At 38.0% G+C, this 288,358-nt stretch overlaps 1 protein-coding gene and 1 non-coding gene across 3 annotated transcripts; one reads left to right on the forward strand and one right to left on the reverse strand.

The window, feature by feature from the left end:
- Positions 1-45,422: 45,422 nt before the first annotated feature.
- On the reverse strand, positions 45,423-219,821 carry Kcnk2 (potassium two pore domain channel subfamily K member 2). Of its 2 annotated transcripts, none has more exons than XM_070041436.1 (7): positions 219,438-219,821; positions 149,626-149,936; positions 110,019-110,136; positions 78,822-78,982; positions 76,619-76,805; positions 67,939-68,078; positions 45,423-47,625 (listed from the first exon to the last, which is right to left on the reverse strand). In XM_070041436.1, the coding sequence occupies exons 1-7, from the start codon at positions 219,469-219,471 to the stop codon at positions 47,308-47,310; spliced, it is 1,269 nt and encodes a 422-aa protein (XP_069897537.1). In that variant the 5' UTR covers positions 219,472-219,821; the 3' UTR covers positions 45,423-47,307. The 2 variants fall into 2 exon arrangements, with proteins under 2 accessions (XP_069897537.1, XP_069897538.1); XM_070041437.1 differs by lacking the exon at positions 219,438-219,821 and adding an exon at positions 152,931-153,033.
- On the forward strand, positions 197,483-197,587 carry LOC138841239 (U6 spliceosomal RNA). Its single transcript, XR_011376353.1, has one exon. It is a non-coding gene; the product is annotated as a U6 spliceosomal RNA (small nuclear RNA).
- Positions 219,822-288,358: the final 68,537 nt, after the last annotated feature.

Below are 288,358 nucleotides of genomic sequence, written 5' to 3' on the forward strand. Positions count from 1 at the left end.
CTCATTTTTCTTTGACAGCGTGCATTTTTTTTTAAAAACAGAGATCAAGGCTCATGCTTATTAGATCTTTCTTGGTCAATTCCCAACATTCTGCCACATACAACAACACTTGCCTATAAAGCTATTGGAGGATATTTGGAAGTATGGATTGTGTTACTATCAATCATTTCACTTGTAGTACAATTTAGGCATCTGCACTAAACAACTTCAACTCTTTCTTGTTAAAAATAACTGGTGTTTCATAGACATTTCTATAAATATATCAGATTTTACAATGCTTTCTATATATAACCAATGTGGTTTTTGTGCTATCAACTGCACAGACACATGTGTGTCCTGTACCATTCACTTAGATTTGCCAAGAAGTATTCTTGATGAATGTGTGGAATGTCCTTTTTTCCACAGTTAAACATATGGTTTGGCCAACACTTTTCCAGCCAACCCTCTGCTCACTACACAAGTGAAATGTACTCGATTTGCCTCGGTGGAAGTTACTCACACAACCCAAGGCTTTTTCAAAACTCATCTGATTTTAGGTGTGACATGAAATAAAAAACAATACATTTATGCCTGCTCTCAGTTCTTATGACTGCTGCTAGTTCATGATAATCAGTGTTTCAAGTTTCCAGCTAGCGCGTGAAGAACTAATTTACCAATGGGGGTAAGATAAGGACTAACCAGGAATTTCCACATCAATAATCAAGAGGATTTCTGCAAAAAAATATTTTAAGTGTAGTGACAACAGAGTTTAACAATTTTTGTTGTTATTAAGCTGTTTTCAGATGTTAAAAAGGATAATGTTTGGATTTATGTTCACGTGTGACATCAATATAATACAAGATTGTTCACCTACATCCCAATGGTATTAATTCTTTTGTCTTACATTAAATGATCTTGGTTAGATTGTGAGTCTCTGGGGGAAAAAACTCCTTCCATATCCTAGAGTTCTTTTTTTTTTTTTTTAAAATAATTACAAGGGAGGTGTCATTTAACAAAGCAGTATATAAATGCAGTGAGTCTTGATCTGTGTCACCTCCTTCAACAGTACCATCTCCCTTTGACCTACCCCTTTCCTTACATTTCCTCTAATTTGTGGTATATACAATGAGTTCTTCACTGTCTTACCCTCCCCTACCATACATATTCTAGAGTTCTTAACATGTTCCTTAGTGTTTTTGTTTTCTCTTCAAGAAATGTACTGAAGTATCCACATTTCAATCTCTACTGTAAGCATTAAGGGTATAGACAGGAGAAAACAAGGCCCCAACAGAAAATGAGCTGGAGTGGGTAGAGACAACCAAAAATAAATGAGGAAAAAAAGTATATAATATGTAAGTAATGTGAACATAAATAAATAAGAATGATAAGGTAGTGACAGACATGATGACCTTAAAGCATAGGTCCAGAGGCAAAAAGAAGAGATGTAAAATGTACCTCAGGAGCCCTAACAGACCTAGCTTCACCTCTCTTTGCCAGATCTGGACATTATGACCATCAATAAATTCACCCCTAGCAGTGAAAAGGCCTAGGACAGTTTATAGAAACCAGGATTTACCTCTGTGTAAGATTATCTTCCACTATATCCCAAGGGGAGATCTTGGGGGCAGGGGGAAGGGCGGCAGAGGAACATCAGAACAAAACCAGAGCTGTGGCTTCCAGGAAGAATGAAGAACATGATGTAGGGCTGACAACAAATAGTATCAATTGTACATGAGTAGTCAAACCTTGCAAAACACCTTGTATTATCCACCAAAATCCACTTGGGCAGAAATCTTGTTTTGATGGGCTCAAACACTGTTAACTGGAATATTAGCTATGCGCTTACTTCTCATCTCAGATTATTATGTAAGAGAAGGTTTCCAAGTCTTGCATATTTATAAAACAACCCTGTCTTTTTACATCCTCAAAGATAACAGTTGCAGAGAACTTCCCATAGTTCCAGTGTTCTGGGCCAGAGACTTCCTCCTTGCATATAGAGTGGGATTTTGCCCTGAAACTAAGTTTCCACAAACCAGGATATCAGTGGAATGTGGGATGGTCAATACAGGAGGGAGAATTTGTTCTCCAGCTTGTCCTTGTTGAGTTGATAAGGATACTGTTAGTGCTTTAAGAGAGAAAGGAAAATGCTAGCTTTGTTCTTTGTTTATTGAACACAGCCTACTATAAACTCATTTTATTCTTCTCATTCTGTATTTGATTTTCGCCTGTATTGGTACCTCAAATAAATGTCTGGCAGGACCAGCTTGGGAAGGTTTGATACCAATATAAATTAACTGCTCAAAAGTAGTTGAGTATGAGGAGAAATGAAAAGTATAAATCTACACATCAGGGCACTTTTCTCTCTGAGAGTACAGCAAGCTCACACTGACCATATTCTGGCTATAGAAACAGCACAGTGAATTGTGCTTCAGGTTACAGTTTGCATTATGCAATCTTTTGTAACATATTAGACTAGATGCTGTAGAAATCTCCCCTTCAACAAGTTCTCTTTTTAGTTTTTTGTTCGTTTGTTCTGGTGACAGAACTGAGGACAGAATTCATGTCCTCACAGTTTCTAGGCAAGTGCTCTATATTCAAACCATAGCTCAACTCCGGTAGACTCTCTTTCTTTCTGTAAATGGAGAGAGGAAACCTGTTCTCTATCTCATTTTAGTTGTTCTGCTGTGTCTTTAGACATCTATTGTTCATTACAAATCCACAGATCTCTCTTTCTCCTTGACTGAAGGATGTCATTGAGTCATTCCCTCTATGAGCTTTGCATGCCTGTTGGGCTCTAGAGCAAACATATTGAAACTAAAGATGTCAAGTGTACATTCTAAATGTCTTGATGGAGCCAAAGGCCACTGGAAATCAGAAGAGGGTCAAAGATAAGGGGCATTTATTTCTAAACATATGGGCACAAGCAGAATTGTTCTTATCATCAAGGATGAATTTTCTCAGTTTAGAGAAAGAAGTAGAGATCTAGGTATTTTCTCTGTGTGTGTTTTGGTTGCTTTGATTGATTTAGTTGGTTTTTGGCTAAGTCTAGAGCAGCACAACTGGATAAATGTGTAGTTTGGGTCCCCAGGATGAAGACACAGAAGAATGAAGAAAATAGACCAGATAGAGAGAAGCAGCAAAGCACAGAACATTTCCCCAAACAGCACAAATCATGAGTTCAAAGAGTTATGAGATACAGGTGAGGATGGGAGGGAACACCTGGGGGGGGAGCCAGGAAGAAGTGATTTGTCTAAGAAGAAATTTATCTTTACCTGACTGATGTAACTGCAGCTCCTATGTACATCACCTTTATAATAACAATAAAAAGATTTTTTTCAAAAAATAGATAGAGGAGACTGATAGCTAGCCTGAATAACTGTCAAATAATTATTGTCTAAGATCTAGAGCCAGTCTGAAGGGGAAAAACCTATTATCACAACCCCCAGGGTTTCCTTTCCCCTTATAAATTGTTTTTTCTGGTACCTAGGCAAGTTTCTGTCCCTGGGCACATGAGTGGTCAGGGCACACAAACAAGTAGTGTGTGACTATATAAAAGTGCTATGATTCTGGTTACTCTTTTCTTTCTTGAGAAACAGTTCTTTCCTATCTTTGATTGGTCTCATCATCTCTCTTCGGTGACATAGAAGGTCTTCTATTCTCTTCTTGACAGTTCCTTCGCTTTCCCGCTCTCAAATCTATAATCTCAAAGAAATTTTGTACCTAAGCTTAAGTTCTGTGTTGTAAAACCACTGGCCAAAGGTCTCTACTGAGCTGCATCTCCCTGTAACCAACACCTCAAGATGTTCTTCATCAAAGCTAAAAATAAAAACAAAACAAACAAACAAAAACCTTCCACCTTTTGGACATCCTTATTCATACTCTTGCTGGTATTTCTCATCCAGTCTCAATACTTCACAGTCTTGAAAAGCACACTTTCTCTTTATTCTTCATGAAGATCTTGAAGAAGCCTAGAGATTCTAACTTTTCTGCTTCTGTATGTCTGTTTTCTTCTCCATTCTGACAGTCATTGCTCCTGTTACATCTCAGACAGCCTAAAATAATTTTCTCTAACATGGTCTTCCAGTTTCCAGTTGTTTTGTCCTATATAGTCTTCCACAGTAATTTACCTACAGCGTACTCTTGATCAGTCCTATTATTGTTCAAAAACATCACCACTGCCAGTACTGTTGGCCATCATTTAAATTCTCGCCTGATTACTTGAACAATTTTTATAGACCCTTTACTATATCCAGCTAACCTTAACTCCAATAAAATGGTAATTTCTGACCTCAATGTTCCTAAAAGCTAGTGTAGACACATTAGTTCCTTGTACATTGCACAAAAGTGGGTTTTTTTTGACTCTTTAATATGCTTCAGAGGACTTTCAAAACCTATGCTCTTTTTTTAAAAAAAATCATTGATCTTAACTCTTGCTCTCACTCATAAGGCCTATATAACTCACAAGTCACTGAGTCAAAAGGTAACTATGAACATCTGTTTCCTTCTTCTTATCAGACAGGCAGCTACTGTGGGTGGGCACCAGTTTACCCCATAGTCATTGGCTTGAAGCCACACTGTATAAACAAAAACTGATGCCAGAAACCACATTGGTTGAGAATGAAAAGTTCAGTCAATCATCCAGAGGCATCGCAAATGTCCAGATGTTTGGCATCATGTTGACAAAAGAACAGAGGACCAAGAAAGAAATTTTCACTTTTCCAGTTAGAAAATGCTTCAGTCTTCTGTCACCAAAGGAAGATACATACACAGTGACGCTCTTGAGAAAATGAGTTCCAGGTAGGATTTAGAACACCAGAGGACTAAGGAGTGAGAAAGGTTGTCATTTCATTATAGGACTCCAAATGAGATAAATTGTTAACAACAATTTTCTTTTTCTTTTTTTTTTTTTTTTTGTCGGTTGTGGGGCTTGAACTCTGGGCCTGGGCACTGTCCCTCAGCTCTTCAACTCAAGGTGAGCACTTTACCACTTGAGCTACAGCGCCACTTCCAGTTTTCTGGTGGTTTATTGGAGATAGGAGTCTCACGGTCTCTCCTGCTGGCTTTGAACCGCGATCCTCAGATCTCAGCCTCCTGAGTAGAACAACAGTTTCTTGAAGCTGGACGTCAGCAGCTCAAGCCTGTAATCCTAGATATTCAGGAGGCTGAGATCTGAGGACTGCAGGGCAGATAAGATCATGAGATTCTTATCTTTAATTAAGCACCAAGAAAAGCCAAAAGTGGAGCTATAGCTCAAGTGCTAGAATGCTAGCCTTGGGCAAAAAGGGCTCATAGACAGTTCATAGGCCCCACGTTTAAGTGCCAGGACTGTCACAAAGGAAAGGGAAAGGGAAAGGGAACAGGAACGAGAAAGGGAAAAGGAAAGGGAAAGGGAAAGAGAAAGGAAAGGGAAAGGGAAAGGAAAGGAGAAAGAAGAAAGAAGAAAGAAACTCTGCATTGTGTATAGACATTTTTCTAATTTGGGAAGGGGAAAGGAAATAACAAAATGCTGAAACAAGGATACAGGTTGATCCATTGTAACAATCAGATACAACCACACTGAGTGCTTTAGAGGATTATGAACGTTTTTTTAAAAAAAGTTTTGCCCAAGTAACACAGGGATGGACACTAGTGGTTCATGCTTATAATCCTACCTATTCATGGAGCTGAAATTTGAAGATTGCAGTTTAAGGCTGGCCCAGGCAGAAAAAGTCTGTGAGACTGTGATTTCCAACTTAGTCAGCAAAAAGCTAGAGGCGGAGATATGGCTAAAGTGGCAGAGTGCCAGCTTTAAGCACAAAAAGCCAAATGAGAGTGAGAATAAATGAGTGCAAGACCCGGTACCAGCACTGAAAGAAAAGGAAAGAAGGAAAAGAGAGAGAGAGAGAGAGAGAGAGAGAGAGAGAGAGAGAGAGAGAGAGAGAGAGAGAGGGAGAGAGAGAGAGGAGGTTTTTTAAAAATAGTTCAGGGAATTCTAAAGCAGAACACAAAGTCTTTCTTCTATGAGGCAGATGAGGGGATTTTATTATTTTTAGAGGGAAGGCAAAAGTTGAAAGCTTCCTGTGGGTATGAGTTATTCCTTGGGAATCAGGATGTAACTCAGAGCCCTATTAATTTCCATCGCTATATACATCCTGTCCACTCATGCACATGCATAGGAGTAATTAAAGTTTCGAGTGGAAAATTCTTTACCACATGGAACACAAATATGATGCTGAAACCAAGTACGTGGGATGGATGCTCAAACATTTGGTTACGATTAGTCCCAAGTAGTATACAATAAAAATACACTCCAAGAGCGAGGGTGCGTGCTCAGCAGAAGGCTGATAGTTCTTAAAGTTCTGTTCTATTATTACATTTCTTCTGCTTTCATATTAAACTTCAATTAAATCGTCTCATTGGTTCACTGGAATAGGTTTCCATTCAAAATGAACATTGGACAACAGATGCATTTATAAACAGCTGTGGTTTTCCTTGGGTATATACAAGTGCCATTGCCCAGACCATCTGGTCATTCTGTGATGGTGTTTCCTATTTGGGCTCTCTCTCTGACATATAATTTATCATCTTTAATTTGCTTGATTTCTTCAGCGGGAACTTTCTCTTCTCTCACACCTCATGGAATTAAAAAAAAATAGGGAGGGGGACTGACAAATTAGAAAGGTTATAGGAGGTGATGAGACCTTTCTAAAAGATCATTGACTATTTTTTTTCAATTTCTCTTTTTACTACTAAATGTGCTATGATTAGAAAGAAAGGTCAATTTAAAAATAGAGTAATTCTGAATTCTACTTTTGAAAGGAATTGTTTCCGAATATCAATATGTTCTGGGTTTATTTGTTTGATTTATTTGTTTTGTTCTTTTTTTTAAATTTTAGAATCCTTGGCCACTTCTCAAACGATTAAGAAACAGCAGCTTTATTTTTCCAGTGCTTATCATGCTAACTCATGCTTTTCTTACCAGGCATTCTAGTCAGAATGGTATAACCACAGAAGGAAAAGAAAACCAAGTGACAGGTCTGCCTTACAAGCTCCACTCATGCGGAACATGGAAACTTAGAAATGTTTACCCTTTTTTTAGGCAGAGACAAGAAGAAAGTTTTAAGAAAGCAAGAGATACTTTATACAAATGTCATTTTTCATGAATGTAAAATAAAAATATAAATAGTAATTGAAGAAAAAAGATGAAAAATAAAGCCTCATCCATATACTAATCTTATTATAAATATACAACTCATTCAACTTAATTATTAAGTTTTTAAAGCAAAGATGTATTAGGAAAAGAAAATGTTGAATGTGAGACGAAAGAATTGGCTAGCTGGGTGTCTTGATTCATGCTGTAACCTTAGCTGTGCAGGAGTTCCAAGGGTCCAGGATAGCCTTCAGGAAAACAGTTCAGAAGACTCCACCTCATCCAATAAGAGTTGGGTGTGGTAACAGGCATCCGTCAAACCAGCTGGTCTCAAAGTACAAAAGGTAGGATCCAGGTCTAAGCTAGCTCAGGCAAAGAGACACCTATCTTAGTTAGAAAAAGACAAAGCAAAACGATTGGAGGCGTGGCTAAATTGGTAGAGAATCTTTCCAGTAAGTGTGAAACTCTGAGTTGAAACCCCAGTCCTAAATATGTATGTATCTATATCTATCTATCTATCTATCTATCTATCTATCTATCTATCTATCTATCTATCTATCTATCTATCTATCTATCTATCTATCTATCTATCATTTCTTTTACTTATTTATTATTTAAAATGAGGACTGAGTCAAATAAATCAATGACCTAACAAGCCTGGCAGGTTAGCTTGTTCATTGTAAAAATACATATAGATGATGATAATTCATAGAGAGATGATTAACCCAAATAAGTAAATAGATGATAGGTAGATGAAAGAAAGGAAGAAAGAATGAATTAAAGAAAAAAACTAAATAAGAACATTTCGCTTCAAATTAGGGAATGTTTATTCTTGGTAATGACAGTGATTTGAGTTAGTGTAGTCAAAAGAAAAATTGTTAATACAGAAAGAATAAATGAAATATTTTAAGGTAGACCTAGTGATAAATAAGAATAAGAATTTGTAAAATAATCTGTAAATGACAAAACAGCATTTGGTTATTTGAATCTTTACAATAGATAGATAGATAGATAGATAGATAGATAGATAGATAGATAGATAGATAGATAGATAGATGAAGTACTGATTTTGTGATTATATCTTAATTATCTGTATCTTTTAGAGGTGCATACTGAAAAATTTAGAGACAAAACAATATGATATCTAGAATTTTCTTCAAAATATTTTGAGGTGGTTGGGTGCTAGTAGCTCATGCCTGTAATTGTAGCTACTCAGAACCCCGAGATCTGAGGATCACCGTTTTAAGTCAGCCTGGGCAGAAAAGTCCCCATTAGATTCTTATCTCCAATTAACCACTGATAAACCAGGAGTGGTGCTGTGGTTCAAGTGGTAGAGCACTAGCCTTGAGCAGAAAGAGGCTCAGGGACAGTACTCAGCCCCTGAGTTCAAGTCTCACAACAACAACCACCACCACCAGTATACACACACACACACACACACACACACACACACACACACACACACACACACACACACACACACACACACACACACAGAAGTGGAGTTAAACGGATAGGGAAGATATAAAATCAGATAAACCAGAAACTGTTATAAAGTATATTATTGTTTCTATTTTCTTTTTTTCTCCCTTCCTTCCTGTCTTCATTCCTTCCTTCCTACCTTTTTCTTGAAAGATGGTCTAAAAATGTAGCTAGACTGGCCTTGAACTCAAGATCTTCCTCCTTTAGTTTTGTAAGTGCTGAGAATATAGAGGTGTGACATAAAGCTTGGCTCTACTTTTATATATGAAGTGGTTTCTCCATATTAAGTACTTTCAAAAAGAAATGACTAGTCATGTAAAAGGAGCACCATTATACCATATGCTTTTTAACATCATCTATTGTCATAAATAATGTATTGTACCAAAAATATCTAGAGAATAATCTACCATAACTTTAAAGACCCCCAGAGAAAGAAAATGTACTCCCTTTGGAAACCAGTGTGTACTTGTAGAAGACTGAAAGTAGATCCCTATCTTTCATCATGAACAAAAGCCAATAAAGAATACATCACAGGCCTTAATGTAAGGCCTGACACTTTTAAACTACTACAGAAGAACATAGGAAAACTTTTCAAAGTGAAGGCAGAGGTGTTGTTTTTCTGAAGAGCTTATAAAGCCCTTTGAACTATTTCCAATAGCTTAGGAAATAAGAATAATAATTGACAAAAGAGATTATATCAAATTAAAAGTCTTCTGCACATCAAAGGAACAATTATGAGAGTGAAGAAAACAACCAACAGAATTGGAGAAAAATATTTGCTATATACTCACCTGGTAAGGGATTAATATCCAGAATGCATAAACAACTCAAAAAGTTAAAATCCAAAAACAAATGACATAATCAAAAAATAGGAAAATGAACTGAACAGATAATTCTCAAAAGAAGTACAAAAGACTGATGAATTCACAGGGAAAACGGTTCAACATCCCTAGCAATAAAGATAACATAAACCAACACTGGAATGGGAGTCTACCTCACCACAGTTAGAATGTGTATTTCCAAAAAACAAAAACAAAAACACAAACAAAAACCACAAAAAAGTAATGCTGGTAAGGATGCAATGATAAAGGGCAGCCACTCTGGAAATCAGTATGGAGGTTCCTCAGGCAATTGAAAACATATCTACTTTATGATCTGACTACACCATTCCCAGGTTATATGGGAAGGAATCAAAGTCAGTATACAATAGAGATAGAGATATCTGGACATCCACGTTTCTTTATTCTAACATTATTTGCACTAGCCAAGCTGTGGAACAAGCCCAGTGTCCATCAGTACACGAACTGATAAAGAAAATGGGAGGTATGCTTGCAATAGAAAATCATACAGCATAAAAAACAAAATTACACCATTGGCAAGAAACTGGAAAAAATAGGAGATCAAGTTTAAGTGAAAGAAAATAGATGACATAGTGCATTTCCTCTCAGATGTGAAACCTAGATTTTTTTAAAGACATGAAAGTAGAAGAGAGACCATTTAGGAAGACCAAGAGGATACGCATGAGTGAGACAGGGACTAAGAGGATAATGGGTGTTGGATATGAGCAAGAATATATACAAAAATAATTATACCATATATACTACATAATATATTATTATATACTATAAATAAGAATAAAAAGTACAGAAACCCACTATGTTGCACAATTATTTTTATTTATATACACAAATTTAAAGAAAATCAGGGCATGGCTTGTTGCACTCAAACTACAATGAAATAACAACTCGCTACGAAAATAGAAAAAAATATTTAGGCATTGTTAATAATGTAAAGGAATCAGCACAAAGATAATAGAGGATAAAATGGTATAGAGAGGTAACTAGAGGCACGTTTTAAGTGGAAGACTGCTGGACACGAGGAAAAAAATCTGTCAAGAATGCAAAGCCCCGAGTTACTTGCACACACACACACACACACACACACACACACACACACACACACACATGGTATGGAGAAGTGGAATTTTAATGTTCTTCTCTTCAAATCATAGAATTGTGATAACAATAAAGCTTTCCATTGTCCAGGAGGATAACTTCCTTAAATCCCTCCATTCAGGCAGAGGAAATAAGAAAGAAGGCATCATCATTAAGGAAATGGCCTGAAAATTTCTCCTGTGCCTCCAGGATATTTCCATTCGAGCTGGTTGAAATTCCTTTTCCATTTTCCCTCCCCTATCAGTGTTATCCCAATTTTCTTGAAATTGCGCTGCTATTGGGATCTCTTTCATTCGTTCAGCTGTGGTTGCAATCAGTGAACAAGTCCTTATTGCCCTTGTCTGTCCATGTGTCATGTCATTTCCTGCCATTCTATCTTTTCTTTCCAAATCCCATGTCTAGAGCCTGTTAAAACCCTATCAACTACATAACGTTTCTTAATATTGAAATCACCCCATCATCCCATACTCAAGAGCCTCAAATGATAGCCAGTTATTTGCTCTCAAGCTATATTTCTTTGCTTAGCAGTTCTGCTTCTCCTAAATTTGTCCCATAGCCTTGATTGCTAATATTCCTTTGTCCTTCTCCTTCTGTTTCCTGGAAAATAGTACAAGCCTCCCCATTCTCTGTCTATGAAGGCTGGGCCTCCAGGATAAATACAGTGTACAGGTATTTTCAAGGTATTTGTCTTTATACTAAAGTAGGGGGGAAAAATGTCAAACCTTTCTGTTTACTCTTTCCCAATGAGAATCACAGTAAACTATATAGAATTTCCCCAAAAAATTCTATAAAAGGGGACCATAAAAGTTATACTTTCTCCATTCCAAAGCCAAAGAGATCTTTGGAGTAATTTTTAGATTACATTGTGTTGCTTCCCCAAGAAATGCCTTATAGCCTTTGGCAATTTCACCTTTAGAAGGTTTTTTTTTTTCCTTCTGTTAAATGATTTGTCTTTTCTGAGTCAGGTCCCTTAGTCCTATTTACTGTGCTGGATCTTTTAAAATACAAGCTCAGCTATCCTCCTTATAAAAGCATTTCGGAAATCTTATGGTAGCAGTTACATTGCCTCCTTTTCTCTAAGGTGGAATTTCCTGACATTTCAAACTATCTGAAAACATGTGTGTGTGTATGTGTGTGCGTATGTGTGTGTGTGTATGTGTGTGTGTGTGTGTGTATGTGTGTGTGTGTAGCAGTTACATTGCCTCCTTTTCTCTAAGGTGGAATTTCCTGACATTTCAAACTATCTGAAAACATGTGTGTGTGTGTGTGTGTGTGTGTGTATGTGTGTGTGTGTGTGTATGTGTGTGTGTGTGTATGTGTGTATATGTGTGTGTGTGTACACGCAGGTGCATGCCATTACTAGAGCTTAACTCAGGTCCTGGGCATTGCCCCATAGGTTTTTTGACCAAGACTGGTGTTCTTACCACTTGAAACACAACTCCATTTTTGTGTTTTTTGGTGGTTAATTGGAGACAAGTGTCTCATGGACTTTCCTGCCTGGGCTGCCTTTGAATAAGGATCCTCAGATCTCAGCCTCCTGAGTAGCTAGTATTACATGTAGGATCTACTAGTGTCTGGTTGAAAGCATGTATTTTAAGACCCATTACTTTTCTTATCCACAGAACCCATTTACCAAGACTTCCATTGCTCAGGCTATCTTCAGAGAACTTTCCTTGGCCAGCGGCAGGCTCAGTGTTCCATGTCTGTAGATGCTAGCACTTCTGACATTGGCAAACCCTTTAGAATCAGAAGTTGTGTCTCTTTTATCCTTGTTTTCTAAGTATCTCATTCCAAGTTATATTTTTCACAATACAGCCCATAATTAGCTTCTTTTTCTTCCAACTAGACATGCTCAACTCACAAAAATATGTATTTTACAATAAAATCTATTTTTCTTCTATACTATATCCAAATCATGTCTCTCTAGTTATATAGAATTACAAGCGTATTTTTCTTATTATTCAAATAATAAAATTGGTATTTAGCCATGTTAAATTTATTCTTGCCGGATCTATCAGAACCATCCTTTAATTTTTAGATTGTTATACTATGATCCATTATTTTGTTACCCCTTCTACTCTTCTTTTTTAGTTATATTTTTATTACCTTGAAGTTAAAGGAGTTACCATTCAACATATCAGTTTGTAAGTACAATGGATCTTGATGGATATCAACCCTTTCATCATTCTCCCTCCTCCCTGACCACTTACTTCAATTATCCTAGTTTCCGAGGATATGCATTGAAATATTATGACTGCATTCTCCACACACATATTCTACTTTGCAATTGAGAAGTGAATTTTCATAGTTCTCATTCAAATATACTGATAAAGTGCCATTTGTTCAGTAACTATTTATTGAATAGCTATTAAATCCAAGTATTTATTTTAAGTCTTATTCTCTAACTTCATGCGGCTTATAAGTAAGTTTTCCAGCATTAGCATTCCTGAGAAAAGCCTGTAAGTATTGCTAAATATAGCTTATTGTTGTGGTTTTCCCCGTAAAGTTTCTGATTTAATAGTTCTCTTAGGGATGGGGAAGATTTTTGCATTTGTAACAAGTCACTAGGTGTTATTGCTGTTGCTGATCTAGTGTCTATACTTACAGGATTACTGTTCTAAAGACTTATATTTAAATGATAAGAGCTTAATTATAATTGACTGTGAGTACACAGGGCTGATTCTTGCTTATTGGAGATTATGAGGATGATTTTATTCCATGTATTTTGTAAAACTATAACAAAACAATCTGTTAATTTGATTAATGATGGTAGAAGAAATCATATAATCTATTCTGGAAAGACAGGGGACATCACACTCCTGTTAAAAGGATTAATCAGTTGATTCAATTGAAATAAAACATTCAATCTAACACAGTACTTAATATAACAATGCTAGTGCTACTTAAAAATAGCAACTTCACTCAAAAACTCTTTGTTAGACATTAGAAAATCTCTAACATTTTATAAGCTATATATTAAGATGTTAGATGGATGGATAGACAGACAGATAGACAGACGGATGGATAGACAGATAGACAGACAGAGAGAGAGAGATAGACAGACAGACAGACAGACAGACAGACAGACAGACAGACAGACAGACAGACAGACAGACAGATAGATAGATAGATAGATAGATAGATAGATATATAGATAGATAGATAGATAGATAGATAGATAGATGTGAGAAAGTTAGGTCATTTTCAGAGATGTGATACATAGATAAATAGTAAAATCTTAACCTGAACAAGGGAACAGCATCAACAGTATAAAAGACATGAAAGAAAGCTCAAGTCTAGATACACGAGTCACCAAAAGTTTAAGCATTCATGTTTACAAGAGCAATTAGGTTTAGGCACCATGTGTGACACAGACAATGAACATCTGAATGCCTTGGAAATATCTCCTCATCACATATCCTTCACTATTTCTTGGAAGAAATCCAAATTGCATGCATGGTATTAACAAAGCTCTGACCTGCCAAATCAGACCATCAGGGAAAGTCAAGCATTGTCCCAGTCCCATGGGACTTATTTGACCTTGAAACATGCTCGTTGCACTTCTCACTGTCCGGTGAGAAGAGGGCACTGAAGAGATGAGTAACTTTCTAAAAATTGCAACTCAAGTCCTGCCTGCCGTCTGTGTACAAGACTTCTGCGTCTAACACAGTGATATCACAGACTTCTTAAACTGGTTTATTCAAACAACTATGCTTTCTTGAGGATAAACCTAACGAATTGTAAATCCCACTTAATGACTGACCTAAAATCTGTTCACTTGCCGTCGCAACCTCCAGCATGAACGGGCCATCAGATAAATGGTTCAGCTATAAACGAATGTTTTTACTTTTTTGGTAGCAACAAAACTTTTTGAAGTGGAAATAACATGTCAGCTCTTTTAGTTCTTGTGCGTTTTGCGCTGATACATAATCCTTTATTATTTATTAGTCCCTACATTTCTCCAAAAATGGAGGGTCTCTACTTCATTTATTATTTTATCTATTCATTTACTTAGGTAGGTAGGTAGTTAGTGCTGGTCCTAGGATTTGAACTCAATGCCTGGATGCTGTCCCTAAGCTTCTCTTCTCAAGTCTAGTGCTCTATCACATGGAGCCATAGCTCCATGTCCAGTTTTTTGGAAGTTAATTGGATTGATATATGAGTCACCTTATAAGAAGAGTTGCCAGTTGTATGCTTGCTCTATTCTACAAGTCTTTTCATGCCCTTTATCCTTGCTCTCCCACTTCTTCATGGCTACTATGTGACAGTCATCTACAAGTCATGAAGAGAGCCTATACCAGAACAAGTTCTACTAATTCTTTATCTTAGCTCATGTCTTTTAGAGTCATAAGAACATAAATTTCTCCTGTTTAAGCCACCTGGCCTATAGGATTTTGCAATGGCTGCTTGATCTAAGGCATAGGTTATTTTAAATGAAACTTCTGGGTTAGTTATCTCTACTAAACTTAGAATTTCTCTACAAGTGACACCAACTCAGTTTAACATTCTAAAGTCTCATTTTGCCAAAAATTGGACACTATGAAATCATACCTGATTATCTTTATTATGCATCATTGGAGAGGCAAACTAATAAGGTATCAAGTGGTCTCTAAGTGAATTTTGATGCAGTATACAAATTCATCCACAACAACAAAAAATAGTGACAAAAATACATATTCCCTCTCTTCTGCAAGAAAATCATAACTATTCAAAGGAATGCATACAATGATGATTAATTCACTTGAACATGCTATTCTTAAGGTACATAATTTGAAATGCCATAAATACTGCCCTGATCTACAGCAGTATCCTAATAGAACATGATAGAAAACCAAGTTGTGTTAAAGATTCTGAGGTTTTAGGAGGGTCCTGATTGGCCAAGAACCAAAGCCATCCTCTGAATCTGTCAGAGCTTCAGATTTCCAGTAAAGATTCCACAAACAACTACCCAAGTGCATCGACAGTCAACTGCCAAAACAACAGTTCTGTTTTCCAAAGCAGCCCTTGTGTACAATCCATAAACAAACTGTCAAAGACATTGTACATCTGGACAACACAGTTGCAAAGTTAATTTTGGTTAGGGAAAAAAACCCCTACACCTCTGGTTTTCATTTGGATGGAATTTTGATCAGGGAAAGAATCATCTTGTGGACATTTGTAATGTTTCTATGGACATGTGCAATAATGCTATGAATAGCCAAATATAGAAGATTCTGGAAAATAAAACACTTAAAGAGAAGTCAAGGGGAGTCTAGATGCTTTGTCTTGTGGATTGTCTAGCTCTTGGACTGACACATAGCCTGTAGCATTCACTATAGTGTTATAGACTTGGGATTTAAGTTTTATTTAAATAAATAACTTAATTCTTATGTTTATTTCCTAAAATATCGGTAGACTGCTAATAAATGGATGATGCTATCTGGTCCATAGAAAGAAACAGCAAGAAGATCATTGTGATTTTTGTACTTTTGGAAAGGAATAACTAGCACTATCAAAATAGTTCCAAGTCTTCTAGCATCTTTATTAAAGTGTTTAGAGCATTTAATCTGTGCATGTGATTCTTTGCATATAGTCATATCATTGAGGCCCATTTCAGAGCAGAGCTCCCAAGCAATGATATCAGAAACACCAAACATCCATTCCCATTCCAGTCCCTTTGCAAAGTGAAAAATAAGCACATTCATAATTGCAAGGCCCACTGAAGAATATTTATAAGTGTGCGGAACGAAGCAAATAAATAACATTCATGAGATTGCATAACTAACCCCATATAAAAGTCAGATTCTTTCTACCATGTTCTTAATCGTTCCTGCGTCTCCCTTGAGTAGGCCATGGTCAACGGCGTGATACAGCTGCATTCTGTTCTGTTATTGCAGTGAACTCTTGATAGCTTCCATCTGCAGACTGGACCACCTCTGAAGTCTACTCAGTTCGGATTACCACCAGACTAAGAGTCTGAAGAGCCTTCAGCACTCAGCCATCAGGTTCACCTGGAATTCCTGTCCGAGCAGTTCTCATGAGCATTCTGACAGAAGTACCTTGCACAGACCTAATATGTTTTAATAACCTGGGCTTAAGATCCTGGATTTTTAAGTTTCAATAAAGACATACAAAATTAAAAGATGGAGACAAGGCAGAGACTCAAACTGTTCATTTTTTTATGAGAGCTGAAACAGTTGGCCAAACAATCACAATTACTCCGAAAAACAATTACTCCTAGTTTAAAACATACTGGTTGATAGAACTGGCTCATAGAAAATCTTACCTGCAACTTTACAGGAACACAAAAGTAGCCCAGTTTATACTAACATTTTATGTTCTTCAAGTAGATTAATTCATAGCAATGTAAATCTATATCCTGTGCTGTTAATTTCCTTATGGTAGTATAGAACTAATTCACTGGGTTAAAAAGAATAATAAGGTTGAACATGTATTCCTACTCAAGCAAATGCCTTTAAAAAGGAACTGAAAAAAAAAAGGTTCCCAGAATTGTTATTGAATTTTGTAAAATCTGAAAAAAAATCCTCCTTACTGTACAAACACTTGAGATAAGAGAACTTGGAAAGCGAGATGAGGATTGCACATTTCTTACAGACGCGGTATAGATTAATAAATCACAAAGAATGGAATCCAGAGGACACGCTCATGTAACTGAGAGGATTTCAAGGAGCCTTCCCATCTGGATTCTGCGCTGATTCTTTTCATATTGTATTTCCCCGAGGATGACTCACAGGAAATTGAGGTTTCAGAAATCTGTTTGTTTTTTTAAATGGTATTTCTCTACCTTTGCTGAAAAACCTTTTTAAAGATAAGTGGCTTTGTGCTTGTATTTTCTCTCATTAAGAATTTTTAATAGCTTCTCTAGACATCATAATGCTCATGTCTAGGTGAAAAGGATGACAATGGGGACACTGGTTCTGTGAGTGTCCAGCAAGTAGAGGTAAGAACAGAAATAAGTTGCATGGTTTCTCTCATTTGTGGAAGCGAGAATGTGTCTATAAATCTATAAGTAAGCACACTGGATGGTAATACACTCACACACACACAGTGGGATAAATTATACATGTTGTAAGGCATTCACACACACTGAGGATATGTTAGGAGAAGAACACAAAGGCTCAATACCTATACATCTGATCATATGCAATAATGTTTATGGAAATGAACTCCAGGAAACAAGAGGTTTTCTTTTCTTTTTGTTGCTATTTCTGTTTTCTTTTCCTTTTGTACTGTTTGTTCATTTATCCATCTTAAGGAGGGTAAGGGAAGGGCATGGAAATGGAGGGGCAAAGGATCAGCAAATACAGCGGTGGCACTCATTCAATGAACAATACAACTTGTGGGTAGGGACAGGAGGGAACAGCTAGGAGAATGTGAGGGAAAGGGTGACATGGTTCAAAAAGAAATATACTCTTTGTTGGTGGCTCACGCCTGTAATCCTAGCTATTTAGGAGGCTGAGATCTGAGGATGTGAGTTCAAAGCCAGCCCAGGCAGGAAAGTCTGTGAGTCTCTTATCTCCAATAAAACCACTAGAAAACCAGAAGTGGCCTTGTAGCTCAAGTGGTAGAGTACTAACCTTTAGCTGAAGAGGTGAGGGACAGAGCCCAAGCCCAGAGTTTAAGCCCCATGACCGACCGACAAAAGAAGAAAAAGAAAAAAGAAATGGTACTTTTAACCTGACTTACACAACCGTAACCCCTCTGTATATCAACTTTATAATACAATAAAAAAAGTTCATGGAAAAAAAGAATCAATTGAGAAAGAGATCTGGATAATAGCTAAGACTACAGTCCAAACAGCTGTGGTATCATCATCATGAGCACTGAGTTATGCTACATATTGTACGGGGTGTAAGATGGAGCATCACTCATCTCAGTGAGCACAGAGTCCTTTTGAGGTTGCTATCTTAGATACCTTGGGATTCTATCGGCATGCTTTTCTTTACTTGAGAACTTTACAACTAGTTAACAGTTTTGATATTAACTTGCCTTGACTCACATAGGTAGTGTTGTACATGTGTCCTGAACAATTCCTATAGAGAAATTGTCTGTAGTGGTCCTTTTAGGAAACAAATCCTCAGAGAAATATTTTGAGATTAGTTTGGTCTCTACTTGATTATTTTGAACCCAGTATTTATCTCCTTGCTCATGGGAAAGAGGATGCTAATAATCCAGAGCATATATTTGTATTATAATTAATCAAATCATCCTGAGATTGATTAAAATAAAGCGTTTACGGAAACCAGAGCCTTGGCAACGTATGTGAATATTCTACTTGACTGTTAATGGTAGTAAAGATGCCTACAAGGATTGATTTGAAATGGATTATAATGAAAGTTTACATTCCCAGTCCTTACCGCATCTCTAGGAAGAGGTACTATCACAGGTTACATGGAGCCCTATATTAGCTTCTTGACACTGAGTACATCAGAACACTTATGGAATAGAAATAATAAACAAGTTTAAACTCTCAGCAGAAGTAACAAAGCCACAGAGAATCCAAGATATCTTAAACATGTTCTCTTGTACAGACAACTGTTTTTCTTCTGAGACCCATTTCCTTGCTTCCTACAGTGTCAAAGACTAAACCCCAAACCCTAAAGCAATGAGATCTCCATTGGGATTAAGACCTAGTTTTAGATTTTAAGTATACCTCAGATGTCTACATGGCTTGGTTCCTGTGCTGTTAGGAAGGAAACTTTGAGAAGTGGGGCCTAGCAGGAAATCTTCAGGTTACCAGAGCTGTGCCCTTGAAAGGAATAATGTGGTTCTTACTTCCACATCTTACTCTCATTTGCTTATTAGCCACAACATGTGAAATTTCCTCTGCTACTTGTTACTGCCTCACACAAATCTAAAAGCAATGGAGCCAATCAATCAGAGACAGAAACACCTATGAGACATCGTAAATGTTTTCTCTTTTTCAGTTGACTATCTCAGGTATTTAGCTACAGTAATGGAATGCTGAACCTGTCTTTGAGTGGAAAGGGTATGTATGGGATTGTTCTCATGCAGGTCCAAAAGGCAATGTAAGTTGCACAGCTCCTTTGACAATGACTCTTGCTGCTTTGCCTCCTTTCTTATCATCTCATTGCCAGGTAACCAAGGAAGACAAGACTCAGACTATTTTATAGATGATTCTATAGAATATATTTTGTATAAATGTGTCAGTATGTGTTAGAGGCTGTTCACAGATGATAAGTGTCCACCAGCAGACAGCAAGTTTATTAAGTCACGGTCCCTCGGCTCCACAGACATGTTTGTTCAACCAGCTTTGTGAGTATAGGCATGATATTTCTTCTTTGCTAACTGCCTGTGTGTTGGGCTCTGCCCACAGGAATGTCTAGATGTATATATGAACTTGGAGAAACAGAAGAAAGACACATGCTTCAGCCTACTCTCCATGGCCCATTTGTCTGTCACTCTGTGAAAGCCACCCCAACAGGATTTCTTTTTTTTTTTTATTTAATTTTATTTTATTTGTGAACATACTGTACAGAGGAGTTACAATTACGTGGGCAGAATAATGCATACATTTCTTACCAAGCATTGCACCCTCCTCCTTTGGTTTACCCTTCACATCCCTTCCCAGCCTCCCCCCTCCCGCCCAATCCCAATCCTTCTCCTTCCCCCTCCTCCCCCCCCTGCACCGAAGTTGTAAAGCTCGTTTTATACATGACAACTTGTACTTCTCATTGTTGCAACAGGTCCACCTGTATCCTTAAACAACTGGTTTTTCCCCATCTCCTCCACAAGTTATACTGACATCAAATATAGTGAAAGCAGGGTTATACTGTGGGGGAGGGACATACAAAGCAACAAAGAGATAATCTCATAAATGCGTTAGAAACACATGCATGAAAGAAAAAAACATTAAAATACACATCTAAGGGTTCATTTTCCTGACATCACATTATCTGAACTTTTCCGCTTGACTCATACATTTACTAGATATTACAAATAAGGGAAACCATGGGACCTATGTTTCTTTGGGCCTGGCTTACTTCACTTAATATAATTTTTTCCAAGTTTTTCCATTTCCTAACAAATGGAGCAATGTCATTCTTTCTGATGGAGGCATAGAATTCCATTGTGTATATATACCACATTTTCTTGATCCATTCATCTGCTGAGGGACATCTGGATTGGTTCCATATCTTAGCTATGGTAAATAATGCTGCAATAAACATTGTTGTGGTGGTAGCTTTAGTGTGGTCTTGTTTGTAAACTTTTGGGTAAATGCCCAAAAGTGGGATTGCTGGGTCATAGGGGAGTTCTATGTGAAGTCTTTTGAGGAACCTCCATACTGCTTTCCAAAGTGGTTGAACAAGTTTACATTCCCACCAACAATGAAGTAAGGTTCCTTTCTGTCCACATCCCCTCCAGCATCTGTTGTTGTTAGAGTTCTTGATTTTTGCTGTTCTAACTTGGGTGAGGTGATATCTCAATGTTGTTTTGATTTGCATTTCTTTTATGGCTAGGGATGTTGAACATTTCTTCATGTGTCTATTAGCCATCCTTCTTTCTTCTTCAGAGAAGTTTCTCTTTAAGTCTTTCTCCCACTTATTTATTGGGCAGTTGTTTCTTTGAGGATTTGTTGTTGGGGGGTTTAATTTTTTGAGTTCCAAGTATATTTTAGATATGAGACCCTTGTCCGTTGTATGGCTAGTAAAGCTCTTCTCCCAATCCGTGGGCTTTCTATTGATCTTGCTAGCTATGTCATTTGCCCTGCAGAAGCTCTGCAACTTTATGCAATCCCATTTGTCCAACCTTTCTTTGATTTGTTGTGTTTCCGGGTCTCTATTCAGAAAATTTCGGCCTGAGCCAAGGAGACCTAGGGTTTCTCCTATTCCATCCTGTAATGTTTTCAGAGTGTCTGCTTTGAGTTCAAGGTCTTTGATCCATTTGGAGTTGATTCTGGTGCAGGGTGATATATAAGGATCTAGCTTAAGTTTTCTACAAGTGGTTAACCAATTTTGCCAGCACCATTTACTGAAGAGGTTGTCTTTCTTCCATTCTATTGTTTTAGCTCCCTTATCGAAGATTAGATGGCTATAGGTCTGTAGGTTCATTACTGGGTTTTCAATTCTATTCCATTGGTCCTGAGGTCTGTTCTTATGCCAATACCAAGCCCAACAGGATTTCTTTATCTCATTGTAGGGCTTCTTTGTAGAGAAAAAAAACAGAATTCAGCACGCATTTTTCTCATTTTCTAGACCTGCAGATGATGAGCTTAAGGATGAGCTTCCTTGGACACACTAGCATTTGCTGTGCAGTACCATGTCCTCTGAAGTCACAGAATTTCTGCCTTTTTTTTTAAAAAAAGTAAGTACCTAGCTTTTAATAATTCCATCATCTTCCTCTTCCTGCTAGTTGTGAGTACTGCCACAGTTGCTACTGCTATATCTTTAAGTTCTCTTTTTCATTCTTTTATTTTCATAGCCATCGATGTATTCCTAACAATTTGCATCACATTCTCTTTGTACTTGTTTTTTCACTTGACTGAACTCCTAGGAATACATAGCCTTAGAAAGTCTACAATAATTTCTAGTAGGAAGAGTAGGGAAATACTAAAAGGAAAGAAAGAAATAAATACATCATAAAGAGAGAAAATCGTAGCACTGGTATCTCACACCTGAAATCCTACCTACTCAGGAGGCTGAGGTCTGAGGATCATGGTTTGAAGCCAGCTAGGGCAGAAAAGTCCCCATGAGACTCTTATTAACCATTTAACCACTCAAAAACCAGAAGTGGAGCTATGGATCAAAGTGTTAGAGGGCTAAGCTTGAGAAAAAGGGAAAAACAGTGCCCAGGCACTAAGTTCAAGCCCTACCACCAACAAAAAGAAAAGAAAAGAAAGAAAGAGAGAATTATAGTTGAGAAATGTGAAGAGATGGCAGAGAGAAAGTGCTGAGGTAGGGCAGTAATCTGCAATAGTGAAGAATAAAGAAATATGTGGGTAAGAAGGTTTTATAGAGCTCTATTACATCACCCAACATAAGGTATCTTTGACCTTCCACACAAAGCTACAATGGCATCTTAAATTGCTTTGCCGTTCATTTCAGACATGTATCACAGGGCACCCAGAGCAGCAGGAAATAACCAGTGGTAAGCAACAACCTTTAAAGATACAGATGCTTTTGAGGCAGTAAAATATAAACAAATCAGGAAGAAAAGACAAGGGCAATATCTAGCTCATTTTCCACTCTCAGACATAAGCTAAACATAGTTAGGAAAAGACAATTTGTCTGGAAATCTGGGTGTCTGGGCATAAACAACAATAAGACTGCTGAGGTCCTCCAAAATGCTGAAAATGTGTGATTATTTATGAATACATTAAATTAACCAGAAAATGTAATACTAGTATCCAACTACAATAGTTCATCTTGAACGTCTATTTAATATGTGACTTTGAATGGTCTTAGATGAAGTTGTGATTATGCATTCAAATATGTGATATATACACAATCAACTTCTTTTCTTTTGATGTGATATTTTAAGAAAACAACAATGGCCAGAATAACACTAAGTCACTAACATTATCCATAGAGCACAAACTGGGGACTTTTCATAGGGAGATCCTCTGATGACAAAGTTGTTCAGTTTTAAAGATACTGCCTTTTGTTGAATAATAATTATTTATTACTTCTTTTCTTCAGTAAAGTTTCCTGTGTATCCTTCTTTAACTGAATGTCTTGTTTGTAAAGATTGAAAAGGTAATGAGAAAAGGAATTCATATCTTTTGTACACATTTCCCTACAATGAACACATTATAAGCTTATCCTAAAACTTCACTCAGGGTTAGTTACTATAGTCACAGCCAATGCTGGTCATTAAGTTCAACCCCAGGTAAAAACATCATGACTACGTCCCTTTACATTGAGAGAAACTGACAAGCATCCCTCACAAAATTCCACGAGATTGCCAATGGTGGAAGTGTAGTAACACAGATATGGAATATTTGAGAAGTATCTGACTCACCATCTTCCCCCAAATCATGTGAGATTGGTATATATTTACTTGGTCTCTAGTTTAGTTGAAGTTATGAAAACCAGATTGATCTAAGGGTGATCACTAGGGTGAGTTTGAAGTAGTTTATATCACTTTAATGAAGAAAATTAATTCCATACTATAAGAGAAGTAGTTATAGAAAATTATCCAATAAATATCATCATAGAATCATGGAAGGATCTTCAACACAGTCATTTCACTAATGCTTCATCCAACATATACCAGGTAGTACTACTTGAAGATAGAAATGTCCAATATATTATATATAAAATAGTTGAGGTAGTACACAATAGCACACACACACACACACACACACACACACACACACACACACATATATATTATAGGTGAATCTAAAATTTATATAATTAATGAGGAATAAATACTAAGAAATAGAATTCACATTTCTTTGTGACTAGTTAGACTGCATGACACTGATTACTATATTAGTCCCTAAACCTTGCATTTCAAATGGACAGTAGCATAAGGAGAATAAATTTTATGGGCCAAGCATCTCAGTTCTCTCATTAAGATATGCACTATTTTTTTATTTTTTTTAATTTAATTTTATTTTATTTGTGAACATACTGTACAGAGGGGTTACAATTACATGGGCAGGATAATGCGTACATTTCTTACCAAGCATTGCACCCTCCTCCTTTGGTTTACCCTTCACATCCCTTCCCAGCCTCCCCCCTCCCCCCCATCCCAATCCTTCTCCTCCCCCCCCCCCCCTGCACCGACGTTGTAAAGCTCGTTTTATACATGACAACTTGTACTTCTCATTGTTGCAACAGGTCCACCTGTATCCTTAAACAACTGGTTTTTCCCCATCTCCTCCACAAGTTATACTGACATCAAATATAGTGAAACCAGGGGTTATACTGTGGGGGAGGGACATACAAAGCAACAAAGAGATAATCTTATAAATGCGTTAGAAACACATGCATGAAAGAAACGAAAACATTAAAATACATATCTAAGGGTTCATTTTCCTGACCTCACATTATCTGACCTTTTCCGCTTGACTCCTACATATACTAGATATTGCAAATAACGGAATCCATGGGACCTATGTTTCTTTGGGCCTGGCTTACTTCACTTAATATAATTTTTTCCAAGTTTTTCCATTTCCTAACAAATGGAGCAATGTCATTCTTTCTGATGGAGGCATAGAATTCCATTGTGTATATATACCACATTTTCTTGATCCATTCATCTGCTGAGGGACATCTGGATTGGTTCCATATCTTAGCTATGGTAAATAATGCTGCAATAAACTGTTGTGGTGGTAGCTTTAGTGTGGTCTTGTTTGTAAACTTTTGGGTAAATGCCCAAAAGTGGGATTGCTGGGTCATAGGGGAGTTCTATGTGAAGTCTTTTGAGGAACCTCCATACTGCTTTCCAAAGTGGTTGAACAAGTTTACATTCCCACCAACAATGAAGTAAGGTTCCTTTCTGTCCACATCCCCTCCAGCATCTGTTGTTGTTAGAGTTCTTGATTTTTGCTGTTCTAACTTGGGTGAGGTGATATCTCAATGTTGTTTTGATTTGCATTTCTTTTATGGCTAGGGATGTTGAACATTTCTTCATGTGTCTATTAGCCATCCTTCTTTCTTCTTCAGAGAAGTTTCTCTTTAAGTCTTTCTCCCACTTATTTATTGGGCAGTTGTTTCTTTGAGGATTTGTTGTTGGGGGGTTTAATTTTTTGAGTTCCAAGTATATTTTAGATATGAGACCCTTGTCCGTTGTATGGCTAGTAAAGCTCTTCTCCCAATCCGTGGGCTTTCTATTGATCTTGCTAGCTATGTCATTTGCCCTGCAGAAGCTCTGCAACTTTATGCAATCCCATTTGTCCAACCTTTCTTTGATTTGTTGTGTTTCCGGGTCTCTATTCAGAAAATTTCGGCCTGAGCCAAGGAGACCTAGGGTTTCTCCTATTCCATCCTGTAATGTTTTCAGAGTGTCTGCTTTGAGTTCAAGGTCTTTGATCCATTTGGAGTTGATTCTGGTGCAGGGTGATATATAAGGATCTAGCTTAAGTTTTCTACAAGTGGTTAACCAATTTTGCCAGCACCATTTACTGAAGAGGTTGTCTTTCTTCCATTCTATTGTTTTAGCTCCCTTATCGAAGATTAGATGGCTATAGGTCTGTAGGTTCATTTCTGGGTTTTCAATTCTATTCCATTGGTCCTGAGGTCTGTTCTTATGCCAATACCAAACTGTTTTGATTACTATGGCTTTATAGTAGAGTTTGAAATTTGGTATTGATATTCCTCCAGCAGTGTTCTTTCCGTTGAGGAGCGTTTTTGCTAATCGGGGTCTTTTATTGTTCCATATGAATTTTTGGATTGCCTCTTCTATTTCCTTGAAGAATGAGGTTGGAATTTTGATAGGTATTGCGTTGAATTTGTAGATAGCCTTGGGAAGTATTGCCATTTCCACGATGTTAATCCTTCCAATCCAGGAGCATGGGAGGCTTTGCCATTTTTTTAGTTCTGTGTTGATTTCCTTTTTCAAGATTTTAAAGTTTTCATCACAGAGGTCCTTCACTTCTTTAGTTAAGTTAATTCCTAGGTGCACTATTTTTTAAAAGACATGCATTTATTATCTTAAGTCAACTATTTGGCATGGCTAAGACATAGTTTGTATGAAAAATGTTTGAATGAACCACCTTCTTAGACTCTTGAGATGATTATTTGTCAATATTTATAAAGCCTTGGTAGACATTTGGTAGACATAAGTGCCAATAAAACTCACACAGACAAACAATCAAATATTTTCTGGGAATTCACATATTTTGAAACTGAGCAAAAAATAAAATTGTGAAAGTCTGTAACGTAGTAGGAAAATTCTTTTGTGTGAATTTAAATCCTGGTAATAATATTAAGTTTTCTACCACCTTTATCTTCTTTGTGAACTTCCTCTACTATTTTATATATAATTTAAATTTGAATTATAAATTAAAACATTGTGAAAATGACAATTGAAATGCATTTTATCCAAAGTCATTAACCTATATTGGTGCCTTTGTCTAGGCTGTATTCAAGCACACTTTCTCATACTAATTATTATTATCACTAAAACATTTAGCTGTGTTAGGCGTATTCCAAAGAGAATTATATTTTAATCATCAATAACTAGCTAGGCATTTCACCTCTACTCAGAGGATATTAACATCTCTCATCCCTTTCATTCTCCCTCATATTCATTCTCTAATAGCCAGTTGGTCACTTGGGTCCAATAGGGCATTTAGTCTTTCCAAATTCTATGCTTCGAATGTGCATCTGAGACATTGCAGTTAGGATTGCTTTGGAGACAAATAAATGGCTACTGTATGAGAAGTGCAGATCCCATTTGGAAGCATGCCAGCATGCTTTCTAAAGATGTTTTGTAGGGAAGTGACAATTAGGACATGCCAAACACATGTACAATCCCCACTGAGTGAAATATCTCTTAAAATAGAACAAATGCCATGACACCAAGTATTAATAGCCAGAGCACCCTGGAATTTTCTCTCACAGCCTTGAATGGAAGTATCCTGCCAGTATGAAATGAGGTTGAAAATGAAAGTTACTGAGTTCTGTGGTGCTCACAGAAAGAAACTGAGTCTTTCTTCCCTTCCAATGTTGATGAGAATGAGCACTGCCCTTCATCTTACAATGGGTCAACTGGTCTGACCTTGGTCCTTTTCCATTTTTACTTTGTTTCTCCATCAGGAAGAAACACATTTTTTTTTCCACACCTCAGGCAGTGGCAAGATAAAAATTGGAGCTAAGACTAGGAATACTCCAATATGAAGGGTTTTATGGCCAACTTAAAAATTTATTTTTGTTTGTGTCAATATCCAGTATGACATATTTCAGCAAAATTTACCACTAGACAAATTTCTGAGACTACAGAAACAATAATTTTCCAGAGGGCCCTTAATTCAATGCAATTCAATTTAATGAACATCATTTAGATGTTAGCATTTCAGGCATAATATTCATATTCTGGTTCAGGAAATGATTATCTTCTTAGATCCTTTGACTTGATCTCCATAATAGAACAGATTGCTTCTTACTAATTGAAAGGTCTGGAAGTCGGTTGTTGCATAAAGGGACTAAATCTCTTCTAACTTCCATTGTCTATCCTAAAATTGTGTTGATCAGCTATTCTGTTTGAATGTCTCTAGCAGGCATAGTGCTTTCTTGATCAAAAGCCTCTTCTAATCTATTAGTGTATAGAGACACATCAGTCAGAAGGTAAATAATATATTTTCTAGATTAGCAACAATGAAAAGGCCTTGTATGTGCACAAAATAGTTTAGACCAAAAAAATGTACCAAATACCCTACTTATTCATATAGATGTTATATCAACATCTATCTAATTGTAGAAATCGACTTATTCTCTTTTTTGGGGGGGTGTAGCAATCTGTGCCTACTGTTCTCCAGTATATTTGGGATTCAGAATGATTCCATTTGCTCTCTATAAGTACTGCTGAGGTGTATTTTGTGGGGGAAATTAGGATGAGGTTGGCGGTAAGTATGGAAAAGCAAAGAGATGCACACTCAACACATGCTCTGAGGACTGCAGTGGTTACTGTACCTGCCTGACAACAGATGATGAGCTAGGACTGGCATGAGAGGGAGGAATGCGTCTCAGAGTTGAAGACTAAGGCTAAGTTGAAAATTAAGTAAATAATAGTGAAGTATTTTCAATGTTGAATACTCCTTTGGTCATCTAGATCAGTTCCTTAATTTGTTAAAAAAAATCAGCCGGGTGTTGGTGGCTCACATCTGTAATCTTAGCTGTTCAGGCAGCTGAGATATGAGGATCATGGTTCGAAGCCAGCCCAAGGAAAAAAGTCCTCATGAGACTCTTAAGTACAATTAACCACTCAAAAACCAGAAGTAGAGTTGTGGCTCAAAGTAGTAGAGCTCTACTCTTGAACAAAGAGCTGAGGAAGAGCACTTAGTCACCCCCCCCCCAAAAAAAAGCAGGAATCTTGTTTTGCACACATAAATAGGTTTTATCATGACACTTTCATATATGTGTATAATGTACTTTGATTGTATTTATTCCCAATTACTCTCTCTTGTCCCTCCTTTCCTTCTAACTGATCCTCTTCCTCTTCCCAGAGAGATTTCTCTATTTTCATGTAAAAAAAAAAGAGTGAAAATATTGGCTCTACAAAGGGACTAGAACTTCCAATGGGAAGATTATTTAAGGCGTCTTTTGGTGTGTGTGTATGTGCTGGTCCTGGGGCTTGAACTCAAGAGCCTGGGTGTTGCCCCTAAACCTCTTTTGCTCAAGGCTAGTGCTTTACCATTTGAGCCACAGCTCCACTTCCAGCTCTTTGGTTGTTAATTGTAGATAAGAGTCTCACAGACTTTCCTGCCTGGGCTGGCTTCAAACTGTGATCCTTAGATCTCAGCTTCCTGAGTATCTAGGATTACAGATGTGAGCCACAAGCATCTGGCATAAAATACTTATTGATATTGTAATTTACAGTGGGGAACCCTGTCCTTTACAGGCAAAAGGACCTTCAGGGATACAGTTTAGACAGTGGAAAAAAATCAGTCTTTTCTAGTCTAATAAATCAGGTTTTGGCATGTGTTTCTCATAGTACATTTATTTAGTCATTAGGTGTTGCTAGTATTTTGATGATAATTAATATAATGGCACAATACAATCTCAATGTTAAGAGACTAGACTGCTGACATCCAGGATTTGTTTTACTAAAGAACTTGATCTGTAAAATCTAATACCATTTATATGCTGGGCTGTTTGAGAAAACACACAGAGGCTTGTGAGAACAAGATACCTTAGGAAAGATCCCTTCAAAAACACCTCAAGTCTAATAGCCTTTTTCACTATCTTCATGCCCCATTGCTAGAGGAATTTCAACCCCCCCCCCCGCCCACCTGCCACACACACACATATCTACTGCCTTTCTCTTACCCTATCCTGAACACACACAAATTGATACTACATATGGACACATCTTAAGGCATTTGCATTAAGGATGACAAAAGTGAAAGGAATGAGCCATAATTTAATACTTGAAGAAAATATGTATTATGTGTAATTATATGGGAACTCACCAGAAGAGAAAATACATTTTCTCTGAATAGAGTAATTCCCATCTCAGGCCATCCAAGGACATCTATCAGTAGAATAATATTGTCTATTAATACTATCTAAAACCTTTTTTTCCTTTCTCTCTGTAGGCCTCAAACATAAATTCTCTTATTCCCAGTGATCAATAGTTTATACACAGGACACCCACTCCATCTAGTTCTGTTCTTTGGATGAGGTTTGAGTCATTATTAAGAACACTCTGCTTTTAAGGCTTACCCCCAGAGCATTCTGATAGACACATCTCTAAAATTTAATTACTGCATTTATTTTCGGCTGAGACAGCCTTGGATCGAATTTAGATTTCCCTTAAAATTTCAGGAAGATTTAAGAAAGCCTTCCAACTCTGGAATTGAGTGTGCACAGATGAGTTGTTCCTGGTAATCAAATGTATTTCTAAGGATTTACCTCTTACACTTAGCTGAACATTTATTGGCAAGTATGACTTAAGCCAGACCTTCCTGGTTGTTGTAATGTCATTTACTAAATATAATTACATAATTGCCTCATGCTGTACAGATGTAATGAACATCCGGGTATTTCAAGGGAAAAAAAGCAAAGCACTGAGAACTCTAAGAATTGAAATGAGTTCAGAGCGAGCATAAAAGACAATGTAATTCTAGAAATTTGCTTTAGCTTCTGGTCATTGCATTAAGACACTCGAGGAAAAAACAATTGTTAGGAAATACTTAGTCTAGGTCAGCACAAAGCAAACCCAAGGGGCTGGGAAGTTGGCTCAGTGGTAGAGCACTTGCCTTGCATGCCTGAGGCCCTGGGTTCGATTCCTCAGCACCACATAAGCAAAAAGAAAAAAGCCGGAAGTGGCGCTGTGGCTCAAGTGGTAGAGCACTGGCCTTGAGCTGAAGAGCTGAGGGACAGTGCTCAGGCCCAGAGTTCAGGCCCCACAACCGGACCAAAAAAAAACAAAAACAAAAACAAAGCAAACCCAAAAGGGGACTAATGTACCTTAGAACTCTTCTTTCATAATCAGATCATCTCCTCTGCAGTTTTCCCTTATAAAACAAGATTATTGCTGCCCCAAGGCTACACTTCACTATGGTTCCCAACCCTGGGTAGCCCCTTTTCTCTGGACTTACATTACTTTCAACCTCAAAATTTATCTGTTATCCCTTTCCCTTGGGAATCTTACAGGATTTTTCAATTTGCTTTTGAAAGGTCGATGTTTCTCAGATAGATAGATAGATAGATAGATAGATAGATAGATAGATAGATAGATAGATAGATAGACAGACAGACAGATAGATAGATAGTTTTCTCTGTTCTATATCCAAGTTTGGACACATATAGAGTCTTAACACTTCCTTATTTTTCTTACATACTTATTATTATACATAAGATGGGATTGCTCAATTGTGTTTTTAAGTATCATGGAATGATATAACACCCCTAACCCTTTTTAAAATATTACCCTGTAATCATCAGCCATACAAATGCATAGGTCACACACTGTACTTTTTATATTGAACCTTAGTTTATACACTTCTATATATTTCTCACATGTTTATAACATTTTAATAATTAATGTTTTAGCATTCAAATCATATTTGATTATATCCCTCTCTTAAAGCAAATTGAGTTTGTTTCTGTTTTTTTAATAAAATATACCAAAGCTTCGACTTGGAACCTCACCTGAAACCTAGGTAGGCCTAAGCACATCTTATTAGCTGATATTCTGAGACCCACAAAAGCTTTGTCCAGATAGCAAGTTGAAAACAGGGGCAACATGAAGACTTCAGCACAGCAACAAAGTCGTTGGATCAGAGAGAAATAGAGATTTCCAGTTCATTGGAAAGTAGGAGAAAATTGAGGGAAGGAGTAACAAGTTTGACAAGAAATGTACTCATTACCTTACTTATGTAACTGTAACCCCCTCTGTATATCACCTTGAAAATACAAAAAATAAAATAAAACCTACTCATACAGACTGCAAGTAAAAACCAACTTAATGAACTCAGTTTCCTAGTGTTGAGGTCATGAGGCAAAACTGCTTTGGCTGGTCACCATCAATTCACTACCAATATACTGGCTTAGTTCAACTAGTGAAGATTCCCATCAGGAATGGTGTGTTTACAGGAACAGCTATGAAAGACATACCAATTGCAAGAGAAGACTTGTGTGGGGGCATTTAGGCACCATCTGTAGAGATGAGTGGGGAAGAAGACTTGCCAGGAGAGGAAGAAAAACCCAAGAACTTCAAGTTCTCACTAGTCACATGGCCCCAGTAGTTCCACTTAGCTAAAGATGACTGGGAAATCTGGTTACTTAATCAACACACCTTAACTACTTTGCACCTGTGTGATTCCCCCCTCCTCTTCTTTAAAAATTATTTTTCTCTGGAGATTTTATAAGCCCTGTGGTCATATTTAGTCTCTTGAAAATACATTAAAGTTTTGGTAGAATTTCAAAAGTTCTAGTCTCTTCAGAAAAGTGGGTCAAAGTCTTGAAAACAATAATGGCCCATACAAATCTTCACACTTCTCATTCTCAAAGGGCTGACACAATTAACATCTCTTCTCACTTTAATTGATCAAAGAAAGAACTAGGACTTCTGGTTATGCTATAATTATCTCAATTTAAGATGATTGCATCTCATCTACTTGGAGACATATCAGATAGGCATGCTTATTTAAAGTTAGTGGTAGGTTGCTGGTTTATTTGTCTTATGTTTATTATCAACCCTAGAATATCCCAGAATCTTCTTTATCTCTACTTCAGCCTTGCCATGTTCAGTTTCTTTCTTTCCCAATAATCTAGTCCCTTGGGAAGTGAAAGGGAAATGATTCCCTTCTCAAAAATGGGCATATATATGTATGTGTATATATACATATACATATAGAGAGAGAGGGAGAGAGAGGTAGAGGAAAAAGAGAGAGAGAGTTGAATAGGGTCTATCTGCTGAAAAGATTCTTTGCCTCAGAAGTAAAACCCTATAAAGAATCATAAAAATATTCACTCAAATGTACCTTTGAAAAGGAAACAATAAAAATATGCACACTTTCTTTTATACTTCTTGTCTTTTTAAAGAATAGAACTTATTTTCTTCCTATTATTTCTACAGTGAGCTTCAAGTCAGTGAAGATTTCTGGTCTGTGGGATAATAATTCTTTTTCACTGAAACTATAATTAATATTCCACAACAACTTGTAAATAGGATGAAAATCCAAGAACCTTAGCCTCAGGGCATCCACAATCTAGCTGTAACTAAGGCTTTAAATTTTTAACACTCACTTTTTCTCTTAAGCCATAACAAAATGCTTTCTTTTTTGTCCCAAATCTAGTCACAGATGGAAAAGAAAGGAGTCTCTATGGGAATCAGAAAAATGTGAGGTCAGAATGAGAGTGGGTGAATTTTGAATTTTTTCTGAGAATGAGGGCACAAAATGACCATCTTAACTACACTCGATGCAATCAATCAGTAAAGTTCTGTGCAAATAAAATGACTTTGAATTTTCAGGCCACCAGAGTCTGCTGATACTGGTATCCTGCTCTTTCCTCTTCAATATTGTAAGTTCAGTTGTGGGTCCTCAAACCTATGACATTATTTGGAGATTGAGTCTCCGTAAAAGTAATCACGTGAAGATGCCATCATTTTGGTTGTCCTTTGGTCCATTATGACCGCTTTCCTTGTAAGAGGGGAAATTGGAAAGGTCAAAGAAAAGAAGTCCTTGTAAGGACAAGAGGCTGACCTTGTAGTTTTGATGCCACAAGTCAAGGAATTAGCATCTTTCTTTACAAGTCTTGGAGAGAGCATGACCCTGTCAACACCTTGATTTTAGACATCTCAACTGCAGAATTGTGAGCGTTAAATGATTGTGTTAAGCCGCTCATTGTGTGGTGCCTTGTGATGGGAAGTTTGGGAAATTCAAATGCTTTCCTCAAAGAAATATCTTACATATCTAACCCAATTTTTATAACCAAGACTTGACAAAGTCAGTGATCTTTATTCCATAGTTAGTCTGGCATGACCCAAGGAGGGTGTGTGTGTGTGTGTGTGTGTGTGTGTGTGTGTGTGTGTGTGTGTGTGTGTGTGTGTGTGTGTGTGTGTGTGTGTGTGTGTGTGTGTGTGTGTGTGTGTGTGTGTGTGTGTGTGTGTGTGTGTGTGTGTGTGTGTGTTGGCATGGGAGGGGTGAGTTGTAAGTAAAAGGGCTTTGGAAATGGTCACCTTCTCCTTTATGTCAAAAATTTCATCACTATTGCTAATCACATCTCACATGTTAGCTCTTCCATGACATTTTCTGTGAACTTTGACATGAAGGGGATCTTCCTCCTGCAAATGTGATGTCTTCTGAAACCTGTTAACATACACTATTGATAGCCTACATTCTTTTTGAATGAAATTTTACTAAAAATCTAGTAATTGGATTTCAAAACCACTATTAGAGTATTTCTGATCCTTTAACATTACTCATCTTAGAGTTCAATGTGTCCTTCCAGCAAAATATGTTTAATTGTGTTTTTAAATAAATTAGTATATCAGTCTTTGGTGTGGTAAGTTATGAGAATTTGATGCAATCATCTGTTTAAATCCTTGATGTGATTTACATATATTAGACTATGAGATGAGGAATTTATAGGCTGTTTAAAATAATGTAGAGAGCTTAGGGAAATAGCTCAGAGGTAGAAAACTTACTTATGAAAGTCTGAGGCCCTGGGTTTAATCCCAATACTGAAAAAGAAAAAAGAAAAATAGCAAAGATGATATATGTACTATGGAAAATTAGTGGTTTTTATCTTATGCAATCAAGTTATGACTTTGTTTGACCTGTGATTTTCTTGTCCATCATTTCTATTTGTTTCAAGCACACATTTATGAAACAAATAGCCAGGAATGATAATGAAAAAGAGGATACTTAGACTTAAGGCACATAGCAATCTCTACCAGGGTAATCTCTCATAGGGCTGTCAACACACCACTTATTTTTTCATATTAGGCAGACAGTAATTATAGATCTTGTTAAAAGTATTATTCATATGTAAATTTTTTTCAGATGGCAAAGTATACATGGTATGTAGTAATCAAGTTGTGCATATTCAACAAGGTGGAATGCATTTCATTAATGAAGAAGTAATATATTCTTTACCTCAGTATCCAGTATTCTTTTTCTCTTGCATGATTTACCTTTGCATAATTTGCAAGCTGGCTCATGAATTATTTGAGAAATAATAATCTACCCCAAACTAATGTGATTAGTCCACATTATGACACAGCTTGACCTTGCATCTGACTTCTGTTAATGTGGAATATGGTTTCATTGTTTTCATGGAGAATATCAGTATTTTATGCATCTATAAATAGCTGTGCTTTCTACTTTCCCTCTTTTTGAGTATTAAGTTAACCTAAGGATCACTTTTAACTAGTACAATTTAAGTGGAAGTGACTATGTATGACTACTAAAACTAGATCATAAAGAGCACTTTGCCCTGTCTATCTCCACTCACTCATTCAGTGGGAAGCCAGCTGTCATGTTGTGTGAACACTCAGCAGTGTGGAGAGGTGCACATGGTGAATTACTCAGGCTTCTTGCCCTCAGCCACATGAAATAACACTTTTGAAGCAGCGTCTTACTTCCCGGTCAAGCCTTCATATGATGGCAAACCTAACAAGTACTTCACCGTCACCTCACAAAACACCTATAGCTGGACCATCAGGCTAAGTCATCCCCAATCCCTAATCCTTAGGATCTTTGTAAGAGAACAAGTGTCTATGTTAAGTTGCTTCATTTTAGCATGACTTAATTAGCATAAAATCTTACTTGTTGGATCTGTCCAGTGTTTGCCTGCTGAGGCAGTGGTGGGTGGTTAAGTTGTAAGGTACACTCTATAGTATCCTCCAAAAATCTCTGACCATAGAATTTCTGTTTTCCCCAAGGACTTTTAAAGGACAGAGTTTCATTAAGTCTTTATAGGATAGGCTGGAACTTGGATATTTTATGTCATATCAACAGATATATCACGCAGATCTACCTTGCTAAGTAACTGTATCAAAGCAATCTACTTAAAGCCTTTTGAAAAATCCCAGATGCCCTTGGTTAAGGTTGGGTAAAAAAAATCCCAAACAGTGGTCTTCTGAGCAATTCCTGAAGTGTGCACCGAACTGGCAGGAGCTTATCAGGATATAACCAAGTAAGTCATTTTCTGTTAAAAACCATTGCCAAAATAATGCATGGTAATAGTCTTCCTCATTATAATGTTGATCATGTATCTTCACTTGGCTGTAAGGAATGATTGTGCTGCAAATGGTTAGCCTTTGTAATAGTTTGTCATGGGGAGAGAGCACCCACAAATGAATAGCAAATGTATTTCTTTTCCCTCTACTGAATCTCAAAGTGGCTCATTTTGCTGAAGGAAATTGCTCCTTGAATTTAGATGAGATTAAGACTGTTTCAGGGAGACTCCACTATTGCAGCAGGTGTGTTCAGAATACAGGTGAGAAAAGACTCAAAGAAAATTTGCATGACTTTCCAGGTACAAGGGTCTTGAGAAAAGCTGACTCCTAGGCCACTTAGCCCAAAGTGAATAACAAAGTGAACTCACAAGTCTGTGTTGTTGTGGAGCTCCTCACAATCTGACCACTTTCCTTGCTTGTTAAAGTCACTGCAGATGTGGCAATGTAGCAACCATAGTGGCTCAAAGATGGATTAAATTCTACCCCATGTAAACCATAACTAGGGAGTTTCCTCTTTAGCACTTGGGCTCAGTAAGTCAACACAGAGAGGACTGCAGGAATCTTAGCTAAGTTAGTCCTCACCCGTCACTTTCATTCCCCCAATTTGAACAAATTTTGACCCTGAACCAACTTTCTAATAGTATCCGATCGTTTGTGAGGATTCCCTTTTATTTTGCAGTACTTGCGTTTGAACTCAGGGCCTCACACTTGCTAAGCAGGCATTTCAACATTGAGCCATTCCTCCAGCCCACCTCCCTTGCGTGCTGATTATTTTTGAGATGGATTCTCACTTTCTTCCGGGCCTGTGCTTGGACTGCAATCTGCCTATTACTGGCTTCCTGTTGTAGCTGGGATGGCAGCTTGCCACATCTCATGCAGAGTCTTCTATTAAAATGGAATCTAGCCAGGTGCCAGTGGCTCAAGCCTGTAATCCTAGCTACTCAGAAAGCTGAGATGTGAGGATCGCAGTTCAAAGCCAGCCTGGGCAGGAAAGTCCATGAGATTCTTATCTCCAGAAAACCGAAAGTGGCCCTGTGGCTCAAAGTGGTAGAGGACTAGCCTTGAGCTGAAGAGCTCTGAGTCAGCGCCCAGGCCCAGAGTTCAAGCCCCATGACAGACAAAAAATAAAGTAAAATGGAATCTTATGGACTTTTTTTTCACTTGGGCTAGCCTCAAATGGAAGCCTCCCATTTCTCAGTCTCCCACATGGCTGATAGGCACAGTTACTGCCCTCTGCTGAGTTGAGAAGAGGCCTTGTGAATTTTCTGCCCAGACTGGCCTTGAACTATTATCTTCCTGGTATCAGCCTCCCAAGGATCTAGGATTATAGATGTGAGTCACTTGTGCCTAACTGGTAGTAATTTTGTCTTTGAGACAAGGCCTCACTTATTTTTCTCAGGCTGGCTTTGAGTTACTGGTCCTCCTGTCTCCATTTCCAGAGAAGCTAGGCTTATAAGCATGCTCCATCATGCCTAACTTACCTATTTATCTTAAATCTCATGAAATCCTATCTTCCAAAACACAAATCATATATGATCCTTTTATAAAGCTCTTTCCTCCCCAGTTGATAGCTTTTCCTTATCAGGATACTTGTAGCACCCCCTAGTAGTTCTTTGTACCTCTCTTTGTAATGTTTATCACCTCATATGTTAGTTGTTTGTTTTCATTTCTATCTTATCTACGGTATCTCCCCGGGAGAGTAGACATTTGATCCATCTTACTATTTCTAATGATGGATATATTAAAAGCTCTTGATAAATGTTGACATGGTAAACCACAGGCAATACAATGCAGTCATTGAAGACACCATATGTTAGACTGACTGGCTTTCATATATGTAGACTCTGGCAATAGGAGTCAGTTTTCTGTGTCAGTGCTATATAAACTATGAATTGCTGAGCCCTAATTGTTGAGAAACCACATGGATTAGATATTTCAAACATTCTAATCAACTCTGAAAAACTTGTCCAATGACAATATTTGAATGTGGACCAGGCAAATGTCACTTAATGATGCTCCTTTTAGAATTTTCTAATAAACTAGGAACTGGTGGGTTGGACCTATAATCCTAGACACTTGGGAGGCTGAGACTGTTGGGATTATAGTTTAAGACCATTCTGGGTAGAAATGTAAGTCCCTGAGACCCTTGCAGAACAAAGAGTAAAACAATGTGGCATATACTGAGAAGACTAAAATAACTAGATCATGACCAGGTGTGTACCTAAGCAGGAAGTGAGATCCTATGTCAAAAATAGCCAGCAATAATTAGGCAGGAGGTATGGCTAAGGGGTAAAAAAGTCTGTTTAGGAAGCACAAGACTCTGAATTCAAAGCCCAGTACTACAAAAGTAATTTTTTTAAAGAAAACTTTAAAAAACTCCAGAAATAGACAGTCTAATGTTGATAATATTTAAGTCTAAGTGCTTTCTAACCACAATATGGTGCAAAATCATCTACATATTAACAAAAAGGGATATCATCTACACAAGTCAGGCATCCGTTGATTAAAAAATAATACTTATTCTGAGTTAATTTTAAAATTATATCATGTCATGACTCATATTTTCTATTGGATGAAGCTCAAATATGCCAAATAATGGAATCCTTCCCAGACTGTGTATATAGTTGTTTAAGCATGAAAAATGTTGGATTTTATTTGGCAAGGATAATAAATGCACATTCAGCTTTCTTCCACTAAATGGCCCCCATTTATTAATATTACTGAAAATGGTTTAATGTTAATCCCAAGTGAATGTTAAGATTAAATTATAATTGAACATCTTTAATAAGCATCTACAAGGAGTCAAGTTTGGAAATGCAAACAAAGCCCCTATTGATAAGTAGTAAGGGTAAACAGCTAGTCCCCCTCATTGAAGAACTGACTTTTTTATTTAGATGCACAGTTAGTAAGCAGCATCAACTTGTCTGTTAATAGAAGTGACTGATACTTGTATCAAATTTGCTAGTAAACCACTAGGAAAGGGAAAATGAATGCTTGTGGGATGGAGAAATCTGAGGATATTATACACAAGGATGTTTTAAACTGTCACAGTGGTTAAATCCCTGGGGTGGTTAAACCCAGGGCCCCATTCGTGTTAGGTAAGCACATTGCCATTTTCCAACTTTTGCTTTCCTATTTTTGTCTGTATTCATTTGTCATGGATTCTTTGGAAGCTACTACCTAATGCACTATGCTAGTGTCTAGGAATGAAATAGTAAGCCATAAAAAACGAGTTTCACTATAGCAATACAAATGACAAATAAAAAAATAGTGATGAATGTCTAATCATGAACTGAATGAAAGGAAAAGAATTTTACGAATAATATTGCAAGGTATTTGAATTGGCATCTGGAAAGATTTATCAGACAGAGTTACAGTGGAGATGGCACCTAATAATGAAGAGAGTTTGTTAAAAAAAAAAAAAAAACACCCAATGAGTAAGACTAAGCATTCTAGCACAAAGAGGACTGCAGGACCACTGAATGTGACAAAAGTATAGAGGATGAATCTACAGAAAGGAGTGGATGATACAAATGAGACTAAAGAGATTAGCATAGAGCAAGCACAAGGAAACTTTGTGTACCACTTTAAAAATTCTGATTTACTCCTCAAATGATAAAAGACAAGCTACACCCTTAAACTGGAAACTAACATGATGATGTTTGCATTTTTAAAAGCAGGAGAGAAGGGAAACGAGAGATGGCAGAAAGTTAACAGGGTACCAGCAGAGCTCTCTCTGAAGGGGCAGAATTTTAGGGTGCCACGAAGTAAGCTATAATTATACAGAGATTTATACCATTGAAGGAGATTACAAGTTGCCTGCACAAGAAGACAGATTGAAGCACTTGCTGGTGGCAGCAGAGGCAGTGGCCTGGGTAGCTATGGCAAAGGCAGCGGTGGCAGCAAAAGAGACAGCATGTCCACAAGCTTTCCATTTACCTTCAGAGAGAATTTAAAACCAGGAAAGAGTCCTCACCCTAGCTGGCCACAGGAGGATAGGGAAACAACTCATCACATCACAGACAGTCCAAACACCAAGGAGAAGCATCTTAGTTCTCTTCCTTTTTCTCTTTCTTTATTCCTCTATTCTTATTTGTTCCTCCCTCTATTTTTTATTATATCTTTTTTTAAAAATTTCACTTTGACTTGTTTTTCTTTATTTCTGGTCCACCTCTCCTTGGTATTTAGTTCATTGATCCAAAATTGTCTGTGAGACTGTATTTGTTTCCATTTTGACTATGTCTAATTGCTCCATCCTGTATCCTATTGGTTCAGATTGTATTAGCAATTACAACAGATTTGCTCACTGGCTAAAAATATATATAATAATCTCCTTTCCTGAACCATAATACCCTTCCCCAAACAAAGAAAAGAAGACTGTTAGGGGAATACCTATCCATGAGTTTGAACCTCTAAAGTCTGTGCAGTTACAGGGCTCTGGATTTTTTTTTTTTACTTAAAACTGTGTTCTCTTGTGGTATTGGCTTTACTTTTGTTTCCAAATGGGCAGAACAAACCATAGACACAGAAGAAAAATGGCAAGTCAAAATAACCAAGCAATAGAGCAGTCAATGAAAGACATTCAAGATGGTTCTCAAAAATGCTCTAAAAATACTGCTGAGACTATCCTAGATGTATACTATTAGCAGATGAGAAGAATAGCTCAATAGCTATGCACACATAACCGTATAAGATGATGCTAAGTGAAATGAACTCCAAGACATGGATACAGAGGTTTTTCTTTGTTGTTGTTGTTCTTACTGTACTATGTGATTTCTTTTTTTCTTTTGTGTTTTTCCCCTATGGTTTATACCTTGTTGTCACTGTATTTGATTTTGGTACCCTGGGTATTGTATATAGTTTATCTGAATTAGGGAAGAGAAGAGGGAAAAATGGTGAGACAAAGGACAAAAGGAGGAAACAATGCAGCAGTGATACTCACAAGACAGTATGTTGGAAATGATCTGTACTGCTTGGGGTGGGGGGGATGGAGAGGTAGAGAAAGTGGAAGGAAAATGAGGGAAGAGGTAACAACTTTGACAAGAAATGCACTCACTACATTACTTATGTAATTGTAACCCTTATGGACATCACCTTGACAATAAAATTAAAATTTAATTTAAAAATACAATTAAAATACTGCTGATAAATACATTGAATGAAAAGGTAGAAATCTTGTAGAAGAACATATGTTAGCATGATGAGACTAACCTAAGATTATTAGAGGAATTCATGGAATCCACAAACAGAAAGGTAAATTAATTCCATGAGAAGTAAAGGGAGTTCAGTGAATAAATAGTCCCTGATAAATGATATGAGAAAAGATACTGAAAAATTCAAATCAAGGAAGTAAAGGACTCCATACAAGAACTAAAACAAAGTTCAATGAAGAGATTGAATTGAATTAGAAGGTAGGGAAATAAAAAAACAAAGCAGAAAGTCTTGACAGCAGATTAGACAACTCAGAAGAAAGTCTCTGGAATTGAAGATAGTCTAGATATTATAGAGACAGAACAATTTTTCAGAACAAGTCAGGGAAACAAGGAAATTCCTTACAGGAGCTTTAAGACTCAATCAGAAGACCTAATTTAAGCTATTAAGGAAGGTCAAGAGAAGGAAGGTAAAGGGATAGGATATATATTTAACAGAATTCTAGTAGAAAACTTCCTGAACATCCAAAATTATAGGCCCATTCAGATACAAGAAGTCTTTAGAACCCCAAACAGACCAGACTAGAACAGAACATCCCACTACCACATTGTAATCTGCAAAGGAAAATAGAGACCAAGGAAAGGATTCTTAAAGCTGTCAGGGAGGGAAGATTAAGGGCATATAAACAAAAACCAATCAGAATAACTACAGATTTCTCAGCAGAGATCATGAAAGCAAGGAGAGCCTGGAATGAGGTATGCCATGCCTTACAGGAAAACAACTACCAACCAAGAATAGTGTGCCCAGCTAAGCTCTTCTTCACAACAAATAAAACCTTCCACAAGGAAAAATTGAAACAATTTATCTCCATCAAACCAGCATTACAGAAGATACTTAAAGACATATTACACATAGAAAACCAACAAGAATATGATATTGTCAGAGAAATGGCCCCTTATCAGAAAACCAGATAAAGATAGTAAGAATTGATGAGATACAACCCCTAAGAAGATGGATAACATAGCAGGAACTACCAAACACTTCTCAGTCCCAACTCTCAATATTAATGGACTTAACTCTCTGATTAAATGACATAGATGACTAGAGGATCAAAAAGTAAGGTCCATCCATCTGTTGTCTTCAAGAGACACCTCTTTCTCACAATAACAAACATAATCTGAAAGTGAAAGGCTGGAATAAAATCTATCAAACAATAGGCCCCATAAACAGGTCAGAGTTGCAATCCTAGTATCAGATAAAATAGGCTTCAAATTAAAATTAGTTACAAGAGACAAAGAAAGACATTACATACTAATAAAGGCATCTCTCCTACAAGAGGATATAACAATTCTAAATATCTATATACCAAATGTTGGAGCATCCAACTTCATTAAACAAATACTACTTAACCTAAAAACAAACATCAATTGTTGGTGACTCTAAAGTATGGAATCATCACAGATGCACTTCAGTGGATGAATGGATCAATAAAATGTATAATATACACAATGGAATTCTATGCTTCCATCAGAAAAAGTGGCAGTGCCCCATTTGTAAGGAAATGGAAAGGCTTGGAAAGCAAAGTAAGCCAGACCCAAAGAAATGCAGGCTGCATATTTTGCCTCATTTGTAATAACTAGAATATGTCTATAACCTACAAGTTAATCCAATGGATAGTAAAGACAAATAATTACACATGGACATGATTAATTAAAGAGCACTCCAATCATTAGCACACTGAGAACAAAGGAGGATGTTCTTAGGATGTTCTTAGGCTCAATAGCTATGTGCATATGACCATATAAAATTATGCTTATGGTGGGGCTGGGAAGGTGGTTCAGTGGTAGAGCGCTTGCCTTGCATGCATGACACCCTGGGTTCGATTTCTCAGCACCACATAAGCAAAAAGAAAAAAGCCCGAAGTGGCGCTGTGGCTCAAGTGGTAGAGTGCTAGCCTTGAGCTGAAGAGCTGAGGGGCAGTGCCCAGGCCCAGAGTTCAGGCCCCATGACCGGACCCCCCCCCCAAAAAAATTATGCTTATGGAAATGAACTCCAAGTAATGGAAACAAGAGGGTTTTTTATTGTACTGTTTGTAGTCATTTCTTTTGTCTTTTATTTCCTTTGGTCTATTTCCTGTTGTTATTGTTTTGTTATTTCTGTACTCTGTCTTATATGTAAGTTTATTTGGGGAAGGGAAGGGAAAATCAAAGAAACAGTGGGACGACAAAGGGTGAACCAATTCAACAGTGATACTCACTAGACACTATGTTGGAAATGAACTTTACAACTTGGGGCGGGGTGAGAGGGGTCCATAGGGGAATAAATGGGAGAAAATGAGGGAGGAGTTGACACTGTTTAAAAAGAAATGTACTCATTACCTGACTTATGTAATTGTAACCCCTCTGTACATCACCTTTACAATAAAGATAATAAATAGAACAACAAGATAATAAGAAGTTACCCTCAAAAGTTCCCACAAAACATAACTAGGCTGGGTCTAGGAAGGTGGCTCAGTGGTAGAGCGCTTGCCTTACATGCTCGAGGCCCTGGGTTTGATCCCTCAGCACCACATGAGCAAAAAGAAAAAAGCTGGAAGTGGCACTGTGGCTCAAGCAGTAGAGCGCTAGCCTTGAGCTGAAGAGCTGAGGGACAGCACCCAGGCCCAGAGTTCAGGCCCCACGACCGGACCCAAAAAATAAAAATTTAAAAAAATAAATAACTAGGCTATGCAATGCTAACCTGGAACCAACTCATGAGCATATTCAAAGCAAGCTGAGTTTAACTATTAAAAGAAAATTTCAGCAAAGTCATTCTAAAGCAAAAATCAAATATTAATTTTAATAGGGTTACAAGATTTAAATAGAGACCTCTTTATACAAAAACAAATTTATACTTACACTTTAATAAGAAATGCAAATGACAAGTTATGATTTTATGAAATAGTGTAATTCAAAATAAGAAAGATAGAAAGAAAAGAAAGAAAAGAAAAAATTGAGACTATTGAGAATCTTCAAAATGTGCAAATTGAGCTTTTTGAATTTCATGTGAAATTTCCCTCAGTTTTTTGAACTTCTAGCCTCAGGATTCAAAGAATTCTATTGATATTTGAGGCAAAGTTCAGTGGGATTTGATCTCTCTTACATAACATGTATTTTTTGGAATCTGAGAAGGAAACAAAGCTTTACACAATGCTTCCTTGGGATTTTTTTTTTTATATTTTGGGGTTTTTGTTTTTTTTAAGGCCAAGATTCAAGTCCCTTTAGCTTTAGAAATTTCACATTTTCTGCATTGAAAGACTATACTATTATCAGGGGGAAAAAAGGTGCATGACATTAACTATGGAGTAAAGCACGTAGATTTCTGCAAATAATGGAAAGAAATCAACAGACCATGGAAAAGCAGATAAAGAACACTATCTGTGCTCCATGTCTAAGAATACAGGTCAAGAAATTTCTTATCCTTTCTGATTCTAGTACTTAATTGTTTTTTCAAATATGCTTTAAAGCAAAAGTACTTACAATAATACTGGTCCAAAAGAAAACTAAACTCATTATTAAATCCAAGGCAACGTCAAATCTTCATCAACGTTCTCTCCCATATGAGTAAGTAAAATATACCAGTTGATAAACTGGTATAACATAAAGGCTTTGTAAAATTTTTCCTAATTCTAAGGATGTTAGGAACAGTTCTTCAATGTTTATTGAACATGTAGTTAAAAGTAAATGAATAAATTTATGTAGGATTCTGACAAGATAAGTTGTCCAAATATTTGAAGTATAAGGTCTAGAAGAGTGGTTGGTTGGCAACTGTCTTTTTTGATCCATAGAAATACACTATTTATTAAAATTATTATCTTTAAGTAGGCAACTGCCTATATTAAGCTTCATTAGTGCCAGGATGCTTGACTGACTTTTTTCTCACAGAAAAAGCAATCACTGGTTTGTGCACAGTATTCAGACTACTGCCCTTTCAAGGCAAGATCTAACAATGATTGAATGACATAAATATACCACAGTGTAACAGAAGTTACCTAGAAATATATACATATACATATTAATGTGTATATATATATATATATATATTGAGTAATACCTCCCAAAAAAGAATATCCTGCATATATTTATCAAAGATGGTTTGCTGTATCAAAAAATTTCTTGATGCTAGACATGATGTACAGTTTGCAATTCCAGCACTCACAGGCTGAGACAAGAAGACAGACTTTGAGACTTGCCTGTGGTATATAATGAGACTGTCTTGAAAAACAAAGAACCATAAAACCTCTTGAAATTTATAATGCAAAAACCACCAAAAATTAACAAGAAATACAGTATCTTTTAGTTCAATTCTACTGTTGTAGACTCATAGAGTTACATTCTCATCAGCAAGTAGGACACCCAGAAAATTCTGTCTTTAATTAAAAACTTTATTTTTCAATACAATTCACAGTTTATACATGGTGCATCTCACCATATGAACTTCTGGAACAGTTATTGAGGAAAATGGGCATAGGTTTTGCTCAAAAAGAGCCTGATTTTCCATAATTTGGGTTAGAATTTTTTTGTTTACAAAAGTACCTTCAGCAAATTAACTAAATATTTACATTTCTAGCTTAAATTTCAATTTTGGAAAATAAGCATCTATGAGATTTTTTTTCTTTTTTTAAGATCCTGGGTTTATTTTGTTAAGACCTTAATATGAATTCCACTTATTTATGTATGCATCTCCCAACCCCCCAAAAAGGAAAAGAAACCAGTTTTTCAATTATAGTTATGGAAATCATGTTCCTTCTGTGTTTAAAATTATATATATTATATATACACAATGTACAGCACATCTACATAGGAAAATAAAGGGAATGGTAGCAATTTACTTGGTTGCAATTACTGAAAACTTTCTCCATCTTGGAAGCATCCAAAGAATCATAGGATATAAACTAAAAAGGACTATCAGCCTTTTCTACCTCAAAAAAAAAAAAAAACTCAAGATTTAAATTGTGCTATAACAGCGTTTTCTCTTATGCCAGAGATGAACCATGCCTGCACTCTGCATTTTTTTCCATGTGCAAAATCACAGTGACCCCAGTTCCAGCATATTCTCTCATATCCAATCAGAGGGACCCAGGAAATTCTGGAAATCTGCCCCCTCTCACTGAGCATCTTTTCTTCAGGAAAAGAAAATGACAGAAGCCTTTCATACATTAGAAAGCAAATAGAAGCCGGCAGTTTAATAGTTATTAGCCAATAGTCATCACATATTATTTTGCTGTGTTCTTTCCATCAGAATGAATTCACACCAACTGCTTGAAATCACCTGTAGTAGGAGGACCCGTTTTCAACAGGTTTCTTCTGTCCGATCATTATATATGAAAATGTTTTTCTTCCACCTTTAAAAATGTATATTCATAAATGGTAAATTCCAAATACTGCCAAGGGGGAGAAAAAATGCACTGTTTAAGCAGCCAACATTATTGGCCTGGTAATATTTCACTACAGATATGTACCATTGGTACCTGAGTCAAATAAATACTCAGAAGGGCCATCTTTGCACCTCCTTTCTCTGCAGTGCCTTTCACACTAGAGTTTCTGAGTGCTGCTTCAATGTCCTTCTAATTTGGCATCTATTCCTTCTTCGGACATCACAACTTCAGTCATCTTACACACTCTTTCCAGCAAGGTATAGTACTCAAAGGGAAGAGATGGGGCAAAAGACTGCAGAAGTGAGCCTAAGGGTGGGGAGTAGGGAAGGAGAAACCACAGATTAGCTAGAGAGAGGTTCTGTGTCTTCATAAGATAAGGCACTGACAGAAAATTTCTTAGGTAAAAGGCTGCATAAGAATATCTTGCCATTTACAAAAAGAAACATCGTCACCCATAAATGGTCCGTGTATCTAGGCTCAGTTAGGTAGACCCTGAAAAGTTAAGGACTGATCCCTCAAAGCTACATTATCACCATAAACAAGAATTCATTCTGAGGCCTTGATGGCACATGGTGGGGTGGCGGGGGAGGGGGGGGAAGGAGAGGAAAACAGTCTGGGCACAGAAAGGCATCAGACGTGGCTTGTCCATTTCCACTGGTCAATCGAGTGGAGTGTCTCACAAAGCCTCCTCAGAAAGAGAGCACTGGCTCTGAAATCCAACTTCTCTCAGTGGCAGATGACCATAATGGGTGTCTCTACTTTGCTTCCCCTTTTGAGCTCATGCACAACGTTTAGAATGCTACGGCAACAGTCACAAAGAGCATAGAGAAGTCCTCACCTACGGCTATGCCTACGGCTCATCCCATAGAGTGCTATTTAATGTTCTCAATTACAGCTATCTCTTCCCCAGGGCAGTGTGGCGTCAAACCATTGAGATAGATGCTCTCCGTCTTCAGTAAGGGAGGCAAGACATCTCTGTCACTGGTCAGGTGGTTCACTGACAGGGTCCTCCTACAGGGAGTCAGCTCCTGGTTGTGGTTTCCAGCCAGTTCTGCAGAGAGTTTCCGTTTAATGGAAGTGGCCCTCTGGAACTTGTCATAAATCTCCACACTCAGCCGCCTCCTGGTTTCTTTGAATTCGGCTGTGACATTGGCTGTCCATTCAGCAGCATGTGCTCTGAATTCTCCCACCTGGACAACAGAAGACAAGAAGAGAGGAGGACACATTAACATGGAGATCAATACCACGTGTGGCTTATTTCCTCTTCCTTTGATGGGGGCTTTGGAAAGAAGACAGGAGTAGCCATTTGTAAGACTGGTGTGCTGATGTAATTAGACAAGTATGACAAGGCATGATCCTCTTCTATACAGACATGGCCCTAACAATTATGAACTTAGAACTCTACAAAGCAAGTTATATGTCCCCAGCACTTGCTGTCATTAGATATTTTTAATTGGATTATTTGTAATTATTCCATATGTGGAACTTAATGAAGACTTTGGGTGGGAAGTAGTAAGACATAGTAGAAGCAGCAAAACAGAGGAAAATAATGTGGAATGGGAATCCGGGGGTCTGGTGAATTCCAATGAGATGGTGCTATCCAAAAATCTAGGTTTTGGAATCTAGAAATAGTGTCTACCAGAAATTTGTTTTCAATATCCTATGACTGGTTTTGGAATTCACTTTCTTTCTTTCTTTCTTTCTTTCTTTCTTTCTTTCTTTCTTTCTTTCTTTCTTTCTTTCTTTCTTTTTTCTTTCTTTCTTTCTTTCTTTCTTTCTTTTCTTTCTTTCTTTCTTTCTTTCTTTCTTTCTTTCTTTCTTTCTTCCTTCCTTCCTTCTCTCCTTCTCTCCTCTCTCTTTCCTTTCCTCCCTCCATCCCTCCCTCCCTCCCTCCCTCCCTTCCTTCCTTCCTTCCTTCCTTCCTTCCTTCCTTCCTTCCTTCCTTCCTTCCTTCCTGTCATTCTCATGGGGCTTGACTTCAGGACCTGGGCACTGTCCCTGAGCTTTTTTGCTCAAAGCTACTCTACCACTTTGAGCCACAGTGCCACTTCGAGTTTTCTGGTGGTAAACTGAAGATAAGACTTTTCTACAGGTCTTGAACCACAATCCTCAGATGTGGGTGTGAGCCAGAGGCATAAGCCACCATCACCCAGTTAAGAATTCACTATTTCTTAAATAAGTTATAAAATATTTTGTCTCTGCCTTCAGGGAAATCAGAGTAATTTGAACTGTCATTTGAACTGTCAAGTCTGTTTCATATGGGGCCCTATAAAATCCAAGGCCAGTTTTTCAATGAATGCCCAGAGTCAGGGAAGTGATTCATCTTATCTGATTTGTCATTTCCTCCTCTGTGAAGCAGTAGAGATCTCCACAGCACACATCTAACCACAATGTCCAGTGAATGTATTTCAAAAACTCAATATCCTTTGCAGTCCGTGTTTCATAATTCTCTTTGGAAGGTTACAGAAAAGACATTGGCCCCATAATCAATAGTTGTAGGCACACATATTGTTTTTTTCCTCAGTCTTTCTTCCTCTTCCATCTTTGATATCATAAACATTTTTTCAAAAAATGGTCATATATTAAGCACCTGGTTTTGAAAATGGAAGCTTTGTCTTTTTTCTTAGTTATTTGTCTAATTTCTTAGTTATTATTCTTTACATGTTAGTATTCATTATTCTCTCATAGTTTTAATCATCTGCTTAGCATTCCCGGGGATGATGGACAGGCATCATTTAAGCACTCCCCTATTGGTGAATATTTGAGTGAGACCTTCCTTCCTTGATTCCTTTGTGCCTTCCTTCCCTCCTTCCCTCTCTCCTTCCTTCCATTTCTTTTCCCCCTTTCTCTTTCTTTTGTCCATCCTTTCTTCCTTTCTGTTCTTCCTTCCTTCCTTCCTTTCCTTCTTTCTCTTTCTCTATTACTTCTTCCTTTTCCCCTTTCTTTCTTTCTCTTTCTTTCTTTCTTTCTTTCTTTCTTTCTTTCTTTCTTTCTTTCTTTCTTTCTTTCTTTCTTTCTTTCTGTCTCTCTGTCTGTCAGTCTGTCTGTCTGTCTGTCTTATGTGTGGGTTATTAGAAACAATACTTCAGTGAATATTCCCGTACCTATATCTTTGCTAATGTATACTAATTATTACTATAGTTGGAAACAATGGATCAAATGATAGGGATGTTTTCATTCTATCTAATTTTGTTGGAGAGGCAGGATAGCTGGAACTCAACCCCGTGTTCATACCTTAGCCCTTATGTACCTTAATGCTTTGAGGAAAGTTGAATATTAAAAGGAGCTACCTGAGTTGAAAACACCCATGGTTAAATTTGTAAAAATAATTGGAAGCCTACTTTACATTCCATTTTCAGTGGTTGTTGGACTATAATTCCTCACAATTAACACATTCATTTGCTAAAGAATTGACATTTCATTGTATCTTTGAAATGCATTATTAAAAGGAACAATATAAATTGTTCTCTTTTCCAATTGGGTTTTAAAAAATCTGTAATGATTTCTTAAGTGTCACATTTTCCTGGTAAAATTGTATGTGATTTTCCCCCCCTCTGGTTTTCAAGAAATAAATGCAATATTTATAAAGTCTCCTTAACCTGAACTATTTTTAGGCACTAATGCTTGGGCTTCTTAATGCCACACGTGCTAACATAATGTGTAAGATTAAGTACAATGGCACTAAATCTTTTGTAATAGTGAATATCCTTGAAATTCTCCCCATCACTCTGGAATTGGGGTTTCTTTAACTGTGACCTGATGGAGCCCACCCACCTTAAAAAAATCTCATTGCATCGTAATGCTTGGGATATTAAAATTCATGAAGTAATAAAAGTAATTTGTGTGATTTTTAAATAAAATTCCACACAGAAACAAGATTGAGTCATAGTAACTCATTTAACTGTCAAGACAATGCAGAAACTCTACATATGTCAGGTGGGGGGAGTCTGGATGATCTGTATGAGTTAAGCACAGCCTGGAAAAAGTGTTTCCAAGATACTCTCTCAACCACTAGATCGGCACAGTGGTTCATGCCTATCATCTCAGCTATGCATATAAAGTTAGCAGGATTGTGGTTCCCAGTAGGCCCAGACAAAAATGTTCATTAAGACCCATGTCAACAACTACTACAACAAAATCTAGACATTGAGGCATGGCGCGTCATTCTGGCTGTGGTGGGCAGCATAATTAGGACACTTATGGTCCAGGAGAATCCAGGCAAAAAGTGAGTAGGGCACATGCCTAAGCAACATCACCACTGTGATTGCTTTTTGTCCAAAATTGGGTGCACTGGCATTTGATATATGTAAGTTACAGCTGTCATATCATCTTAAAGGATTGTTTGCTTTATTAATATAAAGTGACCTTCTTTGTCTTATATGATTAATTTTGGTTTGAATTCTGAGTTGTCATATATGCGTACAGCTACTTTTGCTTGCTTTTGGGCTCTGTTGTTTAGAATATCTTATTCTGTCCTTTCATTTGAAGGCTATGTTAAATTTTGATAGTGAGGTGCATTTCTTGTAGGCAACCAATGATTGGGTCTTGTTTATAATCCAAATGAGCAGTCAGTGTCTTGTTTGTTTGTTTTGGCAGTAGTTGGGTTTGAACTTTAGGGCTTCACACTAATCTGTTTCCTGAGTAAGTACAATTAAAGGTTTAAGCCACTGGCATTGAGCCCCAGTCTGTGTCTTTTGATTAGAGAAATGAAGCTAGTAACATTCAGAGTTATTGAAAGATTTGTAGCAAGATTTGTCATTTTGTTTTAGTGTTTCTTTCCTAATCCTCATTTGTTTATTTACTTGTCGATTGAGATTTTTTTCTTCCCTGTATACTGACAGTGTTTATCTTCCTCTTCTGTTTGTGAGATTCCTTTAAATATCTGATGCAGAAATGTCTTAGTAGTGATAAATTCATTTAGTTTTATCATTGAACAGTGTGTTTCTTTTCCAGTTATAAGGGGATAGCTTTCCTAGATTCAGTAGTTTACTTCGGCAATATCTTTTAGGGCTTGAAATACATCATTCTATGCCCTTCCGTGCTTTTAGAATTTCTCTTGTGAAGTAAGTTCTTATGATGAGGCAGTCTTTATACATGATGTGGGACTTCTCTCAGCTTTCAATATGCTTTGCTTGTTCTGTATAGTTAATGGTTTAACTAAAATATGACTTGGAGAGGTTTTCTGATCCTGTCCACATGGAGTTCTAAAAGCCTCTTGTATTTGAATGACCACTTTTCTTACAAGATTTGGGAATGTTTTGCTATTATTTTGTTGAATGTTTTCTATGTGTTTAGGTTGTACTTCTCACTCTTCTATGCCCATCATTCATAGTTTTTGTCTTACAAAAACTTGTATGTGCCAGTCATACTTTCATATCATATTTTTCTTTATCTGAATGCTCTAATTCCCCTACTTTGTTCTTAAGCCTGATATTCTGTTTTTCACTTGGTTTAGTCTATTGGTGAGACTTTCAGCTGTGTTTTATATTTGATTTATTGAGTTTTTCATTTCCACTTGATTTTTTTTATGGGAGCTTCATATTTTTATTGATTTCCTCCTGCATCTCCTGTTTGGTCTTCCTTATTTTGCTCAGCTGTTACTTATATTCTCTTGGGATTCACTCAGGTGTCTATTTATAACCTTTTAAATGTTGTTCATTGTCCTTACAATCATTCTTTTGAATTTCTTGTCTTGTATTTCATCCATTTCACCATCATGGATGTGTGCTACTGTGATGGAGTCCTAAAATCTTGTTATTTCACATTTTTTTGTATTCCTACATGAGGATTTGGGCAACTGATGCCAAGTCATTGGTTGGAAGCTTTAATCACTGGTAGTCTTTCAGCTGAATATTCTCAATTCTCAAGTAGGATTGTGTAGTGACAAGGTTGAGGTGTAATTTCTCACTACTGGACTGGAATTATACCTAAGTAATCAAAAGCCATATATACATATACATATACTTATACATATACATATGTATATTAAGGAAATCAGCCCAAACCTTGGCATCACTCAAAGAAAAAACAATCTGAAATATCTTGCATTTTCTAGTATATAGGTTGTTGCTATATATAGGTCAGGGGGATGGGAGCTCTGGTCAAGTGTCAGTTGTTCACTTTAAAGTTTCTCTTCTTTGTGTAATGGGGTGTTACTACCTTCAAGGAGCTTTGCAACCTATGGACAAGGTAGATTCCTACGCAGTTACTTTGTAAGCTCTGTCTGGCTATTCCTATAAGCTCACCAAGCATCCAAGCCAGGGTATTGCTTGAATGTATCAGAGCATCGGGGGGGAGTGAACAGAACACTGAGTTCTCCATTGGGAAGATGAAACTGAGAGGAACACAGTTTCAACCACAATTCTTAATTAATTCTCAAAGAGCATGTGGCTCAATAAATGTTAAGAACTGCTGGCCTGGCACATGACACAAATTCAACATTGCTGCTTATAAATGGAGGCTTCGATTTTAAAAGTGGTAGAACAGTCAAAGAAATTGATTTTGAAATGATTGTTCTATATGCTTTTTTGGAGACCACTCACCAAGCATATCATGGATCTATTGTAAGTGCTTAAAACCAATATCAAATCAATCTACAAGGAATCAAATCAATTTAGGATTGTCAAAGGATTGATACCAGAGAGGAAAAAAACATTGAACATTGCAAGAATGCCATGACTGTCAAAGAATATCATGATTCAGAAGCCCATTGGAATGGGTTGTGAGAAATGTTACTTCTCATAATGAAGATTTGCAGTAACAGGGTGTTAAATCCACCTATTATGAAAAACAAAACAAAACAGAACAAAAAAGCATACAAATCATATTGCTATTATTAATTTTAGTGAGAGCTAAACAACAGGTTTTGCAGTATTGATAAATACAATTAATTTATTTACAAACTATTTCATCTTTGTTCATCTTTTCACATTATTTTTTTCTTGCACCCATTTTAAGTATACAGTAAACATTTTAGCACAGGAACACGTCAGCATATCACTGTAACACATTAATAAATATGTAATGGTGGCCTAGGTTCAAAAGCTACATATATTTCCTGCCTGGGCTGGCTTTGAATCATCATCCTCAGTTCTCAGCCTCCTGAGTAGTTAGGATTACAGGCATGAGCCACCAGCACCTGGACAAAAGCTACATTTTTTATGAATAATAATTCATAGTAAAAATCTGTAAACCACTGGAGAAAAGAAATGAATGAATGCATGGATGGATGGGTGCATGGATGGCTAGGTGGATGGATGGATGGTACATTTAGAAGCAGTACATGTAGTTAAGATACTGCAGTGGTGGATTAGGCAGAGTAAAATGGTAGAGCTGACATAGTGGTGTGGGGCTAGAGTGTAGAAGTAAACATTTGTACATGTCTTAGTCATGGAGTCAGCAGAACTCATGATGTATGAGCCATGCAGGTTAAGTTGAAGAAGGTATCAAAGACTTAAAATGGTTTAATTATGGTCTACATGAGAGACTTAGAACTGGAATGTCTAAATAGGACACTACTGGAGTGGGGTATCAGGTCTCATGTATGTGGTGCTAAATTTGAAATGATAACTAAGTGGGTGGTTTATAAAATATTTCCTTTCTTAGTCACACAGCCATGGTCATTTCCATCTCCATATGAATGGCTCACTGCCTTCTCAAGCTCTACCCACAAGCATTCTTGGCACAGTACCCTTACAGTAGGTAAATATTCACATTCTGGTATCTTGGATGTACTCTCTGATAACAACTCTACTGTTTCTAGATGTTTTACCTCTACCATCTTCTACTATAACTGTACTGAGGCTTATAGACACTTGGTCTATCCATGAATTAGTAAAGTGGTCCCCTTTTGACTTCTTCCTTCATTATTCAAACAGTCCCCTGTACAACATTGCTTCTGTGGTCTCCCAGCACACTATGAATTTCCTCTTGACTTGGACATCATACTACTAGATCAGTGTAATACAGCTACTGGTTTTTCCCTATCATATTTCCTGTTAGAGTAGCCATTGCAGGTTATCAAACAGAGCAGTGAAAAATTGAATCCTCAGTCCAATGTTTTTCAAACTGATACTTGAAATCAACTATTTTGCGTTTAAAGTATTTACTCTAAGACTGTAAGAATATGTAAATCAAACATATCAATGTTCAAAAATATACTTTGAAAGACAAAGGAGATTATTTAAAATTTTAAGGCTAAGAAGTACTTTTTGTAAGCATTAAAAATAAGCAGATTGGAAGTTCTATTCCAAGCATTACCATATATTATTTTTTCTGTGAAAGTCATGGGAAAAATTATTTCTTTCCTGGCTAAATCAGTCTCTGATCAAGTGTATTACCAGAATAGTGTTGGTATAAATTATAGATGAGCAGCTGGAGAATTTAGGAGTGTAAAAAGGAAGACAAGAAGTGAATAATAAGTGAGAAAAGAACAAGTCTTAATTTCATGGCTCTTTGTTGTTGTTTTCAGAAGTTAATGCATTTAACTCTGAATATATGCTCTATTGGTTTAAAAATATATTTTTCATGTTTAAATTTTGCAAAGTGTAATGCTGAAGAAAATATGTATGTGATCTAAGCAGATTCAGGAAAAAATTTCTTCCAACTTCTTTTTAAAGGAGAAATTGCTTCCAGGAATTCTTCTTGAAAATAGACTCCCACATATACAACTGCAGGGGTATGGGTGGTCAACCGTCACAGAAATCCTCTACAATTCTCTATGTGAGAGCTCATTTATACACACTGGACAAATTGCAGGTTTAGTAATAGGAAGCACAAAGGTATTATCTAAGGCTTAACTTCAGATGGGGGAGAAAGTGAGTGACATGAATCTATACATTCCTTTCACTGTCTTCATGGCTCGTCTTTCATTTTCTTGCTTACTCCTTCAAACGATGTTGATTAAAGACAATGAAATTTCTAGGAGGAAAATGCAATCTATGTCATGTCTTTAGCCCAGAAGGAGGAGTGTTGTGTAAGACAAATTACTGCCAGAGATTCTGATCTCAGTCTGTAGTCCACTTAAGTGGCCACTACTACCGTGGCCCTTCCAATGTGCTCATTCTGCTAAGAGATATACTTGAAGTGTACAGTCCACTATATTTTGTATAAAAATAAAATGTCTTACTGATCATTTTTTGAGTACTTAAAATTTACACAAGAAGATTATAACACAATGATGATAATTTGGACACATGTATTTAAGAAAATATAAAAATAACTTTACCTGGGCTTTTATTTTACTTTTTATTGAAGTTATTGGAAAATCTTATGTGGTGGTCTGCATTTCATACCTTGTAATATCTTTTCATTGGAATTACACAAATTATACAGCCTATATTTAAATATATATAGTGCATTTTACGTAAATGTTATAGGCAGTAACGTTGTATATATGTTAATATTAAACATTGCTCTCTATATTACATTATTCTGTAATAGTCTCTATTATTATACATCATTAACAGATAAATAAGTATTGTGTATTTGTGATTACTTTTTAAAGTACTAGGTCATAAAATGCCTTTCATTGTCAACTTTGAATCAGAATACAATGAACCATGTTTTTGACTTTTTATAACTGCACCAAAAAAAAAAAACAAAAAAAACTTTCAGGAATAGTCAGAAATGTGAATTAAAAATAAAAATAGTCATGTGTTTTCGGAAAATAATGCAAAACCAGAAATGTTCTCCATCCTATTTTGACACGGAAAAGTAGCAGAGAGGGGCTAATAATGTAAAATGTTCAGGCACTTAGAGCAAATGCTCACAGCTGCCTTCTCAAACCAAATATAGCACCTCCAAATTAGTTCTACAGAAATGCTGTTCCCTAAGCAGAACATGCTCTGTCTAACAAGCATGTTGCTATATTTTCATTAGCTTGACTAAACTGTAATGAGGCTGCCTAAGAAACCAAAAGAAAAGACAGGAAATAAAATAGGACGTGATGAAAATACTGTGGATGGGGCAGGAAAGCAGGGCTAACTCCCCATCTTGCAAGAATGAGACTGCTTACACTTAGAGAGGCTGGTGTATACAAGCCTATCCAGCTACATCTCCTGATGGCTTAGGGTATAAGGAAAAGGAAAGCCTCTGAATATAAACACAGAATATGGAAAGTTTCCACTGTGAATGGAAAGTCAACAAGCTATAACCCTCTGTATGCTTTCAAATAATGCTTCTCAATAGTATCTGGCGGAAGCACAATGGATACATAATGGCTACTCCCTGCCTGTGGCCATGGGAGCTGTCCAAAACACTTACTCTCCAACTACATAAGAAGAAAGGGCTCTTCCAAGATAGACAATGGCATGGCACCCTTCACTACCACTGTCAATCTCCTTGGGCAAGTTGTCTTTCACATCTGGCACTTAGTCTATCACTTCATGCCTTAGAAAACATAATTTGACCTATTTTTGTCCCTAACCATGTAACAGACCACTGAGCTGTGATACATTTCTATATAGCTTGCTCTGGTTATTGTATGGATTTTATTCCATATAGTATAGAAGAAGCAAGGAATATCTGGGAAAGTAAAAAGATTCAAGAAGAATCAATGGCAAATCCATATATTTCCTCTAGTCCCCAAATCTCTTCAAATTACTGGTATCTCTAATAGTTCACACATATCTGGTTGCTTTGCAAGACAAAATACCTTAGAATTTTAGTAAATACAAGAATATCAGCTGGTGGCTCATGCCTATAATCTTAGTTACTCAGGAGGCTGAGATCTGAAGATAGAAGTTTGAAGCCAGTCCAGACAGGAAAGTCCATGAGACTCTTATCTCCAATTACCCAACAGAAAACTGGAAGTGGTACTGTGGCTCAAAGTGATAAAGTACTGGCCTTAAGCAAAAAGAGCTCAGGGACAGCTCCCAGGCCCTGAGTTCAAGCCCCATGACAAAAAAAAAAAAAAAAAAAAAAAAAAAGAGAGAATATCAATCTATTAATGGGTCAATGAACCAGGAATACAGAACTATAAATCTAAATTATTTCTGGCTTGATTGGCAGTTAGGAATGAATGATAAGACTCATGATAGACAATGAGAAAAAATGGTCAAAGTACCATATTTATTACATATAAATTTTAGTGAGGAGGAGAAAGAGAAGAGTATGAGAAGATTCCAGAAGAATGAAGGAAGGGTCCTGAAGAAACTTACATGCTATTTTTATAGGCATGAATTATACTCTGAGTTAAGAGAGAGTCATCAAAAAAAAAAAAAAAAGCAACGAAGTGACACAATCAGACTCAATTTCAAGGGACTATTCAGGCATCTTTGTTGAGAATGGATTTTAGACCAAATGTAAAAGCCAGGGACCCATGAGGAAGTTCCTGGAGTAATTCAGTGTGACCTAATGGTACTGGAAAGAATAGATGAGAAAGGACTGGATTCTAGACACATCTACTAGACTGGTTGATGCATTGAGTATAAAACAGAAAAGAAAGAGCCAAGTCAGGTGCTGCCATCTTTATGTGATTTTTTTCCCGTTTCACTTTATTGGACTTGGTTTCTATTTCTGTATACTACAAAACACAAAGCACCTTCTTTTATCTCCATTAAAGTATCTATGCTATAGTAATTTTTAGTAGATCAATGCATATGCCGACTGGCCTATATGCTTCTTATGGGCAAATCCAAGGACCTCTCAAACATTTTACATCACCAAGTTAATTGACTCACACAACGTAGGCCACCTATACAATACACTAGGATGAACAAAGAAATCCATCCATGGGGGCTTGTGTATGAAGTCACTGGTGCTCTGCATCTCTGAGGATGGAAACATGAGTCAGTGAAATTCTTATTTCTCCTATACTCAGATATCTTGCCTTTAGAAGAATCTACTATTAGTTCAAATCTCTCATGTTGTAGCTCATGTGGTTTCAAAATAGGAAAGCAATTCTTCTCCTGTCCAGCTTATATATGCTTTTGCTGCATTGGCTAGTATTTGTAAAGCATGTATCAGACAAAAAACACTTATTAAACTTTACCTATAGTTAGGCTAATTCTGCCCAAGCTGGTTTTCGAAGTATGAGAGTAAGGACAGAAGTGAAGATCGAAAACACAATTTGATGTATCAAAATACCTTCTGTAAAAGAAATTTCTTACCTTCTCAAAAGTAACCACTAGGAAATGGAGAGGGCCGCTGATACACAAACCTTAGCATTTGTGAGAAATTCCATGAAAAATGTCTTCATATTTAGACCCAGAGTGTCCCATATTGCAAATGGATTTCTTTGTAATGTAAGATTTCCCAATATTTCATATAACAGAGAATCTTTAGAAGATTCTTAGTACGTTAAGGCCCCAAACCAACAAACTTGGAGTGGTTTGAGTAACTGCGTATAACAGATATAAAGCTGCTATAAGACATGAGAAGCTTTTTTTCTTTTCAGATTCAAGATGAGAAGACATTTAAAAGATGGTAAGCAGCCTGTTGCTCAGGGTGGGAGCTAGAATCTATGCTCCTAAATAGAACCTCATGCTTGTGAGAGTGACTACTACAGTGATCATTTTGTGTTGTTTGTTTGTTGCTTGATCATGACATGTAGTCAAGTACCTACCTCTAACTCTTGAAAACAACCTTACCAAAGGAAGCAGTGTAGTTACAAGCATCTAACCAGGACATGCTCCACTATGTGATCTCCTTTCATTATTTAAAGGGTTCTCTGTGTTGGGGAACAATGTATTTATATGCACGTTACCATTGCACTGTCTGGTCATTAGCTGGTTTGACCTCTGCACTCAGGAGAGGAAATAACCAGCTGGCAAACTTGTTTGTAGTGATAACCAGAGCACTGCAATAGGTCAGCAAGAAGAAGGCTGAGGGCAGGGGAAGTCAAGGATGGAGCTGCTGAGAAGATGGTTCAGGACCTGCGCTGCCTGATTTATCCCTTTCCTGTGCTGTCATTCTTACCCATAGCTCTCTACAATGTCGGAAGCTGGTTCAGTCTTCTATTAGCTGCTTTAGGAGGAATAGAGAAGAATTGTATCTATGATGAATGCAATGGCTCCAGAGAGAGTATCAGCACAGAAGAAAGAGCTATGAAATGGCCAGGTGAGCAGAGGGAAGAATGGAGTGTCTCTGAAGAAACAGAAGACAAGTCTAATGGAGAGAGAACTGTGGAGTCTGAGAGTGAAGCATATTGTTCTGTCTTCAAGTTGAGATAAGACACATCACTTTAGAGTGTGCCTAAAATCCCAATAGCATATTGTACAGTTTTAGTCAAATAGTGAATAAAAATTAAGCCATACATGTTTGACTGAATATGATTTTGTCTAATGTATAACCCAGAATCTAGCTGGTATATTATACTATAAAAATGATAACATTTGTAAACATTTCTAAATACACTTTTTAGAAGAGTAGGTTGGATCACAGGAAACTATCATTCTTTTTTGTTGTTGTTTGTTTTTTTCCGCCAGTCTTAGGGCTTGAAGTCAAGGCTTGTGAGCTGTCCCTGAGCTTCTCTGCTCAAGACTAGCACTCTACCACATTAGCCACCACTCTGCTTTCAGCATTTTGATAGTTAATCAGAGATAACTGTCTGATGGACTTTCTTGCCCAAGCTAGCCTTGAACCTCAATCCTCAAATCTCAGTCATCTGAGTAAATAGGATTATAGGCATGAGCCACAATTGCTTGGCTTGAAAAGATTCTTCCTGGGGTCAAAAAAAGTCCAATGTCAGCAACATGATATAGTTCAACTCATTAAGTTTCACAAGTAGTATTATATAAGAAATATTCTGCTCTTTTGTATATGATTACTTTGGTGATTTGCATTGGTGTTATAAAACTGAACTTCAGTTTGAGATTTCTTTTAACATAAACTTTGCATATAAAACAGATTTAGTATCCTGGAGCCATATCTGAATGACAGAAAGAAATTAGACACAGAGGTAGAAAGGCTGAGCACAGAAGCAGACTTTCACATACAGGAATATCGGGTCTCTGTTTAATTTAAATCCTACTATGTATAGCTTCCTTAAGAAGCAGGCTGCTCTATTTTACCCCAATTTGTATCTTGATGCTTCTATTTTAATAAAGCTACTAGTGAATCTCGAATTAGATAGAGGCAGATAATATAACAAAGTTCACTAGAGATTTGGAAACTAATTCAAGACTTACATATAAAGGTAGCACATAAAACTTCATTATCCCTACTAATATTATCATTTTAGTTCTTCCCTTGGACTATATTATCACTATGGGTATAGCACACAAACTTTTTAAATTACCCAAATGATTATTATAGCCAACCAATCCATTAACTACCAAAACTAACCACCCATTAATCTTATTGGCCTAAGGCAACAAAGGTCTATTTCTCACTCTTGCAACAAATCCCTAAACCAGAGGGGAATCTCTGTTCATTGTAGCTTCTGAGGCCCAGGCTGACAGCATCCACTCCCCCAATGGAGACTGTGGGGCACACGAACAATGAAATCTCCTTCCCCTTTGCTCCCTCAATTCTGCCCACAAATCATTGGTCAGATTTGCTCATGTGACTCAAGAGGAAGAAAGATGTGATCTTAGCATGTATCTGGATGGGGAGAAAATTGAACATGTTCTATGTATTTTTTTTATTCCTTTCTAATCTCTTCCATGACCCACTCATGATTCAGCAGTGTGTTGTTCAGCCTCCATGTGATACCAGACTTTCTTTGGTGGCTTTTGGTGTTGAGTTCTAATTTTATTCCCTTGTGGTCAGAGAGAATGCAAGGTATAACTTCAATGTTTCTGAATTTAGACAAGTTTGCTTTGTGGCCTAAAATGTGGTCTATTTTAGAAAACGTTCCATGTGCTGCTGAGAAGAACGTGTATTCTGATGCTGCTGGGTGAAATGTTCGGTAGATGTCTGTTAAGTCTAGTTGATCTATGCAGCTGTTTAGATCTGCGGTTTCTCTGTTGAGTTTTTGCAGAGTTGATCTATCTAGTGGGGAGAGTGGTGTGTTAAAATCCCCAACAATTAATGTCTTTGGATCTATATGGGATTTGAGGGAAAGTAGTGTTTCTTTGATAAATTTGGGTGCTCCATTGTTTGGCGAATAGATATTTAGAATTGTAATATCCTCCTGAAGGAGAGATCCTTTAATTAGTATGTAGCGACCTTCTTTATCTCTTCTCATGAATTTTAATTTGAAGTCTATTTTATCTGATACTAGGATTGCAACTCCCGCCTGTTTATGGGGGCCGTTTGCTTGGTAGATTTTTGAACATGTTCTATGCATGGTACTGATACTTGGTACTTTTCATGAAGAAACGATAAACATTTTTCCCTGTTCTTAATTAGAAGGTTCTGTGCAGATATGATCCTATACATGTGAATGTGTGTGGTGTACATGTGTGTATGTATGCATGAGTGTGTGCATGTATGCATTCAAAGACACAGATACCACATACACCATTCATTGGAGACTGTTCTCTTAGTTCAAATCAAGTTTGAAGCAAAAGCTGTCACCCATGGACACTAAATAAATCATTGACATATGGTGTAAAAGGTGATCAAATAATTCCAATTGCAACAATGGCATCGTCACCCAACCAATCACACATATTCATTTACCATCATCTATGTTGAAAAATGAAAACCTAATCCATTTGTTGATTTCCCTTTGAAAACAAACATGCGTGTGGTCTTACCATATGTGCTTTGATTTTTTTTGTTAAATGTGATTAATTTTAGTTATGAATCAGGCAAACATAATGTATTGGGGCTTGATGAAGAAATTCCCAAAACAATTTCCAATGTAAAGTTTATCACTGTCACTTTTCATAACACCAAGTCTTAAAACAGACAATACTTTCAAGACAGTCGAAAGAGATAGATTTTGTTATACTAAACCCATATAATGATTTGCAATTAAGGAAAATAAAACTAATTATAAAGTGCTTTGATGCAGGAGCTATTAACTTATTTTCCAATTACATACAAATGAACATAAAAATTACTCTGCATTTCTGTTACCACTGGTAAAATACTTGAAGCATAAAATGGTACAATTCATAAATAAAAAAGGTTCAACCTAACATCTGAAAAAAGGGATCTTCCAGAATGCCTTTTTTTTTCTTTTTGCCAGTCCTGGGCTTAAATTATGGGCCTGGGCATTGTCCCAGAGCTCCTTTTGCTCAAGGTTAGCACTCTACCACTTGAGCCACAGTGCCATTTCTAGCTTTTTTCTGATTAATTGGAGACTTTCCTGCTCAGGCTGGTTTAGAACCACAATACTCAGAATTCAGCCTCCTAAGTAGCTAGGATTGTAGGCATGAACCTAAAAAAAATCCCATGTATAATAAGTAACTTATGCAATCTTTTTTTTTAAGAGATTATACAAATTATTTCTCTTCACTTTAAGTGTGTTAAAATTTTAGGTTTCCAGATATCATTGAGCTATACCATCACACAATTAGCAATCTAATTAAAGTTTAACTTTTAAAACCAACTTAGTTACAAGGCTGAGCATTGATCAACCTTCCATTCTTTGAAATTCTTTGGGACTGACATATTTTTCTCCTGGTATGCCATTCTCTGTGGTTATACAGTGCTGTAACTAGGTTGGATATGAACACTTGTTTCTAATGACTATGAGGAGAAGGAAGAGGAGGAGGGGCAAGACAATACATATGACCAAGATTCTGAGCACTTGGGCAAAGAGGTGAAAAGATGGCTATGAGTCAAATCATATGAGTGGTTCTATCACTTTCTACTACGTAGCCCTACAAAGTCACTGTATAGCTATGTGTATTTTGTAATCACTATCTCATTTACTACTAAAATATGAAAGTGTGTTCTATAAGAAATGTCTTTTAAATCCTACTGTATTTTAAATATATATATTTTGATTTGTAAAGAACTTTATAAGATTAGATCCACTAGGACTCACAATTCAGGATTTGGGGTAATGGAGAAATGACTGCCCAGAAAATTAAGCTAGAGTGTAGACATGTACTGGATCCTGAAAGCCACCATTTCCTTTGAAAGAAATGATGTCTTGGCTGGGCACAGCGGCTCATAGCTGTAAACCAACTACTTGGGATGCACATAGGAGGATAGTAGCTTGAGTCCAGTCCAAGTTAAAAAAAACAGGGAGACCCTATCACAAACTGTACATGGTAGTACAGCTACACAGGAGATACAGATAGAAGGATCTGGGTTAAGGATGACTTTGAGAAAAGCATGAGACTCTTCATGAAATTAGTCAAAGCAAAAAATGGGCTGGAGGCATAGTTCATGAGTGAATCCTCAGCAAGCACAGGCCCTCAGTTCAGAAACCTCTTACTGCAATAATAATAATAATAAATTTAAATCTAATATTGCTACATTTTATTTTTATTTTCCTTTCCAGTTGCCTATTTGTTAATTAAGGCAATTCTCTGCATCCTATGACTGCTACATACTAAATCTATAGTCCTACTTAGAATAGTCAGTTCATCTACTTTTTATTGCAATAAGAATACAATTATAACAAGAAATAATAACAAAAAAGAATTTTGTACTGGCCAGTACTTTCCTTCCCCTGTAATACGTTAGAAATCAAAGCAACATCCACAAAGTCAGATATGTAGCCTTCATCTACAGGCCTAGCTCAGGTGGTAAAGCACCTGCCTAGCAAACAGACACCTCAGTTCCAACCCCAATGTCACAGGTACACAGGGACATTACAAACACTGTGCGTGTGCTGTTCCCTGCTTACCTCCTAAGTAAACGCAGGTTTTATCTCCTGTTGTGTGCTGTAATTGTGTCTACATTGTACATTTGCCTTGGCTATCAGTCATACTGTACGAGGCTAAATACCCAAATAAGCTGTATTTGCTCCGTGAAAACACCATTTCCTCAGAAAAAGGTGGGATAGAAAAGACAACTAGTTATATTTTTAAACATGTACTTTGAAACATCACAGGTCAACCAACATTTTTCAGACATTTCAGACATGGCGTATATCTCCAGGGAAAAATTGTTCAGCTCATTATTGCTTTCCCTAAGAATTAGCTATAATTATTTTTCTCACTTTGGAAACAATCTGGTGGTGTCCAAAGTCATTATGTACTTTTGAAATATTTCAGACAGCTAGAAAACAACATAATTCCTTACTTCTAAACATCATCATTTTATTAAAATTATGCTTTATTTTAAACAGCACATTTTAACATTAAAAATGACATAATGCCACATGATAAGCTTTTCATGTTCCTATTTTACTGATAAGGTTTAAACTGATTGACTTTTGAATAAAAATAGAGACCTGAGGCGGGCACTGAGAGTTCACATCTGTAATCCTAGCTACTCAGGAGGCTGAGATCTGAGGATCGTGGTTTGAAGCCACCCTGGGCAGTCATGAGACTTTTATCTCCAATAAGCTACTCACAAAAAAGCCAGAAGTGGTGCTATGGCTCAAGTAGTAGAGTGCTGGCCTTGAGCCAAAGAAGCTTGAGGACAGTGCCCAGGTCCTGCGTTCAAGCCCTAGGACCAGATTATAAACAAAAACAAACAAACAAAAATCCTGACCGCTGGAAAGAATCTTTCTGATCTGAAAGTATAGCTTGGTATGAGCATGTATTTTGCAAGCACAAAGCCCTAGGATTGATCACCAGCAACAGACTCATAACAACCATAAGAATAGCTTTGTTGCTCCTGAAAATTCTGGAAGCTGTTAAAAACTGAGGTACCTAGAATAACTGAGTTATAGAAAGAATGAAATACATATCTAATGTTGGCTCATCTACTTGAGGATGACAACTAGAATATGTGTAGCTGGTTTTAATTATAATACTTCAATGAGTTATTTCAGAGAAGATAATCTCTTTTCCCACTGCCATCAATACTCAAGCAGGTTTGTCATTTAGAGAAAAAAAATTATTTGCTTCTGGTGATCTTCAGAGAGCTAATAAATTGTCTTCCCTTTCTCTCTTTTCTCACACTCTCTGTTGAATTTGTTGCATTTCTCTAAATTGCATTATAAATCAGAAAACTCACATCTGTTCAAATGAAAAGTGATGTTTCAACTGGTTCAGCTATCCAAAGCAGCCGGAGCTCCAAAGGACTCACGTGAAGTCAAGGTCATGGCCTCGGCTCACATGCGCTGCTTTCTTACAGAGGCAAAGCTAGAAAGTACACTTTGTTAACAATTGAACACAATGTCCCTTTGTTAACAAAATTAAAAGTTTCCTACTTCTTGTGTTAAGCAGGCATGGAATCACTCATGTCCAGAGTCCAGAGTCATGGAGTTCCCTCAGAACTACTCACATGAACTTCTTTTCTTTATCTAATGAGCCAGTTATGTAGAAAGATGCATTCACTTAAAACCATGGTGTCTTGGTTTGTAATAATATAAATTTACTTTAAATAAAAAAGGATAATAGTAATAATTTTTATCCAAATATACTACTACCAGAGACTTTACTAAGATAGCAATATATATATCTTGTGGCTTTTAATCTTTATGACAGGGATCTATCTTAGTGTATATGGAAGGATGAGTACATACGTGTATATATATGTAATATATTTGTATTATATATGTGTCTAATAAGTTGACTTTTTCACTAGTTTTCACATTGCAAATTTGTTTTGTTCAACTCTGTTATTAAAAAATTAAATATGTATTTAAATCCATTTGTAAACTAGTTTACGGCTGGATGGTAAAGCCGTACCATCTTTTATCTATATTATCCAAAGTATTTCTTTGTTACAATGTCCTTTTCCCCTCAGCATTACAATATTTGTAAAAGTACACATGAAGTACTCTCTCTCTACTCTCTTCTTCCTCTCTCAGTCTCCTGCTCTCTCCTCATTGTTATAGAAAGCATGAAATACATATCTCACATTGGCTCATATACTTAAAGATGATGACTAGAAAATATTTAGCTGGTTTTAATTATATCCTTCACACACACACACACACACACACACACACACACACACACACACATCCACAAACTCATGAGCACAACCCCCCCCCCCCACACACACACCACAAAACGAGTCAGAGATTGTGGTAAATCTATTCAAATCCTATTCAAAAGAGTTTTCACACAATTTATATTAGCATATTAAGCACATTGCTGATTTGTTTATAATAAAAATAATGATGCTATAGTACAATTATGTTGCAGATTAATACATGCATACAAAGTAGGTGAATTACTCATGGTGAAATGCTAGATGAAATGCTAGATAACTTACATTCTTGCTGGTTATAATAAAGAACTTAAGCAGCAATAAAAGTATTCTTTAAGTTTCAAAGAAAATGAAGACAATATTTATAAAGATAAATTTTATAACTTCTTATCTTACTCTATCCTATCTTATTCTACCCATTTTGGTATATCTATGCCACAATAATCAAAGATCTAGTACTGATCTCTTTTGACCCATCTATGAACAGCAGATAATGAAATTGAGAAGGTAATAAAGGAAATCAATGAGTACCATAGGGTAGATTTTAACAGATTTTTTTGTTCTCTTAAGCAATCAGCAAAGTGAAGTAAGACCTAGAAGCTATATATATTCACACACACACACACACACACACACACACACACACACACATACACACACACACACACACACATATGGGAGTGGAATTTATCAGAAAACACTACTCCACCATAATCAAATAACATGTCTGGGCATGTAAGTGAATCAAAATTTGATTTCCAAAGAACGGCATTTTCAAAATCTCATGTGTTAAAATTCTGTATTCACTTCTACATAGATAGCTGTAGAAGTAAGTAAAAAGACATCTTTCTGACTAGCAGAAACATATGCTTAGGGGAAAGTGGCTATAAAGTGTAAAACTTTAGAATATGTGAGGGCAAATATATACACATGTGGACACATATTTAGAAGAAAAAGAAACAAATAGAGAAAAGTCAATATTTTATAAAACTCACTACTTAATACTATGACACCTTGACACAAATGTTTTCTCTTACATTTTTCTTTATGGAATAAAATTCACTTTGTGTTCTTGAGTGAATAAAGGAACACAAAAAGGGAAAGAGTGAGAAATAGAGAAAAATGGGAAAAATATTTTAAATTCATCTTTTCATTACAAATGAATCTTAGTTTCCAGACATATGTAGCACATAATTAGTTGAATAAATTACAACCCATTTGATATATCTCTCCATTATCTTACAGAATAAAGTCATATCAAATGCAAATATTAAAATATTTAAATAATATCCAAGTATTTATTATTATTTTTTAAACACTTACTGACCTGGCACCAGTGGCTCATGGCGATAATACTAGCTAAAGCTAGAAGGCGGAGATCCAAACATTCATAGTTTCAGACCAACATGGCAGAAAAGTTTGCTAGATGACATCTCCAAAATAATCACCAAAAAACTAGGCAGGAGGCATGCTCAAATAGCACAGCATCACCCAAGCAATTGCAATCCCTGAGTTCAAATTCAAATATCACAAATAAACAAAAAAGCAACACTTTCTGATGAGCTAAATAGAAGTGTGCAGTTTTGCACACTTCTAATTCTTACCTCTTCCTTTGTCTTTTTTGATATCACACGGAGCCAATCTCCAATCATGCTCAGGACAGCAGCGAAGTAAGCGAGCCCAACAAGGATCCAAAACCATACAACAGGCTTATAGAAGTCTAGATATTCTATATCTGACCCACCTGGGAGGGAAAAATAAAGTAGAACACAATAACTTCATATTCTTTAAAGGAAATACACTAAAATTCTCAAGTGAATTCTTGTTTGCATGAGGTAGAAATCTCATATTCTTCAGCCATGGACCTGTGATTTTTTTTTTTCTTCACATTGAATTGCTTGCTTCCACTTATGCAATCCTTAGCTTACTTCTTCAGGAGCAATTCAAATTAGCACTGCTTAGTGTGATCTTTAATTGATTGTCCTGGTCGTAATGATTTTCCTTTGCTCCATGGTGATTTTTTTCTTTTTCATTTATATAATCTGTCTCAACAGGTTTTGTCCTAATTCAAAATGCATTGAATGTCTGTCTCTTTCTATTTCTATTATAATAAGTAGAAGGTAGAGATTAGACATTTTTGGTATGCATTTAACTTTATATACTTACTTTATTTTCAATAAACACATGCTAAACAGCTGGTTTAATGCCAATCAGAAAGAAAGTGGGCATCTGTATTGATAGTTTCTTATTTTTTTATGCTCAAGTCATCAATACAATAGGTTGATAACATATGCTAGAGCACTGTCTTCATGGGTGTAACTGGAACACACAATCACTTGCAGATAATAATATCATCATTGTTGCTCACTTTCCAAAGGAATCCCCAGGTTTAAACCTGAGTTCTCAAGAAAAATTTGACAAAGGAGCTATTTTTCCTTTACTATCCTTGCCTTTACTTTCCATCAAGTTATTCTTAAGAGTATCTGTCTACATTTTAACACATCCTTATACTCTGTGCAGGTTTGTGGAGGGATTTATGAAGTTCCAAACACCGAAACTTATTTTTACAAATAAAAATTCAAGTCCCTGTCTTAAAACAATTCTTAATTTAGCCTGAGAAACTCTCATGTGACCATTAACTACAATGGAGGCCACTGAATAAAGGAGAATTAAAGTGTGCTGAGGGAACATAGGAGAGATGGCTTTTACATCTGCCAGGGGGAAGGTGAAGAAGGCAGGAGAGGAATCACACATGATGAGCATCGAGATGTAGAATAGTTCAGTGTGAACATCCACGAAGAGTTGAAGGATTTCGTGGTAGTAGATCAAACTCCATATGAATGGAAACTAGGCATCAGACAAGTAGGAAAGAGGAATCTAGAAAACAGGTTGTGTTCAACGATTAAAACAAAAAAGTTTCTAACCCAGTGGAGTTTAGCTAAGCATTTACAGAAAACTAGGCCCTATACTCATGTTTGACTCTATGAGCAGAAAGATCTCAGTGGCAGAGAAGGAAGGATGAATAGAGAATCCCAAAGAGGAACTGGTTTAGAAGAAGCTGGTGGGGGACTGTAGGGGACTTAGAGATGACTGGGAAGAAACAGTCACCAATTAGTTGGTGTGACATGTTGAAAGAACTCTCTGGTGGCCACAAACCCTCCTGATGGTCACTGAAGAGGGGATGGGAGAAAAACTAAACTGAAGCAAAAGGATTCAAGGTGGAAAATTTGATAGATCTGACATGCTCAAGATGCAAACAAGCTAAGCTACCCAGAAGGACCCTAGCATACAGGTCCTACACTTCTGACAGCAGAGCAGGAAATTCACATTTTAACCTCAAACACAAGAGACTGGAGATTCTTCAACAGGAGTCATGAGCTAACTCAGGTCTCAAAAATTGACTCACATGTTCAGAAGAAAAGCTAATAGATACTAGTATACAATTAAACTCAAATATAAAATTTTGAACATAACATGACTCTAGATAACTTACTTTGGATTGCCCATAATGAGAAGACAAGAATTTTTCAAAAAAAAGGAAGGAGGGCATGTTTTTCTATGAGTAAATAAAAAATATACACAGATAAGAGACCCTACTTTCTTTTGAGACAATCTTAGGAGTAAAGTTTACAATAATGCTATCTTCAAAGTATTGTTAAAATATTTGCCTCCTAAAGGGACTTTATTTAAAAACGTATTTCTGGGAAGAGTTGGAGAGTTGAAAGCATCCTATGCCACTTAAGATTTTGCCTGTCCTGGTTACGGATTCACAGAAATGAGTATGAAAACCGGTCATTTGATAGGCTTACCAGAAAATCCCATTTTCCAAATGTTTCCATTTCAATGAAACCTACACGACATTTTTCCCCAAGTACTTTCTCTTTCAAAACCAGAAAAATGTTCATCCAAATTGTTGTGATTCACTCAACACAAATTCACCACAATGTTGAATGCAGAAAAGCAAATTTATGCTCAAGATGACTTTTCATAAACTTTCTTTCTTATAAACAGAATGTGACAGTGGGAAATAGATAAATTAACTAATTAAAAGGTTTATATTTGGGCACAATATTCAACATACACACATTTTAGTGGATTTTAAATCGTGGAAAAACAACAATATTTTCCTTCCTTGTTACTCTCAAACATATATTGGCAGTCCAATGATCTAGGAAAAACTACTATGTATAGTGTATTGTGAAACAATTTATACATCCTATTGACTTTCTGATACCTAAAATTATCAATTAATTTGCACATTGATCAATCCACTTGATTCAAGAATCTTACACAAATTGACCTATCTGTAATGTTAGGGTAACTTGCTAAAAAGAGTTGTTAGTTTTATTTTTAAACTAGTAAAAATGATTTGTAATGATCAGAAGTGTTCATTTCCTAGTTACGTTCAGGACACTTATATACATGTCTTTTGATTGTTAACAGATAGCATCAGCCAGAGATGGTGGCACATGCCTATAATTTCAGCACCGGGGAGGATAAAGCAAGAGAATAAAGAGTTTGAGGCCTGCCTGGCTATTTATCAAGTGTCTGCCTCAAATAAAAACAAAAGAACTAATAGTACTGTAAGAGTAATTAATTTCTCTGCCCTGGGTTGAATTTCTGAACTCTCCCTTCCACCATCTCCGTTGATCCATGATTTGTTCTTCTCTTTTATCTGAAATGCAGGTTGTAAATGCTAAGGTTTACTCTCCTCGTCTGGGTTTCCTACCAATCTGGCAGGAATAACTTCTTTCTCTTTGTGCCCATTGAAAATAGGCATGCAAGCTCTTTCCATTTTAAGAGCTTTCTGGCTCATGCATGGCAATACACATACACCTGGCAATAAAAACAGCAAAGATGGGTGGAAGTTAGAAAGGTTTTAGGAGTCTTACAAATTTTCCAAGTACTTAGTCTGATCTTTGAATTACTTACATAATACGTGGTAGCCCCTCTTTAAGGGGGCCATCTCTCTCTGGAGCTCAGCCAGAGACTAATCTAATCAAACAGATTAAATCGCAAAAATATAGCTCAGAAAGATTCCAACTCTCTCCATTCAGTAGGTTTCCACCTCTATACTCTGTATTAAGTTCTTTTCTACATGTTCCCACAGCCACTGATTAGGGAAGTGAGAACAGACATTTCAAGACGCCATGACAGGAACTAGCTGTCAACTTTTTTCTTCTGACCCTGGTAGCCAGAAGAAAAAACCTACAACCCAGTCACCATGCTCATGGCAGAAGATTCACAGACTATGCAAACTCTGAATGGGAGAAAGACATAAAAAGGAAAGAGTGGGCACAGAGTTAGCCCTCAACCTCAGGCCTGTCTATATACAAACCACATTGGCCAGGCCAACTGTGACCTCAGAACATCCTTGATCCACTGTCATGGTCCATTTCTGTTGCATTAACAGAATTCTAGAGTAGAAAACTCATCTCACAGTTCTGGAGGCTGAGAAGTGCCATATCAAAGTGCAGGAAACTGACTGGCGAAAGCCTTCGTGTAGTTTGGTAGGAGGAAAAGTAAGGGGAAGGGCAAGGAGAGTCTGTACATGCCCCTTTCATAACAACACTAACCCTACCTGGGTAGAACGCTTGTGACCCTGCAAATTCTTACAAACTCCAGCTCTTAATACCAAGACAGTGACATTGGAATTGCAATGTTTCAGAGGAAACAATATTTTGGCATTCTACAGCCCTTTCCTCTAGAGGCCATGTGAGTCTACAGACAAGCTCTGTTTTGCCATATTTCAATGGCATTGTCTAAGATTTGAAAGGGAATTTTAAATTGTATTTAAATTTGACTTTTCCTAATTTTTTCAAAATTAGCCTCGTGTGTGTGTGTGTGTGTGTGTGTGTGTGTGTGTGTGTGTGTGTGTGTGCACGCACGCGCGCGCACGCGTGCTGGTTCTAAGGCTTGAATTCAAAGTCTTGTCATTGTCCATGAGCATTTTTTTCACTACACTAGAGCTCTACCCCTTTAGACACAGACCTATTTCCACCTTTTTTGGTTGATTACTAAAGATAAGAATCTCAGACTTTCTCACCCGGGCTGGCTTCCAACCACAATTCTCAGATCTCAGCCTACTAAGTAGCTAAAATTACAGGTATGAGCCACCGGCACCCATCTATTTAGATTTTACTTTACTTTGAATTTTACAAGACAAGCAAAGCATAAGAAGAAACCATCCCCAATTAGCGCTGAAATGAAAAATAGACAAAAATTAAGATGCAAAAAAAAGGAAATCAACATTAACTCTTAAACTCAATTTGGGAATTAATTATAACATAGCTCCACAATTTGACTATAAATCATAGGCACTTTTAAAGCTAAGTGAGTCACACCTTGTTAAGTCTCCTTTTTTCTTTCCACACTCAGGAGGAGCTAGTCTGCATTCTCTTCTCAGAAGAGAGGCTCAGCTAATTCATCTACCACATAACACTGTGTGGCTTCCCTGTGCTTTTCAGCCCCAGGACATGGAGCACTAGAGAGGACAAAAAAGGCCAGAAGAAAGATCAGATAGCAGTCACCAAGGTAACCAGCCATTACAACATGTTCCCTGCGCAAACACAAACAGAAATATAACACTGCAATGTGCCAGGAGATACCTTCGCGCAAAAAAAAAGGACAAAAAGCTGTTCACAGACACAAAGACACCCAAATGTTGTCTGTCTGTACTAGTGGTCTCTAAATGCTTTTGACTCAACATCATCATCACTTAAAAAGTATTACACATGTAAACCAAAAGATATATATTATCAACATGATAAACAGTAATAATTAAAAAGAAAGGACTGAGGTTTGATAGTATATGGCAAGAAGGTTGTCATATTTCTTCACAGGGAGACTATTTTCAAAGTCTACCTGCTTGGGCTTTCTTGTTTGTTCCTAGGGACAAGCTAGCTGTTCTTGAGATACTCTTAATTATTATACCAACATTTATGAAATACAGATACAAAGGGATGGGTCATATTGTCCAAAAAGAAATATACTCTACCTAACTTATATAAGTGTAACCGCTCTTTACATCACCTTTATAATAACAATAAAAATTAATAAAAGAAATACAGATACATTACCACCTGCCTTCTTAATGTTTTTAAGTTGTTTTCTAGACTTTTCTTTTAATAACACTACAGTATGACAAATATATTATTTACACTACCTTCAGAGACACTGAATATAACAATCTAATGGATGCTTAATCCTTCAACAGAGCTGATCTTAAAACATTGAGAAGTTTGTCAGCTAAGAGGGAGAGCTATATTTTCTTTTGAGATTTTAGTCTAATATAAAGTTGGAAGGATTAAGAGTAATGCCTCTTGCTGTTCCCTGGAAGAATACCAAAATTAAGTGAGAATAACAAGAAGGAAGCTTCAAAATGATCTATCTATTTACCTTTCTTTCTTCCTTCCTTCTTTCCTTCCTTCGTTCCTTCCTTCGTTCCTTCCTTCCTTCCTTCCTTCCTTTCTTTCTTCCTTCCTTCCTTCCTTCCTTCCTTCCTTCCTTCCTTTCTTTCTTTCTTTCTTTCTTTCTTTCTTTCTTTCTTTCTTTCTTTCTTTCTTTCTTTCTTTCTTTCTTTCTTTCTATCATCAGTATTTCCAAGGTGGAGAACTTAATTTTAGAGTCATAAGGCACCCAGAAACAAAGGATAATTTTGAAATATGTAAGGCAATTCCTTGCCAAGATCGTATTAAAAAAAAAAAACCTCACAATTTCTATTTTTCCAAAGATTCTTTTAAAAGGCTCACATTTCCTACCCAGCCTTCTCCACATCTGCCCATGGTCCACATTCTCATTCCAAAAAACCGTGGACCCCAGGACCTGGCACAGAAAGTATGAAGCACAGGTTCTACAGTTTTGCAAAGACCAGCTTTAGCCAGGAAATACATAATTTAGGAGAGTCAGCAAACAAAGCATCAATCTGCCTCTTATCTGATTTATATTACTTAGCACTTGTCATTTTAACCTGATCAAATTCCTTTACCCATAATTAGCAAGGTCAGTTGCTCTCATTTTTATAATATCTACAAAATGGAACACCATTACCCTTTGTAAGACAAATAAATGAAGAGCAGCCACTGGTGAACTCACTAGCTGGTTTCAGAATACTGATCTCTTAAGGTGAGTCTATGAGTTCATGTATATAGTGGTCACAAATACAATATTGAGATTCCATGGACATTTTTTAATCTTTATAATTTTTGTATTTTTAAAACATCGTAGATCATGAGGGAGCTATAGTGTATTGACATAGTTGGTCTGTTTGTTGATTGTTCAAGATAACACACATATTCCAAGCTGGGTGCCAGTTGCTCACATCTATAATTCTGACTTCTCAGGCTTCTGAGGTCTAGCAGATTTCAGTTCCAGTTCCAGTGGACAGAAAAGGCAGGCTCTAGTGCACAGAAAACCCACTCAACTCCACCTCCAAAATAACCAGCAAACAGCCAGATTGAAGATATGGCTGGTGTGGTAGAGCCCAAAGCAAGTGAATATAAGGCTGTGAATAAACTCAGGCATCACCTTATATAAAAATATATGTACAAACATATTTATAGATTATGTGTACACCTATATATGAATATAGGTATACACACATACATATGTATATATGTATATACATATATATGTATATATTATATATACATATATATAATGTTTATATATATGTATATAATGTATATATAATGTATATATAATGCATATATATAATGTATACATATAATGTATATATATTGGCCAATGTCACCCCTTCCCTCACTCTCCCAGTGTTCCCCTCCCATCTCCACGCACAAGTTGTATAGTTCATTTTCAACACAGTGTCCAATGAGGAACACTGCTGTATTTGTTCACCCTTTGTCCCTCCATTTCTATGCTCCCCTTTCCCCTCCCAAAGACAGATAAATGAACAAGACAAAAATAAAAATAAAAACAAAAACAAAGACAAAGCCTCTTTTTCCATTTTGTGGAAATACTATTTTGATAAATAGTATTTTACTTGTATTTCTATATATTATATGTTTTACATACTATATTCTCTATATTATGTTATAATATGTATAATTTTATATAAAATTAGATAATTTACTCTTAAAAGTAAATGAGGCCAATGAGATTATTCTGGGATGTTACATATTCCTACTAAATGTTTACCAAGATTTTTTAATACTTCTAACTGGATTAAAAAATTGGGTTTTAATTTGGGAGAACTAGTCAAAATTATCTAGGACTGGCATGTGTGCACTTACTTTAACTACCAGCATTATATTTCATGCTTACAGCTGCTCTAGTACCATTGAATCACATAGCTAGGAAAGTCAGAGTTGAACTGATAAAGAAGTAAGAGCTAAGCAACATGGTGATTTAAAACAACAACAACAACAACAACCACACAACTACCTAAGAGAAAAATCAAAGAACTGGGAATCAGAAAATTTAGACATTACACAACCTGCCTTAGGTAAAGTCCAAAATACTAAGAATTCAAACTTGAATGAGTATTATAAAGAAAGGGTTTCAAGTGTCCACAATCATGGTGTGAAAATCCTTTTTAAAACTAACGTTATAAAAGAGCTATGAAGAAAAGGCAAAGGTAAATTGGACTTGAAAATCTTGTACCAAGGGAAACAATTTTAAGAGGCAGATACTCAGTTTATAAAATTACAGTAGAAACGGACATTTCTAAAAAGCCAGCAATGTACAGAATGAAGAAACAAATGTTTAACTCCCACGTTTCCATGTACCTTGAGAATGCCAAGGAATCAGTACTTAACTTGACCACTGTTGTGGGCTGGATTGTGTCCACCAAACAGATATGTGCAGGTTCCCATGACCAATGGTACCTTCCTTGGAATAAAGTCCATGCAGGTAAAATGAGGTCATGCTGGAGTAGTTAAGGCCATTGTTCTTCCAAGAAGAGTGGAGTGTGGAAAGGGTGGCACAAATACAAGGAGAACATGGTGTGATGGTAAGACAGGGATTGGAATGAGATATTTGAAAGCCAAGGAAGGCTATGGTTTGATGAACAGCCTCACCCAGGAACTGAGGAGAGATGAAGCATTCCACCCTCAGTAGTGGAAAGGCTCATGGTCCACTGATGTCTCAAGGTCTAGCCTCTGTATGAAGGGATTTCCTTTCACTTGAACCACCCCATTTGTGATATTTCACTACTGCAACCCTAGCAAATCCATACAGCCAGCAGGTTTCCTTGTAAACCCAAGTGAAAAATCTAATTAAAGGACGGCATCAGGAGACCAATGGCGGTGCCAGCAAAAGCCTTACCTGCTACATAGTCACCAAATCCAATGGTTGTTAGGGTGATAACCACAAAATAAATGGCGTCCAGGGCACTCCATCCTTCTATGTGCTTGAATATGATAGCAGGCAGAGCCACAAAGAGGACGCAGCCAAATAGTATAAATATGATAGTGGAGATGATGCGAATCTTGGTCTGACTGACATTCCACTTCTAAAGGAAGAGAAGGGGGAGAGAGCTTATGGACATGCCCGCACAACCAGCCTCTACCTATTCCTGAGCATGGCATCTTATCCCTTTCCATGCATGGTTTTCAACTACCTTGACTTATGAAATCTGAGTATAACATAAACAACCCAGCACAACCAATGCTAATCAGAATGCTACTGTACACTAACAGAGTTCTGCAACAGGTAGAACATTTTTCAAAAATGTACTCCATTTTGCCCCGAGAACATGATTTCAGATATGTATTCTTCATTGATCTGAACACTTTTGTGGGGTATTCCTACAGGGCAAGTGTGCAACGGATTGCAAGTGGAACACAACTAGAAATAAGAAGTACATATTCACCATTGGGAATGCTAAACATGAACTATGAAATAATTCGATGGACTAGGACACGAACAATGCCTAGGTTCTGATTCTCACGTGAGCCATGGAATGGCTGCTCTGCTCTGTGACCTCCCTCCAACTGCACAACCCCAAAGCTGCAGACCCGGATGGAAGGATGCCTTCAGAACCCCAGTCACAGCTATCATCAGAGCCAGCACCTGCCATGTTATGCTCCTTTTCCAGTAAGAAATCCCTATCATGTAATGCATTACACTTCATTATTCAGTTTATTGCTTCCTGTCTGTTTGAGGTTAGTTACCTTTTGTTTCTTTGTTTTTATATTTGATTTTGTTGGCAACATGGTATCATTATGTATTCCAGCTCACGCTGACAAAACTATCCTCCTGTCTCAGTATCCCAACTGCTGGGATTACAGGTAAGCCCTGCCATATTTGGCTTAGATACCATGTATTTTTAATCTCGGACTGGATCTGTGCACTGTAAATATTGAAGAGCAATATCTCGTACCATTTGGAAAAATCACTGAATGATGCAGAATAGAATTTTTGATGATAAAGAGCTAATAAATCATAGAAAAGGAAGAGATTATTAGAGTCTCTTTCAACGTCTAGTAGGTAGTATGATGTTAAGGAGGACAAGTCAGCATTTCAAGTCCATGCCACTAACTGACCTCTTGATTAAGATGAATACAAGACATATTAACATTTATTTAAGGAAAGTATAATACCAAGGAAAAACAAAACTCTTATTTTGGGTAACGATGTCTTTTTCCATTCTAATAGTAGAAATGTTTGAGTGCTAACTTGGACCTTAAATGTGTAAAGTGACTAATGCTAAAATTTTGGGACAGCAATCTATATTAAGAAACAATATTCAGTAATTTTATTTCATCTGTGCAGTTAAATATAAACATTTGGTTGCTTATGAGAAAAGATAAACGTTTTGAATAAATAAAACTCAGTTGGAACGCTGTTGGTAGTAATAACAAATTATAATCTCACCCTCAAATCCAACCATTCAATTCTTCTATCATTTTTATCAAAAGACAAGCTTAAATCAAGACATGTATTATTATTTTTGGAACTCCAATAAGAACATTATTTATTTATTTTATTCATTGATGATACTAAGGTTTAAACTTATGTCTTTCACTTGTTGGACAGACTTGACCCATGCCCTCAGCCTTTTTTTTTTAATGCTTTGTTTTTTGTTTTTTTAAATGAGAGGATTGCATGTTTTCTCCCCCTGGGGCCAGAGCCTATTTGCTTCCTACATGTCCAGCATGAAAGTCATTCTGCGCCATTCACAGTTTCCTGGTTGAAATAGGCTCTATATAACTCTTTTGCCCAGACTGGCGTTGAGCCACAACCTCCCTCATCTCCATCTCCTGAGTAGCTGAGTAGTATGAGCCAACATACCCAACTTGCCTCTACATATTTTTGCATTTTTCTCATACAGGGATTTATTCATTCAGGTAATTATATCATAATTAAAATAATGCGACTTACATGCTAAGATATTTTCATATAAATGGTTATGGGAACCTTAATAACTGGATTTTTAACTCTCCCTAAAGTCATAGTAAACATATTATTTGTATTAGAAAAAACGTCAAACAATAAATATATGTACCCAGAAGTATGGGATACTCACAATAAATGTATCTTCCACTTTGGCAATTCCCTTTCCAAATATGGTTCCAAGTTGATCTCCCACTCCAGCCAAGAGAAAGCCAAATAGAGGAATTCCCAGTAAGGCATAGATGATACAGAATATCTTCCCACCTTCTGTGCGTGGTGAGATATTTCCAAACCCTAAAACAGGAAAAAAAACTCAACTGTTTATAAATGAATAGTAATTTAAAACATCTGATCTAAAAACCTGATCTAGAAATTTCCAAATCTCAATTTCAATTAGTTAAGAATCCTTTTCTATTACATAATTTTTATATATTCCATTATGTTCTACTATAAAACCTTATAAGAAATACTCCAGTAATTACAACTAATAGCTAATGCGGCACTTGAACATTGACAAGATGGTGAAAATTGAGGTGTTAACACCTGTAGAATACCACCCAGGTACCGATAGCCCCAAAGACCACTGCCATTCAGATCCCATGGAAAAAAGTGTGGGGCCTTAATTTAAGAGTATGCAAATATGTCCAGATTACTTATTAAAAATGGACTGCAATTTAATTTTTTTATTCAAGTACACTCCAGAAAATAAAGCTCACTTGCTCAGCTGATACTCTACCACATGAGTCGTATCCCCAGCCCAGATTTTTGCTGGTTGGTTTGAGATGGAGTCCTGTGGACTTTTCTGTGAATTAAAATGAAATCCTTTGGCCCTCTGCTTTCTTGAGTAGCTATGATTATAGGCATGAGTCACTAGTGCCTGGCAAGAAAACACTTTTTATAATATTCTGAAAATGTGGAAGGTTTTCTAGCTGTTTCTGGCTGAATCACAGCAATTAAACTCCATTTATTGTATAAAGCACTATCTGAACCCATGTTTGAGGTAATGAAGTTACGTCTCACTGAAGTACATAGAAGCTGGGCACCAGAGGCTCACACCTGTAATCCTAGCTATTCAGGAGGCTGAGATCTGAGGATCCTGGTTCAAAGTCAACTCAAATAGAAAAGTCCCTGTGAGACTCATCTCTCCAACTAACCACTCAAAAACCAGAAGTGGCACTGTGGCTCACATGGTACAGCACAAAGAGCCTTGAGCACAAAGAGGCTCAGGGGCAGCACCCAGGTCCTTAAGATGACTTGTACTCAACTCCATATTAAATGTATGTGAAACCTGAGCTTTAATTTTCTCCTGCCCCCAAAATATGAAGATATTTTGAAGTTGGCATTTTGTTTGTTGTTACTTTCCAGTTTTTTATTATTATAGTCAAATGTTATAGTCTGTAGGATGTCTACCTTGAGATCTATTGAGGTTTTCTTATAGCCTAAGAATAGTTTCAACTTCTTTTTATTATTATTTGGTGGGATATAAATGTCTTAAGTTTGGTTGCACAAAAGGTATATAATGTGAGAGAGCAGTGGACTAATATTTGGTTATTTTAGTTTAGACATTTTTCTCCTTATAACATTTCCAGCCTTCCCCTCCTTCTTCTATACTCAATTTGGTATTCATTATTAATCATTTACTGAGGGTTTTTTTTTTTTGGGTCCGGTCATGGGGCCTGAACTCTGGGCCTGGGCACTGTCCCTCAGCTCTTCAGCTCAAGGCGAGCGCTCTACCACTTGAGCCACAGCGCCACTTCTGGCTTTTTTCTTTTTGCTTATGTGGTGCTGAGGAATCAAACCCAGGGCCTCATGCATGCAAGGCAAGCGCTCTACCACTGAGCCACCTTCCCAGCCCTACTGAGGGTTTTTTAACATTCCTAATTTCCAAAAACTTTGATTTCTCATTACAACTTTTTTGTTCATATGTCATGGGAATAATAAACCTTCATTTCTTTATCATTGTTGTGTCATGTATTAATTTAATTATTTGAAGGAATTCCTGAATGATTTTTTTAGGTGAGATTCTTTTTCTTTCCCTTTGTATTTGAGTGTGTGCGTGCGTGCGTGCGTGTGCATGTGCGTGTGCGTGTGTGTGTGTGTGTGTGTGTGTGTGTGTGTGTGTGTGTGTGTGTGTGTGTGTGTGTGTGTTGGTCCTAGGGCTTGAACCCACAGGTTAGGCACTGTCCCTGAGCTTTTACGCTCAAAGCTAGTGCTCTGACATTTGAACCACAACTCTGTTCTGGTCTTTTTGGTGGTTAATTGGACATAAGAGCCTCATGGACTTTCTTGAATTGTGATCCCTAGATCTCAGCCTCCTAAGTAGCTAGCATTACAGACAGGAGCCATGGTAGCCTGGCAATAAATCACTTAAGTGCTTCAGAATCCCTGGTGATATTTTCATACTTGGAAGCATACTATAATGCTAGAATAGTTAGTATTTGCAGCTGAAATAAATTTTCCTTGCTGAGTGATGACCATGGTTGATCTGGTTGGATGTGACAGATTCTACTTCAAAGAGCTGAGGCAATGGTGTTGGGCTGGGAGAGGAGAGGAGGCTTTCATGCAAGTGTACACTTCACTGGACTTCCCCAAGTTCAAGCCCCTTGACCAACAGCAACAACAAAAATGTTTTGATTGAGCAACATTAATTTGCCAGGAACTATTCTAGGACTAGAAGTTCAAACTGTGAACACAGATGGAATTGATCTCTCATTTCTAATAATCCAGTGAGATGCAAACATAAAAGACAGGTACCCATGTATGGTGAGTGTGCACCAGAGAAAGTACAGCAATGTTTTCAGTGTAGATGGATTTAGAAGGAGACTAGCCACACACAGAAATGACCCTAAAGCTGGGATCAGAAACTTCAGAAGCTAATCTGGGTGGAAGAAAGAGGAGGGTTCATGATGAGGTTGAGAGAGAAAAAAGAGAACTTAGCATCTTTGAGAAACTAAAAAATAAATTCAGTTCGATGGAGAAGACAGTGGCAGCAGATAAAGAAAGCTAAACTGAGCCTGTGTTATGGAGCATCATATCCTTGCCGAGGAGTTTGACTTCTCTCTCATGTGAGTGGAATGACAGGGAGACATTCAGCAAGGTAGAACAGGGTATAACCTGACATCTTCCAAGTTTATTTTGGCTTCCCAGAGGAGAATGTTAATTGGGAGGCAAGAGGAGGAAAAAGTCCTGCTCAGATTCTGGCATGGATGATGGGTGATCTTGGTGACATTTCCTTGAGAGACACACTGAAGAGTAGCCAGGTTTGGGGAGACCAAAAGTCTGATCAAGGAAGGTAAGTTATGGTTCAGATACAGGTCCCCCAAAGATGCAAATCTGGTCTACTGGGAGACAGGTACTACTGAATGGTACTACTGAATGGGGGAATCTTCAGGTGATGTGAGGTCTTTAGACCTTGACTCATTTCTATCTTTTGTTTCCTGGCTCCTAATAGAATAGTTTTTGCTCTATTCCATATTCCCCACCATTATTTACTGACACTCCATCAAAGTCCCAAAGCAATGGGTCTGCTTGATCTTGGACAGCAACCTGGCAAGGCATAAGGCATAAAAACCTTTTCTCTTGCTAAGATAATTACCTCAGGTGCTTTGTTACAGCAGCATGAAGATATAGAATGGGCTGATTTTGACTTGTCAGTAGAATAACCAAAGGAGAAACCTATATAAACATTGAAGAGTCTGATACCAAAAATGGGAGATAAAGCAACCTGCTCTAGATGTTATAGATTGTGGCACAGATGGAACGCAGTAGTTAGGAGAGAGCCTAGAACAAAACCCCCAAGAACACTGACACTCAAGTTAACATTGATACAGGTTCTTCCTTCATTAACAATCTATATTCAAATTCTGCCAACCATCCCCAGTAATGTCCTCTATACATTTTCCTATATCTTTGGATCCAATTCAAGATCATACCCTGCACTTAATTAGAATAACCCCTTCCTTTAATCTCCTACTTCTTAAACCTTTCATATTTCAAGGCTAATATTTTTTGAGAAAGAGAGCCCAGTTATTTTGTAAAACATTCTTCAGTTTGAATCTGTTCTCACAAGTAGATTCAAGTCATGAATTTCTGGCATGAATATAACTCTTCTCAGTACAAGATATCTACAGCTTATGGTGTTGGCTTGTCCTATTAATGATAGTATTGATTTTAAGTACTTAAATCAGGTCCACTAGATTCTTCCACTGAAAGGTAACTATTCATTTCCTTCGTAACTAAGAAGTCATTCATGGGGTAAACACTGGGAGAATACGTAAATGTTCTGCTTCTCAAAAGTTCAACCACTAGCTATAGCATTCAAGAGAAACAAAAATGCAAAATAATGCTTGTGAAAGGAAACATGAAAACAGGTAAAATAATAGCCCAGTAATTCACACAATAATCACTTAAAATACCTCCAACGTCCATTACATGCAAAACAGGGGCATTATTTCAAAAAACATATATTCATGTTTGTTTATATTTTATACAGAAGAAAAAGCAAAACAACAACAACAACAAAGCCTCTAAGCCTCCACTACTCTTCTGCCTCCAGTAGATACCACTATGGGAAATCAGAGAAAGACAAATCCGCTCCTCCCTTGTCCACCAAATGTCTTCTGAATGGGATGCAGCTTCAGGAATCTGCTCTAGCTGTATAGGGATCAAAAGTGGTTGTCTGCTTTGCAGAGAGGATGAAGAGGGGTTGAGAATCCTAGGGTACAGGAAAAAGCATGGAGTCAGGATGAAAACCCAATCATGTCTGGTACCCCAGCACCTAGGAAAATCTGGAAGGACCATGGGCTCTGATATAATGAATCTCTGCATTTAACTCATTTGTGTCCCATCTGCTTTTACTGAAGCCACAGAATATTCTACAGCAGAGTCACATATGCAAAGGATCCATCCAGAGAACGCATTATAACCTTCTATCTTCTATCAAGGTATCAAGGTACTCTAAGAAGAATCAAATCATCCCAAAGACTACAAAATCATGGAATGTTTAAACCGACTTATTTGGGACAGTGTGCTACCTAACAACACTGCTTGTATCAATAAGCTGAGTATGGAAAACATAATGGAATTGTCACATCCACAGGGCACTGTAGACTATTCTAGGAAGTGCTGAGCAGATTCAGTACTCCGGTTATTGCTTTCTCCAGATGAATAACCATGAGCTAGGGTAGACTAGGCATCTGGTGCCCTATTCTATCCTACTTATTGAAAGACAATTATCTCTAGATTCATATTGATAAGACGTATGAAGGCTGGTTATCCTCCAGGAAAGACATAACTTCTATTTTTGTAAAAATGTTTTATTCTGACAAGGGCATCACCATAGATAGGTTTTATTATTAAATCATAAAAAGCCAACTTATCCACAGAAGCTTGATCTGATCTCCCACCACACAAGTTGGAAGTGCACAAGAAAATACCAACTCCAAATTTTCATCCATCAGCAACTAAGATTTAGCCTAGAGGCTCCTAGGGAACATCTTTAGAAAAGGTGACAGAGGATTTACTCAGGAAGTCTGTTTACATCACCCATGAAATGAACTTACATCCAAAGAGAAATCTAGGTAAGAAAAGGCAATCTGTCTTTCACTGATCACAAAAATGGAGTCAAGTCTCTTGTGGCATATCTGCACTCCATTTTTATTGTGTCCAGGACAAAGTTGACAGAAGGCAGACACCCCCTCCCCCCAAAAAAACAGGAGTGAGGACTCGTGGTAAAAACCCCACTGTACATGTTCTGCTTCACTATCCAAATATTTCTGTAGCTGTTACTTTGCTATGCTGAGCTCAAAGACTTAATTTGCACCTTGAGGAAGTATCCTTCACATAATCTCCACTCCCTGTGTACAAAGAAAAGAAAAAAACCTTGCAGTTTTCTGACATTAAGAACATGCCTAGAATCCCCAGAAATTTCCCCCATTTCACTTCAGAATACAGTGGCTATTTAGAAAAGTAGCTGCCTTGGGTCTAAAAATACACTAACTTTCACAGATTTTCCATAAGTTCTTACCAATGAATGTAGATCTCCTTAAGTGATCTGATACTATTAATAGAAGGGGAGCTTTAGATTACCCATTGACTACAAGAAGAATAGTTCTAAACTTCCTATATTTGTAGATGCCTCAACATCTGACTCTTTTTACCCTTGTCAATCAACAGCTTCACGATGACACAGTACTGTTAAAGAGAGGCAAAAAAACAAGGAACTACTTAAAGAAAAAAAACAGTATGAAGTTACACGCCTCGAGTAGTGTTTACACTCAAATGTGCCACTTGAAGAAAGCCAGGTTTTCTGTTTACACCCTATCTATCTATCTATCTATCTATCTATCTATCTATCTATCTATCTATCTATCTATCTACACATACATATTAATAATAAGAGCCCGAAGGGAATGGTAGTACACCCAGGTTCTGAAAAACATGAGGGAATGGACAAGATTGCAAAATGATGAGGTGTGACGTTGAAGGAAGTAAAGCAAACTAGGGACTAGCGGATGGACAAAGGGAGGGGAGGGGAAAAGTGAGGAGGGGAAGAGCTGGGGAAAAGGATGCCAAGTTATACTGGAGCTGGCATGTGAAATGAACTGTTACATTTTCAAGAATTTTGCATGTTGTTTAAACATTGAAACAAGCTACCGTGGGAATGGTTACACCATTGAAGTTGTCAAGCACTTTGATTGAGGTCATCCCTACTCCCTTTAGCTCGCTAATATTTACCAACACGCCACTAAAGAAAACAGAATCAAATTTAAGGGAATGGAGGTAGTCTGAGCCAGAGAGCTGGATGGAGGCCAAGTGAGTACATTTAGGACACCTCTGACCCCTAAATCAGTGCATCACACAAGATAGCTACCACTCTCCTTCACATTACCCTCAGGAAGGACTTTCCCTGGATAGCTGTTGTAAATATACTGCAAGGAGATCATTACCAAGGGGCTTATATATGCCATCTTTATCTGAACAGTTGGCGGGACATTTTTCTGATTAGAATGTATAGGCTATATGACATAAAATCTTTAAGCATTGTAAACACTTAGAATTGTTTGCAACAATTCATTTTCTGTTTGTCTTTCCCACTTAAGTACCAGTTCCTCAAGTTTATCTATATATCTACTAGACAGATGGTAGGTAGGAAGGTAGGTAGGTAGATAGGTAGGTAGATAGATAGATAGATAGATAGATAGATAGATAGATAGATAGATAGATAGATAGATAGATAGATAGATAGGTAGGTAGGTAGATAGATAGATAGATAGATAGATAGATAGATAGATAGATAGATAGATAGATAGATAGATAGATAGATAGATAGATAGATAGATAGATAGATAGAGATAGCGATAGATATAGAGTAATTTTAACATCATAAACTTGCACAAATGCTGGCTTAATCAGTACATAACTGACCATCAAAAAGTATCTTTTTACTGACTCACTGACATGACTTTGGGAGGAAATAAAGGAAAAGAAAATATATAATCAGTGTTTATGAAAACTGATAAAAATTCCTCTCTAAATAATTAATGAATTTACTATCCTTTCGATCTAACTTACATACCTTTTGAACATTTCATAATATAGTAATTGATTCTAAAATTCATTTGCTTAAAGCAATTAATAATAGTCAATAAATACTTGAAATAGAAAGGAGAGCTGAAGCTTCCTTCTAAATTAAAAGGATGATATCTACAGCTTTAATAATTAAAACTACATAGTAAATTAAAGAATGAAAAGGATACTAGCATAGAAAGATGTATGATTTGCTAAATGTACTTTGAACGAGTTTCAAAGGAGTTTTCTAATCACACAATAGTGGTGAGGCAAGCAGCAACCTACTTAGAAATATTATGTTATGGGACTGACAGGCTGGCTCAGGTGATAGAGTGATAAAGACAGATGGGCGCCACTGTTCTCCTTAGACACTTCTGCATACAGAATGTTTTCCCAGTAGCAAAAGAAATGGCAGACCTAGAAGACACTGCATACTATCTGCGACATTCCTAAGAGTATTTTAAAAAACTAAAATTAGAAAATTATTATTTTATCATGACAAAGAATAGTTGTCTGAAAACACATGTCATATTTAATGTTAAAGCACACTGAAGGGATCCCCGAGGGGCTCAAGGGAGAGGACTCTTGCTTACCAAGCATGAGGCCCAGAATTTAAAAAAAGAAAAAGGTATCCATTTTACACTTATTATTATTCTAAACGTTGTAACAGGTGTGATGTTGGTAAGAAATAAAAGGAATATTTATTATAAAAAAGACAAGTATCTTCATTGTGGGTGGAATTAAGTGTCTTATAAATGCAAAGGAATACAGAGATTTATTGAACTGGAAACATTTGTTAAAGAGCTAAGTACATGATAAATATGCAGAAACCAACAGTGTTACAATATTTTAACATTATTTTAGACATGAAATGAAAAAATAATGATTTATAATACTAAGGGCGATGGAAATATCTAGAAGAAATGTGATCATTGCATACGCCTGAACTTCAGAAGATATTTAGGTTAGTGTAGAATAAGATGACCCAAATCAGATCAGGAGGAGCACATTCATTTTCTTAGCTAAAAGATTTTATTTGTTTTTGCAGAAGACTAAAAGTAGATCTTTATCACTAGCCTTACACTAGTATCAATCCTAATTAGGTCAAGGGTTTTAACGTTAAGACTTGAAACTTTGAGTACTACACTGATAGTAACTGAACAGAATTCTAACAGCTTACCAAGTAAGAGCAAAGACTGACATCAAACTAAGGATTGCAGCAAGCTAAGGAAATAGTCACTAGATGGAAGAGAGAACCTACAAATGAGGGGGGAAAACATCTTTGTCAGCTATACATCTGACAAAAATTAAGAAGCAGAATATACAGGGATTTCAGAACATCCTCAACTCCCAAAGAATCAACAACCCAATTAATAAATGGCACCAGGCACTGGAGGCTCACACCTATAATCCTAGCTACTCAGAAAGCTGCCATCTGAGGAGCAGCAATCTGAATTGTTTCCAGCCCAGGCAGGAAAGTGTGTGAGACCCTTATCTTCAATTAACCATCAGAAAACCAGAAGCGGAGCTCTGGCTCAAAGTGGAACACAGACACACACACACACACACACACACACACACACACACACACACACACACACACACACACGCACGCACACACACACACACACACACACACACACACACATACACACTCGGAATCCTTATGTTCGTGATTAACAACCCAGTCACTAAGAAATATGTATCTTTTATGTTACTTGCTCTTCCTGTCTGGCACAATTCTGCACTTCCAGAGCCATGCTATAATCCTGTCCCTCTGACTGACTATCTCACACACCATTCCTTCTAACCTCCTTGGTAAGAAAGCTAGAGAAACTTTAGTTATGATGCACGAGGAAAAAACCTAGCAAACACAGCTCCAGGAAACATGAATCTCAATAACAAACAACTAGATGGTTAAATAAAAAGAAAGCATGCTTTCAGCGTTTACATTTGAGCACTGTTCTCTTATCACTGATTTTGAACCAGGGACGCACAGCAGAATCACATATGAAACTTTAAAACATCCACTCCACAACAATGATTTATCGTTTTCTATTGAGAGAAGGCTATTCGTATGTGTTTTTAAGTGGTAAGTATTTTTAAGTGGTTTCAACTTATACTCCTGTGACATATATAGTATGTGCATCTAAAGCTACAAAAGGTAAAGAGAGAGTCTCCTTGAGTAGAGGTAGGAAAGGTAAAAATCAGGAAGCAAATCCAAGTAAAAAAGAGCCCAAAGCCTAACATTTAACACCTAGTAAATCTCCTTTTGTCCTTAGAATGACCTTGACTAAGCATCTTTTCTAGACTGGCTACAGTATCACTATTGTGATACTATAAAAAGTATCACTGAAAAAGTGAAAAGTAGAGTGGTATAGTATCACTATACTAACCACATTTTCATTACCAATAAAATCGTAATTAAATAATGTTTGTTATTAGTAAGTTAGGCAAAGCTCGCTCTCTCATTGCATATCATATATACAATCAGATATGATGCTAATTCCTTTATATATACATACACACATATACATTTATACATATATATATACATATATTTAACTTTCAAGACAATCTTATAAAATTTAAATGCAACTAAGCTAGGCTCTCTGATTGTGGAAGTTGAGGTTCATTGAAGTGAAATCATATGCTGAAGGTTAAGCAAGTTAAACAGAAAGACAAAGATTTAAACCATTACCTCAAATACTTAAGAGTATGCCTTAGGGATCAAGGCTATAAACACTGTTTTTCTTCTTTATCTAAACACAGAATGTAGATCTATGCATAGACATGCTACTATGCAAACATTTTGAGTTTGATCTAGTCTTAAAGGAAAAGAATGTACAGGTAAGTGAAAAATGTATCAAAGTAACTAAGTCAAAGGGTTAATTTGACATTTTTGTGTTAACCCTATTATCACCAAACTTCTTGGGCCAAAAGCCAGATACCTGCAATTCAAACAGTATTTCACAAGATGGCTCCCTTGCTATTTGGTGGCACAAATAGTTGAGTTTTCTTAGGTTGCTTTTTGAATGAGCTTCTCTCAAACACTTTGCTAACAAAGTGCATTTATATAATCTACAAGAGTAGTTCAAACACTGAGAGCAATTTTTCCCGTTGCAAAGAGACTTTGCCAAAGAACAATAACAATAATAAGTCTGCATGTCATTTCCTAACTTCCCAAGCTACTTCCTTAATATGGAAGTGCATGTGGATCTCCAAGTCCTTCTTTGTTCCCATTTGCCTTTAACAGTGCCAGAACTGAACTGCACTAAGCTTGACTATTAGTGTTTAGAGACAGGCACTTTAATAAAATATGAGCTCTAAATGTTGCCCAACTATTCTCAATGTCAAGCAGATAGCTTGCTCCAGGTGTAAAGATTCTAATTTCTTGTGCTATTTCAATGTTTGATCAGCCCACTTTTATTCTAAGAAGGGAGCCAAAGTGATCCAGCATCATCAAAGAAATGGGAAGCTATTTCTTAGCAAAAACAAATGGGGAAACACATATTTTTTCCAGGTATTGAGAAAAAGTAAACACAAAGAATCTGAATGCCCTGAAAATCGAAAAGATTAATATACAAAGACTTTTCCTATAAGAACTTCAGAAAAATTTGATGTTATATTCCTGTCCTTACTATCAAATGATAAGTCATGAAAGCCAATAAACAAAGCTATACTGTCTATAAATGATAGGAAGCAACTAGCCATGAATGATGAAAAATGCAAAGGGAACTTATAAAGGATGAGATCATGAGGTCTCTGTGAAAGAAAAAAATAATATATATATATATATATAAAATAACTTTCAGGACAAGATTGATATTATATACAATATATCCCCATGTATATATATGCAATATATAAATTAAAATATAAACAAATGTATAATATAAATATAATATTTGTATGCTATGTATGATGTTTATATATATAATATATATATAAATTAAGCCTCCTAATTCACACGTAACCTTAGCCATGTAGACTGGACCTAGGGACAGGAATTCTTTAAAGGCAATCTCAATAAGAACTCAAACTCCAAGGCCTAATACTGTTCTCAGCCTAGAGACAATCCATTTTCAATGTATTGAAAGTATATTGAACTGTTTTTACTTTAACTAAAAGCAAGGAAAATGAGGGTATCTTTGCCCCCATTTTGTCTCTCCATAGATACTTTGCACCTTCGTTTCCAAAAAAGGCAGGAAAGATTGAAAACATCTCTATGAAAAAGAAATGCTTGGATTATCCCTAAGGAGCAGCAAAGTCTTGTGGGATAGATGACCCTCCAATGAAGATACTTACTTAAAGGAAGGAACCATCTCATGGGAACCAGACCAGTGAAGGCAACTTCTTTAGAACCCTGATACCCAGGAGAACATGAAGTGAAACAAAGACCAGCCAGGCTATACCCATAGCCAGGACTCTTAAACTATGTTTACCTTGATCTCATGGCTCTAATTCTTCTCTATTAAAAATAAGCATTTATGTCTGTACTCTGAGATGGCTAAAGATGATAAAAGTGCCATCATTTCATAGTGTCATGCCACTTTATAATTTTCTTTACCTCCCATAATTTTTTCCTAATAAACTTTCCTATCATTTTCCCTACAATGCCTAAAATTCTCCTCTTTCAGGATCAAGTTTGATTAGCTGTGCTGGCCTTCCAGTAATGTAAGCAGCAAAACCATAGAATTCTACAACTCCTCTGTCATCAATCTTGTCCTGAAAGTTATTAGATAAAATAAGTGTAAAACTTTTCATTTTTTTCAGATAAGGAACCTGGAACTTGGTGGACATACATGATTGAATTATAAAGAAGTCTGTTATCTTTGATTATAATAATCCTCCTCAATTCCCAACACCCCTATTCAAATTTATTTCCAACTATAATTGAAGCAACATAGCACATTAGTTAAAACTACAGGTGGTAGAGCCAAAAATTCTCTATTTGAATCGAAGCACTATCATACTCATTTTCTCCATCTTTGACATAGCATTGAGATCTACATAGCATGCATGAAAGACATAGCACTCAATGCTATATAAACTTGATGACTAGCTAGATGAAATCACTTTACTGGCCACAAAGCTTGACTCAGATACTACCATAAATTCTCAGAGTAAGTGTCCATTGCTTATAAGAATGGTAGGACTGGTCATGTTACATTTCCTCCTGAAATAATGTTTAAGGCAACATTCTTTTTTCATATGCTTTGCAGATCATATGAAGGTATGAAAACAGCTATTTGATATCCAACCAACAATAGATGCAGTAAAATGTTCTAAATGACTTCAGTCCACCTTTCATTCTCAGAGTCAAGTAAATGTTGAGTTAACAGAATATTTCATCATCATTCACAAATGATGAACATTATCTGTTACTTGTCAGTTATTTTGACATTTTTCATAGGATTGCCTGGTAATTTCTTGTTTGAGATGGTTTATTATAAAAACTAGAGCCACAATAATAACATTTAAAAAACTACCAGAAACCCAGAGAGAGAAAGAGAGACAGAGAGAGAGAATATAGTTGACTTGTTAAAAACAAAATCATAAAATGGGACAGTTGAAATGGCCAATAAAATTCTAACATCATCACTGCACAAATGCAGAAATCAAGGCCAAGAAAATTGAAGTATCAACAATAATTACACAGCATAGGTTGAAGAGATAAAATGCCAAGTTTTCAAGTACTGATTGTTGGTATTTAATATAATTTGACTTGAAATAAGGGTCTAAGAGCCTGTTTTTGCTTTGGCTATTATCTTGGGGCAGCAATTCAAAACTCAACAACTACTGTCTGTCTGAGACAGGGAAAGACAGAGAGAGAAAGAGAGAGAGAGAGAGAGAGAGAGAGAGAGAGAGAGAGAGAGAGAGAGAGAGAGAGAGAGATTAAACTCAGTTTAAATTCAACATCCATCTATAGTATCTTTAAGATCTATCATCCATCACTGGTATAGGGGTTTGACTATCAGTATCCTTTGATTTTTTTCCCTTCCCTCCTCTACCTCCCCCATTACCCCCACTATTCTTTGATTTAAGCAAATTAAATATCTTTGAATTAGTCAAGATACAGTGCAAAAAGTATAGTTTACATACATTTGCATTTTATATACTTAAAATACTAACTCAGTTGATATATAATAATGCCATTTAACTTAAATACCAGGGTTTCTCACACATAGTGAAAGAAAGTATACCTTACCTCATTAAATATTTGCAAGTAAAAAAGACTGATGGAGGACATCCTTTTTTTTCAGAGTCATGCATAGTATTCATGCAGACTTCTCTGAAAATAACTTGCAGAACATAATTTTCAAAAGGCAGCAATTTAAACTATTTTCCAAAGGTAACAAGGCCATCATCCTACTTAGGAAGATGACTCTTACAAGCAAATCTCTCAACTACTCAGAGAAAGCGATCAACAAACATCTCTAGTTTTTTCAAAATTTATGCTAAGTATAAATCATTTTATTTCTTCAACATATGATGCAATAGTGGTCTATCTCACAGGACCACCAAAAGCAGAGATTAGAAGTCAGGTTACAAGCACTACAGCCATACATATACTATAGACATAGAGTTACATATTCATTGCCTGACTTAGGTGTGTTGTTTAATCTTTCACTGTCTCTATTTACTTATCCAAAAATTAAAACAATGGCAGCAAGTTCCTCATAGAGTTGCTGTAAGGATTCTTTGAAAGAACTGCTCCCTCTTATCTGAGGGAATAAGTCCCAAGACCCCTAGTGGATGCCTAAATCCTCATATAGTTTCAAATCTTGTACTGTTTTTCCTATGCATGCATGCCTATGGTAAAGTGTATTGATTAGGTATAGTAAAAGGTTAACAAAAATTAGTTATACAATAGAAGACATAACAATGCATTATAATAAATTTATATAAAACTTATGAATTGGTTGAGGATTTTCCATTTAATAATTTCAAAACATGGTGGACCAAAGGTAATAGATACAGGAAAAAAGCAAAACTTCAAATATTGGCCAGGCACTGGTGTCTCACATCTGTAATCCTAGTGACTCAGGAGGCTGAGATCTGAGGATCTCAGTTCGAAGCCAGCCAGGGCAGGAAAATCTGTGAGACTCTTATCTCCAATTAACCACCAAAAAGGCTGAAAGTGGAGCTGTGGCTCAAGTGGTAGAGTGCACGAACCTTGAGCAAAACAGTTCAGGGACAGTGTTCAGACCCTGATTTCAAGCCCCAGGACTGGCAAAATAATCCCCCAAACCAAAAAGCCCCCAAACCAAAAAGCCCCCAAACTCAAAACTCTATGTATTGAGTGCACAGTGATGCTACATGTTATTACATAAGAGATCATAAAAAAGACAAATTCGCCGGGTTCTGGTGGCTCACGCCTATAATCCTAGCTACTCAAGAGGCTGAGATCTGAGGATCCCGGTTCAAAGCCAGCTCGGGCAGGAAAGTCCATGAGACTCTTATCTCCAATAAACTCTTAGAAAACTGGAAGTGGTGCTGTGGCTCAAGCAGTAGAGTGCTTGCCTTGAGCTGAGGAGCTGAGGGACAGCGCCCAAGCCCAGAGTTCAAGCCCCAGGAATGAGGGAAAAAAAAAAAAAAAGACAAATTCTTCACTGTGATGATGACATAATTTTTCTGACCTTGCAATGTCTCTCTGATTTTATGGGTTTTTAATACTCTACACATCTTATTTATTTCTGTGGAGGAGAGAATCCTCCAAAAGCACAAATAATTCATCCAATAAACTATTGCTGTCTGTTGGTGATACTATGCTATTAATCTTTGTATTGGTTCTAAACTACGTAAGAGAGAGCTTTGCTTTATTTTTTTTTGGGGGGGGGGGTCCGGTCATGGGGCCTGAACTCTGGGCCTGGGTGCTGTCCCTCAGCTCTTCAGCTCGAGGCTAGTGCTCTACCACTTGAGCCACAGCACTACTTCCGGCTTTTTTCTTTTTGCTTATGTGGTGCTGAGGAATCAAACGCAGGGCCTCAGGCATGCAAGGCAAGTGCTCTACCACTGAGCCACCTTCCCAGCCCGAGAGCTTTGCTTTATGTAAGGAACTTCTTGCTGTCTTGATTTCACTTGCCAAGATTCCCCACAGAGGGTACAACATGTGCTATTAGCCCCGTAGATTGGCGAGAAAGGTGGATGATACATCTTCTATTCTGACTGGGGATATTTGATTTGGAAAGATGTGCAGAAGGTTCTCCACATGGATTGAGACTCTACTATGAGCAAAACACTGTGAACTGCTTGCACCTTGGGCATATTCCTCAGTTAATTCCCTAAGTGAACACCCAGGGCATGAAATGTATTGAAACATTTTTTTTTTCAACTAAGGCTCAGGATGCTAAGGGCAAACACTAGCACAGCCAGTGTTTAAGGCAGCTTGGCCCAACCTCAAACTCCTGCCTATAGAAACAGGCAGTCCATTCTCTCATTCTCTCTCTGTCTTTCTGTCTTTCTCTTTCTCTCTGTCCCCCCTCCCTCTATCTGTCTGTCTCTCTGTCTTAATTTAAAGAAAGGATTTTCAGGAGATAGGAGGCTGAAAAGAGTATAGAAAATATGTTCTGTGTCACGCTACATTCTTATATCATAATTACTTGCACTTCCTTAACCTGAAGTACCAAAAGATAATTTTGAAAAGGTTTGCCCTTGCCTTAAAAGTGGACTCGAAATGCATCACCCTCTCTCCACCAACACACCTTGGACAATCTGTTCAGTGAGGAACACTACTCAGGATTGCACGCTTGACCCCAAATGTATTCTATTCAAAACCAGCTTAGAGTTGAGGAATATACCAAGAAATCAACAAGACAATTACCAAAGACAGTTTAGAATAACAGCCAGCAAATGGCTCTTTACTGTTTCCATAACCTCAGACTACAAGGAGAAAAATGTGGAATAGTGTGGAATGGCTTCCACTGAGCACAAGGAGGTAGGCTGAGTACTAAGTGCTCCTATGCTGTCCCCTCCAGGGAGGCTGCCCTCACTGAGCTGAGCCAGCTCCACTCACTGTCCCCAAGTTGGAAACCCAAATCTAAAGTGAAAATGACTCATACAGACCACCAAGGAAAGAAATACCATTTAGACTCTATTAAACTGTTCGTTTCATGCCAAGTCTGTGTTCTTGGTTTATACTATCCTGAAAGTTTTGTAACTAAACATATTACATGCTTTATTATTTTATTTCCTTATAAAGATACTTATTAAATTTTTGCCTATTATTTTGAGATACTCCAATCATCTAGAAACTGGTCTCTCAACACCAGGTAAATATCTTTGGAGTGAATGAATAAAAGAATGATTTAGAAAAGCATGCCTCTGAAAAAACAGAATACTGCAGAATCCAGAATATGTCTGGAGTCACAATGTGGGAGAATAAAATATCATGTCTATAAATCGGGAACCCAAATCCAGCAAGAAATGGATTTACTAGAATTTGAAGACAAAATTAATAGGACTGGAGGTATGGTTCAGTGATTGACAAACAGCTTGCCTAGTATGTAAAGGGCCTGGGTTTGAGCACAACAATCAGAATTCAAATGACATTTGGAGATAACAATTCAGATGACAGTTAAGTTTGCCTAAACAGAAAATGAATTTTTTCTTTAAATATGTAGAGGTAGCTCAGCACTGGTGGCTCACTCCTATAATGCTAGCTACTCAGGAGGCTGAGATTGGACCCAGCCTGGGCAGGAAACTCCATGAGACTCTTATCCACAATTAACCACCAGAAAACCAGAAATGGAACTGTGGTTCAAGTGGCAGAGCATTAGCCTTAAGCAAAAGAGCTCAGGGAGAGTACCCATGCCCTATGTTCAAGCCCCACGACCAACAACGAAAAAGGAAAATATTTGAGTACACACACACACACACACACACACACACACACGTGCATGCATATGTATGTATGTGTATGTAATATGTGGTATGTGTGTAGGGGAGGGGGGATCTTGGTGCTTGAACTCAGAACCTGGGCACTGTCCCTGAGCTTCTTTTTCTAGTTACATAGAAGGCTAAGACCTATACCACTGTGGTTCAAAGCCAGCATGGACAGAAAAGTCTTCCAACTCCAATTAACCAGTAAAAATGTGGTGATTAAGGCAAAGTTCAACTGGTATATGACCAATGGTAAGAAAGCAAGCCAAGTGAGAACATTAGACCCTGAGTTCAAGTTTCGCTACCAGCAAAAGTAAGATAACAGTAACAACAACAACATCAACAACAATAATGTAGCAAATCTTCAAGAGATGATAAAATTTTTTTCTATGTGGAGGTAGCAAAACAGGTACAAATTTCAAATGCATAATAAATGTGTACACACTGGCATGCATGTGTATGTGTGTACACAATGATTCGTAGGATGATACCAAGAAATGAGTGGACTCATGACTGAAGAGGAGAGGAAGAGAATGCAAGCAAGAATGCAATGTATAGCCTACAAAATTAAGAAAAGTGAAGGAAGGGGCTGGTTGGGAGGAATAGTGACAATGCTGGATGTATTGTATTCACAAACTGCTTTGTTAAATGGCAATTCCTTTGTATAATGACTTAGAGATAATAAAATCTTAAGACAGATGATAGACAGACAGAAAGACAGACAGACATGGAAGTAAGAGATCAGCTACAGAGAAGGACTTACATATCCCTCTATATTCATTATATTGTTTATTTGACTCTCCTTTGTTAACTAATATGTTTGTACTTGCTACTGAGCCTCCAAAAGAAAGCTCACTGCTTTTCATTTAAAAAGTGAATGCCATTAATTCTTTACCATTTTCATACTAAATGTTGTCCAGTAAAAAAGACTTTTCTTTATTGACAGAAGCAAAACACCTTTTCTGAAGTGTCGTGATCTCCATACACTGCCTAGCATTTCCCTGGTTTTCAAAATGTTATTAGCACTGCGTACCTTCAAACTTCCAGTGAGCATTAAGAAAAGTCAACCCGCAGACATCATGAAAACACAGAGTTTATGAAACCTGATTCACAATCAGGACTGTAATTTATTTTCTTTCCAGCATTAACAGTGACTATATCAGGACAATCTGCTTTTAGTTGTCAGAATTCAACTATTTCTAGCTTCCCGACCCCCATCAAGCTCCAAAAGAATAGACTAACTTCTTTTTTTGGCACTTAGAATTATTTTTTTAAAAAATTGCAGTTTTTATTGTTATGGTAAAATCAACTCACAGAGGGGTTACAGTTACATAAGTCAAATAAAGTGTTTCATTGTTTTAACTATGCCACCCCTTCCCTTGTTCTCTTCCAGTTTCTAAAATGAGATTGGTAATACTCCAGTTCTCTAAAATACAGTATCTCATCATGTTTATAGAAAACAACTCAGAATCTGCCAAAGTTGGGAAGAACTGAAAATATTTGAGACTATAATACCACTCAGAACTAAGCAGCAGCATAAGCCTTGCTTCATTGTATAAGTGATTTCCATGTGGCTTCCTTCTGGACACTACAGTCAACTCTCAGTTATTAAGTTTGCTACAATCTACTTAGTAAATGACAGTGTTTCAAACACAAGATTTCATTTCTCTCCAACTTTGCAGTGGCACAAAATTACATTCTTAATGGGAAAATTAAGATAGAAATTATTCAACCCAATGGTTCTAAACTCTTTTGTAGGTTATGGACCTGTGATGGTGAGTCTTAATTAGAACGAGAAGTGCTTGAGGAGATTACTAAAGTACACCTATGGATGCAGTCAGTGAGTTGTTTCTAGAGCAGATAAGGGAGGGGAAACCTGCTCTGAATAGGGGAGGTACCATCCCCTAGGATGGAGATGTTGATGTATTAAAAAGGAAAAGGAAGGAGTCCCCAAGCATAGGCATTCTCTCTGTTTCCTGGCCACCATGAGTGAGCTGCTCTGCTTTGCCACATCCCCATGCCTTAATGGACTAGAACCTCTGAAACTGTGAGTTAAGCAAATTCTTTTTCCCTTAAGTGCTTTTGTTAAGTATTTGGTTATGGACTAATACAGAAGAAGCCTTTTGGGAATCTGATATACACCAGGGACATTCTATCCAAAACACATGGTTCTAGATCCATGAAGCTTATTTATACTTTTCAGAGGTTCACAAATATAAGTCACAATTCTTAGTTGAATCTTTACTGAACTATGAAGAAAAAGAAAGAAGCAGAGGATATTCATTTAAAAATTATATGCAAATTTCTGGGTACTGGTGGCTTATGTCTGTAATCCTAACTATTCAGGAGGCTGAAATCTATACAGATCAGGATTCAAAGCCAGCCTGGACAGTAAAGTCTATGAGATTCTTATCTCCATTAACTATCAAAAATCCAGAAGTGGAGCTGTGGTTCAAGTGAAAGGAAAAAAACTCAGGGGCACTGCCAAGATCCTGAATTCAAGCCCCAGGACTGGCGCACACACACAAATAGAAAGAGTTTGGTGCCAGTAGCTCACACTTCTAATCCTAGCTTCTCAGGGAGGCTGAGATCTGACCAAGCAGAAAAGTCTGTGAGATGAGTATCTCCAATTAACCACCAACCAGAAGTGGTGCTGTGTCTCAAAGTGGTAGAGCACTAGCCTTGAGGAAAAAAGCTCAGGGACAGCACCCAGGATAACACCAAGCCCCATGACCAACAACAAGAACAAAAATTAATGTGTACTTTTTGATGACTCATGACTTTCTATTGTTAATATTGTTGCCATTTCTCTCAGTACTTAGGTAGAACTAAGACCTGGCTTCATGGGATTCCTTTCCACTTAAAATGAGTCATAGCTATAATGTACTTTTGTGCACATAAACCACAGTACTTAAACATGAACCTCATTTGGCACAGGTACTTCTTTTATAAACATTATGCTGTCCTTACAATACCACATAACAATGCCAATTTTCCAACAGTATGCTTTCACAAGTCCAACCCCTCTGTACAGTATTTTCACAATAAAAAAAGGAAAAAAAAACAACCAAAAATAATGAAAAGAAAAAAAATAATTGAGAAGAAAGCAAATATGTAGCAGCATTACCTGGACAAATGTGAAGACATTCCTTCCTTACCAAATGAAACACTTAATATAATTACAAACCAGATTGCTCTCATAATCAGCCCACCATATCCACATCTCTGTTGGTCTGCCAGATGCTGTATACAGTTTACAATCTACGGCAAACAGCATTGTATTTCAGAGGTTAGAAAGGGGAAGAAGTCAGGTACAGTTGCTCTCCTCTGTAAACCTAGCTACTCAGGAGGCTGAGATGTGAGGATCTCCAGCCCAGGTGAAGCAAGGAGGCTGCATCTTAGTAACTTCTCACAGCCATCCTGGTGCCTTGCTGGGTGGAGAGGGGTTACCACCCAGCACTGAAAAACCTGGAGGTAAGAGAAGCCATTTGTTGAATAGCAGACATCATGCTATTTAGCCCCAGGAGAGCTTTGTTCTTACCTCCCTAAATAGTTTGATTCACTCGCCAGTGAATAGCAAAGTATCTCCCTATATGGAAAATTTGAGGTATATCCCCTATATGGAAAGTTGAAGCTGACCCCTGAGCTACTTCCCTAGATAGAAAGGTCTGATAGTACCCAAGCTACTTCTTATATGGTCTGCTTTGGTTGCATTTGGGTGTCCCACCCAAACAGGTGGTTTTTTTGTCTTTAAAAGTTTTATTCAAGCTCTGTGCTTGGCTGCAGGTCTTTGAGACAGGAGCCCACCAGCAGAGGCTAGTTCTCCAATAAAGACTCCCAGTTCAGCCTCTCAAAATGTAGCTTCTCTTTGTCTCACTGACAAGACAGGCAAGAAAGTCCATGAGACTTATCTCCACTTAACCACCAAAAAGCTGGAAGTGGAACTGTGGCTCAAGTGGTAGAGAGCTAGCCTGGAGCAAAAAAGCTTGGGACAGTGCCCAGACCTTGAATTCAAAACCCAGAACCTACAAAGAAAAAAAAGGAAGGGGTGGATAGAGATTCCTTGCTTCCGTTTTTGAGAGATAATATCAAGATTACAAGAATTGGCAGTGGTCATTTTCCAGAACATTAAAGATATGTTACTGAAACCCTTCCCTAAATGGAAGAATTAAAGATAAGTGTGTTTTGTTTTAGAATACAAGTGACTCTTGATTCAAATAGGCCAGAGACAAGGAGGATGTTTCTGCTAATACCCAATGACTATCTCCTCTCAATGGAATTTCTATTAGAGCAATATTATACTATTCTGTATTATCCTATTAAATTAAAGAAGGGGCAAGGAAGTCTACATCCTTAACATTTTCCATCAGCACGGGATTGTGAGTACTAGCAGTACTGGGTGTTCTGATCTGAACCTTCTTGCCTGATGTAACAAACATGCAGACAGAAGATGACTAATCTATTTCATTATTGTGTAGCAGTCTACCCTACTCCATATGCAGTAATTCAGCTGATGTGATTTTTGGACTCTGCAAACTTAACCTCTATTCCTGTGCCATTTTTTGGTGACAAATGCATCTCTACTTAGAAAATAAGTAAGCCCATATGCAGAATTTAAATGGCAGAGACTTACGTTAACATTCTGGAGATGAGTTTCATTTGCATTAAGGGACCCAGAGGAGGAACAGAGAAGCAAAGATGCAAAACAACTCATTATTTAACTTATTAACATCTTCCTTTCTATTCCTTTACTTCTCTTCTATTCCGTTTCCCTCCCCTCCACTCCCCTTCCATTTCCATCCCTAGATGCCCAGAAATAAGCATCTTCCTTAACAGTTTGGTCCAAAGGAAATGCAAAGTAATTAGAGTTGAAGTTGAAAGTAACCGTGAAAATCTATTTCTCTTTTTAATTTGTCTGTAAAAACTTTAACTTTGATTTAGAATGTGCTTCCCAAATCCATAGTTCTCTAAGAGACTGGTGAAATGCCACAGAGTTACGAGTGCACTAAATTTATAAGTTAGCACTCAACACCCAAAGCTGCAGTGACATCATGCCGTAAGCCACTGCTGGCTGTCAAATTCTACACCACCACTTCAAGCCCCTTCAATTCCAAGCTCAGATAGTGATTTCTGCGGTCACAAAGTTGAACAGCAAACTGAGACTCTCCCCCCACCCCCGCTCACATTTTTAAGTTATAATTTCCTATTACATACAACAGCAAAAGCATATACTTCTTGCTGAAAACAAGCTCAGCATATTTCATAGTTGGCAACATAACTCTCTGGACTTCCAACATGCACTGGTATTAAATTGCTTGTTAAAGTTGCTTTCTTTCTCTCCTTTTCTTTCCAATCAATTAAACATTGTGTCAAACTGGCAGGATGTAAATTTGCAGTAGCTCTATGATCAGATCATAATAGCTGAAGCAATTCAATTTAAATAAAAGCAAATTGAAAACTCCAGTGGCTGGTTCAATCTATAAGACCAAAAAAGAAAAAAACCACAACCCAAGGAAACAAAAAGAATCATAAAACCTGCATATCTAAATTCAATGTCAACTCTTAAGCGGTAGAAGAGTTCTTGTAAACATGACACATGCCATTCCAAGGTAATGTTTTCTATTCAGACCTTAAATTCACTGCACATCAAAATGGTGACTTTATTATTTGCATTCCAATATGCAGAAATCATGACAACTGAGAGATACACTGAGATAACTCTGAACCCTTTTTTGGTTCAATTTTCATTGTGGAAAAGTTCGTTATTTTAATTATATCAAATTGTATTAATTATGGGTATCTATTAATATAGAATTATAGTTCTGTATTAATGTGATTATCAATTACAGCTTAATGGCCTCAGGTAATAAAATCATCTTAATTTTATTCTAATCTTTAACTTCAAAATCAAATGTAATTGTCTATTGCTTTTTTTTTTCTTTTTTTCAATACAGGGTCTATCTATGGACTCTTCAAACTTTCTGTCCTCCTGTCTCAGCCTCCCAAGGGCTGGGACTATAGGTATCTGTAAGGTCCGCTCCTGGATGGCGAGCAGACTCCGAGCAGACTCCACCCTCCTCGCAGCAAAGTCTCCACCCAGTACCTGCGTTACCTAGGCAACTGGGACACCTGGAAGAGGTCACATCTGCATCCGCTGAGGTCACATCTGAATTTGATGTGGCCACACCTTTCCCCACCCATACCCTAGATAAGGCCTAGCCCAGGCCCAGATGCCCTCTTGCTGCTCTTTTCTTGCTCTCTCTGTTCTATTCTAGCTCTCTCTCTGTTCTTTTCTTGCTCTCTCTTTCCCAGCCACGTGGAGTGCCAACCTTGCCTGGTCCCAGCAGGTCTACCCCTTACCTGAATACCACGTGAGTGCTACTGTTCTTCCCCTCTCTCTGCTCTTTTCTGGCTCTTTTCTTTCTCTTTCCTCTCTTCCCAGCTCTCTCTCATTCCCAGGCCTTTTCCAGCCACATGGAGTGCCAACCTTGCCTGGTCCCAGCAAGTCTACTGAATAAACCTACCCCTTACCTGAATACCACGTGCGTGCTGGTGCTGTTCTTACTTGGCTACCTCTTTTTAAAAACCTAACAGTATCCCCCACCATGTCTGATTCATCATATCATTCTTGTAAACTGCATTTCCAAGACTTTAACTGACTTCTTTTGAGCTTTAAAATATGTTAACTTCAAAATGTTAACTCCGGAAATGGCTTAAAATTTAAATCCTAGCCCAAGCCACACTTCTAAGAGCTAAGTATATCTGCACCATAAACTTTTTAAAATTTACTTATCTATCCTTGATTTATCTTCCTCACTGCCACCCCCTTAGTTGAAGTAAACATGATTTCTTATTAATTAATTACATCCTTGTCAAGTTTTTTTTCCCCATCATTTCTCTGACCCTAATACCAACTCTGCTTCCAACAACACAAATTAATTCACGGGATCCAAACCTACCAGGTGAGGCCTCAGTCCCACCTGACTGGCCCTACCCCACATACCAACAGTATCCCCAGTCTGCCTACACTTGTTCTTTTTTCTTTTGGTCGGTCGTGGGGCTTGAACTCTGGGCCTGGGCGCTGTCCCTCAGCTCTTCAGCTCAAGGGGAGCGCTCTACCACTTGAGCTACAGCGCCACTTCCGGTTTTCTGGTGGTTTATTGGAGATAGGAGTCTCAAGGTCTCTCCTGCCCGGGCTGGCTTTGAACCGCGATCCTCAGATCTCAGCCTCCTGAGTAGCTAGGATTACAGGTGTGAGCCACCTGCGCCCGGCCTACACTTGTTTTTAATGAACTACAAATCCACAGGTTCTCAGAATCACTCCTCAAGTTCACACACTCCTGAGAGATGGATTCAAAGAACTCAGGAGATCTCCGTATTTGTAATACTAGTTTATTATAAAGAATATAACTCAGGAACAGCCACGTAAAAGGAATGTATTAAGCATGCACAGAAGCACAGATCAAGGGTAGGGATTCCATTGTTTTATAAACTATCTCTGACATGTCTCCATGTATTCACCAACCCGACATTCTCTTAACCTTACTTAAAGTATTTTAAAGAGGATTCATTACGGGGACATGCTTGATTAAACTTTTACATTGATCTTTGGTGAGTGAACTCAACACTCAACTTCAGGCCACTCTTCCTTCCCAGTAGGCCCGAGAGAAGGCTGATATCTAATTACAATTGGTTTCTGTTGTGTTTTCAGTTCATCTCTCAAAACCCTTGTGTTTGTAACTTAATCTCCAATGCAACAGTGCTTAGAAGTAGACCTTTAAGAGGTGATTAGGTAGGTGATTAGTCAGGATTATATAAGTGATTCTCAATAAAAGAATAAATTCAGCAACTCCCTCCATCTCTGTCAAATGTGCTTTTTCCCCTTCCACCTTCTACATGAGATGAAGGCTATGGACGTCCACCCATGAACTTCCCAACCTTCAGGACTATAAACCAAGCAACATTCTGTCATCTATACGTTATACCTTCTACGGGATTCTCTTACTGCTGTAGATGAAGACAGTTCTGGCTACCAACTTCTAAAATGATCTAAGGCCAGATATGAGTCACTTCATTATCAGAAACACAGGCACCATTGAAACAAACGATGGAGACCCAAAGGCATTCCCATTACTCACAAGATACCAAAGACTGTAAGATTCTGTTCTAGGAACCTGGAAGAATGGTCAAATACATTTTTTATTAGAGTATATATTGAAGGACTGACCCCCACCCTATTATCCCAGGCCCATACAGACGCCAGGCAAAAATCCAGGTATGTATGAACTCGTTTGAATTGCAGGCAGAGCAATCCACCTGAGTCCAGCTGTAAACATCCCATTGTGGCCCAACTAAAAGGCCCCCACCATCCTTGACCTAGTGGCTTTTTTATTAACCTCTGCCTCCTTGCTTGGACCTCCTATACAAACCCAGCTCCTGTCCCAACTGTCTGGCCCAACCACAACTTCCAAACCTGCAGGAAGGTCTGTGTCCCTCGCTGTTCCTCAATAAACAGTCCTTACCTGTTGACGATCGAGTCTGGCCTATTCCTTTTCTGCTCTCCTCCATTTTCCTAACATATATATTTTGTGTATTTGTATCTTTATGCATTTTGTGTTGCTGTATCAGACTTCCACAAGCTGTAGTTAGAAAGTAAGTTTATTTGGTTGACAGTTCTGCAGACCGGGAAGTTCAATAACACAGCATGGGCATCTGATAGGGTTCTCTTTTGTCAAATATCCAATGGCAGAAGGACAGAAGGGTAAGAGAGCACACAGAACGAACAGGACCTTCCTGAACTTAGCTAGTTCTTCAAGGTTCCATCTTTGATACTGTTGCATTGGGGATGTAATACATCAAGTCTGGGCAAACCATGCACACTTTAGCAATTATACCACACTGCTCTTCTTGCTTCAGCTTTTGTTCATAAAAGAGCAGCTAGGGACAGGTCAAACTACAGCTCTCCTCTGATAAAATCTTGCAAAGGCCTCTTACTAACTTCAGAATGTCACCGTAATCTACTGAGCTGGGCATGATCTAGCTCTTGCTTTATCCTGCAACTCACTTCTTCCCCCTGCCTCCCTTTCTCCAGATTTCCAGAGTCTGCCATCAGACTGGTATCAGCTACATTCCTCAAACATGCCAAAATCCATCCCACCTCGCATCTCTGCCACTTCTGTGCCCTCTGACTGAACTTGTCTTTCACATCTGCTTACATTGCTGATGTCTTTGCAATCTTCAGGTTTCAGATTAAATGTCACCTTGTCAGAGCATTCTTGTGAGCATCAGCTTCTTTAGAATACCTCCCACTCCCTGCTCTGACTTTCTCTATTCTTTCACATGAGCATCTTCTGTAGCTCTTCTTGTCATCATTCATGCTGCTCTTGTTTATGAATCTTCTGGTTGGCCCATAGACCTTTCCACCTCAATGCAAGCTCCAAGAGGCTGAGTAACTAACTTGTATTCTTTGCCTGCCTGACTTAAAGAAGAAACAAACAAAAACGTTGAGGGAGGGAAAGAATGCTATAATAAAGCTTCCTAAAATAACACAACATATAAAAACCCTTAACTCCTTTGTCTTAGAATCAACTAATATGATTCTCTATGAATTACAAGTCTGTTGCCTAAATATTAATTTCATTTTCAACACTTTGACTCCTCTTCATTCTCTTAGTCACCAAGATCAGTTGCTTCCTGCATCTAATTCTTTCAATATTCTATCTTCCTCCCTGCATTCAACACCAACTCCAAGCATCATGGGTAATAGTCTCACCCCATGGACCTCAGCCAGGGTCAACTAACTGGGGTCTCAGCTGGACCATCAGCATCCACTTATTTTCTTCCTGACACATCCATCCCCTAAAGTCACTGTAACCTTTCAATTCACTTTTTAAATAAAATCCATGCTTTATCTTACTCTATTAGGTACAGAATCCTCAAAGTAAAATTATATTAAACTACATTTGCCCAGCTAAAACAGTTAATAATGTCTTCCACTCTCCTGTTACGAATTCTGCTGGTCTACCCAAAGGCTCATCTTTCTACTCCCAAAAATAAGTCAAGAGTATTACAATCATTGGATTTGGGCTTAATCATGCCACAGTCCTTTTTCTCCCTCAGCTTAAACAAAACAGTTTCCTCCAAGCCCAGTTCACCTCCAGCTCCTCCATTTTCATCTCTCCACTCAGCTCCAGTCCATATGCTGGCCTTCTTCCCCACATACTGCACTGAAAACATTGTTCCATGTGGTATTTGATTACCCAAGACTTACTATTGTCCTTCATCTATATAATTTTGAACTCTCAAAGGAGATTGAAGTAGGGTGTATGTCCTTACTTCCTTATATTCCCAGTGGTGGCCAAAGTAGTACTTATCCAACAGGAGCCCCTTACCCTGGCACTGACTTACAGGATCCTGAGGATGAATCCCTTCAGCTACAACCAGCCGTCCTAGATGACCTGCCATACCTGAACAAACCCTCCTGTCTCTTGCCTTTGATCTTTTCCACGAGTTCTCCATGCCTGAATTGCCCCTGCTCTTATTTATTTGCCAAATCCCTAATTCTCTTTCTTGTCCCAATTAGGACAACACTATGAAAAACATCCTTACCCTTTACTCTCCCACCAAATCACCCTGATATTGAAGCACATTGTTGATCAACATAGTCTCATTAAGTGTTCAGATTTTAGCACCCAGAACAACTATAATAGCAATATTTATTTTCCCATTGGTTTCCCTGATTGACCTGTGGATAGTGTGAAGTCACAAATGCATTCTTTATCTTTGTGACAGCAGAGTAACAATGTTTTTAGTTTATGTTGAATAAATGAATAAAGAAACAAAACAAGGTGATAGTGAAATCCATTGAAAGAACTAAGACTGTGGCCTCACAGGTAACCAGTGGGTATTCATGTGCAACATGCCATAGTTCACACCACTTAGAATCATTATTTAGTTTTTACTCCTCAAAATAGTACTTAAGTACCACATGAGTTGCATATTTGGAATACAGAGACAATCCAAACACATAAAAATCTATAACCTCATAGAAACTGCATATTGCCATCAGAAACAGGCAAGGGAGTGTGGTACCTCTGCTCTGATTAATTTGGATACCAGTAAAGATTTCTAGGCTGAAGCTTTCTACAATAAAGGGGACATGAAATGCTTCTTGTAAGAACCAAAATGATGGATTTCTGACAACTAAGTAGGAGTTAAACTATGAAGCTACTTTAAAAGTTGGGTCAGCAAGATTGGCCAGTATCCTGGAAATGGAATATGAAAGAAAAGGAAGGGCTAAAGATGGACTTTACTCTCTGCAACTGTGGAATATAGAATTTGTGAATAGTTTAGAAGGGTAATATGCTGGGGAAAAATGTGTGCACATATGAAATGATGGTTTAAAACTACACCTTAAATTTCAACATATTATTTTTGCACAATTGAACTTCCCTTGGTCATATGTCCAATAAATAATGTTCAGATCCCATTTTCTTAAAACATAAAAAGAAATTTCATAAAATAAAATGGAAAATCCTTGAACAACTACAATCAGCCTATATTCATGAAGCATTGCCTGACCTAGGCACACAGTAAAAGCCACTGAAATTTATTTCCTAAAATTTTCCCAAGTTCTATTGTCAAAATAATCGGTGTTAACACATTTAGAACTATAAGTAACAGTTCCTATGACTATTTTTTGGAGGGGGTGGTCCGGTCGTGGGGCCTAAACTCTGGGCCCGGGCACTGTCCCTCAGCTCTTCAGCTCAAGGCTAGCACTCTACCACTTGAGCCACAGCACCACTTCTGGCTTTTTTTCTTTTTGTTTATGTGGTGCTGAGGAATCGAACCCAGGGCCTCATGCATGCAAGGCAAGCGCTCTACCACTGAACCACCTTCCCAGCCCCTCCTATAACTATTTATAAATGGAGGTCACACAATTATAATCATCATCAATGTCATTAACTATATCTTGAATAATCATGATTCGTAATTCAGGTGTCAAATGGACCCTTAGAAAGAGGCTACATTTTTCTAACTGCTCTAAATTTTAATCTAGTGCAAAGTCAGAGGATCACAGAATAACAATGTCCCCATGTGAATGACTCAGAATGACTTAAGCCATCTAAGACTAAATACTTGCATGAACAATATGAGACTTGGGCCTTTAGGCAACTACTTAAATAAGCTAAATAATAAGCTACTGTCCTTAATGGCTATAATTTGGAGTAAAAGTAGTAACAATGGTTTATTTTTTTTCATGCAATGAAGTATATGCCTGTAAAACTTAACTGAATTTGGAGAATCAAAATTTGAGAGTTTATAAACGTATGATGCAACAGTAAGTCTGTGTAATGACTATGTCTCTAGCAAAATTGTTCAGTGGAGATCATGATGAGTTATAACTTGGACTTGGGAGTTTTCATTGCACAGAAAGGACCTCCCTCACTCAGTCTGGGAGGATTTTTTTCCCCTTGCAATCTCTAAGTAGTTTACACAATAAATGGTTATTTCCATGGTAGAAATGGCCAACATGTCTATGCCTCAAACTTAACCTATTATTATGGTTAGAAGTGAAGGTTGCCCTTCTTCCAGATTTTCACAGCCACAGAACTCTTGACCTGGCTGATGGAAAATGTAAGCATAAACATTGTTTCTTGACCTCAAAACAAAAGCAAATAGTAATATGCAGAGGCATTTATTTTGCTGGCACTACTGTGGACTGTATATAGACAGGACACTAAAAAAAAAAATCCTGCCTAAGGAAGAATTTTAAGTGCAAATTCATCCATAAATTTTCCATGCTCTCTTAATAAAGACTTTGATATAAAGTGCTGAGATGAAAACTTCCTGACCAATTTATTAATGATATTAATGTATATAATAGAAACTTTTAGAATCTTAATTCACCCCATAACCAGGGATAAGTCCCATGTGAGTCCCAAAATCTCATTGCAAGCGGACGTGCCTACAATGAAAAAGACTTCCCTTTGCATTTTTTCCCACTTGAAATTCATTCAGGACTGTGACAAATGAGTCAGTTTCCTGCCCTTTCTTAAACTCACCACCTTCCATGAAGAGGAAAGTTGAAACCCTTTACAATCTTCATAGAATGACACGCACGGTTTTGTTATGGGGTCTGCTCTGAAATAGTCTACGTGGATCCTCAGCCTGAATAACTGATTAAGAGCAGACATCTCTGCACACCCAACCTACTGCCTTTTAGGCTTGGTGAATGTTTGCATAATCAATTAAAAATGAGACTGCTCCAGCATGTGACTCAACATTTTAACAAACAATGGGACTAGGAAACACATCAAGGCTTTAAATTGGCTCCTTTCTGTAATCTTCACATTTTAGTGTTAATTTTTAATATGTTCCTGCTATTATCAAAACATAAGCTATAAAAGCCGAGTTAGGATAACACATGAGCATATAACAACACACACAGTCTATGGAAACAAATGGATCAAGGTGATATGCAAAAAGAATACTAGGAAAAAATGTAAAAATTGTATTCAAGTCCCTCCTTGACATATTAAAGACACAAGAAAATTAAAGATTATTTGCCCAAAGATTTCATTGTTCCAAGCCAATTTTGACATTACATCATATATTGTTCTCCACAGGACTCCACAAGGTTGCTGCAGAGTCACATACATAATTTAAATTTAGGTCAATATTCACCGTTTAAACTTGTCAGTATTCTGGAATAATAACTTCATTCCTTTATTCCTCTTTCAAAATCATCTTAGTATAATTCAGTTTCCTACTGTAAGTAGACCATTTTGACCAACTATATAAAGAAAATTCAAACAAATGCATTTTAAGGTCACAAACTACATCAAAATAAAACATAAACTAGATTGTTTCTTACCTATGGTTGTAATAACAGTGCCAGCAAAGAAGAAGGAACTTCCTAAATCCCAGTGACTGATTTGATTGGAGGTGTTTCCTAAGGGAATAATCCCCGCATTTATTGCTGCCACTATTTGCTGCAAGTTTAAAAAGAAATTGATCAGTACATATCAAATCACATTCAGGCATCCAGCACCATAAACCCCACCCCAAAATGACTAAGTAAACAAAGGTAATCCAAAATTTTGCTTCTCTATTTATGATACATCAGAGATTAAAACCTTCTACCCAAAATTAACAGTAGTTAAGTATGTTTACATTAGATATTAATTGTTTACATTAGATATGAATTGAATGGATCTGCATGAAGCTTCTAATAGTATGCTAATGCACAGTCATATCATCTCATGTCAAATGAGATGACATATTTAGTGACATTTGAATCAAAAACAAAATATAACAATGCACTAATGTAAATAGCACAGATTAGCTATAAATTCACATATTAGAGTACAAAACCAAGGTTTAAATAAGCAAAATATAATGGCCTTATTTTTTAAAGTATTTCCAAAGTGGTAATCATTTTAAAAGTTAAATATATGTATCCATGTTCATTTCTACTATAATAGCTAAGTTATAGAAATAACCTAGGTGCTCTACAATAGAGAAGTAGATCAAGAAAATGTGATACATATACACAGAGGAATTTTACTCATCCATTAGAAAGAATAATAAGTATGTCATTTGCAGGGAAATGGAGGAAGCTAGAACAAAACATCTTAAGGGAGGTAAGCCAAGCTCGGAGAGACAAATGGTACATGCTCTCTTCCATATGTTGAAGCTAGATCTAAAACACAACTGGATATGATAACTTACACGAGGCTGTACACATTAACACATAAACTAACCAACTGAAGGAGAGTATGCATAGGAGAGGCATTCAAAGGCAGAACATCTTTGAACACCTAAAGTACGGTTTATCAAAATGAATTCCAAGAAATGGAGGGAAGAAGGATGAGTAAATGCAGTCATTGCATTTAATACACACTATTTGCAGTCATTGTATTCAATATGATGTAAAACATGCACCAGTAGGGATGGGAGGGAAAATGAGGGAACCAGTGAATTAAGGGTTGAATTGCCCAAGAAACACTGTACTAGTAACCTGACTTATGAAATTCTAACTCTTTTATACAACTCTTTAAAAATAACCAAGACAGCCAGGCACCAGTGGCTCACACCTATAATCCTAGCTACTCAGGAGGCTGAGATCTGAGGATCGTGGTTCAAAGCCAGCCAGGGCAGGAAAGTCCGTGAGACTAACAGAAGTAGTGGTGTGGCTCAAGTGGTAGAGCACTCACGTTGAGCTGAAGAACACAGGAACAGTACTCAGGCCCATAGTTCAAGCCCCAGGACAACAAAACAAAACAAAACGAAAAACAAGGCTGGGTTGTCTATAATTATGGAGAGCAAATGTCAAAAAAGACCCCCAAACCAGGCAAAGATGAAAAGAAGGTGATAACAATTCATGGCCATACTCTTAACTCAGTCTAGTTAGATTTAGATTCAGATTCCTTGAATTTCTACAGATTCTAATAAATTCTATAGAAACACCAGAGGCTGTCATCTGCAATGTTCTCACAGGAACCACAGGATTTGGAGATTATATAGATACATAAGATTACATGTATATGCGCATATGTATATGTGATATATCACATATATCCTATATGTATACATTATGTATTATTGTGTATACACTTATATATGCATACATACTGTATATAAAGTTTATCAAAATATAGTTTTTACATACCAAATTTGAGTTATCTGATATCTTATATTCAATCTTCTTAGTTAATTGTAAGTATTTATAACTAACATGATCATGACAAAAAAGAAATATATTTGGACTAATCTTAATTATCAATAAATTATTTAGTAATTTATGTTTTAATAATTAATACTGCATCTAGACTTAATTATTAGTAATTTACTTAATTTATTTATTAATAATTATTACTAGTCATGATGCAGTTTTTGTCATTATCATATTTACTTAATCACGGTCTAATATGTAGGTGCATGTGTTGTTCTAAAATTTGTCTCATACAACATGATTTTGCAAACATTTGCACATAAGTGCTTTGCATCTTTGAATATTTTCTTAGGAGCAATTGCTAAGAATAAAATTAGCACATTAAACATTATGAATATTTTAAAGCATTTGATAAATAGCAAATGGCTATCCAGAAAATTCCTCCGTTCACAATAGCCTCTAGCAATCTACAAATGCTTAATAATATCTCTAATAATGTCTTTTTATGCTTATATTTGTATATTCTTTATTATGAGCAATATTGGAGTATGCTTCTATATCATAGATTAACTGTGCAAAAACAGACACACATAAATACATGCCCACAGCACACAATGAAGCTGAGTTTTGACATAGTTATTTCTATTGATCTGACTCTAGAGTAACTTTGATGCCAAATAGTGCATGTCTTATTCATTACTCTTCTTTTCAAGCATGTTTTATTTCTTTTCTGTTATTCTTGCATAAATTTATAAACATTTAATTAAACTTAATAGAAATGTTCATCTCCATAAATTTGCAAACATATTTCTAGTAAAATGTTAAATATTTCAAGTACCCATCTTGTGTGGTGGTAACATGTCTATAATCATAGCAGTTGGAAGGCAGAGCAGAAGGATCATGGTGGGGATGTAGCCAAAAGGGAACTCTACTATTCTGTTGGTGGGAATGTAAACTTATTCTACCAGTATGGAAAGCAGTATGGAAGTTCCTCAAAAGACTAAATATAGAGCCAGGCACTGGTGGCTCATGCCTGTAATCCTAGAGCTTCTCAGAAGAGATCTGAGGACTGCAGCTCAAAGCAGCCCAGGCAGGAAAGTCTGTGAGACTCTTATCTCCAATTAACCACCAGAAAACCAGAAGTGGCGCTGTGGCTCAAGTGGTAGAGTGCTAGCCTTGAGCTGAAGAGCTGAGTGACAGCGCCCAGGCCCAGAGTTCAAGACCTATGACCCACGGAAAAAAAAAAAAAAAAAAAAAGACTAAATATAGAGCTTCCCTATGACCCAGCAATTTCGCTCCTAGGCATTTATTCCAGAGAACACAAACAAGGCCACACTAAAGCTACTAGCACAGCCATATTCATTACAGAATAATTTACCATAGCTAAGATACAGAATCAACCCAGATGTCCTTCAGTGAATGAATGGATTAGGAAAACATGGTATATGTACACAAAGGAATTCTACTCATCCATCAGAAAGAATGATATTAGCCGGGTGCCGGTGGCTCACGCCTGTAATCCTAGCTACTCAGGAGGCTGAGATCTGAGGATCTCTGTTCAAAGCCAGCCCAGGCAGGAAAGACAGTAAGACTCCTATCTCCAATAAACCACCAGAAAACCGGAAGTGGCGCTGTAGCTCAAGTGGTAGAGCGCTCACCTTGAGCTGAAGAGCTGAGGGACAGCACCCAGGCCCAGAGTTCAAGCCCCACAACCAACCAAAAGAAAAAAGAAAGAAACAATGATATTATACCATTCATAAGGAAATGGGAAAACTTGGAAAAAATTATATTAAGTGAAGTAAGCCAGACTCAAAGAAACACAGGTTGCATGATTTTCCTCGTTTGTGGTAACTAAAATGCGACTATAAATCTACAAGTAAACACACTTGATAAAAGACAAAAAAAAAACTATATACTAAGACATGATAAATTATACAGGTCTCTAGACATTCACACAGTGAGACCTGAGAAGAATATTCTTGAGAGGATCACAAAGGCTCAATAGCTAGGTGCATATAATCATATAAAATAATATTTATTAAAATGAACTCCAAGAAATGGAAACAAGGTATTTTTTCTTTGTAACTATTTTTTTGTTTTTTTGTACCTTCTGCCTTTTTTGTTAGATTATATGTCTTTGGGAGGGGTAAGGAGGGGGGTCACAAAAATGGAGGTTCAAAGGTACAGATACAGCAGTGATAGTCACTAAATACTATGTTGAAAGTGAACTATAGAACTTGTGGGTAGGAGCAGGAAGGAAAAACTAGGAGAGAGCCAAGGAAGGGGTAACAATGTTCAAAGAGAAATACAGTTATTACCTGACTTATGTAACTGTACCTCTCTGTACATAACCTTTACAATAAAATTTTAAATGAATATTAGTATAACTGTCAAGTGTCTTATCAAGTCTTTAATTTTTACAATAAAACAACTTTATTTTCTCAAAATTTATTCATTATATGCATGGTTTTTTATTTAGAGTTTAAATATTAATATTTACTGCATGTTTAACTTTTAATTTTCTGTTTTTGCTAATTCATGTAAAAATAACAGGAAGCCCATATATGTTAGCATAAATAACCTAATTTCATGAAAGAGTAATTACATTTTCCCACACAAAAAATACTATGTAGCAGAGAGAGTGGCAAGTTTTGAAATTTTATAAATATTTTTAATGTTTGGATTCAACGCTTATTTAATATGCCTTTCTGCATTCAATGAGTCCTATTAACTCATGACCTGTGGGGAAACCCCATTATAAACTTGTTAGAGTTCAGTGGATTAAAAACACCTTAGCATTATGATGGAAATTGCATTGACCTTATCAAACCTCTGAGAAGATTTTAGTATACACAGTGTGAGAATCACCATGCAATAATACTGAACGTATTATTTTGTTTGTTTGTTGTTTGATTTTGTTTTCTACCTGGAAAACCAAAATAAGCAACCTTGTCATTTACAAATAATGACATTTTATCCTTACATCCTTCTTTTTGTTGTCAGGTTTGTTGTTTTGTTTTGTTTTTCTGCCAGTGCTGGTGCTTGAACTCATGGTCTCACATTGTCATTTGGTTTAGATTTTCCCCCCCTCCAATCTATTGCTCTAACATTTAAGCCATAGCTCCACTTCTGCTTTTAAGTGGTTGAGATAAAATTCCCAAGGACTTTCTGCCAGGGCTGGCTTATAAAGTGGATCCTCGGATCTCAGTCTGCTTAGTAGTTAGGATTACAGTTGAGAGCTTCCAGTATCCAGCTCCACATCTTTCAATAGCTACATTTTCTTTCTTTTCATCTCTTATTACTTTGGAGAGTATTTCCACAGGAGTGCTATTTAAGAATAATGATGGCAGATTCTTTGTTTTTTGTCGGTCATGGGACCTGAACTCTCGGCCTGAGCACTGTCCCTCAGCTCTTCAGCTAGTACTCTACTACTTGAGCCACAGTGTCACTTCCAGGATTTTTTGCTTATGTGGTGCTGACGAATCAAACCTAGGGCCTCATGCATGCAAGGCAAGTACTCTACCATCAAGCCACCATCCCAGGCTAACTCTTTGGTTTAATCATATAAAATCTTCAATAGTTGCAGTCTTTTGTCATAACAAGAAAGTAGCATTGAATTAAATATATTGAAAGAGTAAGTAAAGAAAAATATAGATAATCTTTTTAAAAACTAAGCATGTCTTTAGGAAATACATTAAGAAAGCAACAGTTACATAAGGTAGATAATAATTAGAGAAATGCAAACAATTCTTATTTTATCATAAAATAAAATAAAAAGCAATTGGTTTATACATCTTAACTGTAGTGATAAACAGGCTCTGCAGCTAGTAAAAAAAACAATCGAAGTATCATAAATCTGAAAGAGATGCGTGTGATTATCTTACTATTATCTATGCTAAAGGAAATAGTTACTTACACAGTTCATAAACGTGGGTGACATACTGAATCCTAAGTTCCCTAACCTAGTAACTCTCAGCAAAAACAAACCCCCAATAAAAATCAGGAAAGAGGAAAGCTTAGAAAGATTATAAATTTGCATCCAAAGTATACTGTCATATTTTATAAACACTTCCTCCACATATTCATTTATTCAAAACTAGGCAATGAGAAAACCACCACCAAGTGAAAATATTGATGATATATCTAAAATTAGGTAGAGAAAGTCTTTTGACTTGATTCAATTAAGAAGAATTCATTGTTTTATTGATCAGAGCAAGCTAATCCTTCCAACAACTAATTTAACACATCCTTCTTGGACAGTTGTGGTCATTTACTTTATTGTTTTCCTCACCAATAACAAGGTGCATTGTCCCTCGGCTGGACACTTGGATAAAGTCTACAAACTATTCTGTTCAAAAGAAGCAAATTCAACATGATAATCAGAGAGGGTAGTGTCTGGCAACTCGTGGGTTGTACGTAGCGATCACGGAGCTGTGATTATTGAAACAAGCTTCAGATCCAACTAAAAATATCCCAAATTACACTGAGAATGAGTCGACATGAAGTCATTTCTCTAGTAGAAAACATCCTGGTCAACATCCACAGGACCTGGATGTCCTATACCCTTTACGTAGATCTATGATCTCTGCCCTGTCATTCATCAATTCAGGTCTTCAGAGCTTTTAACAAATGACGTCATGAGAACTCTTTCTGGATGTAACATAGTAAGTGGCTGAAGTAACATGATCACATAATAGGCAATAAGAAAATTCACTTGTCCATTAAAAGCAAAATTATTTTTTGCAGACAATCGAGTCATCTTTGAAAATTTATCAGTAGCTTACGTTGTTTAGATTAATATAAAGAGAACACAGAAAATAGTGCTGTGGCTCAAGTGGTAGAGCGCTTGCCTTGCGCTGAAGAGCTCAGGGTCAGCGCCTACACCCAGAGTTCAAGCCCCATGACTAACAAAAAAAAAAAAAGTGTATTTGCTGGGCACTGGTGGCCCATACCTATAAATTTAGCTAATAAGGAAGCTGAGATCTGAGGATTTCAGTTCAAAGCCAGCTTGGGGAGGAAAGTCTGTGATGCTCTTATCTCCAATAAACCACCAGAAAACTGGAAGTGGTGCTGTGTGGCTCAAGTGGTAGAATGCTTGCCTTGAGCTTTTTTAAAGCTCAAGGACAGCACCCAGGCCCAGAGTTCAAGTCCCATGACTGACAAAAAAGAAAAAGAGAGTGGGGGGGGGGACACTGAAATCTGAGATTTAATCCTAGCACATGATTACTTGGGATGCTAACTTAAGAAAGGGCTTCCAAAAACCCACAAATAGTAAAAGATAATCATCATTCAACTCGTGTTTCATTTTGCTCTGCAGTTTATAAGAATGTGCACTAAGGATAAAGATGTAAGATGCATACCAATGTTAAGAATAAATACTTACACAGCCAGGTGCTGGTGGCTCACGCCTGTTATCCTAGCTACTCAAGAGGCTGAGAAGCTGAGGATCATGGTTCAAAGAGAGCCCGGGCAGGAAACTCCGTGAAACTCTTATCTCCAATAAACCATCAGAAAACCGGAAGTGGTGCTGTAGCTCAAGTGGTAGAGCGCTAGCCTTGAGCTGAAGAGCTGAGGGACAGCACTCAGGCCCATAGTATAAGCCCCATGACCAAAATAAATAAATAAACACTTAAACATAAGAACCAGAACTCTGCTAGGCTTATGTACACACTGATAATAAAGATAATTCCTCACAAAGATCATGACAGAAGTTTTGATTTCCGTGACACTGGGCTTTTAAAATCAAAGTGCACAGAGTTCTACTTGAATGTGTGCCTTTTGGAATTACAATCCATTGATATATAATGCCACCTGGCATAATGGAAGTATATTGAACTTTAAGACCAAACACTGAAGAGTTATGCTTCCTTGGAATTAAGACCATCACAGACTTAGAATTCAATGGGAGAAAACTGAAAGTCATGAGAATGTTTTGATGAGTCTAATGTCAAGGAACAACTTCTCATGTGTTATAAAGCACTAGACTTTTTCTTTTAACTAAAAGTAAAAATATCGAAAATTGAGCTACTTCCAGAAAGCCTAAAGGATCTACTGTCTTCAGAAAAATTTTATATGTATCTAAAAATACAACTGACACCAGAAAGTTCTGATTTCACTATTTTCCCTATATTCAGATGCTGATACTCCTCAAAGAAGTACAGAATGTTCTGCGTGCTTTCTACAATCCCCTCGTGTTAATATCATGATCAATATTCCATTAAAAGATACCGCAATACCTAAAATCTTGAAAGCAGGTCACATTAATAACCTGCATTTCTAAGTGATTTGAAACTTCTGAATCCCAAGTATAAGGCACTGACTGATTAGTTGATACAAATGATGTGTCTACAACTGGTTTTATGGTAACTTTAACTAGATATTTTGGAATATTCCTGGTTTTTTCCTTTTATAAAAGAGCATTATTTTCAAGTAACTGATATAATGGCCAAATCTAGTTACAACCATGCTGATACTTGTATAATTATAATTTCCCCAAGGAATAATATATTCTCTTTCTTGTCAATTTTCCGTGAGATATAACTCACAAATATTTCCTTGTGGATAATCAGTTTCTCCTTGAAGGAGGCTAATCTTCAGAAAAGAAATCAAATCACACATTTACCACACTGTGCCAGAATATTTCAGCCATGTATACCTGATAGTTCAAAAAACAAGAATAATGCATAATGAGGAAAACATAACAATAAGTGATAATCTCATTACCAAGGGACTTAGTGAAAAGATCATGGTAAGAATCATTAGGATTCTTACAGGTATAGCACAAAAATAATCATCGCTCATCAATAATACACAATCATATCTGAGTGCCACAGGCTCCTGGATCCTTGTGTCTCTCTCAGTTTTAACCTGTGGCTAGGTGTCAACACTCTGATTACCTAATTCCCATGATGGAAGCCACTTTGAAAGGTCTCACTGATAAAAGAAGAGAATCTCAAGGCAGGCCTTACTAATGCATGCTCAGAATTCACATACAGCCTTCAAAGAGCCTCAGAGCCTCCATGGTATATTTCAATTAAAGAGGAGCTGCAATGTATTAGCCAGTTCCAAACCAGTTTTATAATTTGGAGGACATCTCTGTCTGAAATGTCGCTCATGGACATCACTTTTACAAGAGAACCATCTCTCTTCCATCAGTGCTATATAAGTCTTATTCACTGGGAATATTTTGGAGATATGATACATAATAATGTACCACAGCATATGGTTTTATTGTGAGATTACCTACAAACCCATCCATGGTACCTTCTTCCTACCACGTGAGGAATGAGCCCCAAAAATCAGGCTCACTATCTCTTTATTCCTCTCATGGTATTCTGCAAACAGAAGCAATGTATTGGGCTTCCAGAGCCCAGAAATATTATAAATATTTTTGCCAGGTTCCAATGGCTCACATCTATGAACTAGCTATTCAAGAGACTGACATCTGAGACTCACAGTTTCAAGCAAGTCCAAATAGGAAAGTCCAAAAAGCCAGAAATAGAGCTGTGCCTCAAGTGGTAGAGTGCTAACCTTCTACAAGAAACCTCAGGGACAGTGTCTAAGCTCTGAGTCCAAGATCCAGAACTATTACACATACATATACAGTATATATTATATGTGTATATATGCATACACACATGTATATATGTAGATATATCTACATATATCTACATATATATATATATATATATATATATATATATATATATATATATATATATATATATATATATATAGTCTAAGAGGCAGAGTGCCATAAGTGGTACTTCTTTGGTGATTCATCAAAGAAGCAAACAAGCTCTTTAAAACCATATTACATCAATACCAAATCCCTTAAAGAGTATTTCAAAAACAGCTCTCAGCTAATAGTTATTTTTATATGGATATAAAATTGCTAATATCTGAGCATTTGGGGCTTAACATAATAGCAGCAAGCAGAAGAATGGTACTTGTGCTTCAATGAACAGTGGGTCAAAACATTAAATTCCATTGCAGTGATACATGCCTTATTACAGAATTAAAGGTAATTCCCATAATTAGGGAATTATTATTAACAAATGAATGTGTTATGATCACACATACAATTCTACAATGAAGACTATGTGCTTATTAGTCTAAGTTAGATCTTGTAAGTATGCTATTTTCTGAAAACATGGACTGACTTGCATTCTTATTGGAATGTCAAATTTTGCTCAGTTTTTGTATGTATCTAAGAATCCAAATACATGAGATATTTACAATGATTACAGTTTATAGATGTTAAATTATATATTTTTATGACTTCAGAGCAGACATTCCAGAGAGGAAAATGGGGATACATATGATCAAAATATATTACATATATCAATGCAAATGTCATAATTGAAACCCATTGTTTTATATAATTAATATGTGCTAATAAAATATTCTATTCTAATTAGTATGCATTCTAGCCTCTGACTGTATAAATAAACTTGTGACTCATTGCATGAAAATTCATTTTTCAGAAATTCTTTTTTTTGGGGTGGGGGGGTCTGGTTGTGGGGCCTGAACTCTGGGCCTGGGCGCTGTCCCTCAGCTCTTCAGCTCAAGGCTAGCGCTCTACCACTTGAGCCACAGCGCCACTTCCGGCTTTTTTCTTTTTGCTTATGTGGTGCTCAGGAATCGAACCCAAGGCCTCAGGCATGCAAGGCAAGCGCTCTACCACTGTGCCACCTTCCCAGCCCATTTTTCAGAAATTCAATAGCCATGTGGACATAACACTTGTTTTTCTCTTTATGTGTTTGGGTTTTTTTTGTTTTGTTTTGTTTTCAATGCCTAGGAAAAATAAAGGCATGTACATAAATCCAAAAAAGAAAGGCCAAAACTACATTCTATAAATCTGAGTATTGTCAAAATATTATTCTTTTAAGATCTAACATCAATAATCTTTTTCTTTTATAAAAAAATATAGCTTTTAGTTATTCAGTTCTGATTGATACAGTTCCTCTGAGAGTTCAGATTTTCAGATGAGAAAATAAATGGAATAATATTCCTGCTTTGTTTTTATACAAAGCACAGGTGACTAAGTCAGGCCATACTTAAAAGCTGGTAAAGCAGTCCATTTTCAAGGGTTCCCTGAGTCTGTTTCTAACGTAGGAAAGGTAATATGGAATAATGTTTTCAATCTATTGTTTTTGCTGGAAACAACTTGAATCCAAATGTATTTTGCTTTCTTAAAAGGGCTTTCAAAATTATTAGGTGTTTCCAAATGTGATGTGACCTAACGACATTAATTATAAATATCTTATACAGAAGCATCCTTTTGTAAAAATGGAATCTAATTCTTATGACTAGAAAAATGACAGAACAAATGTGTACACACCAGTCTTCCAAAGTCTGCTTTCTTACCTTTTCACATCTTCCCTTCTATTTAGGGATGATGCAGTTGCATGTCAAAAGCTATTTTTATACAGGTGAATGAAGTGCAGTTTTTCTCTTCTTGCTCTTTTGAAAGTGTAAATTTATTTCCTATTAGTAGAAACAAACCCTTAAAATCCAAAGCAGGGATCAACAGAGTTAGGGGTAAATGCAATTGAAGGTCCAGAAGTCAAAAGGTACATTGCTGGGTATCTCTCTAGGTTATATCACTTAGGAAGGTATTAATAATCATAAAAATAAGAACATATAAATATCCCCAAAACAAGCTTTTTTTAATAATGATAATCTGGTGGCAACTATTTTCATATAACATAAGCATGCTTTGAGGGTTTTGTGTTTTGTTTTATTTGTGTGTGTTGGTCCTGTTACTTGAACTCAGGGCCTCGGCACTGTCCCTGAGCTTTTTCTTTCAAGGCTAGCATTCTACCACTTCAGGCACTGCTCCACTTCCAACTTTTTCTGCTGTCAAATTGGTGATGTCTCTCGGATTTTCTTGCCTGATCTAGCTTTGAACCCCAATCCTCAAATCTCAGCCTTTTGAAAAGTTAGGGTCACAGGCGTGAGGTGTTTTGAAAGTCTTCAGCTGTCATTTTTAATCACTGTAATACCTCACTGAGTAGCTAGAAGTAATGCAGTCTATCTTATATTTCTTCTGCCACAGGATAAATTCATCTAACACTATAGAACGTGAAAGCAAAAATTTGTAGAGTTGGTAATAGGTTAAGATTTTGTACATCAGACCATGACTGAACTTGAACCACTGGAAGTCTTAGTGTGGAGTCTGAATAAAATGTGCACAATAGAAAGGATAAAAAATGGACAAGACTCAAGTCTTCATAAATCTAAAGAAGCAAAAAAAAATACATATAAGACAACTATACTGAAACCTATATTTCCCCAGCTGCACATTTTCCCCTGAGTCTGCTCAGATTCCATATTATTGCAGTGAATAATATCAATAAATATCTTCCTTTGAGGCTATCTTTTACCCAATGTTAGTATGCGATGGGGGCTGATACAACGAAAATATGGAGAGAGAAGAAGGTAAAAAGAATAGGTCAGGAAAAACAAATGGTAGATAGAAGGAAAGCAAATAAAGTCCTAGAAGAATAAAACAGGAACAAGTTATAGTCACATACTTTATCCAAGAATTTTCTTTAAAAGGGGATATCTTCAAAATAGGATCTGAGTAAGCATGAAACTGAAATCAGGGAGATAGTACCTAAAACAGTATTTTTATACTATTTTGCTTAAAGCATGCTAAAATAACCAAGATGTATTCACACATTCTGTTTTGAAAGCCTGAATGTTTAAACTCACAAAATGAAATAAGCTAAAATGTAACAAAAGGAGTTTTACTCTGCCAAGTAGCTATATCCACAGAGTTCATGATTTTGGGAAATTTTGTTGGCTTTTCCAAGAGAAAGTCATTTACACCTACTTACTTAATTTTATACTATACTTAAGCCTTTATTTCCATAATACATATAAGTTTAAATGACAAAAAAATGCTTTCCATCTATATGAAGAAGGTAATTACAGGGAAAATAATTAAGGAAATTCTTCAAAGTTTAAAAGATGGAAAGGCTTAGAAAATGAAGTAAGCCAGACCCAAAGAAACATAGGTCCCATAGTTTCCTTTATTTGCAATAATTAGTATATGTCTAGGATAATCTTAGCAGATGAGCAGAAATGCTCAACAGCTATGTACATAGGACCAGAGAAGAGGACATTAAGTGACACGAACTCCAAGGCATGAAGTTTTTTGTTTGTTTTCTTTGCTGGTGGTTTTCTTATGCACTGTGATTTTTTTGTTTCTTTTGTATGTCCTTCCTCCTGTTGTCACTGTATTTGATTTTGGCACTCTGGTATTGCATATATGTTTTGTTGAATCAGGGAAGGGAAGGGGAACAACAGAATGGTGAGACAAAGGACAAGGGGGAACCAATGCGACAGCGACATACACAGGACAATGTGTTGGACATGAGCTGTACAACTGGTGGGGGAGGGGGGCAGGAAAAGTAAGAGAGCAATGAGAGAAGGGGTAATAAGTTTGACAAGAAAGGTACTTATTACCTTACTTATGTAACTGTAACCCCTCTGAACTTCATCTTGCAATACAAAGAAAAAGCAGGCAAAAGACACATCACAAAGAACTTGAAAAAGAAGGAAGAAAATCCTTTCTAACTAACTATAAGCATTTTTTAAACTGTACTTTTTGGTCATATCTTTCTTGAACACCTTATCTAAAAAAAAATCACAGCAAAGATGAAAACTCCCAGGTCCCACTAACATATGTACATATACAACAACACAGTGACAGTTAACCAACTTCTTATTTGAATGGACAAACTCCATAATCCCAAATTAGTCATTAATAGATGCCAAACTTCATCATCCTAAAACATTCCAATAATACTCTGATAGACGAATCCTGCTTTAGCCACATATTTACGTTTTATTTTTCCACTTTAATTGAGTTGACTCATGGCATTAACAAGCCTACAAGAAATTTCTGAGCTTTTTAAAAATTCCAGGTAAAATTTCTTCATTCGCTAAAGAGGATGTTTACTAATGACTTACTAATATTATGCAGAGAAAAATGAAGTCTTACAAGACTCTTTAATATGTTTATATTTCTTAGCTCAATGTCACAAAATCAAGGCAGTAAAAATAATATGAGTAACTTCCCCAAACACCGTAATACATACTCATTCTGTCTAAGCTTCTTAGCCTTTCTCTAAATCCCCACACACACACCTTTTTCTATCATCTCCACCCATAAACTAAAAATAGCAAATAATGAATTGGGTGCAATCGATTTTGTTGAGCATGAGGAAGCTGAGAGAATTTTTTTATGCTTTTCAAACCAATTGAACAGTAGAATTACTCCCTTGACACCTGTCCAGGAGTTATGACCCAAAACTGCAATTAAACCTTTCCCTCAGGCACCTCTCAGACTGACAAAAGATTGTCACACCATAGCCATGAGTACTGAAAGTAAGCCTGGCACCTGATGTATGCAGAACTATCCATCTTCAGTCACACAGATCTCAAGAACACAGCAACCATTGAAAGAAAAGATGCCAGTTTCTCATGCAAAGCATGAAGGGAAGGAAGAGGAGAGAGAGGGAAGAGGAAGGGGGAATAGGAGAGGAGGGGAGGGGTGGGAAGAGGAAGAGAGGAGGGAAGGAGAAAGGAGGGAGAGGAGGAGGATAGGAGAGAGGAGGGGGAGGGAAAAGGACCAAGGAAGGAGGAATGTAGGGAAGGAGGAAGTGTAGTTCTTGAGGATACAGAAAAGGAGAAAAGGATGTCAGCGTAGATCTTTTAGAATAGTCCTGGACAGAATTATTATATTTCACCTCCTCCTCCTTTTTGTGTTTCTGCCCTATCATAATCCCTTTATAACCTCCCCTTTCACCCTGCATTCGAAATTATAATGAGAAGTTCCACATGAATGGTTAAGATGCTAACTGCTAAATCTTTCTTTAGATTTACAAAAACCTCTTCCCCTCCACCCCCCCCAAATCAATAACCTTAACAATACCCCTTGGTAGTCTTTAATTGTATACATTAACCAAATGCTTATGACTACAGAAGCTAGCCCCAAAAGCTGAGGTTTCAGTGAGATATTATAAAGAATTCTCATTCCTCTTTCTCTTATAAAATCACTTTGAGCATGCTGAGTCCACCCAAGACAGACTTTGTGACCCCCAAATCCCTCATCATCTTCACAGCAGGCCCTTGAATAAGTGTGATTCTTTTTACCAACTCTCATCTCTCAAATAATGACCTTACAAAATAGCAAGCAGCGTGGAACTGATTCTGGTAACAGACATGGAAGGCAAAGAGGACTACCATTAGGATATGACCAGCCATACTTGAGCCTTACTTGGTTTTGTTTATTTGGTTATGTGTTTTAATTTTGTGCTGGGCATCTGTTGAATGTCCTTAGTGAGCTCCTCTCCTCACGTTAACTGGTTTACCAGCAGGGGTTTTACCCTCTTTTTCTTTCACAGAAGCTAGATGAATCATTAGATTTTCAATAGATAAAAATAACAACAACATAACTTAGCAAAACAAGTCTTGGTGTGGTGGTTTGGACAGAGCTAATGTGTCCCACCTCTTCATATCTTCCCTCTGCTCACAGAACATGTCATTTGTCATTCTCCCACCCTCTTCCCACCTACATGTGAGCCTATACTTCTACTTTTCTTCCTCCATACTTACTCATAGGTGACCCCATTCAAAATCAACTCTCAATGTCAGCCACAGTTCATTAACACACAAATGTATTCATTCCATTCATTCCGCACCATTCCCAAAGGCACTGCAGATTGATCATGTGCCAATCAAACCCTCAAGCTCCTCCTTGAATCTCCTTCTGAGTTTTTTCCTCATCTCATTAACTGAAACCTTATTTTTTTTTCCAATTTTTAAATCAGAAATCTATGAAAGACCTTAGATTTCTTTCTCCTATAGCTCATGACAAATCCTATGGGCTTTATCTTCAAAATATCCAATTCTGACCACAGTCAACCATGCCTCTTGCTTTTATCTTTGTTGAGGTTACCATCATCCACTACCTTGTAATCCCAGGCTCTTCCAACAGACCCCTATTCTATTCCAGTCCATTCTATTCTTCACAGGATAGCCACAGTGATCCCTTTAATTAATAAGCCAGATCATCTCCTTGACTCTGCTCAAGGTCATTTCATACCTTCAACTCACTCCAAACTCAATCCAAGATCTCTTAAAGTGTTCTCCAAGGCCCTACAGCAAGTGGGTTCCATTTTCCTTCCTGGCCTTTATTCATACAAATGTTCCTCCAATTATCCCTCTAACCACACAGCTTCTGCCAAGAACATGCCTGTCTCGGGGCCTTTGTACCCATTCATCTTTACCTGGAATGCCTTCCTCAAATTATTTACATGCCTGAGAATAATAAATAGCCAACTCTTTATTATCTTTCACAGCTATGCCAAAGTATTTAAACTCCCCAATCAGCCAGTTAAATTAACGAAGGAACTGATAGTTACACAATCCAAACTACTTTTTAAGACACAAAATTATTTGAAATCATCTCATGTATTTATTATTTATAAACTTATTATTTTTCTATAATTGTATAAGACCTTACTTCTCACAGAGATAGGAATTCTACAATATACAGAACAATACCCTTTCTGAGAAGTACAGAAACCAGTTTAAAAAATTACAAAGCTACAATAATCAAAGCAGTGCATGTAACCATAAAAAGTTCCATAGCATATGTCATCAGAGAAATTAAAATTAAAATATTGAGATTTCACTGCTCACCTATTATAAAGACCAGAATCTAAAATAATGACAGCACCAAGTGCTCTGAGGATGTGAAGGAAGAGAAACTCTAACTCAGTGCTAATGAAAATGCAAAATGGTACCACAGATTATACACACTTTTACCAGTGATCATTCTCCTTGACATTGACTCAAAGTGTAAATTTATGTCTCCTGTTTATAAGAGCATTAATTAAAATGTCAAAGACTTGAAAACAATCAAATATCCTTCAATAGGTCAGTAGATATACAGACCAGAGAATATTATTAGTTAGTTCTACAAATAAATGAGCTACAAAGCCACATAAAAGCACAAAGAAAACTTAAATGCAATTTGATAAGTAAGAGAGGACAACCTAAATGCTGCATACTGTCTGACTCTACAACTATGTAACTTTCTAGAAACGGGAAAATTCTAGAGAATACAAAAAGACCTGCCAAGATTGAGCAAGGTACAGGTAGATTACAGAGGACTTTTAAGACAATAATACAATGCCTTAAAAAGTATATAATGGTCGGGTGCCAGTGGCTCAAACCTGTAACCCAGTATTCAGCAGGCTGAGATCTGAGGATCATAGTTCAAAGCCAGCCAGGGCAGGAAAGTCCTTGAGACTCTTATCTCCAATAAACCACTCAGAAAACCAGAAGTGGCACAATGGCTCAAGTGGTAGAGCACTAGCCTTGAGCTGAAGAGCTGAGGGACAGAGTTAAGTCCCTGAGTTCAAGACCCATGACCAACAACAACAAAAAAAAAATGTAATGATGGGTACATGTTTGTTCAACTACACAGAATGTACAACATCAGAAATGAAACCTAATGTAAACAATGAACTGCTCGTGAAAATGATCCATCCATGTAGGTTCATCAATGATAACAAATGTGCCACTCTAGTACAGGATGTAAGGAGGAAGTTGTATTGGCAAGGGATAAGGAATACAAAGAAAACCTTTGTATCTTCAATTTTTCTCTGATTATTTGCTCTACAGATAACGTCCATTAAAAAGTTTAAAAAGGCTGGTGCCAGTGCTTGGATTACACCTGTAATCCTAGCTACCAAGAGGCTGAGATCTAAGAATTGCAAACCAAAGCCAGCCTGGGGCAGGAAAATCCATGAGACTCTTATCTTCAATTAACAACCAGAAAACGAGAAGTGGTGTTGTAGCTCAAGTGGTAGAGTGCTAGCCTTGAGCACAAAGAGGCTCAGGCCCTGAGTTCAAGCCCCACAACTACCAACAAGTTCCAAAAGGAAAGAATTTAGGGAATTTTATAAAAAGGAAAAATATTTTTCTAAAACAAAATAAAACATGCCATACTATATTGCCATAAAGACAGACATATGAGCCAATGGAACCAAGTCAAATGCTACACACATATAGCCAATTGCTCCTTGATGTGACAAGAATACACAGTGTGGAAAAGATCACATCAAAACAGTGTGTTGGGAAAAGTAATATCCTCAAGCAAAACCCTCAACTAGACCCCAAAGTCAACTCCACCTAGACTAGAGATGAAAACATTGAGGCCTGACTATAAACTCTTAGAAGAAAAATAGGGTGAACCTTCAAACATTGGTCCTGACAACGTTTTTTGGATATGACTGCAAAGACCCAGAAAACAGAAGAGAAAAATAAAACAACAAATAAGTGACACTAAATCAAACTAAAGCTCTTCTCCCTGGCAAAGGAAACATTAGCAGAATATACAGGTAACCTATGAAATAGGTCAAAAATATTTGCAAAATATATACTTGAACGTGGCTAATATCCAACATGTATAAGATGCTCACCAAATATTAAAAAACTTAATTTTTTAAATAGACATAAGAGTTAAGCAGATGTATTTATCAAGAAAAACATTCAAATGGACAACAGGAATATAAAATGATATTCCATATCAGCTGGGCATGGCATAAACTATAATCTAAGTTACATACCCACAAAACTGCATGCTTCCATGTATATGATATATCTACTAGATACTTCAGATGTAGATATATCTAGAATGTAGAATGGTTGTTTTCAAGGGCTGAAGAGAGGTAAAACATGCAGAGATTGCTTCTCAGTACATTCTTTCAGTTACAGAAGATGAAAAATGTCAAGAAATTGGATAGACAATGTGCATCTATAATCAACAATACCATTCTGTATAATTAAAAAGTCATTAACAGGATAGATGGCTTATTATTTTTATACACCAATTCTTTAAAAACATTGTGCCTATGCTTGGTAAGAAATGTATGCATTATCCTGCCAACGTAATTGTAACCCCTCTGTACAGTATGTTCTCAAATAAAATAAAATAAAATTTAAAAAAAAAACATTGTGCCTAACACAGGAAAAGAGTTTCCAAAAATTATAATACCTCCATAAAATGGAATGCCACAAAACCATCCAAAATGATTCTATCAATCTGTAGTTGAAAATAAGGATGTATATTCTTAATATATTGCAAATTGAGTCAACTATGCCAGGAAATACTATGCATAATCAAATCCAACTGGGGTTGGGGGACTTTCATAGTCCCATATAGTAAAAGGCATAGGGTAGTATTGAATAAATAAATTTAATTCCTTGGATTTTTTTCATTCACTATTTTAAAAATCCTATGCTGTGTCATTCTCTGAACTAGGACAAGCTGATTTATCATCCTTTTATTTGTGAAATCTTCTTGTAAATCATCTTTTTAACTATCATTAAACTGTTGTACGAAAAGTTTTCTATGCAGCATGTCAATTTATGTGCACTGCATCTTAATCAGTGTCACTCCCCTCTCCTATCTAGCCAAACTCCAAGTTTCTCAGTTCCATTTTCATGTATGGACTTGAGCTATTAGGCCCATATGGTCCTTCTTCCTCTGTTCATTTGCTCAACTCCCTCCCTTTGACATTTGTTTTGTTAAACAGTCTGTTATTGCTCAAAGGGGTTACACCATGGAAATCCACCCCTGAATATATCTACTTTAGTCAATGTGATCATGCATATATATATGGCCTTGTATGTGTCCTCAAATATGTTTATATTTTAGATCTAAAACAATAAAGCAGCCCCCCTTTATCCATGGGGATACAGTCTAATACTCCTGTTAATCCATGAAACCTCAATAAGTATCAAACCCTACCCTGATGTCTAAATACCTATCAAGTTTAATCTATACAGCAAATACAATACATTATCAACAATTAATAAAGAAGTCCAAAAAAAAATTTTTACATCTGCTTCATTTCGTTATAGGGGCAATGTGAAACATGTTACGCACTTTTATTTTACCTAGGATTCAAGATTCCCCCCAAATCTTATAAGTCTGAGATTTTTTTCACTCACTTACTCATCAATACATAGAAGATAGCAAGCAACCAGGAAACTAAGAATAAATGCAAACAATAAGTCAGCAGCATGGAGTCTAGGGCAGATTTTACCTCTAGAGACCAAAGGATAAATATATGGATGACTCAGCTTCAAAGAAAAAAAATGCTAGAATCACTAGTCTCTGATCCTAGAAAGATGATGCTATTCATAAAATAAAGAAGGAAAAAGAAAAAGTGGAAACAGAAAAGGAGAAACTGGGGAAAAGGCAGTTATGAAAGCAAGAAGTCATAGCAATTTTCATCAGGTTTTTGTCACTAACTAGTAGTATGGTTTTAGAAATATGATCCAACTCTGGGATTTTTTTTTGTTCTAAAATGATAGGGTTTGACTAAGCAAAATCTACCATAGATACCAAGTTCCAAATCCAATCCTAATTCCCAAACTTATTCCTTAGAATATCATATCCAATTAATCCAAAATATAGTATGGTAAAAGTTTCTTAACACCTTCTATGTTCAGATATAGTTGCTGTTGTTGCTTGTTTTTATACTGTCTTCCAGACTCAATGGCATACACATTCAGTTCAGTTTATCTATAAGATTAACTTACTTCCTTTTTCCTTCTTCAAGAGGAAATGAATCTCATATAAGCTTCTCTGAAGCAAATTAATCCTACATCATGAAAGAACTCCAGTGAATAAGACAGCCAGACCCACGCACACATAAACACACACCAGTATATGGGTAGATCAAGAACTAATTCAATAGTCAGGTCCTGAGTAATGGAGAAAGAAGCAGAAGACCTTGTCAAAACTACTGATTTGCATAATAGCACTGTACAGCTGTCCAAAAGAAATGTGCCTTGAGAATAAAATTATTATAAAATAATATCATTTGCTATTTTTATTAAACCAAATGATTTTAAGTTATCCTCATGAAATTCATTTTTTTAAGACCGCTCAAATCAAGAGGCAAATGTCATCATCTGATTAAATGAAATGAAAACTGGTATGAAGCCTTGGAACATACTATACAGAAAGAGAAGACACTTTGCCTATTAACACTAAAATAATTATATTATAGTGGTTTTTATTGTGACATAGAAGCTGTAACATGTCCACAAGGATCAATCTTATAGAAGGTTTTAAATGAAAAGTAATTTTTAAGTGGAGTACTCATCTTTTGGCCTAAAACTCATTAGAATTTATTTTGAAAAAAAGAAGACTGGGCCATACTGAGCTCTTACAAAAGTATTATCTAGTAATTTTTTACAAAAGTATTATCTAGTAATTTTCTATGTTCGTCACATGTATCTTATTTATGGAATCTTAGATGCATTGAATTCAGCACCAAGCTAAATCCTTAACCAGTCATCTCCTCTCTCCCTACATCTTCCCCATTGATACACACATTACCTCACTTCTCTTCTAGAAAGTTCTTTTCTCTCCTAGTAACCCAATCCCTGTCCAATGTCTCCCAGGACTCTCTGCTTTAAAATCCTTTACAAAAATCACCTTTCATTAAAATTTTCCCCAACTAATCTTTCTACTTTTATTCCATCTGGTCCACTTAGAAGCCACCACATTATTTGCCAAGGACAATCACATCGTTGTTATCTGGTTTTGCTTTTGTTTCTGAAAAATTCTATACATTTACTTTCCATTGCACCTAAAACCAAGGAGTTTCACAGCCCTGCCGGCCTCCCTCAACTCAGCACGTAAGCTGTCCTGTCCACCAGTCGTGGGCCAATCACGTCATCACACAGAACACAGCAAGAATGCTCTTCCTAAAACACTCCCCCCACAATGATCTTTATATGACTGATTTCTCTAAAGCCAATTTTTTTTAATGTCACCTTCTCAGGAAACTTTCAGCCTCAAAACATACACATACAGAGAAAGAAAGAGAGACAGACAGACAGACAGACAGACAGACAGACAGAGAAAAGCTGAATGAATATTGAATTTACTTCTTGCTTTCAGTGAGTGGATCTTCACATGGAATATCTTTTTTTTTTTTTTTAATTTTTTTTGGGTCCGGTCGTGGGGCCTGAACTCTGGGCCTGGGCGCTGTCCCTCAGCTCTTCAGCTCAAGGCTAGCGCTCTACCACTTGAGCCACAGTGCCACTTCCGGCTTTTTTCTTTTTGCTTATGTGGTGCTGAGGAATTGAACCCAGGGCCTCGAGCATGCAAGGCAAGCACTCTACCACTGAGCCACCTTCCCAGCCCCCACATGGAATATCTTATCTCAGGTCTTTCCAATAGTCCAGAGTACCATTCAAACATGATAGATAAATGCAAAACACTTTGGAGTAAGGGTTCAGAGAAAATTCAGGATATTCAATGTGTCTCCAAGTGTCCATACATTTCAGATTCACAGAACTATGCTGGGAATCTATGTCCTTTGTTTCTTTCTTTCTCATGGGATGATGCGTTACTTTGAGCAATGATTTGCTGTAACTTTCTCGTTTGAAATTTCACTCATCAAAAACAGGTGTGAGGGTGTCTGCTTCTGTTCTATGGGGGGGAGGGTTGGCCTGGATAGAGTCAAATAGAAAGAGCACCTGCCTCTCTCACCTTTCAAGATGAAGAATCAACTGGTGTTCTACAAAACCATCACCAACCTTCAGTACCACAGGACATTGGCATCATATCAACAATCTTTAACAATTCTTTATGAACTCTTATATTAACAGTATAAATGTTATGCTATTGGAAAGAAGCAAATCACCATAACTAGCTTTAAAGCCCAGGGTAACAAGATTTCTGACAAGTTCCTGGATTTCTTTAACCAAGAAGCATCTCTATCCTGGACATCTGAGATGCTACTGTTTTTTAAAGAAATGTTACTCGAGTAACAAACCAACAAAATTAGCTTCTCTATGGATATTTCAAGGAAACAAGACCTTCCCTTTATGGCCAATAAAAAATAAAAGACAGAAATTCTAGATCTTCCTAATAACGATAGTCTAGGACATCATCAAAATATGTGAATAGCACAAAGCCAGTGCTTCTTTCCTTGTAAACCTCAGAATTTACTCCCCGGATACAACTAGGATCCAGAAACCACAGGACATTCAAGGATAGACAAGGTCACTTGTCTATCTCCCAGTGAACTCAAATGTTCCCATATCATCCTTACTTACAGTGTTCAAACAAGAGGTATAGGAAAGAAGAATTTTGAATTTGCCCCAAAGGAACATAAGCTGATTTAACAATTAAAACAGTCCTTGGTGGATCCCTTTTCTTCATCTAACTAGCAAAATCATACCATCAGCTACCAAACTATAGAACAGAAACTTCACAACTGCCAAGAAACTATCTTGGACCTTAAAAATGAGGAGTTTAAAATTTCAACACGGGGCTGGGAAGGTGGCTCAGTGGTAGAGTGCTTGCCTTGCATGCCTGAGGCCCTGGGTTCCATTCCTCAGCACCACATAAAAAGAAAAAGCTGGAAGTGGCACTGTGGCTCAAGGGGTAGAGTGCTAGCCTTGAGCTGAAGAGCTGAGAGACTGCCCAGGCCCAGAATTCAAGCCCCACAACCGACCCCCCCCCCCAAAAAAAAATTCAACACAATTTCCCCTAACATGTGCTTTTATGAAATTCATCTGGTGATGTTACGTACAAAGATCTCATTCTCCTCCAAACTAACCTGTGTTTCCTTACTTCCTCAAACCTCCCTTCACTGTGCAGTATAGTCAAGTTTGTACTTTACATATGTACAAATTTCTGGTACATTCTGGTTCCTTAAGGAATCCTTGGAAAAAGACACTTTTTCACATAGCAGTTCATAAATATTGGCATGGTCCCTTACTAGAACTTTTTATACACAGGACAATAAATTCTCAAGGAATCTGAGTTTCCTGAGGAAAACACAATAAAGTCACATGAAGAATAATATTTTCGAACACACACTCAAGTCTAATTAGTCAAAGAAATAAAACAGTTCTGCACACACAAAAAAATCACACTCCACTAAGCAAATAGCTACTGTGAGAAAAATCAATTCTCAAAAAGTGTAAGTGATCATAAAAGGAAAATTACCTGGTAAGGCTCATAAAATTGATTCCTTGCGCAAACATTTATGTTTGGTCACAAATATTTAATAAAGGGTTATAATAGTTAAAATGATAAATGTACTAATTATATAGTTGAAGGGATAAGTATGCATCAAGATAGCTAGTATTTTTTTTTCCACTGAAAATTTAAAAGAGGAACTTCAAAGTCTGGAAATACCAGTTGTTGGCTGATTTTTTTTAATGGAGAGAGGGTCTGACCAACCTTGATTAGGCTGACCTTAAACTCATTATCTCTAGCCTCTGCCTCCTCAGTAGCGGGAATTACAAGCCTGTGTCACCACAACCAGCTACACTTGGATCCTTGATATTGTGAAATATTCAATTTGATTTTAAACTCCCCTAAGACATGTATGCCTTGTGGTTTTACTCTGATCAAGAGAAAATGTGATTTGGGGAGAAAATGAGCCAAGATACCCTCTTTAAATAATGGTTTCAGTAACCCAAAAGAAGCCTCTAGACTCATCATGAATCTGCCTAATGACACCATTTAACAATGTCAACATATAAAACACTAGGCAACACTAGAGAGATAACAGAGGTTGTAAGAAATAGTGACAGAAAGAAGAAAGACAGAAAGACAGGCAGGAAGACAAATGGGAAGGCAGGAAGAAGGGCAGGAAGGAAGGAGAGAAGGGAGGAAGGGAGGGAGGAAAGGAAGTGAGCTGAAAAGAAGAGAGAAGAGGGGAGCAGAGGGGAGAGGAAAGGAAGGGAGGAAAAATGAAGGAAGTAGAGGGGAGGGAGGACAGAAGTAGGGAGGGAAAGAAGATTAGAGATGGAAGGGAAGAAGGAAAGAGGGATAGAGAAAAGAATGGATGGAGGAGGAGAAAAGAAGGGAGGGAGAGGCTGTGACTTAGAAAAAGAAGGGAGGGTGGTAACAAAGAAGGAAGGGAAAGGGGAAGAGGAGAGAGGAGGAAAGCAAGCAGGGAGAAAGGAAAGAGAGACGGAAAGAGCAAAGGAGAAAGAGGGAGGGAAAACAGAAAGCCACTCGTGCTAACTTCTGATTTCTCCTCTTTTGGAATTCTGCCCACAATTCTAATTGGCACTTACCAATGTTTTAACCGAACAGAATGTAGTCCTGAAAAGGACAACTAAAATAACCAAGGGACACTATAACTGCCAAGGAAGTGATTAAAAAGCAAAACTACTAGAAAGGCAAAGACCCAAGGCACACATGATCTAAGATTTTAAAAACACGGAGAGTTGAAGGAGAATAAATTCTACATATAGTAGGAGACAAAGATTTTAAAAGACAATATGCCTATCTTTAGAAGGGAATTATATGACTTTGCTTCCAAAACTCACTAGACAAGCAGCTTAAAACTTACAGGATCTAATTTTATAAAAGATCAAGTAAAATAAAATAAAAAAACTTTAATGAATGGAATAAGAAGCAATTATCTCAAGAGACAGTATGGGCTAAATTGCACTTAAATTCAAAAGGTTGAGATTAATTAGATCTATGAACATCAGACCCATTTTGGAATTTTCATATCATAAAATGTAGAATGCTCTTCTTCATTTGAAAGTTATAAGACTGTTTGTAAATGTCTCTAGGGTCATTGCAAAGAATAGAGATACAAAGTTAGATAAGCTACAGTTCTTGATTCAGCTGAGTATAAAGAGTATTATCCAAATGTTCAGCTGGGCACCAGTGGCTCACACCTGTAATCCTTGCTACTCAGGAGTCTGAGATCTGAGGATATTAGTTCAAAGCCAGCGCCTCCCTGCCAGCAATGTCCATGGACTCTTATCTCCAGTTAACTACCAGAAAATCACCAGAAGTGGCAGAGCCTTGAACGAAAAAGCTTAAGGACAGTGCTTGCACCCTGAGTTCAAGTCCCAGTACCAACAAAAATAAAAAAGAGTTCACAAAAAAGAAAAGGAGAGAAACAAAAGAGATGGAAACCATCACTTCATTTCCTCACTGATTAAGTCATTATCTAACCTACATGGATATTTAATCAATGATAATGATAATATATGAACCTCTATTAGCTCTCTGTCACTATAACAAATACTGGAGATAATCAACTTATAAAGAGAAAAGATTTATTTGGGTCACAGTTTTGGAGGTTCTAGCCCATAACTGATAGATCCTGTTACTTTGGGCCTATTGTGAGGTAGAACACCATTATTCGAGGAAAGAGAAGAATGGAACTGCTCACCACATAGTCAGGAAGCAGAAAAAGAAAAGGGAGGGCTTACAATGTGGCTCAAGCAGTAGAGCACCTTCCTAGCAAGTGTAGAACCATGAGTTCAAACTCGTATGTCTGAGAGACAGACACAACAGGAGAGGATCAAGAGAGAAACAGAGACAGAGACACAGAGAGACAGAAGGAAAGAGAGAAAAGACTCCCATAATTCCCTTCAAGATACCTCCAGTTATTGGAAGAACTCCACGTAGGTCCCCCTCTGAAAGGCTCCATCACTTTCCAATAGCACTGGCCTAGTACCAAGCCATTAACATATATGCTATTTAAGGGAATTTACTAACCAAACTATAGCTACACCATAGGCCATGTCTATGAGTTTGGAACAGAAGACCTGTGTTTTACAAGTGAAAGATACCATCCATTCTTCAGAAGTTCTCTTTCCCACTCCATAGTTCTATTTCTTTCTATATTGCTAAATATGAGAATGAGCCATGTGAACCCAAAGGATCATAAGGAAATTTAAACTTCTATTATCTATCCTCAATTCCAAATGTCAGTTTAAAAGAATCACACAATAACCTGCACAATTTCAATCAAATACCCAGAGGAACTGGTACCTTCTCTAGAACATTCACTGAGATTCAGGCTCTACCATCTACAGATAGCATTGCCAAAAATTGTAATAAGGAAAGACTTGGTATAAAATCCACACAGGAATGTAACTGTAGGAATGAAATTAACAAAGTAGCAGAAAACAAGGAAATTATGTGTTTCAGGATGCTTCAAGAAATATAAGCATGTTTTGTTCTTCTTGATTAATATCCACCCCAAAAGAGACAGCAATAAAAGAATAGCTGTTAAAAAATTAAAGAAGAGGAGAGAAGTGAGAGGAGAACTGAATGGAAAAACCAAAGGAAAAGAAAGGGAAAGAAGTAAAGTAAAAGAACACATCAGTAAGTTCTAACCAAATCATGCTTTCCAACTCAATTCTCTTAGAACCATCATATTTTCACTCTGTACATGAATATGTAATTAGTCAAATTTTATCTTTATCCACAGGTAATATATCTCTTTTGATTAACTATAGATATAGACTTTTACAAGTGAAGTTTTAGGTGAAAGCCTTTTACTTCCTGGTTGATTTCATTCATTATTCTGCCAGCTGTTCATATAGAGATAGAACTCAAAGACATTTCTTTCAGACAAGCTTTCTATCCTAGCATTAATGAATCCTAGAATCCAGTCTCTACCCTCAGGTAAACACAAAAATTAAAAGGGGTAAGACAAGGAAAGAGTACAACCTTGTGTAATATTGAATAATGCAAAAATCAAAGGTAGCTTATAACTCTTATGGGGAAGATTTCTATATAAAGCACCCGAGACTCCATCCTTTAATTCCACTTTATTACAAAACATATTATATGTGTATGCTAGTTTATGACTGTGTTGCCTATCAAATCCGACAGCCTACACAGCCGCTGTTGTATGGGTTCTTAAGGTCACTCTAGCAAAAGCAGAGCTGTATGAGATTTCCCCCACACCTTACCTCACCCCAGCATGAGGGGACTTAGAAGTAGGCAGCCCTCACTGCTATGTCAAAGTCCTCGTAGACCAAGACGGGGATGAGCTGTTAGAGAGTGTGAGCTTATCATGAATGAAGGTTCAATTCCCCAACACATAGAGAGATGATAGATACATAGATGCACAGATGATAGATAAAACCAAGACAAACGCTCCTGAGTCGTTCCCTATATGAAGGCATGTGAATAAATGTAGACATGGCATGTTTATATGATCCTATACATGCAAAATCATGTGTGGAACTATGAAATGTGGATGCATACCTCTCTTTGTATCTATATGAGTCTATATGCCTAAAGAGAGATTACGACTTACTCTGGAGACATTTCCAGTGTTTACTTTCTTCTTTACACTTTCTTGTGTTATTTGAGTTTTGCACAAGGAGCTCTTCTTACTGTGTGAATGGCTGATAGCAAAAGAGGGGTAAAAATTCAATCATGCTACAGGCGAAGTGTTAACCCAATGTGTCCTTGCAACTAATTCCCTCCATCTCTCCTCCCTCCATCTTCTGTTCCTTGGAGCTGATAACTTCCCAGCTTTAGCCTGCCAACTCTTTTTTTTTTAATTATGAAAATACTGTACAGAGGGGTTACAATTACACGGGCAAGATAATGAGTACATTTCTTATCAAGCATTGTAGCCACTCCTTTGTTTCCCCTTCCCATCCCTTCCCATCCTCCCCCTACCCCCTCATCCAACCCTCCCCCCCACACCAAAGTTGTAAAGTTCCTTTTCAACATAACAACTTGTATCTCATTGTTGCAATGGGTCCACCTGTATCCCTATTTAAACAATTTGTTTTTTCCCTTCCCCTCCACAAATTATACCGCCATCAAATACAGTGAAAGCAGGGGTTATACCATGGGGGAGGGACATACAAAGCAACAAAGAAATCATCTTATAAATATGTTAGAAACAATCACATGAAAGAAAAAAACATTAAAATACATATCTTAGGGTTCATTTCCCTAACATCAACTTATCTGACCTTTTCTGCTTGACTCAGACATATACTAGTTATTGCAAATAAGGGAAACCATGGGACCTATGTTTCTTTGGGCCTGGCTTACTTCACTTAATATAATTTTTCCCCAAGTCTTTCCATTTCCTAACAAATGGGGCAATGCCATTCTTTCTGATGGAGGCATAGAATTCCATTGTGTATATATACCACATTTTCTTGATCCGTTCATCTACTGAGGGGCATCTGGGTTGGTTCCATATCTTAGCTATGGTAAATAATGCTGCAATAAACATAGTCGTGCTGGTAGCTTTAGTGTGGTCTTGTTTGTGAACATTTGGGTAAATGCCCAAAAGTGGGGTTGCTTGGTCATAGGGGAGCTCTATGTGGAGTCTTTTGAGGAACCTTCATACTGCTTTCCAAAGTAGCTGAACAAGTTTACACTCCCACCAACAATGCAGTAAGGTTCCCTTCTGTCCACAGCCCCTCTGGCATCTGTTATCAGAGAGTTCTTGATTATAGCCATTCTAACTCGGGTGAGGTGGTATCTCAATGTTGTTTTGATTTGCATTTCTTTTATGGCTAGGGAGGTTGAGCATTTCTTCATGTGTCTATTGGCCATCCTTCTTTCCTCTTCAGAGAAGTTTCTCTTTAAGTCTTTAGCCCACTTATTTATTGGGCAGTTGTTTTTTTGAGGATTTGTTGTTGGGGGATTTAATTTTTTGAGTTCCAGGTATATTTTTTTAATTTTATTTTATTTTATTTGAGAACATACTGTACAGAGGGGCTACAATTACATGGGCAGGATAATGCATACATTTCTTACCAAGCATTGCAGCCTCCTCCTTTGTTTACCCTTCACCTCCCTTCCCAGCCTCCCCCCTCCCCCCACTCAATTATACCCCCTTCCCCCCCCACACCGACATTGTAAAGCTGGTTTTGACATGACATTTTATACTTCTCATTGTTGCAACAGGTCCACCTGAATCCTTAAACGACTTGTTTGTCCCCATCTCCTCCACATGTTATACTGACATCAAATATAGTGAAAGCGGGGGTTACACTGTGGAGGAGGGACATACAAAGCAACAAAGAAATAATCTTATAAATGCGTTAGAAACACATACATGAAAGAAACGAAAACATTTAAGGGTTCATTTTCCTAACATCACATTATCTGACCTTTTCCGCTTGACTCATACCTATACTAGATATTGCAAATAAGGGAAACCATGGGACCTATGCTTCTTTGGGCGAGTTCCAGGTATATTTTAGATATGAGACCCTTGTCCATTGTATGGCTAGTGAAGATCTTCTCCCAATCCGTGGGCTTTCTATTGATCTTGCTAGCTATGTCCTTTGCCATGCAGAAGCTCTGCAACTTTATGTAATCCCATTTGTCCAACCTTTCTTTGATTTGTTGTGTGTCTGGGTCTCTATTAAGAAAATTTCGGCCTGTGCCAAGGAGACCTAGGGTTTCTCCTATTCCATCCTGTAATGTTTTCAAGTGTCTGGTTTGACTCTGATGTCTTTGATCCATTTGGAGTTGATTCTGGTGCAGGGTGATATATATGGATCTAGCTTTAGTTTTCTACAAGTAGTTAACCAATTTTGCCAGCACCATTTACTGAAGAGGCTGTCTTTCTTCCATTCTATTTTTTTAGCTCCCTTATCAAAGATTGGATGGCTATAGGTCTGTAGGTTCATTTCTGAGTTTTCAATTCTATTCCATTGGTCCTGAGGTCTGTTCTTGTGCCAGTACCAAGCTGTTTTGATTACTATGGCTTTGTAGTAGAGTTTGAAATTTGGCATTAATATTCCTCCAGCACTGTTCTTTCTGTTGAGGATCGTTTTTGCTATTTGGGGTCTTTTATTGTTCCATATGAATTTCTGGATTGCCTCTTCTATTTCCTTGAAGAATGAGGATGGAATATTGATAGATATTGAGTTGAATTTGTAGATAGCTTGGGAAGTATTGCCATTTTCACAATGTTGATCTTTCCAATACAGGAGCATGGGAGGTTTTGCCCTTTTCTAAGTTCTGTTTTAATTTCCTTTACAGGCTTTTAAAGTTTTCATCATGGAGGTCCTTCACTTCTTTGGTTAAGTTAATTCCTAGGTATTTTATTTTTTTGTGGGGCTATTACGAATGGAGTTGCTTTCCTAATTTCAGCCACACTTTTCTCATTGTTAGCATACAGAAAAGCCACTGATTTTTTTTTTTGGGGGGGGTCCAGTTGTGGGGCCTGAACTCTGGGCCTGGGCACTGTCCCTCAGCTCTTCAGCTCAAGGCTAGTGCTCTATCACTTGAGCCACAGCGCCACTTCCCGCTTTTTTTCTTTTTGCTTATGTGGTGCTGGGGAATCGAACCCAGGGCCTCAGGCATGCAAGGCAAGCGCTCTACCACTGAGCCACCTTCCCAGCCCAAGCCATTGATTTTTGAGGGTTAATTTTATACCTTGCTACTTTGCCAAAGTTTTGAATCAGCTTGAGTAATTTAAGAGTGGAGTCTGTGGGAGTCTTTAAATACAAGATCATGTCATCTGCAAGAGGGAGAGTTTTACTTCTTCTTTCCCTATTTGGATCCCCTTTATGTTTGCATCTTGTCTTATGGCTGTAGGTAGGCATTCTAATAGTAGATTGAAGAGAAGTGGAGAGAGTGGGCATCCTTGTCTTGTTCCTGAGTTAAGAGGAAATTAGTCTGCCAACTCTTGATTTACCTCATTTGGTCATGCCCCAGCATGCCTAGTGCCCAGCTATCCAAACTAAAGCATAATACTTTGTCACCATTGTATGGCTGCTCCAGTATTCCATGAGTATATATTCTATATATTGTAGAATAGGAGAGATACAGACTTGCTGTGTCTTCTGCTGCTGATGTTCTCTGGAACAGCAGGGAGCACACAGATACCTGTTGCAGGGCTGCATTGTAACCTCCAGTCACTTCAGGTAAAGGAGAAGCCCAGGGTGAAAACATATAACAAAATGATGTACAATAACTTAGGGGCTATTTCCACAGTAGAAATGAGTATTTGTGTCACCTGATTGGCAGGCCTATGATTTTAATGCTTGCTAAGTTAATATTAAACTTACATATATTTCAAGCTGACATAGAATATACAACTCTGGAATTTTAGAGTCATTAATGATATTAGATCTAAAAGATTAGCAGTTTTCCACAAACCTCATTCTAATGTCTCCTGTTAAATGGAGATTTATGTTATTGAAGTTTTAATTTTAGCTTCAACTCAATAAATAGTTAGGAAAATATTTCAAAATATAATGTACCTGGGTGCCAGCGGCTCACGCCTATAATCCTAGCTACTCAGGAGGCTGAGATATGAGGGGGAACACAGTTCAAAGCCAGCCTAGGCAGGAGCATCTATGAAACCCTTATTTCCAATTAACCACCAGAAAAACTAAAAGTGGTGCTAAAGCTCAAGTGGTAGAGTGCTAGCCTTGAGCTGAAGAGCTCAGGGACAGCGCCCAGGCCCAGAGTTCAAAACCCAAGATTCCCTCCCTTTGAAGCACATATAGTAACTAATCTACTAACACAAATCATTAGATTAGTATGTATCTAAGAAAGTTATATACAATACTACTTATAAGTGCTAATATTTTTTGATAAATTAATCCAAAGCACATAAATTATTTATAGGATGTTTATAGGCATACATTCTGCTCTGAAAATCTATACTTTGTTTCAAAAAGCTAAATAGAAGAAGAAAAGTGAACTGGGCATCAGTGGCTCATGCCTGTAATCCTAGCTGGGAGACTAAGAACTAAGGATCACAGTTTGAAGCCAATCAAGGCAGAAAAATCCAAGAGATTCTTATCTCTTTTAAATCAACTACTCAGAAAAAAGCCAACGTGGAGCTGTGGCTCCAGTGGTAGAAGAATAGTGTGCCTAGGCCCTGAGTTCAAGATCCAGGACCAACCAAAAAAAAAAAAAAAAAAAAGCATGTTTAGATGCTTTCTAGATACCATGTCCACAGATAAAATGATCCAAGATGATTATGTTCTTTGAATGTTTCATGTACATGGATGCTTATTTAACTAGAATGACCATCACAAAACCATGTGCATGTAATCATGTGATTTCACTCACCATCATAAACCAAGCCCTCCATTTCACAAGTAGGAATGCCAACTCATAAATGGGTACCCCTACTCACACACCTTCAATGGTGCTTAGGGATACACTCCTTAAATGTTTCTTTGGAAAGCAAAGTTTCCTTTGCTTTTCAAAGGAAATTTTCCACGATCTAGAGACATAAGGCAATGAAATTCCCTAAAGAGTAAAAAAAAAAAAAAAAAGGACTTGAACTCAGGGTGTAAAACTATCATTCACTTGCATATTGGATTGTATTTTTTAGTGACCTCTACATATTGAAGAACTCTCTGTTCATCTCAACCGACACTCATTTTCCAGGAGATTTTTATGTTGGATTTGAACTTTAAATCCTCTTTGGGCAACAATGACTCAAATATGTACCTTCAGATTAATCCTTCCTCCCCACTCCAAACTCACATATTCAATACCTTTATTTGGATGGCCTAATAAGGATCTCAAGCAGATGGCTGATGGGGGAAGTACCATCACAGCACTGTCCTCCAGCAAAAGCATAAAGATTGCATTCCCTGGGAGTGTTGCTTTATTACAATCCTGGCTTTATAATCGTGCACGTGGTCTCAGTAAGGCTTCAGATTGCTCTGCCACTGAGGCTGGTAACACAAGGGGACAGACCTAGGTGAACAACAACACATAAGAACCCTGGCTGACAAAAGTGTTCGTGCACACACTGGTGGCTCTTGACCCATATGAAGAAGTTTGTCTTGATACAGTCTTGCAGAGGGAGGACAAATGGCTAATACCTGCCACCTCCAAATCCCTTATTGCCCTCCTGCTTTTTGTCCAAATGCAATCTCTTTATTTGGATGCATCATTTTCTTGCAACAATCTGCAGCTCTGTGTGCACTGTTATTTGGTATGCCATAAATCTTCAATCACTGAAAGCTCCTATCAGTGCAATATGGAAAACTGTGCTCCTGACATTATCCCTCAGCCAAGAAAATTCCTTCACTCTTCTCCACCTCAGAAGCTCTCAAGTTTTAGTTCCTTGCGGCAAAAATTGGAAGATCGGTGCTTGCTCCGGCAGCACATTTACTAAAAATTAGAATGGTACAGAGAATAGCACGGACAAGAATGGCATGCAAATTTGAGAAGCGTTGCATCTTGAGGGGATGGGTAGGGTTGGGAAAGATGAGGAAGAATGATGGAAGGGATGATATTGATCAAGATGTATTGTGCTCATGAACTGACATGTTGCTTAGAACCCCTCTATGCAGCTACTTAAAGATAATACAAGAAAATAGGAGAATTGTAGGTTTTAGGGGGATAACTAAGATATAACATGATCTGCAAAGAAAAAGATTTGCAGGGTGATAGTTGACTCTTCTCCCTTGCATCCCGTCCATCAATAGGCTCCATTGGCTCTCCTTCCAAAACACATCTAGAATTTGATTGTGTCTCAAACTCCCAAAGCATCCACCTTAGCCCAAGGTCTCAATCTCTCACTAGGAAAATTTCAATAGCCTCCTTTGTTGTTGTTATTGTTGTTGCTGGTGGTAGTGGTGGTCATGGGGCCTGAACTCTAGGCCTGGGCACTGTCCCTCAGCTCTTCAGCTCAAGGCTAGCGCTCTACCACTTGAGCCATAGCACCACTTCTGGATTTTTCTGCTTAAATGGTGCTGAGAAATTGAACCCAGGGCCTTATGAATGCAAGGCAAGCACTCTACCACTAAGCTACCTCTGTGGCTCAAGCATTCTACTCAGAGCCCAGCAATCAGATGATCCTGTTGAAACGTCAGTCAGACCACGATGTTGATCTGCACCCAAAAGCCAAACTCCTTATTTTAACTTACACGGATGTGCAAGTCATATCAACATGACCTGCTCAACATCATCTGTTACTCCCTTCCAAGACCCCCTCGGTTCCTCCACACACCAGGAGCCCTTTGTGCTCAGCCTCTGCAGAGGTGTTATTCCCCAGACGGCCCCATGGTGTGTTCCCTGGCTCTCTGTTCTCATCAGTGAAGCTTCTCCAGGGGGCTAATCTGAAACTGATCCCCACCCAACATTTCCTATCCCCTTCACTGCTTCGTTTGCTCTCCTGAATCTTGGCACCATCTAACAGACTAACGTTTTATTTCCTAGCAGAATGTCAGCTTTAAAAAGTCTAATGTCATTGTCCTCTAGGATGGCATGTGTACATATCCATCCTGTAGCTCCAGATATCCTCTGATACATCACCAACTGTCACTGGTATACATCCACTCCAAGTGGAGTAAGGCAGGCCTGGGATACTCATTCCTTCTTCTTTGGCATGGAACAATAAAGTACAGTCTACTCGGTGAGGACTGTCCATGTCCCTGCCCATCATGCCCACATAAATTCTGGGGCAAAAAGCCAGGCCTGCTCTGCCTAGAATGTCCTCTGATCTCCTTTTCTTCCCTAATTCCCCTTTCACTGCTTCTTCTGTATCATCCCAACTGTCCTTCAGGAGCAATCTCTTCCTCAGTATTCCAATGTGTAGTCTCTCCATGTCCATTCTGCAAGCATATTGAGTTATACTTATCTCTAGTGGTCTCGCTTAACCATTTGGGAAGGGCACCTTGGGAGGAGCTATGCTTTTTTTCCCATCATTTTATTAGACTCCATACCCAGAAAAGTTAGTCAACACATTGGAGATCCTCAATAAATACTACTGAGCAGATCCAAATGAAAAGGGATAGAGCAAAAAGAACATAATCCTCTCCGCAGGAAAATGCCATAGACCTAAGACCTAAAGCTACCCAGTGGCTCTTGTATAAACATGACAATTTCTTTACCTCAAAACAAGCAGAGAATATTTTCTCTTCCTAGCTTCTAGAGAATGGGGTTCTAATTAAAAATGGAAAGACAAATCGCTCACAAAGTAGTTTCATTATCAATGTATGTATCATAGAATTTTAAGTCCCAAAATTGATTCAGTAAACACAACAAATTGGATGGAAGACCAGTTATGTCTAATACAGCTATGCCTCTACTGGTCTACCACATTCAGAAAAAACACTAGCATAAACCTGCTGGCCAAGAAGAATCTTAAAACACAGGTGATATATTCTCCATGTTAGAAACAGAGATAAGACAATGTACATCCCTTTGGAAAGAAAACTATAATTAATATTCACTAGACCCTAACGTGCATAATAGAGAACTTTATAAAAATGTTTATTAATTGTGTGTGTGTGTGTGTGTGTGTGCGTGTGTTTGTGTAGTGTCAATTCAGGACCTGTTTTCTCACATGGATTTTTCACTCAAAGCTAGCACTCTACCACTTGAGCCACAGATTCACTTCCAGTTTGGGGCTGGTTATTTAGATATAAAGAGTCTCGCAGACTTTCCTGTCCAAGCTACCTTTGAACCATGATCCTAATATCTCAGCCTCCTAAATTCCTAGGATTATAGGCGTGAGCTCCCAGCTCCCAACAAAATGTTTATTAATTATGCTAGAAGCAATGAATGCAGTGGCTGGGGGAATAAGCTTAGAGTCTGTCCACTAAGGTTTGAGTAACATTTCTACCACTGTGCACTCTTATAAAATGAAGACTCCTCTGACTCAGTTTCCACCTAAGTTGAATGCAGGTTATAAGGCACCTGTCTCATGAAGGGGTTTTTTTTTTTTTGCAAGAATTAAATAAGGTAACACACAAAGAGGATTAGAACAATGCCTTGCATATACTACGTGCTTGTTAAATTTATCTATAACAGTGGTATATAAGTATTAGAGCCTTAAAACTTAAAAATGTCTTCCTCTGTGTTTCTGTAGAGATACCACATTAACTTAAATATAAATGGAAATTGAAAGCCACACTACTCTAAGTACTTAAGCCCAGCAAAGTTCTCTCTATGTTGATTTTTACCACCCCCTCCTCAGTCTTAACTTGAAGGGCTGAGGTCAAAGACACCACATAGGCTTCTGTCACACACACAGCTGTGGCCTTCATCTGCGTTAATCTCTTCCTCCTCCCTCCCAAGCACCCACCACAGCATGAAATCAGGTGACAATAACCAGGCAGACGGTGAATATTAATAATGTGGGATCTGAGACCAGATAAGAGTCTCTGTACGAGACATTGGCCTATGATCTTTATTATCACTCCTCCTCTTCCCTACTCCATACAACAGGAAGACAGGATTCCTTCTCTACTAACACAGAGATCTGGCTCTCTACCAACTGAACCACACCTCCAACCCCAGCTTCCTGATTTTTTTTTTCTGGTGTGGGGGCTTGAACCAGAGCCTGGGCTCCGTTCTGGAGCTCTTTTGCTCAAGGCTAGAGCTCTACCACTTTGAGCCAAAGCACCATTTCCAGTTTTTGAGTGATTAATTAGAGATAAGAGTCTCACTGGACTTTTCTGCCCAGGCTGGCTTCAAACCATGATCCTTAGATCTCAACCTCTTGAGTAGCTAGGATTACAGGTGTGAGCCTCTGGTGCCCCGCTACTTCCTGATCTTTTATTGCTGTGACACTACTGCCTAATATACCTATTCATAAGATTTTACTCAGTGATAAAATGAGGGAATAAGTGTGTGGGAAAACACTAGAAAATCCATGAGAATCATATTAATAAGTTTAACAAATAATTACTGGAAAACATGAGGAAATTCATGAGAGTTATATGAATAATTCTAACAAATAATTACTGGATCATTTGCCTTCCTCCCTATTTATATGCTGCTCCTGATCCATGAAGCAATGCCATTAGTTTCTTTGATCAAAAGAAATTATCTTCAAGGAGAAAAAAAATATATGTTTTACTAAAACTATCTGATTACAGAGGAAAATGATAGGATGATAAAATATAGTCAAAACACAGCAAATATCCACAAAGCTAAAATGGATGCACTGGACAGACTTTGAACTTTATCTGTGCCCATTTCAAACATAACGTAGCATAAAAGATAAAAATTAAAGAAAATTAAAAGAAGATCAGGGGTCTCACCAGAAGATAGGTTCTTAACCTATAATGACCTTTAAGTTGTTTTCAGAGTTCTGAATAAATTAGGGTATAACTGGCCAGTGAAATCACTGTCAAACTCAAAGAGTTTCTCCACCATGGTCCTGAAGTTCTATTTCCCCCTGTCCAAGACTAATCATTTCACTCCAGGTGCTTGTGATGCAACTACTTGAATCAAATGCCCAATAAAGGGATATGGGTAGTGAAAACAAGCCTAAGCTTTTGAACAATTCCTCGCTTCATATGGATTATCTCTTTTTGTTTCAACAACACTACTTGATAGGTATTCTTTCCTTGTTCCAGAGAGATCATTTAGGGTTTAACATTACCTGTTCAATTACATATATCCTCCAGTATAACTTATCAAATCCTAGAGTTTAGATTTTTCATAACTGCTCCTGGCTTCCTCCAGAAAGAAAACCAAAGGCCATAAGAATTCTTAAAAAGATTTCTAGTATCTCAGAATTAAATGGCATGAAGGAAAAGTGAAGTGAAAATAATCTTTCATAAGATCATGGGAAGAGGTAGCTGTGACAATAATTCATTTCACTGTCAATACTGAGAATGCCACCATTATCTAAAAATAGTGGAGAATTTAATATATAAGCATATGAACTACATTTCCCAATGTTTAGTCAACGTATTATAAAAACTAGCAAAAGTTTAATAAGTCAAATAGGCAGGATGCAGAAATGTCTGAATGTGGTAGAAGGTAAACAAGTCAGATAATGCCAGTTCTAGTGGTTTTCAGTAAAACTTGTACAAAAACTTAGACAAAGTATAGTAGAAAGTGAGAGGGCTACAAACAGCAGAGATATGAGCATCTAAAGAAAGAGAGGCTGGGGTTTTGCTCTACTCCTATCCAAGGTCCAAGTTGAAGGGGGAGAAAATTAGAGGAATCTGACCAGAAAATTTAAAAAACTAAAAGAAGGCTTGGAGGATTCTTAATGGCAAAATGAAATTAAACTTCCAAGAGCAAAATCTAGGATTAAAGTCCATAAGAATTTTCCCTAAATCTACTATTCCAATTCATTCAGATGTTATAAAACCAAACAGAACATATAGAAGAAAAATAGCTCAGCTGATCATTTTCACCATAGGTAGTTTTCAGTCTAATTTGAATTAAGCTAGACAAGAGAAGTAGACTGTATAGGAAAATGAATGTATGTCCAATTAATGTATTCAGCAACCAGTTAGGTCTCTCCTTGTGAGGCAAATCTAAGACTTTTACCTCAACTTTGATTCTTAGTTGAATCAATTAATTGTTTTATGTAGATGAATTCTACAACAAAACCACCACTATCTCTCTGAGAAGACTGACTTATATTTAATTTGGGGCAAACCCTTCAAAACAAAACATAAGGACATTGTTTGGCTAATATAAATTAAAACTAAATTTGCTTTTATTCAACAACCTTATTTTCCTGGATGGTCCTAATCTGCTTTGAGTTGAAGTTTAGAAAAATAACAAACACTTCTCCAAAACACAGTTATACCTTGGTGAGGTTAAATATGCATGCCACAAGTTCATCTTTTCTACATTATGCTTGATGGTCACTTTTCCTTTCCATCTACATATCACACATAACTTCTCAATGGGCAATGGTCATCCTAACCATGAGAGCACCCAGTAGAATAACCTCCTGTCCACCAGTGTCCAATGGCAGCTCTAAGACATGAAAAACCAGAGGGCAGACATGCAGGAAAGCGGGAGTAGACAGGATGAGAAGGAACATTGGGAGGACTAAAGAAGGAAGCCAAAAGATAGCAGAAGGGATAAAAGAGACCATGCAGAAGGGAGACAGAGATGTGTGTTACACAGCATAAGAAGGCAGCACAGGTCTTCCTAGAGCCTATCAGGAATGCACTACACAGGCTCTCTCCTCTTTCCCTTCCCCATCTTTCCCCTTAAGGGGAAAAGGCGTAACCACTGCTTCGGAGCCATTACCTGGATGAGTTCGTCCAGCTCCGTGGAATTGACACAGGAGTGCTGGGATATGAATGTTTGCTTCTGGATCACAATGGTGGTCCTCTGTGTAATCTCCTGAGGCTGCTCCAGTGCTTTGAACACGGTGGCTCCGATGATCAGGTAGAGGACAACCACCAGGAAAATCGTGGAGACCGTCTTCCATTTCATAACATTAATGGCTGTGTCACTCTCCACCCGGGAAGCAAGCACTGTGGGTTTCGTAGAAAATGAGAGCCTCGGTTTGGAGTTCTGAGCGGCAGATTTAGGATCCAGCAAGTCAGGTGCCGCCACTGACAACAACAGAGAATGAGGGTTAGGTAGGGGAAGATGAGGGACGAATGGGTTGGGCTGCTTCTTCAGGAGTTGTGGTGTCAGGGATTGGCTGAATACCTTTTGCCCTTCTGGTAGAAGGTCTGGAACCTAACACCAGGAGTGCTCTGTCTAGATCACACACACACAAGACCATATATATGGATTCAAGAAAAAGGGGCAGAGCCTTTATTCTCTGCTGCTATTGGAGATCCAGGTAGAAGAAGAAAAAAAGAAAAACAACAGGAGTCCAATCAAGAAATTTGGAAAAACTTGAAAAAAAAACCAGAAAGCAAAAAACACTGGAGGGGGCCCTCATTAATTTTTAAAGTTATATTTATCTACTTCTTAAGTCAAGAAAGATGTCATGAACTTCTAAGACTTGAAGGTATTGAGCAAGATACATGAATGATCATGAAGATTGCTCATGGTTTGTCCTACCTTTACATCACAAGCATCATATGCATATACATAGATATTCTCTTTATTTTAATTTTAATAGATATTAAAGGATTTAGTCTAATTGAACCACAAGAGATTTTGTGATCAAACCAATACTGCTTGAAAGAAATCATTCATAGTTTTCCAAAAACAAATTGTGTAAATCAACGTGGATCCAATCATAATTTTTTGCCTTTTTTTTTGCCTATCTTCTAAAGAAAGCTCATTATAAAGCATCATGTTTAAAAAATAAAAGTAATCACTAAGTCTGATGGTGCAATCATAGCTGCAGCTAACAAAGGGCAAACTTCTTTCATTTCAAAAAGGAACCTCAAGAAAAATGAAAATCAACATCTTGGTTCACACCTTAGACCCTGGCTTGCTCTGTACAAAGCTAATCGCTCCATTACAGTATATTTATGTGTTCTCTTACAAATTTCCAGATTCTCTGAGGTGAAATCCATTTATTATTTATCTCAGTTCTTCAAAAATATCTTTAATGGATTTCTTTCTAGAAAACAAGTCTACTAGACTTCTACTTGCTAAGGGGAAAAGGAGTCATCTACCACAGAACATTTGATTGGAAAGGCAAAATTGAACAACAACAACAAAAATGGGTTCATAGAATGGCGAGGAAAATTTTTTAAATAAGACTCCAAAAAGTACTAATTTGTGCAGAACAAATCAATTTAAAGTTTCTAATTTTAAATAACTTTATTGTCATGTCTGTAACATAGGTTTCAGAAAATGGAGCACTTTAGATAGATAGATAAGAAATCTTCATGAAATTGTACTTAGATACCCTAATTATGGGAGGATAAGATGCTGATAAAAATGCATCAATTTTCCTACAGCTACCCACGCTACCCTCTTGCCTAACAGCAAGTTAATTGCAGGCTATCCTAATTTGAGTTCATAAGGCACAACTTCGGTTGCCTATCAACAAATGCTTTCCAAACAAAGCTATTTGGAGCATTAGACAAAAGTAGTGCTGTAAAATGATGACAGATGACAGAGCCTCTTCCACCAGCAATCTCAGAATAGCTCTGACTTGGAAGAGATGAAATCAGACAAGGACAGTAGCTCCTCCATGGAGACTCCACATACCTGTAGCGCATCCCAGCCGGCTCCTAAGTTTCCCCCTACCTACATGTACAGGTATGTACATGTTTCCCTCCTGGTACATACAACTGTTCCCTCCACAAAACCACAAATGAGGAGACACCTTTAAAATATTTTAGAACTGTAACTTCATTCAAAATTAGCACTGAGCATGTGTTTAAAGTCGTAATTTAAAAAAAAAAAAACACTTTCCTAATAGAAGTTCTAGCTGTCATCTTTCCAGCTTGCCAACAGTCCCTCCTCCACATGCTTGGTGGAAAAATAAAATAAAATTTAGCCATTTTGGAATAAGAATAAGAGGGAAACACAGAAAACCTCCACATTGTCTCTGCAAGCCTCTCCTGTCCATATCGCCGCTGTGCTCTGCTGTTTCTGATTTTTCACATCAGTGGTTTGTAGTCTGTGGAACTGAAAAACACTTCGACTGTTTACCTTGAGGGTACCAAACCTCAACTGAAATCCCATTAAGATATTGTCATTCTACGCTTTAGGGAGAAAACGACAGATATAATTTTTTTTCAGATCAGAAGTATGTGTGTATTAAGCTTGTATAGATCCAGAAGGAGTTGGATTCTAAAAAGCTGTTGCCTTATTTTTTAATTAGCACAAATACACAGAATGCACATTTGGCAGACAGAATAGGCAGAAACTGTTCGTTCGCACAACACACACACACACATGCATACACACACAACACCACCACCACAAAATAAACCGTTTCTCTTGATCTAATAAAGAAACCTCTGGCTCTCCATGCCCAGTGGGACCTGTGATCCAGGTGATCCATTGCTGACCCCTCCCCGACCCCCACACACAGCCCTCTCCTCTTAATCCAGGTCTCCTGTCCTCACCTGTCTGCACTCTGCCCACCACTGACCATGGAACAACAGCAGCACCAAGCTTTCTTCAACATCACCATGCAGTAAGGCAACAAGTGTGACCAGGGTCACCATGCAACCTGCCCGTGGACTCCTCTCCAGGGCTGACCCCCTTCCCCCCCACCACCCCGGGTGTCCCAAACCTATCACCCAGGCAGAAGAAGAAAAAGAAGAAGGGGGGAAAAAGGCGCCAGAGGGGTGGGAGGGAAGAGAACAACCCGGAGAGGATTGGGGATAGATTTCTCTTCGAATCCAGATTATGACCCAGTGCTTTGGACGGAAGGAAAGGGACGATTGGAAAGCTCTGGGCTGGTTGCTAGAGAAGCTCTCTCTGCAGCCGAGCGCGCGCGGCTGGCGGAGAGGGGGTACGGGGGGGGGGGGTCTCACCTCCTGCTCTATAGCCGGGTCTCTCCTGCGAGGCGCTGGGAAGCATGAGGCATGCAGCATTCACAGTGTTTTTGGAATAAAGACGGACTTGAAGGGGTTGTTTTTTTTCTTTTCTTTAATTTTTTACAAACACGCCATTGTACTCACTTATTCAGAGACGGGCTGCGCGCTCCCAGCTGCTCGGGCAGGCATTTTCCCCCGGCTTTGTTTTACAAGGTGGGGAGAGCAGGGCTGGACGCAGGAGGGGGGTGTCGGGGTGGTGGTGGGGGGAGCGTGAGAAGAAACGAAATCCTGGGAAGGAGGGGACACCCGGCGGGCTGGGCAGAGGGCGAGGCCGAGGCCAAGTTGGGGCTCCGGGAGCCACCGCCCCCCCACCCCCACCCACCCACCCCCACCCCCGCACGAGCCCAGCGCGGGCGCGCGCGCGCGCGCACGGCCCTGCCAGCGGGGCCCGGGTCACCCGGAGAGCCGCGGACCCGGGGCGACCCGGGTCCCGCACCGGCCGCCGACGGTGCTGCCGCGGCTGTGCGCTCCGCCCGGTGCTCCGCGCTGGCCGGGTTGCGGTGCAGGGCGGCGGCGGCGTGGGGGGCGATCGGTGCAGCCCGGGCGGCCGTGCGCCCCGGCGTCTTTGTGCGGGAGCCTCGCGCAACCCCTCTTCGCATGTCTTTGTGTTTCTCACCCCCCCACCCCCGCCCCCTGGCAAAAGCCCGGGTGCCCCGCGGCGGGGGTGTGGCACGACGCGGGCTCTCCGCAGCTCCGACTGCGTCTGCTGCCTGCCCGGCCCAGCCTGGCTCACCGCCGCAGCCTCCCGCCGGCTCCCTTCCCTCCTTTCGGAACTCCCTCCTCCTCCTCCTCGCCTCCTCCCCTCCCTTCCCCTCGCCTCTCCCCCCACCCCCAAACGTCTCCCCGCCTGCACCCGCTCGCCTCCCCGCACCCTCTCCAAGCCCAGCCCTCGCCCCGCTGGCCAAGTCTCTCTGAGCTCCTTAGGTCACCTGCCGCCACCTCCTCCGGTCAGCCCCTCCCAGCAAACCTCCCAGTGTGCGGACTCCATCCACCTCACCTCCTTCCAAGCAGGGGGTGGCCGGATGTCTGTCTGCCCCAGCCCTGATGCCTAAAGTCCCTCAGACCCCAGCAGGTCCGCATGCGCCCCGGCCCCACACCAAAGGAAGCCCACCATCCCCGCCCCATTCCACACCCCCGCACCCAGCACCACGACACCCCTGGAGTGAGGACCTGAGGACAGTCTCTGCACCTGGGGAAGGATGAGCGAGTCACCAGCCAGCCAGCAGCCCACACCAAAATCTCCCAGGGGTGCATGACTTGGGCCAGTAGCCCTGGATCAGTAGGACTGTCCCCGGGGTGGGGATAAGAACATCGTAAGAGATGCTGCTGCGGGAATGAAGAAACCCCAGGAGGTTGTTTTCCAGGCCAGACTGCTTGACTGCCTTTGTGGAGCCCAAGGTTGCTCAACACTGGTGCTTGGCTGTGAGCTGTGGAGTCGAGATTGGGGGAGGAGAAGAGGGAGGGGGTTCTCAACTTACACTTGGTGCTTCCTGCCCCTTAGCCCTCCGTTTTCAAGATGTCATTTTGACAGGCTAGAGACTCCCCCACCCCACCCCAATTTAAAGAGGGCAGCTCAACTCTTGGCTAGAGGGATGTGTCATCCTGTCAGTCAGGATGGAAAGAAAGAGACTTTAGAGGCTACCCTTGCGAGAGGCGAACCCTCTGGATGCATGCGATGAGGCAGATTTTCAATGGATTTGTAAACTTTCTCTTCCTTCCCATTTTCGCAGCTGGGATCCCCCCTCCTGACCTCCACCTTCCGCCCCACGACTGTGTGTGCTCCTCCAGTATCTTCCCCACTACTGAGACTTCCTAGGAAAGCTGTAGATGAGGCTGTTAAAAGAACCTGCTTTCCTAATATATATATATATATATATATATATATATATATATATATATATATATATATACACACACACACATATATATGTGTGTGTGTGTATACATATATGTAACAACAAATCATTTTATGAGTCCAATGAATCTTGATCGATTGATCATCCTCCATCCCTCCCAGCTCAGCACTTCCCCTCAATTTTCCCAGCTCCAATCATGATTTGTTTAAGATTTTTATTTTTCAGATTCCAGAAGAGATTCAGCACTGATGCATTCTAACATTCATCCTGCTTGACTTGAAAGTTTTCCTTTACTTCTGCTGTCAGCAGTTACCCAAGTCCATTCTAAAAGATGACTCTAATCCTTCCAGAATCTCTCGGTGGCATACAATATGCTTGCTTCATAGTCCAATTTCTTTTTCATTCCAGGCCAGTCATCCTGCCTCACAATTTTCCCCAACACACACACACACACACACACACACACACACACTCCTTACACCTTGAATTGCTAAGGTCTTGCATCAGTTCTTTAGACAAATAAAACACACACGTTCATGTGCATGTACATACACATGAAAATGAGAAACTATTTTAAGGAGCTGGGTTTATACCATTATGAGGACTGGCAGATCTGCCTGAAATTTGGAGAGCAGTTCTGGCAGGCTGGAAACTCAGACAAGACTGGATGCCTCATAGTTGAGGCCAATGACTTTGTTTTCAGAAAGTCTTGCATTTTGCTCAGGATTTGCGCATACTCTAGATTACATACTGGCTGTACTCTAGAATCATTTCCCTTCCTTAACATCAATAGGTTATAATTGCTAATTGCATTGCTAGAATATCTTAATGGCAGCACTTAGGTTATAGATCAGTGATGCTTTAAAGAACTGGGAAATAAAACTCGGGCTAGGTAACACAGAAACTTTCAGGCTAGTAGATATGCCGTGGACTCCTGGCTTGTCAAGTGTCTTACCATTTGTTTTCTGGTCAGTGTGACTTGTCTTTGTACTTGTCTGTCACATCATATTGTGCTTAAGTTTGGAAGGTAAGCTCAGTAAAAGTATAACTATATCTCTCTGTGCACCTTAATAACCACAGTAATGACCAGTGCAAAATAAGTGTAAGGCAAACATCTAAAAGAAAGCCTGCTTGTCCACAAATAACTGGCATTATGGTTCATGTGGTATCCTTCCAAGTATTTGGAACCAGGGTAGCATAGATATATGGAAAATTACATACATTTGCCATCTTTAAAATCACTTTCTACCCAACACAGGTTTTTTAATGCTCTTTTTACTTTTACCATGTTGTCCAACCATTTGTTGGTATTTTTTCTTCCGTCTGGGCTTCCTGTAAATATATAGCCACACCTTGCCTGGCCTTGCCCTGGATCACTGTATCACATGCCTCTGTGTGTTTTCAATGACCTTCGCTTACTAGTCTCAAATGTTGAGTTGCCTTTTTCCCTATCAATGCAATAAAGTCATCCTTCTTTGCTAGCTGTGCTTGGGGTAGGGGTGGGGAGTGGATACGGTTTGCAGAGAGAGTAAAATAAGTAAAGAAATTCCAAACTGTAATAGCATGGATCACTCCAACGAGCTACAGGCTAACCCTCACAAATACTCTGAAAGAACCAAGAAACCAACCCCTATATTGACTAGAGTTCCACGGTCCATGCAGCCCCCCCGCAGCCCCCCTCCCATACTTCCATCCCTTGCACCCTCCTCCCAAAAGAAAGCCTTACTTAGCCAAACACATAGTAAATGTTTGAAATAAGAAGGGAAAAGGAAGTAGATTAGTTTGTATATCATTGAAAGTGGCGAAACAAGGAAATGGGCTGGTTTATCCTGTTTAATTTATGTCCAAATTACTAGATACACACAAACCTTATCAAAAGTATAGTAGAAAGGCTAGATGAATCCTTTTTCTCCCATTTTGCAGGACTATTGCGACTACCAGGGTCTCTTAACTTTGCATTAAATGGGCACAAATGTCTGAAGTATATGATAATAAGAACTAGCACCCCTAAATCTATATACTACCCTCATTCTAGTGCTTTCACATCTATTTCTCTGCTCTACCTCTTAGTATGAACTCAACAGAACTTTACTTTCATGTTTATCTTGCTTTTTGACCTACACAAAATGCCACAGTTAAAAAAACATTAAACTTAAAAAATGATCAGGTTTATCAGCTCCAACACCTCATGTCCCACAATAAATAAGTGGATCAAAAACTGTGGAACATATACACAATGGAATTTTACTCATCCATTAGAAAGAATAATATTATGTCATTTGCAGGGAAATAGTTGGATCTAAAACAAATCGTGTTAAGTGAGGTAAGCCAAGCTCAAAGAGACAAATGGTGCATGTTTTCTATCATATGTGGAAGCTAGATCTAAAATATAACTGGACATGATAACCTATACAAGACTTCAGGCATTCACACACAAATAGACTAAAGGAGGATGCTCTTAGGGAAGTATATACAAATACATATATATGCTCTCTCTCTCTCTATATATATATACTGTATAGTATATATATATATGGTATATATGTATCTATAGTATATATATATTATGTTATATATATTATATATACTATAGATAATATGTATTTATATTTTAAATGCACATGCTTGTCTTTTTTTCATTACTCCCATCATGTCTGAAGACCCTGTGGGTATCCTGCAGCGATCTACTACTTCTGGATTTTGTTAGTGTGAGGGAGTCACATTATCTTTTTGCCCATCTGTTTCCTGATCTATAATGCCAGAATAATTCATTGAGTTCACAAGAGATTATGGTTAAGAATCAAAGTGAGACATCATATATAATAATAGTCGGCTTTGCATTACTATAATGAAATACTTGGAACAACGAACCTATTAAAAAAAAGAAAGCTTCACTCTGGATCACAGTTCTGGAAGTCCCAAGTCCAAAATCACGTGGTCCCATTCTTTGGACTCTGGCCAGGGCAGCACATCGTGAAAATATAGCAAAGCAAAACCATTTATGTCATAAGCAAAGAGGCAAAGAGAATAAGTAGATGGGAAAGAGAGGGCCAGGCCTTCTGCATTCATATTCTCAAGTCTTCCCACGGAGGCTCCACCTCTTAAAGGTCCCCACCACCTCCAAATACAGACACTCTGGAGGCTGAGCCTTTTACATACATCTTGGGAGACATTCAACATCCAACAACAGCAGCATATATGTGTTTAATATTACAGAGTCCCCGAAGAATTGTATTCCCTCTCTGTTTAGAATAACCCTAAGAACTAGGAGACAGCAAGACTAGCAGAAAATTCCAGCTCATGAACTTAGTCATTTTTACCTAATCTTTTAGGTAACATCATCACAGCAAGGGAAGGAAGAGTAAATCACATTCACCCAATATTTATGGAGTGCCTATTACCTACCAAACAGGAATTCTGATTTTACTGAGTGTCTATTACGCACTAAACAGGCATTCTATGTTTGTACAAGAACATTGCCTTCACAAGCCTTATGGCCTAGACTGGAGAAGTGTTAAATTAAAATACTGATGTCATTCAAAATGGACACTAACAATATTTGGTAAAGAAGGAGCATTAATCCCAAGCATAGCACTAAGCATGATGCAAGGAAAGAGCCTCTCCATCAGAAAGAGCTTGTGGTAGGAAGCAGCTGGAGGCTTCTGGAAGCTCAGAGAATGAAGACTGTTGGGGGTAATTTTGCTGCTCAGTGAAACATAACAAACATAGCTACTAAGCATCAGATTCCAAGTGCACAAAATCCCCACCAGACCTGAGCTATGCCAGTTACTTTAAGAAGACAATTCCTCAAAGTCCAAAATGAAGATTTCAGATCTCCAAAACTAGAATCCGCAGGAAAATTGGAAATCACTGGGAAAATGGACAGAGGAACCACGAGGTATGTGAGCAGCGCTGACACAAGTATCACACGCATTGCCTTTATACTTGAAGGAACTATACAGGGTCACCTAGAAGGGTTTTTATACTTCCAACTGCTGAGACCATAGTCTGAGTTTCTGATGCCTTGTATCGTGGGTGGGATTTGCTGGTTAGCATGAGTAACAAGCACCCAGGTGATGCTAATTCTGGTAGTCCAGAGAACTATTGGACCAAGAGCTGGGATTCAGACTGTCTGCTCTGAGAACTCACAGCTATAAGAGTCAGTTTCAGCAGTAGTAAATAATAATAATAATAATAATAATAATAATAATAATAATAATAATAATAATAATAATATAATCATTATTATTATTATTACTTAAAAGGCTAGAAAACAGCACAGTTGGCAAATCACACTACATATGGGTATAGATAAAAGTTCAACCTCCAATGTATGGAATTCAAATGTTTCCCACTTGCAACACCACCTACCAGGTTTAATACCATCATGGTACAACACATACATTTATCTACCTGACACTAATTAAGTACATAGTAGGAACCAGAAAGACATTTTTTCCAGAATTTGGGAATATATACTTGGGAAGAAAAATCATCAAATAATGTTAGTCATCATAAAACTAACATACTAAAGAAGGAATGGCACTAGTGAAGCTATATCTGTATTTGGTAAAGCATCATCATTCAGTTACTAAGAGCACTTAAAATTAAAGTGCCTCAACCCCCAAACAAAACAAAAAACAACCTTTTGCCATAAAGCATTTGTTAAAACTATCCATTATACACTATAGAAATAAAGTTGTTCTATATAGTGCAACATTGAAATCTCTTTCACAGGAAATATCTTTTTCAATGGCTTTGTATATTTGCCTACTTTAAGACAAACACATACACTCAAAAATATGAAAATAAGTTTTCAATGCAAATAGGTCTCTTCTTTATAATGGTAGTTCTTAGTTCAGTATCATCTCTTTTTGAAAACTTACGTAAGTCTAAACATTATTGTACAGAGTACAATGTTTTTAGTTAATGTACACACAACACATGTTAATTACTAAATAACCTACTGTCTCTATATATAATTTCTCCCAACAGGAAATAAGATGATTAGAAGGGGTATTGTCAAGGAAAAAAAAACATTTATAAAGTGAATTCTGTTAAAAATCGGTTTGAGAAAACATTAGAATTTGAATGGTTTACATGCAGGAAATTGCACTCTGAGATTTCCTTTCTCCTTTCAGAGCTGAATATCATAATAAACCATCATAAGAAAGGAAATATCTAGCAGATACATATCTAGACTTCAACATTTTCTACATCTAGTATTATGGATCAATCTCCCAGTGACAGTGAATTTATTAGATAATTAAGTCTGCCAATATTAAGCAAGCTGATCATATCAAATGTGATACACTTTAAAAAAATTAAATAGGCTGGGCTCCAGTGGCTCACGCCTATAATCCTAACTATTTAGGAGGCTAAGATCTTCGGATTGAGGTTCAAAACCAGCCTGGGCAAGAACATCCGTGAGACTCTTATCTCCAGTTAACCACCAGAAAACCAGAAATGGGCTGTGGCTCAAGTGGTAGAGTGCTCCCCTTGAGCTGAAGAGCTGAGGGACAGAGGCCAGGCCCAGAGTTCAAGACCCATGACTGACCGAAAAAAACAAAAAACAAAAAAGCCATAAATCCAAAGGGGGCTAGGGCATTTTTAATGTTTCTTGAAGATTTCATTATCCTCATTATCAAATATCTTTCTGGCACAGCCATTACTTTATTTAAGACTTTTTTTTATTGTGAATGTTTGCCAACCCAGCATTTTTCTTTCAGCCAAGGACTAAGTTCTCATAGCACTGACCATGGCTTTGCAAAGGAGTAAGTCAATCTAATTTCCCTTCTGAAATGAGATCACTAGGCAGAAAAGGCAATAAAAAAATCAAACAGAGAATGCAAACATTTGAAATCTCCTAAAAACACCTTTAATGGGCTCAGAAATCAAAGATGCTGACTCCACGATAGCTAAAAGATTCAGTGTCTTCTTAGGCCTTTTTGAGTTTGTGATTGAATGAGTACATGCAAGGCTAGCCGAAGGCTACTTACTAAGGTAAAAAAAAAAATCAAGATTAAAAATCCATGTATCACCCCAGGCCATATTTGTTCTAGAAGAAAACTTTAAAAATACAGAAGAAAATGGCTCTCCATTGAATTTTAAAATGTATTAATATGGACATGGAACTTCCCCAAATCCACAAGTCAACTCAGACACCATCACCTCTGTGGTTACCTCTTTCTAGGGCCTTTCGCCCACCCACGGCCTCTTCCCCACTGATTGACAGTCTGTTTTCCATACAGAAGTCATGTGGATCATGTCAGAATAAAATCCTGTTGTATTGAAACCATAACTAAAACCATGCACTTGTTTTCCACTACCCTAAGGATTCACACCGCAGTGCCAATGGCATCCTAAAGACACAAGTATCCTACTAAGAACAATAAGAAGTGGACCATCCATTAAGGTATTAGGTAACACCACCGCCAGCTAGGTATCAATTTAAATTCCTTTTTTCACATACTATCTCGTTGAATCCTTGTAAGAACTATGTGAGGAAAACACCATTTTTATGTTCATAGAAGTTAAGTCACTTCCCAAAAGGTAACAGAGCAAAGTCAATATATCCTGCTCTGAAGGGCTCACCTCATGAGGCTTCCCAGTTTTCTCTCTGTGGTTTTGCCCCTCTGGCTGAATTTTGGTGTCTTTAATATGGCCTGACTCCCAAAAGCTTTCACACAAACCATCCTGGACTCTGCCTGTTTCCTTCACAACTAGAACGCAGCATAACCATCAGATCTCAGCTAAAACAGGCCTTCTTCAGTAAAGCCCCCGTGACCTTCAAGGGAGATCAGCACTCACAGGCCAGTGTCTCCTCACACAGCACTTCCCATGTTCCCTTCCCTTCCACACTACATGAATATTAAGTCCTTGTGCAAACTCTGTCAACATGCTTGAGAGCATTTATTTCCTACTACTTGAGTGTCTAGAAACAGGAGAAATATGTGGACTCCTTCTGGAAACCACAGGTTAGAAATCAGGGCCTTAGCAGGGCATTCTCCCTCAGGGGATTTAGGGGTGAATTTCCCTCCTGGCTTCTTCCCGCTTGGGGAGTTGGCTGACAATCAATCCTTGGCATTCCTGAGCTTGGAGATACATTACTGCAGCACTGTGGCTGCCTTCATCCTGTAGGTCTTCACACCACTTTCCCTCCAAGTGGTCCAAGTCTGTGTTCAAATCTCTCCCTTTTTAAAGGATACCTGTCATATTACATTAGGACTCACTTGAACTTAATTACCTCTGCCAAGATGAAGTTTCCCAATAAAGGTACATGTTACATTCTGGGGTACTGAGTTTAAGAGTTCAACACACACACACACACACACACACACACACACACACACACACACACACACACACGTATATAGTGAGGGAATACAATTCAGCCAGCAACATTGCCCATAAGGACCAAATAATTTCTAAAAGAGAAGAGACTTTGTCAATATCTTATACATAGCAAGTACAATACTCTTTAAATGAGTAAACACTCGGAAGTAGTGTTATTGAAAGCCCCAGTGCTCCAAATCTCACTGTCTACAGCACTTAGCAGGTAACATATGAACATGGACTGGGTACAGAGAATTGTGTAAAACATTCCAGTCAGTTCTAGTTGCTTATTGCCATCATCTGGGGTATGAGAACTATCAATTTTTCAAGAGAAGCTAGATATTCAAAATAGGGACAAGTAAATCAATTTTTTAAAAAATAAGCACGGTTAATAGCAAAACACAAAAAACGTTTCTGCAGGCAGAATCTGGTCCTGAAGTCAGTGATAACAGATAACAGCCTCTCTGGTAAGATGCCCTGCGAGGTCTCATCCACAGTAAAATGTGAGGATTCTGTTCACTGAGCCACAATATGTACTGGAATATCTCATTTCAATTACAGGCATGCAAGGTTTATGCTAAGGAGGCTCTTCCTTCTGGCACAAAACGTACAGAGTGTCCAAAGAGCAGCAGAACAACCCACAAATGATTCACCAAAATAAAGAATAATGCATTGCCACAATACTTTGAAAACTCAAGGTGAAAAAATTCATGATCAAGAGAGGGTCTGATCAGGGTGAACTTACGTGAGTCCCCACTCCTTCACATCACTTTAGATCTAGCCCTGCCCACCAGCTTCACTCATTCTTTCTCTCCCTGCTAGACTACTGTGTTTATGAGCTTTCCATTATTGTAGGAAAGACTTGAGATCAATCGACTTATCAGAAAGAAGAGGAGAAGGGACCTTTTGGCTTACAGTTTGTGAGGTTTTAGTCAAGAGGCCAAAGTCCATTAGCCAGAACACATGGCAGAGCAAATTGATTCACCTCATGGCCCAGAAGCAAAAGAGAAATAATAAGGGGTTTGAATACCACTATCTCCTTGGAAGCGATGCCTCTAGTGGTCTAATATGTAGTATCTTACAATTTCTACCACCTCTCAAATAGCCCCAAGGTGAGGACCCAGTTTTTAGTACAAGCATTTCTGGAGGATGTACAAGATCCAAACGATACCAATCACTGTCTATGGGATCCATCTTATATGACATCAGTTTCCCCTTCCCCGGAGACATGACAGAAACAACCTGCCCATCCCAAATTCTGTGCCCAACCACGCACTTCGCTGCCATTTTCACAAGCGAACTTACACTTTCCGCAGATTCTCTTGCCCATCTCCCTTCTCTGAAAGAATGGTGTGGGCTCTTTCTCTCCTGTGAAACGTGGCTACTCACTTCTGATGAAGTGGCTTACATTAAACATTTCCTTCTGAGTTTCTGCTTAATCCCTGCTTAGTTCTGAGGCTTCGGAGGGAACCGTGGCTAGAATGGCAGGAGCCTGTTCCTGGAGCCATCAGAGGAGACTTAGTCTACATGGAACGCTCTCATGTTGATTCAGCAATCAGCTTGGAAATCACATCTGAAGTGTTTTAAGACTTGATAATACGCAGGGCACTCTGACCTTCCCCAAGCTGCCACTCAAAATATAGACTGTTTCTTCCATCATTAGCACACCTGCCTCTGAGATAATGGGCATGATTTGGTAATAAGCGAGGGCAAAATGTCGATTCAGAGTTGTCACAAGTGTCTCTCAGACCTTGGGAACCACGAGACACATCAACATTACACTACAACCATCATGGATAATTATGTAAATATACTTAAGGAGTGTCAAAATGCCCATCAGGAACACGGTTAAAAGCCAGCACAAAAACTCCAATACTACAAAATCTTGGAAGTGGTGATTGGGATAAGAATAAAATTTGATGAGCAAAGTTTAGCTTGATCCCCCAAGTCCCTGTGAAATACATTAGAGATAAGACAGATCATTAAATTAGATTAATTAATTAATTCATTCATTCAAAATACTTGATCAGTCACATATTCTGAGTATATTCCCTATGAAATCATCCCTATTATTTACTTGTGATAAATCCAATCACTATGCTTTGCCAGGATATGCTAATAGTGTACATTACAGTTGTAATTATTTTCTCTAATAAGACTAAAAGCCAAAGGGGTGGCTGAGGGCAATAATCTCACCTAAATCCCATGATTTCTAAGTATACATGGTCAATAGTCAAATGCATTGAATACATGTGAAAAAAGACCACCACTACCTCAACACAAAATCAGCCCTCAAAGATCTCCAAAGGATTCCATGAGATTTAACACACATAGACACACACACACACACACACACACACACACACACACACACACACACACACACACACACACACACACATCAGTCATGTAAGGCACTGACATAGGAATTAGGAAGGAAATTAAGTAAACTTGATGTCTGAGAATGATGGTGTGGATGCTGAGTCAAAAACAAAAACAGTCACCTATGGCGGGGTCTTGCTGACCTCCCCCACCCCCATTCTCTTTATCACCTGAGGAAAATCACAGACCTGGTCTGACCATCCCAAAGCCAAAAATGTTCCCATTCAACATGTGGGAAGCGCAAATGCATAAAGCAGCCTCGGGAGTTCATAACACATCACTGTTTCGACAATTGACCATGGCCTTGTTGACAGACCTCAATAAATGCTTGAGCTCTTGGAACACTCAGCACAGCTGCTTCTTCTCGAGCCTGCTCATACCCCCATCTGCACAGTGTACTCTAACTCTGCTTTGCTTTGCAGTAATAAACCTGCTCTTGCTCAGTCTCCTCTGTGGCTAACCTTGAATTTTAAATTATTTTTCTGATGAGCCCAAGAACCTTCTGGGCCCCAGAACTTGTGTCCCAAATCTGGTATCTACTTCTGGTACCTCAAATCTCAAGATGCATTTTTTTCCATCCCCTTCATTATCCCCAAAAAAGTCTTAAGAGCATAGTTTCACACCAAAGTCAGCACAGCCTGCTAGTGAAATCTGTGCGCAGTCTAGATTTAAATCCAGAACAACCAATTGCCAGCTGTGCCTTGATTTCCTCATCTGTGAGTAGGGGCTGAAAATAAGAAATGAGAACAAAAAAGACAAGGCCAATTGTGTTCAGGACCTTGCTCCGGCAAACACTTGGAAGATGGACTATAGGAACCAAATAAATTATAATTCATCACATAATCAGATCTTCCAGGTGGCAAAGATGGAGCCAAATTCCAGTCCCTCTGTTCTAGGAAGCAGAGGAGTTCTAACATTGACAGCTCTTTCTAGGGCAAGGGGACTCTCCCATGCTTCCTAATACAGGATAAGTACTCATCAGAATGCAGCCAGCCATGAGTGGGTAGGTAAAGCAGTTGGCAAGTGTTCATGCACTTGACCCATACCTCCAGATGGTCAAAGCCAATTCAGTTCATGAAGCAATTAACAGGAGATTCCTGAGTCTGCACTTGGGAACCTAGAAACAGACCTTAATGCTTTCCTTACCACATAGTGATCCCATTGATCTCCACTATGCATCTGTTCAGATTTCCCTTTGGCTGTGGCTCCAAGATTTTTTTACTTCCTAGCTTCAAATATTCCTTTAAACATTATTGACTATCCTTAATGATTATGGTTGTTTATAATGTTTCTGGATTTGCTTGATTTTTCTCTTCCTGTTATCATTGCCAAGATTGCTTTGGGGACCAGATTAAATCCTTTATTTTCCCCACGAACAGGATTTTGATAAAACTATTAAAAGCCAAAGTTACCGGTTACTAAGAGGACCAATGTATGCAAATTACATCTAAACGGAAGGGCCCTAGAGAGGGCTAGTGCTGTTAAACCAACAGGTGTGATAGGTATCTTCTATTGTGACTCATACATTATACTTGCTTCTGTTTGCAGATTTATCAGGGATATCTTTTATGCTTATCGCCCTATACCACATTGTGCTCATTTTAATTAAAACCAAGATGTCAAATATTTACTGTTCTATTTTTAACAATTGGTGAAAATCTGCTACCAAGGGTAGCTATTAATAGAATGGATGATCTTTTTGTTTCTTCTTTTTCTGTTTTTCATCTACTCCAACAGTGGAATACTAAATTTTCTGGTGGTTTTTTCTTTGGATGAAAGTTGGACCAGGGGTGGGGTTGGGGGGATTTGTTCAATGTTTTCCATTAATATTTTTCTCAAGAAGGAAAGCCAAGAGTGCATTGTTCAGATTCCAAACTGCTTTGCCAATGTTCACAGTAATTAACAGTAGTGGTTTGTTTGTTATTCATCTATTTATTTGACTGCAATGGTGGTTGTCATTAGCATCATTTTCATATTCTGTGTTCAAGCCTGTGTATGCTGCATATGCTTAGTTCTGACAATGTAGACATTAAACTCCACATTTCTTCTGTGCTGTTCCTGACCACTAAGATTGTGGGGTTAAGGAGCCCAATGCTATAAAACTATTGTTGTTGTTTACCTAGGACATCTCAGTTTTAATTAAAAAGAACATAACGTGATATAGGAAACATCCATGAAGAAATATAATAAATATTTATTCAAATCAATTTTATAAGGGTTGGGCATGTACTTGTCTAGTATGTCGAAGGCCCTCCGTTCCATCCCCAGCACTACATATAAACAATTAAATTAGTTGTATGGGAGAATTAACCAGTTGTGTTAGAAGAGCCCTTAGAGACTCCTTTGCAACTTTTGAAATATTAACAACCAAAATAAATTAGTTTTTAACAAATTTAACATTTTATCATTAAATCTGCCCTAGATTTCCCCAAATGTTTCTAGGAAAGAATTACCATAGTTGATCATTTTATTATCATAGTTGATCATAGCTGATCATTCTACTTAGAAAACATGGTTTTGATTATAACAGTACTGAAGGCATCTGTTAACATTCCTCTTTTCTTCTTGATAGTTAAATTGCTTGGGATAGGGACCCTGTTACCCTCAAAGTCTATGATACATCCTCAGCAAAAGCTTGTTGAAATGAGCTCAGCTATTTCAACAGACCCAGAGACTTACGTGTAAATCAGTGATGAATTAATGAAGAAAACATGGTGTATGGACATAGTAAATTATTAGTCGACCAGGAAAATAATGAAATGCTGTCATTTGAAGCCAAATGGATGAAACCAGAGAACATCAGGTTACTTTTGCAATTTTTAAAATTGTTAAGATTCTTTAGGAGTGTAGAAAAATAAATGAAATAGATGTAAATCTGGATTAAAGCTACTACCTTGCATGAAATATGTTCCAGCTAGATTTTCTTCTTTTGTAAAGGAGTACAACCACAGTCCCAATTCAGCCCAACCTACCTCTATTCCTCCCCACCCCACTTCAAATAAACACTCCCCCAAAGTTGGATGCATCCTCCTCATCAGTGTAAATGTATTTTTCTGACATATGCAGCTAAATTGTATAAAGTATTTTAAAGTTTATATAATTAGTAGCAAGGCACTGGTGGCTCATGCCTGTAATCCTAGCTACTCAGAAGGCTGAGACCTGAGGATCCAGGTTCAAAGCCAGCCCAGGCAGGAAAGTCCATGAGATTCTTATCTCCAATTAACCACCAGAAAACCACAAGTGGCCCTGTGGTTCAAGTGGTAGAGTGCTTGCCTTGAGCTGAAAAGCTCAGAGAGCGCATCCAGACCCAGAGTTCAATCCCCATGACTGAAAAAAAATAGTTTATATAAATTGTATTTTATGTTATCAAGATTTGTCCACTTTGAAACATGCAGAAATTACTCAGACTGACACATATTCCCTGATCAAATTTGAGTAAAAGGTTTTATTTTCTTAAATCTACTCTTTGGCCTGAAATTCAAAAAAAAATTAAAGTAGATCCCACAAATGCAAGGCAAAGAGAAGGGGGAAAGAGAATCTCTTCCACATCCTTTGAATCCATCAGACTGCCTGCATCAGTTCTACCAGTATAACATTGTTATCAAGACAATCAATCCATCATTGTCTCTAAACTATAAACTGAGCACAGAAATGGCAATCAAAACTTCAACTGTGTACACTGGCCCACAGATACTCATCAAAAATCATCTAGCAGGGTCAGACACATTGGCTCACACCATTAATCCCAGATACTCAAGAAGTGGAGAAAATAATGTCATGGCTCTAGGCCAGCCTAAGCACCAGGACCAGACTATCTGATAAAACAAAAAGAAAATCAAAAGGACTGGCATTGTGGCTCAAGTAGTAAACGCTTGCCTAGCAAGCAAGCACAAGGCCTTCAGTTCAATCGTCAATACAACACACACACACACACACACACACACACACACACACACACACACACACACAGAGTCCAATAACAGCTATCAAATTCACACATGCTTTGGAACATTGACAAAAAGTAAGGTAGGTATTTTTTTTAATCTCAGAAAGATATCCTTCCTTTCCCACAATTTTCTTCCAAAGAAATTAAACCATTCATAGTCAGACAAAAATCAGTGTACTGACAGTTGAGGCAAGAAGTTCAAATTTGGCCAGCAAATATAATATTTATAACAAACCAGCGAGAGCCACCTGCTAACTGAATATCTGAGTAAGTTTCTTAAGTCATCTGACTACACAATTTCCCTTTAACTGCTTCACTCTTGGGCAATTAATTCATTAAGTATGAACCGGAAACATTAAGAAGCTGCAATTTACCTCTAGTTAGTAATTAGATGGTCACTATTAAAGAATAAGCTTTGGTTCTATGGCTCTAAATGTTCCTACAAGTATATTTTGTATTACTCAATTCATGAATTTCCTCTCATCTTCCCTCACCTTCCTTCTTTCCTCCCTCCCTTCCTTCTCTTGTTTTTTCTCTTTTCTTTCTCCTACCTCTATCTCCCTCTCTCCTTCCTACTTACTTCTTTCCTCTCCTTTATCCTATCTCTCTGTCTTTTTCTCTGTCTATCTCTCTTCTTTTAGGAAAAAAGAAAAAATATTTTGTTTAAGACTAGAAATCAATATTTATTTGGAGAAATTTCAGAATATGAGAGTTTCTCTTCAACTTCTGGTTTGCAGGTGTGAATACCTAGAAATACCTATATCCAAAATTCAGACTTTGAAAACAAATCAAACAGATGGCAGCAACTGGTTTTGTAAGAGGGTTTATCACATGGCTTCTATAAATTGGGATTGCTCTTAAAAATCTGATTACAGGGGCTGGGAAGGTGGCTCAGTGGTAGAGTTCTTGCCTTGTATGCATGAGGCCCTGGGTTCGATTCCCCAGAACCACATAAGCAAAAAGAAAAAAGCCGGAAGTAGTGCTGTGGCTCAAGTGGTAGAGTGCTAGCCTTGAGCTGAAGAGCTGAGGGACAGCGCCCAAGCCCAGAGTTCAGGCCCCATGACTGAACCCAAAAAAAAAAAAATCTGATTACATTTTCATAAGATGTTTTACAGGGAAGTCAAAAATATTTGCTGTATTTATACAAACCTGTTTGGGTAAGAAAATGACACCTTGACTATATAATATCTAATTTCTTATTTTAAAACTACTTTAAACCAATGGCATCATGAAATACTTAAACATTTTTAATCTAATATCATCTTTCATTTCCAAAACCTTTTCACATCAAGTAATAATCTTATGTGTTTGACAAACAACAGCTAAAACCACCACACTGTAGTATTCCACCCCCAAAATAAAATATAAAAAGACTATATGGAGGAAAGGAATTGGCAAGGGAGGGAATTTAGACTGTTTGAATTTACAAAGGAACTTAAGTACAAATAGACTTTAGCTTTGACTATCTGTCATCAATGAAGTATGGTTTGGAGCAGTTAAGCAAACCAGAGGCCCTAATGAAAATCCCCTGAAGACTGTATTCTTACGTAATATTATCCTTTGCTTCCTAGACCACATTCTAGCTGTAATTTCTGTGCTCTCTGCCTCTTTTCTGGAGCACTTCTGTGCTTGAGTGGCAAGCTACCTAGGAAATCCTGAGCAAGCCCAGGCCTGTAAACATCACCCAGGGAAGTGAACAGAGCTCTAGACACGGCACTCTGCAGGTTCGTCACCAAGGTGATACACACAATTTCTGTATTTTCTGCGCTCTGTAAGACCCAGTTATGTATTTGCTTATTTTCTTTGGTTACATCCATCATTAAATACACATACATGTGCTCACACATGCACATCCACAAAGAACAGTGGTAGTTATCCATAGCACCAACGTTTTTAATCCTCAGTTGACACCGTTATCACAATCTCAATCATCAGAATATTTCAGATGTTTCAGGTAACCGTGGTATTTGCGCTTGAATGATTCCTCCCGAATCTCATTTCTCTATTTCTCTCTCTGCAACAGCAGCTGCAAGTGACTCTACAGAGCTGAGGTTGATTACATCTTAAAAATGCAAAATATTTTACCTGAAAGATAACCATGAATTTTTCCCCATCAGACACTCACTCACACTTCCCCACACGCATTGTGGTACTTTCCATACTTCAGAATTCACCCATCAGATCTTGGCAGAAATACTCCATGCCTTGTCTCTCTGGACACCTTTCCCCGCTGACCTTTGCAGCTCTAACCGGCTGTTAATTTTGTTTCCCTTGAAAATATGCTGGGGGAGAATTTTTTTTTACTGGCTCTGCTTCTTGGCATTCTTTCTCCATGTCCATTTGGCCTTTAGCCTCTCAGGTTCTAATGCATCCCAGGACCCAGGAAAGACATTCTATACAGAAAAAGAAGCGCATGACGTGGAGTATCAAGCTCCTCTACTCTCCTAATCAAGAGTTCCCTGCTCTGAGAAACACGTCTTCACAAGACTAGCCTACATGGCATGTTACTTGTTGGTGGGCGAGTCCTTCTGACAACACAGGTGCATTGGATGCTGAATTTAATGATGCTTTACTGAAGATGCAGGTGCATCTCATAGTAAATACACTTTAATGTGGATGGAGACCGATGTAGCAAGATGACCAGCTACAAGATCACTTTTTCACCTAGATTACTGCAGCTGTGGCTGAGTTGCTAGCCCTGCCTCCGTCATATCTGTCTGGGACCTTGTTGCTTCACTGTTGGTGGACCACAGATCTGGCACTAGCAACCTTCAAGTTGTTTCCCACAACCTTCAGGATAAAATGTAATCCATTAACAGGTAACAGAAGAGTCTTCCACCGAAAGTTTCCTCAGCTTTGTATTCTACCTTGCTGCATGTAGTCCCTTGTTCTCCACCTTGCCATTACATTACTCGCTGTTCCCCTAATCAGGCTCTTGTCTCATAGCGACCCAAACCTAGTTAACTTCTCCTTCAAAACTTCTTAGGATTGAGTACTGCCTCCATCTAACTTCTACACACTATCTTCTTCTTTTCCTCTTTAGCAAGAATTTTTCTAGACTTCTTCTTCTAGCCTCAAGTTCATTCTTTTTCATTCTTATCCTATTTATATTGTCTGACTTCAGTGGTTTTTATGATATATCTTTTATTAAAAGCAAGATCCAGCTAGGCACTGGTGGTTCAGGCCCTAATCATAGCTGCTCAAGAGGCTGAGATCTGGAGGGTGATGGTTCAAGACTAGCCTAGATAGGACTATCTGCTATACTTCATCTCAAAAATAATCAGCAAAGAAACAGGATTGGAGGCATGGCTCAAGTGGTAAAGCACCAGCAAAGTGAGCAAGCCCAGCAAGCCCACATGAATTATGGATCAAAAGCTGTTTTAAAAGCGTGAAAGCCTAAAGAGTAGGCTTTTGATCTATGATCTTATTTGTACAATGGCTTAACCAACTTTCTTGTAATAGTGATAAGGTTTAGCCCCTCATACATGTAATTATCATAGATGCTGGTTTAAAATTGTTTATTGTAGATAGGACTTAGAATTTGTGTTCCTTGTATGGTATGCCATCCCATCTCCGTAGTCCTGGAGACTACAACATGTTCATTTCCCTCAGTGTGTCAGCAGCCCTACATGTCAATAGTCGATGGAATCGATAACTAAGAGACGAGTCGGACATTTGTTGTGTTTGGTTCATGAGCTTAACACATGCCTGGTTCATATCCCATTAGGCCAAAGTGATGAACTTAAAAATTTTTTTAAAAATCTTTTCAACCCACTGCACATGCCAAGTGCCTTTGTTTGCTTCCAGCATTCATCTCTTCTCTTTAAATTAAAGCCCAGGCTCTTATCTGTGTCTGTGGCTTCCAGCATAATGTTTTTATTCCCTAAGAGTAATTTCTGGCTTTTTGAACAGGCTGAGACAATTAACTTTGCCAGAGACCTGTGTAGTATTTAATGAAAGCCATGTATTGGCTAGAGCAGAAAGGGAGCATGTTACCATTATAATCATAATTATTATGCTGAAGATTGTTAGCAGCTATTACTATATTGTAAAATTACTTCAAACTGTGTTATAATTTATCAATAAATTTTGGAGTTCAAATGTCTTTTGAATTTTGTTAAAATGTCTTTAAGATGATTTTCTTCTAAAAATAAAACAAATAAAATCAAACATTATTCCTTCTTGTCTCACTTATCCCTGGACTATTTCCTAAATAACATGCTCCCAACAAACCAGCCTGTACCACAGTATTTCTGGCTTACTCATAGTCATTAAAAACAATTCCAAACCAACCTTTTATTTTATTAGAGAAAAATAACACCTCTCGAATATTTTTAAAGAAATCCACTTCCTTTTTAAATCCACTCAGTTACTCACACGAATTCTTAAAATATTTTATGTGAAAGCTCCAAGAGCTAGCAAGTTGATTAACTTTTAATCCATGAGTATTGAATATTGGATAGGATACATTTGTGGGGTTTTTATTTTTGAATTATAAAAATCCTACACCAATTAGGCAATTAAAATACTTGTTCTTGGTTTGGAGATGGTTGTAATTTGTAACTTTTATAGGTAGTAATATATGATGAGTTTTTTTTGACTAAGAAAACAAAAGCCATAAAACAAAATTTTTTGCAAAGGTACAGTGAAACTCAATTTGGAGAAAGAAAATGAGCTACATAAATACTAGAAAGCCTGACATTTATAATTAAATTCAAATGTTAAAGTGTGACACACATCTGGTTCTTTTCACATGAAGGCTGAAAGCAAAGGCTTAGGATACTTTGAGAAAATAAGCAAAGACATATTGTTTGAAGATGATAAGATGTAGTAATGATAAATGTATTAATAGTAAACTGTCACTCACAAATTATCTAGTTAACCTGTTATTATTTCTAGACACAACATTTTATGTTGTTTATCTAACAGAAAAAAACTGTTCTTAATTTGTGTCCATTATTAGAGATATGGCCAAAAGATCATAATGCATATAGTTTTCTATATTATTTATGCATTGAAATGTTTTTAATTTTTTTTATTTATGTATTTATTTATTTATTGGCCAGTCCTGGGGCTTGAACTCAGGGTCTGGGTGCTGTCCCTACGCCTCTTTGTGCTCAAGGCTAGCACTCTACCACTTTAGCCATAACACCACTTCTATTTCTGAGTAGTTTATTGGCGATAAGAGTCTCACAGACTTTCCTGCCTGGTCTGGTTTTCAACCTCCATCCTCAGATCTCAGCCTCCAGAATATCTAGGATTATAGGTGTGAGCTACCAGCACCTGGCTTGAATTTTTATTTTTTGTGTACTGGTACTAGTACTTGAACTTGGAGCTTCTCACCCTTTACAGATAGGGCTCTACCACCAGAGCCACCCCTCCACTTTCAGCTTTTCACTGTTTAGTTGAAAATAAGAGTCCCTTAGATTTGTCTACTGAGCTGGCTTTGAACTTCAATTCTCAGATCTTAGCTTCTTAAGTAGCAAGGATGACAGGCATGAGCCACCAGTGCCCAGCTTGAACAATTTCTTGCTATTAATATGCAGTCAGTGGTTCAACTTTTCCTTAGTAGTCAAGTCCTCTATAACTAGAAAATCCATTTATAATTTTTAATAAACATTTATTCTTCTGAAGAATATAATCATATATTCTTCAATTTAATATTTAGCATACATAGCCAAAAGTGTTCCTAAATTTATTCTTTTGTGCTTTATATCTATACATATAGTGATGAACTTTAAAAAATCAGGTTCTGTGCTAGTATTAATTGCTTTCAAGAAAAGGCAATTTGTATTCAATAAATACCCAAGGCATCAGAATAAAAAGTTCAACACTATAGCATAGGTAACAAAAGTGAATTACCCTAGATGCAAATATATAGGTAAGCATAGATTCATAATTTTGTCTTAAACTACTCTTCCTCCTTGCTACCTGAGCATGGGAAAATTTTTAAAAAGAAAATTGGATCCACATAAGCTTCAAAGTCCATTTGAGCCAGAAATTTGTACCAGGCACATAGGTGTTACCTAGTCCTTGGCAAACATTTACCCTGACTTTCACATGCTTCTCCTTCTCTTGATCCTATTTAAAAAAATAAAGTAAAATAAAATAAAATGGTGCCTAGCATATGCAAAAACATTCACATCACCTGTTGGCCTTGGGAGGAAGAAGGTATGTGAAGAGGTCATGCTACTCTTTTGGTATGTATTAATGTTCTAAAATACCACCAGCCCGGACTCTCCTGAAGAATCCTGCTTGTGCTTGCTCTTGACCCTTTGGGCCAAGAGACCTGGAGATTTTTCTCTTTGCTGACTGAGTTAGAGCCTCTGCCCTGCCCTTTCATGCTGCCTCCTCAGCTCTGCTGGCTAGAACAGCAAATTCTTGGGATCTCTGCCCAGTCTGTAGGCCTGCTGGCGCTCACTCAGAACCCATGCCACAGGGAGACTGAAGCAAACTTGGGCAGCCTGTACACGTGGCCGTGCTAGATTGCCCTGTCTACGTCATCCCAATCCTCTATGATACCTCAAAACCACTCTACAAAAGGAGTTCTCATGACGGGAAACAGGTGCCAGACATTTTGCCATCACACTCCCAGGCTGGGGTAACTAGGGGTAACAGGCCCAAGGGGAAAGGAGATACATTTCTGATTCTCTTGCCCTTCTCTCTTCCTTTCTACCTTTTCCCCACACTGCTAGGACTACAATTTGTGAGCTATTCGTTTCCTTCTCCTTCTTGTTTGTCATAGATTGTTCATAAATAAAATTCTATGATCTGGTTTGGCCTGGCCTGACATTTTGAACTATTTAATGGGAGCTATACAGATTGAAAGAATATTTTTTCCAGCAGTCTTTCTGCCTTTTAGAGCCATTGATTTGTTGCATGTTCCTACTTTGAAAGCCGTGCTATACGTGATATATTTTTCTTTCTCTAACAGTTGTAATCACGTCACATCGAGGTAGATTAATACCTTTAATCGACTTAAAAAAGACTGATTTTGTCTTTAAAAATTTTTAAGGTATGTCAGTTTTCTTGGAATCTCGAAACTGCAGGTTTTCTTATGGCTATTGATTTAGCAAATTTTGCTCATTATTAGTTACCAAATCAGTGAAATATTGGGAAAACTCAGAATTATTTGGCTGGATTGTTTATAAACCAATTCAAATATGAGCAAGGATTCCATATTCAGAGATTGAAGCATTTTAGCAGTAATTATGGAAATAGTTCTTGAGTTCATATAATATGCTAGGCACATTGTTTGGCAGTAGGGAAGGAGTTAGATAACAAGACAGGCAAAGTTTCTGCTTTCCTGAAGCTAAAATCCATACCTCATATTCCCACACACACATGACAGGAACACAAAAGTAAGGAGAGCCATGTAAAGAAACATGCTGTGATCCAAGTCACAGGGTCATTTTTTGGGGGGGGGGTCCGGTTGTGAGACCTGAACTCTGGGCCTGGGCGCTGTCCCTCAGCTCTTCAGCTCAAGGCTAGCGCTCTGCCACTTGAGCCACAGTGCCACTTCCAGCTTTTTTTCTTTTTGCTTATGTGGTGCTGAGGAATCAGACCCAGGGCCTCATGCATACAAGGCAAGCGCTCTACCACTGAGCCACCTTCCCAGCCCGACAGGGTAATTTTTTTTTTTATTTTTTTATTGTAAAGATACTGTACAGAGGGTTACAGTTACATGAGTGAGGTAATGAGTACACTTCCTCTTGAACATTGTTACCCCCTCCATTGTTTTCCCCCTACCATCCCCTCCCTCCCTCCCTTCCCCGAGGTTTTTTTTTGATTGTGATTAAGTGATTACATAATTTCCGGAAATTCACAATATTGTGCAATAATGATGCTCATTTAAAGTCACAAGTTCATTCTAACTTTCCTGGAGTAAATTGTCTATCACAGTCTGTAATATATAACGGTGCTCACATGTTAGATACCATATATGTGATCAGCAGCATGGGGATATTTGGTAGTGGTTCCACCAGATGAGTGGGAGTTCTTTGTTTCTTAAGTCCTGTTAGTTTTGTCATATCACCTAACATTTTGGATTTATCATCCACTTATCAGGGAGACCATGTACTGTTTGTCTCTTCGTTCTTGGCTTACCTCGCTCAACATGATTCCTTCTAGCTCCATCCATTTCCCTGCAAATGCCATTATTTTGTCATTTCTAATGGCTGCATAATATTCCATTGTGTATAGATACCACAATTTTTGGATCCATTCATCTGTGGTGGGGCATCTAGGTTGTTTCCATATCCTAGCTATTGCGAACAGTGCTGCAATAAACATGGAGGTGCATGTGTCCTTGTATATTGGTTCCTGTTGTTCAGGGTAGATGCCTAGAAGTGGTACAACGGGGTCGTAAGGGAGGTCAATCTTTAGCTTTCTAAGGACCCTCCAGACTGCTTTCCAAAGTGGTTGTATGAGTGTACATTCCCACCAGCAGTGTAATAGCGTTCCTCGTTCTCCACATCCCCTCCAGCATTTGTCGTTGGCTGATTTGTGGATGTGGGACATTCTGACTGGGGTAAGGTGGTATCTCAGGGTTGTCTTTATTTGCATTTCCTTCACCACCAGGGATGATGAACATTTCCTCATGTGTTTCTTTGCCATTTTTATTTCTTCATTTGAGAAGTCTCTCTTTAGTTCCCTTGCCCATTTAGTAATTGGTTTGTTAGGTTTGGGAGGGATTAGTTTCTTGAGTTCCCTGTATATACAGGATGTTAACCCCTTCCGACAGGGTAATTTTTATGAGCAGTAATGTCTTGAAGATCCTCAGAGAGTCAATTTCAAGCTACAAGCCTTCAAAGCAAGACAAGAGACAAGAAGGAACTTGGCATATAAAAATAAGAAGGAAAAAATGCCACTTAAAAGGTCCTAAAGGGAAGGGAAAGAAAAAAAAAACACAGAAATTCAGGAAACATGGAGTGAACAATCTTGGGTGTGGCTGGAGGGTAGTTGAGGGGATAAAAGTAGAAGGTAATCCATATCAAAATTCCACCCTCATTCTTCAAGGAAATAGAAGAGGCAATCCAAAAATTCATATGGAACAATAAAAGACCCCAAATAGCAAAAACGCTCCTCAACAGAAAGAACACTGCTGGAGGAATATCAATACCAAATTTCAAACTCTACTATAAAGCCATAGTAAGCAAAACAGCTTGGTATTGGCATAAGAACAGACCTCAGGACCAATGGAAAAGAATTGAAAACCCAGAAATGAACCTACAGACCTATAGCCATCTAATCTTCGATAAGGAAGCTAAAACAATAGAATGGAAGAAAGACAGCCTCTTCAGTAAATGGTGCTGGCAAAATTGGTTAACTACATGTAGAAAACTAAAGCTAGATCCTTATATATCACCCTGCACCAGAATCAACTCCAAATGGATCAAAGACCTTGAACTCAAAGCAGACACTCTGAAAACATTACAGGATGGAATAGGAGAAACCCTAGGTCTCCTTGGCTCAGGCCGAAATTTTCTGAATAGAGACCCGGAAGCACAACAAATCAAAGAAAGGTTGGACAAATGGGATTGCATAAGATTGCAGAGCTTCTGCAGGGCAAATGACATAGCTAGCAAGATCAATAGAAAGCCCACCGATTGGGAGAAGATCTTTACTAGCCATACAACGGACAAGGGTCTCATATCTAAAATATACTTGGAACTCAAAAAATTAAACCACCCAACAACAAATCCTCAAAGAAACAACTGCCCAATAAATAAGTGGGTGAAAGACTTAAAGAGAAGCTTCTCTGAAGAAGAAAGAAGGATGGCCAATAGACACATGAAGAAATGCTCAACATCCCTAGCCATAAAAGAAATGCAAATCAAAACAACATTGAGATATCACCTCACTCCAGTTAGAACAGCGAAAATCAAGAACTCTAACAACAACAGATGCTGGAGGGGATGTGGACAGAAAGGAACCTTACTTCATTGTTGGTGGGAATGTAAACTTGTTCAACCACTTTGGAAAGCAGTATGGAGGTTCCTCAAAAGACTTTACATAGATCTCCCCTATGATCCAGCAATCCCACTTTTGAGCATTTACCCAAATGTTTACAAACAAGACCACACTAAAGCTACCAGCACAACTATGTTTATTGCAGCATTATTTACCATAGCTAAGATATGGAACCAACCCAGATGCCCCTCAGTAGATGAATGGATCAAGAAAATGTGGTATATATACACAATGGAATTCTATGCCTCCATCAGAAAGAATGACATTTCCCCATTTGTTAGGAAATGGAAAGGCTTGGAAAAAATTATATTAAGTGAAGTAAGCCAGGCCCAAAGAAGCATAGGTCCCATGGTTTCCCTTATTTGCAATATCTAGTATAGGTATGAGTCAAGCAGAAAAGGTCAGATAATGTGATGTTAGGAAAATGAACCCTTAAATATGTATTTTAATGTTTTCATTTCTTTCATGCATGTGTTTCTAACGCATTTATAAGATTATTTCTTTGTTGCTTTGTATGTCCCTCCCCCACAGTGTAACCCCCGCTTTCACTATATTTGATGTCAGTATAACATGTGGAGGAGATGGGGACAAACAAGTCGTTTAAGGATTCAGGTGGACCTGTTGCATCAATGAGAAGTACAAAATGTCATGTCAAAACCAGCTTTACAATGTCGGTGTGGGGGGGGGAGGGGGGTATAATTGGGTGGGGGGAGGGGGGAGGCTGGGAAGGGAGGTGAAGGGTAAACAAAGGAGGAGGCTGCAATGCTTGGTAAGAAATGTATGCATTATCCTGCCCATGTAATTGTAGCCCCTCTGTACAGTATGTTCTCAAATAAAATAAAATTAAATTAAAAAAAAAAGTAGATGGTAATCCAAAGACTAATGGGAGTAGTAGGGAGGAGTGTGGGAGCAGGGGGGAGGGAAAGGATGGTGGGAACAACAAGGGAAGGGGTAACAATGCTCCACAAGTAATGTACTCACTGCTTTACTCATGTAACTGCAACCCCTCTGTGCAGCATCTTTACAATAAAATAAAATTTAAAAAAAAAAGAAGACTAAAGGGAGTGAGTGAACAAGAAGTATGTGAATGTTATGCACAGCACACAGGGAAGCCATTGGCAAAGCTGAGGATGGAGAGGGGAATAATTTTATATTTAGGGAAAGACTGGTGGTAGCAAAAAAGAAATAGAAGCCAAGATCAGTACAGAAGCATGGGCAGGGGCTGGGAAGGTGGCTCAGTGGTAGAGTGCTTGCCTTGCATGCATGAGGCCCTGAGTTCAATTGCTCAGCACCACATAAGCAAAAAGAAAAAAGCCGGAAGTGACGCTGTGGCTCAAGTGGTAGAGCACTAGCCTTGAGCTGAAGAGCTGAGGGACAGTGCCCAGGCCCAGAGTTCAGGTCTCACGACCGGACCCCCCCCCCAAAAAAAAGAAGCATGGGCAAAGGTGAGATCATAAGAAGAGAACACAGAATTTAGCACATGTTTTGGGGTAAAAAAGATCAACAGATTTTATTGATGGGTGAGGGAAAGAGGAATGAGGAAAAATGGCTTTTGGCATTCTTTGAGAAGATTATTGAGCAGGATAAGCATATATCCATTTCTAACCTGCATAGCTAACACTTCTGGATTCTCTCTTCCCTGAAGTTTCAGCTCCTGCTGACGAAAGGCACAAATGTCAGAAGCAATTCTATCTCTCTCAGAAGGGAAACAGGTGGGAGCAACTGTCAGGAACTTGGGCAAGAATTGCTTCTGAAAACCAATAAGTGGGTGAAGATGGCCGAGGGCACTGCCACATACAGGTGTCTAAGGATTTCAAAAACAAATTTTCTTTCCTCTTTACCTTTTCGTTCTTTATTGTTTACATTCTGTTTTCCCATTTCTCTTTCTCCTCTGTCCTTTTATTTCTTTGTCTTATTTCTTTAGTTCTTCAATGTTTTAATAAAGTTTTTTTATTGTGAAAATACTGTAAAGATGGGTTACAGTTACATGAGCAAGGTAATGAGTACATTTCTTATCCAGCATTGTTGCCTCCTCCTTTGTTTTTCCCTTACCATCCCTTCCCTCCCACCTCCTCAGCTAGATCCCTCACCCCCCACCCACCTAAATTGTAAAGTTCTTTTTTCGACATGGCATCTTATCTCATTGTTGCAGTGGGTCAATCTGTATCCCTATTTAAACCATTTGTTTTTTCCATAGTTCTTCAATTTTGCCCTCCTCTTCCTCCTGCTCCTGCTCCTCCTGCTCCTGCTCCTCCTCCTCTTCCTCCTCTTCCTCCTCCTCCTCCTCCTTGTCCTCCTTCTCCTCCTCCCTTGTTATTATTTACTGGATACTGAAGTAGCACACAATTATAGTGTAAATAATTTCCTGCACCCTCTCTGTGAGAAATCTAGGATTAATCCCCTTGAGAGGTACCTTTGGGTTTGGAGAGATGAAGCAACCTACCCAAGGTTGCTGGAGCCAAGTGTGAAAATAAATCTGTCTGATTTCTGCAGCCCATGTTATCACTCTGTCTACCTCTGTCCTACTGACCCTCTCTCATTCCTTCATACCCACTGACCTTTTTCTCTTTCTTCTCTTCACCTCACCATCCCCTAGCTTTCCTTCTTATCACTTGCCTTTCTACGTCCCTTCATCTTTCTTCCCTGGTCCTCCTTCCTCCATTTTGCCAGGGCTAATCTGAAATTGAGTATTATTGCCAACAGAGAATAAAAACAATAGACTTTTGTGGTTAAAAGATCTTAGGCAGAGCCAAGACATAAAAGCAGATCAATGTAACTTCTACTGCACAAAATCACAGTTCCTAATGAAAAGATACAGACCATGGCAAAAGCCACAGTTTTCACTGGTGCTTCCAAGGGTTTAGGAGCATACAGATCACACTTTCTGCTCTGCCCTCCAATCCAGTCCCTCAGCATTTATGGGACCTTTATACATGTACAGCCAGGGTTATATAAATTTAAAATACTAGCTTGCATCTTTCCACATCACCCACCTGTTATAATTCCAATAAAAATAACACTGAGCCAAAGAGGAAAGGAAAAGATTTTAAAGTATGATTCTCTTAAAATGTTTCTATGCTTAGAAATTGGTACAGAAATTAGTATTTGTGAGTGTGTATGTGTGTGCACACACACACACACACACACACCAGTCCTGGGACTTAAACTCAGGGCCTAGGTGCTGCTCCTGAGCTTTTTTTTTTTGCTCAAGGTTAGCACTTGAGTGAGCCATAGCTCCACTTCTGGAGTTCTTTGGTAGTTTATTGGAGATAAGAGTCTCACAGACTTTCTTGTCCAGGCTGGCTTCAAATCATGACCCACAGATCTCAGCCTCTTGAATAGCTAGGATTACAGATGTGAATCACTAGCACCTAGCAATTTAGTATTTCTATACTTTCTTTGAATAGTCTTCAAACTAGTAGGACAGACTACATGGGCTTCTGTCAGTATTCCAACAATGTGAAAAATTACCTGAGAAAATAACTTAAGGGAGGAAGGATTTACTTTGACTCATGGTTTCAGAGATTCTAGTCTATCATGACAGAGTAGAGCAGAGAAGCTCACATCATGGCAGCCAGGAAGAACAGAGATAATGTGCCTGGACTAGGGGGCTCCCTCTGGACCCCCAATCTATGAGATATATTATTCCTTCCAGGTGGGTCTTGCCCCCTTAGTTAACCATTTATGGATAAGCCATCACAGACTCAACAGAAATGAGCTTTACTAATCTCCTAGGCAAGTCTCAATCCAGTCAAGTTTGTAATCAAGTTTAACCATCACAAGTAATGCATCCCTTGTCAACTTGACTCTTCAACATAGCTCACATTATGTGTAGCATTCTCCTATCCCCTAAAGGGCTCACAGCCATCTTACAATGCAAAATACATTCAATCCATTTCCAAGAATCTCTCTAATCTAAGTGCACACCTAGTCTGTAATCCTAGCTACTCAGAAGGTTAGACTTGGAAGGATCATGGTTGGAGGCCTGCCCAGCTGCCCTCCCCCCCCCCAAAAAAAAACTTTGGAGACCTTATCTCAAGCAATAAAATTCCGAGTTTAGTGGCAAGCACTAGAAGGGATTCTTATCTAGGAAGATCTCACATCCCAGATAGATGGAAAGTACACATAGGAAGACCACAGCCCAGACTATCATGAGGCAAAATTCTGAAAAAAGAGAACTTAGGATGTGGCTCAAGTGGCCAATTTCCTGCTAACAATGACAAGAGCCTGAGTTCAAACCTCAATACCACCAAAAATATAAAAATCAAAAAGTCCCAGCTCAAAGTTATCTCTTAGACTCAAGGCAAATTCTCATCTCTGGCCTCCTGTAAAAATTAAGTAACTTAATCCACAATAGAATGGCATAGAATAAACATTTCTATTCCAAAAGGGAAGAATGATGCAGTGTTATCTTTCTTTGTCACTGTGACAAAAATACAGAACAAGAACAGCTCAACATGAATTTACTTCAGTTAGTGGTTTCAGATGTTTTCTTCCATAGTCACTTGGCTTCCATAGTTCCTGGCCCATGGTAGGCAGAATGATGGCGAGATCTTGTGGAGGAGAAGACTGTCTACTTTGGGGCAGAGCGGAATCAGAAAGAAACCCAGAAAGGGACAAAGGCCAATACACCTCCCCAACAAAAGGACTTGTACCTAGTGACTTACTTCTTCCAGTAAGGACTTAAATCCTAAGGCCTCCATCACTCCAAAACAGCACCCACCAGCTGAGGCCCTAACTTAATCTATGTGCTTCTAGGGGATATATTATACTTATAACAGGAGACACCGAAAGGAAGGGTGGAACCAAAGAAAGACTAAAACTCAGCAGGACAAACATTGACTCCTTAAACTCCATGTCTAGCATCCATTGCTGTCATGATGTCACAAGATCTTAGGAAGCACCACTCCATGGCCTTGTCATGTGTAGCCCACAGTCTCTGCCTTGAGCTGGTTCTCCTTACTGTCTATGGCTTTCCTTGACAGATGCTCCAAATTCCTGGCATCTCGCACATCCTAGGGTCTCTTCAGCCTCACTGTCATGGCTTTAGGTAGCTCTCTTTTGAGGGATACCTATAGGGATTCTGCCCTGCTACCCATTGTCTGCACTCCCAGGATTTTCTTTGAAATCTGGCTGGAATCCTCCAGGATCTTATAACTCTTACATTCTGCATGCTTGCAAGAGCAGCATCATGAGGACAACGCTAAGGTTTGAGTCATCAAAATGAGTAGTCAGGCCTCCTTAGATGTCTGTACCTAGAAGAACTCTTTCCTTGGAAGTCCTAAACACCTAGGGATTCACAATACCAGATTCTCAAAGTAAATTTTAATGTGCTAAAATATTTATAGTCACCAGCTCAGCCGCCATTTTGAGCCATGACTCATGTCTCCTGACTCTCCTCAGGTCACCATGACACCCTTCTTCAACTCTCCATTAAAGTTGATCTTGTTGGTTGAGATTATTTTTATGCTCTGTCTTTACTCTCCTACCCTCATGGTTCAGTTTACTAACATTAGGAAGAGTGTTCAAGGCTGCAAGTTTCTGGGAACATGTTTCTGCTCTCAGTCACTGGTTTTCTAATAAAGACTCCCAATTCAACCTCTCAAAAAAAAAACTTATTGGGGGCTGGGAAGGTGGCTCAGTGGTAGAGTGCTTGCCTTGCATGCATGAGGCCCTGGGTTCAATTACTCAGCACCACATAAGCAGAACAAGCCAGAAGTGGTGCTGTGGCTCAAGTGGTAGAGCTCTCACCTTGAGCTGAAGATCTGAGCGACAGCACCCAGGCCCAAAGTTCAAGCCCCACAACTGACAAAACAACAACAACAACAAAAACTTATATTCATGAGTCTAGAATGTGCCTGGCCAATTCCTGAGCTTCTTTCTAGGCATCTTTCCTATTGTCCCAATGCAAAGTACTTGGCTTACTCTTAATAGCTCTCATCTCTTCAAAAACCATGATTTCCACAATCCTAACTTTGCATAGACTTTTATGACCCAGCTGCAAAGTTTTCAAATCCTTCTGCTATGAGTTTTGCTCAATTTCTAACTGTAAATCTGGCTAAAAATACACATCAAAACCCATAGCCGCAAGGCTGAACTGTTAATACTTTCTCTGCCAAATTATTTAGTTCATCACCTTAACTTTAACCTCAAAGTCTCAGGGAATGGACGAAGTGTAGACACAATCTATCATAAATGGCCTTTAGCCCAATTACCAGTTGAGCCCTCATTGTTACCTGAAACTTCAACTAGTCTTCAATGGTTGGCATTCCTATAAGCATTTTGGTCATCTGAGCTCTTACCAGAAATGCCCATTAAATTTCACTTACAGAATTCTAAGCCTTTTCTAACTGGTTTCTCCAAACACTTCCAAATTCCTTCCACAAACTAGTTCCAAGAGCTTCTAAACAGTATGGTCAGGTTTAGTCACAGAAATAATGCCCCCCCTCCCCGCCCCCCTTCCCCACCCCCCTCCCGCCCACCTTCTCAGTACTATTCTATTAGTCAGATTTTGTGGTTAGGACAAAACACCTAAGCGAATTACTTGAGGGAGGAAGAAGTTATTTTGGTGCCTGCTCTCAAAGTTTCAGTCTACAAAGTCAGCAAGGGCGTGGTGAAGCGAACACTCACAGAGGGAGTACATTTATACTAGATGGCTTTCTTCTTTGCTCCTTTTTATTTTAGCCTATAGCATAAGGTCATTCACATTCAGAGTGGTCTTAGTTAATCTTCTCTGGAAACAACCTCACAGAGGTAACCTGAATTGTTACTAACCTTTACTAATCTCCTAGGCATGTCTCAATCCAATCAAGGTGACAAGCAAGATTAAGCATATCACACACACACACACACACACACACACACACACACCACACACACACACACACACACACACACACACACACACACACACACACACACACACACACACACACACACACACACACACACACCTTGATTTCACTTCATACTCCTACCTCTAGTTTGCTATTGCCCCAAGCACAGACTTAAGCAGAGGATTGGGTAATCAAACAATGTAATGAATATAGCTGGAAAATGGCTAGGGGCAGGTTTAGAAAATGAGCAGAAGTTTGTAGAGTTAAAAAAAGTCATATAGGTAATGAATTTAGTTGCTTGCTGCTCACTCTGAACTAGGCAATGTTAAGAAATTTATAAGAAGTCTATATAACAAATATTATATATTATTACTAGCATTGTTTCTGCTCTATTGATTGGGCAGTTAAATGTCAAGAGAGCAACAAATAATCAGGAATTAGACATGATTCTGTTATCTTCATGGTCTCAATGAACTTTCACTCCTGAAGATCCTGCCTTAAATATAGGATATGTTGCTGGGCACTGATAGCTCATGGCTGTAATCCTAGCTACTCAGGATCTGAGGATTGCTGTTAGAAGCTAGCCTAGGCAGGAAAGTCCATGAGACTCTTATTTCCAATTAATAACCAAAAAGGAGTGTAACTGTGACACAAGTGGTAGAGCAGTAGCCTTGAGCAAAAAAGCTCAGGGGCAGTGCCTAGGCTCTGAGTTCAAACCCCACAATCAGTACACACACACACACACACACACACACACACACACACACACACACACACACACACACATACACACACACACACAGTGGTACGACATTTCCTTCTTACAAATGTCTTATATGTTCTAATATTTAAATAACTATGGTATTACTGCCTTAAAGCCATTAAGGTAGAACTTCATTTCAGATAGCAACAGTGATACATATAGTTACTACAAAAAGAAAGTTTTAATTCAGGAGGCTGAGAGAAAGTAAACAGGATAATTTATCTTTGAGGTAGTCTTAAGCTTTAAATGTATGCTTTAGGATTTGTGATGCACAAGTAACTGTGTATACAAGAGAAATCCCTAGTTATTTGCAGGGATAGCAAGCAGGAAGTCTCCAGTTTCTGTGATGTTTGGTTGTTGCCATTTCTCAAGATCAGATGGATAGCAAATGCCATCCCTTCCTCTTATAAGCCCAACAAACATTCCTGCCAGGTACATAACTCCAATCAGGGATTGAATGGTTTAAGCGCAATGAATGAATGGATGGAGACTGGGAAGAAAATGTTGCAAGAGCAGGGTGCATTTTCTCTTTATTCACACTGCAAAGGTTGTTCTAGGGACCTGTCTTACTTCCTCCTACTGAAAGAAAAGCTCATATATCACAGGAGAGGAGAATGTGTCTCTTGCCTGTGGACCCCACATGAGCTCCTAAGAATGCATCTGACGCTATGCAAGCAGTACTTTGAGTATGTCTTATGGAATCCTCTCTAAAATCAATATGTAGTACAGTACTCCTGTGCTCATTGTTTGTTTCCATAGCTTGCTTTATATACCTGAAGAACTGAAGTATATGTGTCACACCTCCAAAATCAAAACCCATTCTGAATGACTGGGAGATGTGAGACATTCATGTGCAGGTGGTATACATATAATTGTATATATCCTGGAGCTTTCTCTCTGTGTATTCGAGAATAGCATATATCCATACAGCTGAGGTGTTGCTCTACTGTGTATATGGGGATGTTGTATAACCACACACCTTAGGTCTGACTCTCTGTGCATTTGGGAATAAGTGCACAGCACTTCAAGAGATAAAGTGCCATAGATAATTCTTATTTAAAATAGACTAATTATTCAAGGTCAAAATTTCCAGAATCATCATGTATTCTAGAATCAATACTATATCATGATACCTACATAACATGCTTAAAGGAGGCAAATACAAGAGAATTCTATGTTCATTGTTCAAATCAGTGACCTAATTTGAATTGTGTGCTCACATTCGCAATAGTGATTAAAAGACATTTTACTTCCTCATAATATTTAGACTTTGGTAAAGGAAAGTAGAAGTAAACTTTCTGGAAACATATTCTGGGAACAGGGTAGGGGGACAAAGAGAGAAGTATAGACACTGAGAACAGTTTTTCTGTACAAGCTTGATCAGTTTGGAGAAAGCCCTTCCTCGTTCCTGGAAAACATGTCCCCAGTCAGGTCCTATATTTCTTGTCTCCACGTATTTTTATGATCTACATTATCACCTGCTACCTTGACATTGAACTTACAGATCTTTCCTTCTGCATAGTAACTCATGGCTGATGCTTTCCTGTTCCCTGCTGAGCAGCCTATGAGACAAGGAACCATTTCAAACATGCATTGGCTATGTGTCTGGGAAAGCTACATTACACTGAGCAGAATATAGTACCTTTATACTTATATGATGGATTATGGGCTCCTGGTACCAGGATGGTCAAGACAACAAAGCAGCCTTTGAGACTCCTCCAGTTTCTTACACTTGGCCTCAGGGCTTGAGCAGTGAGAGCTAACATTTACAAGGATCTGCATGTAACTCTGCTGACTTGGGGTAGAGGGACTGTTGACATTCTCCCAACTATATACTGCCTTTCTACTAATCCACATGTCATTGATCACACCGAATTAAGGGAAACCTCAGCAACCATAGATTTATTTGCTCATGGAATTACTATTTACAGAAAGAACCATGCTCAGAAAAATATAGTTACAACTCAAAAAAACTGTCATCTTATATCTTAGGGGGTCTAGGCTATTATTTATTTAAAATGGAGGCTTACTGGGATTAACTGTGAAAAGACAGCTTTGAAAAGTAATACACAAAATCAAAGCACACACTACCTAGCGCTTGGGCTTATTTCAAGAGCTTGTTTGATAGAACAGCAGTTATCAAAGGCTGAGGAGAGTAGAGGTGAGGGAGAATGTGGAGAAGGGATCGTGAATAAGGGCAGGAGTGCAGGAAGATAGGAAGGATGACTTTCTAATATTCTACAGCGCAGTAGGACAGCAACCAAGAACAGCAGTTCATTGCACATTTCAAAATAGCTAGCAGAGAGGATTTTTGAATGCTCTCAGCATAAAGAAACGATGTCTTTGAAGTGATGGATGTGTCATTTAGTCCCACCTGATTACTACTACCTATGGTAAATAAACAGGCACTTGAAATACCACACTGTACCTCCAAGTCTTTCATTCTATGCTTGTAAGCTAGGAACACGCTGTGAAAGAGAGAACACATTCATTTATTTTTTTCTATTTACTCTTTTCTACAATTTCCTGGCTAAAATTATAGTTTGAATTCCAGCACAGATACATCAATTTTCAGAAAATTTCAGGAAAAAAAATCTTTTAATGATATATGTGCTTGACATCTTCTACCACGTTTGATTTGCTTATCAACTTTACATCTCACCTACTTGGCCATCATTCATTCATTCATTCACTCAAGGCTTAATATTTCCAACAATTCCACAGAAGCTAATATCCACACTAGGGCTTCAAACATTTATTACTTGGTTAATTTATTTCTCCCCTACACTCACCCTGTGGTGTTAAGTAGTAAACCCACAACATTGTACATGCTAAGCAAGTACTCTATCATATTGCTACAGCCTTAATCAATTAATTACTTTCTGATACTTTTCTATCTACCACCCAGAAATACTTAGTATAGAGGTTACATGGTAATGATTCAGTAGGATATTACTTTTTAATAATATTATCCCACTCCCATTATTATTAAGGGAGTAAATGCCAATATATCTGTAGGACTACTGTGTCAATAATCTTTTCAAAAACTAAATTAAATTCTATTAACTTTTTGTCAAGGTGAACCCAGGCAATATTTTTTATAATAATACTAAAAAAAGTTCCCTTAATGCTTTGCAGTCTTTTCCAGGTTATAAGAGATTTTGAATTCATGCTTAACTTTGTTGTTTTAGATAATTTCCAGAAAAATATATTCCCTGAGGCAGAGCATATAAATTAGTAGTCTACTTTTATAAGTATTAATTAGTCCCTTTTTGCAATATGTTCAATCTGAACGTGACTTACAGGTTTTACATTTGCTAGGCAGGCACACTACCATTTGAGCCACACCTCCATTAAAAAATGTCATTTGGCATAAAGTAATTTTTACCAGTTATCTTAATTTTCAGTTATTACTTATGTATTTCTAACTTTTACAACACAAAACAGAGCATAACATTTTATTTTTATAAAATTATCTAAGTTTTCAAAAGACAGACATTTTATAGGAGCCTATGGATATGGTGATAATTCAACAAAATCAGTATCTATTTATGCAAAGTACATCCTTTTCACCATGCTACACAGAGGGGTTTTTTTTTGTCTCCGAGGTTTCAAAACTCAAAACACAAACATCACATTTTATATTTGAAAAACCAAACTTTCCCTAGTTCCATACTGTCTATATATTAACACAACTCTTGAAAAAAATAGTAAAGTGATTTAGCATTGACTTTCATTCATGAATATAAGGTGTATGTATTTGTGTGTCTGTTGTATGTGTATATGTGTGTGAATTTCATTTTTAAGAATTTTTTTCCTCGACATATACTTTGTTTTAATGTTAAGGTCTATTTCTATGAAACATAGAGCTGTTCTAATTCTCAAATGGTATTTTCCAAAGCAAAACCATTTATAATGTGATCTTGCTGTTATTTATCCAAAGATAGCTAGAGGACAAATCCATCAGGCTCTATTTTTCTGTATGTGACCTAGAATTTATAAGTCTTAATATCTGTGAATTGCTCCTGTGAAAATTCTGTCTTGTGATGCCCATTTTTCTGTGAGAACTAGAACTATCAATGTAGTTAATTATTTGTAGGATGTGTTCTTCTGTCCCACAGAAAGCAGAAGAATTTTACATGCAACATTCTGGAGTTGTTTGTACACTAGAACACATGCCCATGTTTTTGCCAGTGGCAAATCCTAATACAGTAATCACTCCAAATTGATTGTACCAACTTCAGCATCAGGAAACACACCAGCACTCCTATACAAGGAATATAGGTATTAGAAGTCCATATCCAGAGGATAACAGAACAGCAACTTTTATTTTTAGGTGAGAATCCTCCAAAAGACCTATCTCATTGTAAACACATAGACTATCTTGGATAACTATTCAAAGACATTGCCTTAGTTTAAAAGTTATTCAAGGCTGAATTGTACACAGATTGCAGAAGATGGCATTCAGATAATCATCCAAGGTCAGAACTTTCAGATGTACCTATGAAAGTGAGTAAAGATTAGATGCACATTTTGAGTTCCTTCAATATGCATGTAGGAAAAACACAAGATAAATATAATCCTTTAAAAGCTCTTATCTCACTATTACTCACAAGGCCATCTTTGGATAAACAACAGTAAGATTGCAGTCCTCTTTGAAGTTGAGCTTGCAAAGGAAAATTGTTACATTCACAAAAGATATTAGATCCCACAGCAGTTCATTGAGGGACGTAATTAATGATATAAAGCTCCAGAAAAAGTACCTCCTCAGGTTAATACAGTAAGTTATTTTATTGATTAGAAGTATTGTCTCATAGTTTAGCTAATCATAAATTGGCCTTTAACTTTGTTCATCTGTTAAAAGAAATTCTTGCCAACTCACCACACACACACACACACACACACACACACACACACACACACACACACTGTTTACACACCTAACCCCAAGTATCAAGTAACAGAATACCACTATAACCAATTAGAATACCTAATGTTGATTTATTTTCGTATCTCCTCATCAGATTGTATTCATTTATTATTCTATTCCTTCAGAATTCTACTTTTTAACAACACAATTAAGAATATTACATGTTAATCAGCTGATTAATTAAATCAGGTAATAAATTACTTTGCCAAGCAACCATAACTTCTAATAATCAACCTAACTATCCCAATTTTATAACTGAGCAACACAAACTAGAATCGAAATCCAGGTCTCCCAATGTATAAAACCCTTAGTTCTTCTAACTACTCAGGGAGGCTGAGATCTGAGGATCACTGTTGGAAGCCAGCTCAGGCAAAAAGTTTTGTGAGATTCTTATTTCCAATTAACCAGCAAAAAGCCAGAAGCAGAAGTATGGCTGAAGTGGTACAGTGCCAGCCTTGAGTGAAAAAGCCAAAGGAGAGTTCATTGTTGGCCCTGAGATCAAGCAGCAGTATTGGTACAAAAAAGAGAGAGATTACTAGATATTTGTGTACAAATCAAAATAATTCTAGATTAAAGTAAGATTATCCATAGATTTCTGTCACACAAGAATTACCAAATACAATATTCTGGGAAAACTACCAAGAGATGGATAACAGTTTTTAACTATTTCAAGGGATCATAACTGCAACAAAATAATTTGTTCAGTACTTGTTCCGTTGACCTCTGTCCTATCTGTAACTTTTTGTGTAAATATTGTCTGAGGAAACCATGAACTCCTACAGAAAAATAGGCCATTTGCGTATGCTTCTGTTATGGTTTGGAGCCTACATAGCCCGTAAAAGTCTATTTGCTAAAGGTCATCTGTTACCCTCTGGTGCTGTCAGGTAGCAGTAGAACTTTAGGAGGTGCCTACCTCTCCTGTCAAGAGAGACTAGTAGAAACAATTGAGGTCATTTGGGGTATGCCCTGGAAGGGAATACTGGCACCTTGACTCCTTCATCTCTTTCTCAGTTTTCTTCCCAGCCCCATAAGGTTAAACAGACCTCCCAGCCCCATAAGGTAAACAGACCTCCTCATGCCCAGCATGATGCCTTGTGCCAACACAGGTTCAAAGGTGATGGGAGTAGGAGGGGAAGTTGTTTGAATAACTACAAACTGAAATTTCTACAAACAATTCTGCCTCCTAATAAGTTCATTTCCTCAGTGATGGAAAGCCAACAATGGAAGATTCTGTGACCAAACAATGCTTAATAGACTGTGCCCATTAACTAATAACCTAAGTTACATACCTTAAAATATTATTTATAAACTCCTTGATTAATCTGAAAATCACCCACAGTGACAATTATTTCTCAATCCTGTGCAACTCCACAGATACACATAAATTAAAGAACTCTGCACATTTTGAGGACAAATATCTGAGTATGAAACCCAGAATTTTCTGGCAAAATATCAACATCTGATGACAGATAACTTTCTTGATCATCAAGGTTAATTTCTGATAGAGACACAGAATATTCCCATCTCATTTCAAGAAAAAAATTCAAAGTTGTCCTTTCCTATAACCTTGGACCAGAATTACAAGAAAAAAAAAACTTGAACATTGTTACCAGCTAACTATCACTCATATTCTTTGAGCCAAGCACTTTATGTATATTATTGTAACTTACAACTTCTAAAAACAACTTCTATTATCCTCAGTTTGCAGACAAAGAAACTAAAGCTTAGTCAATGTAGATCATTAAGAGGTAGCAAATCCACTTAAACCACAAGCATTACACAAAGGAAAGATAAATGAGGACTGATGTTTTCATTAAGTATTGGATTCATGAAACACTGAAGACTGATGCTGGACATTTCCTTACCAGAGATGGTGGATGGGGAGGAGATGAATGAAACTTGAGAATGGAAATGGCTCAGAGAAAGTTAAGCCTTGAGCTGAATTTCTTCCCACCATTCTTTGTTGCACGACTGGCTCAGATTCTGGGAGCAACTGTATGTACACTAGCCTACACACAACATTGTCCCTCATGGCCACACAACATAGAACCTGTGGAGACTGTTAGACATCGACAGGTCTGTTGGATATTATCATTGGGTATAATGCTCATTGGCAATGTAAGTTGTTGGTTGGCTAAACCCAACTAAAGACAAGAAAACTGGTTTATTCAAGACCTCTCATGCCAGAGATATTATGTGCTATCACAGAGGTATCTTCACGTCTAGTGTCAAAAACCTCCCCACGTCACCAGCAGATATCTCCATTAAGTGACATTAAATAAGTAAACTCCTCATTTAGATTAGGCCTCAGGACCCTCCTCTCTCATTAGTCATATAGTTGTATAAATTGAGACTCTCTTAAGAGAGTAGGGGAGCCTCAGTAAGTTGTATTGACAGCCTAAGTAACTGTCACTCAGGTACTCAGAAGCAGAGCTAAATCTGTTGTAATCATAATGAATAACATCTTTAAAAGTCAAACCAGCCTATGTTCTAGTTCCATTCTGTGATTGAATTAGGGGGATGGCATTGGGCAAGCCTTTAATTCCACCACTTATCTATTTATTTAATCATTTTCTTATGTATAAACTGGAAATAATAATAGGACTTTTTAAAAATGTTAGCTTGGCACTGTGGTTCATGCTTGTAATCTTTGCCACTCAGGATTCAGAGATCAGGAGGATCATACTAACCATCCTTGGTTAGTATGACTCTGTCAAAGAAATAAAAGAAATGAAAAGAAAGAAAGAGAAAGAGAGAAAGAGAGAAAGAAAGAAAGAAAGAAAGAGAGAAAAAAAGAAAGAGAGAAAAAGAAAGAGAGAGAAAAAGAAAGAGAGAGAGGGAGGAGGGCAGGAAGGAGGAAGGAAGGGAAGGAGGGAGGAAGGGAAGGAGGGAGGGAGGGAGAGAGAAAAAGGAAGGTAGGGAGGAAGGAAGGAAGAAAGAAAGAAAGAAAGAAAGAAAGGAAGGAAGGAAGGATGGGAGGGAGGAGGAGAGAAAAAGGGTGGGAGGGAGAAAGGAAGAAGAAAAGAAAGAAAAAATAAGAAAGAAAAAAGAAGAGAAAGGGAGAGAGGGAGGCGGTAGGAGGGAGGGGGAAGGGAAAGAAAGAAAGAAAGAAAGAAAGAAAGAAAGAAAGAAAGAAAGAAAGAAAGAAAGAAAGAAAGAAAGAAAGAAAGAAAGAAAGGAAGAAAGGAAGGAAGGAAGGAAGGAAGGAAGGAAGGAAGGAAGGAAGGAAGGAAGGAAGGAAGGAAGGAAAAGAAGGAAGGAAGGAAGGAAGAAAGAAAGAAAGAAAGAAAGAAAGAAAGAAAGAAAGAAAGAAAGAAAGAAAGAAAGAAATTATAAGTATTATATAGTACTAATTACCTACAAGCCTCTAAGATAGGCAAATTATTTTCTTAACAGATAAGTCATAGCTCAGATTCAGCCAGGACTGTGGGCTAAATTAGCTTCTGTCCACAGCACTACTTTAAGTACTTAGCATAGGCACTGGGATACATTAAACTTCAGCCTGGGGTGCCATCTACTTTGCCATGTTTGTCCTTTCCCATTTCCAAAATGCCCAAAGAATGGCATCCCACTGTTCTACAAAGAGGTATGGGCAGATTGTTCAGTCCTGAGTTGATTGCGATTCACTGTAGAGTCAGCTTTCCCGGGAGACAGGAAGGATGATAGAGAATGCTTCCATTTACTCCTGCCCTGTCCACAGTGCCCAGTTATCAGGATGTACGCAGTAGATGAGTCCTCTAGAGTGTAGATTAAAAACACAGTAGAAAGTAAAGTGTATGCGATGGCAAAGATACAGGTACTGAACAATACACAGTTTATAAGAAAACAAATTGAAAGAGGATATAAGAGAAAAAAATACTTGAAACTCCATTAAATAGCATTATGTTTGCTTTCAGTAAGTATTTTTTTTAAATTTATTTATTTATTTATTTATTTTATTGTGAAAATACTGTACAGAGGGGTTACAATTACATGGGCAAGATAATGAGTACATTTCTTATCAAGCATTGTAGCCTCCTCCTTTGTTCCCCTTCCCATCCCTTCTCATCCTCCCCCTGCCCCCCAGCCGATCCTGCCTGCTCCCCCCCACCCGGCACCAAAGTTGTAAAGTTCATTTTCGACATAACGACTTGTACATCTCATTGTTGCAATGGGTCCACCTGTATCCCTATTTAAACGATTTGTTTTCCCCTTCCCATCCACAAATTATACCGACATCAAATACAGTAAAAGCAGGGGTTATACCATGGGGGAATTTCAGGAAGTATTTCAAAAAATATTTTTATATTCTAAATGTCCCCAGCTCCCCTTAAATTTGGGGGATAGGTTTATCAATCAACAAAATAGCTTACCTTCACATTATTTCTCAGTTTCCAATACTGTATTATTTGAAATTTCTTTTTTGGGAGATAACAAAAACACACCAACTATGGCTAAGAGTTTACTTGAAGGCATGAAAAAAGAATGTCCCAAGGGAAGATCCGGAAAAAAATAAAAATCACTATGGCTGACCAGGCAAGCTCATCTTTGAGAAGTAATTCTGTTTTTAAAAAAGACAGAACTGTTCTTCTCTTCTGGAAGACTTATAATCTCAGCTATTAGTTAGCTTGTTAATACAGGAAGATAGTGATAGCAAGGTTAGAGTAACTTTTTAATTTTTTTAAGTCCCATGAAATTGAGAACAATTAAGAAGCACTTTAGCTATAATGCATGAGCAAAGCTAAGTCAACAGCTCCCAAACAGCTTTCATATTCTTTACTGATTATATATGTATATATATGATTATATACATGTCATATAATGTATATACTATGTATATATATATATATATCTTATATATGTTATATTATGTATATATATGGTATACAGAGGATCAAGAGTACATTTCTGGTTTTGGATGCTTTTGTTTCCTTTGGTTTTATTTTGTATTGGTTCATAGATTATCTTAAAGTGACTATTTATTTGTATCTTATTTTCTTTCAAGTGCAAATAGTGGGCATCTTTTTGTTCCTTCAGCATCATCTGCCCAACCTAATTTCTGCCTTGACTGAAATCTTAATTCCCTTCTTTTGATAGCATAATCATTTCCATGGCAACAACAAAAGCTGTGAGCAAATTCTCTGCTGCAGGTGAAAATAATCACAACATACTGATAAAACCATCTTAAGATACCATTTTCATGTAAACGACCTACAAGAGGAGAGAAAGAGGGAAGAGAAAAGGGAGGGGCAATGTGGCATTTGGAAAGCAGAAGTGAAGTGTTTTCCAGTGGTTTCCATGATGTTTAAAGAAGGGACACAGCCACAGAGAACTTTGAATAGTTCTACCTCCTGATTGGTCATTGTTCACAGGACAATTTCTTTAAAATTTACTGAGAACAAAGGAAGAATGTTCTTCAGGCATGCAATCAGTTGATTGTGTTTGTGTAGCCCTTTGCAAATTCATGGGGATAAAGTGAAATACATGCAGAACAAGAGTAAGAAATGATTCCAGAGCTTACCTATGATATTACAAATTTGCGTGAATCTTTAGACAGAAGTGTCCTGAGGATGTTTCCAAGTTTTGGTTGAATGAGTAAACTTCAGACACAGATTTTTCGTTCTATCCATTCACAGTTCCATTCACACTCAACTCTTTTCTTTTTTAAATTATATTTTTACTGTCTTCAGATAGTTGTAAAGCAATTACTGCTCCACATGTCAGTGTATAAGGACACTCAAGTCTTAATGCCTGAAGAATATGCACAGAAGAATGTGTGTCTCTAATATTTGGAACCAAACCAAATCCCAAAGGATGCTGAAAAGCCCTTGTAAAAGGAATGGAAGGAGGAAGATCCTAGAGAAAGCTTGCCGTCAAAGACCCCTACACCTCTGAATAGCGTCTACTGGTGTGTAATGTTCCTGATGACTTGCAGAGGCTGGGATCTATAAGAAGTCAAAGAAAACAGAAATCAATAGACTGACAAGCAGAAATCAATGGACTGACAAACAGAAATCAATTGACTGACTTCTTTACCAACTACTTAGATGGAGAATGGAAGGAAATTAGAGAGCTAGAAGCTTCTTCCTGACATCTTAGAAGAGAATTTTTTAAAGAAAAAAATAACAAAACTATCTATTACTACCCTGAGTACCTATCAAGAAAAAGAGAAGACAGGCAATGGCCCATAGCAGTAATGATAGGAATCACTATGTGTGTCACAAATATTAAAAAATTAATAATAAGGATATATTTTTACAAAGCAATGGTGATAGAGTTGATGAGACCTTCGATAAGACCCACTACCAAAACTGACAAGAAAAATAAGCTATCTTCTTATTGGTAATACTAATTAAAATTTATATTAATGATGAATTTATTTGTATATTTAAATTAACTGTGAAGTATTGGAATTCTTATTTTAAAACACACACACACACACACACACACACACACACACACACACACAATTGTAAGCTTGAGAAATTACACTGGTGAAGTCAACTAGGCATTTAACTAAAAAAAATGACGTACACCGTCTTTCAGAAAATAATGAAAAATTGTTTTTTAACCTTTTGTGTGGTCATCATAACCTTTATCTCAACATTTAACAATGCCACTACAAAAGAAAGGAGGGGTGCTCACTTTGGCAGCACAGACACTAAAATTGGAACGCTACAGAGAAGATTAGCATGACCCCGGCACACGGATGACACAAAGTCGTGAAGCTCTCCATAGTTTCTGCTAAGTGAAGTATGCCAGGCCCAGAGAGACAAAAGGTGCATGTTTTCTCTCATCTGTGGAAGCCAGAATTAGTGTATAAACACACAAATAATACATCAGTTGTTATGCAAGTGTCTACAAATATATTAACTGAAATACAGTAAATTCAGGGGAGAATTCAAAATAGTGAAATGCCTTAGGAAGGCAAAATCAAAGTTCAGCAAAATAAACACAAAAATAAAGCCTACAAAATTAAGAAAAGTAATGGGAAGGGTGTGTTGGGAGGGATGAGTGAGCACGGTAAAAGGGAACATTGCCCAGGCACTGGTGGCTCACGCCTGTAATCCTAGCTACTCAGGAGGCTGAAGTCTGAGAATCACAGTTCATAGCCAGCCAGGGCAGGAAACTTGGTGAGACTCTTATCTCCAATAAAACTCAAAAAAGGGAAAGTGGCTCTGTGGCTCAAGTGGTAAAGTGCTCACCTTGAGCAAAAGAAGTGCAAGGATAGTGCCCAGGCCTAGAGTTCATACCCCAGGGACTGTGAAGGAAGGAAGGGAGGGAGGGAGGAAGGAAGGGAGGGAGGGAGGGAGGGAGGAAGGAAGGAAGGAAGGAAGGAAGGAAGGAAGGAAGGAAGGAAGGAAGGAAGGAAGGAAGGAAGGAAGGAGAGAAAGAAAGAAGGAAAGAAGGAAAGAAGGAAAGAAGGAAAGAAAGAAAGAAAGAAAGAAAGAAAGAAAGAAAGAAAGAAAGAAAGAAAGAAAGAAAGAAAGGAGAGAAAGAAAGAAAGAAAGGAGAGAAAGAAGGAAAGAAAGAAAGAAAGAAAGAAAGAAAGAAAGAAAGAAAGAAAGAAAGAAAGAAAGAAAGAAAGAAAGAAAAAGAAAGAAAGAAAGAAAGAAAGAAAGAAAGAAAGAAAGAAAGAAAGAAAAAGAAAGGAAGGAAGGAAGGAAGGAAGGGGAAGGAAGGAAGGAAGGAAGAGAGAGAAAGAAAGAAAGAAAGAGAAAAGGGAAGGAGGGAGGAAAGGAAGGAAGGAAGGAGAGAAAGAAGAAAGGAAAGAAAGAAAGAAAGAAAGAAAGAAAGAAAGAAAGAAAGAAAGAAAGAAAGAAAGAAAGAGAAAAGGGAAGGAGGGAGGGAGAAAAGGAAGGAAGGAAGGAAAGAAAGAGAGAGAAAGGAAAAAAGAGAGAAAGAAAGAAAGAAAGAAAGAAAGAAAGAAAGAAAGAAAGAAAAGAAAAGGGAAGGAGGGAAGGAGAGAAGGAAGGAAGGAAGGAAGGGGAAAAAAAGATGACATTGATCAAGACACATTTTGTTTATACACTGCTTTGTTGAATGACAACCCCTGTGTATAAGTATTTTAAGGTAATAACTTTTTAAAGAAAAGAAATAAAATAAAAGGGCAGGTGGAATGTAGTAGTTAGAAGAAAGGGTAAGATGAAACTGTGCCTTCATCATAACTTTCTTAGGGATCCCATTTGTTAGTATACATCTTTGTATAGGCATTTTTTTTAATGGTTAAGTTTTCACTATCAGATTAAACTTTCACAAAAGAGCCTGTCTTATGTTATTGAAGGGGTACCGAAATACTTGGAGGAGAAAAATAAAAGAAAGGAAGGAAGAAAGGGAGGTAAAGGGTCAGAGAAGGAGGGATTAAAATACCACGTGAACTTGGAGCTAAAAATCCTTAAGAAAATATTAATAATTCGAGTGCAGAACTATGTGAAAAGATCAACCCGTCACAACCAATTGCATCTATCTCAAGAACATGAAATTGGCTTAACGTTTGAAAATCTATCAGCATAATTCGCCATATTAATATAATAAAGGGTAAAATAAAACCATATGAACATTGCAGCAGATGTGGAAAAAGAAATTCAACAAAATTCTACACTCAGTCATGATTAAAAAGAAAATCTCTCTGTAACTTTATGGACCTGATAAAAGTTCACTACTTGAAAGAAGAAAGGAGAAAGAAAAAAAAAGAAAGTAAAGAAACAACAGAGCCTTATGGGCTAACAACATACATAAGTGATCTTTGAAGGCTTTGCCCTTCTTTTTCTTTTTCTTTTTTCATATTCTTCTTCCACCCTGTTCCCGCAACCATCTCCTCTGCCTTTGTATCCCACTATAGAGCTGAAAATTAAACCCAAGATAAATGCTCTACTACTGAGCTATCTATCAAGACTTGCTCTGCCCTTTTAAGATTGGGACATCTGTTGTCATGAATTGAATATTCAACTGGAGTCCTCACAAGGGCAACAAGGCCAGAAAAATAAGAGGAATTAAGAATGTTTGGAGTAGGGGGAGGAAGCCGGGCATCTGTGGCTCACGCCTATAATCCTAGCTGTTCAGGAGGCTGAGATCTGAGGATCATGGTTCAGGGTAGGAAAGTCTGTAAGACTCTCATCTCCAATTAACCACCAGAAAACTGGAAGTAGTGCTGTGGCTCAAGTGGTAGCGCACTAGCCAGGAGCTGAAGAGCTGAGGGACAGTACCCAAGTCCAGAGTTCAAGCCCCACGACCAACGACAACAACAACAAGAATGGGGGAGGGGAGGAAGTAGCAAGCCAACTCTTTATATTACTGATGGCATCTTAGAAAATTGTAAGAGCAAATCTTAGATCAGGTATTTATCAAGACTATAAGATACCAAGATAAAACATCAATACTCAGAAATCAGTTGAGTTCTTGTATATTAGCAACAAACAAAGAGAAAATGAAATTAAGGAAACAATAGCACATATAATATCACTAAAATCCATAAAATGTTAGGGGACAAATTTTATAAAGTGTTTGCAAAATCTGTATATTGAATCCTACAGACCATAGTTAAAGAGCATTAAAGAAGTGTTGAGTAAATGGAGAGCTGTAGCATATTAAAGAATCAGAATATTCAGTCCTGTTAAAAAGAACACTCTCACTAAAATCCAGCTACAGATTTAAGTGAATCCAGTTTAAAATCTCAGTAGGCCTTTTAAAGAAATAGACGTGATGATTAGAAAATTCATTTAAAAAGATAAAATATTGAAGACAAATAGTAATAAAGAGAAACTAACATTAGAATTTCAATAATTTCTACAAAGCTATTGTCATGAAGATAATGTGATATTAATGGAAAGATGGAAGAACAGATTCATGAAGTAAAATGAGAAGTCCAGATGTAGACTTATGTAGACAAGTGGTTTTCACAAAGGCTCAAAAGCAATGCAACAAATAGTGTTGGAACAATCAGATGTCCATATGGCACACAAATGAATCATAATGTTTATTTCACTATGCATAAAAATCAATTCGAGGTGGGCACACATGCCTGAGCACCAATGGTCTCAAGTAGCTTTTTTTATTATCACCCCAAACTAGAAAGAACCAGAAAGTCATTCAACAAGTCAATGGAGAAACACTATGGATACATCTTCATGATAGGTTGCTCCTCAGGTGGTTCATGAAACAGCCTGGATGAATAGTGAATGAATTTGCCAGAATGAAAAAATCCAGATCAAAAAGATTGTGTACATAAGATTTCAGGGCTGGGAAGGTGGCTCAGTGGTAGAGTGCTTGCCTCGCATGCATGAGGCCCCGGGATTCGATTCCCTCAGCACCATATAAACAAAAAAAGACAGAAGTGGTACATGGCTCAAGTGGTAGAGTACTAGCCTTGAGCTGAATTGCTGAAGGACAATGCCCAGAGTTCATACCCCACAACTGACTAAAAAAAAAAAAAAGATATCAAACATGACATTATGGAAAAAGACAAATTTGTAAAAAGATAAGGCAAAATCAGTGCCTTCCAGGAGTTGGGAAATGATTTTTACCATATTTATTCTACACTAATAATCCAACACTATTATTATAATTTCTATTATATTCTTTGCATTGTCTGTGAAAACAATGAGAAAATGAAATTAAATAGTTGGTAAAAAAGGAAATGAAAAGATAAAACTTACTCTTTTTTGCTGATATAATGGTATATTCAAAACCCAAGAAGTTAAAAAGAAAAATTTTTATCATTGATAAAAATACTCATTGGACTAGAAAGATCAAAGATACAAAGTAAACCAACTAAAATTAATAGGGTTTCTCTGATCTGGTAACATACACTTTAAAAGGAAAGAGAAAAAAACATTTCCTTTAAAATGACAATGTAAACTAAGAAAGGCATAGAACCTATGAAAACTATAAATTGTATTGAAGGAAATAAAATGAGATCTGAAAATTAGAATAGTATATTCTTCATAGATGATAAATTAATATAAAAATGAATCTGCCTAGCCATGTGTGGTGACTCATGCCTGTAATCCTAGGTACTTGGGAGGCTGAGATTGGGAAGATTGCAGTTTAAAGCCAATGTAGATATAAAGTTCACAAGATCTCGTTTCAAAAACAAAAACAAAAACCAGCTGGGCATTGTGGCATATTGCAGTCATCCAAGCTACTGCAGGAAGCATAAGTAGGAGGAGCATTGTCCTTGAAGGCTGTCCAGCAATGGGCAAAAAAGCAAGACATTCGTATGAAAAAATAACTAAAACAGGACATATGGTTCAAGTGGTAAGATGGCTTGCCTAGTGAGCAAAAGGACCTAAGTTCAACTCCAGCACCATCAAATCAAATAAATAAGTAAATACATAAAAAATCTCCTTAATTTTAGAACATAGAAAATAAGAATGTGTTCATCTGTTGATATACATGCATAGATACAGTTCTGTTTCTGGCGGAAACCTGTGATTCAGCATTCTTCGATATAATAATAGTATTAGCCATATCTATTATAGTTATATTATAGTCATAATATGTTGTAAATTTTATGAACTCTTTTTATTTTTATTTTTTTTTGTCAGTTGTGGAGCTTGAACTCTGAGCCTGGGTGCTGTCCCTGAGCTCTTTAGCTCAAACTGAGCACTCTACCACTTGAGCCACTTCCAGTTTTCCGGGGGTTAATTGGAGGTAAGAGTCTCTCAGACTTCCTTGCCCAAGCTGACTTTGAACTGTGATCCTCAGATCTCAGCCTCCTGAGTAGCTAGGATCACAGGCATGAGCCACCAGCACCTGGCAAATTTTATGAACTCTTAAAGGCTCCGATGGGATGCAAACATCCATTGTCAACCTAAAATAAAAATCATGGTGATAGTGAATGTTCACCAGGCATCCAAATACTCAAAGTTGTTGAAATTAAAACCATCTAGTTATACCATAAGTATAAAGAAGTAAGTTACCAGAATAAAGAGACTGCAGAAAAAGACAGCATTTATATGAGGATTTGTTATTTGACCACATTGTAACTCAACCAAGAAGAGATAAACAGATGATCTGCTTAAACAAAATTTCTCTCCAGACTGGTAAACCCATCCTGACAAGTTTAGAATTATAATCCTACCTCATGTCAGATACCCAAAGAGTTTTAAATATTAAGTACATTTCTATGTTTCTAACAATTTTATGGAACACCTAGACAGAATCTAATAAATAACTGCTACATAATAAAGATATTAAGCAATGGTAGATTCAGAAGACATGTTTGCAATACAGATGACGATAAGGGTTTAAAAGCTATAATTATATGAAGAGAGCTTTACAAATTAACAAGAAGCAGTCAACCTAATAGAAAAAAAATGAGCAACAAATAAAAACATTCAGTTGATGGAACAGGAAATCAGACAAGTATATGTAAATATTTTTTCTCAATTCACTAATAAATAATGATAAAATAAATAGCAATAAACTATCACATCAAATTGATTAATCAAAAAAATTTAATAGTGACAATAACAACATTGTCAGTTGGAATATGTGTTTTTAAATGTTACTGGTGGAAATACAGATTGATACAGCTTCTTCAGAAAACAAGCTGGACATATTTATTAAGACTAGGAAGATTCTTTGGACTCCTTAGTCCCTCTTCCTGCTGAAAACCACGCACTAGTGGGTTAAGTGCCATGAATGTAGATGTCTCCTGCAGCACTCTTTGTAGTAGTAAAAAGGTGTATACAAAGGGAAGTGTGGCAATCCATAGAGTGTGGATATAATCAGCCATATTGGCTGACCAGGAGAGGCTTTCAAATATTAATACTGAGAACAAAGTGAGAGGGGCAAATGCAAATTAATAACTTTTTCTTTACTAGTATGATATAAAAATATAACCTAAATGTATGCATATATACATACATGTGTATTATATGTATATGTAATTCACTGCAAAACTGTATATAAATATGCATCTGAGGCTACATTAGGTAGGAGCAAGTTTACACTTAATAATGTTTAATATCATTCACAAGGTTGGGGTAGAAAAGGAAAAAACAGGAGAAAAAAGACAAGGCATAAGGGGAACAAAGGAGGAAGCAAAAAAATAAAAGGAAGAGAAATTCTCTCTCTCTCTCTCTCTCTCTCTCTCTCTCTCTCTCTCTCACACACACACACACACACACACACACACACACACAAAACCACTAAAATAATCTCACTATGGAAAAGTATAAAAGTCTAGGCACATGTAAACATCTTCTGACTTGTGTGGGCAATGGATAACTACGTTTATTCCTGAGCATGCTTTTTCTGTAGACTCATTTATTCAGCATAACCCCATGAGGTTCAAACTGTTATTATCCTCATTTAATGAATGAGAAAACTAAGGAGTAACCTTTCCAAAGTTACACAATTATTTAGCTTCAGGGCTTGGATTTGAATCCAGGCAAGGTAATTCTGAAACCTTGGCAGCTATCATTAGACACAGAGACTCTTCACCAAATTGTGCCCAGAATTTATCATTAAGCTTATTACCCAAGTTGCAATGTAATGTGTCCATTATGATTCTGTTTCAGTGAAAAAGCTTTCATGGGTCTGTGTGTATGTGTGTGTGTCTGTGTGTGTGTGTGTGTGTGTGTGTCTGTATGTGTGTGTGTGTCTGTGTGTGTGTCTGTGTGTGTCTGTGTGTGTGTGAGAGAGAGAGAGAAGAGAGAAAGAACAGAGAGAGTTTGCCATTGTAGTTCCATATTCTGTAGACTTATTTAGGCTATTAAATTTGTTAGTTTTGAGAATAGGGATGGATAGAAAGACAAGGTTGGATCAATTTGTTTTGTTTTAATGTAGCATTGAAATATGTTTGATAAGCAGGCAGATCATCTCCTACATAGTACACAAAAACTAGTAAAACTTTTGTTTTGTTTTTCAGTTAAGGCTTTTGGATTTTTTTTCCCCTTTCTTTTTAGGGATTACACAAAGAACTTTGAGCTTTGGAGGCAAATCTGCTGCCACTCATCTCACAGTCCTAGCCCTTTTGTTTTTCAGGAATAATCTCACACTTTTTTCCAGGCCATATTTGTATCATGACCCTCATCTCTGCCTCTCAAGTAGCTGGGATTTCAGGCACATACCACAATGCCCAACAAGAGATTTTTGATTTTTAAGTGTCGTTTGTTTGGTGAAAATTTCAAGAATGGGACACTTTATTAAGGAGATGGCATTTAGTACTCAGGTAAGATTTTTGAAAACACTGAGGAATAACATGAGGGGGAAAAGACACTTAGACAGAAAGACATCTCAAAGCACATTGCTTTAGGAACCTGAACAAATATATGCATTTCCATTAAAGTGGTGTTATAAACCTAGATGACTGCAAAGTCTTACACAGCATTGAATGCTAGGATGGGAAGCCTAGTAGCTCTACACAAGCAGGGATTTTGTAACACAAGCCTTTCAGAACAATTCATGGACATGATGAGAAGCAGCACTACTGATGCCAGAAATCACCCGCTCCTTAGTTCCAGCCCACTGTTTCCAACCAAACAAGGCTCCATTTTGAAATTGTGTTAGTTCCTATCCTTGGCTCAGGATTCTCCTACCATCTCTATTCTTCCTGAAGCAAAATAAATACCCTCTTCCGCTGGGGAAAAAAAAGGCATATTTCCTTTCTCCTGCTCATTTCTTGTCAATGCCTCTATTTCTACATCACCTGTATTTTCCTAGTCAGGTTAGAAAAATCTTTACAATATGCAGAGTCCACACTCCCCTCTTGTGTACTAAGGACAGCAAACATCAAAGGCAGTAGTAGGTTGTCATGGGGAAAAGACAAAGCAAAGCAAATAAGAACAAAACAAGGAAAATGGAGCATAATGTAAAATGTATGGTTGGGAAACCTAAGACCACTATTGTCCCAGTTTTAAAAACTACATAACTTTGAGTCAGCCAGCCCTTCCTCCTCCAAATTCTTTTCACTTGAATAAACAAATTATTCTTTAAAAATTTACGATGGCCTCTGTATCATTCATACAAGCTAATAAAAAATGCTGAAGAAAATTACAAGCAAATACAAGTGCCAAATTCAAAATGTGTAGATATTCACCTAAATTCAGAATGTGATGCTTATAGATACACATTTACCATCGACTGACTGGAGCTGTGAGATCTACTTGCCAAACCTGTTCATAGCATGGCCAGGCTCCCTAACTAGGGCACTCAAATAGTGACCATGAACATTGTGGAGTCACCTAATGTACAATCTCTTGTCCCTTTTCTATTGTTTAACTGCTTCAATATAGCTCAATTCAAACCATGACATCCTATTGAAGTGACATATGTATGGCCAGGGGACAGATTTCAGAAAGTGCCTCACAAAAGGGTCACTGGGCTGGCATGTTCAGTTATGCACAGCTGGATAATAAGGCCAGGCTCTCTGTAAGAAGGATGTGTAGAATCCTGTCTGCAGCAGAGAGAGAGCTGTCTGGAGGTCAAAGACCTTAGGTATTTTCACAAATAAATTTCTTTCCCTGTCTAACCATGGAGTATGGGGAGGGGTGCCAACTAAGCCTGACAGAAAGTTCCTGAAATACTAGAATAGATGTGGTTTTGGTTTTTTTTTTTTTTGGGGGGGGGGAAGGTTGTCAGTTGTGGGGCCTGAACTCTGGGCCTGGAAACTGTCCCTGAGCTCTTCAGCTCAAGGCTAGTGCTCTACCACTTGAGCCACAGCGCCACGTCTGGCTTTTTCTGCTTATGTAGTGCTGAGGAATTGAACCCAGGGCCTCATGCATGCAAGGCAAGCACTCTACCACTGAGCCTCCTTCCCAGCCCCTAGAATAGATTTTTTTTAGCAGATTCTACACAGCTGTTTTATAGTAGTAATACTTCCATAGTATGGAAAGCTCACATTTAGGTCGACCCCATTCAGTTTCTAAATCTGTAGGCTGTGGGAATCCAATGTGGGGTGTTGAGTAATTCAGCTATTTTCCTTTTCATTTGTAGTAAGTCTTTTTAATTTGTGTGATTTGCCCTCCTGATATGTCACTTCCGGACTTTCCCAGGGAGGAAAGAAGAAAGAAGCAAATCACTCAGGCAGGTTTGGGAAATCTTTTTTTCCTCCCAAGGGCCACTTGGATATTTATACTATTCAAGCATAATTATCAATACAGGCAGATGGCCTCTGGCAGCCAATGAAAAGCATATGAGAAGCATACACATCTCATCAAGTACCAAATGATTTCATAGGCCTTCTGGGCCCATGGGCTAAACATTCCCCATATAGACCAAAGCTTCAAAAGCCCAAGTCTTTATAGAAGTATTAAAGTGGAAGGGCCAGGAATGTGTGAAATCCAGAAGTCTCTTTCTTTTGAATTTCAGAAAGATAAAGATTATCTGGGTTGGATAAAGAGAAAATTTAGGGAAAAGAGAGGTTAAAAGGAAAGGGATATTCTTGGGAAGGGCCCCTGAACCATTTCCCCCAATGTGAGGCCAGGTCAGGCAGAAAGACAATGATACAGCCCCAAACAGGTTTGAGGATTTGAGAGGAGCTTATGGATGGAACTTGATCTACTAGATCTCCATAAGAGAATGTGTTTCTTAAAAATATCCTATGCCCTGCTTAATGTGATCATTGAATAGCAGTGGTCACCTATGTTTTCCAGCCAAAAGGGGCATGAAGTAGTTTCAGAAAATCATGTTAAACCCAGAGTGGCACCAGAGAACAACCACACCTTCCTCCTCTCTCGTGAGAAGGGCTCAGAAATCGCTAAATGAGTTTTCAGAGGGTTGCATAGGGTCAAGGAAGACCAGTTACAACTCTTGGGACTCATAATCAATGATGCCATAGCACGTGAGTTACTAGAGTCCATATTCTGAAAGCTGCAAAGGGAAAGCTGAGATTTGTGAACATCCTAAACTGTCTTGGAAAACACCTTAAAACAAGGAGACCTAAATTAATTATACTACTCAGGATGCTAATAAACAAAATGAACAGAATTGGCTAAATAGGTAATTTATTATAGGGACGGGTTCATGAGGCCAAAATGTTCCTCAATTTGCCGCCTGGAGCATCCAATGCTATAATACAATTCCAAAGATCTAGAAACCAGAGGTGCTGATGATATAAGTTTCAGAGCACGACTTGTGACTTGAGAAACCAGGGTCCAGTGGTGTGAGCCCTGTCGTCTAAAGACATGAGACCTTACAGTGCTGAGGTTCAAGAACAGGAAGAAATGGCTAACCCAAGTTCAGAAGATAGAGCAAATTCACCCTCCTTCTGTGGTTCTGTTCTAGCCTGTCCCTCCCTTGATTGGATGGCGTCTTCCCACTTGAGGTTGAGGCTGACATTCCTTGCTGCATCCACTGATTCCAATGCAAGTCTCTTCTGAACTATTGTTATCGACAGACCCAGAACTAATGCTTTACCATCTGTATGTCCTATAACTCAGGGATACCATTGCCTAACTTCAGTTAACCACCACGTTCATCAAGACTAAATTTTTGCCATGTAAAATGGGGGCCTTGAAATATAATGTAAGACCTCTTACAGGAAAATCAAACCATATTTCCTTGAACATTTGAGTTTTCACGGCTATCTCAAGCAAAATTCTTTCACTGGCCAGTGCGAGATGAAATTAGTGTAAAGTTGGAAAAATAAGTTCTTAAAAATCTCATGTCCAACTATCATCCATCAATAAAAGTATATACTCTCAGGTTATTCTTAATTGGATAAGTTAAAAACATTTACTGTATTTTTCTAGAATATTAGAAATACTAAAAATTATTTGATTATACTAGAAGAATTGAGTAAGGTAGATTAAAAAACTTATTAAATGATATGAAGAGGTGATAAGCTACATGTGTATATTTGAATTAGACCTTCATTGATCCCAATGCTTTATCTGACAATACATAGTAGAAACATAGCATAAAAGATAAAACAAACTCATTTTAAATTCACACAGCTAAATGGGTACCATTTTTCAAAATTCACTATGAAGAACAACTGAGCTCTGAAGGTATTGATGTTGAAATATTTTTAGAGCCCTCCCTTTTGAAGTTGACTTCTAAAGTAGCATATAACGAACCCCATAAGAAAATAAATGTCATCACAAGGTTTTAACCAATTTACATGCCATTAAAGAAAAGCAGTCTAAATGTCTTTGTAGTCAGGCGGTCTCTTTGATTATTAATAATATTTCTAAACTTGATACCTCTATTCAGTAGAAGTAATCTTCAAGATTATTAGTTGAGTTCATAGCACGAAGAATTTTTTAAAGAATGCTCCCATTAAAATGCCTAAAACATCACATCTCTGAATGGTACCTTACAAAGTACCACATGGATGTCAAAAATGGTAGAAAATTCACACTCATTCAAACACAGGAAAAAAAGGACAGTTAATACTACGAATTTTCATTAATAGAGCTATGATAATGCATAGTGAATTAAATTATCCTAGATATTTTTTTCCTAAATATAGTGTGGTAGAAAAAAAAATGTAGTCGCCTTTGTAAAACCAAACAATAATGTTGTTGAAAGAAAGACAAAAAAGCAAAAGAGGCAATGCAGCTGGACTCATTCATGGACAATAATTAAGGATACTGACAAATAGAGAAGAAAAGACAAACCTACCACACAACTATCTGTAATAAGTCTTTTTTCTCATACCTTTCGCAAAACAGTATTGTCAAATATCATCTATCTTCAAACTCTAATTCCAGCCATACAGAAGTTGAGAAAGGAAAACATGCTTCAAATGAAAATAGGAAATATGATCTTGATATTCATGAGCTTTAAATATTTAACAAACATCAGCATATCCCCACTGATCAGTTTGAACAAATGTGGTAACTAATGGGCACTAATCACAAACAGCTGGGTATCTCAGCTGAAAATTAGCCCTATCATGGTGTTTCTCAAGGGTGTGGGGGTGGGGGGAATAGCTCCATTTTACATACGAATAGTCTTGTTCTTTTTTACATATGGTCTCAGTAAGAAATTCACAGTCTCTATCACAACTCTTACTTGAAGGTTTGTACTTCGCTTCAAAAATTGTGTATTATGCAAGATGGATAATCCATGAAAAGTGTCTTTTAAGCCAGGGGCAGTGATTCACTGGAGGGGTTAAGGCAGGAAGAGTCCAGGAGTTCAAAGCTAGCCTTGACTCCATAGCAAGGACCTATTGCAAAAATAAATAAATAATAGAGAAGGAAGGAAAGAAGGAAAGGAAGGAGGGAGGGGAAGAGGGAGGGGGAAAAGGAAGGAAAAGAAAAGAAAAAGGTCTCCTAAATTTATGATAAACATAAAAATACATATCAGCTAGGTTTTGTTGGAGAAAATTATGACAGGCTCGGAACAAAACTTTTAACACATGGAATTTGGTGTATATTTCAGATCCAAACTATGTTGTCTACCTAACTTAAAGACATCATAGTTTAGTGTAGTCTACTTTAAACATGCAGAAAATACGTGTATTAGCCTAGAGTTAGGGAAACTCAAGTGACCTAAAGTCTGTTTCATAGTGACATATTGAATAACTTCTCTTATTGAATACTGTATGGTACATTGTAGAGTGGCAGTCATTTACTTTCATGGCTAGCTAGAAGATGTAGCTCATGGCTGTCTCCCAGAATTGTAAAAATAAGGATTATATTGTCTGAGAGTGGTAGTGTGTATCTGTAATCCTAGCTACCCAGGAGCTGGAGGCAGAAGGATCCTAAGGATCTCTAGGCAAAAATTAGCAAGAGTTTATCTCAGAAACACTAAAAAAAACCAGGGGTGAGACTAAGCTTAAGAGGCCAAGTGCTTGCCTAGCAAAGACAAAAGACTCAGGGCCTGGGTTCAGTCCTTGTAAAAAGATGGAAGGCTTGGAAATCAAGAGGATCATACCAAATATTGCTAGTCTAGGGAAACGTCTGAAGTACAAATTTTCTACTGAATGTCTATCCCTTTTGCAGAATGGAAAAGTAAAAACAAATCATAAGTTAAATCATTTTAAGTTGAGGATCATCTGCGTTCTCAGTGTTTTTCTTTCCTTATTCTTTCTCTTGGCCCAGAATGCTCTTATCTTTTGACTCATATACTTAAAAGGTTACAGATTCACAGTAGATAACTAAACTCATTTCTTTTTTTTTTCCTGGGACCCTAGACACATTATTACTTAAGAAAGAGTAAGGACAGACTCCAGAACATTCCATGGCAGTATTGTCTCACTGGCATTTCTAAAAGACAGTAGAAAGTAAAACTCCAATCAGTTTATCTTAACTATTTGTATACATAATTCCAAGGCTTGAGGTACCACCCTGTACATATCTTGCTCTTCTGGTAGTAAACAGGGTTTTTCTCTACTACTCTCTTGGTCCGTCTTTTATCAAACCATTTGTTAAAGAAAGCTAGACTGTATTTTCTCAATCCACCCATTATTGTTTTTTCTGTTCCATGTTCTTCCTTCTTTATGGGTCCCCATTGACATCATAAAAATGGAGTTAAATTTTCTTCCAACTAAAACATAAACTTTCCTCTGAGATACTATGCTTGCTATCTCTCTCTGTCTCTGTCTCTGACTCTAATACTCTGTGTGTGTGTGGGTGGGTGTGTGGGTGTATTTCTCACTGTCTCTGTCTCTTTCTCTCTGTGTTTTTGTCTGCATTTCTCTGTGCTTTTCCTCTGTATTTCTTTCTTTCTGTGTGTGTGTGTGTATGTGTGTGTCTGTTTCACTCTGGTCAAATATTATAACTATTTTTAATGTTTTTTTCTGCCTTCTTCATACTTTACCACCTCAAATTTCTCATCTACTTGGCTTCCTCAGCCTCCTCCTCCTGCTAACACTCCACAGAAATTACTCTCTTACTACCAAATCCAAATTTCTAATCCTTGTTCAGACCTTACCTTCATATTGTGATGGCACTGGGGATCTGACCATTCTCTTAAATGTTCCTCTTTCTACTGCAAATGACTCTGCTTATTCTTAGGTCCCAGTTGGCTCTTTTTTTCTGTATGTGACCATTACAAATGATGCTAGACAATAATCATTCCCAGCCTCTTCTCAACATGCCTAACCACATCTGACTCAGCTAAGACAGATTTAGCAGATGATTCTGAATTGTTACCTTCAGTTCTAGAGCCATTTCCAATGACCAAACAGGTATCTGCAACTTTCAATCCGCTTGACACCACAAACAAAATAAATATACACACATATGTGATATGTGATATAGACATGTATGTTATATATATACATATATATATAGTATATGTGTGTATACCACGTGTGTTTACATGAGTGTGTATGGTTTGGGGTTGTTTTTTTTTTTTGGCCAGTCCTGGGGCCTGAACTCAGGGCCTGGGCACTGTCCCTGAGCTGTTTTTTGCTCAAGGCTAGCACTCTACCACTTGAGCCACAGTGCTACTTCCAGTTTTTTTCTGTTTATGTGGTACTGAGGAATCGAACCCTATGCTTCATGCATGCTAGGCAAGCACTCTACCACTAAGCCACTCATACTTCATATCTTATACAGAGATTAACTCCAAGTGACCTAAATTCACCTAAATACAAAATATAAAATTACAAATATCCTAAAAAAAGAAAATACAGAAGGAAGTTTTCTTGACTTTTATTTAGGAATGGGGTTCTTCGATGAGGCATTGTCATAATCCACAAGAATATAAAAACAACCTGAATACGTCTATTTTACCAAAACTATACTGTTTCTTCATAAAATAAGGTTGAAAATCAAAATCAATGTATTGGAAATACTTACACATCAAAAAGTCAAAGGGATGCAGCACTATTCACCATAGCAAAGTTATGAAATCAGCTCAGATGCCCCTCAAACAAATGGATCAAGAAAATATGGCATACATACGCAATGGAATTCCACTCATCCATGACCAAGAATGAGACTGTACTGTTCCTCAGGAAATGGAAAGACTTAGAAAGAATTATATGAAGTGGAGTAAGCCAGGCCCAGAGAAACAAAGCTTGCATGGTCTCCCTCATTTGTGGTAGATAAGTAGATAGAATCTGCCTATACATCTATAAGTAAACAAGTCAGGTGGTATCCAAGTGATGATTACACATGAATTAACTGACATATAATAGACTCTATGGAGAGCTTAAATAGAAGACTTCTTTAGAAAGATGGGTCAAAGCCCAACAAAATCAGAAGCAGGAAATGGGTACATGCAAAAGTGGAGTGAGGCCAAGGGGAGAGGGGTGGATGAATGAAAGAGGGTCAGGGGAGAATTCCGTCAAGAAAACTAAGAAAATAAGGGAAGGGGTGGGTGGAAGGGGAGTGAGACGGTCAAAGGGTGACCCTGCCGCATTTGTATTCACAAACAGCTTCATTAAATGGCACCTGCTTTACACAACTACTTAAAGATCATTTTTTAAACACTCAAAGGATCTTACATCTTTAGTTCATAAAGAACTCTCAAAGCCAACAACAAGTAGATAAATATTGAGTAAAACGTGGAGAAAGATTTGAGCAGACATTTTACCAATGAGGATATTTAGGTTTCAAATATACCCACGAAAAATAGTGCTCAATATCTTAAAATATAGTGAGCTACCATTACTCCCTTATTCAAATAGCTAAGAAATAAAGGCAAACAAATACAAATCAAAACCATAACTTTTATAAGCACGCACAAGAAATCCTCACATGTTGCTGGTAAACATGAAAAATCATGAAGTCATTCTGGAAAGACTGGAAAATTTTAATAATAGTATTAATAATATTAGCAATACTAATAATATTCCTTAATAATTATTCATTGTATAAAATGAAAAACATGTGTACAAAATCTGTGTTTAGAGTATATTATGTTTAGAACAGTTATTGTTCACAGTCATCAAAAATGGGAAACAGCTCCTGTAATCCTAGCTACTCAGGAAACTGAAATCTGAGGAATATGAGTCAAAGCCAACCTGAGCAGGAAAGTGAATGAGAGTCTTAACTTCAATTAACCACCAGGAAACTGGAAGTGGATCTGTGGATTAGAGTGGTAGAACACTAACCTTGAGAAGAAAAGCTCAAGGACAGTGCCTAGACCCTGAGTTCAAGCCCCAGGACCAACAATTTTTTAAAGGGAAAACAGCCAAAATCTTCTTCATTGTTCAATGAAGCAACTAAATATAACACAACAAAATACTTCTGAGTAATGAAAAAAAATCTATTGGTACATACAACATGGATAACGTGCAGGTGCATTTTGCTAAGTGAATAAATCAGAATTTTTTAAAATGTAAGCTGTATGGTTTTATTTGTAAGATATTCTGGAAAAGAGAAGATTATAAAGGCAGAAAACAAGTTGTCAGATAAATACTTATACACATACATTATACACACACACACACACACACACACACACACACACATACACATACACGTAACATATACATGGAGAGATAAAACAGAAACAAAAATTTGCCTCATCCTGCAGATGAGAAACTGTACCTTTCCAAAACTAAACCAAGGATGAAAACAGGAAAAGATGCCAAAACCCTTAAACTTTCATTGCTCAGAACTCCACACAATCTAGGTGTGTACAGAGTCACTGTTGTTTTTACTCATTACTGTTCAATCCATCTTGACCTCTTAACTAAGGTTTCCAAAGAACAAAAACAGGATGAGGGAAACAAAACCCTTGTGTATCATGCTATTTAGGGACCTATAATCACACCTCTGCTGCACTTTGTCTAACCTTAGTAGTATCTGTACACTTGTAAGAGGAAGGAATGAAAAGAACAACACAATCTAAGCTGCAGACAAGGATTTCTCTAAGATTCGTTCCAGGAAGTTCAAAATGTCCCTATGCCCTCTCTTCCATAAGGTCTTCTCTCACCCTTCATTGCCACCACCAAAAAGTATCTTGCACAGAAAACACAACAGTTAGGCATTTAAGTGAGGAGAAAATTAGGAACTAATCTAAGTATATATATTTAAATATACATATAATCTAAATATATATATATACAGCTATATACTGCATATATAAAATCGCAGATAGAAAAAAAAAACCTCAAAAATGTATTTTTTTACATCACCTAGTCACAAATGTGTGAGATAGATGAAAAAGATTTGGCTCACGCTGTTTATTTTGTTTCTCTCCTGCACCTGTAAAATACAGTTCCTGCAGGGCTAAAACCTTCAGTCATGCCAAGGAAAACATCTGATGACTAAACTGAAATTATCAGATAAACTGTGTCATGAGTCTCAAAATCTGTGTGGATAGGTGGTAGTTTGTCAGTCTGTGAGGAGCTCTGGAGCAGACTTTTAGCTAATCTCGTCAGTGTTGATTTGACATATGCTCACAAAAACATGTTCACAATACAATTTTCCAAACCCATGTCATGCTGTAGGTAGGGAAGACAGCCAGGGGCACATCTGTGGCCTTGCCTGTACTGTACACTGCGAAACCCAAATAAATAAATATGGACACCTTCACTCTCCTAAAGTGCCTGGCACATAAGAATAATAGAGAAGTCAACAGCCCCAGACACTCATGTTTTTCTACACATCTGACTGAGTCTGAACCTAACTTGATTGTCTCTTCTGTACCTGATTAGGTAGACCTCTATGGATGACCCCGTAGACAGCAGGGATCAATTGGAGCTCAAGTTTAAGATGCTATTAATTCTTAAGAGGAGAAGATGAAGATAATACATTTCTGGATAAAACTCAGAAATGATCATAAAGCCATTAAAGAAATGATGTTACATGCAAAAGTTTGACTTCTTTATACCCAACCTTCTCATGAGACAATTAAATGGGATAATTGTAGCCTCCCTCAACACTTTGAGGGAGAGGGAAAATGAAATATGTGGAAATGTTTTGAAAACAAAACGGAACTATATAAATGCAAGATGGGTGGGGTGGGGGTGCACATGGGCACACACATGCTGGTCCTAAGCCTGAGCACTGTCCCTGAGCTTTTCTGTTGAAGGCTAGCCACTTGACCACTTGAGCCACAGCTCCATTTTCAGCTTTATGGTGGAGATAAGAGTCTCTGAGCCACGGTGCCAGGTGGTTTCACTTTTTTGACAGTAAAACTCAGAGCTTTCCACTGGGCACTCTACTGCTGTTATTTGTGCGATATGGTATCTCTTTTTGCCAGGACTAACCTTAACAGCAATCGTTCTATTCATGCTTCCTGCTGTTTCTAGAATGACAAACACTTCCCACCGTATCACAGGCATGCATCTTTACATCTAACTTTTTGTTGAGACAGGATCAAAATTTTGCCCAGGCTGGCTTCAATCTTCCTTCCCTTTGATCTCTGCCTCCCAGGTAATTTGGATTGCAGGCATGAGCATCAGTTCTCAGAACAAAATAATATTTTTAATAGCCACTTCTGACAGGCTTCCAAATATCAGTGGGTTTCTAGATAGCAAATCTAACAGCTAGATGACTTCTTATCTATGATGTGCTACTTCAATCAGTAATATAAAAATGGTGGCTCTTCCCAGTGCTTTGCATGTGTGCTTGGAACTAGTAATTACCACCAATTAAAATCATCAAAATACATTATCCACATAAAACTGATTTTTGCAGGTACCACAGGAAGATGTCATAGCTGAGGATAAACACTTCAGCCCTTAAACTCTTAAAAACAAAAAGATAATTGCTTCTGAGAATGCTTTGCTGGTTACAGTGGGTTTCCTAAGCTGATTAGAAACTGATCATATACAAAAGATGAAAGGAGAAATTAATTAGCTTTGGTCAACCCAATGATTCCACTGTCTTAAACATCAAGGACTTTAGAACAGTCAATCAAAAGGCAATAGACCATCTGGCAAATCTGAATCCTTCACAACATGCCCTTTACGTCTCAAATAAACAAATAAATAAAAACCTCTTCATTCCTTTCAATTCAGGCATCCTGATTACCTTACTCATTCTTTCACTGCACTTGTAGCTTTGCTTTACACTTTTCTTGTCTTAGGAGCCCAATAAAAGTAGAATGGATATTTCTGTCAAGTTGGATATTTGGCTAGCATTTATTGAAATCAATGAATTATTCGACCTTAAAGTTAGGGTGTGCTCCATGTAGTTAGGACATTTTATCATATCAGGGAGTTGACATAAAAGATCTCATTTCATTTTCTTAATAATTTAAGAAGGAGACCTAAAGATTTAACATTTAAGTAATTTGCCCAAGACCTCACAGTTCAACCTGGAATTCCAAAACACATTTGTCTAACTCAAAATATTTACTTTTCCCTGATCCTGAGCCTTCTCCTCTACAAATCACAGAGGAGCTCATCCCTTCTCATACAACAAATCTTTGGAAAATTCTAGATATTTTTATGTCAAATAACTAGAAAAATATAATATGCCATAAAAATTCAAACTGTCATTTGTTATCAGTAAATACATTTTAACATCACCCTGCTCTGGGCTCTAAACTTATATTTTCTTATTGGAGGTAATCCCCCCAAATTATAATTATTCTACCACACATTACTTAGTTGGCTTTTACACAACAATCTAATGCTTTCCATTTAGAAAAAAAAAAGCATTAGAAATTTTCAAATGTTGCATCAGTTCTTGATTGAGGTCCCAGAATTCTTTATAATAAATCCAGATGATGTTAGCCTGCAAAAGAATTCACGCAGATGCTATCAATTGATCTCCTAATCCTTCTTTTTTTGTTTTTTTTTTTTTTGTTTTTGTCGGCCATGGGGCCTGAACTCTGGGCCTGGGCGCTGTCCCTCTGCTCTTCAGCTCAAGGCTAGCACTCTACCACTTGAGCCACCACACTACTTCTGGCATTTTTCTGCTTATGTGGTGCTGAGAAATTGAACCCAGGGCCTCATGCATGCAAAGCAAGCACTCTACCACTGAGCTACCTTCTCAGCTCCTTGATTGCCTAATTCTTAAAAAGAACCTCCAAGCAAATTCTATGGACTATTTCACTCTAATTAGAGTTAGAGTCTGATGGATCTTTCTGTAAAATATATCTCTAAGTAGAGACTTAGCAGAACTGTCAAAGGGATAATTTAAGTGTATCCATTTTTATATACGATATTACATATGTTATAATTTAAACGTACTCAAAAGCTCCATATAATTACCCAGAGCATTTTACCTTAGTGATAATTGTTGCCTAGCTACAGCTTCTATCAGTGCCTTCCCAAAAGATCCTACCACCTCTTCTAATTAGGGGCAATAAAGTCATATGTGCATCATTCATGTTTGTTACTTGTGGTAGAGGAAGGACCTGTATTCAGTTCAACTAATGTCAATATTGAGTAGTCTAGGGAAAAAAAAGAAAAATCACAGTACTACAATAATATTATCTGGCATCATAAAGATGAAGATAACAGCATTAGCGAGTTTCCCTAACCTCTCTCTCCAGCTTTCTCCCACTCAACTCCTTTCCTTTGTCACTGTAAAACACCCCATTTGACTCTGAGAGTCAGCCACTCACTTGTCAGTTTATTTTTGTGTCTCTCACACCTGAAAGATGATCTCCCCAGTGGAGGATTTGGCCAGAGTCCTGGTCTACCTATCAACTCCCAGTAAACAGGGCTCCAAAGGTGTTAAGTCCAAGCTCCAATGGTATAAACTAGCACTTGGACCTTTCATTTTAATTGGAAACAAACTGGTATCCAATTACTTTATACACTGAATTGCTCCAAAAAGCATGCTATACTTTTTCAAATGGACAATGAAGTTGAACAAACATTTTTGTGTTGCAAAAGAAAACTGGCTAAGAACAGCAATTAATTAGGAATGTGACTTTTAGAGAAATTCCTTACTAAAATAGACAATATAATATATCTTCATTAATTTGTAATTCTTTGTCACACTTCAAATCACACCTATGGAGATAGTTTTAGAAAGAAAAATCCTGATATAAAATAACCATCATCCTGTCATGATATTTGTCTTATAACCCCCAGTATTTATTCAATATGCATTTATTAAGTATGTACTTTATGCCAATGGAGTAAAATCTACTGAGTAGACTTGTCCATATTTAACATTCACATTGGATTTTGCTTTTGATAATCTTGATTTACATGTCTAAGACCACAACAATATTCCTGTAGGTAAGAAGTATTTTGTGGAGATATTTAAATAACTTTCAAACAAGACTATTTACCAAATGAATGGCAGAAATGTCAAAAGTAGCCATCTCTTTAGTTGTCAAGCCTTTCATTTCCAAAATTCTAAACTAGCTCTTCCCTACCATGCAAGTAGGAGTCCCTCAGGAAATACTAATATTCTCTCTAAATTATAAATAATATATGTGATTCTATATATCCATACCTTTATTACAGGCTTAACATGACATGAAACCAAATTAAATCTAGTTCACTAAAATCCAAGTGCAACTAAAGTTATACACATGCATGTTGGTCAATTTTGCATTGCCAGAAATAACATGTCACTTAAAAAAAGCCTGATATAACATGCCTATCGTACAAAACATTCCCAAATTGACATGCAATTTATTTCAGTGTTGCAAGGTCATGGAAAAAAGTCCAGTAACTAGCCCTCTGTTGGAACCACCCAATGAGCTTAATTACAGACTTGTCTATAATGAAGACTCTACATCAAATACTTTCTTGAAAACCTACTCAGCACCCTCTAGAAAAGTTGAAAACAGATAAGGTACTTGATCAGTGCAAAGATACTTACAGTAGAAGTTCCTCTTTGTTCTTGGGTTCATCATTTGGTGATGTTTTCATCAGGAGTCATCATGCTTTTGATCTTTAATGCTATTCTTCCTCCAAGGTTTTCTGTCTGTAATTTCCCAAACAGAGTCACTTGTACTAATAAGCCATTGTCCCATACTGTTTCCCTTTCTGTGAGAATGTTACCCTGTAGATCTATTTCCTGTCCAAAAACACTCAAAACGAACAAACTCTTCTGTATGCAAGTGAAATGTGCTACTCAAATCCTCTGCTTAAGCAGTTTGGTTAAGGAAGAAATTGCCTGATTAAAATCAGCAATCATCTATCTGCTGGTGGCTCTACAGAACTTACAAGACCGAAGTTTCTTCCCAATGAATGAGCTCCTCGAAGTTGCTAGCATCGTTTCTTCTTACTAGTTTGTGGCTAGAGAACTATTTGCACAGGAAGCATCCATGTGCTGTGTGCAGTATAAAGACCCTCCCAAATGCCACAGTAACAAAATCCCAACTATATTTTCAAATCAGGCTTAAGTGTGCTTTGAAGTACATAATGCTTTCCATTCCTGAAAGGACAAAGAGATCTACATTGTCAAAGTTTATTTTTAAGCTCATGTGTTTGCTAAGTGCAGTGGCAAGCAGGCTTTCTGTGCCTGGAGTACCAGGGCTGGAACCTATTAATGCAGACAGATGAATCGTTGGCTACATGCCATATAGGCTTTTATTTCTTTTTTTTCACCTTATCTAAATTGCATTAATTATACTTTTTAAAAATCAGGAATGTTATCAATTTTCTGAATTTGTTTGTTTTTATTTTATCTGAAAGCAAGGCAAGAAGAAGGAAGTTTCAAGTAGCATTTCTAAAGAAATTTAGTTAATTAAAGGTAGATTCTCTTTTTGGAAGGAGGATGTGAGGGCATTTGCAGATGGTAAAAATGGAAATAAACTTTAAATAAGCAGTGAAAGATAAAGAATTAAGGAGACAAGAGGAGAAAAGAGGAGAAAAGAAGAGAAAAATAGCAAAAGTGAGAGCAAAGAGAAACAGGAGAGAGAAAGAGACAGAGACAGAGAGAAAAGACAGCGAGCCTTGACTATTTGCAATAATTCTTACCATATTTTCTTATTGTTGGGAAAGCAAATTACTCTGGTTTGTTTAACCCCCTACCAGTCTGCTCAATCCACCAAAATTAGCCTACATGTCATCTAACACCAGACTAAGACTTGTGGAAACACATTATTGCTCTATTAAAGCCATAACAAAATAGGGCTGGGCAGTGAACATTAGGTGGTAGGGTGACTCTGAAGTAAAACAATCTGTATGATGGAATTTCTAGCTCCAATTTTAAACATCTGGTTTTGATATGGTAATAAATGTGATAATATACCTTAAATACCAGGCTCCATGTAACATAATCCTTCCAGATGACCAAAACAATGAAGCCTTTTCAAATCATACAGGAGATAGATGAACAATTTATTTTTGTTCACATATAAAAAATATCCTTCCTGAGCCTGTGCAAGCCTACACACAAACAACTTTGCACACATGCCTGAGGTATTCACACATGTGTATATATACACATACACACACGCATGCATGTGCAAGCAAGAGCATTATAAGTTGACAGCTGAATATTCCAGAAATAACAATAGGTTTTCGCCGAGCTCTTCCTGTGCTTCCTTTTCTGTGCACTAAATTTTAGAAGGCTTAGCTGAAGTTGAAGGAAATGGGAAAGGGAATGTGAAAAATAATCATGTTAATTGGACCAGACAGAGATGTGAACCCCTGACCTTTCCTTCATTAGTACCATCTCATGCTATAATCTGATGAAGTACCCAGCCATAGCAACCTGAAGAACAAACTAAATCAGATTAACCTTATCCTGTTAAAACTTCATGGAAAAGGACTTCTGTATTTCAATATCAAATATTCCCCCAATCATATTCAACATCAAGTAATTCAGGGCTGTGATTTGTGCTAAAGGAATATAAATTAAGATCCCTTTAAATTAACACTCAAGCTAAATTAGTTCAGGCTGAGTACCAGTCAGCCCCTGTTTGTGATCCTAGCTACTCAGGAGGCTGAAATCTAGGGATCGTGGTTCAAAGCCAACCTGGGCAGAAAAGTCCATGAAACTGTTATCTTCAATTAATCAGCCAGAAGTGGAGGTGATATAGCTTAAGTGGCAGAATGCCAGTGTGTACAAAAAAGCTAAGGGAAAATGCCCTGGCCTTGAGTTAAGTCTCAATACCACCATTTAAAAAAAAAAGGCCAGACACCCCTGGCTCACACCTGTAATCTGTAATTCCAGCTACTCAGGAATCTGAGATAAGAAAATCACAATTAGAAGCCATGCCAAACAGTTATGTCCACAAGATTCTTATCTCCAATTAACCAACAAAAAATCAGAAGTGGAGCTGTGGTTCAAGTGGTACAGTGCTAGCCTTGACCTAAAAAGCTCAGGGACAGTGCCAGGCCCTGAGTTCAAGCCTTAGGATTGGCACCAAAAAAGAAAAAGGAAGAATTTATTCAATTGCTGGAAAAATATTAAGCCATGAACATGTGTTGACCTTTTCTATTTAAGGAAGAGAAAATCCTCTAACTTGTATAGTCTACTAGTCTGCTTAGCCCACAAGCCATCTAATGCCACAGTAAGACGTGATAAAACACATTATTACTCTATTAAGCCAATAAACAAAATACAGCTGAGCCACAAGCATTATGTGGTAGGGTGATCCCACCATTTGCTGGCCTTTAATGTACATGAAAAGGCTGTCAGGGTGGAGGACAGAGAAGATGGGTGTTTGCTTATGGGACAAATGTCACTGGGAATAACAAATGAGAGTAGATCAAGATGAGGTTGGTTGAGGGCTCTCATAGAAAAAGGAAAGATTTTTATCTGGTGTATGATTCATTTCCTTTTATCAAGTAGCTACTAAGCCCCAGGCCTGCACTAAAAACACAATTTTGTGTGTTAAAAATGAAAAATATAAACATGTACCACAGATAAGGGATTAGTTAATTAGGTTTGGCAAGGTTAAAGTTGATATCTGATTTGAGTTTGGATACGAAATTGTAATTTGCCAAGCAGACAACAGGTGGGGAAACATGCTGGGCAGTGAAATCAGAATGTAAATCAGAGTACACAATAGTCAGATGTGTGAAATGGCAAAGTTAATCAGGGGTAAAAAAAAAGTGCACTTATTGGAGTCTAAAATTCTAGTTGAATTTTGGAAAGAACAGGATAATTTGGTGCAAGTTTGTCCCCCTTACTCAACCATGTGAACCATCCAAAGGGAAAAGCTAAGTCTTGGAGACATCACCTAGATTACTAGTACAGAATGAGCTGATGATAAGCAAATTGCATTGCCCTGGTGACCCCAGCAAGGGTGGATGAATACATCTCACTCAAGTGGTATTCTGTGCTCTCAGCAAGAGGTCTCTTTCAAAGGATGTTTGGACATCAAGAATATCCAAAATTGATTCACTCCCTTATTTCCTCCTAATGTTCAAAGCTTCATGAGTCAGGTGAATGGTATTTGGAAACCCTGGCATGAAATAAAAACCCCAAGTGCTCTCTCCTGGTTAGAGCCAAACCCAAACCTTTCCAAAGGCGTGAAAACACGCAGCCACAGTGGTTTGGTTTTCCTTTCCTATGCTGCTTGCTCTCCTTCCTGGTGCTGGCCAGCACCACACAGAAGTCTTGCAACATGAGCCAGTTCTTTGGAATTTTAAGTTCCGCCAAAAAACAAGAGGGACTGGAAATTTCGTGAGAAGTTACTCTTAGGAGATTTCCATCCCAGATTCCCAACTTATGTGGCTCAGATAAGCATCTTTAGTACATTGCCAAGCCTTTTGAGGTCCACTAATACACTTATTTCCACTCATATTTCTGCACAGAGACCAAATATAGGTTGCTGCAAATAGTTTATGCATGCCAATCCAAGATCCTCTTACCTATGTGGAAATGGATTTAGAACACTACTTACAACACAATATATCTCCAGACCGTGTTTAATTTTTTAGATGAGACATATTTACATATTTACATTTCTCCAAAATCAAACCAACCCACCACAAAGCAATCCTTCAATCTGGGTTTTCTTTTATTCCCCTCTAAGGAACTTCAAAATATTATATATTGGAGACAGATAGAGACGTATAATGCATCCATATATATTGTTAAAAGTGTAACTACTGTAGACTCCTGTTTCATTTGAAAAATTATTCTCATAGATACAACCGCAATCTCACTAATAGGGGCACTGCTTGCATTAGTCAACACACCTCCTCCAAGACTCAGTGATCTAAAACAAGAGGCATGTATGATTCACTATTCTATGGGCCAGCATAACAATCTAGTCTCATCTGGGCTCATTCAAGTAGTCAGATGCATATTGGATAAATGACTCATGAGTCTGACAGGGTTCTTTAACATCAAAGATAGTTGATTGCAGTCTGGCCTATATTAGCCTTAGATGAGAATTAAATTCTTCTCCTATGTCTTTCATTTGTAAATGTCTTTCCTGTCCCTCCAGCAGGTAGGTATCCCAAGGACACTCTTGGTCTAGGATAATTTCATGGTTCCCTGGTGACAAAGAGAAGTGGAAATGTGTATGTTTAATCTAAAGCCCCTATTTAAATCAACTTGCAAAAGTCACTGTGGCACAAGGAGGGCGTTCAAGCTCAGAGTCGGTGTAGGAAGGTTCTTTTTCCAAAGGAAAATTCCAGTCATTTAGGCCATCAATCACACACAAAATGAGAAAACTGTCCTATTCAATTACTTAGATGCTATCAGGTTCCTTAATCAATGAGACTAGAGTTAGTTTCAAATATCAAGACAAAAAGGGAAAGCTAAATCCCAAATAGAATTGAGTGGCAAATATCCCAAGAAAAGACAAAACACTCAGTATAGTGGCCATGTCAAAGGCAGAGTTGAAAGTACAGCCAGAGACAGAAAGAAATAGGGAAACAGAAGAACCAAGTGAAACCACCAGGCAGAGTAGAAGTAAAGTTGGCAAATGCCAAAAAAGGAAGGGCTGGGTGATACCCCTTTGGAATAATTTTAATGAGTATGACTGATTGGGTAGGAACGTCATCACAAAATCAATTGTTGCAGGAGATGAGTGACTGGAAGGTTATCCAAGAAGGATGAGGAGTTAACTGATAAGCATTGGATCAAGAATGCACTGGCTACTCACTTCTAGCCAATGGTTTCTGTCTGATACTGAGCATCTAATATGACCAGGTGTCAAAATCTAAATTTTTTTTAAAAGCCTGAAAAGTGTATTTGGTGTTTCTTAATTTCAGTAATACTATGTAAACCATTTACAGGCAAGATTGGCCCCCAAATTGTTACTCCAGCCACGGAGGTTTTAATCTCTGGTCAGACTTTCCAAATTTTTAGTATTTTGAATACTAATGAATTTGAATACTAATGAATACACCAATGAATTAAATAATCTACAATTAGAATATAACCATAACACACAAATGATTGGCACAGTCAAGAATACCAAGCATCTGATTAAGTGTCCCTGGAAGTATTTCTTCTTATCTCCCAAATGGTTGGTTGTTCATTTGTTTGCTTGAGACAGGGATCTTGCTTTACAGCCTAGAATAGCCTGGACCTTGCTATCCTCCCACCTCAGTTTCCTTTTTGCCAGGAATACAGAATGAGCCATCATACCCAGCTCCCCAATAGTTTGATCTCCCCAAGAATGTTTCCAACCTCCACATGGAATTTCTGTGTGTGTGTGTGTGTGTGTATGTGTGTGTGTAAATATGAATGTGTATGTGTATGTGTGTGCATGTGTACCAGCACCATGGCTGGTTCTCTCTCCTTTGCATTTGCTGGGTAATTTGAAGATATAATTTTAATTGTTGATAGAGTTTTGAGGACTTCTCTGCCCCGGCTGACTTCGAATCTCAATCCCCCAGGTATCAGCCTCCTGAGTAGTTATGAGTACAGGCGTGAACCACCACCACCCAGCTCACAGTATCCTTAAAGCAATTTACTTTTGATATTTTATGACACAATAACTTTCTGTCTTGTAAGTATATTGTTCTAAGAACTCTATTGGGGTAGATTTGCTGAATGTAAACCTTCTCCTTTAGAGAGCTTTTTCTATAGTGTCTAGAAGATTTATGTATGATTTAGCACTTGTAGTTCTCCGTTTTGTTTATCCAAAAGACTGCTTTCTACACTGCAGCTTCCTGGATTTCAAGTTTATTGATTCAGCTTCTCAGCTGCATGGTTGACTCCTTGGTTCTTGTTGTTTACTCTATAGGCAACCTGGAGAGAAGCTCTTTGAAATCCCCAGATCTATTTTTCTGCTTTAGGAAAGCATCTTTTCATAGGCATCTTATTCTTGGCATTGCAGGGGGGGGGGGGGAGCGGAGGGAGAGATCATCCCATCGGTTTCCAGAAAAACACGATTTACTTCAATGGTTAATCCAAAGGCACAAAAAAAGTTGTAAAGATAGTTTTCTTTAGTTTCCTCACCTAAGTCTTCTAAATACATCTTTATTGCTCTGTTTCAAGATTTTTTTAGTTGGTTCTCTGTAAATATGAATGCCCATTGCAAAGCACAATGTGCTTTTGTATGCTACTCTATTGTGGATGCACACACCTGTTCTTCTGCTTTAATGCAGCAATGTGAGGAAATTTTTATACTTCTCTGTATCAGATACACCATTTGTGCTCCTACTTCTATTCTCTTTACCTCACCGGTGTCACAGATCACACACACACACACACACACACACACACACACACACACACACATACACACACACACACGCACACCTCCATCTCAGCCACTGACTTTGAGACTTAACCTGTCATATAGTTTCATACCTGTGGCTCAACAAGCAACATTTCTAGAGTCCCTAGTCTCTCCCCCATTATCAAATTTAGGTTCCAAGAGCATACAATATAGGCGGCAGAAGGTGGAAGATGAAAGAAATAGTGTGTCTTTTTAGAATCATCAGTCCTAGGATCCTCAAGAGTAAAGAATTGAAGGAAGGCAGCGGTGGACCTGCCCCTGAGCTGAGAGATGAAGGGACTAGGCCTTTACTAGCAGCCTAGTATCCTAGGAGCTTTGAAAGGCTGAGGCCATTGCAGCCTGCATGCTCTTCTGGGTAAGACCCAGAACAGGCCAAGAAGAAGCCAAAAGCATGGAGCCCAAGTGGAGAGGAACAAGGTGGTCCAATGACTATGGCAGGGATAAAACCCAGCAGACATTCCAGTGGAATAACTAATCTTAGCCCTGGCACATGAACACCCCTGTGACAAGGTACAACCACATCTCCCTTGATTACTTGGTTAGTTTGTCCATCAGGACAATGGGGACAATGAATAATACACTTGTTTTAAGCTGAATCATCTCAGAAGCCACATTTTTGGATCATGAAATATTGGAGTCTTTATCATACACTGAGCAGGCTGCAGGCAACACATTGTTACAAAGGCCTGCAGCCCCCAAATACACATACACAGCTAGGAAACACACTCGAGGGGAAAGAAAGAACAAAAACAATACCAACAAGCCAATTCGGCTCCAATGGAGAGCTGAACGGGGACATCATGATGACTGGAAACGAGCCAGGAGACAGGACACAGTATCCAGGACAGGACCACTGAGATACATGGCATGGCATTATAGCGGCTGGGCTGGGCTAAACAGGGCCCTAAGCAGGGGGCGGATCCACAGGACTGGGATTCAGTAACCTATGAGCCAACTGTCCGCCCCTGTCTCTAGGGTTCCAGACACGCCCATCACCTGGGAGGGCTCCCAGGAGGCCTTCCCCTCCCCCAGCATGAAGACAAGATGCCAGACCATGTGGCCAATATGGCACCGGCCAGACCTGACCTTCTTACTTCATTCTCAGAGTAACCTCAAGCAATACTAACTTCATGGAAAAATAATATGAATGTTTAATTCAAACGTAAGAGATCCAAGCCTGGCACTGGTGAGATGGGAAGGGAAAAGAAAGAAAGAAAGAAAGAAAGAAAGAAAGAAAGAAAGAAAGAAAGAAAGAAAGAAAGAAAGAAAGAAAGAAAGAAAGAAAGAAAGAAAGAAAGAAAGAAAGAAAGAAAGAAAGAAAGAAAGAAAGAAGAGAGAGAGAGAGAGAGAGAGAGAGAGAGAGAGAAAGAAAGAAAGAAAGAAAGAAAGAAAGAAAGAAAGAAAGAAAGAAAGAAAAACTTTACAACTTTGGCAAGGGGGGGGGTAGAGATGGGAAGGGATGGGAAGGGGAAACAAAGGAGGAGGCAACGATGCTTGATAAGAAATGTACTCATTACCTTGCTCATGTAATTGTAACCCCTCTGTATCTTATTTGCACAATTAAAAAAAAAAAAGAAAGAAAATGGGGGGGGGGGAGAAAAAAGGAAGAGATCCAGGGATGACAAGCTAGGACACACAGCATCCTTGTAGCTTCTTTTCCTCTACACACAGATTTTATGATTTGCATCTTTTGCCTTCACCCCCACTATCCCCCCCCCCAAGAAAAAAAAAGCAGAGCATGAGAAAAAGCAGGATTTGGAAAAGGTGATCAGATTGAAGAGTAATTCTAAGGAGCATGAGAAGAATACTAAAAGAATTAATGAACAATACAAAGCTAATCACCAAGGTTATGGTTCTGAGCAACTGGGGATTGGTCTTGATGGGAATATCAATGGATGAATATTGTAATGAATATCTTAATGTCTACCCAAGGGTCTACTAAGGAAGCATTTATCCATAACCCAAGGGTTACTAAGGAAGCATTTATCCATAGAGTCCCATATTCCATAAGCAACAATCCCAGTGGTGCTAAACATTCACTTTGGATATTAACAAATGCTTGATAAGAGAGGAGCCTTTTCACAATCAATATGAAGAGAAATGTAGGCAGAAAGAAGATACTATAGTCTTCACATACATGGAGGCTCACCCACATCAAGGTGAGAATGGATTTGAAGGGTCATCAGGAACACTAAAGACCATTTTAGGACTGAAATGGGAAGGCCAAATTTTCTCTCTGCCATTCTACTAATCTTGCATAATGGTTAATTAATTTAATCTAATATTGCATAGTGTTTAAGTTGTAGTACAACCGCTAACTACTGGACTCCCTTGCCTCCACAAAAATTTTCATTGAACTTAACCTTAAATCCGATGGCCAACTTTTGTGAGAGCCCAAAGACTTGCTTTCTATGACTCTTTTTTTCACTAATATTTTTTGGGATCAGGAGAAGCTTACATTGCATACTGAGCCAGATGGCTTGTCCACTCCCCAATTCATAACCATTCTCCAAATTCATCACTTTCCATGGACAAAGGGAGCCCACTTTATCCATAACTCAGAAATGTACTACCCAGGCTTCTGCATTTTTAACTTTAAGAAGTCATCACAAAAGCTGCTATACCATAATTTTTCTCCACAGAAAAAGAGCATAAATTTTTTCCTATGAGACTCAATAAAACTATTTTTGAATGAGATATAGGCATAAACATTTTAGTTTCCTAAAGTGTCTTTTGCACAAAATACAATACTCATGATGAAGGAGCTCAATTCTTTCTAAGTGCTTTTATGCCTCAAAGGATCTCTCCTTTTGGAAGTTATTGCATTTATTATCATTCTTATATTTCTAAAATTTTTTTACTAATATGTGGCTCATCCTACTAGACCATAAGCAAGACAGTCTGGTCTTGTTTGATATTAGGTTATCTACACTAGGCATAAAAGATCATTGCATGTTTTTTTTTTTTTTTGGTAAGTGAAAAAATGATATCATGACAACAAACTAACATTGTTACCTTCCAGTGGATACAAGTCATAAAAAAGACATACTTAATTCCTAAATTCCAAGCCAGTGCACCAGATATGTTAGCAGAAAACTAGGGCAGTTAAATTGACCTCAGATTTGTGTCAAGTAAGACTAAACCATAGTAAAGGTGATAGGAAAGTTTATTAGAAAAGAAATATGGTAGAGGGGTAAAGACACACCCTGTGAACACAGTACTTCAGCTAATCTCACTCACTCTGCCCAGTCCGCAGGGTTACAGAGATTGGCCTCGGGTTAAATAGGAAGAATTGGGGTCCTAGAAAGTTGGCTTTCTGATTGGTGAGTCTGTTTCCTATAAGATTATGGTGGGTGCCAAAAATTTAGTACCCTGTCCTTATCTTCTCATTTCTTTATCCTTGTTATTTCCTCATTCTTTTGTAGACCCCTACCCCTATTTCTTTGACAGGCAGATTTTGATTTATCAGCTTATCCTGGGAACAAGGTATATAGGATTAAATTCCCTGACTGCCTGCTTTTCTATTAACTTCTTTCAATATCATCCCATAGGCGTGGAAGACAAAAATTATTCCAAGGGGGGGGAGTAACAAAAATAAGAGCAAACACCAAGGTGTGACATTTCCCTGCCTGAGGTCACCAAGGTAACTTCTAGTAGTGACTTGAGTGGGTTTGCATTGAACTGCCCTCTGCTCTTCTAGAACTTTCAGACTGTAATTCATAGTGATACTGCCTACTCAGAACCACTGTTATTAACCCAGTGCTTTTTTTGAGAGCCACAAAATTATCCAAGAAACTTGGTCCCAGCATTCCCTGACTTACTTTGCTCCTGAGAGATGCTAAATGAATTGACACCTTACACTGAAAAGTGGCACTGTAGGCCGAAGCTTCTCTTCTGAAACAAGTGCTTTCCAATGTCTCCATTGCTTCCACGGAGCATTTAGTGACTTCAGACAGGATCATCTCTGCACTCAACAGCAACATGAGCTGAGTTTCCAACTTTGAAGAACATATAGAACAAACAGTAGTGAACACGCATGCACAGACCCTGCAACAGTAAGGGGCTAGAGTGTCAGCTAGGGACTTCACACTGTCCCAGAACGTCGTGCACAAGTCAAAGGGGAAGTAAGGAAAATTTGACTTTTTATCAAATGTTCAGGTGGAGATGAGAATGAATATAAATTCTTATGTTCTTACCTTCCCCTCCCCCACCCCAACCCCGTCCCAACCCCCATCCCCCCCACCCCCCACCCCACCCTCCCACCCCACCCCACCCCCCGTGTCTGGAGCTGCCGGTGTGAATTGCTAAGAGCTAGAGAATGAACCTGTGTCTCCAGGATCTCCATTAAGTAGCTTAGACAGGAAAATTAGGGGATGGGAAGAAAGAAATAAACATTTCTTTTTTTGTCTGAGCATCTGGGATTCAAACCTATATCACTACATAAATACTTTTATAATTTGTTTTAAAATACAGACTTTAAATAAGAAATTTCTCTCCCCATTGTTCGTGCATAGTACACTTCTAAAAGATGTTTACAGATATAAAGACCTACACTCATGCAATGCAATGAATCTTCCATGGCCCACACAAAGCAAGAAAAGACAATATTCCTATAAAAGGTATACAGATTAAACTTGATTAGACATGTTATCATTATTCTCTGAGAATTTGCTTATGTGTTTTTGAATACTAAGTCTTCTCTAGGATAATAAGTCTCAACTGAGCCTCTGCAACATAAATTCCAAATTAGTGTGGCTCAGGTCAATGGTATTTACTATGAATAGACTTGTGAATAATCTCTAATAAGTGATCTCCACCTGTGATCTCTAGCAAGTGACCATCCTCCTTCCCCATTTACAAGCCTACAGCACAGCAAGCAGTTTGCATTCCCAGAAAGATGCCATGGACTAACCTCTCATTGCGGGTGGGTGGGGGGGAACCCTGAGATTCATACTAACAAGCAAACCAGCAGAACCTCCTTATTTTTTCATAAGTTTATTTAACAGATACACAATATATACTTCTGAAGCATCAGAGATGGTGTTTGAAGGAGAAATGGAGGCAAGGATTTGAGAAATGACAGCAATGACATGCTAAGAAACAGAAGCTCCTTGGACAGGTTTGCATTTCAGAGGCATCTAGAATTTCTAAGGAATTACAAGGAGGGATAAAGAAAGAAAAAGTCTAGAACAACCATAAATTTTGAATCATGGCTGAGTAAAGCTGCCATTTACTGAACAGTTCTGGAACTAAGTGTTGGATGGTTAAAAAACTGAACTGGGAGTATGGTCTGAGATCAAAGTTTTAATTCTGTACAGAGACAGAATTCAAAGTGATCAGATGAGATGAAATCCTTCTAGGAGGGAGTAGTGAAGAGAATTGAGAGAAAAGAAGCTAAGAAAGGATCAAGTCTTGGGTGTTCTAACATCTAGAGAGTGCAAGAGTACAATGATAAGGGACTTGCAAGGAGAATGAGGGAAGGTGAGCGGAGGAGAATCTAGAGAGCATGGTGCTTCTGAGACAAAAGCAATATTGTCCAGTTGGTGCTCTACAGCATCGGCCAGGTTTCCAGTTCTTTTGCTTTTAGTGTGTTTTTCAGATACGGTCTTGAGCTTTTGCCTTAACTAACCTGGATTATGATCCTCCTACCTTTGCATCCTGAGTTTTTGAGAGGATGGGCATAAATCACCACACCCAGCCCCCAGTTGCTTTCTGTGTGTACTGCACATGATGGCTTTTTGGGGAATATACACAAACAAAACACAACTGTGACACCATCATTGAATTCAAAGAAAATGCAAGCACATAAAATATAGGATTGCCTTCTTTAGTGATAAATGAAAAATGAACAATTAGTATGTTACTGTACTTTCACAATGCACACATGAGCTACATACAACTAACACAGAACCAAGGACTTCCTAAAAGTCAAGACCAAGTGCCATTCATTTCCTAACAGCTGCTCTTCCCTACATTAAGAGAACTATATTCTGCTTACATTCAGAAGTGGGAATCTTAGAGCCAAAGTCTCTCTCACACACACACATACACATACACATACACACACACACACACACACACACACACACACACACACACAGAGTAATCCCCTTGAGAGCAAACGCAAATCCAAGTACACACTGCTATGACTCTCACATTCATATCAATACAGCATACATCTTTTTTAGAATGATCAACTTAAAGCTAAAACATGGCTATGACTGACTCTCACCTTGAAAGGTATGAAGGAGAAAAAATGACATAAAATGCATACTAAGTAGGTGGTTGCCAAAAATATATCTTAACAAAGTCTAATTATACCCTGCCTCTTGGCACCCATTTCTCCTTGAGGGAGCCTAGAAAAATGTCATCTCTATTTCTATAACTCCCCCCAATTTTTATTTTTGCAAAGAGAACTTGACATGCCTACACATCATTCTGAATCCTCTCCTTCAAACATTTTCAGAAATTGTAGAAAGTACAAAAAGGAAAAAACAAACATGCATGCACACATGCATGTATATAGATACACCTGAGCATGTTTACAAGCATATGTGTACTTATCCATGTGGGTATGCACAGACATGCACTAACCATGTACACGTACGTACACACACACACACACATACACACACACACACACACACACACATACACATACACACAGCATTCTTCATTATTCTGTTGCTCCAACAAGGTCTCAGTAGAGTTTCTCAGTGCCCTCTAGATTTTCCCCATATATGCTTGTGGTACTTCTTTGGTAATTATTTATAAATCACTTGTAGCATCAGTCAGGTTTTTGTATTAGAAAACTCTTCACATTCAAATATAGAAACAGTTGTGCCAACTAGGGTCATGGATTTTCTTTCCTAATGGTCCTCCATCTCCTCTAGTTGGGGAATCCAGGGGTGTCAGGAAGAGCTATCCTGTGCTCAGCAGTTTGTCACAGCTTCCAAGATCCCACCGACACCACCATGCCCCTGATGGCTTACTTTGTCACAGCTCGTTTGTTATTTCATCACCTCTAGCCCTAATAAGACAGAGTAAGAAATCTGTCATCTTTCCTTAGTAAATTTACAGAAGAGAACTGAAAGCGTGGCCCCCTGGGCCTGCACATTTTCATTATTTATTGTGAAGCCCTGGACCTATCACTAGAAGAGGGGAAAGGACACAATTCATTTCCCAAGCACATGTCAATGAGACCTCTGGACGGCTACACTATTCCTTCAGTGCTACCACCCACAATGTGAGAACAAATGGTCTGGTTTTGATTGTATCCATTAGTACAAGGCTGACCACCCGTATCAGGTATGTTCTCTGACATTTACCAATTAGGAAACTGTTTCATGATGTAAAAGGAGGTTTGCACACAGGGAAGTACTTTGCAACTGTAAGTGTTACATTTTACTAATTATCAAAACTACTAAGAAGATCCCTTCCCTTTTTTTGTCTACTATATATAAACTTGGATCTTACAGCCTAATGATAACATGAAGATATTTAACAGAGATTTAACATGAAACTTGATCTAAAGATGTCTCTACACTGATTGAGGAAAAATAAACTTCAGTGGGGGATAGTTAAAGCTCTCATTTCAGTGGGAGGAGGACTAGAAAACTAGAGAACTGATTTCTCCACCACCTTACCTGGGAATCTGCCTGTTTCCTTGACAGATCTACTATCAGGTGTTCAAAATGAAAGTACAAAAGGTAAACCTAGTGACTCCTAGATTCAGATACAGGAAAAGCAACTGTGTTCCATGCAAAAGCATTCTTAGAAAAGAAAACACTGCTATGGGAGTCTCCAATATAAATGGACATCAGAATCTCCCAAAGAGGTGTTGTTAAGAACACAGCTTCCCAGGTCCCAGAGCATCTTGTTTGACTTATTTATAAGACCTGAAAATTTACATCTCTGACAAGTTCCCTGCTGGCTTAGGGACCACATTTTGAGGACTACCAGAATATAGGGAACTGTAGGAATGATGCAAATCTAGGAGGAAATGAAGGGCAGACATTGCGCCAGTTTCTCCATGATCTCTCATGTGATATGAGAAAATCTCAGGCCCAGGTGGCAAGTTCCATGCCAGCCAACATCGTGAGACCCTATCTCATAACACCAACAGGGTTGGTGATAAATAGATGATAGATCACATAGATGATCAAGAGATAGGTAGATTAGACAGACAGACAGACAGACAGACAGACAGATAGATACATAGATACATAGATACATAGATAGATACATAGATAGATAGAGATGGTGGATAGACGGACAGATAGAGAGATGACACTCCCCACTCCCACTGTGAGAATGGTATAGCAAACATAAAGGCTAGTGTATTCATTCCCTAATAAGAACACATTGGGCAGCTTTAATCAGCAGGCATTTACTGACTCTCAGTTCTAGAGGTTGGAAATCTAAACATAAGGTATCAGCATGGATGATTCCAGCCTAGTCCCTCCTTCTTGGTTTGTAGGTCAATGCATTCTTATATTTTGGCATTGTCTTCCTTCTTGCATGTGGCTAATCTCCTTTTCTTACAAGGATGCCAACCATAGTAGATTATTATTCACCCATATAATTTCATTTCAACTTAATTAAAGCCCCTGTCTTAGCCAAACATGGTGGCATACATCTATAATCCCAATGCTGAGGTCAGGGGAGGGCTGAAATAGGAAGAAAATTATACATTTGAGGCCAGCCTGGTTAGGAGAGTAAATTCCAGACTAGCTCCTGAGCTACAGAGCAAGAGCCTGTCTCAAAGAAAATGACAAAAAGACACATCTTCAAACATAGTCACATTCTCACATACTGCAAGTGGAGGCTATGACTCCAATATAGAAACTTGAAGGGATGATAGACTCTACTCCTTCCCTAACAGCCAGTGCACTGATGGGGGGGGGGGGGGGAGGAAGTTAGCTCTGTTACTGAAGGAAGCCAGCAGCCAGACAGTAGGTTCCATGGGAGAACACAGCCACACACACACCATAGAATGTCCAAGGATAAAAGAGAGCAGGAGGGACTTATTTTGCTGGGTTTGGAGCAATGAGAAGAGGACACTCGCTGCGGTCTGAGGGAGATTGTGGTTCCTGAATGACTGAAGCATAGTTGTTGCTGAGCATAGAAAATTAAGACATAGTTTAACCTAATTTTAACAGATTAAAACCCAAACGCTTTTTTAAGTAGGGTGCAGTTAAGCTTCGAGGAGCTCTCAAGCTCTCCAACAGGGTTTGTCAGCAGGGCCACTATCATTTTGCACTGAATAATTCCTCATTGTAGAAAGCTGTCCTGTGCATTGGAGGATGTTGAGTAGGTGCCTGATCTCTAGTTCTACGTAACAGTACCACCTGCCCCTAATTGGGACAACCACAGCAAAAAAATATCTCTGGGCCCTGCCAAAGGCCTCTCCCTGTCCTGGAGGTAAAGGTGGGTGTTAGAAAGTTATTCATCTGAGAACCACAGTTCCAGAGGTTTCATTTCATAAACTCCAGTCACATGACCCACAATCTCACCAGGATTCTGTGAAACAAATACGATTTGCACTCTTGATAAAGACTCACAAACTTGTTGAAATCTGCTCACTTACACATACCTGAAAAGTATGTCTCTCAATCTCATATCCATATCCTTTATTTTTGAGGGGTGGGTGGAGGGCTGGCTGTCTCCGTGTCCTAGAAAAATGCAGAGAATCAAGTCCTAGTCTTCACCATCTTCATCCCAAGTGACTAAATGCCATGAATCCAACCTTCCAGCAAATTGGGATAATGAAAACATCTCAGATTTCAGGCCCAGAGGAACACAGCATTAGTAGTGAAAGGGAGGCTTGTTTTCACGCCAAGATGCTCATGCCTGGGGCAGCATCCAGCCTCCCTGAGGCCTACTCTTTACTGTAGCCTGACAGACAGCTGTCAGGCAGCAGCTTCAAATTGGCAGGGTGTGACAAACACACCCAGGCCCTTGCAATTTGATTTATCAGGCAAAGCCTCAGCTTGTAAGCCTGTCAATTATCATCACCAAGGTGCCAGACTGATTTGGGTTCACTTGTCACACACAATGAAATACTTTGTGTTAGCAGGGAAAACCCTTTTAAGAGGGAATACAAGTCTTGTGGGTTTGTATTTCCTTTTTTACTGAATGTTTCTTGGATGTCTGAGGTATTTCACTACTTCAGAGAAAGTAAATGAATAAAACGATGTGTCTAAAGAATGTTCAAGGAGATGATTGAAAACATAGTTAGCCAAGCCAAAGGAGCACCTATTGATTCTTTCATGTCACAACTTTTGTAGACCACGTACCTCATGTCTTGTTTTGGTCCAGGTACAGGAGATAGGGCATGATCCCTATCCTTCAAGTTCTCTCTGGCAAGACACTTAATCAATGAATGACAACACTGTGGTACTCAAGTGCTGGATATAAGAAAAAGGAGTAAGAATGTCAAATAAGTAACTGAGAAGAAAAGAGAATAAACATCCAAGGATGCCCTATTTAATGAAATCATCACCGAAACAACTCTATCTGCTTATAGTTCAACATGAAAGGCATCTTCATTCACTAAAATGGAATCCATCAATCTTGCTCATACAGTAGATCTCGGGGGTCCCTGTGGTTTCTGTCTTCTTCAATTGACACAAGATAACTGTTGAAATTACTGCTCAATATTCGCCTGCCTTTCTCCTTTCAACAATTCTTTGTGATTTGTCTTGTCTTCAGACTGTTCTAGACTAAATGAGTCTTCTCCTTTCTTGTTTTTATCCTCTTGTTGGTACAAGATGCAGTCATTTCTTACTGGCTAGCACTGTTTTTGCTCAACTGTTAAGTATCTTTGCTTTTCCTCTCTTAGACTTTCTTGGATGAGTTTGCATTTTATCAGCCAAGAGACACTGAGCACTAAACAGAGCCAGATATTTATTTCTGATCCTGCTAATTTTGCTTTATTGTGGCTCCAACAACAACTCAGGTAAGATTTCAATAAGGACTTGTTTAAAGCCTGCTTAAATGAAAAAGAAGGAGGTGTCGATCACTGTTGTCCTTTCCATGTAAAATGCTATCTTTTCTCAAAGCTACACTTCATACAGCACTGGAATTACTCTTGAGTCTAAATTAATTGGAAAGGAACAGATTAGAAACCAACAGGAGGATTTAGCAAGTTGAATCAGTCAGTGAATTTTATTTTGCCACAAATAAATGCCAAGATACAATTGGAACAAATAAAGCTAAGTGTTTAAAAGCTGGCGTTTTATGAGAGGAAGAAGAAACATATGAGCTCTATTTATTAATAGCCTTTTAAGTTCAAGTAACTCAACTTAATGTTCTGACCTAACAGTGATATCCAATCACCTTCAAATGTCCAAGAGTCTCATTCCTGGTTCTGCCAAGCAAGGAAAGAGCAAAGGGAGGAAATGAATCTCCTCCTCTCCTAGTTAGTCCAGGATGTGTCCTGTGCTCAAACAGAATCAGCCTAATTCAAGTGCTCAACACATCTGGTGAAAGGTTGAGAAAAGTACATGAAAGTAATCCATTTCCCTCATTTACTTTTTTTTCCATCTGATTGCTTTTTCTCTCTTGTGAGAAACAAAGCAGAGTATTCTTCAGGCATTTTCACCCACTCAAGCACCAATGGGTAAACTCCAGAGAAGAAATATAAAAACGAGTACTTCATTCAACATGCATCATCTTCTCCACCCAAGCTGGCCATACTTACAAACACTGGAAATTTACAATGTGCCAGAAGCTATTCTTTGTGCCTCACTTCCATTTGCACAGTTTGCACCTTTATCAACCTTGTGAAAACCCACAAAGGAGGACTTAGGAAAACTGAAGCTCACAGAAGGGATGGAGTAACCTAGCATTATACATCTATACAAGTCATCAAACTAGGATTTGAATCAAGGCCAATGGGACTCCATATGTCCTGAGCATTCCTATTGACATGCATCTCTCTTCTTGGATATGCCATATGCATTCCTCTGAGAAGGCCATTCCTATTTATTTCCATTCCTGTCATCTTCCCATCTCCTCAAGTCTCAGTTAAATTCCTCTCTCTTTCACAGACCTTAGGAGTCTAGTCTCTCAGCAATCAACTGCTTACTTAATCCTATGTGCTTCTTTCCTTGGCATTTAACAAATGCAGCCTTATGCTGCTCATCTGTTCTGCAGCAGGGGTTAGAAGCCAACATAAGCTGTTTTTCCACTGACTATTCAGACATTTGTGTCTTTTCTGCTAAGATGCATGATAAGAAGAACAGATTGCTTCATCAACCATTCGCTCCCTGAGGCCTAACACAGTAACCAACAGGTACTGGTACATTTTTAATATTTTTATTAAATAAGTAGATATGTAGAGGGGAGTTGAGTCAAGATATCTGGAAAAAGAAGTATCTCATGAAAGTAATTTACTATATACAAAGATTAACTCAGGCCCAATGTGTTGGTCTGAGAAAGGAAAGGAAGGGTAGTTGTAAGTGCTACCTGTCCCCTAACCATGGTCTCCTGGCCCATCACATTCCAACCTCATTACTTTAGCAGAACTTAGTTCAAGGTCTTAGGACTTCGAATTCTTAAAGCAAATAATTGAAAGCACTGTTTCATTAAAATATCATCATAAAATCACAGGGGATACAAAGTGATGCTTCTTTTTAACCCAGGCAACAACAACATATAGCAATAAATGAGCACAGAAAGCATGTTCTCATCTTGAGTAAAGCAGCCAGAAGGCAAGGGACCCATGAGACATGAGGAAGAGAAAAATCATAAAACCCTGACAAGACAGACAGACTGGTCTAACTTGCATGGAAGAGAGGACAGCATTACAGGCCCATATTGGATAGTCCCTCCAGGCTTCCTAAGCTGACTGTGGGATATTTAGCTATTTCAAGTAGGGATAGCAAGTGAACTATACACAGTAAGATGAGCTGGAATGATTTTTTTGGTTTGGGTACTGGCTTTTTTTTCTATTGTAAACATTTTTCCTGAGTATCCTGTGGATTTCCTATTTTTACCAATCCATGTTCGGACTTCTTCACAAGGTCATAGTCTTCTAGAAATTGAGACATAAGTTTGTTTTTTGTGTCCTTAAATGTTCTGCATTCGGCCCTAGTAGACTCACATCTGACATAATGATGACACCAATATAGACCTTAAGAGATCATGGGGGCGGGGAAGAATCTCACAGAGTTATTAATGCTGATTTTTTAAATGTTTTTGCTTCTGCTCCACAATATTCCAGTAATAATATCTTCACTGATAATTACAATTTAATCAAGGATTCCCCCCAAAAAACCTTTTGTACTTTTAGAAGTCTTCCATACAAATTCTTACTTCAGAGAATGACACTTTGAAGAATTCAAGGTCAATGAAACTTGCCAAGATCCACATAAACAGAGTACCCCTAGACATCACAAAACAAAGTTGAGGGCTCAACCTTTTCCAAAGGAAAACAGATAAAACATGAAAACAATCTGGCTCCTGCAGGGGCCCACTGGTCCCCCAGAAGAATACGAGATGCACCTAAAGCAACAAGCACTGATTGGCCTCCAAGTTGCCAGGAGACAGAGTTCTACATTTTTATGCCTTTTCACTGCACCAAAAAAAAAAAATTAGATATCCAGACCCCATGCAAGAAGTCATCTGTTTCTTCTTTCCTTTTGTTCTCTATTTTTAAATTGACAAATGTAAGGATATCTATTTATAATGTTGAAGATGATGTTTTGAAGTGTGTAGATGTACTCTATGGTGCATGGTTAATCCAGGTAATTAACACATACATTGTTTTACATAGCTGATGAGAAATTGGAGAAAAGGGAACCCTTCTCCTGTTGGTGGAAAATAAAATTAGTACAGCAAAATTATGATCAGAAATATAACTATTGGGAAAAATATATACATATATACATATATACATATATGTATATATACATATATACATATATGTATGTATACATATATACATATATATATATATATATATACAGGAAATGAAATCACTATGTCAAAGAGACAGCTACAAGTCTCACATCCAATGCAGTACTATTCACAATAGGCAACATATGAAATCAAACGTGATGTTTACTAATGGACAGCTAGGTAAATATGGCAAGGATTACTATTCAGACACACACAAAAAAAGATGATGTTTAGCCGGGTGCCAGTGGCTCATGCTACTCCTAGCTACTCAAGAGGCTGAGGCTTGAGGATCGCAGTTCAAAGCCAGCCTGGACAGGAAAGTCTGTGAGACTCTTATCTCCAATTAACCACCAGAAAACCAGAAATGGCTCAAATGGGAGAGCGCTTGCTTTGAGCTGAAGAGTATAGGGACAGCGCCCAGGCCCAGAGTTCAAGCCTCACAACTGACCAAAAAAAAAAAAAGAGAGATGACTTTTAATGACCTTCCTCTTCTAGAGGACCAAACCGTGATATTACAGTCAAGACTACTTTTTAAATGGCTGGGCACTCTTTAATCCAAGTATTGATTTTTAGTATATAGTGAAAGCTGATTTGCACTCATTGGTGCCCCTATAGTAACATGAAGTTCTTTTTATCATTCTGTAGATTTTAAAGTCACTAAATTCACCAGATCAGTTTCTGCTACAAATGATGGAAACCCAACCCAAAGAATTAGAATGAGGAGCAAGCCGTGAGGGATGCCAGGCTGCAGTTATTCCTGAGAACATCGGAGTGGAGCCTTGACCCTGACCAGAGTGCTCTTTGATCTCTCACTTCTGCTTTCTTCCTGAGTTCCTGCTTTCTCTGTACAAGTTGCCCCTGTTCAGAAACCTCAATCCCCGTCTTATGGATTTGCTCATTTTCCCTATTCCCTTAGTCAACCTTAGAAAAGACCCTGGAATGAAGTGGGTCAGCTTGGGTCCCATGCCCACCCGTGCCCACGTGTGTACATTACTGGGATGTGAAACTTTCACCAGACATACATGGTACAAGTGGAGAGTGAAAACTCCAAAAGGAAGGGAAGCTTCTAGAAGCAAGGAGGGTAGCTGGTAGATGTTGGTGGTAGACTCCTACACTGTCTGCCATGGTTCAGCTATGATTTGACCCCTACGTTCCATGTGTTAGAGGCCGGAATGCCTGTGTGGTGACAAGTAAGCTAATGGAAACTGTGAGGAGAGGCTTAGTGGGAGGTCCTGGGGTCAACCCAAGCCACACAGCTCTAGAAAAAGGAATGAGGTCATTCTCAACTGACCTCTTGTTATCAAAGCCGGAGCAGAGCCCCACCCAGCCCCTCTCTGCTTCCTGTCTGGCATTGTCATTGTTTATTCCCTTCTTCCTCTTGGCCTTTGCCCTCCACCAGGATATAATATAGCTATAGTATAGTATAGATCAGCTACATGCACTTCTTAATAAGTAGCTGCTCAAGTATTTATTGTTATCGTGACAAAAGGTGGACCAACACATAGTAAAACTCTGCTGCAAAATTAGGAAAGTTGTACATTTAAAATTAATTTAATGTTGTTATTATTATCTGGACTTAAATTTTCATTTGGCTAGGCCATGAAGAATCATTGCTGACCAAGTACCTTAACAAGCATAAACCTTTATAAAATAAATATAAGCCATCTATCACACATTTTGGGAAATACTCCTTTCCTAATTATCGAGTCTAGCCAATCTGTTTCTCATGATGTTTATACACAGGTCGTATCTTTGCCTGTCAACTGTGTTTCTTGGGCTGTTCTTCTTTCCATCAATCTTTCCCTAGCCCTGCTTTCAAAAGCAGACTTGAAAACCACCTTCCCCAAGGCAGCTTCTGGACATCTCCCTTCTTTACTTAGCATCCCCAATGCTTTGACCTTAGCACTTTTTTTTTTCTGTTACTGTAAGTTTATTCTTTTTATCAGGTAGTTTTCCCTTCCTGAAACCCATTCCTGAAGGAAGTCTTACATGTCCTGCATGAATGAGTAACTTATGCATTGCTTTAACTTGTTGTACAAACTGGTAAAAAAAAAATGATACTAACATAAATTCTAATGGGATGCTAAAGAAAAAAAATATTATATTATCTGTAATCAGTAAATGTCATTAACTGCCATGTAATTAATGAATGTCATTTATTTATCCACTGCAAATATCGTTCTAAGCCTCAGCTAATTTCAAGCACAATTCAGCATAATGTCAATTAAGGGTTGGTTATTATATGCCACTATGAGCACTGCATTTGGCAATGCTGGGAATATGGATCTAAGAAAGAAAGACCTGCTGATCTCCTCACCTAGCAGAAGTAAAGGAGTAGCTTACAGAGTAACTAACTTAAAGGATGCATTAGAAAAGGAAAATGGGTAGTAGTGGAACCTTTCCAACCTTTACAACTTTCCCTGAGCCTTCCTGTCTGTGCTGGAAGGATGTGGAATGCTTCCAACTTATTCTTTTGTATTTCCTCATTAGATCATGTATAATAGTTTTCTCCCTGCTTTTTTCCTTTCTGCCAACCCTCCATTTATGCCTCTACACTTATTTTGACTAAAACTCTGCATATATGTATGTATTTTTTCTATAAAGCAGTCAATAGTTACCTATTAAATGAGTAGATAAATTAGTGTGTATGTGTGTGTGCCAACATGTGCAAGAAAGAGTCTTGTTAACCTTGCTTAGAGATTGGTGTCTTATCTTGCAATGGAGTGGTGTCACCGCTTGTACAGAAGCGGGTAAAAATTCCAGTGGTACTTCATATGGAATACTAGAGGTGAGCAGAGGATAGACTGGGAGAGGCAAGAGGAGTCTCGTGACAATATTAATATTCTGGGCAAGAGATGGTTAAAAACTATGAACTAAAGTAGCAGTAATGAGAAAAGTCAGTGCAAATATTTATACAGATAGAATTTCTGCTTCAAAGTACGAGGGAAGAATAAAACACAGGAGCCAAATTGGGGAGAAAGGATAATACAAATTATTTCTAGCTCCCTCCCCCCCAAAACAGTGAACTACCGTGGACAATTCCTTCAGAATTAGTGCAACTGAAATGAATATTGTGCACGAAAGATGTGACTGACCGTGGCCTTGTCAAATTCTCCTTACCTTGAATTGACAGCACTGAAGACTGACTTGGCTCAGGTGCTTCACAAACTGCCATCGAACTTGTTCATTTTATAACTTACATAATGATTCCCTTTTATTTGCCTTAAATGACAAGAGTTCCTGAAGTCACAGCAGAGCAGCAAATTAAGTAAGCTTTGGTGAACTTCCGATGTCTTAAATGCAAATTTTCAACATCAGTCACTCCTACAAAGTCATCATGAATCCTTGAGATCTTTCCCCAAAAGGGTGCCTCGCTTTAAAACAGGAAATTGTTTAATAAACTAGAAATTAATTGTTCAATAAACTGGAATTAATTGCTTAATAAACTGGAAAATGATAGGTAAACAATAAATGGAGTTTTGTGCCCTCTTCATTCCCCCCCAAGAACTAAGCCTCCCCACTCAGGCTGTGAGGCCAAATTTCTCCAAGATACTGGCCTAAGAAGGAGTTTTACAAATAAAATAATAAGGCCGTAAAAAGTTTTCAAATCCACACATAAGGCAGAAGGACAAAGAAGCAGGTGTTTTCACCTGATTCTGTTCTCCCCCCTGAACACCAGTCTAGACAGAAAATGTTGCAAACCAGAGAAGAACGGATAATGAAAAGCACAGAGATAAAGCCAAAAAACTGACCATGAATGAAAGAATGGAGAGGCTACGTCCCCACTTTCTCAGGCTCTGCCCCTATGGGAGGAGCTAATCAAACTTTCAGCCCTCCAACTGTCTGCATCCAAACTTGGGAGGAATCATGTATCAATTGTCAGATGAAGTCTTAAGAATGCATATGACTGTGCCTGCCTCAGAGTAGAAGAGCAGACAGCATAGAATAGCCCAGAAGGTTCCATCAGCCTGGACACAATGCAAGGGCATCCACAGGTTGCTAGAGTCCCTCAGATTGGACCCAGCAGTTGGCTTAAAAACAGAGTGCAGGGAGGGCTGCAGGGAACTGCAGCAGGAAGGCTGATGGAGAGATGGCAAAGTGATCAGGTCTGTCCATAGGGGTTCTGCTGAGAGTGCTGTTGAAATACCAAATGTCATTATGGTGGAGACCAGCCTGAGGGTCAAATGAATGGAACTCAGCAGGCCACCAAGACAGATCCACTTGCCTGGCCTTCTGAGACTAGCATTAACTCTGGGGGGTGGGCAGGAGACAGGTAAGCGCAAACAATTTCAAATCTGAAATGACAGGAAACACACTAAAATGTGCCAGAGTATCTCTAAATTAAAACATTGGCATCAGAAACAAGGAGGGTTGAGACACATGCAATTTTTTCTAGATAAGTGGGGGGACTTATACACTGACTCATCTGAGCTGACACTGAAGTTTGTACATAAATTCACGCCATCGCAATGAAGGACAGAACCCAGCTTTGAGGACAGTCTTATACTGTGTAAGCCTCCATTTCTTCACCTGATGACCTCATTTCACTCAAATTGCTGATGTTTGCTTAGTTCCTTGATCTTACAGATCCACCTGGACCTAGCTAGTAGATTCCACCTCATACCCCTGTTCTGTCTCTGCATCACTGGATATCCTTATGCTCTAATTTCCAGCTCTGATTTCTCCTTTCCTAAATCTTTCTAAAACCCAGAACCCTAACAGCAGCCAACTCAGGCAAAACAGCTCAAACACGGATATGCCAAGGCATCCACTCCTGATGTCCTCATTGGACGTTCCGATCAGTTGACTGCAGAATCCACCAAGGTCTTCGAAGGAGAGAATAATGAAATTGAAGTAGAGAATGGATTAGAGGGTGCTTGTCAAACATTTGGTGTTAAGAACTTTTTAGATGTCAAAGCTGTTAATAGAACCCTGAATGTACAACAAGTTCCCAGAAAAAAAATGATAAGGACAGAGATTATTCATACCAGCAAGGAATATTAGCACTCTCAGAAGGCACAAACTAAAGCACAGAGAACCAAGCCACAAACCACATGTGCAAAAGCCAACTGGGCTTTGAGTCATCTTCACCTTTGCATTTCTCCCACGAGGCTTCTTAATCAGTCTTAACAGTAGCCTTTCAACATAGAGAGTGGAGATTATGGCACTTTATTCACCGCTACATTTTATTGGTTTCTCTATAGCAATTCAACAATTCTGAGATAGCTAAAGACCTCTGGATGGTCTATCCCAAGCCACCTCCTTTACCTAAGGGAGCATCAACATGCTTAAGTTGGTATTTTTCATTGACATTCCCTAAGCCATGAATATCCCTTGTTTTCTCCCTAAAACATCTCAGTCTGGAACCACCAAACATCCTTTTCCCCACAATCCCTTGGCAAATGAACAGTTTTGATTTTCATTATTAAATTACTCAAAATACCTAAAGAATGAAAGAAAACTACACTGAGGTATGCCTACTTTATAGACAATTCCCCTTTCTCATCTTTCTGAACCTGAGTAGTTGTGTGCAATGCTCTTAACTATTTAAACCCACAGACTCAGAGCTTGCTGGAAAGCCCCCTAACTCAGCTATGACCTAAATTCATGGGCCTGTCTCTCACTTGCCAAATCCATTGGATCTCCATAGGCCAGAGCATAGTACCTACCAAGTGCTATATCGCATGAGGTTCTTAGATTCAAAGTATAGATGCTATTTTGTCTTCTCAGGTTAAAAGGGGATAGGGGAGCAGCTCAGGTAGCTCCAAGAATCAATAGGAGTCCTAGAGAAGCAGAAGAAAGGTTGTGTCCAAGAGCCATGCCTTAATGGTGCTGCAGAATGGATACAATAAGGGAAAGGTTGCTGCCACCATAGACAATGGGCACAATGGTCGTTTCCCAGATACCCAGTTATGTCTATGGCTCCCTTTGACAGTAAGTGGGACAGTGAACTCCTATATGTGCTATGAGCCACAGAGTCAAAGACTGGAATGGGACAAGTTGACAGGCAAGTTTTGCCAGATTCATAAGTCCTATACAGGGGAAATAGTTAGGGAAATTCCTCCAACATTAAAATAATTAGCAACAAGGCATATGGTATTTCCAGAACAAAAGGCAATGTCTATATCTTGGAACAATAAAATAGAGACAACACCCTAATTTTCTAAGTTGAGGAGACAATACTAAGTGTGAGAATTTGTCAGAATTCACAATTGATCAAAATCCTGGCATTTCTTGTCCAGAGCACATGAACTTCAACATAGCAATTTTGACACACATTAAAATAAGAGCAGTTGACTTCAAGATGTTAAACAATGCTGGAACAATTCTTGCTCAAAAATTTCAGATACATAAGAGACACCTTGATACCTTAATAAAATGATTGCTACTGTCCAAGTGCTAAATAAGCTCCTTACATTTAAACTTTGGGTTAAGTATGGAGGAAGTATTTTTTAATTTTTTATTACTTTTAAGTTGTGTAAGGGAGTTATCATTGAATAAAGCAGTTTGTGAATGCAATATATCTTTGAATCAAAATGGTATAACTTTAGTTTTGAAATCATTGATCCCTTTTCTCACAGCATCTTAGACAGTGGGGTTTTGTCATCTCATTCTTAGCTATAGCTTGGTAGAGCAACTTATACATCTCTAGAGAGCACCATCATAAATTGAAGGAAACGAACCATCATTGCCCCGGAATGGCATTTGGCACCATAAGAAACATAAATGCTAACATGTTGTCAAGGAGTCTAGATATTCTTGGCACACGTAGAGTGGTATAATGCAAAGCATACGATGTAGTCAAGACTGGATTCCACCATATGTAGCTTTCTGAGACTGTACTAGACTCCTGGTCACATTTCCCTTGAATTCGTCAGTTATTAAGCAGAGATAACAAAGCCTCCAGTCTTATAGTTCACCTGAGGTTGACAACATTTTACTAATGAGGAATTTTACTAAGAGTCATAATCTCCACCAAGTCTTCTTTAATTCTGCCAATGGTGTGTCTCCTCCTGGGAAATTGAGCTGTAGAAAGAGAGGAAAACTTTCAAGATGAATTTGCCCCCAATCTAAACTATTTTAAAGTCAGAAAATGACAGCCACCCATCTGTGACAATCTTGGTTTCTTTTTTTTCTCTTTCTAAAAGCTCTTACAAACTCAGGGAACATGAGACCAAATGCATTTGTTGTTTGAAACCATGACCCACTTTCTCTTCTTTGGGTATGGTTATTCTCTGCTGTAACCAATAACCTTGCATAGCCGGTAATACTGCTAGTTAATGTCTGAAAACTATTGTAAAATGACATCTCCAGACAACCCAGCTGCTGAAATGCTACAAATAAAGCCATATGTCAAGGGCTTCATATTGAATGTCAGTCTTAAAATGCAAATAGAAAATGACATATTTGCTTCTGCTTCTAGAAAGTGGTGAAGCACCCTCATTCTTAAGTTGCTGAAGCCAAAGTACGAAATAAAGCCCAATTCTTCTTTATGGCTTTCAATCTCCTATAAATCCTGAGCAAAGAAACTTGCCTTTCAGGCTGGATAAATGGGATTGCATTAAACTGCAGAGCTTCTGCATGGCAAAGGACATAGCAAGATCAATAGAAAGCCCACATATTGGGAGAAAATCTTCACTAACTATACAACAGACAAGGACCTCATATCAAATATATAAAATTAAACCCCCCTCAAAGAAACAACCACCCCATTAATAAATGGGATAAAGAATTAAAAAAGAGACTTCTCTGGCAAGGAAATAAGAATAGCCAAGGGACATATGAAGAAATGCTCAACATGTCTGGCCATAAAAGAAATGCAAATCAAAACTACATAGAGATTCCACTTTACCTCAGTTAGGATAACCATTATCAAGAAAACAAATAAAAGCAGATGCTGATGGGGGTGTAGCCAAAAGGAAATGCTACTACACTGATGGTGGGAGTGTAAACTTGTTCAACCACAAAAGACTAAACATAGAGCTCCTCTATGATCCAGAAATCCTACTCCTGGGCATTTACCCAAATGACCACAAACAAGGCCATACTAAAGCTCCAGCACAACCATGTTCATTGCAGCATGATCTACCATAGCTAAGATATGGGACCAACCCAGATGCCCCTCAGTAGATGAATGGATCAAGAAAATGTGATACACACACACACACACACACACACACACACACACACACACACACACACACACACAAATGGAATTCTATGGTCCATCAAAATGAATGACATCACCCCATTCATGAGGAAATGAAAAGACTTGGAAAAAAATCATATTAAGTGAAGTAAGCCAGACCCAAAGAAACATGGGCTCCATAGTTTCCTTCGTTTGTAATAATTAGTTTACATCTAAGATAGTCTTAGCAGAGGATCACAATAGCTTAATAGCTATGTACATATGACATCGAAATGAACTCCAATATATGGAAACAAGAGGGGATTTTTTTGTTTTTGTTTTTGTTTTCCAGAGCTGAGGACACAAGTTAGGGCCTTGCACTTTCCAGGCAAGGACTGTTCCACTGATCTAAATCTACAACTCTAGATCTTTGGTCTAAGAGTCCAAAATTCAAGTGGGGGAATTATCAAGAGAATGTCAAAGACAGTGTTGAAGGAAATGAACCCCAAGATATGGAAATATGTTGTTGTTTTTAATGTACCATGTGAAGTTATTTCTTTGTTCTTTAATCATTTCCCCCACACACACACGGTTTATCCCTTGTTGTCACTGTATTTGATTTTGGTGCCCTTTGTATTGTATATACTTTTATCTGAATTAGGGAAGGGAAGGGGAACAAAAAAAATGGTGAGACAAAGGACAAAGGGTTAACTAATGCAACAGCAGTACTCACAAGACAGTATGTTGGAAATGAACTTTACAACTTGGCCAGCTGGGAGGAAGGAGGGAAAATGGGAGAAAAACTGGGAGAAAAATGAGGGACGGTTCAACAAGAAATGTACTCACTATCTTATGTACGTAACTGTACCCCCCCCATACATCATCTTGACAATAAACTTAAATTATACAAAAAGAGACAATTGAAGTAGTTATGTAGTATTGCAGCAGGCAAATAGAGTTGAGTTTGCATTTTATTATTGCTGTTGTTGTTATTGTTGTTGTTATTATTGTTATTAATTTTGGTGGTTTGAGACGAGTCTTTCTGTGTAGTCCAGGCTATCCTTAAACTTATGATCCTCCTACTTGTCTCCCAAGTGCTGGAATTATAGGCCTAGGGCTACTGCATTTTAAAACTTTAATTAAATTTCTTTTGCTTCCAGAGAATTTGCAGCCAAGGCCATTTAGGGGAGCAAACAACAACTACAAATAAAAAAAATCAGTGCCTTCTGTGTCTACATCTAATTACTAGAAGTACAAAACAGTTTTAGAAGAGTGAAAGGGTGAAAACTCCCCACTCCAGGGTGGTAGAACAACTCCCAGAAGAACAGGCTCCAGACACACAGGAAATGAGAGATTGTCTCTCACAGAATTCTACATGGGAGCAGACCATAAAGCTGCTCCATCCTCAAGTGGGTTTCCTCAGACTACTGACTCGAGAGTCACAAGCTTCCATGGGTATCCATCCAGCAGAGTCTATGCCCAAACTGAGCATGATGATCATTGTGGTTCCTATACTTGGTGTTGCTATCTTTTCAGTTCTCTGTAGCCCTCTGTCATGACAGGTGTTTCTTACGATCAAACATCATTTGCCTTCCAATTTATGCTCAACATTTTAAACTAGCTGACTTCTTTTCCCTCATTTTCAACAGTCCTACAAAGGTAACGCAAGCTAAGCAATACAAGTAACTTCCAACTCCATGGTTTGCATACACACAGGGGAATTTCCTTCTAGATTTTAGTAGTGAAGTTCTCATAATTTAAAAATTATGAGTGAGGAATGAATAACCTTTTGGAGATCATAAGGCCACAAAATCATTTGGCACATGACTGAGCATATCTGTACTTTCAGTGGCTACCCTAAATACAATCTGTCTTCCCTGTATTGGTAACTTTATATGGATCTTGAGTGAGGTTATAAGCATTCAACTGGTCCTTGACAGTTAAAAAAAAAAAAAAAAGATTCCCCTCCTCTAGGAAACCTGCTTCCCATTCACTTGGATAGCCATGATGACTATCTGATTTCTTCAAGACGTAAGATTCACTAAGTCCATGACTGTCAGTCACATCAACTGGTGTGTGCCCAGCGCCTACCTATTACAACAGGAAAACAACAAAATGGACACATTTTGTTGTCAATACACAGCAGTGGAATACATTAGTGAGTCGTCTTCTTTTATACACTTTTATCTAGATTTTTGTAGATTGGGGGAGATGCTTTGTAGTTACTTAAAAATTGTCACCCAGGCTGGGAAGGGATGTGAAGGGTAAACAAAGGAGGAGGCTGCAATGCTTGATAAGAAATGTACGCATTATCCTGCCCATGTAATTGTAACCCCTCTGTACAGTATGTTCACAAAAAAATAAAATGAAAAAAAAATTGTCACCCAGAGTAATCTGTAACTCATTTATGTGGGAAATGGTGAGCAATGCGTAATATCATGTTTAGAAGTTTCTCTTCGCTTACTTTAGGATAAGCAAGTCCAAATTGGACTTGAAACCTTGAGCTGCTGGTACAGAAACCCCAGGCTCAGATCATCTCCACTATCTCCGCTAGTTCATCTCCCATAATTATTTTCCTTTTCATTTTACGCCCTCCTCCTGGTAGTCTCTACTGTGTAAGTACTACATAAACATGGGCTTGGTGCATATTTAATTATTAATAGGATAATAATAAAGCAGTTACAGAAATTTTCTGCATTGCTCTTAGAGAACTATGAACCAAACTTTGGAGTTGGGGTTATATAAATAGCTCTCCTTACTATAAATAGATGCACTTGTTTGTTATAAATAAACCTAAAAATAAAACAATAACAAATAGATGTAATTAATTTTCCCCATTTCAATATGACTGTCAAGATCATTTCTCTTGCTTACTAATAAAATTATATGCACAGCCTACACCACAGTACATAAAAATAATTTCCACCTTTCATTGTCATTATGATTATCATCTGCAATAGAGTAGGTAGCTCTTTTTCCTTGGTGTGGAGGAAAATTTTGCTTAGATGTGAGTGGAAAAGTCTATCTGTACTAAAGTTCTTTCCTATCCCAGGAGTTTATATACCTACGGGCTCTGTCATTTCTTGGCACTATTTTGCCGAATATAAATAAGTGGCAAGGGACATAGGGTACAAAATAATTTGTACTCTTCTCCAAGGAGAGCGCTAAAACCTAGAAACCTGAACAGCCTGAGTACTACTCCATTCAATGTGAAGCACAGAGTTTATCTCTCATCACTGACCTTTCAAAAGCTATAGAGCCACCAGACCAGAAAAAAAATGAGGCTGAGTAAATCTTCCTTGTGTATGGTGAGGCTTCAATAACCAGAATCCTGTGATAGCGCTTTTTTATTTTTCAACTTTATTCTTTCAATAGTCTCCCTCCATTAAGGAATGGGAGCAGAATTAACTGAGCAACCTGTTACTTTTTAATAGCATATACACACACTTAAACCCTTACAGCCAATTCATTCTACTTATTTTGTGGGGCTGGGAAATGAACCTAAGGCTTCGTGCAGGCTAAGCACTTGCTTTGCCACTGAGCTCTACCAGCTCTCGCCTCACTGAAACTAAGAACTGTCACTGTTAAAATTAGAGCCTGAGTTATAGATATAGATATTCATGTCTTTTAGTCCAAATACTAGTAATAATGGCCATTAACTTAATGCATCTGATCTACACTCTGCAGGACATTTCCTCCAGCATTAACTGGTACCATCCTTCCTATTCCAGCCAGGTCATTAACTGAGACTTGTCTGGCAAAGTGTAGAAGTGGTAAAATACTGTCCAACATGGTTATCTGATTGATTGTTTTTCTTTATTGGCCACTCTACTAGTCAATCATCTCCTAAAAGAAAATTGGGATATTTTTTCCATGTTAAAAACAAAGAAGAAGAGAATAAATATTCTGGTTGTCTGCAGCTCATAAACAGGGCACTGAAGCACAAGAAACAAGTTATGGAATGTTATAAGATGAATTAACACTTCATCCCCAATTTATATGTTGAAGCCTGAAACTCCAGTACCTCAGAATATGATTGCATGAGGAGACAAGAACTTTAGAGTTAATTAAGGTTAAATGAAGTCATAAAGGTAGGCCCTAATCTAATATGATTGATGCTTTTATAAAGGAAAAATATTAGGACATAGACACACCTGGAGGGAAAACTACACAAATTAACAAGAAGATGACCACCTACAAGCAAGAAGAGATGTTTCAGAATAAATTCACCCTATAAAACCTTCATATCAGGTTTCTAACTTCTAGAATGATGAGAAAATAAGTGTTTATCTTTCATGGTAGCCCTAATGAAATAAAGAATTTACTCTATAACGTATTAGAAAGAATGGAGAAACCCCCAGATTTCCTGCCACCACAGGAAAAAGAAAAGACTGAGGAAGGGGCTGAATGTCTGAGAGTAGATGATAGCCCTGAAGAGGCCTCAACTAGAAGAACAGCTCCAGACACATGGACGGCAGTCCATTCAGAGAGAGACATCCAACCGCAGCTGAGCCTTTCGCTCACTCCCAACACCACCCAAGAACTTCTCTCAATGCCAGCATAGAACCCTGCCAGTCAAGGGAATCCACAGAAGACTCGTCAGTGATCTGTCTTCATTATAACATTCCAAATAAGCAGTAATCCAGAAGAAGAAATGGCATTGTCTAGGCAGGTGTACTATGTTTTTAAGGAAGTCTTGAAAAGAAAGAAAATGTCGTTTAATGCCTGAAAAAGAATGACTCCTACAGCAAGGCAAATTCTTCTGAACAGATGCTTCTAAATAGCCATTTAGAGGAAAGCTCTGGAGATTAAGCTGTTGTTCAAACTGGAAGAATTAATGGGCTTTCTGGAAGAAAACCCCGAGAGACGATGTTTGAGAAGTAAGACCTCTAGACATCTTATGCCATTCAATTTTTTTTAAGTGAAAAAAGTTGAAATTTAAATAAGGAATATAATCCTCCTACCATTCAATTCACTTTGTTCATTTGGAGATATTAAAAACATGTTTGTCTTCTTTCATAGTAAATTGTGCTAGACTACTGTATAATAATTACTATTGTGTGTATGTGTGTGTGTGTGTGTGAATATAAATGTGGGGTTGCTGAAGCAATATTCTTGTCACATGGAGAATGCTAACCAAAACTGTGTACCTGGGTCACATTAAGGCAGGGAGAGTTAAGAGACAGAGTGAAAGTTGGGTAACATGACTTGAATCCCTGCTATGCTTGAAATCTGAATCATTTCTGAAACTCCCAGTTAAATGAGTTAATGTATTTTCATTGCTTAAGCTATGATGAGTGGAGAGATTGAAACAAAATGGTCTGAGACAGAATGCTAGCCTCTTATAATATACCAATATTAGATATCTAACACCAAATGATACATTTGCCTTGCTGGAGCACCTTTAATGAAATAAATTCACCTTTCAGTCTTTTGCCGAGCCACAAGCTTTCTAGAGGAAGCAAACTGTAGTCAGATAGATAATTATTAGATCTCATTGTTCATCAAATTGATAAATATATCTCCTTGTCAGGAAAACCACTTATCTTCTCTCTTGTCATGCTAGTTTCTCCTTCTGTTTTAATCTATCTTCCAAGCCCAAGATTTCTAATTAGCTAATAAACTGGCTCCAGCTATTTCTCCTGTTGTGTAAAATTCAATAGAAGGAGGAAAATCAATTAGCATGCACCTGAATACATTTAGAAAAGACTGCCAACTGTTTTCTCTTTGTTTTGTTGTTTATTTTTTTTCTAATAGGCAAATCTGAGCCTACCTATAAAATATAATCAACAAGATTTGGAAATGCAATGAGATTGGGAAAGATGGATCTTCCTTGCTACCTGGGTTAATGATAGAGACAGTGGGCTATCTGATCCATGGGATCAATAACTGCTAACCAAAGAGAAGCAGTGTGTCCGACAGCTTTCTGTGACTGTGACAAAACACCAGAGCAACTTAAAGGAGGAAAAGATCACTGTGGCTCAGCGGGCGCTGGTGCCTTGTGGGCTGTGGCAGCACACTGCACCATGGCCGGAGTGCATGGCAGAAGAGGCCTGCTCATCCCTGGCATCCAGAAAGCCAAGGGACACGGATGGAATGGAGCTGAGGCCCCATTAAAGCCTTCCAACATACCCCCCCCCACACACACACCCAATGACCTTGCTTCCCTCCATCGAGCCCCACCTGTTAACCTCAAACACTTAAAGGTTCCACCACTTCCCAAACGCTGTCACAGGCTGGCAACCAAACCTTAAAACACATGGGCCTTTGGGGGACATTTCTCTAACTCATAGCACAAAACTCCCTACATAAATGAGGTCATAACACTGAGCACAGTTTTCATTCTCAGGGAAGACCAGAGAAGGCTTTTCACTACCTAAACACAAGGGATAGTAGACAATTACCTACCCCATGTAGGCAATTCCTCTAGAGGCATTCTTTTGAAAGACCAGTTACTTTTCAGTGATTTTACTGTTTTATCTTTCGTACTTTATCCAGCTTTCTATAAGCAATATTGCAGGCAATGTGTTTGTTCTTAACAATCTTCTTTAAAATTGAGTTCCAAGCCAGGCCCTGGTGACTCATACCTATAACTTTAGCTACTCAGGAGGCTGAGGTCAGAAAATTGTGGTTCAAAGCCAGCCCAGGCAGAAATGTCAGTGAGACCTTTTGTTGTTGTTGTTGTTCCAAGGCTTGAACTCAGGGCCTGGACTCTATCCCTGAGCCTCTTTGTGCTCATGGCTAGCACTTTACCAATTGAGCACTTGAGTGGGGCTTGAACTCAGCACTACTTCAGGTTTTTCTGAGTAGTTTTATTGGAGCTAAGAACTCATGGTCTTTCTTGCTTGGGCTGGCTTCAAACCACAATCCGCAGATCTCAGCCTCCTGAGTAGCTCGGATTACAGGTGTGAGCCACTGACACCCTACATCAGTGAGAATCTTATCTCCAATTAACCACCAGTAAACCAGAAGTGGATCTGTGGCTCAAAAGTGGTAGAATCCTAGTCTTAAGCAAAAAAGTTTAGGGACAGTGCCCAGGCTCTGAGTTCAAGCTCCACAACCAAGCAAAAAGAAAATGGAAAAAAAAAAAAAAAAAGACTTTTAAAGGCAAAGAATTCTCTCTAATAGTTTAAATGTGCATGAGTCCAGAAAAACTTAAGTCTTTCTTCATTTTACCTTGCTAATTTGCTTTAGGGTAACCAAGGTATGATGATTATGAAAAATCTGTACTGAAACACATTTTCCCGACACAAAATACAATAAAAGCATGGTGTGAAACAAGCTCTGTGGGTCTCCAGGCCTGGGCTGTTGCCAATGCTGCTGATCACAATGTTCTCCCTCTCATTTCAGGAACATACAAAATTATTCTACTTTAACATCTCTGCTTCCAAAATGTACAAAACTGATTAAAAATGCCATCCCCCAGTTAAGCCATAATCATAGTAGCTGAAGTTTATGCCGATCTAAGAACTGCTAGGATTGCTTTCCCCATATTAATTCATTTAATTCTCAGAATAACCCCAGGAAAATTATTTTTGGGTTACAAACATCTTACAGGTATTTTTGATTGTCCTGATTTTATAGGTGGAGAAACAGAGGTACAGTGGTTTGGACAAAATCATCCAGCAACTAAGCAGCTGAGCTGTATTGATCTAGTTGCATTTCACTGATTCTCCAGCCTCTTAAGATTTTTTTTTTTCTCAGAAAAGGTGCATCCACTTTTGAGAGAAAATATAATAGAATGTTACATAATAGAATAAGAGAACATCCACACAATTTATTTTCCATACATAATTTAACTCCAAAGTCCCTTCATAATGACCCCTCTTCAATTTCCCTCTTCCATATCCCAAATCTGTTTCTAAATAATCTGAGAATTCCTACAAAACCTCCATACTTCTTCATAGTACTGACCCCAAGAGTCTTTGAAGAGTTGTATAGATGGTTTATTTGCCCAACTAAATTAAAGCTTCTTAAATGTTGAAGCATTTTAAAATTATTATCATCAAGCGTCTGGCGCAGTGTTTTGCATAGAATACAGGCTTGATAATCACTTGTCTGTTGAATTAATTAATATATTAAGCCAAAACAAACTTGTCCCTGAAATACAGGGCAAAATTTGACAAAACAATTTTCTTAAATGTTTTGAGAAAAAGACAAGGTTCATGAGGAATGATGAATACCAGCAGTTAAATACTACTACTGGATATTTTAATGGAAAGTAAATTTCCCACTCTCTCCCCCTCAATTTTTTTTTGGGGGGCAGTACTGGGACAATACTGAGAACTTCACACTCTTGATTGGCTTGTTGTTTCTTTGGTTTTGGGTTTTTATGAGGTGTGTGTGTGTGTGTGTGTGTGTTGCTAAAGGATGATACCCTTGCCATGTGAGCCACATATCTACTTACAATTATTTTCTTACCCAATTTTTTCTGCTCCAGTTGGTTTTGAAGCATTATCCTCACATCTCAGCCACTTGAGTAGCTAAGATTACAGACATAAGACACCAGTAGCCAACTTTTCCCCCCTCAAAATTATTTTATTTTCTTCATTTGTTTGTTTGGTGGTTGTGGGGCTCGAACTCAGGGCCTTGCTGCTTGACCCTGAGCTCTTTAGCTCAAGACTAGCAGCCTACCACTCTGAGCCACAGTTTCACTTCCAGTTAATTGGAGATAAGCGTTTCATGGAGACTTTTCTGCTTGGGCCTGCCTTGAACCATGATCCTCAAATCTCAGCCTCCTGAGTAGCTAGGATTACAAGTGTGAGCCATCAATACCTAATTTTCCAAAGAACTTTTTTTTTTTTTTTTTTTTTTTTGTCGGTCGTAGGGCTTGAACTCTAGGCCTGGGCACTGTCCCTCAGCTCTTCAGCTCAAGGCTAGTGCACTACCACTTGAGCCACAGTGCCACTTCCAGCTTTTTCTGCTTGTATGGTGCTGAGGAATCAAACCCAGGGCCTCATGCATGCAAGGCAAGCACTCTACCACTGAGCCACCTTCCCAGCCCCCCCAGCCCCCCCCCCAAGAACTTTTTGATAGTTCATTCAACATTCTTGTAAATATCCAAGACTAATATCGGTGTAGTGTACTGAAGGGACCAACTTGGCTTCCAATTTCTTAGTAAAAAATTGTGGTAAAATCACTAGATAATACAGCCAAATCCTCTCAAGTTTGTAAGTAAGCAAGACAGATATCTGTGCATTTATTCATGTTGCACATTCAGAATCATAACACAACGCAGGAAAACGGGCGATAATAACTGCATCTCTCTAGTTTCTAAGAGCTTACGGAATCCAGGAAAATACCAATGCATTTTTTCAGCAGCCCCTTTCTCAGAGATGGCACAGTGTTGAGAAGAACTATCCTTTGTGTTTAGTACTTAGGCTCAGGGCCAGCTCCTGTTTAGCTAGACAAGCTTCAGCAAAGCACTTCGTTCATTGATTCCTGTCCTGTGAGACGAAGTCCCAGTTTCATATCATTAACATGAGGTTCAATGGACATGCCAAATGCCTAGAGAAGCAAACTGCATATAAAAAACACTTGGTGATTATTAGATACTATTTTTAGGGTGGTTTGCTGTCTGGAGTGATATCTCCCTGAGATATGACTATTTCTTCAGTCATGCGGTAATAATAATAATGATATAATAATTTGAATCCTAATTGTCACAGAATTTTAAAGACATGAGTAAAGACTGTATTTGGTAACATTCTCAAAATAACCTCTTGGTTCTTTGTGCCCCTGTAAGCATTTCTGAGAAGGAAGTGGTAATGAAAATTATTTATTGATGATGTAATTATTCTGTTAGGAATTCATATTTGTGTATGTTGTTACTTTTCTCATCAGGTCTTTGGTCAATATGGCTATCCTCTTCAATATCCTTTTATTAGTATCTTCACATTATGCATTTAAGACCAGCATGGTCATTTGTTTCTGCACTTCTAGGAAAGGAGATAATAAAATAAACCATAGAGGAAATATCACATAGATCCTGAAAGTCTTTAATGATAAGTTTCTTTTTAATCTCCAAAAGGCTGTACATTTTCAACTTAATTCATTCCTCCTGAGTCTCACTTAATATGCTACAATTTGCATATTAATCGTGACATCTCAAATAATTAATTGGTAGCTTCAAATATATTTAGTAGGTTTTCTAATGAATTGTCCCCACATGATGGGAAAAACCCCACAGTAATGAAAGTGAACTACATGCAACCCACACAAAATCGGTTCTAAAAGAACTTCAGCATGCTTAATTGAAATTAATCCATGGTTTGAAAAGAAATGAGCCTTCTTTCGAAGCAGACTCCTGATGCAATCCCAGGATGGTTAAGGCTTCTCTGTTTCCATCCAGATGCTGAGGGAAGCACCCCTGGCTGGCAGGGCCTCCCAGAGTGACTGAATCAGGCTGGGAGATCACTCAGATCTTCACCTCAGTTGTCATCTGCTTAAACACAGAGATATCATTTGGATTCTTGCCAAATGCAAGGCTATCTTCTAAGGTGATGAGAAAGACTGCTAACATGAAGCTTTTCTCTTTAGTTTTTTCCTTCCTTCCTTCCTTCCTTCCTTCCTTCCTTCCTTCCTTCCTTCCTTCCTTCCTTCCTTCCTTCCTTCCTTCCTGGCTTTCTTTCTTTCTTTCTTTCTTTCTTTCTTTCTTTCTTTATTTATTTATTTATTTATTTTGGTTGTGGGGCTTGAACTCTGGGCCTGGGTCCTGTCCCTCAGCTTTTCAGCTCAAGGCTAGTGCTCTACCACTTTAGCCACAGCTCCACTTCCAGTTTTCTGGTGATTAATTGGAGATGAGTCTCATTGACTTTCCTTGCCTGAGCTAGCTTTGAGCCACAATCCTCAGATCTCAGCCTCCTGAGTGGCTAGGATTACAGGTGTGAGCCACCAGCGCCTGGCTCTCTAGTTTTTGTGTCTTGAGAAAGCAGCATTATCTTTATGGAAGTCCCTTTCTATCGGCATTTCACCGTATAAAGGGACAATATAGTTTATACACATTTTTCTTCACATTGCGAAATCGAGGACGTCCTTAGCCAACCAGTAATAAGTTTGTACAAATGTCAAATCAACTTTTATTTATTAAGCAAATGGGAGAATATTGGAATTTAAAAAATCTGCATCATTGTGTTAATGGGTAACACTGATTTTCTTTCTTCTCAATCAAGAAACCAAATGTAATTGCTTTTGCTGTAATTACAATGTGCCATATTTCCAAGCTTTTTGACAAATGAGTCCATAAAATACAAATTGATTATGCTATCATGAGTCACAAACACTTGATCAAAATAATTACCTCTTGACAAAGACTCAATAGCTATGTGCATATAATCATATATAATAATATTCTATGAAATGAACTCCAAGAAAAGGAAACAAGAAACAGTTTAGTTGCCAAAAATAATAATAATTACCTCTGTGCCCTGGTATTTCCCTGTTCCTTTCTTGAAACAAATTATAATTTTTTTCCTAGTTACATCCTTCTCAAAAGAGTGGAACCAGTGAGTGAACAGATTTCTGTTCTAAAACACCTGTAAAAATAGTTAGACTCATGATCTTCTTCCAGAGAATATTCATCCTGCACAGCACTGTTCAGTATTTAACACATCAAAGTCATGTCAAATTTCCCTATCTTCGAATCTTCCTTTTGCCAGAGGTAGGCGGAATACTGAGTGACATCATTACAATTCTTTCCTAAATCAGAGACACTGAAATCTGCAAGTACCATACTCATGAAATAACTTGCTTTTTCACCCTTGTCTTTCCAAAAGTAAAAGCTCATCTATATAAGCAAAACTAAATCCTAAAAGAGGGAAAACTTTTGGGCGGGGGGGGGGGGGGGGGGGGAGACTACATACGTAGTGAAAATTGAAGAATCTTTGAAATCAGGCAGACCTGTGTTTTTCAGTGAAAATTATAACTTAACTCATCTATGAAATAGGAAATAATGACCTGAAATTGTAATATCTATTTCTGATGCCCAAAACAATCGATCAGTACCATTTTAGTAAATGGCAGCTGTTTTAATCACATTATTTCATGGACAGAATTCATCAATTCCTTTAGGGCCATTTAATTTGGCATGTGCAGGAAAACAAGCAAAACAAGAGCTCAAGTGACAAGAATAAAATCACCTCACTCACAACCAGATCTCATACCAAACAGAAAGGACTCTGCAGAGAAAGTCAACAGAGAGCTGAACTGAGGATTCTTGGAGTTCAGTCCTACAGTGTCATTTGGAAACTGTTTCGTTCCTACACCTCAAAATCAATCATTTAACCCATCCACATAACCACGTTCCTCTCCCCTTCCCTTCCTGTCCTTTCCAACTTCATCAGTATGTGTGCATAAAAGCCAGTCCTCACTGTAGGAAATAGTTCTCGGTATTATGTCATTTATTTTGAGTGAGGAATGCTTGAAATCAAACAAATAAAAAGATGTGCCTTGCCGACACCACTGAAAGCCAGCACCTAGGCTGTAAATCTTAGGGTTGGTTTTTGTGTCCTTTCGTGACTTACAAGAAGCATTTTAGATGTTATTTTATAGGCCTATTTATGGGTTATTTATACAAAATCATCATGCTTTTGTAAATTAATGTAATTTAGAAGAAAAAGATTGCTATGGTTCTGGGTATATTACCCCAAACTGTGGTAACATGTGCATGCCTGTGTGAGGGCTAGAACTCAGGCCCCAGATGCTGTCTTTTAGTTTTTCTGTCAGGCTAAAAATACTGCTTGAGCAATAGCTCCCTTTCAGTTTTTTTGTTGGTTAACTGGATATAAGTGTCACAGACTTCCTGTCAGGGCTGGCTTCTAACCTCAATCCTCAGATTTCAGCCTCCTGCATACCTAGAATAACAGGCATGAGCCACCAGTACCTGGCTAGAACATTGATTATTTTAAAGTGAAGGAATTTAAGAAAATGAAGAAGCCCTAAGATCTCTTTCCCCCTTCCCATCCCTTCTCCCATGAAGAAGGTCATAAAAACTAGGGACATTTTTCTGGCTTCCCCAGAAGCTGGCCATGAGACCTCATGAGAACTACACTCCTAACACCAAGAAGAAAGGAATACAGGGAAACAGAGTGGAATCTGAACTAATAAAAGGCCTTGCTGAGTTGCTTTAGTTTACTACCATTACAGCACACTCTTTAGCCCTAGTATATTTATCCACAGCCTCCATTTTTCATCAAGACTACTATGAAAATGAGGAAAGAGAGAAAAAGTGAACAAATACGGTAATAATGTTCAATGTTTATATGTGAAAATGAAACTCAGAAAGTTGAGGGGATGGGTGGGGTTGAGAGAGATAAAGGGGAATTAGAAAAGGCATAACATCAGTCAAGATGTGTTCTATTCATAAAGTGACATGTCAAATTGAGACCCCTTTGTAGAACTATGTAAAGATAAGTTTTTAAAATTTAACAAAGAAAAACACTCAGGTTCAGTTGTTTCTTTTTTTCTTTTTTTTTCTGGTCTTGGAGCCTGAACTCTGGCCTGGGCGCTATCCCTGAGCTCTTCAGCTCAAGACTAGCGCTCTACCACCTGAGCCCAAGTGTCACTTCCGGCTTTTTTTTTTTTTCTGTTTATGTGGTGCTAAGGAATCAAACCCAGAGCCTCATGCATGCAAGACAAGCACTCTACCACTGAGCCACCTTCCCAGCCCATTAGTTGTTTCTTCAGGTCTTTATTTCCCCAACAAAATCAAGTTCTTCAAAGATATTCTTTTTCTTTTCTGGGAAATGACACAGACCTAGTTATTAATGTTTAGTATTACTGCTCAGCTAATTCTTTTAAATTAAGCCAACAGGAAATAGGCATTTTTTCCTGAATTAATCCAGTAAGGAGAATTAAGATCAAGACTGAATTCTATTGCTAGCTGAAGGTACCTGCCAAACTGCTTGCTTAAATACTAGAGATGAGCTACTAGTTAATTCTAAATTGGTTGCAAAATGTATATGCTAGGTAGATGAGTGACAAATCTCCAACTGGCCTGCTTTGGTTATTTAGAAGATTCCGACTGAAACTCTGCAGTGTTGAGGCTAGACCTCAGACCTGCCAGGCTGCCTGGAAACCTGCACCGCCCGGGGGTAACCTTGCAGAAGGACAATTTGATACTATGCATGGCAAATGCAATCCAAAGGCACCAATTCCTTCTAGGAAACCTAGAGTGCCATTGACCACTGTTGACCCAAACACGGCCAGATTTCCTTTACTTATTTATTTATTGCTCCCAGTGTGGCTACCATCTTCAGGTACTGCTTTTTGGCATAGATTGGGAAATCTACTTCCCTTTCATTTAAGCCAAACTGAAAACCAGCATGGAAAACTGCCTCCTCAAATTCAAAGCTGTCTCCCAATCATAATGCTTGGGTTTTCATGGATACCAAACTTTGATGGCTGAAGAGGGAGTTATGTCTGAATAAACCCACCATAAATTGCAAATATCATGTCAAAACACATTTACTGCCCATATCCTATGGAACATTGCAGTTGAGCCTCACCCACCTGAGTGGTCTTGCATTAGCCTGCTATGGAGCCTGTTATATCATGAACGTGGTGAATATCGTACACAATAGTGAAAAATAGAATGTTTGGATGGGTAAGTTCCTACACCACCATAAAGTCAGAAAAAATCATTAGTAAGTCAGGGATCCTTTGTATTCCTTCTCTCTAGGCAATCTACAAGCCTCTGGGTACTTGAAAGATGGACCAATGTACTATATAATAGCAAAAATCTGACCAGCTTTCTGTGATCCAACAGGAAAGAACTCCTATGCCTAATCTTGGCTATGCCAGCACTACACTGATCACATTTTATTATTCTAAAAAAGGCCTTAAAATTCAATGTAATGACTGCATAATATTCCATAGAAGCTGAGAAGTAATCATTCCTCTCGCCATTGATATTGTCTTGCTTTCAGATTATTTGCAATCTACTCATGGTTTTCTCATATGTATAATACTATTAGAATTTTATTTATTTATTTATTTATTTATTTATTTGTCAGTCGTGGGGCTTGAACTCGGGACCTGGGCACTGTCCCTCAGCTCTTCAGCTCAAGGCTAGCACCCTACCACTGAGCCACAGTGCCACTTCTGGTTTTCTGAGTGGTTTATTGGAGATAAGAGTCTCACAGACTTTCCTGCCTGGGCTGGCTTTGAACCGCAATGCTCAGATCTCAGCCTCCTGAGTAGCTAGAACTACAGACATGAGCCTCCAGCGCTTGGCTACTACTATTAGAATTTTGATGCCTGATACTAAAACATTTTCCAAATGGGTTGAATCAGTTTATTAAGCAAATACATCAGTTCTGCCTTTCATTTTATATCACTGCATTTATTTAAATATTGTGCAAGAAGGTACAATATTCTGGGTACTAGCTTTAAAATCAGTACTACTTTTGCTACTGATAATGCTCTTGCTCTTCTTTTACTGTATAATCTTTTCAGAGAGTTTGAAACTCCTTAATCCTCTCACACACAAAAAAAATCTACACAATTGCTACAAATTATCATTGCAAAGTTTTCTGCTTTTTCTACCAGCACCAATGTTAGCTATTCCAGCCCTTCAGATTCTGTTTTTTAACATTCCTTTCACTCTTTCATTGAGTGCTTTTTCTTCTTATAAGGCCATGTCTTACAAGCATTTGTGAGTCAGGGCTGAGATCGTGTTCTCCCACCTAAAAAATCACAAAACAAAAAACAAAAAACAAAAAACAAAAAACAAAACCAGAGACTATCATTAGATCCCAAGCTATCAATTCCCAATCGGTAGTTTTGGGGATGTTTGTTTGTTTGTTTGTTTTTTACTATATTATGCCATAGATTTCTTTCAGTTTCCAAACATAGACAATAAAAGCAAGAGAAAACATTTTTCTATCCTATAACCAGACTCATCTTCTTAGAGTTAAAACAATTTTTCAGATCTAAATTGTGATGTTGAAACCAGCATTCACTGTTTTGAATGTGTAGAGATATAAGACACATAACACACATTTTCAAAAAAGATAGGAATGGGGCTGGGAAGGTGGCCCAGTGGTAGAGTGCTTGCCTTGCATGCATGAGGCTCTGGGTTCGATTCCTCAGCACCACATAAGCAAAAAGCCGGAAGTGGCACTGTGGCTCAAGTGGTAGAGCGCTAGCCTTGAGCTGAAGAGCTGAGGGACAGCGCCCAGGCCCAGAGTTCAGGCCCCACAACCGGACCCAAAAAAAAAAAAAAAAGATAGGAATGGTTCATCACAAAGATGGAATGAAATGAGAATATGGGAAAATCCTGGTTTTAATGATACTATTTAATAAATTAAATTACTTATACATCTGATTGCTTCTCAATCAACCAAACCCTATTGGAGAAGCATCTAAAGTTAAATGTTAGCAAGAGAACTTAACACCTTACCTCTATGTGGTCCCATATATCATTGTTACCAGTCATTACAGATATGGAAAACAGTGGAAGAAGTTAGTGCAAGATTACTGTGAAGCGCACAAACACATTCAGTAGCTTGTGATATCAGCTTTACATATAAAATAGTGTGTCATTGTGTTTTGCCACAATTTTGATTGACTAAAATAATAAGCAAACTGAGAGCAAGTCTAATATTTCCTATAATTTTATTTTATTTTTTACTGACTCATAACCCCCCATCATGTAATTTTATGCCATGTTTCCTGTAGATAGAAGTCAGATTGACAGTTCCCTGTAAATATTGAATAAATCCTGAATAAAATTACTTAACAAATTCTCAAATTGTTTCCTAGTGAGGTCTCTCCACAAGAGGTTAATTCCTCTGTCTGATTTTTTTTTAATGCCAGCTGTTCAGATTCTTGTGAAATTCTTTAAAAAGTATCATAATTATGTATAATGTACCTTGAATTACAAAATGTACTGTAAAATCTACATTAGTTCTCAGTCTTCTCCCCTAGTTAGAAATGAAATAACTTAAAATTTTAAGGCCTGCTCCACCTCTGATGTTGGAGGTAAGAAAGGCAGATGGTTCTGGAGTAATTATTGTGATCCCTTTCATCAGACACGCTTTTAAATATGTAAACAGAGCTGAGCAGAAAGATGACTCAAGATGGAAATTAGTGATATATAAATGCAGAATATCATGAGGTTGTTTTGAGAAATGTATATTCTCATGTCTATAAAAATTATGTCATTTCTAGTCAGTGGATGTATCTTGAGCACGCTTTTATCCATTAGTTCTTGAAAGACTTTCACTTTGATAAAGATGATTCATAAATCTGAAAACCTTCCCAGTTGATTTTTCTGTCTCCAGAGAGTTAAAAGGCCTTCACAGCACTGGCTGGCACCTGTCTTTTAGGTTCAAAAGATGAAATTACCAGAACAACGTCTCAAAGAAAGAACACAATTTAGTTAACAAGGTTTTATGTGCAATTTGCCTAGGGACTATAGGTTATACTTTGACAAGTCTAGCCCTAAAAAAGAACCTTAGTCTCACATAACATGCTTGGTTGTAGGGATAGCTCTTACTGCATTTTGCATTCTCATTGTTTAGAAATAAATTCTTGCTTTGTGCTAAACCAACTCTATGAGAAAATTAGCTAAAAATGTTGCCTTCAATGACATCCTCCCAGTGACATAACTTCTGCACAATAGACTCTATCTGTAGCTCAAGTCTACAATTCTAGCTCCTTAAGAAGTAGAGATTTTGGGATCATGGTTCAAGGCTAGCCTGGGCACAAAGATTCTAGAGGCTCCATTTCAACCAATGTCTGAATAATGTTATACAACTGTTATCTCCAGCAATTCAGGGAAGGATAAATAGGAGGATCACAGCCCAAGTCAACCTGAGCATAAAGCCTGACCTTACCTGGAAAATAACCAATGCAGGAAAGTGTTCTGTTATATCTCATGTGATAGAGTGCCTGGCTAACAAATGTGAGGCCCTGAGTTCAATCCCCAATAGCGAAAGAAAAGAAAGCTATACTATATCTACTGACATTTTTATAACAAGCTATTTGATTTTGGAAAGGTGCTAATTATGTTTATCATACAAGTTAAGAAATTGATAACTAATCACAAAAGTATGTAACACTAAATCAATTAGAATACATAGTTTCTAAAATTGGTCCAACACACACACACACACACACACACACACACACACACTTTTACCAGTCTCTAGCAATATTAAGTAATATAAACTATAATTGGGAAGCTTTACTAGGCATGAAAAGTGATCATCTTAATAAGAAATTTCATAATGTAGCTAATTTTATTGAGAAATTGTTTCAATATGGATTGGATTCTTATTTGTACTTCAAGTATATGTGAGAAATTATTTAAATTAACCAAACTTTCTATATTCACTGAAACCTACTTATTACAAGAATACTATGTCCATGTCTTTGGGATTAACAATTACAGTCAAATACAGCTTCTAGTACTATCAAAAATATGTAAGACACATTGAAGTATGGATACATATTAGTCACCCAATGCATTAACATTACATTCTATAATGCTGCTTGAGATAATGTAGACAATTGAGTGGGAGTTACACAGTCCTGAACATTAAATTTAGGGTCTCACAAATTGTTAGGCAAGCATTCTACCACTGGAGCCACAGTCCAGTCTTTTTCCCCTACTTTGTTGTAGATATTCTCAAGCTTTTACCTGGGGCTAGGCTTGGACCACAATCCTCCTACTCTTGTGTCCCTCCCTCATAACAGGGATTACAGGTGTGTACCACCCTGCCTAGTCCAGTAATTTTGTTTTTATATCTAGAAGTTGCATCCCTTTTCAAATCTTGCAATGACTGTCTCTTCTGCTGGATGTGATGGGAAAAGCTGACCATCTATAACAGCCTGCCATTTAACACATGACTCTCAGACTTTGTCTACACAAAACATTCAACAAAGATAATAGTGATAAGTCAAGGAACAAAAGTTATTCTTTTCCAGTTCCTGCCTTCTTTAGGTAGAAGTTTTCAGATCTAGATAACTCACTTAGAAGACTCTTTATCTCCAGTTTACTTTGCATATTTAGTGACAGATCCCAAACTAAGACTCTTTATATCTCCTCCCCCCCCACCACCAAATAATTTTAAAATACTGGTATGAAAGATGTTCTCTGGATTAGACAAGTTCTTAATACCTACTTTCATGTGATATATAAATGTGGCATACTTTTTGGACCAACCAGAAAGTGAACAGGCCATATTTTAAAGAAAAGCAACTTGCATGTTAGGCGATTATGATATTTTTAAGAGTATTTATTATGCATCAAACTAAAGAATGGCTGGGAGAAAGTCTCTGAAATTCTGAAAGGTTTTATTATGGTCAACAGTAAGGGCTGTCTTGTTTGTGTTGTTCTTGTTGAAAGCATTCCTTAATGTTGATCTGTTTGTTCTTGTAGAATGTTGAGAGAAGGGGGAAAAAACTCAAGCTGATTAATAATGTTTTCCTTTGAGTTTGTTTTTTTGAGTCCCACAGTTCAGTATTTATATAAATGGAAGCCCTGCTGCTGTTAAATCGCTCATCTGTTTGTCTAGAAACTGTTTCCTATAAAGCTAAACCCATATGTTTTGCAAGGATTTCTCTCTCTTTCAAAAATATGGTTGAATTTCTCCTTAATGTCAGCATTGATAGGTAGTTTAGAATTGATTTTGTATAGTCTCCCTGTGAAAGAGGAAGAGAACAAATGGCAATAATTATACAATAGATAACCTACAAATAGTCAACTTCTAATTCATTTACTTGAAGCTTCATTTGTCTGTGGGAAAGAAACGAAAATGTCAGTATCTCACCTACAGAATAAAAATACACGGTTGTTGTAGTCAGAGTTTAGACCATAATATTGCAAACAGTATCCTTTTTTTCCCAAACATCATAAGTGCTAAAAATTTTATTTTTCCTGCTTTTGGGGAACTACAAGGCAAGCATATTTTGAGAAATTCTTTTCCAAGCTATGATCATAAATTTGTAAGACTGAAACCCAAGCTACTGAATTCAGTCGTGAAAAAAAATCAGAATAGTCTTTTTCAATCTTGCCAAAGCAAAGCGGGGGAAAATAAACTTTCTTGTGAGAGATATAGTAAATTATAATGACTTTTTCAGGTCATCAATAATATCATCTCCTAAATGAAATCCTGAGGGAGTTATGCTTCCAACAATAAGGAAGAAGTTTGGGTTTGGCCGATGGGGAAAAGCAGGAGGTGAGATATTGGTACTCAATGTAGAATATCACCAAGGCTAATAGTTTATTTAAATAGCTTCAGCTCTCTTTCCTGTCCTCCCCATTCATCCCCTTTAAGCTATTTGATTTAAAAACAAACTGTGTTTTTATTCAATTATTTTCCACCTCAAGTTTGGATGATGGGAACAGTTCTCTATTTTGCCGGTCGGCACTCCCCAAGGACCCTGCCTATTCACCACTTTTCTTTCTGAAAGAGATAAACATGTTCTTGTCATCCACAGCTGTTCCTCCAGATGTTCCTGAACCAGAACCAAAATCAGCTCCTTCGTACTTTACACGGATCTCCTTGGGGGATTCTTGTGAGAGGTGCTGTCTTCTCTAGGTGAGTTCTTTCACAACTCCAGGATACAACAGTACACAATCTTTCCTTCTAGGTGGCAGATGTTCCTGCCAACATCAGAACAAGGCTTTCTGCGCAATCCAGCAAGGAAAGGGCAGGCTAGAATCAATGGGCCACCCAGAAACGCAAGAACAACTGTTATCAGCTAGAAACTGGGCCAAGAAACCACAGTGTTAGAAGACCCATGGTAGAGGAAATCTGAAAGCTTGTTTGCTGTTCATTTACAAATTCCTTTATTATTCATGGTATATGGACTGCGTGGTGCATGTGTATAATTTAGTCTTATCTATTTTTTCTCTATGATATGGTGAATGTAGGAGAAAAAACAAAGGCAAAGGGGGGGTGTTAGATAAGCACATTTGGGGTAAAATTGACAAGCCCCCAGCCAAAACAATTTAGGTTTATAAAATGAACTAATTGACTCACATACCTGAGGAAGTCTAAAGGGTTGACTTCAAGTCTGGCTGAGTCCTCAGGACCAAATGTTTTTGTCATATTCCTATCATTTTATGTTCATTTCTCAGCTCTATTTCCCTCCCATTGACTGTATTCTCAGATAGATAGGATCTCTCTCTCTCTCTCTCTCTCTATATATATATATATCTATATATATATATATGTATACATATACATATATATATATATGTATATATATGATGACTACTACTATCATCCTTACAGCTTGAAATTCCAGCAGCAGAGGAAAGGGTACTGCCTTCTTGATTTCTCTGGGAAAAAAAAAGTCCTGATGTCAGCTGGACTTGGATCATATACTCAGAACTGAACCAAAGGCTTCATTGGGCACTCTGTTCAGGCCAAGTCAGTGGCCACTTCTGTGATGAGAGGATGTGATTAAACTCTGTCAAATCACATAAAAAGAATTCCCTACTGAGAAGAAGGGGACAATGAGTACCAAAGTGGGAAAAGGAAATCCCACTTGACACAAAGAAAAACTTCTTTAGCTACCATGTTCTCATACAAAGAGGTTGGAAAACCCCGCTCAAGGCTGCAATTTTGGGGTTCATTACACCTGAACCAACTCAAATCCTATGCACTAGAGATGAAAGACATAGACGTTCATACCATCAAACTTATCTGAAGTGTTAACAAATAACATTTCTAAGAAAGAACATTCGATCAGCAATTACAGAGGAAAGAATGACTCTATACCCTTTAAACAATTCTAAAATCCTTTAAAGTTAATGCTGGCAGCTGCTCATGGGATTTGATCTCTACTTACTATATCTAAATAGAGATCAGCTCGAGAATGTGCCTTTCAGAGTGATAGATTTTTTTTTAACTTAGCATTTGGCCTGATAAAATGCTTATTAGTCAATCTAAGCCATAATCAAAGCATTTTCAAATAAAGATTTGAAATGTTCTTACCATTTAAAAAGAACATCTATGTGAAATATAAAGACTCAAAATCATCACCATAAATTCCAGCCATTATAATATATGGTAATGAAATCACACCCAAGGGTTTCTTGAGGCAGAGTGGATCATTTACCTGTATCCTAAATTTACATTTTCATATTATCTTTTGTTCTTTTTCTGTTACCTCCCTCATTTGTTATGAAAGTATAATACTAAAGTAGTAACTGAACCTGGATAAAAGAGTTACCAAACACTACTCCTTATCTCCTTCAGTGAGCTCTACCATCTTCTTGTCTGCTTCAGAAGTATAGTGATACTAGAAAGCAGATACCCAGTTGCATGATCCAGCAACTCCATGTTTGGTCATTTATCCAAAAGACTGCAAACTAGGTCACAGTAAAGCCACCAGTACAACCATGCTTATTGAAGCACTATTCACTATAGCCAAGGTTTGGAATCAGCCCAGATGCCACTCCATGACCAAATGGATTAAGAAAATATGTATAGATATACATTATATATATATATATATATATATATATATGCATCTTACTTGTCAATTAGAAAAAATGATACTGCAGCATTTGCAAAGGAATGAAAGGACCTGGGGGGAAAATCATGTTAAGTAAAGTAAATCAGGACCAGAGAGACAAAGCTTGCATGTGTTCTCTCATATGTGGAAGCTAGAATTATATAAGTAAATACATTGGGTGGTATGAAAGTGTACACTGAAATATGGTAGATTCAGAGGAAATTTCAAACAGTATACTTTCTTAGAATGGCAAAATTATAATTAACCAGAATAAACACCAGGAAACAGGTATTTGAAATGGGAGGGTGGGTCAAAGGGAGGAAGGTAGATGAATGAAGAGAAGAGGAGGGAGAAGGCAGTCAAAATATTCAATGTCTATCCTACAAAACTAAGAAAAGTGAGGGAAGGATTGGATGGGAAGGATGGGTGAGAACGTTGAAAGGGGAGGCATGGATCAAGACACATAGTACTAAAAAACTGCTTTGGTGAATGGCAACTCTTTTGTCTAGCTATTTAAAGATAATGAAAATATTTTTTTTAATTTTAAACTATTTTTAAGTGCAAGTACGCTAAATGAATGCTTCTAGGAATCATTTCTTTGTAAATGAACATGTAAACAAATCTGTTGCTGCTGATAGTTTTGTTTTTATGGTTGCAGTATTAAGAAGTACAATTTCTAAGAAAGTGTTTGGCTGGTACCTGCAAAGGTGATACTCAATATTTAAAGAATAGTAAAACATCACCTTCTTTCTAGGCAGTCAGCTTTACAAAATATTGAGAAGAGACCCAGGGTGAATCAGCAGATTTCCCCACCCCATGCTGTAGAAAGTTGACAGCAGAGATTATGTTCTGTGAGAGAAGGGCCTAATTCAAATGGAAAAGTTGAATGTTTTTGTTATCTATCCTGAACTTCAATTTACTCACATATGAAATAACAAAGGTACTGGAGAGGATTTGATAACAAACTACTCTGAAGTGCTAATGATAAGTACTTGGAAGTATTGTCTTTGTTGTTATTGTTACCCTGGCTTTGATCTGATAGGACCAAATCACATGATGGGCATCCAGGGGACTGTCTTTTTTTTTCCAGTGTTTGTGATCAAGCCCAGCATCTTGCATACTGCTACACAAGCTCTTTATCACTGAGCTCCACCCTCATCCCCAAGTGGATTGGATTTTAATAATACAGTCACATAAGCAAAAGAGTGCCAGAGGCTAAAAAAAAATGAAGTTTAGAATGTTCATGTTAAATCTTCCTTTACTACTCTCTAACCCTGCTGGGAAAGAAATAAACAAAATAATGAGCGATTTTTTTTCACCTTCAAAATTTAAAAAGCAAAATTCATAATGCATATGGATCATTTGTGCTTTCTGTTCTGTGTATTAAGGTTTGGGTTGGGCTAAGGGTGAGTAGATGAAAATAACTTAATACAACAGAGTCTTATAAAGAAAGTAGGATCCTAGTCAATAAGTAAAATGCAAACCAGTGTAAATAGCCTTTCATCCCACAATCAGACCTGCTAGAACCAGGCCTAGAAATCTAGCCAGCCAGATTCTAAGACAGAAACTCCAATCATTGGTCTATAAATCTCATGCTCATTAAGGAAGCATTTCCTTCTCTGGTTAATCAACAATCAATATGCACTAGCCATATGAATTGATAGAACCTTAGTTCCAATCCTCTATTTCCAGTACTGTGGAAGATAACCCCAGCTCCTCCCCACCATGACAGTGTGGGAATGGGAGGCTGATGTGCAAATTTAAGGTTGGCTTAGGTAGACCATCTTAAATACCAAGTAAAAGCTAGTTTTTAATGGAGCTTCAAGTAAGAACAAATCCTTTACTGGAAGTTCAGCCTGTAGGAGATTAATTTGGAACAAGTTAGTAATTATCTCCCAAAGGATAAGCCAGCATTATGTGTAATCAATATTGTCCTGGAAAACAATCCTTTCAATTTATCTAAAGGCCAATCTACACACACAATTGTGATGGTCACCTTATACACACTAAAATAGAACAACACAAAAGCAGGCAACCAAGGAGAGAAGATAGGAGAGCCCTGAAACCATTTGGTCTTTAAAACAACACTGAAATCTCTAGATGAATGAGAACCCAATAGAGAATTCTAGAGTGTTCTTATTCATGCACAGACCTACTCCCTTTTCTTTCATCAGAAAATCTCTATAAAAATTAGTATTTATTAACAGGTTAGATTATTATTAGAAGAATTCTATCACCTCTTCAATGGACATCATTCCTTTTCTAACGGTAACAGCTGATTTAATAAAATTACTGATTTTTTGTTTTCATATGTTGTCTGAGCTTTCTTTTATTTTCTTGGGCAATAAGTACTTTATGTTCTAATGGTATATAGTCATAGTAGAAAACACAATACTTTGCTAAAGTAGCTGCACAAGTCTTTTGATCCCATTGGGTTGTGTGTACTATTATTATTGCTTTCATTTCACAAATGTGGAAACCAAAACAAACATAAATTAAACAACTTTCCCAGTACTCCCAGGCAATTCATTGGTGGGGCTGAGATCGATACGCAGTTGTCTGGTTCCAAGAACATGGTTTTTCAGACTTCCTTCCTTGCTGCTCCAAAGGCAAGATCTAGAAAATATCTGAAATCATGTAACTCAAGTCTTTTAATAAATGTCAAAAATTTAACAGGTAACTGAGCTCCTTAATAGTTCTGATAGAAGAGAGAGTTTCTTACCAGCCTACAATGATTCAATCAGCCATATGTGAAACAGACATTTTGGTACAAAGATGTCAAAGTAAAACATAAGAAAAACTCCTTTGAAGAGTTTCTGGGATAAAAACAAAACTGTAACTGAATGTGATCCTGCTATAAAAATGGAGATGTTGATGGATGATTTCTCCTAGTAGTAACCTATAAAAATGAAAAGATTTCGGCAGCTTCATTTTATTACCACCTACCAAGACTCTGTCCCTAGAAGACAACGTAGAGATTTCATTTAATCTATGCACTCATTTTCCCCATCTGGCTCAAAGGCTGTGCTTCTTTATGATGAACTTCATATCAGAGTGTTTTCACACACTCAAAGAGAAGGAAGACTATCGTGATCAACTAGCATATCCTATGGGCATATCTATTTAAAATAATTGTTTTTAATGAACTTTGTGTGATTGTAAAATAATATCCAAGGTAAGTAATTTAATGAGAGAAAACATTCATTTTGGCTCACAGTTTTATAGATTCCAGCCCATGATTTCTTATTTCCATTGCTTTCAGCCTGAGGAAGCACAGTACATTGTGGCAAGAATGCATCATAGAGGAGGCTGCTAGCCTTAGGACAGCTGAGACAGGAGACAGAGACAGAGAGAGAGGAGGGAAGTTGAGGGGAGGGGAGGGGAAGGGAGGGAAGAATAAGGGAGATGAGGAAAGGAGAAATGAGGAAGAAAGCAGGGGGTGAATGGGGGAAGAAGAGGAGAAGGAAAAAGGAGGAGGAAGAAAAGAGAGAGATGTGAGGGAATATGAATGAGGGGAGAAGGGAGAGGGGAAAGGTTCCAGGATCTTCTTCATGTGCAAATCCTCTAATTAGAATCCATCTCCAAGGCTCCATCATCTTCTAATAGCAATGTGGGTTGGAGATAAAGCCTTTAACACCTAGATCTTTGGGTACACTTAAGACTTATACTATAGCAATAATTCAGTATTAAGTCTGATTTCCAATTTCACCATTGTTTGGGGAGAGAACTTATTTTCCTTGCCTCCTCTCTCCCTCCCCGGTACCTTTCTAGCTACACATAAAGTAGTTCTCTAGTTCCCATTTCAGTTATTTTCCTTATTGTATGTCTTGATTACAGCCCCACATGCAGAATTAGAATGAGGAGCTGAACCATACCTACACTCTTCCATGTTAGTAATAGCATATTATTCTCCCATCTTGAAATAAGCCCACTGTTTAACTAGGAAAAGAACAAGGTTAAAATGCAGAGTGTCCTGGGATAAGAACTGTTGAATCAAAATCATTTTGGGCAGAAAAGAATTAAAACTCTCAGTTGCATCACTTTCGAAGAACTTAATGCAAATCTCGCACTCAGAGTGCACCCTTCCATAAAGCAAAGGAAGCAGCGTGGAGAGGAGGTAGACATTTGAGGATCTATGATGATTGAGAGGACAAAGCATTGGGAACTAGAACTGGGATAAGGCAATTCTGGTCCCAGACCTTTGCCATTTGCTGTCTCTAGCATGGTTTTCCCTTGATACAAGAAGACCAACATAATCTCAACGTAAGAGACTCTCATCTGGGAGGAGCAAATATGACCAATATAAAACAATTTTGAAATTGTTACCCATATGCTTTAGAAATATAGTCTTCACATGGGCAAAGCATAGGCCAAAGCATAGGATACTCCTATAGAAAGGAAGAGCTAAATGGCCTGGAATATCCTCTGGAGTAAAGGTCTCTACTTTTGTTTTAAACCTGGTGATTTCTCTTTCCCAGCTGGGGTTCCTTCCAATTGATTTCACAGGAAGAACTCCCAGTGTCACAATTGAAAATTGCACCTGCAATCTATAGCAAGGCAAATGAAACTCACCAGGAAGATAATGAAGCAGACCGGCTTTGCTGTAATCAGAGGAGCAGGAAATAGAAACACATCCACTTGAAATTACACAAAAAAAAGTTAACATAGAGGACAAAGAAATAAAAAGGAACATATATGAATATAAGTAAAAATAGCATGATAATAAAAGCCAGAAGTGGCACTGTGGCTCAAGTGGTAGGATGCTAGCCTTGAGCAAAAGAAGCTCAGGGACAGTGCCCAGGCCCTGAGCTCAAGCCCCAGGACTGGCAAAAAAGAAAAAAATGAAAGGGACCATGGGTGTTTTATTCTATGTCTTTTGTTTTCTAGAAGCAAGGATTTATTTTGCTCAGAGTTCAGAAAGTTACAGTCTATCCTCATAAGGAGAGCAGGACGGGGCAAAACAGTTCACATCATGGTGGTCAGGAAGCTGAGAAAGAATATCAGAACTGGTTGGTTTTTCCCTTCTTTCTTATATTATATTGACCCAGCCAGTGAAATAGTACCACCTACATTCAGGGTGAATATTCTCACCTTAATAAATCATCTTTGGCATTGTATCCATGAGCTGACATGTACTGAAACACCCTTGTACAATTACTTAAAAGATAATTTTTAATGTAATGTTTTTTAAAATCATCTCTGGAAATGCCCTCACAGACAGACCCAATAGAGTGCTTTACTCATCATCAGCTAGGTTATTTCTCAATGCTATCAAATTGACAGTCAAGGTTAATTGTCACATACTTGCCTCTTACCAGCACCCAAACATGAGCATTTTTTAAGATGGCAAATGAGCACAGTGCAGGCAATTTCCCATCATAAAATATTAAGAAAGAGTCTGACCATTTGTAAGGACTTTACCTACATTCATCTAAAACCACTCTAGCAAAATAGTCTGGGAAACTTATACAAACATAAAGTAAGGCCAGGAAGAGGTGAATTACTCAAGTCACAGAAGTAGTTAAGCAGAAATTGACTCCATTGCTACCTCCAAAACATCTTCAACTCTCTCTTCCTCTACATTTCTATAGTTGACCATCTCAGTCTTTGCTCTGGTTATAGTGAAAGGTTTTCAGTGAGAAAGGTATCCCATTCTGCACACAGCCTATCAGTCATCTCTATACAAAACATCAGTGTGGTGACAATCACTACTATCTCCAGGACAGGAGCCACAGCCACCAGCCCACACATAGCTGACTTTCACCCATCTCAATCATGGTGACCTTTCACATGTAAAAAACCAAGCAGAGTTGTCTCCTGTTTTGCACTCTCTTGCAGCCTTCCTGTCCTGTCAAGTTAATTAGGTGTAAAATGTGTGTTAACTGGCAGATCTCCCTGGAGATGCTGCCCAGTATGGTGGATCCAGGTTGTCTGAAGATTATCCCTCCTGAAGTAGAGATGGAGAAGGTGCTTGAGGAATTTGCTTGTGAAGCTTTGCTTCACTCCTTACGAGCAAAAAAAAAAAAAAAAAAAAGGGACCAGTGAATTGGGGGAGTGAAGCCAAAACTAATTGCAATGGACAAGTTACTATTGAATCCACGGACAACATGATTTTCTGGCTTTCAAAGTATAAAGAAGTTTGTACAGTTTTCCAACACCCAGGACCTCTTTTCTTTTTCTTTTTTTTTAGATTTTTATCTACCAAAGTTTATTTAAGTAAATTAGCTCATTTGCCAAGTTTTCTTCATCAAAGACCTAAGTTTAGATCAAAGCTTTTAGTCAGCCTGGGATAACTAATACTTTCCTAGTGTGTTAATTATGATTCCAGGAAAATACAAGAAAAACCTGATGTTTTAATTAGCAGAGGTGGCTTTATTGTTGACTTCTTGCAAATATTGAAAGTGATTCCAAGTTGTCCAATGGTTCAAAACAGTCGAGTTCCCTGGCCTCTAAAACTGGGTCAAAAGTCTTTCTAATGCAACTCCCTAACACCCACCGCATACATCTTTCAATGTGTTTTCCAAGTTGCATTGAAATTGTCTTTCTATATCTACCTAATTAAAATTTGATTGCTATGCATGAGCAGAGCTCGATTTCTTCCAATCCTCCTTCCCCAAGAAGAATCTCAATATATGTGGTTTTTTTTCCCAACTTATGTCACCAACATTTGCCTTGTTACACACCTATTCTTTGTATGTTGGCACATATGAAGAGCAATATTATTCAAAGAAATTAAAAGCTTCTTTCCTCTAACTCCGAAATTGAATGGAAAAAAGTAAATGGTATACCAGATGACTAAAATTAGGAGGGAACAGGGAGAGAGAAAAGTCAGAAAATATTTCCAGATATATCATAGTATGAGGTTAGCTAGGTAACAAATAGTAGGTAAGCGTCCATGCTCAGAGCAGAGACTCTAGCACAGGATGTGCTCATTAGCTACAATGAAATGGTGTTCCAATCTGAAGAGGAAAATGGCAGGAGATATTAGTACAAGGAGCAAGTTTTGTGTTCACTGATAAGCAGCTTGCATCCAGAAGCCTCAGAGAATCACTGAAGAATATAGTAAAAGATGTATTTGCACTTCAGGACACACAATGACGCTGACTACAGTGTGATCGACCTTTAACTCTGATGACAGTAGCCTTGACTCCACCCAATGACCCAATGGAAAGGCCTTGAACTCTCCCCAACCCAACCTTTCATATTGTTATGAGGACCAGTAACTGCACCCAAATATATGAAGGATTATAAGTGAAAGAAAATTAAGTAGCAGATGGCAGAAGCTCCCTGTCAAGCACTATGGGAACTCAACCCTCCATTTGACTTTCTTCTGTTTTGTGGAGTGAAGAATGCTAGTGTGAAATTTGGCAGATTTGGGTTTGAATAGCTGTTATAATTTCCTCTAAGTTTTAGTAACTCGCTTGTCCTTTATCTCCTTCTACTCCCCAGCATGCAAATAACTTCAGAATATTCCCAAATGGGACCTGTTTTCTCACAGCTATGGAATCCTAATAATCACAGGGCAACATGAGAGGCTGTACATCACCTCCATTTCAAATGATAAGGCTTCAAGTTCCAAGGAAAATCAATCTTACATTAGTGTAAACCAATGCCTGGTGAAATTTAGGCATATTTGGCAACTGCATCAAATCTCTCAGGTCACTGGGTCAGATGTAATTGTTCCAGATGGTATAAGAGAATAAATAGCCATCACTGAATGTCCAGAAGTGTATCTATTAGGGGAACCTTCCCTCCAACAGCGGTAATTTGATTCTTTTAAATCTTATTTTCTTCCTCCCTACACTATTCTCTGACAACTATAACAAGATCTCCCTCAGTGTGAGCTGCCTGGCTGCCTAAAGTTCTTTGGGAGAAAAGTATAATATCCAGGGGTGCTCTACTACCTAAAAAGAAATAGGTTGTTAAAACGGATTCAGTGGATGAAATGGTTTGACACTCAACAAACACAATACCTCTTCAGGTTTAAGGCTCTTATTGTGCAAGCTTAGGACCTCTTTCAGCTGAAACCTTTCAAAAGGACCTGCCTCATCCAAGTACATGGTACACTGACATGGCAGTCCACATCCAGTGATATCATAATGCAGGATACAAAGCAGGATGCCTTACCTTGGCTCTTATGTCCATTGAGGACGATTCTAAAGAGTCATTCCAGTTCTAGGCTTCTTTCTGCGATTGGCTTAAAACATGTGTGTCAAATGCACCAAGTTCAACTTGTGTCTTTTGTCCAAATCAGCTTCCCTTACTCGCTCATTGACACTGTTCCCAACAATGCGGTCATTGTATTTTCAGCACAAATCTCAGTGTCACCACATTTAGAGACCTAAGGTTTAGAGGAAATCAGACACTTAAGAGATTTGATATTATTGATATCAGCTTCTAAAACTTTAAAGAAGGGAAAGGACATGGTGACTATAAAATAGGATTATGAGTTTTAATCATTGGATATGTGCTAACTACCATGTTCTCCATCTTTTCTGTAAAAATGATGTAACAAGCAATGTCTTTCATATCTTATCCTTACTGCTCACTTTTCCTTTTTTTTCCAGTCTTGGGCCCTGAACTCAGGGCCTGGGTCCTGTCTCTGAGCACTTTTGCTCAACCACTTGAGCCACAGTGCCACTTCCAGCTTTTTCTGAGTCGTTTATTAGAGATAAGAGTCTCACAGCCTCTTCTGCCTAGACTGGCTTCAAGACAAGATCCACAAATCTCAGCCTTCTGAGTAGCTAGCTACAGGTGTGAGCTACTAGCGCCTGAAGGGGGAAAAAATTTAATGATATTGGTGCAGTATAATATTTCCCTGTGGAAGTGCAAGAAAGTGTGAAACAAGAAATGCTGTACCTGCCCTGAGACACACACGTGTGAAAAGTATATGTGAATGCATGTAAGTATGCTGATGCAGCTGATATATTTTTTATTCTCCTTACAATTTCATTTCTGCTAACTCCCCCTGCTCTTGAGGAATTAAGCTAGCTAGACAGAAAGACGCATCCATCCTCAGCACTCATCAGCTGTTCGACACCTCAGCCGATTCCATACTTTAGCTATGTGCACAAAGCTGCAACAAACACAGGTAGGTAGTTATCTCTGTCTAGTATACTGCTTTATATTTCTTTAGATATTTTCCCAAGAGTAGAATCACAGCTTCACCCAGAAGGTCTGTTTTTAATAGGGCTACTTTTAGTTTTGTGAAGAACCTCCATACTGATTTCCATAGTGGTTGCATTAGTTTACATTTCCATCAACAGTGTATGAGGGTTCCTTATATCCCACACTCTTGTCAGCATGTGTGGTTTGTTTTCCTGATGACTGCTATCTAAGGGGTGAGATAGAATCTCAGTTTAGTTTTGATTTGCAGTTCCTTCAAAGCTACATTTCTTCATGTATTTATTGGCCATTTGTACTTCTAAGAATTGTCTATCAAATCCTTTACCTATTGGTTAATTGGATTTTATTTTTGCTGTTTATTTTTTAGCTCTTTGCATACTCTCTACATTAATCGTTTAATAACTGAATAGCTAATAATATAAATACTATGGAATATTATAAAGAAAAAGCAATTAAGTCATCATTTTGAATGTGATAGGTCAAGCTCAAAAATTTAGATGCTGCATGCCCTTGCTCATGCACAGAACCCAAACTTAAAAGATGAGGAAGAAGAGAAGGAGGGAAAAGAGAAAGGGGAGAAGGAGGAAGAAAATGATAATAATGATGGCGATGATAAAAATAAATAGGACATGAATGAGAAAGGTGGGCTATCTGGTTGGATCAGAGAGGGGAGGGTAAAAGGAAAGGATGCTGAGGGGTAGAGAAGACTGAAGTACATCACACACACACACACACACACACACACACACACACACACACACACACACACAGAATTCTATTTTCAACATGTGTACAGATTCCCCTTTCACTCACACCCATGCCCACCTCTCATGACAACAGCTGCCAGAGACCTCAACTGCTCTCCTGTTTCTACCTTGCTTTTCCTTACTGTCTTCCAAATCCAATAACAAAACCAATTATTATAAAAATGCAAGTCAGGTCTTCTAGTCCCTCCTGTAAGCACTGTAAGGCTGTTTCCTGTTATACATCACAAGAGGAGGAATCCCACGTAGAACATCAGAGGTTTTGCAGTTCTGCTACTTTTCTGATCGCCCAACCTATATTTACTCTCTCGCTCCAACCCAGCCTCTTTGCTGTTCTTGGAAGCTGCTAAATTTCTTCCTTCTCTTTGGAACACTTTCCCCAAATATCCCCATCGTTAACTCTTTTTCCTCTTTTAAAATCTCAAATGCCATCTGCTCAATGAAACACGTCCTGACCACCCTGTTAAAAACTCGTCTCTCAGTACGCCTCCCTGGGTTAGTCGTTGTTTATAGCACCTGACATCTTTGACTATGTTATAAAAGTGTCTCTCACTTATTATGTAAGTCCTCCACTAGGACAGAAATCCATGTGAAGAGGAATCTGGCCTTCTTTCCCTGCTGGATCTCAAGCTCCTAGAGTAGATGTGGCCATGACAGATACCCAATAAAGGAACGGCAATGGTGGCCTGTAGGAATGACTGTCCTAACCGCAGTGCTCATCTCCTCTCTCTCATGGCTGACTTCTGCCAAGAGATGAACATGCTTCTCTATATTCTGCCAAAGAGCGGGTGGGCTGCTGCTGTTACTCTTACTAAGGAGAGATTTATATAATATAAAATTAATCATTTGGAGGTGAACAATTCAGTGACATTTATCATATTCAGTGTTATACAATCACCACCTCTATCTAGTTTTAACATATTGTCACCACTCAAAACAAAATCCTATACACATTAAGCTGTCACTCCTATTCTCTTTCTTCCCTTGGCTCCTGGCAACAGCAAATTTGCATTCTTTCCCTGTGCATTTACTTATTCTGGCTCCTTCATATAAATGGAATTATGCATAGGTTACCTTTTATGTTTGTCTTCTCTAGCTTAGAATATTTCCCATAGTCAACCACTTTGTAGGATGTATACGTACTTTCTTTTATAGATGAATAATGTTTCTGTGTATGTGTATGTGCGTGTGTGCATTATAATTTGAGCCAGGCTTGGTGATACATACCTTTAATCCAAGCACTCAAGGGGCAGAAGCAAAAGAACCACTAGTTTTAGGCCAACCTGAGCTATATAATGAGTTCTAAGCTAGTCGGGTTAATGAGATCCTGTCCCTGTGTGTGTGTGTGTGTGTGTGTGTGTGTGTGTGTGTGTGTGTGTGTGTGTGTGTGTGTGTGTGTGTGTGTGTGTGTGTGTATTCCCTCCTTCCCTCTCTCACTCTTTCTCTCTATATATATACATATATATGCATATATACATGTATGTACACACAAATATCATAATGTGTTTTCTCATTGAGTTGCTAATGGGTATTTCAGCGCTATTTCTGCCTTTAGCTACTATGAATAGTACTTCTATTAACACATATCATCCTGTGTTTGTTTAGTACCTGTCTTCAATTCTTTTGAATGGTAAAGTGTCTAAAAAGTGGAACTGTGAGAATTTGGTAACCAATTTGTATTTAACTCTTTAAGAAGTCAACTTTCCTACAAACAATGTGCAATGGTTCTAATTTCTCCACTTCCTTACTTGAGTCTCTCGGTATGTGTGTGTGTGTGTATGTTTGTATGTGCACTTATTTTTATTACCATCTAAATGGATGACATGTTTTCTCACCAGATTATGGTTTATATTTCTCTAGTGACTACTGGCAGTGAGCATGTGTTCATGTGCTTAATGGCCACACCCAAAATCTTTGGAGAAATATAAAGTTTCATCCAGTTTTTTTAAACTGAGATATTACCTTTTTGTTGTCGCATTAGAGGTCTTTATATATTATGAATACCCAGCTTATAAGATATAAGATTCACAAGTATTTTCTCTCCTTCAGTAGGCTGTCTTTTTTTTTTTACTTTCTTGATGATGCCTTTTGATATTTTATATGTCTTTTGACATTTTCATTTTATGAAGACTAATTTTTATCAGACTTCATCAGTGAAAGGATGATTTTGGAGCACTGATATGAGAAAAATGTCTGCTTGGCGTCCAACTTGAATCAGATTTGAAATGCAAATGGCCCCAAACGTAGCCCCATTTGCCCGGAGTGCAAAAAAAATCTGGACATCCTCACCCAGTATTATGGAGCCTTTTTTCCCAGCTCTGCAGAAACATCTTCTCAGGTCAAATTCCCAGGCACCTTGGTAGTGGCACTGAAATCATGTGCCTGTGCACCAGCTGCCAAAGACGGGTGAGGGAATGACTGGATTCCTTCACCTCCCTCCGTGACAATTGTCGATCTGCTTTGCCCTGGGGCCTGAGGACATCAGGCAAAAGTAGAACAGGTTGGGTGCTGAGTTTCCTGCCAACCAAAAGAGGCATGGCTGTGGGCTGGCACCCTCTTTCTCAGCACCATGACTCCTCTATCCTACTTTTCCAGTTCACAGTTGAGAGATTGCTTGGCCTAGATTGGTTTTTCTTTTCATCTTCTAGCTAACAACTGCCATTTGAAAACTGCAATCACTTCCATCTCCTAACAGATGGAGAATTAAATCAACCTTTGAGGTTATGGTGCATCAGGATTCTTTAGGAAAACCCCATCTTTATCCAACACCTTGGCATCCACCCTAAGTACAGATGTTTCTAGTCAAGCTACATCTCTGAAGACTTAACTTGGCTTGTTGGAGTAAATGTTTCTTTTGTTTTCCATGAAGATAAAATATGCCTCTCTGTGTTCTTGCTTGTAATTGTAGAAATGTTTACGTGTGTGTGTGTGTGTGTGTGTGTGTGTGTGTGTGTGCTCATGCACATACTCATAGGAAATTTTGGGAGCAAAACTCTGAAGACTTAAAAAGCATATGATACTGACAACCAATGGACAAAAACTCTTAACAAACAGAAAATGAAATATTCACATTATCCAAGCGGGAATTGAAGAGAGTTTGGAAATGTGTGCTGATGTTAGCCAGCGGATATAATGCCCTCATGGCATCAACTGGGAAGAGATATCCATCTGTAGACAGGCTGTCCTGTCATCGCCATGAAAGCAACCACCTCATTTCACACAGCCATATCCACGACTATAGAAACTTCTGCACTGAGGAACCCAAACTTCCCAGCTGCCACCACCGGTGCCTGAGACCAGAGAGCTGCCCACTCCCTCCCCTCAGGTCACACTGACTGACTCCAGGGATTAAATCTAGCGTGAGGGTTATAGGAGCAGAGCCTGGATAAGCTGCTGTGTTTTAGCTGTGAAAGCCACCAACAGCATCCACAGCTTACAGCAGGAAAGTCATTACCCACAGTTCCTTCAAAAAAGTGATGGAAAGAAGTTTGGAGAGACAAAACACCGACAAATGTCTGCTCCGCACTCCTACATTGTTTCAAATATCTCGTTTGGTTATAAGCAAAACAAATATTAATCAGGCTTGTGACCACTGTTTCACTCATCTGGGGACCAAGATATTCAACAGTATAATTCCCTGATGAATAGGAATGTAGATTTTCTGGAACTCAAAATTCTGTTCAATCCATTCAATAAGAACATATCAAGTAGCAAATATTAATAAGGGATAGTTTGTAATCACCTAGGGTTATGAGATCTAGTATGCCTCCCTTCAAATATTTTATCAACATTATGAAATTTTCCATAAAACCTTTTCATTTTTCTAAATAGTTTTGAAATTCTAATTTCTCCCAAACTTTTTGTTTACTCTTTTCCAATTTTTTTCCCATGCTTGGTATATTTTTCAATCTATATCCTATATTTGAAATATAATTTTCAAGTTGAAGGCAGTAGAAAATGTTAAACAGTATGGTTTTTTTTAAAAAAAGAAGTGTTTTAGAAACACAAAGATATGTACCCTGAATCTCAAATCATATATCCAAATACCATGGATGAACACAAAGAAAGTGCTGGTAATTGCAGTCTGGGAATGACACAGACCTGTGAACAGAGAACTACAGGAGACAGAATATGGTTTACCTTTCACACTGATACAGTTAATCTACCTTAACTAAATTTTGCTTACAGCGTGAAGCAGGGTATATTCCCAGAAACTCAAACATACTGTTTGTCCTCTAACCATTGAGACCCACCCAACCCCTCACTTTTCTTTAATTATGTCTTATATAGGGAAGCTTAAAGTTAACTTTATACAATGGTTTATTTGTGAGTTATTTTGACTGTGACCTATCACATGAGGTCAGGTGTGGAATTATCTACTTGTGATATGCTGCCACTCAAAAATCTTTGGATTTGGGGGCATTGTTTATTTTGGATATTTTTCAGGGTTGCTAAACCTGCATGGATGGATGGATGGATGGATGGGTGGATGGGTGGATGGGTGGATGGATGGACAGAAGGATGGACGGACAGACAGACATATGGACAAACAAAACTATGGCAGGGCATAGATGTAAAACAGGTGATCTTACAAACTAAGTAACATAGAGTTTTAGCCACAGTCCAAGTAAAATGAATTCAAAGATCATCAAAGGTGATCTTGAGTGGACTAACAGGGCCACAGGTAGCATAGAGACCAGAGATATGGGAATGGATGGTGCTAGATCTGCAAAAGGCATCCAGGTCACATACAGTCTCAAGGTTCCCCAAAAATCTGTATGGAAAGAACACTGACGAAACTTTCTATAATCAAGAGATGAGGCCTAATCTAGAGTATGGCCTAAAGAAGCACTGTACCCACTGGGCATCAGTGGTTCACAGCTATTATCCTAGCTATTCAGGACATGAGATCAGAAAATCATGATGCAAAGCCAGCCTAGAAAAGTCCACAAGACTCTATCTCCAAGTAACCAGCAAAATGTTGGATTGGAGGTGTGGCTTAAGTGGTAGAGCACCAGGAATGAACAAGGGTCTGAGTTCAAACCCAATAGCAGCACTAAATAAATAACCAATGTCCCATAGAATTTGGGCTTTGGGCTTTATTGTGTAGGTAATGAATAAATCAATAACAGATGTGTGAATGAGTGTGTGTGTGTGTGTGTGTGTGTGTGTGTGTGTGTAACATAAATTTGACAGCCATGTCTAGCATAACTATAGATGACTAGCAGTAAGGGTAAGGAGAGCACATGATAGCTTTAGATGACAGATGATAAGGTCGCCTGCTAAGGCCTAGCAATTCTAGTCGTATCTTTCCTAAGTGGATATTAAAATTAGAACTAACTTCTTGACTGATCTAAAAAGCATTTGTTCCTGGCTTCTGAATTTGGATTACTGCTTTTCATCCTCATCCAAACTGAATGTGCAATCAGCTCTCCACCGCATAATCTCTTGCCACAGTGTTCTTTACAAGTAAATACTCAGCAGATCCCTGAGTCAGAACTTTCCCTGAAAGGGTCTTTGCACTCCTCTCCCTTCAAAGAAGTCATGGAATCCTCTTTTGCTCTTTCTCCCTTCTCCGCCTCCTCCCCATCTTTAGTTTTTTCTCATCACAGAAAATGAAATGGGAGTACCAGAAATATCTGTTTTCTTCCCTTGTGTATTTCTTTCATCCGCTTTCTTCTTACCCTCCACCCCCAACTTCTCAATTCCTTCCTGTCATTCCATCCCTGAAAGCTACCATCTGTGTCTGCTAGCTGACACTGGCAATGACCTTGGTGAAAGCCAAGGACAGAATATTTGGGGCTTCAGATGCCTGGACACACATAGAGCTGTGGTCCTTGCCTCAAGCAAATTCTAAGTCAATGTCCTTTCCATACCCAGACTCCTCCCCTCCTCTTGGTACCTGAGTCTTTTTAAGTTCTACATTCATTCATTCATTCATTGTAACCTGCCTATGTAGCCTATTACCCAGAAAACACTTGGCACACAAAAAGAAGCTCAATTTATATTCATAAACCACCCAGGTGGGCATAAAGAAATATGACCTCCAATTTACATATAGGAAAACTAATTCACAGTGACATGAAATAATTTATTTTAGTCACATAAACTCATTGATTTTAGTGCCTGAACAAAAACCCTGGCCATTCAGGACCATGAATGGATATTTCTAGAATTCTATTCTAGAAATAGTTTTTCAAGCCAAAGATTACCATTCCTTTCCAAGGACTGAAGTTTTACAAGGCCCACAAAGCAACAAAAAAGAAAAAACCCAGAATCACCTATAATGTCACAATTGATTGGCATTTTTGTTTTTAAAAAAGGAGAGAAAGAAGAGGAGGGGGAGGGGAAGGGAAGAAGGGACGCTTAAAGCTTTTGTAACATGAAATTCAACACACAAACTGGAGAAGTTAAATAGTTACTTAGCTTTGTAAAATTATTTTTAAATAGCTAGGTGCCGGTGGCTCACACCTATAATCCTAGTTGCTCAGGAGGCTAAAATTGGAAGATTGAAGTTTGAAGCCAGGCTCAGGCAGGAAAATCCATGAAACTATTTTATCTCTAATTAACCACCAAAAAGCCAAAAGTTAAGCTGTGGTTCAAGTGGTAGAGTGATAGCCTTGAACAAAAAAGCTCAGGGACAGCACCCAGGCTCTGAGTTCAAGCCCCAGGACCAGCACCAAACCAAATTATTTCCAAATATCCACATAATAGAAATATCTAAATAAATGTATTAGTATAATCAAAACAAATCAATTTCCCTCTCATCACACATGAGTAAGACCTGAGACATTTAAAGAATATTGTTAAAATATTATCACATAATTACATTGCTTATTCCTAAAAGTGTAAACAGCTGAATCAACAGTTTAAACCATATTTAAATTATATGAATTGGCTCCATCTATCTTGAACATAGGAATTGTCAAACATCTCTAGAGCATTTTTTATTTATTTAGGTCTCTATTTTTACATTAAATACTTCAAACTAATGTTGTCATATATCGTCTCATTCAGTCAGTTTTGAAAGAATTCCAGACATTTCCAGGAAGGTCCCTAGACAGATCTGAAACATACTCAGACAAACACACTTGGAGAAACACTTGCCTAAGGCCTACAATATAAATGCCTGACTGGTCCTCAGGAAGAACAGAAGTGAGAAAAAATGTCTCTTGGGCTTTAATTATAGATTAACAATCAGCCTTCCATCTGGAGAATAATAGAATTGATCTCTTCCTCTTGTATTTCTTAATCTTGTATGCTTTGCCAATTTTCTAAGTCTCAGGATGAGACTGTCCCTGTGAACTGACAAAAGCTAGTAGCCCAAATCATTGAATGGCCAAAAAGCAAAAAAGGAATTAACATGGTATGTATTTGACTATGTTACATGAACATGTAAATAACACATATATATTTTCAAATTTTGTTTCTGCAAGTGATTTCACCATCAGCTTATTTGGTAGCCCATATATTATAGGAGCTGATGCATTCATTCCTTGCAGAAAATCACCAAGTAATTTGTCTCTTCTCATAAAGAACCTGTTTATTTAACTTTCTCCTCACTGTATGTTTGCAGTCTTGTGATAATAACCATTCCTAAGTAAGAAGGGAAGGGCATAGTAATGAAGTAACTCTGAAAGTTGCAGCTTTCAAAGTGAATTTTGTGTTCCTCTTTCTTCCTCCCACTTCAAGACATCTATCAGCTGCTCCTAGGGGAAAAATATCTTTGTGAAATATGAAAAAT

The sequence above is a fragment of the Dipodomys merriami genome, unplaced genomic scaffold (genome assembly GCF_024711535.1).
Source record: "Dipodomys merriami isolate MVZ:Mamm:240054 unplaced genomic scaffold, mDipMer1.0.p SCAF_31, whole genome shotgun sequence".
In the NCBI taxonomy this organism is placed as follows: domain Eukaryota; kingdom Metazoa; phylum Chordata; class Mammalia; order Rodentia; family Heteromyidae; genus Dipodomys; species Dipodomys merriami.

Bases quoted from the DNA above. Each gene is read 5' to 3' on its own strand.
- Kcnk2 (XM_070041436.1), bottom strand. From the start codon at position 219,471: ATGATGAACCCAAGAACAAAGAGGAACTTCTACT. The intron at 110,137-149,625 runs GTAATGGCTCCG...TTAAACTTGCAG, and splicing joins AGCTGGACGAACTCATCCAG to CAAATAGTGGCAGCAATAAA. The intron at 76,806-78,821 runs GTGAGTATCCCA...CTCTTCCTTTAG, and splicing joins AAGTGGAAGATACATTTATT to AAGTGGAATGTCAGTCAGAC.